Source organism: Poecile atricapillus, chromosome 14 (genome assembly GCF_030490865.1).
Source record: "Poecile atricapillus isolate bPoeAtr1 chromosome 14, bPoeAtr1.hap1, whole genome shotgun sequence".
Taxonomy (NCBI): Eukaryota; Metazoa; Chordata; class Aves; order Passeriformes; family Paridae; genus Poecile; species Poecile atricapillus.
The window spans coordinates 741,704-974,129 of NC_081262.1; the positions used below are offsets into that span (position 1 = coordinate 741,704).

Below are 232,426 nucleotides of genomic sequence, written 5' to 3' on the forward strand. Positions count from 1 at the left end.
TAACAGTTTGGCAAGAACTAAAGAGCCACAGAAGAGCGTGGTCTAGCAAAATGAGGCAGGAAAAAGCATTCGCGACTCTTGCCCTTCTTGTCGCCTAACAACAGGTAGCAGCATAAACCAGATGCGGGTGGAGTTCTTGCAGGCGACATCTAACGTCAAATGAGCAAGCGGGCTTACCACAGCTGCAGTCCTCTGGCAGTCTGAAAGCTTTGCGCACAGCCGGATGCTAAGCGCCTTCCTTTGCCTTTTGGCAGTGCTCGTGCATTGCCAGCACTAGGCGGGAATGGTCACTATCCCACAGACACGTTTCGTTGTGCCCGTTGCTAAGCGCTCTGGAGCACTGTTTATGACGTAAGCTGAACACCTCTTGCCGTTCCATTCTCAGAGCTCCTGGGTTAAGTATTCTGCGACTCTTGGTGCGAATGCCAGAGGAAAACATTTCCAATGTGTCTGGCAGATAGAAACTGAAACTGGAGAACACCTTTGTCAGGAGCTTGCACCTGCACCTTACACACACACAGATTTGCATCACATCTAAATGGCCAAGCTCTTTCTTAGACAAGTTGAAAGCTGCTGTCAGAAGGCTGTGCTCCTTGTCAGATGGAAGCAGCAGCACGCACATAGCAGTTTGGCAAGCACTACAGAACCACAAAAGAGCGTGGTCTAGCAAAACGGGTCATGAAAAAGCATTTGTTACATGTGCTCTTGTTGTCGCCTAACAACAGGTAGCAGCATAAACCAGATGCGGGTGAAGTTCTTGCAGGCGACATCTAACGTCAAATGAGCAAGCGGGCTTACCACAGCTGCGGTCCTCTGGCAGTCTGAAAGCTTTGCGCACAAGCCGGATGCTAAGCGCCTTCCTTTGCCTTTTGGCAGTGCTCGTGCATTGCCAGCACTAGGCGGGAATGGTCACTATCCCACAGACACGTTTCGTTGTGCCCGTTGCTAAGCGCTCTGGAGCACTGTTTATGACGTAAGCGGAGCACCTCTTGCCGTTCCATTCTCAGAGCTCCTGGGTTAAGCAATCTGCGACTCTTGGCGTGAATGCCAGAGGAAAGCATTTCCAATGTGTCTGGCAGATAGAAAGTGAAACTGGAGAACACCTTTGTCAGGAGCTTGCACCTGCACTTTACACACACACAGATTTGCATCACATCTAAATGGCCAAGCTCTTCCTTAGACAAGTTGAAAGCTGCTGTCAGAAGGCTGTGCTCCTTGTCAGATGGAAGCAGCAGCACGCACATAACAGTTTGGCAAGAACTAAAGAGCCACAGAAGAGCGTGGTCTAGCAAAATGAGGCAGGAAAAAGCATTCGCGACTCTTGCCCTTCTTGTCGCCTAACAACAGGTAGCAGCATAAACCAGATGCGGGTGGAGTTCTTGCAGGCGACATCTAACGTCAAATGAGCAAGCGGGCTTACCACAGCTACAGTCCTCTGGCAGTCTGAAAGCTTTGCGCACAGCCGGATGCTAAGCGCCTTCCTTTGCCTTTTGGCAGTGCTCGTGAATTGCCAGCACTAGGCGGGAATGGTCACTATCCCACAGACACGTTTCGTTGTGCCCGTTGCTAAGCGCTCTGGAGCACTGTTTATGACTTAAGCTGAACACCTCTTGCCGTTCCATTCTCAGAGCTCCTCAGTAAAGTATTCTGCGACTCTTGGTGCGAATGCCAGAGGAAAACATTTCCAATGTGTCTGGCAGATAGAAACTGAAACTGGAGAACACCTTTGTCAGGAGCTTGCACCTGCACCTTACACACACACAGATTTGCATCACATCTAAATGGCCAAGCTCTTCCTTAGACAAGTTGAAAGCTGCTGACAGAAGGCTGTGCTCCTTGTCAGGTGGAAGCAGCAGCACGCACATAACAGTTTGGCAAGAACTAAAGAGCCACAGAAGAGCGTGGTCTAGCAAAATGAGGCAGGAAAAAGCATTTGCGACTTGTGCCCTTCTTGTCGCCTAACAACAGGTAGCAGCATAAACCAGATGCGGGTGAAGTTCTTGCAGGCGACATCTAACGTCAAATGAGCAAGCGGGCTTACCACAGCTGCAGTCCTCTGGCAGTCTGAAAGCTTTGCGCACAAGCCGGGTGCTAAGCGCCTTCCTTTGCCTTTTGGCAGTGCTCGTGCATTGCCAGCACTAGGCGGGAATGGTCACTATCCCACAGACACGTTTCGTTGTGCCTGTTGCTAAGCGCTCTGGAGCACTGTTTATGACGTAAGCGGAGCACCTCTTGCCGTTCCATTCTCAGAGCTCCTGGGTTAAGCAATCTGCGACTCTTGGCGTGAATGCCGGAGGAAAACATTTCCAATGTGTCTGGCAGATAGAAACTGAAACTGGAGAACACCTTTGTCAGGAGCTTGCACCTGCACTTTACACACACACAGATTTGCATCACATCTAAATGGCCAAGCTCTTTCTTAGGCAAGTTGAAAGCTGCTGTCAGACGGCTGTGCTCCTTGTCAGATGGAAGCAGCAGCACGCACATAACAGTTTGGCAAGAACTAAAGAGCCACAGAAGAGCGTGGTCTAGCAAAATGAGGCAGGAAAAAGCATTCGCGACTCTTGCCCTTCTTGTCGCCTAACAACAGGTAGCAGCATAAACCAGATGCGGGTGGAGTTCTTGCAGGCGACATCTAACGTCAAATGAGCAAGCGGGCTTACCACAGCTGCAGTCCTCTGGCAGTCTGAAAGCTTTGCGCACAGCCGGATGCTAAGCGCCTTCCTTTGCCTTTTGGCAGTGCTCGTGCATTGCCAGCACTAGGCGGGAATGGTCACTATCCCACAGACACGTTTCGTTGTGCCCGTTGCTAAGCGCTCTGGAGCACTGTTTATGACTTAAGCTGAACACCTCTTGCCGTTCCATTCTCAGAGCTCCTCAGTAAAGTATTCTGCGACTCTTGGTGCGAATGCCAGAGGAAAACATTTCCAATGTGTCTGGCAGATAGAAACTGAAACTGGAGAACACCTTTGTCAGGAGCTTGCACCTGCACCTTACACACACACAGATTTGCATCACATCTAAATGGCCAAGCTCTTCCTTAGACAAGTTGAAAGCTGCTGTCAGAAGGCTGTGCTCCTTGTCAGATGGAAGCAGCAGCACGCACATAACAGTTTGGCAAGAACTAAAGAGCCACAGAAGAGCGTGGTCTAGCAAAATGAGGCAGGAAAAAGCATTTGCGACTTGTGCCCTTGTTGTCGCCTAACAACAAGTAGCAGAATAAACCAGATGGGGGTGAAGTTCTTGCAGGCGACATCTAACGTCAAATGAGCAAGCGGGCTTACCACAGCTGCGGTCCTCTGGCAGTCTGAAAGCTTTGCGCACAAGCCGGATGCTAAGCGCCTTCCTTTGCCTTTTGGCAGTGCTCGTGCATTGCCAGCACTAGGCGGGAATGGTCACTATCCCACAGACACGTTTCGTTGTGCCTGTTGCTAAGCGCTCTGGAGCACTGTTTATGACGTAAGCGGAGCACCTCTTGCCGTTCCATTCTCAGAGCTCCTGGGTTAAGCAATCTGCGACTCTTGGCGTGAATGCCGGAGGAAAACATTTCCAATGTGTCTGGCAGATAGAAAGTGAAACTGGAGAACACCTTTGTCAGGAGCTTGCACCTGCACTTTACACACACACAGATTTGCATCACATCTAAATGGCCAAGCTCTTTCTTAGGCAAGTTGAAAGCTGCTGTCAGACGGCTGTGCTCCTTGTCAGATGGAAGCAGCAGCACGCACATAACAGTTTGGCAAGAACTAAAGAGCCACAGAAGAGCGTGGTCTAGCAAAATGAGGCAGGAAAAAGCATTCGCGACTCTTGCCCTTCTTGTCGCCTAACAACAGGTAGCAGCATAAACCAGATGCGGGTGGAGTTCTTGCAGGCGACATCTAACGTCAAATGAGCAAGCGGGCTTACCACAGCTGCAGTCCTCTGGCAGTCTGAAAGCTTTGCGCACAGCCGGATGCTAAGCGCCTTCCTTTGCCTTTTGGCAGTGCTCGTGCATTGCCAGCACTAGGCGGGAATGGTCACTATCCCACAGACACGTTTCGTTGTGCCCGTTGCTAAGCGCTCTGGAGCACTGTTTATGACGTAAGCTGAACACCTCTTGCCGTTCCATTCTCAGAGCTCCTGGGTTAAGTATTCTGCGACTCTTGGTGCGAATGCCAGAGGAAAACATTTCCAATGTGTCTGGCAGATAGAAACTGAAACTGGAGAACACCTTTGTCAGGAGCTTGCACCTGCACCTTACACACACACAGATTTGCATCACATCTAAATGGCCAAGCTCTTCCTTAGACAAGTTGAAAGCTGCTGACAGAAGGCTGTGCTCCTTGTCAGGTGGAAGCAGCAGCACGCACATAACAGTTTGGCAAGAACTAAAGAGCCACAGAAGAGCGTGGTCTAGCAAAATGAGGCAGGAAAAAGCATTTGCGACTTGTGCCCTTCTTGTCGCCTAACAACAGGTAGCAGCATAAACCAGATGCGGGTGAAGTTCTTGCAGGCGACATCTAACGTCAAATGAGCAAGCGGGCTTACCACAGCTGCAGTCCTCTGGCAGTCTGAAAGCTTTGCGCACAAGCCGGATGCTAAGCGCCTTCCTTTGCCTTTTGGCAGTGCTCGTGCATTGCCAGCACTAGGCGGGAATGGTCACTATCCCACAGACACGTTTCGTTGTGGCCGTTGCTAAGCGCTCTGGAGCACTGTTTATGACGTAAGCGGAGCACCTCTTGCCGTTCCATTCTCAGAGCTCCTGGGTTAAGCAATCTGCGACTCTTGGCGTGAATGCCAGAGGAAAGCATTTCCAATGTGTCTGGCAGATAGAAACTGAAACTGGAGAACACCTTTGTCAGGAGCTTGCACCTGCACTTTACACACACACAGATTTGCATCACATCTAAATGGCCAAGCTCTTCCTTAGACAAGTTGAAAGCTGCTGTCAGAAGGCTGTGCTCCTTGTCAGATGGAAGCAGCAGCACGCACATAACAGTTTGGCAAGAACTAAAGAGCCACAGAAGAGCGTGGTCTAGCAAAATGAGGCAGGAAAAAGCATTCGCGACTCTTGCCCTTCTTGTCGCCTAACAACAGGTAGCAGCATAAACCAGATGCGGGTGGAGTTCTTGCAGGCGACATCTAACGTCAAATGAGCAAGCGGGCTTACCACAGCTACAGTCCTCTGGCAGTCTGAAAGCTTTGCGCACAGCCGGATGCTAAGCGCCTTCCTTTGCCTTTTGGCAGTGCTCGTGAATTGCCAGCACTAGGCGGGAATGGTCACTATCCCACAGACACGTTTCGTTGTGCCCGTTGCTAAGCGCTCTGGAGCACTGTTTATGACTTAAGCTGAACACCTCTTGCCGTTCCATTCTCAGAGCTCCTCAGTAAAGTATTCTGCGACTCTTGGTGCGAATGCCAGAGGAAAACATTTCCAATGTGTCTGGCAGATAGAAACTGAAACTGGAGAACACCTTTGTCAGGAGCTTGCACCTGCACCTTACACACACACAGATTTGCATCACATCTAAATGGCCAAGCTCTTCCTTAGACAAGTTGAAAGCTGCTGACAGAAGGCTGTGCTCCTTGTCAGGTGGAAGCAGCAGCACGCACATAACAGTTTGGCAAGAACTAAAGAGCCACAGAAGAGCGTGGTCTAGCAAAATGAGGCAGGAAAAAGCATTTGCGACTTGTGCCCTTCTTGTCGCCTAACAACAAGTAGCAGCATAAACCAGATGGGGGTGAAGTTCTTGCAGGCGACATCTAACATCAAATGAGCAAGCGGGCTTACCACAGCTGCAGTCCTCTGGCAGTCTGAAAGCTTTGCGCACAGCCGGATGCTAAGCGCCTTCCTTTGCCTTTTGGCAGTGCTCGTGCATTGCCAGCACTAGGCGGGAATGGTCACTATCCCACAGACACGTTTCGTTGTGCCCGTTGCTAAGCGCTCTGGAGCACTGTTTATGACGTAAGCGGAGCACCTCTTGCCGTTCCATTCTCAGAGCTCCTGGGTTAAGTATTCTGCGACTCTTGGTGCGAATGCCAGAGGAAAACATTTCCAATGTGTCTGGCAGATAGAAACTGAAACTGGAGAACACCTTTGTCAGGAGCTTGCACCTGCACCTTACACACACACAGATTTGCATCACATCTAAATGGCCAAGCTCTTCCTTAGACAAGTTGAAAGCTGCTGTCAGAAGGCTGTGCTCCTTGTCAGATGGAAGCAGCAGCACGCACATAACAGTTTGGCAAGAACTAAAGAGCCACAGAAGAGCGTGGTCTAGCAAAATGAAGCAGGAAAAAGCATTTGCGACTTGTGCCCTTCTTGTCGCCTAACAAGTAGCAGCATAAACCAGATGGGGGTGAAGTTCTTGCAGGCGACATCTAACGTCAAATGAGCAAGCGGGCTTACCACAGCTGCGGTCCTCTGGCAGTCTGAAAGCTTTGCGCACAAGCCGGATGCTAAGCGCCTTCCTTTGCCTTTTGGCAGTGCTCGTGCATTGCCAGCACTAGGCGGGAATGGTCACTATCCCACAGACACGTTTCGTTGTGCCTGTTGCTAAGCGCTCTGGAGCACTGTTTATGACGTAAGCGGAGCACCTCTTGCCGTTCCATTCTCAGAGCTCCTGGGTTAAGCAATCTGCGACTCTTGGCGTGAATGCCGGAGGAAAACATTTCCAATGTGTCTGGCAGATAGAAAGTGAAACTGGAGAACACCTTTGTCAGGAGCTTGCACCTGCACTTTACACACACACAGATTTGCATCACATCTAAATGGCCAAGCTCTTTCTTAGGCAAGTTGAAAGCTGCTGTCAGACGGCTGTGCTCCTTGTCAGATGGAAGCAGCAGCACGCACATAACAGTTTGGCAAGAACTAAAGAGCCACAGAAGAGCGTGGTCTAGCAAAATGAGGCAGGAAAAAGCATTCGCGACTCTTGCCCTTCTTGTCGCCTAACAACAGGTAGCAGCATAAACCAGATGCGGGTGGAGTTCTTGCAGGCGACATCTAACGTCAAATGAGCAAGCGGGCTTACCACAGCTGCAGTCCTCTGGCAGTCTGAAAGCTTTGCGCACAGCCGGATGCTAAGCGCCTTCCTTTGCCTTTTGGCAGTGCTCGTGCATTGCCAGCACTAGGCGGGAATGGTCACTATCCCACAGACACGTTTCGTTGTGCCCGTTGCTAAGCGCTCTGGAGCACTGTTTATGACTTAAGCTGAACACCTCTTGCCGTTCCATTCTCAGAGCGCCTCAGTAAAGTATTCTGCGACTCTTGGTGCGAATGCCAGAGGAAAACATTTCCAATGTGTCTGGCAGATAGAAACTGAAACTGGAGAACACCTTTGTCAGGAGCTTGCACCTGCACCTTACACACACACAGATTTGCATCACATCTAAATGGCCAAGCTCTTCCTTAGACAAGTTGAAAGCTGCTGACAGAAGGCTGTGCTCCTTGTCAGGTGGAAGCAGCAGCACGCACATAACAGTTTGGCAAGAACTAAAGAGCCACAGAAGAGCGTGGTCTAGCAAAATGAGGCAGGAAAAAGCATTTGCGACTTGTGCCCTTCTTGTCGCCTAACAACAAGTAGCAGCATAAACCAGATGGGGGTGAAGTTCTTGCAGGCGACATCTAACATCAAATGAGCAAGCGGGCTTACCACAGCTGCAGTCCTCTGGCAGTCTGAAAGCTTTGCGCACAGCCGGATGCTAAGCGCCTTCCTTTGCCTTTTGGCAGTGCTCGTGCATTGCCAGCACTAGGCGGGAATGGTCACTATCCCACAGACACGTTTCGTTGTGCCCGTTGCTAAGCGCTCTGGAGCACTGTTTATGACGTAAGCGGAGCACCTCTTGCCGTTCCATTCTCAGAGCTCCTGGGTTAAGTATTCTGCGACTCTTGGTGCGAATGCCAGAGGAAAACATTTCCAATGTGTCTGGCAGATAGAAACTGAAACTGGAGAACACCTTTGTCAGGAGCTTGCACCTGCACCTTACACACACACAGATTTGCATCACATCTAAATGGCCAAGCTCTTCCTTAGACAAGTTGAAAGCTGCTGTCAGAAGGCTGTGCTCCTTGTCAGATGGAAGCAGCAGCACGCACATAACAGTTTGGCAAGAACTAAAGAGCCACAGAAGAGCGTGGTCTAGCAAAATGAGGCAGGAAAAAGCATTTGCGACTTGTGCCCTTGTTGTCGCCTAACAACAAGTAGCAGAATAAACCAGATGGGGGTGAAGTTCTTGCAGGCGACATCTAACGTCAAATGAGCAAGCGGGCTTACCACAGCTGCGGTCCTCTGGCAGTCTGAAAGCTTTGCGCACAAGCCGGATGCTAAGCGCCTTCCTTTGCCTTTTGGCAGTGCTCGTGAATTGCCAGCACTAGGCGGGAATGGTCACTATCCCGCACACTGTTTCGTTGTGGCCGTTGCTAAGCGCTCTGGAGCACTGTTTATGACGTAAGCAGAACACCTCTTGCCGTTACATTCTCAGAGCTCCTGGGTTAAGCAATCTGCGACTCTTGGCGTGAATGCCAGAGGAAAACATTTCCAATGTGTCTGGCAGGGAGAAACTGAACCTGGAGAACACCTTTGTCAGGAGCTTGCACCTGCACCTTACACACACACAGATTTGCATCACATCTAAATGGCCAAGCTCTTTCTTAGGCAAGTTGAAAGCTGGTGTCAGAAGGCTGTGCTCCTTGTCAGATGGAAGCAGCATCACGCACATAGCAGATTGGCAAGCACTTAAGAGGCACAAAAGAGCGTGGTCTAGCAAAACGGGTCAGGAAAAAGCATTTGCTACATGTGCTCTTGTTGTCGCCTAACAACAGGTAGCAGCATAAACCAGATGGGGGTGAAGTTCTTGCAAGCGACATCTAACATCAAATGAGCAAGCAGGCTTACCACAGCTGCAGTCCTCTGGCAGTCTGAAAGCTTTGCGCACAGCCGGATGCTAAGCGCCTTCCTTTGCCTTTTGGCAGTGCTCGTGCATTGCCAGCACTAGGCGGGAATGGTCACTATCCCACAGACACGTTTCGTTGTGCCCGTTGCTAAGCGCTCTGGAGCACTGTTTATGACGTAAGCAGAACACCTCTTGCCGTTACATTCTCAGAGCTCCTGGGTTAAGCAATCTGCGACTCTTGGCGTGAATGCCAGAGGAAAACATTTCCAATGTGTCTGGCAGGGAGAAACTGAACCTGGAGAACACGTTTGTCAGGAGCTTGCACCTGCACCTTACACACACACAGATTTGCATCACATCTAAATGGCCAAGCTCTTCCTTAGACAAGTTGAAAGCTGCTGTCAGAAGGCTGTGCTCCTTGTCAGATGGAAGCAGCAGCACGCACATAACAGTTTGGCAAGAACTAAAGAGCCACAGAAGAGCGTGGTCTAGCAAAATGAGGCAGGAAAAAGCATTTGCGACTTGTGCCCTTCTTGTCGCCTAACAACAGGTAGCAGCATAAACCAGATGCGGGTGGAGTTCTTGCAGGCGACATCTAACGTCAAATGAGCAAGCGGGCTTACCACAGCTGCAGTCCTCTGGCAGTCTGAAAGCTTTGCGCACAGCCGGATGCTAAGCGCCTTCCTTTGCCTTTTGGCAGTGCTCGTGCATTGCCAGCACTAGGCGGGAATGGTCACTATCCCACAGACACGTTTCGTTGTGCCCGTTGCTAAGCGCTCTGGAGCACTGTTTATGACGTAAGCAGAACACCTCTTGCCGTTACATTCTCAGAGCTCCTGGGTTAAGCAATCTGCGACTCTTGGCGTGAATGCCAGAGGAAAACATTTCCAATGTGTCTGGCAGGGAGAAACTGAACCTGGAGAACACCTTTGTCAGGAGCTTGCACCTGCACCTTACACACACACAGATTTGCATCACATCTAAATGGCCAAGCTCTTTCTTAGGCAAGTTGAAAGCTGGTGTCAGAAGGCTGTGCTCCTTGTCAGATGGAAGCAGCATCACGCACATAGCAGATTGGCAAGCACTTAAGAGGCACAAAAGAGCGTGGTCTAGCAAAACGGGTCAGGAAAAAGCATTTGCTACATGTGCTCTTGTTGTCGCCTAACAACAGGTAGCAGCATAAACCAGATGGGGGTGAAGTTCTTGCAAGCGACATCTAACATCAAATGAGCAAGCAGGCTTACCACAGCTGCAGTCCTCTGGCAGTCTGAAAGCTTTGCGCACAGCCGGATGCTAAGCGCCTTCCTTTGCCTTTTGGCAGTGCTCGTGCATTGCCAGCACTAGGCGGGAATGGTCACTATCCCACAGACACGTTTCGTTGTGCCCGTTGCTAAGCGCTCTGGAGCACTGTTTATGACGTAAGCGGAGCACCTCTTGCCGTTCCATTCTCAGAGCTCCTGGGTTAAGCAATCTGCAACTCTTGGCGTGAATGCCAGAGGAAAACATTTCCAATGTGTCTGACAGGGAGAAACTGAACCTGGAGTAAACCTTTGTCAGGAGCTTGCACCTGCACTTTACACACACACAGATTTGCATCTCATCTAAATGGCCAAGCTCTTCCTTAGACAAGTTGAAAGCTGCTGTCAGAAGGCTGTGCTCCTTGTCAGATGGAAGCAGCAGCATGCACATAGCAGTTTGGCAAGCATTAAAGAGCCACAAAAGAGCGTGGTCTAGCAAAACGGGTCAGGAAAAAGCATTTGCTACATGTGCACTTGTTGTCGCCTAACAACAGGTAGCAGCATAAACCAGATGGGGGTGAAGTTCTTGCAGGCGACATCTAACATCAAATGAGCAAGCAGGCTTACCACAGCTGCAGTCCTCTGGCAGTCTGAAAGCTTTGCGCACAAGCCGGATGCTAAGCGCCTTCCTTTGCCTTTTGGCAGTGCTCGTGAATTGCCAGCACTAGGCGGGAATGGTCACTATCCCACAGACACGTTTCGTTGTGGCCGTTGCTAAGCGCTCTGGAGCACTGTTTATGACATAAGCGGAACACCTCTTACCGTTTCATTCTCAGAGCTCCTGGGTTAAGTATTCTGCGACTCTTGGTGCGAATGCCAGAGGAAAATATTTCCAATGTGTCTGGCAGGGAGAAACTGAAACTGGAGAACACGTTTGTCAGGAGCTTGCACCTGCACCTTACACACACACAGATTTGCATCACATCTAAATGGCCAAGCTCTTCCTTAGACAAGTTGAAAGCTGCTGTCAGAAGGCTGTGCTCCTTGTCAGATGGAAGCAGCAGCACGCACATAACAGTTTGGCAAGAACTAAAGAGCCACAGAAGAGCGTGGTCTAGCAAAATGAGGCAGGAAAAAGCATTTGCGACTTGTGCCCTTCTTGTCGCCTAACAACAGGTAGCAGCATAAACCAGATGCGGGTGGAGTTCTTGCAGGCGACATCTAACGTCAAATGAGCAAGCGGGCTTACCACAGCTGCAGTCCTCTGGCAGTCTGAAAGCTTTGCGCACAGCCGGATGCTAAGCGCCTTCCTTTGCCTTTTGGCAGTGCTCGTGCATTGCCAGCACTAGGCGGGAATGGTCACTATCCCACAGACACGTTTCGTTGTGCCCGTTGCTAAGCGCTCTGGAGCACTGTTTATGATGTAAGCAGAACACCTCTTGCCGTTACATTCTCAGAGCTCCTGGGTTAAGCAATCTGCGACTCTTGGCGTGAATGCCAGAGGAAAACATTTCCAATGTGTCTGGCAGGGAGAAACTGAACCTGGAGAACACCTTTGTCAGGAGCTTGCACCTGCACCTTACACACACACAGATTTGCATCACATCTAAATGGCCAAGCTCTTTCTTAGGCAAGTTGAAAGCTGGTGTCAGAAGGCTGTGCTCCTTGTCAGATGGAAGCAGCATCACGCACATAGCAGATTGGCAAGCACTTAAGAGCCACTAAAGAGCGTGGTCTAGCAAAACGGGTCAGGAAAAAGCATTTGCTACATGTGCTCTTGTTGTCGCCTAACAACAGGTAGCAGCATAAACCAGATGGGGGTGAAGTTCTTGCAAGCGACATCTAACATCAAATGAGCAAGCAGGCTTACCACAGCTGCAGTCCTCTGGCAGTCTGAAAGCTTTGCGCACAGCCGGATGCTAAGCGCCTTCCTTTGCCTTTTGGCAGTGCTCGTGCATTGCCAGCACTAGGCGGGAATGGTCACTATCCCACAGACACGTTTCGTTGTGCCCGTTGCTAAGCGCTCTGGAGCACTGTTTATGACGTAAGCGGAGCACCTCTTGCCGTTCCATTCTCAGAGCTCCTGGGTTAAGCAATCTGCAACTCTTGGCGTGAATGCCAGAGGAAAACATTTCCAATGTGTCTGACAGGGAGAAACTGAACCTGGAGTAAACCTTTGTCAGGAGCTTGCACCTGCACTTTACACACACACAGATTTGCATCTCATCTAAATGGCCAAGCTCTTTCTTAGGCAAGTTGAAAGCTGCTGTCAGAAGGCTGTGCTCCTTGTCAGATGGAAGCAGCAGCATGCACATAGCAGTTTGGCAAGCATTAAAGAGCCACAAAAGAGCGTGGTCTAGCAAAACGGGTCAGGAAAAAGCATTTGCTACATGTGCATTTGTTGTCGCCTAACAACAGGTAGCAGCATAAACCAGATGGGGGTGAAGTTCTTGCAGGCGACATCTAACATCAAATGAGCAAGCGGGCTTACCACAGCTGCAGTCCTCTGGCAGTCTGAAAGCTTTGCGCACAAGCCGGATGCTAAGCGCCTTCCTTTGCCTTTTGGCAGTGCTCGTGAATTGCCAGCACTAGGCGGGAATGGTCACTATCCCACAGACACGTTTCGTTGTGGCCGTTGCTAAGCGCTCTGGAGCACTGTTTATGACGTAAGCGGAACACCTCTTACCGTTTCATTCTCAGAGCTCCTGGGTTAAGTATTCTGCGACTCTTGGTGCGAATGCCAGAGGAAAACATTTCCAATGTGTCTGGCAGGGAGAAACTGAAACTGGAGAACACGTTTGTCAGGAGCTTGCACCTGCACCTTACACACACACAGATTTGCATCACATCTAAATGGCCAAGCTCTTCCTTAGACAAGTTGAAAGCTGCTGTCAGAAGGCTGTGCTCCTTGTCAGATGGAAGCAGAAGCACGCACATAGGAGTTTGGCAAGAACTAAAGAGCCACAGAAGAGCGTGGTCTAGCAAAATGAGGCAGGAAAAAGCATTTGCGACTTGTGCCCTTCTTGTCGCCTAACAACAGGTAGCAGCATAAACCAGATGCGGGTGGAGTTCTTGCAGGCGACATCTAACGTCAAATGAGCAAGCGGGCTTACCACAGCTGCGGTCCTCTGGCAGTCTGAAAGCTTTGCGCACAAGCCGGATGCTAAGCGCCTTCCTTTGCCTTTTGGCAGTGCTCGTGCATTGCCAGCACTAGGCGGGAATGGTCACTATCCCACACACTGTTTCGTTGTGGCCGTTGCTAAGCGCTCTGGAGCACTGTTTATGACGTAAGCGGAGCACCTCTTGCCGTTCCATTCTCAGAGCTCCTGGGTTAAGCAATCTGCGACTCTTGGCGTGAATGCCAGAGGAAAGCATTTCCAATGTGTCTGGCAGATAGAAACTGAAACTGGAGAACACCTTTGTCAGGAGCTTGCACCTGCACTTTACACACACACAGATTTGCATCACATCTAAATGGCCAAGCTCTTCCTTAGACAAGTTGAAAGCTGCTGTCAGAAGGCTGTGCTCCTTGTCAGATGGAAGCAGCAACACGCACATAACAGTTTGGCAAGAACTAAAGAGCCACAGAAGAGCGTGGTCTAGCAAAATGAGGCAGGAAAAAGCATTCGCGACTCTTGCCCTTCTTGTCGCCTAACAACAGGTAGCAGCATAAACCAGATGCGGGTGGAGTTCTTGCAGGCGACATCTAACGTCAAATGAGCAAGCGGGCTTACCACAGCTGCAGTCCTCTGGCAGTCTGAAAGCTTTGCGCACAGCCGGATGCTAAGCGCCTTCCTTTGCCTTTTGGCAGTGCTCGTGCATTGCCAGCACTAGGCGGGAATGGTCACTATCCCACAGACACGTTTCGTTGTGCCCGTTGCTAAGCGCTCTGGAGCACTGTTTATGACGTAAGCGGAACACCTCTTGCCGTTCCATTCTCAGAGCTCCTCAGTAAAGTATTCTGCGACTCTTGGTGCGAATGCCAGAGGAAAACATTTCCAATGTGTCTGGCAGATAGAAACTGAAACTGGAGAACACCTTTGTCAGGAGCTTGCACCTGCACCTTACACACACACAGATTTGCATCACATCTAAATGGCCAAGCTCTTTCTTAGACAAGTTGAAAGCTGCTGTCAGACGGCTGTGCTCCTTGTCAGATGGAAGCAGCAACATGCACATAGCAGTTTGGCAAGCACTACAGAGTCACAAAAGAGCGTGGTCTAGCAAAACGGGTCATGAAAAAGCATTTGTTACATGTGCTCTTGTTGTCGCCTAACAACAGGTAGCAGCATAAACCAGATGCGGGTAGAGTTTTTGCAGGCGCCTTCTAACGTCAAATGAGCAAGCAGGCTTACCACAGCTGCAGTCCTCTGGCAGTCTGAAAGCTTTGCGCACAAGCCGGATGCTAAGCGCCTTCCTTTGCCTTTTGGCAGTGCTCGTGCATTGCCAGCACTAGGCGGGAATGGTCACTATCCCACAGACACGTTTCGTTGTGGCCGTTGCTAAGCGCTCTGGAGCACTGTTTATGACGTAAGCGGAACACCTCTTGCCGTTCCATTCTCAGAGCTCCTCAGTAAAGTATTCTGCGACTCTTGGTGAGAATGCCAGAGGAAAGCATTTCCAATGTGTCTGGCATATAGAAACTGAAACTGGAGAACACCTTTGTCAGGAGCTTGCACCTGCACCTTACACACACACAGATTTGCATCACATCTAAATGGCCAAGCTCTTTCTTAGACAAGTTGAAAGCTGCTGTCAGACGGCTGTGCTCCTTGTCAGATGGAAGCAGCAACATGCACATAGCAGTTTGGCAAGCACTACAGAGCCACAAAAGAGCGTGGTCTAGCAAAATGAGGCAGGAAAAAGCATTTGCTACATGTGCTCTTGTTGTCGCCTAACAACAGGTAGCAGCATAAACCAGATGCGGGTGGAGTTCTTGCAGGCGACATCTAACATCAAATGAGCAAGCAGGCTTACCACGGCTGCAGTCCTCTGGCAGTCTGAAAGCTTTGCACACAAGCCGGATGCTAAGCGCCTTCCTTTGCCTTTTGGCAGTGCTCGTGAATTGCCAGCACTAGGCGGGAATGGTCACTATCCCACAGACACGTTTCGTTGTGGCCGTTGCTAAGCGCTCTGGAGCACTGTTTATGACGTAAGCGGAACACCTCTTGCCGTTCCATTCTCAGAGCTCCTCAGTAAAGTATTCTGCGACTCTTGGTGCGAATGCCAGAGGAAAACATTTCCAATGTGTCTGGCAGGGAGAAAATGAAACTGGAGAACACGTTTGTCAGGAGCTTGCACCTGCACCTTACACACACACAGATTTGCATCACATCTAAATGGCCAAGCTCTTCCTTAGACAAGTTGAAAGCTGCTGTCAGAAGGTTGTGCTCCTTGTCAGATGGAAGCAGAAGCACGCACATAGGAGTTTGGCAAGAACTAAAGAGCCACAGAAGAGCGTGGTCTAGCAAAATGAGGCAGGAAAAAGCATTTGCGACTTGTGCCCTTCTTGTCGCCTAACAACAGGTAGCAGCATAAACCAGATGCGGGTGAAGTTCTTGCAGGCGACATCTAACGTCAAATGAGCAAGCGGGCTTACCACAGCTGCAGTCCTCTGGCAGTCTGAAAGCTTTGCGCACAAGCCGGATGCTAAGCGCCTTCCTTTGCCTTTTGGCAGTGCTCGTGAATTGCCAGCACTAGGCGGGAATGGTCACTATCCCGCACACTGTTTCGTTGTGGCCGTTGCTAAGCGCTCTGGAGCACTGTTTATGACGTAAGCGGAACACCTCTTACCGTTTCATTCTCAGAGCTCCTGGGTTAAGTATTCTGCGACTCTTGGTGCGAATGCCAGAGGAAAACATTTCCAATGTGTCTGGCAGATAGAAACTGAGACTGGAGAACACGTTTGTCAGGAGCTTGCACCTGCACCTTACACACACACAGATTTGCATCACATCTAAATGGCCAAGCTCTTCCTTAGACAAGTTGAAAGCTGCTGTCAGAAGGCTGTGCTCCTTGTCAGATGGAAGCAGCAGCACGCACATAACAGTTTGGCAAGAACTAAAGAGCCACAGAAGAGCGTGGTCTAGCAAAATGAGGCAGGAAAAAGCATTTGCGACTTGTGCCCTTCTTGTCGCCTAACAACAGGTAGCAGCATAAACCAGATGCGGGTGGAGTTCTTGCAGGCGACATCTAACGTCAAATGAGCAAGCGGGCTTACCACAGCTGCAGTCCTCTGGCAGTCTGAAAGCTTTGCGCACAGCAGGATGCTAAGCGCCTTCCTTTGCCTTTTGGCAGTGCTCATGCATTGCCAGCACTAGGCGGGAATGGTCACTATCCCACAGACACGTTTCGTTGTGCCCGTTGCTAAGCGCTCTGGAGCACTGTTTATGACGTAAGCGGAACACCTCTTACCGTTTCATTCTCAGAGCTCCTGGGTTAAGCAATCTGCGACTCTTGGCGTGAATGCCAGAGGAAAACGTTTCCAATGTGTCTGGCAGGGAGAAACTGAAACTGGAGAACACCTTTGTCAGGAGCTTGCACCTGCACTTTACACACACACAGATTTGCATCACATCTAAATGGCCAAGCTCTTTCTTAGGCAAGTTGAAAGCTGGTGTCAGAAGGCTGTGCTCCTTGTCAGATGGAAGCAGCATCACGCACATAGCAGATTGGCAAGCACTTAAGAGCCACAAAAGAGCGTGGTCTAGCAAAACGGGTCAGGAAAAAGCATTTGCTACATGTGCTCTTGTTGTCGCCTAACAACACGTAGCAGCATAAACCAGATGGGGGTGAAGTTCTTGCAAGCGACATCTAACATCAAATGAGCAAGCAGGCTTACCACAGCTGCAGTCCTCTGGCAGTCTGAAAGCTTTGCGCACAGCCGGATGCTAAGCGCCTTCCTTTGCCTTTTGGCAGTGCTCGTGCATTGCCAGCACTAGGCGGGAATGGTCACTATCCCACAGACACGTTTCGTTGTGGCCGTTGCTAAGCGCTCTGGAGCACTGTTTATGACGTAAGCGGAGCACCTCTTGCCGTTCCATTCTCAGAGCTCCTGGGTTAAGCAATCTGCAACTCTTGGCGTGAATGCCAGAGGAAAACATTTCCAATGTGTCTGACAGGGAGAAACTGAACCTGGAGAAAACCTTTGTCAGGAGCTTGCACCTGCACTTTACACACACACAGATTTGCATCTCATCTAAATGGCCAAGCTCTTCCTTAGACAAGTTGAAAGCTGCTGTCAGAAGGCTGTGGTCCTTGTCAGATGGAAGCAGCAGCATGCACATAGCAGTTTGGCAAGCATTAAAGAGCCACAAAAGAGCGTGGTCTAGCAAAACGGGTCAGGAAAAAGCATTTGCTACATGTGCTCTTGTTGTCGCCTAACAACAGGTAGCAGCATAAACCAGATGCGGGTGAAGTTCTTGCAGGCAACATCTAACATCAAATGAGCAAGCAGGCTTACCACAGCTGCAGTCCTCTGGCAGTATGAAAGCTTTGCGCACAAGCCGGATGCTAAGCGCCTTCCTTTGCCTTTTGGCAGTGCTCGTGAATTGCCAGCACTAGGCGGGAATGGTCACTATCCCACAGACACGTTTCGTTGTGCCCGTTGCTAAGCGCTCTGGAGCACTGTTTATGACGTAAGCGGAACACCTCTTACCGTTTCATTCTCAGAGCTCCTGGGTTAAGTATTCTGCCAAACTTGGTGCGAATGCCAGAGGAAAACATTTCCAATGTGTCTGGCAGATAGAAAGTGAAACTGGAGAACACCTTTGTCAGGAGCTTGCACCTGCACCTTACACACACACAGATTTGCATCACATCTAAATGGCCAAGCTCTTTCTTAGACAAGTTGAAAGCTGCTGTCAGAAGGCTGTGCTCCTTGTCAGATGGAAGCAGCAGCACGCACATAACAGTTTGGCAAGAACTAAAGAGCCACAGAAGAGCGTGGTCTAGCAAAATGAGGCAGAAAAAAGCATTTGCGACTTGTGCCCTTCTTGTCGCCTAACAACAGGTAGCAGCATAAACCAGATGCAGGTGGAGTTCTTGCAGGCGACATCTAACGTCAAATGAGCAAGCGGGCTTACCACAGCTGCAGTCCTCTGGCAGTCTGAAAGCTTTGCGCACAGCAGGATGCTAAGCGCCTTCCTTTGCCTTTTGGCAGTGCTCGTGCATTGCCAGCACTAGGCGGGAATGGTCACTATCCCACAGACACGTTTCGTTGTGCCCGTTGCTAAGCGCTCTGGAGCACTGTTTATGACGTAAGCGGAACACCTCTTGCCGTTACATTCTCAGAGCTCCTGGGTTAAGCAATCTGCGACTCTTGGCGTGAATGCCAGAGGAAAACATTTCCAATGTGTCTGGCAGGGAGAAACTGAAACTGGAGAACACCTTTGTCAGGAGCTTGCACCTGCACTTTACACACACACAGATTTGCATCACATCTAAATGGCCAAGCTCTTTCTTAGGCAAGTTGAAAGCTGCTGTCAGAAGGCTGTGGTCCTTGTCAGATGGAAGCAGCAGCATGCACATAGCAGTTTGGCAAGCATTAAAGAGCCACAAAAGAGCGTGGTCTAGCAAAACGGGTCAGGAAAAAGCATTTGCTACATGTGCTCTTGTTGTCGCCTAACAACAGGTAGCAGCATAAACCAGATGCGGGTGGAGTTCTTGCAGGCGACATCTAACGTCAAATGAGCAAGCGGGCTTACCACAGCTGCAGTCCTCTGGCAGTCTGAAAGCTTTGCACACAGCAGGATGCTAAGCGCCTTCCTTTGCCTTTTGGCAGTGCTCGTGCATTGCCAGCACTAGGCGGGAATGGTCACTATCCCACAGACACGTTTCGTTGTGCCCGTTGCTAAGCGCTCTGGAGCACTGTTTATGACGTAAGCTGAACACCTCTTACCGTTTCATTCTCAGAGCTCCTGGGTTAAGTATTCTGCGACTCTTGGTGCGAATGCCAGAGGAAAACATTTCCAATGTGTCTGGCAGGGAGAAACTGAAACTGGAGAACACCTTTGTCAGGAGCTTGCACCTGCACCTTACACACACACAGATTTGCATCACATCTAAATGGCCAAGCTCTTTCTTAGACAAGTTGAAAGCTGCTGTCAGAAGGCTGTGCTCCTTGTCAGATGGAAGCAGCAGCACGCACATAGCAGTTTGGCAAGCACTAAAGAGCCACAGAAGAGCGTGGCCTAGCAAAACGGGACAGGAAAAAGCATTTGCTACATGTTCTCTTGTTGTCGCCTAAGAACAGGTAGCAGCATAAACCAGATGGGGGTGAAGTTCTTGCAGGTGGCATCTAACGTCAAATGAGCAAGCGGGCTTACCACAGCTGCGATCCTCTGGCAGTCTGAATGCTTTGCGCACAAGCCGGATGCTAAGCGCCTTCCTGTGCCTTTTGGCAGTGCTCGTGCATTGCCAGCACTAGGCGGGAATGGTCACTATCCCGCACACACGTTTCGTTGTGCCCGTTGCCAAGCGCTCTGGAGCACTGTTTATGACGAAAGCGGAATACGTCTTGCTGCTCCATTCTCTGAGCTCCAGAGTTAAGCAACCTGCGACTCTTGGCGCGAATGCCTGTGATGTCCCAGAGAGGGGAATAATGCCTTTGTCACCACTGTGGTGTCCCAGAGAAGCGTAAATTAGAGTTGTCAGTGCAGTGATGTCATAGAGAGGGGAAAATGGGTCCCTGATTGGTGTGATGTCCCAGAGAGGAAAAAACTGAGACTCCCTCTGCACTGGTGTCACAGAGAGGCATCAATTGGGCCTGTCACTTCTGTGGTGTCACAAAGAGGGGAAAAGTGAGTCTGTCACTGCTGTGGTGTCCCAGAGAGGGGAAAAGTGGAGTGATCACTGTTGTGCAGTCCCAGGGAAAGTTGCACAGGTGCTACGACTTGTGTGTTGCCACAAAGGGGATGGAATTGGGGTTGTAAGGGCTGTGGTATGACAGCGAGTTTTAAATTGGTTCTGCTGTGATGTCCCAGAGAGGCGTAGATTGGGGTGTCCCACTGCTGTGATGTCCCAGAGAGGGGAGAATAGGGGCTATCAGAGCTGTGGAGTCTGAGAGAAAGTTCCACAGATTTTCTGACTTGTCTGTTGCCACAAAGGGGATGCAGTTGGGGATGTCATGGCTATGGTATCAGAGAGAGGTTTTAATTGGTTCTGTCTCTGCTGTGATGTCACAGAGAAGGGAATAATGAGTCTGACACCGGGGTGGTGTCCCAGAGAGGCGTAAATTGGACTTGTCACTGACTGCAGTGATGTCACCGAGAGGTGAAACTGGGTCACTCATTTTTGTGATGTCACAGAGAGGAAAAAACTGAGGCTGCCACAGCTTTGGTGTCATAAACAGAGGTAAGTTGGGCCTGTCACTGCTCTGATGTCACAAACGGAGGACAAGTGGATCAGTCATTGCTGCGGTGGTACAAAGGGGATGAATTTGAGGCTGTCATGACTGTGATGTCCCAGAGAGGGGAATAATGCCTCTGTCACCACTGTGGTGTCCCAGAGAGGCGTAAATGAGAGTTGTCAGTGCAGTGATGTGATAGAGAGGGGAAAATGGGTCCCTGATTGGTGTGATGTCAGAGAGAGGAAAAAACTGAGACTGCCTCTGCACTGGTGTCACAGAGAGGCATCAATTGGGCCTGTCACTTCTGTGGTGTCACAAAGAGGGGAAAAGTGAGTCTGTCACTGCTGTGGTGTCCCAGAGAGGGGAAAAGTGGATTGATCGCTGTTGTGCAGTCCCAGAGAAAGTTGCACAGGTGCTATGACTTGTGTGTTGCCACAAAGGGCATGGAATTGGGGTTGTAAGGGCTGTGGTATGGCAGCGAGTTTTAAATTGGTTCTGCTGTGATGTCCCAGAGAGGGGAATAATGGGTCTTTCAGCGCCGTGGTGTCACAGAGAGGTGTCAATTGGACTTGTCAGTGCAGTGATCTCCCAGAGAGAGGAAAATTGAGGCTTCTCACTGCTGTGGCCTATAGGAGGGGATGAATTCCCACTTGTCTTTGATGTTATGTCACAGAGAGGAGAAACCTGGCACTGTCAGCACTGGGGTGTTAGAGATAGGTTTAAATTGGGCTTGTTCCATCTGGGGTGTGACAGAAAGGGTGAAATTTGGTCTGTCAGTGCTGTGATGTCTTAAAGGGTGGAAACTGGGTCTTTCACTGCTGTGATGTCCCAGAGAGGCGTAGATTGGGGTGTCCCACTGCTGTGATGTCCCAGAGAGGGGAAAACAGGGGCTATCAGAGCTGAAGTCCAATTGACACCTCTCTGTGACACCAAGGCGCTGAAAGACCCATTATTCCCCTCTCTGGGACATCACATCAGAGACAGAACCAAATGAAGACTCTCTGTCATTCCACAGCCCTAACAACCCCAATTCCATCCCCTTTGTGGCAACACACAAGTCATAGCACCTGTGCAACTTTCTCTGGGACTGCACAACAGTGATCACTCCACTTTTCCCCTCTCTGGGACACCACAGCAGTGACAGACTCACTTTTCCCCTCTTTGTGACACCACAGAAGTGACAGGCCCAATTGATGCCTCTCTGTGACACCAGTGCAGAGGGAGTCTCAGTTTTTTCCTCTCTGGGACATCACACCAATCAGGGACCCATTTTCCCCTCTCTATGACATCACTGCACTGACAACTCTAATTTACGCTTCTCTGGGACACCACAGTGGTGACAGAGGCATTATTCCCCTCTCTGGGACCTCACAGTCATGACAGCCTCAAATTCATCCCCTTTGTACCACCGCAGCAATGACTGATCCACTTGTCCTCCGTTTGTGACATCAGAGCAGTGACAAGCCCAACTTACCTCTGTTTATGACACCAAAGCTGTGGCAGCCTCAGTTTTTTCCTCTCTGTGACATCACAAAAATGAGTGACCCAGTTTCCCCTCTCTGTGACATCACTGCAGTCAGTGACAAGTCCAATTTATGCCTCTCTGGGACACCACCGCGGTGTCAGACTCATTATTCCCTTCTCTGTGACATCACAGCAGAGACAGAACCAATTAAATCCTCTCTCTGATACCATAGCCATGTCAACCCCAATTTCTTCCCCTTTTTGGCAACAGACAAATCAGAACACCTGTTTCTCTGACACTCCACAGCTGTGACAGCCGCAGTTTTCCTGTCTCGGTGACATCACATGTCATGGGGTTACTTTACCTTTAAGAAAGTTAAAGTTGCTGGGGACTCCTGGGAGTCTTTTCTCCTGACCAATTATCGGTCATTGCTGAGAATTGACAGCAGTTTTAGCCATTGAAAAGTAGAATCAACTTGTGAACCCCACCTTAAAGTGTACAACCAGAAGTCTGTGGTTCTCTTTTTTTTCTGACTGTGAAAGGTAGTAGAGCTTCGGCTTCTCGCTCTGCCCGGCCACGTGTGACAGGGCGGGGGCCGGGCTGGGCCTGACGCGTCTCCCGTCTCCCGGCCGGGAGATGGGGCTTGCGGGAGCTTGCTCCGAGCCAAGCTAGGCCAGGCTTGTTCCTGGCTTAGCTGCAAGTTTTACCGTGATGGAATTTACCAGAAAACTGTCGAGTAAAGAAGGAAAAGAGCTCTAAGCCTGCTGCAAGCAGAGACAGTGACCATGCTCTCCAGAGCAGCTATGAGGAACTTTCTATCGCAGACAGCTCCAGCTCCTGTTCAGCAGAGATCACCGAACCATTTACAAAAGCTTGAGCAGGATTTTAACTCTTTCTTATCCAGATAAGACTTGCGGATTAATCTTTTTATCCAGAAAGAGAAAAGGAGAGTGATCAACATGAAAAGAGACTTTATAAACTACTAGTGGCAAGAAAAGAAAGAAACTTCAAGAAAGGTAGAGAATTAAGAAGATGCTTTAATTAAGCTGAAATATCTTTCTGTTAAAACTATGGGGATGGACAATGAAGTCCTGAAAAGAACTCCTTTAATTCATGATAGAGTATGGGGAAGAATAGAGTGTTCAAAGTGTAAATTTGAGACAAAATAGAGTAATTATGGTATAGTGAAGTACTGAGAGATTTGAAGCCTTGAAAGGCAATGAAAAAACTGTTTTCTAGTGAAGCTCACAAAAACAGAGGAAGAATACTTTTTGCCTTTGAATAACTTATCCTTAAAATGCTATCCCCAAACTAATGACCTATAACACATTTCAGAGTGATGTGGAATAGGAGGAGTGAGCTTTGATAACAGCAGCTCTAAGCAGCTGATATCAGAAAAACAAGAAACTATAACAAAAATAGTTTTCTTGTGAAAAACTCCTTAAATTAACAGAAAGGAACTTCTGTTTCTTTACAGAAACTGATAGAAAGACTGTAGAAAGAATCGAGATTATTTAAACCATCAAAATTATAAAGTTGTTGTCTCTGTTATCATGTGAACAAAAGAATGGTGGGCAGTGAGAAATGAAAAGGTTTTTCTAAAAGTTTATTCTGGTGTTCTTATTCTTGTACTTTGTCAATAAACTTTCTTTACTCCTTTTAAGTTTTATACCTGGTTTGCTCTTATTTTAATCCATATCTCACAGCAAGAAATAAATAATTCTTTTTTTTCCCCTTTTTGTTAATTACTGGTTCAAAACCACGACATCACAGCAGTGGGAACCCCAACTTACGCCTGCCTGTGACACCACAGCAGTGAAAGACCCAGTTTCCACCCTTTCAGACATCACAGCACTCACAGATCAAATTTCACTCTTTCTGTCACACCGCAGATGGAACAACCCCAATGTACAGCTATCCATAACACTACAGCAGTGACAGGCCCAGGATTACCGACTGTGGCATCCCAGCAGTGACAGCCCCAATTTCATCCTCCCTGTGACATCACATCAGTGATAAGCCCAGTTTCCACCTTTCTGTGAAACGACAGCTGTGACAGACTCAGTTTTCTCCTCTCTGTGACGTCACATCAGTGACAGAACCAAGTTACACCTGTCTGTTACTCCACAGCTGTGGCAACCCAATTACGCTTCTGTGTGGCACCACGGCAGTGACATACCCAATATTCCACTCTCTGTGACGCCACTGGAGTAACAGACACAGTTTTCTCCTCTGTGTTACATCACATCAAAACAGGTCTGAATTCATCCCTTCTGATACGCCACATCAGTGACAGCCCCAGTTGTCCCCTTTCTGTGACAAAACAGTAATGACAGACCCATTTTCATCCCGTTTGTAACACCACAATAGTGACAGTCCCATTTTTACCCTCTTTGTGACATCACAGCAGTGACAGACCCAATTTATGCCTCTCTGTGACACAACAGCAGTGAGGGACTCTCGGTTCCCCTTTCTGTGAGAGCACACTAGTGAGTGACCCAGTTTTCCCTCTTTGTGACCTCACTGCAGTGACAACTTCAATTTTCACCTCTCTGTAACACCATAGCAGTGACAGACCCAGTTTTCCCCTCTCTGTGACTTCACAGAATGACAGACCGAATTTACATCTGTCTGTGACACCACAGCATTGACAGCCCCAGTTTTCCCCTTCCTGTGACATCACAGGAGTGACAGACGCAGTATTCCTCTCTCAGTGACACCACAGCTGTGACAGACCAAATTTACATCTTTCTGTGACTCCATAGCAGTGACCGACCAGATTTCATCCCTTTTGTGGCAACACAGCTGTGACAGCCCCAATGTTCCTCTCACTATGACATCACTACTGCAACAATCCCAATTCACACCTCTCAGTGACACCACAGCAGTGGCAGCCCCAGTTTTTTCCTCTCTGTGACATAACAGCAGTGACAGAGCAAATTTCATCCCCTCTGTGACACCACAGCTGCGACCGACCAAATTAACGATTGTCTGTTACACCACAGCAGTGGCAGCCCATTTTCCATTCTGTGCAACATCACAGCAGTGACAGCTATAGTATTCCCGTCTGTGACATCACAGCAGTGACAGACCGAATTTATGCTTGTCTGTGACACCACAGCAGTGACGTACCCAGATGTGCCCAGGTGTGCCCAGGAAGGCCAAGGTGTGCCCAAGTGTGCCCAGGTGTGCCCAGGAGTGATCAGCTGTGCCCAGATGTGTCCATGTGTGCCTGGGTGAGGCCAGGTGTGCCAAGGTGAGTTGCTGCTGGACACAAAATGGGTCACACAAACACAGTTCGAGGTGTGGTGAAAAGAAGAGCAAACTTTATTTCTTCTCCCAGAATTTATAGGTTTCTGACCAGAGCCAGGGATTGGATTGTCAGGATAACACCTTCCCAACCGTACTGGCCATGAGACATGTCCATTAAAATACGTGTATCAGAAAGAATGTATACATATCTATGTTTACAGTTACTGTCCTGAAAAAGTCTTTAGAAACTATGTCAGCAAGCTCAAAAAGCTGAATTTTCAGGGGGACAAAGGTGGGCCTAGGTATGCCCAGAAGTGCCCAAGTGTTCCCAGCTAGGGTCAGATGTGCTCAGGTGTGCCGAAGTATGCACAGGTGTGCACCAGCTGGCCCAGATGTGTCCAGGTGTGGCAAGGAGTACCTAAATGGCCCCGTATGTGCCCAGATGTTCCCAGGTGGGAGCAGGTATATCCAGGTGTGCTCAGCTGTGCCCAGGTGGGCCCAGATGTGCCCATGTGTGCCTATGTGACCTTAGGTGTGCCCAGGAGTTTCCAGGTGTGCCCATCTAGGCCCAGATGTTCTCCAAATGTGCCCAGATGTGTTCAGGTGTTCCCAGGTTTTCCCAGGTGTGCCAGGATGTGCCCAGGTGTGTGTTGGTGTGCCCAGGTGTGCCCAGGTGGGCCCAGGTGTTTTCTGGAGTGTCCATGTGTGCCCAGGTGTGCCCAGGTGTGCCCGGGTGGCTCCAAGTGCTCCTGGGTGGCCCCAGGTGTTCGCAAATGTGCGCAGGTGTGCCCAGGTGTGCCCCAGTGTAACCAAGTGGGCCCAGGTGTGCCCAGGTGTGACCGGGTGTGCCTGGGTAGCCTCAGGTCTTCCCAGGTGTGCCCAGGAGAACCCTGGTGTACCCAGGTGGGCCCAGGTGTTCCCAGAAGTGATCAGGTGAACCCAGGTGTTCCAAGGTCTTCTCAGGTGTGTCCAGGTGTGCCCTGGTGTGCTTGGGTGGCCCCCAGTGTTCCCAGGAGTGCCCAGACGTACCCTGGTGTACCCAGGTGTGCCCAAGGGGGCTCAGGTGTGCCCAGGTGCAAGCAGGTGTGCCCAGGTGTGTCCAGATGTACCTGGATGTGCCCAGGTGTGCTCAGATGGGCCCATGTGGGCACAGGTGAACATACATGTGACCAGGTGTTCCCAGGATTGCCCAGGTGTGTCCTGGTGTGCCCTGATGTGACCAGGTGAACCCAGCCATGCCTGGGTGTGCCCGGTGTGCCCAGCTGTGCCCAGGAGTGCACAGGTCTGCCCATGAGTGCCCAACTGTGCCCAGGTGGGCCCAATTGTGCCCAGGTGTTCCCAGCTGGGCCCAGGTGTTTTGGGTGTGCCCTGGAGTGGCCAGGTGTGCTCGGTCATGCCCAGGTCAGCCCAGGTGTGTTTGGTTATACCCCAGTGTACACAGGTGTGCCCAGGTGTGTTAGGGCGTGCCCAGGCATGCCCAGGTGTGCCCTGGTGTGCCTGGGTGTGCCCGGTGTGCCCAGTTGTGCCAAGCTGTGCCCAGCTGTGCCAGAATGTGCCCGGGAGTGCTCAAGGGTGTTTGGGTCTGCCCAGGCATGCCAGAGTGTGCCCGGGTGTGCCCCGGTGATCCCAGTGGACCCAGGCATGCCCGTGTTAGCATTCAGGAACACACATAATCACGGAATGATTATATGAAAGTGCTTTATTAAGAGCTCTGAGTGTCAGGGATACACATACTCAAATCTGACCCCACTTGGTTTTGAGTTGAACATGTTTTTATACTCTATTGTTATGTAACTTACATATTAATTATTAAACTTACATTGTTCTATTGTATGCATTGTTTTTACCCAAGCATGGATTTCTCCTGATCCCCCTCAACCCCCTAACATTGTTCCTTATGTTCTTTAAACAATAATTATATCTAATCACATCTAACAATTATATAATTTATCATCTACTGATTACACAGGTGCAGTTTCACCTGATCTTTAGCAAGCACAAAGCCTAACATTCCCCAGCGCCTACTTTTCCCAGGGCTTTCCAAGCTTAACTTTCTAAGTCCCCAGATTTTCTATTTTAAAACCTTTTACTATCACCCGGGTGTGCCCAGGTGTGCCTGGGTGTGCCCAAGATTGCCTGGCTAAGCCCAATGTGCCCAGGTGTGCCTGGGAGTGCCTGGGTGTGCCCAGTTGAGCCTGGCTGTGCCCTAGTGTGCCCATGTATGCCTGTGTGATCCCTAGTGTTCCCTGGTGTGCCCAGGTGTGCCCTGGTGTGTCCAGGTGTGCCTGGGTGTGCCCAGGCGCATTTGGGTCTGCCCCTGTGTGCCAAGGTGGGCAGAAGTGTGCCCGCATATGCCTGAATGGGCCCAGGTATGCCTGGGCATGCCCAAGTGTGTTTGGGTGCACCCCTGTGTGCCCAGGTGTGTGCAGGTGTGCCCAGGAGTGCCCAAGTGTGCCCAGGTGGACCCAGGTGTGCCCCAGAGTGCCCAGCTGTGCCTGGGCATGCCCAAGTGAGCCCAGGTGTTTGGGCATGCCCTGGCGTGTCCAGGTGTGCTCGGTTCTGCCCAGGTTGGCCCAGGTGTTCCTAGGTGTGCCCCAGTGTGCCTGAGTGTGCCTGGGTGTGTCCTGGTGTGTTTGGGTGAGTCCAGGTGTGCCCAGGTGTTCCCTGGTGTGCCAGGATGTGCCCCTGTGTGCCCGAGTGTGCCCCAGTGTGTCCAGGTATGCTCAGCTGAGCCCTGGTGTTCCCGGGTGTACCCAGTTGAGCCCGGGTGTGCCTGGGTGTTCCCAGGTGTGCCCGTGTGTGCCCCAGTGTTCCCAGGTGGGCCCGGGAGTGCCCAGGTGTGCCTGGGTGTGTCCAAGTTTGCCAGGGTAAGCCCAGTGTGCCCAGGTGTGCCTAGGAGTGTCTGGGTGTGCCCAGTTGAGCACGGGTGTGCCCCGGTGTGCCCAGATGTGCCTGTGTGCCCAGGTGTGTTTGGGTCTGCCCCAGTGTTCCAAGGTGTGCTTTCTTGTGCCCGGGTGTGCCCAACTGTGCCCGGGCAAGCTCAGGAGTGCCCAAGAGTGGCTGGGTGTGGCCTGGTGAGTACGGATGTGCCCCGGTGGGCCCAGGTGTGCCCAGCTGTGCTAAGTTGTGCACTGGTGTACCCGGGTGTGCCCAGGTGTCTTTGCGTGGGCCATGGTGTGCCCAGGTGCACCCAGATGTACCCAGGTGGGCTCAGGTGTGCCCACATGTGCCCAGGTGTGCACGGATGTGTCCCTGTGTGCCCAAGTTTATCCAGGTGTGCCCGAGTGTGCATGGGAATGCCCTGGTGTGCCCTGGTGTGCCTTGGTGTACCCCAGTGTGGCCAGGTGTGTCTTTGTGTGCCTGAGTTTGTCTGGGTGTGCCCAAGTGTGCCCTGGTGTGCCCCGTTGTGCCCCAGTGTGTTCAGGTGTGCCCAGGTGTGCCAGGGTGTGCCCCTGTGTGCCTTGGTGTACCCCGGTGTGTTTGGGTGTGCCCCAGTGTGCCCAGGAGTGTCCCGGTGTGCCCAGGTGTGCATGGGAGTGCCTGCGTGTGGCCGAGTGTGCCCAGGTGTGCCTGGGTGTGCCCTAGTGTGCCCCCGTGTTCCCCTGTGTGTTTGGGTGTGCCCAGATGTGCCTGGGTGTGTCCCGGTGTACCCCAGTCTGCCCTGGTGTGCCCTGATGTGTCTGGGGGTTTGGGGCTACTGGTTTGTACTGGTTTATATTGGATTATACTGGGAGGGGGAAAAATGGGGAAAAGCAATGTAAAAATGGGGGAAAAGGGTTGAAAATGGGAGAAAAGGGGTTAAAAATGGGGAGAAATGGGTTTGGGGTTACTGGTTTGTACTGGTTTATACTGAGAGGAAGGAAAATGGGGGAAAACAGAAAAAAAAATGAGAAAAAACAGTGAAAAATGGGAAAAGGGGATTAAAAATGGAAGAGAAATGGGGGAGGAAAGGATTAAAAATGGGGAGAAAAGGGGAAAATGGGAAAAAATGGGGTTTGGGCTTACTGGTTTGGACAGGTTTATACTGGGATGGGGAAAATGGGGAAAAACGGTGAAAAAATGAGGGAAGAAGAGTTAAAAATAGGGGGGAAGTGTTGAAAATTGGGGGAAAGGATAAAAAATGGGGAAAAATTGAGGGAAATGGAGCAATAGGGTTATTGGTTTGTACTGGTTTGGACTGGCTTATACCAGGAGGGGGGAAAATGGGGGGAAATGGCAAAAAACGGGGAAAAACAGTGAAAAAAGGGTTAAAATAACTAAGAAAGGGTTAAAATGGGGGAAAAAAAGGTTAAAAATGAGGGAGAAATGGGGGAAAATGGGTTGAGAAAGGGTTAAAAGGGGGTTTAGCATTACTGGTTTGAACTGGTTTAAACTGGTTCGGACCAGTTTGAACCTCTCTGGACCAGTTTGATTTGATTTAACCAGTTTGGATCAGTTTGAACTGGTTTGAACTGGTTCAGACCGGCTTGACCAGGTTTAAACTGATTTGGACTGGTTTAAACTGGTTTGATCTGGTTTGGACTGGTTTGAACCCATCTATACTGGTTTATACTGGTCCATACTGGTTTCTTGGGTCAGGGGACATGTCCTTTTGGAGGGGGCATGGTATCCCTGGCCCCTCAGGCCCCGCCCCCTCTGCAGCTTCCTGCCCAATCACGAGGCGGCACTGGAGCTCCACCCCCAGTAGGTTTTCAGCGGCATCTCAGAATGCAGCCGGAAATTCCTGACGGCCTCTCAGGATAGGTGGGAACTCCCAGAATTCCCAGGAATTGGAGAAAATTTGGGGAAAATTGGGAGATTTCTGGGAGGTTTGGGGAATTTTGGGGGCAGGGGTTGGGTCGGGGTTGGGGTTTCAAGTCGTTTTTTGGGCATTTTTGGGTGCCGGGGTTCGGTGGAATTCCTGAAATTCACAGAAATTTGACCCCAAATCTTCAAAAATCCCAGATTTTTGCCCACAATTCCCTAAATTCCTGGATTTTCACCTGGAAATCCCCAATTTCCCCCCCAAAGTACCAATTTTTCTGTGGTTTCCTCCCAAAATTCCCCCAAACTCCTGGATTTTCACCCAAACCCCCCAATTTTCCCAGATTTCTCCCCAAAACTCCCAAATTTCCCCCTGAAATCCCCAATTTTTTACCCCAAATACCAAATTTTCCCAGATTTTCACCCAAAAATCTACAGATTTCCCCCCAAACCCCCCAGTTTCCCCCTGATTTTCCCACAGAATCCCTAAATTGCCACCTGAAACTCCTGGTTTTTCTCCCCTGATCTCTCTGATTTCCCCCCAAATTTCCCCAAAACCCCCAATTTCCCCCCAAAATCCACAATTTTTCCCAAATTTTCACCCCAAACCCCCAAATTTCCCCCTCAAATCCCCAATTTTCCCCCAGAATCCCCCATTGTTATAAATGCAAAGGCAATTTTGGGATAAAATCAAAGAGAAATTTATTAATAAACAATAATAAGTGAAACAGCGATAAAAACCCACAATAAAAAGATCAGCGCAGCGCTGGGTGGACAGGGGTCTACACCAGAGGTATAGGTCTCCCAAATCCACGTCTGAGCGTCCTCAGGATTGGGGTTTTATAGGATTTTTAAGTCCTCAGGCCAAAATTCCAAGCAGGTTCCATTCACCAAGTGTCTTTGATTGTCCAGTGAATGGATTTCCTGGCATAGAATAATGACATTAACTAGTGTCCGGACAGAATCTCCTCATATGTAAAGGAGATTCTGTATGTGTTGCAATGTTAGGTTTTTCATGGCAGGGTGGTGGAATCCGGGCTGGTGCCGATGGGTATCTCGGCCGGGCTTTCCCTTTTGTCTCTCCTGATTGTCTTTTCAACACCGAGATGTTCAGGTCCGGCGAAGTCTTTCTTTTGGAGCTTGTCTTTTTCACCGATCAGTTTCTTTTCCCACTGAAATCTGCAGGGCGTTGCTTGGGTCCGGAGGTAGATAATTTCCCGAGCCAGCTCCATTGTCCTTCTGATGGTCCGTGTCCTGTCTGTTTGTTCGAGTTGATGGGCCGGCCTGAGTTCGTTATCTGGGCGTTGCTGGCAATCAGTGACTTTTTGGAGAAAAGCCCCGTCCTGCTCTGAGGAGAGGCTTGTATATATTTTATATTTTTATGTCCTTGCAAAACACATTTGTCCTGTTGATATACTTCGAATTTTTAATACAACAATAATTTATTACACCCATTTTCTCCCCAAAACTCCTATTTTTTTCCCGATCTCCCCAATTTCCCCCACAAATTCCCTAATTCCCCCAAAATTCCCAAAAATCCCAAAAATCCCCTGAAATTCCCATTTCCCCCCCCAGACCACACCTTGCGTCTGTTTGAGGTATCAGGGGAGGGGCTGCAGGTCCTCTGGGCCAGCAGGAGCCGCCAGGTGGGCTGGAGCATCCTGGACATGGCATTCAGCCCCGATGAGGGGCAGGCACTTTACTGCTCCCAGGCTTCTGCTGGTACTGGCTAAGCTGATTTATACTGGGAGGGGGGGAAATGGGGAAAAAATGGGGGAAGCTGTGTAAAATGGGGAAAAAAGGGTTAAAAATGGGGGAGAAATGGGGGGAAAATTGTTTAAGAAAGGGTTAAAAGGGGGTTTGGGGTTACTGGTTTGGACTGGTTTACACTGGGAGGGGGAAAATAGGGAAAATCAGGGGAAAACAGGGAAAAAAGGGTTAAAAATCAGGGAGAAAGAGTTAAAAATGGGGGAAATGGGTTAAGAAAGTGTTAAAAGGGTGTTTGCGGTTACTGGTTTGGACTGGTTTATACTGGGAGCCAGGCTCTCTATTGCTCCTGGGCCTCAACTGGGACTTGTTAAACTGGTGTATACTGGAAGGGGGGAAAATGAGGAAAAATGTGGGGGAAAATGGGGGGGAAAAGGGTTAAAAATGGGAGAAAAAGGGTTAAAAATGGGGACAAAGGGTTAAGAAATGGGGAAAAACGGGCTTTGACACGCAGATGGAAAGTGGTGTGCAAGGCAGGGCTGCCTGTCGCCGCAGCAAGGGGCAGGGCAGGGCGTTGTGACGTGTAGATGGGGGGCGGTGCGCAGGACGGGGCGCCATGATGCTTCGATGGACGGCAGCACGCTGGGCAGGGTGGTGTGACGTGCTGTCCGGATGTGGTGCACAGGCCCGGGCAGCTTGAAGGGACCTTGGGGGGTGGCCACCAAATGCGCAGCAGTGTGACGACGCGGCGGCGGTGCCAGACGGGGTGGTGTGATGCGGCAATGGAGAGTGGAGCGGTGTGACGTCACGGCGGGGGGCGGTGGGCGGTGGGCGGGGCGGGATAAATTGATGTGAGAAGGGGTGGCAGTGAGAGGAGCGGGGTGGCATGACAGCTACAGATGGTGAAACATGGGGTGGGGCCGAGTGGCATACTGATGGGGGGTGAAGGGGGGCAGCCTAACACAGCGACGGGGGCAGAGTGTGGGGGAGGGCGGCTTGATGCAAGAATGGGGGCTGGTGGGCGTGGCGGGGTGGTGTGATGCAGTGGCTGGGGGTGACGAGTGGGGTGGGTGGAGGCCAGGTTTACCCCAGCATCAGGGTGCGGCGTGGTGGTGGCCTAGCTGTGCAGTGCAGCAATGTGGGTCCGATAAAAAAAAAGGCCGCACCCAAGCGTCACATAGTTCCAGAAAAAATGGTGGCACACACATGTCACCTGAGCTGCACTGCACACCACTGGCTGTTCGCGGCTCCTCACCATCTGCCTGGGCCACGCCAGGGGGGATCCGCCATGCGGTAGCGCGCCGCGGTTTGGCGTTGCGCAGCAGGGTGTGGGGAACTGCCGTCGTTCCGTCTGGAAAGCAGATGGGCGCCACGTGCGTTGTTAGGCGATTATGTGATTAAATGATTATTGGGTTGTATTAATGAGCAATTTTAACAGCAGTGCGGTTATGTGATTCTGGGAAACATGGTACCATTGTTTACATCACCAATGCTGTGTGGGTGAAGCAGCGTGGACCATGTGCCAGTGCAGGATGGTTTTGCATGGCGTGGAAGTTGAGGTATGAGTTGTTAGGCGATTATGTGAGTAAATGAATATTGGGTTGTATTAATGAGTAATTCCAGCAGCAGTGTGGCCATCTGATACTGGGAATTATGGCGCCATTGTTTACGTCACCGATGCCATGTGGGGCGTAGTAGTCTGATGTGGTGCTGGGGGCATCGTGTAGGGCGGGGCGGCGTGATGGACCTCCAGTGGATGGCAACTGGGGGCGGAATGGCATGATGTCGCGGCAGGGGCAGCAGCCTGGGACAGAGCAGCGTGACATCTCTACAGGGGACGGTGACGGTGCCAGAGCAAGGTGACAAAGTAGCGGGGGGGAGGGGCGGGGCGGCAAAACAGGAGGCGGAGAGAGGGGCGTGGCATCATGTGCCAGTGGGAGGTGGGGCGAGGCAGCGTGACACATTGGTGGGGGGTGGGGCAGCTTCACGTGGCGATGGGAGGCAGCACAGGGTGCAGGGTGGTGTGACACAGCAACGGGGACCAGAGCACTGGGCAGGGCAGCTTGACGCGGGGATGGAGGGTGGTGCACAGGGCGGTATGTCTCAGCAGCAAGGGGCAGGGCAGTGTGGCACATCGATGGCGGGCGGCACACGGTGCGGGGCGTTGTGATACGTCGACAGGGGGTGGTGCGCGCGGCAGGGTAGCTTGACATGGGGACGGGGGAAGTGCGCAGAGAGGGGTGGCTGTGGGAGGCCAGGTCCACCTGGGTCTGGAGCGGGCGATAAGGTCTACCCTGGTGGCAGGTGGCCCCGGAATGCCAGGTCTACCCTGGTCTGCAGCCTGTGGACAGGTCTGCCCCAGTGGCGGGCAGCCTCTGGAGGCCAGGTTGACCTGGGGCTGGGGCCGGCGAAACAGCTCTACTGTGGTGATGGGTGGCCCTGGGCTGCCATTTCTGCCTGGGTCCGCGGACAGCAAACAGGTCAAATCCTGTGGCGGGCAGTCCCAGGAGGCCAGGTTTATCCAGGTCTGCTGCTGGCAAACAGATCTATCTTGATCCTGGTGATCCCGGGAGGGCAGGTCTACCTGGGTCCATGGCTGGCGTACAGGTCTACGCCAGTGGCAAGCAGAATTTGGGGGCCAGGTCTATGGAACAGAGTCAGTCAGTAAATAGGGAAACCCAGATGGAATTCTCCTGGAGCACAGAATGGAGTCAGTTGGTAACATGGAAAACCTCCACTGTTTCCAAATGGAAACATTTTGGATGTTTCCCAGAGTACGGAATTGAGTTGGTTGGAGGGAAAATCCAGACTGGACTTCTCCTGAAGTACAGAATATAGTTGGTTGGAGGGAAAACCCGGACTCGATTTCTCCCAGAGTACAGAATGGAGTCAGTGAGTAACTTGGAAAACCTGGAGTGGATTTCGCCCGGAGTACAGAATGGAGTTGCTTTGAGGGAAAACCCAGAGTGAATTTCTCCCAGAGTATGGAACTGAGTTGGTTGGACGGAGAACCCAGAATGGATTTTTCCCAGAGTACGTAATGGAGTCAGTCTGTTGGAGGGAAACCCTGGACTGGATTTATCTGGACTACGGAATGGAGTCAGGCAGTAAATTGAAAAACCCTGACTGGATATCTCCCAGAGTACAGAATTTGGTGGATTGGGGTGAAAACTCAGACTGGATTTCTCCCAGACTACGGAATGGAGTCAGTGGGTAGCATGGAAAACCTCGACTTTACTTTTGGATGTTTCCCAGAGTATGGAATTGAGTTGGTTGGAGGGAAAACCTGGACTGGACTTCTCCCAGAGTAAAGAATGGAGTTAGGCAGTAAATTGGAAAACCCAGATCAGATTTCTCCCAGAGTATGGAATAGCGTCAGCCAGTAGCTTTGAAAACCTGGTTTAGATTTCTCTGGGAGTACAGAATGGAGTCGGTTGGTGGGAAAAGCAGGACTGGCTTTCTCCTGGAGTATGGAATGGAATCAGTCGGTTGGATGGAGCACCCAGACTGGATTTCTCTCAGAGTATGGAATGGAGTCAGTCTATTGGAAGGAAAACTTGGGACGGGATTTCTTCCAGAGTACAAAATTGAGTGAGTTGGTAATTTGGCAAACCCGGATTGGATTTTTCCCAGAGTTCGAAATTGAGTCGTTTGGAAAAAAAACCTGGACTGGATTTCTCCTATAGTACAGAATAGAGTCAGTCAATAACTTGGAAAACCCAGACTGGATTTCCCGCGAAGTATGAAGTGGAGTCTGAAGTTCGGACAAAAAACCCAGACTTGATTTGTCCTGGGGTTTAGAATGGAGTTTGTCTGTTGGAAAGAAAACCTGGACTGGATTTCTCCAAGATTACGGAATGGAGTCAGCAAATAACTTGGAAAACCCAGAGTGGACTTGTCCTGGACAACGGAATTGAGTCGGTTGGTGGGAAAACCAGAAGTGCCATTCTCCCGAAGTATGAAATGGAGTCAGGCAGCCAATTGGAAAACCCTGTCGGGATTTCTTCTGGAGTACGGAATTGGGTCAACTGGAGTGAAAACTCGGACTGGATGTTTCCCGGAGTACAGAATGGAGTCAATCAGTAGCATGGAAAACCCCTACTGTACTTCTGGATTTGTCCCCCAGTACAGAATGGAGTTAGGTGATAAACTGGAAAACCCTCCCATAGTACATAGTACATAGTAGCATCAGTTGGTAACTTGGAAAACCTGGTCCAGATTTCTCCCGGAATATGGAATTGAGTCGGCTGGAGGGAAAACTCTGACTGGGTTTCTCCGGGAGTATGGCACGGAGTTAGGCGGTAAATTGGAAAACCCAGAGTGGATTTGTCCGGGAGTATGGAATTGGGTCGGTTGGTGGGCAAACCAGGAGTGGCATTATCCCAGAACCCGGACTGGATATTTCCCAACGTATGGAATGGAGTTGGGTGGGGGGAAAACCCTGTATGGATTTCTCCCAGAATGGAATCAGGTGGCAAATTTGAAAACCCGGACTGGATTTCTCCCATAGTTCGGAATTAAGCAGATTGGAAGGGAAACCCTGTCTGGATTTCTCCAGAGTACAGAATAGAGTCAGTCAGTACATTGGAAAATCGGGACTGGATTTCCCATAGAGTATGGATTGGAGTCTGACAGTTGGACAGAAAACCTGACTGGATTTCTCCTGAAGTTCAGAATGGAATTAGTCTGTTGGAGAGAAAACCAGAGTATGGAATGGAATCGGTGAGTAACTTGGAAAACCCAGAGTGGATTTGTCCTGGAGTATGGAATGGAGTTGGTTGGAGGGAAAACCCAGACTGGATTTTTCCCTCAGTACGGAATGGAGTCAGTCCATAACATGGAGAATCCAGACTGGATTTCCTACAGAGTAAGGTATGGAGTCTGATGGCTAGACAGGAAACCCGGACTGGATTTCACCCAGAATATGTAATAGAGTCAGTCTGTTGGAGAGAAAACCAGGACTGGATTTCTCACACAGCATGGAATTGAGTTGGTGAATAAATTGGAAAATCCGTGTCCTGGGGTGACTTTATGATATTGGTATTCCCAATCTCCTGCTTTATATATATATTGAGTTCTGCACCTTTAAGATTAGCTTTGAGAGCTGGGGGAAGTTGAAACTGCTGGAGGCTGATGGGAGTTTTTTCTCCTGACTAACTATTTCTGAAAACTGGCAGTGATTTTAACCATTGAAAAGTGAGATCAACCTGTAAACACTTACTTTAAGACGTAAGTCTGGGAATTTCTGGTCCTCTTTGGTTTCCAGCTTTTCAACAGGTAACAAGGCTCCGGCTCGGCCTCCTCCCCACCAGGCTGGACAAGGCCGCAGAAGTGGGCGTGGGGGAGGAGGCAAGCGGGCCTAGGCTGGGGCAGGCCGGTTCCCCTGGCTCGGCTGCAGTTTCTGCCGCGGCTGAGTTTTACCAGAGACTGCCGAGTAAAGAGAGGCCATCGCAGACAGCTCCAGCTGCCACTCTGGCAGAAATAACAGAACCAGCTACAAGACCTGGGCAAGATTTTAACCCTTTCATTACCCAGATGAAACTTGCAGATTAATCCTTTTTTCCGGAGAGAGAGAGAGAATGATCAACGTGTAAAAGAGAGCCTATAAATTATTAAAGACAGTGAAGAAAATAATTAAGCCTCAGTGGGAGTAGAGAAAGGAGATGCTTTAATAAGCTGAAATACTTTTCTGTTAAAGCTATGGAGATGGACAATAGTGTTCTGAAAAAAACTCCTTTAATTCATGACAGAATATATTAGGAGGAATGGAGTGTTTCAAAGTGTGGATTTTGAGCAAATGATGAAGTGGTTGTGATACTGTGAGATACTGTAACAGAGGGGGAGAAGTAATAGTTGAAGATTTGTGGCCTTTGAGAGGCAAAAAGAAAACTTCTGTTTCTAGACAGGCTCACAAAAACAGATAAAGAGAACTTTTGCCTTTAAATAACTCATCCTTAAAAATGACATCCCTAGACTCATTTGACCCATAACACACCTCAGAGTGATGTGAAATGGGAGGAGTGGACTGATGGCAGAATTTTCTGGGCAGCTGGCATCAGAGAAATAGAAAGCTATGAAGAAAAATAGTTTTCTTCTGAAAAACTCCATAGATTAGCAGAAGAAGACTTCTGTTTCTCTACAAAGACTGATGAAAAGATTATGGCAAGAATTAAGACTGTATTAACCACCAAAGTTTTTTGCCTCTATGTTGTCATGTGAATAAGGGAATGGTTGGGTAGTGGGGGAGAAAAGGGTTGTTCTGGAAGTTTTATTCTGGTTTCTTATTCTTGTAGTTCTTGTTAATAAACTTTCTTTACTCCTTTTAAGTTTTAAGCCTGTTCTGCTCTTGTTCTAATCCATATCTCACAGCAAGAAATAAGTAAGTTTTCTAGTGATTTTTTAGTTGCTGCTTTAAAACCACGACAACCCAGAGTGGATTTGTCCCAGAGTATGGAATCGAGCTGGTTGGAGGGAAAACCCAAACTGGATTTCTCCCAGAGTAGGGAATGAAGTCAGTCAGTAACAAGGAAAACCCTGACTCTACTTCTAGATTTGTCCCGGAGTACGAAAAATAGATGTTTGGAGGGGAAACCCAGAATGTATTTCTGCCGGAGTATGGAATAGAGTTGGTGAGACCAAAAATTGGGACTGGATTTCTCCTGGAGTACAGAATGGAGTCAGCCAGAGGGAAAACCCTGACTGGATTTCTCCCAGTGTACAGAGTAGAGTCAGGTGGCAAATTGGGACACCCAGACTAGATTTCTCCCATAGTACGGAGTAGAGTCAGTCAGTAACTTGGAAAATTCAAATTGGATTTCCCACAGACTAAGGAATGGAGTGTGATGGTTGGACAGAAAATCCAGACTGGATTTCTCACACAGTACGGAATGGAGTTGGTAACTTGGAAAACCCTGAGTGGATTTGTCCTGGAGCACAGAATGGAGTCAGTCTGTTGGAGGGAAAACTTTGATGGGATTTCTTCCTGAGGACAGAATCAATAGAGCTGGTAATTTGGAAAACCAGGAGTGGATTTTTCCCAGACAGTGGAATTGAGTCAGAGGGAAAAACTGGACTGGATTTCTCTGAGAGCATGGAATGGAGTCAGGAGTCAAAACGGAAGACCTGGACTGGATTTCTCCCATAGTACAGAACAGAGATAGTAACTTGGAAAACACAGACTGGACTGCCCGCAGAGTACGGAATGGAGTCAGTGATTAACTTTGAAAATCCAGAGCAGATTTAGCCCAGAGTGCAAAATTAAGTTGGCTGGAGGGAGAACCTGGACTGGATTTCTCCCCGAGTATGGAATGCAGTCAGACAGTAAAGTGGAACAACCGAGTGGATTTGTCACAGAGTGCAGACTGGAACTGGTTGGAGGGAAAACCCAGACTGGTTTTCTCCCGGAGTATGGAATGGAGACGGTTAGAAGGAAAACCTGGATTGGATTTCTCCTAGAGTACAGATTGGAGTCAGTTGGTGGGAAAACCCAAACTGGATTTCTCTGGGAGTATGGAATGGACTCATGCAGGAAATTGCAAAACCTGGAGTGTTTTCTCCCATAGTACAGAATAGAGTCACTTGGTGATTTGGAAAACCCAGACTCGATTTCTCCTGGAGTACCAAATGCAGTCAGGTGGGTGTTGGGGGTTAGGTGTCCTTTTTTTCGTTGTTCTGGCTTGCCCATAGAATTTTTACCCATTAGTTGTGGGGACAACCTAACTGTGGGTACTTAATGGGTGCTTGACAAAGGACAAAGAGTGGCCGGGTCCAGGGGGGAAGGGGGCAGGAAAGGAGGGTGGGGACAGATTTTGGCTGGCTTTCTTCATCTTCGGGGAAAGACATCCTTTTTTCTGGGCGCAGAGCTGCTGCAGTAGGGAGATGGGAATTTCACCATCACCCAGACGGAGCTGCTGCTTCTTCTCCTTCTTCCCTCTTTGTTGGTGGCCTCACACCCCCTGTCCTGCCGGCACGTGTGGCAGTGCCAGGCAACGCTGTGGAGCAGCTGATACACCTCTGCCACCGGCCCAGGATCTCTGCTCATCCCTGCTGTTCCAGCTGAGTGTTCCTCAGAGCCCTGCAGGAGCACCGGGACTGCCCGCCCGAGAGGGTTTGTCTCTCCTCTCCTCCATCCTTCCCTGTCTCAGCCGAGAAAGCTGTCACGGGGTCCCTGTTTCTGTTTTCTTTCTAATGCTGTAGTTATTGTTGTTTGTTTGCCTGGTTATACTAGTAAAGAACTGTTATTCCTATCCCCAGATCTCTGCCTAAAAGCCCCTTGATTTCAGAATTATAATAATTCGGAGGGAGGGGGTCTACATTCTTTCATCCCAAGGGAGGCTCCTGCCCTCCCTAGCAGACACCTGTCTTCTAGAACCAAGACAGCAGGAAATTGGAAAACCCAGACTGGATTTCTCCCAGAGTACGGAATAGAGTTGGTTGGAGAGTAAACCTGGACTGGGTTTCTCCCAGAGTACAGAATGGAGTCAGTGAGTAACTTGGAAAACCCGGACTGGATTTGTCCTGGAGTATGGAATGGGGTCCATTGGAGGGAAAACTGGGTCTGGATTAATCCCAGAGTATGGAGGGGAGTCGGTTGGAGGGAAAACTTGGACTGGATTTTTCTGAGTACAGAATGGAGTCAGGCAACAAATTGGAAAACCTGGACTGGATTTCTGCTGTAGTACTGAGTACAGTCAGTCAGTAACATGGAAAACCCGAACTGTATTTCTTGCAGAGTGTGGAATTGAGTCTGACGGTTGGACAGAAAACCCAGACTGGACTTCTCTGGGAATATGGATGGGTGTGTGCCAGTTGGAGGGAAATCCCGGCCTGGATTTCTCCTGGAATACGGAATTGAGTTAGTTGGTTGGACAGAGGACCCAGCATGGATTTTTCCCAGAGTACGGAATGGAGTCAGCATGTTGGAGGGAAAACTTGAACGGGATTTCGTCCAGAGTACAGAATTGAGTGAGTCAGGAATTTGGAAAACCGGGACTGAATTTTTCCTGGAGTATGGAAGTGAGTCAGTTGGAGGGAAAATCCAGACTGGACTTCTCCCGGAGTACGAAATGGAATCGGTAGGAGGGAAAACCATGACTGGATTTCACCTAGAGTTTAGAACAGACTCTGTGTTGGAGAGAAATCCTGGACTGGGTTTCTCCTAGAATTCGAAATAGAGTCAGTCCATTGGATTTCTTGCTCAGTACAGAATGGAGTCAGTGAGTAACTTGGAAAACCCAGACTCGATTTCCTGGAGAGTAAGGAATGGAGTCTGATGGTTGGACAGAAAACCCGGACTGGATTTCTCCCAGAGTATGGAATGGAGTCAGTGAGTAACCTGGAAAACCTGGACTGGATTTCTCCCAGAATACATAAGTGTGTGTGTCGATTAGAGGGAAGGCATGTTTGGAAAACTACTTCAGCTACCATTCAAGTATCAGACAACACTGGGCTGAGGCTATGCAAACAGCTCAGCCTTTGAACAGCTGCTCAGATAGTAGTGCCTCCACTACTGTCCTCTCCAGTAAAGCAAAAGACAACCCACCATGCATAACCAAGAACAGCCACTCACTTGTGAGAGAGCACAGAATCTCAGACACTCATTCTTTCACAGCCCACATAAGCACTGCAGATATTTAGGGTCTTTATTTCATGGTTAGCAGTGGCTAAAGGGATGAGTAGCATTGTAGCATCCATAGGCAGCAAATCATAGCAGCAATGCGGTACTCACTTTGCATTTAATGACAAGATGAAAGACTGCACAAGGTACACCAAGGCAACTCCAAAGGCTGATGGTGAAAACAAGATACTAAACCTAGAAAAAAACCAACCGGCCCAACTAGGGCTTAGGGAAAAATAATTATCACATTGATGCTGGATGATGGGGGAAATAATTCAAACAGCAGCAGGTAAGAGCATCCCCAAAGGGGAATCAGTAACATGGGGATGGGCAAAACAGGCAGGGGAAGGAGTCACTCAGGGTTAGTTATAAGCACAGCTGGACCAGATAAGAGAAACATATTTCACTACATGGAGCAACATGCCCTACCTTTCAACAAGTGTGTTAAGTTAGTCGGTTTTCCCCCCTTCCCAGCTGCTTTACAGTCAAGGAGTTAGTTACAGCACAATGCAGCACAAATCTAGTTAGTGAGGGTGCTCCAGAGCACCTATCCCTTTTAACAGACCTGTGTAACTCATCAGGAGATAGTGAAGTGTGAGCCACATAATGCACAAGAGGGACCAATGGAAGCTCCTGCCAACCACCCAGCACTACTTGGTGCCCTGTTTATGCAGCAATCCCAGACAAGGCTACTAAAGCTGTGTCTCTGGGTACACTGACCCTGCCCTGTGCAGGGCATCTGGCAGTGAAACCCAGCACTCCTCAGGCTGACCTGGACTCAGCTGGCATGAGAGAACAGAGAGAGACACTGGAAGTACTGTAAGGGCTTAGACCATTCCACAGAGAATTAATATGGCCTGTAGTTCCAGTAACTGGAGAAAACAGAGATCTGGAAAGCAAGAACAAAAGCAGGTAAGTTCCTATACCCTTTGGACCACAAAAAAAAAAAAAAAAGAGCATATAATGTGTGAGGGAGGACATAGCTTCACAGAATTACACACTTCAGCACTGTGCTACCAAAGAGCAGGTTTGCTGCTGCTGTCAGTCAAGGAGCACAAAGTTACTTGCTCAAGGTGGCAGTTGCAGAGCTGGAACTGAGCACTGATCTGTTGGAATCTAGGTTACTTGTTTCCTCTCATCCACCTCATGACTGAGAACACAGAAGTGTCTATTTGCTCCTTTCCATCTAGTCAACAGCTCAGCAGACATGTGCCACACCACAATACTTATCCTATGGCTATTTGCTAGGCAGTACCAGCCAGGTCCCCAGCTCCAGAACATTGACTCATCCCTTATTTTTGGCAAGCTGAACAGAATAACATCACATCAGATCAGAGGTCCTCTCAAAACCCAGAGTTAAAAACAAAGTCCCTTTTTCAAGGCCATTACCTTGTCCTTCAGTTGCTGGCAAAGCTGCAGTGAAACTGTGAAGAAGACAAGGGCATCATTTAACCATGGGACAACACATTCCACTTTATGGACATGGCTGACTTCATATCGCTGGCTGCCAAACTCACTGGAGGGGGGGAAAAGAGCACAGCTTCACACACAACAGCACAGAACTCAACTGTCCTGCATTCCCATAGGAGAGATTATAATGATTTCTGTCACATTTAAATCAACACCTGGCAGTTACAGAATGCAAACGCTCAAGTCCATCTCTGACCAGATTTATAGTTAAGCTAGGGGATGAAGGTAGGAACTTGCCTTCATTACAGACAAGCACAGAGGGAGGGAATGCAGATGGCAATACCAATAACCACTCATTTTCGTTGTAAACTCTCATCTCTAGATAAACTCATGGCACTGTCTAGATGGGCTGAATCCTGGAAATTCACATATTTTGACCCTTAGGACCAAATCATTAAAGAGACACAACAGAGAATCCACAGCAAGTGACTCAGTCCAGCTTCTCCACTTTGTAGATGCTACAATGGAAACTGCACACAGCTGTTTGGACCCTCAAGACCTACCAACACCTGTTATTCAGGTACGCTACCCTTGCAATGACTATACTTACAACATGGCCCCAGGGTTGTGCAAAACAGACCCTCCAGTAGGCTTGAAGTTCTAGAGAAGGAAAAGATTATTAGGATTTTGATGATGTGAACAAACCACTTAGAAGAAAGACATTCAAGGTTTACACTTTCAATAGCCTGACATCAAGAAACAACATGCTCTGTTTGCCTAGACACTTCATCAATATGGAATCCCTTTTTGTTAGAACCCTTCCTGCTCCTTCATGAAAGAAATTCTACACATTGGCTCAGTTCAATGTAGCTACAAATTTTATAGCTACAGGAATAAGATGAGAAGACCCAGAAGAAAAACAAAATACAGATTTTCAGGAAAATCTTCCTTATGGAAGAACTGCATTTCATAAATCTTAAGAGTTTAACACTGTTTTTACAGGACATCAAGTTGACCCATACAACAGGTAAAACAGAAAAGTATCCATCAAAACTCCGTTAGGAAACCAAAGATGCTACTCTGATGTAAACTGGATTAATATAATTATGTCCTTCCAAAAGTACACAAAATTATCAAACTATATTTAAAGTACTTGGTAAAAGATGGCTTACTCCACAGCACTGGTATGTTCTTCTGGGCTAAGCAGCCATGCCCCAAACTAGATTTAAAGCCACTGTTCTGTGTGCAGCAGACTTAAACACAGACACTTAGCATCAGCTGAACTCATTTCTGCATTGTCTTATGAACATAACATTGCATCAGGTAGTAGTGTGATTTCCTCCTCACACTGGGATGTAAGGAGAAGAAACTAAACAAAGGCTCAGGAGATACCAGGCATCACCTTGGTTGTGCTGGGCTGCAGCATGTGGAGTTGGTAGACAGTGAGACACAGCTTGTTCAGGTTAATATAGAAATTCACAAGGATGTCTGGAGGCAGCGCAGGGGTGAACATTTTCTGGCAAGAAAATTAGTCAGTGAAAAGATCATAATTTCTAATGCTAGGAAATCATTCCCTTTTCCCAAGCCACACTACAATTACCCCATGGCAAAAAAAAAAAACATTAGGAGAGAAACAAAGACTGAGCAGCTGCAGGCAACGACTGCTGCTCTCACTGCCCTTGATCAAACAGTATGTGCATGACAGTGACAAGAGAGGATGGAGCAGTGTTCACAAGGGCAAATCATCCCTGGACAAGACTCTTGGGCAGAGAACAGAACTTACTCTCAGAGAACCAGAGTCAGCTGCCCAAGTCAGCTGTGCTGTCACAGGAAGATACAGAGCAGCCAAAACCACTCAGGATTTGCACTTGCTTCAGTTCTGCCTCAGGTGACACTTCAGAAACCCACTTCCACCAGGATGCAGCCCAGTATCCAAACTGTTGCAATGCTGCCAGACCTGTATAGATATCTAGACCACCACATACTTACTGTGAGACCACTGGAGGCAATTTCTGGTAGTGTCAGAGTGGCAGGAGTGGTCAGCCGATTTCGGGCTCTGGAGAGCTGCAACATCACAGCATCCATAAGCTACAAGTTAATGTACAGAACCACTGTTGAGTGTCTGGACAGTGTGTTGTAGAATCCTATAGCCGCCTGCAAGTGTTAACAACCACCACTATACCTCACCCTTCCAGGAATTCAGGAACTTACTGGGAAGGGATGGCTCCCACATAAATGCAGTTTAACAGTTACCACCATTAGAGAGTTATGAGACAGGTCAGAAGCATTCAATACCAGCAACTGATGAGAGAACAGCTATTTATGACAGGAATACCAAGGCAACGTAAGATCAATTACTGATGCCACAGAGGCATCAACAAACTCTATCATCAGCTCTTCAGAACAGGCACTAAGGAAAAAACAAGCTGCATTTTCAGTCTCCCCACTCCAACATCAAATGTGCAACTGCTGCATGGGCTCCCTCTGTTCATAACCAGCTATGAGCAAGGCAATAGAAAACCCGCTCATTGTGAGGCCAATCCTGCTGGAAACCACCATTCAAAGGCTCTATTCAGACAGACTTCCTCTTCCAGAAAAAAAGGGAGAAACAACGTATCTGTTATAGAGCTCATGACTGCTAAGATGAAGGCACTTTCTATCATGACCAACATCTCCCCTTACTTCCACTTGAAAGTAAAAGGAAATAGTTTTATTACCTAGCTTCTTCCTATGAGTAGCCCTTGCCCATATGGAAACTAAAAAGTTTAATTTTCTCATGTTTGATGTTGTGATGGATTTTAATGAGCAAACCGAAATTCTGGTGCCTTCAGAGAGCATTTCCAAGCAGAAGGTTGGGCTTCACTGCCATGCAGCAACTGCTGTGTATTAGACCCCAGAAAATACTACTGGCAAGAGAGAAGTCACTTTCAGATTTTCAGTAAATCACAAGTACTGTCATCTTCTGTTTACTGATGGCTGTCTCACTGTTCTCGCCAGCAGCACCGATCAACAAAGAGCATTAAGTTATGTAACATCATCCACAAAAGATCAAAGAATATTATCCATATTATCACTGGTGTGTAACAGGGCACTGACTGCTCAGATTACTGTTCACCAGGATGTACAGCCCTGTTACAAATGCTAAACTAGTACAGATTCATATAAAAAATGAGGTCCCATGGACACTTCTTGACATGCGTACATACTGGTACAACTATGAAGACTGTTTCCACTAAGAGACTCAGACAGTAATGTGCATTAAATGTGTTTAAAACAACAAATGGAGGGAAGAAAAATGCATGTTCCTACCCAAGCAGCAGGGGCTTTCTCCTCACCTTAAGCACCTCCAAGCCTGTTTTGAACTGGTAGTTCACATCTCTGTTCGTAAGCAGGTAAATTGCTTGGTTCACATGGTTTCTAGCATCCTGGATCTGCAAAGGTACAAATGCAGCCCTATGAAAGAAATATTCCATAAGAACACATATTGGGATGTGGTAGTCAGGCCGGGTCTGTTGGTCCGACCTGGGATGCCACGACCTTCCCAGAGGGAGGTCCCGCAAGGGATGGCCTTCTAGGGGTCTCAGGCAGTCTTGTGGCCACCAGGAAACCTCAGCAAGGTGCAGCCTGTGGCTGCAAGTGATTAGCTCAGTGATTTCCAGCTCAGTGATTTCAGCTCAGCTTGCGAGATTATCCCAGGCCAACTCAGAGACATGAGCATCGTGTGGCGATTCCACAGAGAAAGCCTTTATTGTCCAGCAGCTCTGTGAAGGGGTGCCAGGGACAGTGGCTCCCTCCTTAACTGGGCAGAAGCTGGGGTTTTTATGGGGGAAAGCAAGGGTGGTACCAAGGGGGAGAAACCAATTGGTTACAAAAAATCAACACAGGCATCAAAGAATGGTGGGACAGCTGAAGCCCTCAACATGACAAGGGAGGATGGTCCCATCTAAGGGGTATCTCTCCAGGAGAGGGTTGAGATAAGCTTATCACAGCCCGTTCAAGGGACATCCCTCCAGGGGAAAACTGGCAAGCTTATCAAGTGCCTCCACACTTTGAAGTAAAGATTTCACCAATTATCTCACCGACCTTAAGAATGGTGTCTTCTCAGATACAGTGCCATGTCTAAATGTCAGACACTCTCAAACACAAACCTACCACTGCTGTCCAGAAGCATTACTGGGCTCTCCACTCATTGACTGGAGATGCAGACCAGTCTGATAGCTATAACCTGGATTGTCAGTAGAGATATTGCTCCTGTCCTGAAGTGACATCAGGCACTCTCATCCTGGGAGTGCTCTGACAACAATGCCTTGATAGGAATTCTCACTGCTAATGGCATATAGCAGTCAGCTCTAGCACCATGAACAATGATTTCATCCTATCAGAGCTAAAACAGACGACATCAATGAGCAGTGATTTCTAATACAGTGTCTCTCTCAGTATCTCAGAGTCCTTCTGAAGTAAAATTGTTGGAATTGAGAGTTATCTCCAGCATCAAGAAGCTGTGCCATTGTGTGGGACTGGACCAGACTCAGGACACAGGTGGCTCGAGTTCCTCTCAAGCAAGAGGAACACAGTTATAAAAGGAAGGTTGATAGGTGTATCCTTGCTTTCATGGGAACAAGGACAAACCAGAGGAAGATAATGGCCCTGGGAGAAACTGATTTGTGTTCAATTTCAGGCAGCAGCATGAAAATTAAAAAACAAGCCCAAGGAGTAAATTAGAGGGTGCAAATGGAACAGCTAAGCAGAAAAGCTTGTATGAGAAGTGTCTGCTGGGAGACAGGCAACACAGCCTGGAGTATTTGTAGTTTGATATATTTACAGTGCCCTCCAGCAGTCACAGCTCCCGCCTCTATACCCTTGTAGAAGCCCCACTGGCATAGACCTGGCTCTGGTTTCTTCTAATGCAGAGCTCAGGGAACGCCAAACAGCCTTGCTCTTAGAAAGCTCTTGTCACAGGAGATCAGAGAGAGAAGAGTGAGAATCCACTGTCAGACTGCAGAGAGACTGCACGTACTTGGGCATCTCCAAATGTCATCACCTCCAGCCTTTACATCTCCCAGAGGCTTCTGAGCAAGCTAAACTGTTCCTGGCAGCACTACCCAAACAAGCAATGTCAACCCTGCTGTTATGATTTGCTTCATTCAGATTTCCCCTTGATTTTGCTTTGTTTTCTAAACAACTTCCTCAAAATTAATGTGCCTGCACTTGTGTTCCTCAAAAACGTGCCTACACTACAACTTCTTACCCATGACTTCCCTTTGTACAGAGAAACAGAACTCCAACTGACATGTCTCATTAAGGGAAGATACTCCCTTGAGATGCTAAGTTTTAATTCAGGCCAAAGATCACCACAGAACCACTTTATATGCTTCTGTGCTCAGTCCTTTAGGCACTCACACTCCATATCTAAATAAGGTTAGAACACATAATCCAAGTAAATAAAGGAAGTTGTTTTCCATAAAAGCTGGTAGAAGTCTATCAACCAGGCAGCAGTACAAAACAGCCACAAAAGAGGAGGCACTGCTGGGTGTTGTCACAAAAACTTCCTTGCTTTGTTGCAAGACATAAACAAACTCAGTCAAGTTTGGTATTAACATCCCAAGTACAAAATTTTCTAGATTTCTACAAAGTTACTAGGTAGAGCTTTCACTGTTAAAGCAGATGTTGGGAACTGCAGTCAATGCCAACCAAATTCACCATCTAGAAAAATCTGAGCTACGGCACAAGGAAGCATATTGATTCCATTTTCCTCCAACCTACTCAGCTGTGACAAAGTAATTGAAGAAAAACATGTCTTCAGATACTAGGTCAGATCCTGAAATCAGGTATGTCCTAGCAAAACGATGGGAAAGAGATTCTGGTTCTGGATAGCTGTATTCTTTTAACTCCTTACCTGAGGGAACTCAGACATGCTGGAACATAATAATTTGTTCTCAGTGTAAACAAGTGCATCTGTAAGAGAATGAGAGCAAGCTACTCAAAGCCCCGGAAGCTGCTCTTTGCCTTACTAGCCTGGGGTGATATGGGACAGTCCCACACAAGCACCTCAGGCACTCCTTTAAAGGACCATGACTGCTATGCAGACAGCCTTCAGATCAAATGGTGTGTCTTGAAATGAGCCCACCCAGGCACCCCAACTGAATTTAACTGATTTAATTGCAGCTGCTTCCTCCCTTAGCTTTTACCACTGTAGCTCATGTGGAATGGACATAACAGTCTCTCTCAAAAGACTAAAGTTACTGCTCAGAGAGCACTGAGGCTATGGACAGGTGGGCATGTAGACCCAACAGGTACCTGCTGCAATTTCCACTGCTTGTCTTCCCGGAATGCAAAATGCAGGAGCTGATTGTTTCTGGGCATTTTCAGATTAACATCCTTGAAAAAAGAAACAAACACATGAGAGCAAGAAACACCTGTATGCAGAAGGTGGGGGCTGGCAGTCACATTCCCGTCTTCAGACCATCCAGGCAAACTGCCTTCTGAGTCCTGGCACAGCCAGAACCTCAGTGCTTCCACAGGATGATATTAATACAAATATTGTGTTAGTGAATCAGGATCCAGGCAGGACATATGACCTCAGCCTAGAAGGTCCCCAAGAAAATTTGTTATTACACAACACAGTGGTAAAGGCAAGGAATCCCCACAGAAGTTGACTACAGCACTCACCACCATATGGTGGTGGTAGAAGGGGATGTCAGATGCTGGATCTTGACAAATTTCAATGGTTGCTGAAACATCAAGGCCAATTAGGGAGGACTGACAAAGAACACTGATCACTGGTAACACATAACCAGGGTGACCACCCTCCCTGAGGTGATCAAAGGGTAATAGGGATGACACCCACCCCTTGTAGTACAAAGCAAGAAGTGTGGCAAGTACTCACAGCTTGACACAGTGCATCTCCCTGCAGCGTCATCACACCTTTCACCTGGTCTGTGCTGGAATGAGAGGAAACATCTGGGCAACACATGTCACAAGAGACATCTATCAGCTGCCAGCCTAATGCCTCCCCTCCTTGTCCTGTGTAGCCAGCATGGCTCCTCCTGCCCTGTGTCTGAACACTATTCCTGCCCAGTAGCTGAACACTACACACACATTCAAGTACCCAGTTCTTGGCCTGTGGTAAACTCCTGTCATATTCTTTACGGGCCACCTCACCCTAATTGCTCTGCCAAAAACAATAACTTGATTTCTGATCCTATTCTTACTCCATTTATCATCTGTCAACAATTTGGTTGCTGTTACAAACAGCCCTAGCAGGCACAAGCACAAGACAATAAATTAATTACTGACACTGAAGTGTTAGGTGATTCCTACAGGAGTTGAAAGCCACTCCAAACCACACTCCATTCCAAGAAAAAAGACCCTAAATAAGTAAAACCCCACAACTTTAAATAAATAAAAATCCCACATCCCAAACCCTTTGAAAGGTCCTGCAAGATGACTCACATCTACAATGAACAGTGTGAGGAGAAGACTGAAGCACCTGGTTGGGCCATACCTTACATTTTACTATATTAGAGACTCTACATCAACACTGCAAGATCATCCTTAAAACAACAAATGAAAACTAAATTAATTTTAACTAAGATCTGAAGAAGACACCCTCAAACTTAATACAGAATTACTGTATGATTCCTTGAAATCCTGTAATATTCCTAATGACTAAGGTTAACTACTTTCTGACAAGCTTGTGAACTCTGCCAGAGCACCTATTGAGACCAAGGGCCACACTGAGGATCAAAAACTGGGTATCCATTTCAGAAGAACTGCTCACCTATAGCACCTTTTGCACAAGCCTCTGTTTGTTTTGTGTGAAGAAGATTTACTATTGCTGTTTTAGGGAGATTACGACAAAGATTAATATTTCTTCATAGTGAAGGTCAGAAACTGAGCCAAGAGCAGAATTAGGGTCTTGTAATTGCAACTCCCTGTGTCATAATGAGAAAAATGCCCCTTGACAAACTGCCAGCAGCACTAAGGCAACAAACAAACATGTGGTCAGGAATCAGTGACTATGTTATAGGTGTCAGCAGGAAATGGCATAAGGCTGGCTCAGGCAGCCCTGGAGCATCACTACAGACTGTTATCTTCACCTGCCATGAGAGTTAGCTTGTTTTCCTTAAAGCAAAATCTCCTATTAAAGAAAACTCATTACTCCAGGGCTTCTGCAAAGTCCTTCACCACAGATCCTCCTGGACTTGCACCCTTTGCTGCAGAGGGAAGAGACCCACTGACCACCACCACTTACCCTGATGTGCTTAATACAAAGTTCTCCTGCCTGACAGCTCCTCCTGAGCCACTGGTGGGCAAGGTAAAGCGGTGGGAGGCCTCCTGCCCAAGAGAAGACACAGTGAGTGCTGGAGCATCTGCCTGGGCCCAGAACACCATAAGCCAGAAACAAAGATAATGTGGACACCAGCAAGTGGCTGAATATGTAGCAGTCACCTCTGCCAGCCTCCTGAAGTCCATCAAGCAAAGCACTTGGATTTCATCCTACTGCAGGACTGGTGAAGCTCAGGAGAAGGCTAAGCACATGCAACCCATAGGAAAAGGCATTTGGAAACCCCACACCCTGGAGCTGGGCAGTGCCAGCAGGATCCCCAAGCTGTCCACAGAAGGAGCAGCACATGACAGCTCAGCTCTGCACACCCTCAGGCACCATGGTGCTGCCCCTTATCACAGCTGTCTTTACACATGAAGGAAGTCTAAAGGGAAAACCAGCCCTCCCCAGCCCTCCACCTGGTTATACTGGCTGGTGACTGCCCTTTACACACTTCACCCTCAAAACAGTAATAAATTCTCCAAAACGGATGCTATATATACAGGTATTGCAGTCAATTGTCACCTGCTACTAACTCCAATCCTGGGGCTCTGAGTCAGCACTATGGTACTCTTATTTGCTCTGGCACTTGTCCCTCACCTCCACATTTTTGGCCCTGCTCTTCCATCACTACATAACGTCCCAAACCTAGACATTGTTAAGGGGCTGGGCCTGTTGAACAACGACCCAGCAGACACATGGTGCATTCTCGGTGCACACAAGTCCCTTTGGCCAGTTCCCCACTGGCTGCTTGGAAAGAGTCAGCCCTGCAGCGGATGCTCAGGCTAGAGAAGGGTGAGAAAAGTGTTGCCCATCTGCTTCAGCTGGAGACATCAGGCCTCTGAAAGAGGCTGGTACCAGCTGAGGAGTGGGCATGTTGAGGAAAGGAAGATTTTAAACAAGGAGAGTGCATGCTAGTAACTACCACACAAGTAGCAGCTGTCAGCTAAAGGACATGTTGCTTGCTTCCACTAGCACATGTCAGACTTACAGGCAGATCCAGATTCTCTGTACCAGAAAATACTCCTATCTCAGGCAAATGCCTGGCAGATAGGTCTGGTTGCCTCCATGTGCCTTTTCAAAGCAGCTCTCAGCAGAGGGTCAAGAACAGAGCAATCTTGGGGAAATTAGCTTTACTGGGCATCCTCAAGAGCTGAGGGAAAGCAAGCACTAGGGACACAACTGGACATGCATGGATGACCTTTCCATGCAGCCTCTACCAAGAATTTCTTCCTGCAGGGGAAACCTATCACCATTCCTTACACAGAAGGTCAAACAAAGCCACAACACAAAACTCAGACAAAATTAACCTCACCTTCAAAATATCCTGCAGCTGTCTCAAAACAGCATGGACATCTTCTTGTAAAAGCCATTTAAATTCTTCTTCCTATGTCGTGGGAAGATAGCAGTGGAATCATTAGACATAAAACACTGGAAACAAATCTCTCAGACACATGCGAAAATTATTTAAGTTCTAAGTGTACTGCTGTTTCCATGCTGTTTAAGTAAAGGAGAACAAATACTTCTTCCCGATTTGTTGAAACACCTCTCCACCCCAGTCCAATGAACTGTCCTCATTCTTGCCCTGACTTAGTTTAAGAAAGCAACATTCACACAAATCACAGTACCAAAAACCTACTGATGTCGAATGCAATTTTCAGAGCAAAGTAAAAATCCTATTGCTTCAAAAACTGGGGCATCTTTTTAAGCCGTTGGGATGGACTCATCTCACTGCCAGACACATACCCAGCCTCCCTCACTGCCCCTTCCTCAATGGGTTGGGGAGGAAATAAGATCATGGGCCAAGGGAAAGCTAGGAAGATCCATTACCAACTCCTGGCACAGGCAAAACTGAATCAACATGCAGACAGATTTGTAGCTAATTAGGCGGTGAGAAACAATGATAAAAACTAAAATTAGCATCCCCCATCCCAAACATTTCCCCAAGCAATAGCAGTCTCAAACCAAAACAAGGTAAGCTGAAAAGGGGGTGGAGGGGGACACAGGCTGGGGACTCCCAATCATTGGGGAGATTCAGTAACGAACAAGTTTGGATCTGATGACTCACTGCCTTGAGCCTCCATCGGCTGCTGCCACAAAGAAGCATGTATAAAGCAGACCCTCAAAGCACATCTAATGTTCCTGTTAAACCATGAGCTCCATGCAGGTCATCAAAGAAGTGGGTGACAGAGGCAAGTATGGGACAAAGAAAAGATTGCCACTTGTCATCCTGTAAGAAAAGAGAAATCTTCCATGGGGAGATTTTTGAGCAGGTTGCCCACAGAAAAATAAGCAAGCTATGATCAACTCAGAACTTTAAGCTTGCAGTTTCTCTGCTAGATTATTCCTATTCACCATGAGGAGCACAACCCCCCCACTGATGTGTCATCACCTTATGCAAGAGTTATCCCAACAACCAGTAGGACAAAGTCAGGTTTGTTTCAGCAAACATTTACCCAAGGCAGGCACACACAACAAAGCCAGGCAGGATTCCCTGACATTCTTCAAAGCAGTCTGCGCACAGGAACACTGACTTTGACACTTTAATCTTGATCTGGGTTTCTGGAAATTATACTGATCACAGAATGTTCTTAACTGGAAGGGACCCACAAGGATCAAGAAGTCCTAGTGTGGGGAGTCTACTGCAGTGCCTGACCACCCTTTGGATGAAGAAATTTTTCCAAATGTCCAGCCTAAACCTCCCCTGACATAGAGCTCCATGGTGCTCCCTCATATCCTGACACTGATCACCACAGAGAAGATGGATCTGCAGCTCTTTCACTCTGTAACGATTTGCCCTCTTCCAGGTTCCCAAAGGAACAGTGATCCCATGGGTGCAGCAGATGCCTTTAATACCTCCAACACCCACCAGCACCATGCAGGCGTTTCTACTCAAAATACCCATTGGTATCTTTCCTCCCTTCAGTCACAGCAAGGAATCTCCCTTCCCCTGCCTACTAATTTTGGACTAAGTTAAGTTCATGCACATATGTGTTTTTGGGGAATGCTGGTCATACTCTTCTAAACCATATGACATTAGAAAAAATCGTTTTCCCATGTGGCTTTCCACCCAGACCGATGGATCTCTGAACCCCTTCTCCAGACCGGAGATTTAATTTCTTTTCGGAGCGCCTGTCCCGGGGAGCCGCAGTGACGACTGCTCTGCGCCGTCCCCGCTGCTACCAGGTCACTAGGGTGGCTCGGGCACCCGCCATGTGCGGGGTGGTTCAGCAGGACACCAAGGCCGAAGGGCACATTCACGGTGTGACGGGAGCAGGGCGGCCCCGGCCTTGCTACCCCATCCCACCCGGCCTATCGGAGGAGCGGCGCCGGTGGCAGAGAGCCCTGGGCGCTGCTGGCGGGCGAGGCGGGAGGAGGCCGCGGCCTCCGAGCCACACGGCGACGGGGTGCCCGAAAGCCTGGCCCGACAGCAGAGCCAGAACTTGGGGAGCGCCGGCAGCCAGGGCAGGTGCTCTAAGGCTGGGCCCGGGCAGCCTCCGCACAGCGCTCGGCCCAGACACGGGCGATGGGGACGGCCTTGCCGCCATCCAGAGGCTCCCCACCCGAGCCCGACCAGACAGAACGAACTTGCGGGGGTCCGGCAGTGCTGTCATGTCCAGGGAGAGGCCGCTGCCGCTCGCCCTGGCCCCGCCGAACGCCCTCCCGACTCACCAGCACCGCCCGCTCCCCCTGGCTCGCCATCGCCGCCGCCACTCCGACACCACCGGCCCCGCCCCCGGCTCCCAGCGCGCACGGCGCAGCAGCGCTTGATTGGGCAGCGCCTCTGCCCTTCGCCGTCCGCAGGGGCGGGGCCCCGTGCGCGACATCAGGCACGGCGGGGCCCATCGGCCCGGATAGCCCCCCCCCGAGCCTGTCGATGCTGCAAGATGGGTCTGACCTGCCTGCCCCCAGCCGAGGGCACAGCGGCGAGGACCAAACCGAGCTGCGTGTAAGAATACTCAGAAATGAGTGAAGACATAGAAGTCTCATCACTTCTTAAAATAAATACATTTATCCTGGCAGTGAGGTCTTCGTACGGAAGTCCGTGAGTTCCCTTTCACAATGGCTGTACTGCGGGCGAGATGTGAGGTCATAGCACCTTCACCACACCGCCCCTGTGGGGTGGGAGATGGGAATGAACCTTCGTGCCCAGGGTAGGGAAACCTTCCAACAGCCCTAGTTCCTGCTGCAAGCACAGCTCTCGACTTCCTAACTGTTGCTTTTACTGACAGTGCTCAGGAGTGCTTCCTCGGGCACGTGTAACTCACTGCACCCAAACCCCACTCTTATCTACACTTAATTTCATCTTCGTGCCTCAGGGCAGCAACAGTTACTGTTGTCCAATTGTGTGATTATCCACAAGTAGTATTCAGAGCTTGTAAATATTTCAGTTAAGGATCAAGTCTTAGAATACCCAACTCACTGCTGAGTTAGTGTTCACAGAATCACGGGATGTCTGGGGTTGAGACGATCCTTAATTCTCATCGTATTCCACTCTCCTGCGATGGACAGGAATCTTCCAATGCGCTCAAAAAAACCCCAAACGCCAGAAGAATAAATGTCCCAGCCCAAAACTTAGCAGAAATTGTCATCAACACCAGAACATTAAAACAAAGTATCCTCCTCCCATCCCAGATGCATACAGCCTTCAGCACACAGAGCATGGAATTTATCCAAACTCATCCTCTGTAATGCCTGACAGTTCCAGGCTTCATCTTTCACTGTAGTGCTCTTAAGGTTACTCAGTTTTCAGCAGCTCTGTGTTTCTAGTGTTCTGAGGAACACATACTTCTTTAATGCCCCAAGACAGCTCTGACAGACTTTAGAAAATGCCACAAGAACATTCTGTTACCAAGAAAGGTTTTATTCTTTTTGCCAGTAGCTTTGTTAATTGCACAAAAAAAAAAATCAAAAAAAAAAACTTTGCCATTTAAACATTTTCACACATCCTACTCTGAATGACAAATGTTAATTAAAAACAAGGCAGGAAAATAAAAATTCACAACCTTAATGAACTATGGGATCTATCATTGAGGAAAAATGAAACTGCTTTTCTTACAAGCTTTTCACAAGTGTCACATTTTCTCTTTAAAAAGGAGGGAGTCAAAAAAAAAGCCAACTGCTAAAACAAATCTTCATAAAAAGAAACTTTACAGAATTGTCAACAATATTAGGACAACATTAACTAGCCAGTTTTATTAGAGCATCTCTCAATCCACTGCTTCCCCCACTTCCCTCCCCCAAATCCCAGGCCTAGGAACAGACTCAAATCCATGTTCAGAGGCTACAGACATAAATACAAAAATCTGAGTGAGACTGACAGCCATCTCAACCAGCGTCTGGAACAGTCTGGATTCCCCCATTTCCATCCCTCCTCTTCAAAGCCACATCAGAGCTCTTGGTCGTCTCCTGCTCCTCCTCCTGGGCACACCTGTGACTGTACAGCTGTCCAGGCAGCACTGCAGCCACTCTACAGCCACCCACAATGGTTGAAAGCTGCAGTCAGATCCTCCCAGGATAAATTAGTGTTGAACTACATCTGCCACTCCCACAGAAATAACCATCTCCATTCTGGGAACTACAGTATTTCTAGAAACAAACCCTGCAGCAGCGAACTGCCTAGGGACTGGTCCTTTACTTGTAACAGGACTTGAGAGCTCCTCTGGCATTCTCTCTGTATACAGAGGCACCACAAACTAACAAAGATCCTCCATTACCTTTGTTCACACTCATTCACTGTCACTCTGGCCCAAGAAGGCAGGGATAGGTGGGGATGCCATTGAACTGGCTCAGCACTGTTCACTCTCAACTGCACATGGGACAGTACCTCCTTCTTCCTCCCAAAAGATTTTTTCCTTTAGTCTCATCTCCTGCCCCCCAAACCTACAACTTCCCTCGGATGCCCTCAATGCGTAATTCATATGAGAGATTTTTTTTTTTTACTGTGGCATGTTTAACAAAGGACTTCAGATGCTAACTGTGGAGTTCTGGAGGGAGAACAGTGTGCCAAAGTAGATCAGTGGCTAGCTATCCTGGGAATTTTATATACCTTTAATGTGAATACCTACATGCAGAAGAGCAGTGGCATTGCCAAAGGAACATGGGTATAGAACTACCATCATCCACACACAGTGGCCAACAGGCAGTGAGGTCTGACAGCTCTGTTGCCAGGTGTTCACCACAGGACATAAGTAATACAGAATACAGCATTAGCCCACAGGGAACAGTCACCACAGGAGGTAAAATACTCAAAGTAACATTTACAGCATGAGGCATTAGATGTTGTGATTCAAAATGAGTATGTGACACTTTCTTAAAAAGATGCCCCTGAACCATATGCTGCACAAAGCAGAACTGGTAAGAAATCCTAACCCAGGGGAAATTTCCTTACACAGCCATTAAGTTCCTAGAAAAAAAAATAAGGTGGCAGGGGCAGATGTCAGGAACATGGCGCAATTTAAATGTGTCTTCTTTCCTTTCACAATCCCAGCCCAAGGGAGGACAGAGATTGTACCACTGAGAAGTGATTTTGGCCAAAGTTTCTCATTGGCATTTTTCTAACACTCGAATTTAAAATGTAAGAACACTCCCAAAAGGCTAAGACTGAGAATGGGGGAAAAAAAACCCCAAACAAACCAAAAAACAAGCCACACTGTGCATTTTTAGTGACAGGTATCCTTTGGATGCTGGGTTGCTCCATCTACACTGAGAGAAGATAGAGAGTAGAGTATCTCTGATTTCTAGCCTTGGCATCTGCAGTTCATGTCACCCATCCCTAGACTAAAGCTCAGCAGTGGTCTTAGCCTCCCCAGTATCAATTACTGGTCTTTCTAGAAGTTGGTATCTGGCCACAAGCAGAGTTCACAGATACAGGGAGAAGGCTTATGCTGTGCTATCTTGTACCCAAAGTAGTAACACTACTACATGTATGGAAAATCTGACATGTATAAAGATCACTAGTCAGTATACAAAAGTATCCTTGTGTGAGGTAGGTAACCATCACCCACCTTCATAGATGGGCAAAGAGACTGAGAGATGTGACAACCATGCAAAGGCCAGAGACTGTGGAAAGGAGCTCGGGAAACTCAATCTTGTATCATTCTTCTCTCCCCTTTCAGACTCACCACTCTGCTTGTGACACTGCTGTAATCCAACATACATTAGTAATTATTGACTACAAGGGCTAAAAAAACCAAACAAGTAGTAACATAGCATAAGCTAAGGCCAGGAACAAGTAAAATCTCTAGCCCAGTTTTATAGGCTCTATGTTTCCCTTGCAGTTTTCTATGCAAACATGTTACTTTCCAGTGACTTTCTGGATGAGCTATGATAAGCCTTTCAGGAGCCTCATTGACTTTGGCATTCTCCTATTTTCAGTACAGTTTGTGTTCCCTAAGCCGTAGTTGTCTGTACAGGGGAAGACGTGGATGCAATGTATTGTCTTTAACAGTTCAGGAATTCCTCCAGCAAGGTGCCGGGGAAGTGGAAGTCTAAAAAGAAACTGAATCACGACAGTGTTGCACTCAACTCCCCTTACCCTCTGGAACTGCCCTTCTCCTCCATGGGAGGTGCTTTGTTCTCTAACAGTGGCTAATTAGCAGGAATGCTCCTCACCTTACTTGGGACCAAGGACTTGAGTCATATTCACAGGTAGATAGATGGGACCTGATATGACAGGTAGATAGATGTTGCCCTGTCCCCTTGATGCAGAGTCCAACACTTGCATTATTTCACAGCAAAGGAGAAAAGGGATTGTTAGAAACAACATCTTGGACTAGCAAACAAAGAGGAAAATTAAAGCAGCCAAGCAGCAGATTTCTGGCAGAGTTGACTCAGAGCTTCTGAACAATTGCCGCTGTTCTGTTTCATGACTGTCAGTGCATGACATGGATTTTTCTAATTAGACTGCAACAATCCCAGCCCCCTCCTCCCCCCTTCTGCCACAGTGGAAGGCTCACCGCAGCAGGTCTCAAAGTTTGTGTATAAAAGGAAATGGAAAGACAGAGATGGACTGGTCCAGAGTTAAAACCCAGTATCATAATAATATTAATCAATAATCATCATATGAACAGTAAGAAGGGTGCAGCCTAATGGATGTAGGCCCTGTACACTGCAGACATGTCGTTGTCAGATTGGTCCAATGCTTTTGCTCGTTTATATACCTAAAGAGAAATCAGAAAAGGATCAGACCCTGCTCTTGTGTGAAGCATTTTCCCAGCAGAAAAACTCCTCTGCTGACCACTGCAACCAGAGAACTGTACAGTATGTCAAATAATCCAAGTGCAGATCACAGTGCCAGGTCTTTCTGTGTTTCCTGATGTAACATTCTAAGGGTCTCTACAATCAAAACAAATCCAATGCCACCCTAGTAAAAATATATTTCAATCACTATTCCTTTGTCTTAGAGATGACGTAACTCTTAGATCTGTGTCTCTGGTTGACAAATGGCTCTGTTGAATAAATGCTGAAGAACATATCTGAACACTGAACAACTCTTACCTCATTGGCAGCAGCTGCCATGGGAGTTGGGTGGTTGACAGAATCGCCCAGTGCAATAGCTAATCTAAGATCCTTCTGTATGTATTTCAGGTAGAAATCAGGTTTAAAGTTTCCTTGCAAGATATCTGTGGAGAGGAACCGATGCAAAAAGTAAGCTTGACAAAATTAAGCCAAGCCCACACTGCAGGGGGCTGCCAATTCAACATCAATCTTCCATTCCATTGCTGATCACTATTGTTAGTTCTCCTGTTTTTCTACTTGCTATCTTCATCTGGCCACAGTAGATGATGTCACTACTATACATGATGTCACATATATGATGTCACAGATACTGCCCACTGACACAGTGAGCTCAGATTTCTAAGCAGCTTGCCCTCCACTTTACTTGTTACCCTGCCCCCATGAAATCCTAACTTAAGCTCTAAGTAGTCCTAACTCAGATTCTCAGAAGTCCTAGCTATAAAGGGGAAGGCATGGGAACTCAGCTCTTCATTTCCAGAGTGCTTAAAATAATCATAATCCCAGGCTGATGAAGAATAGGACTGTTATTTTCTACCTTTTGCCACTATCTGAAACACTGATGGATCATAAGAGAACAATATAAGATAACTTTACTTTGGCACTTCTGGTCCAGGAAGATGCTGGCAAGTTGTCCCTGATTGAGGATATCCAGAAGGGTCTGCTGGGACTGGCCAGTCACTTGAGCCAAAGTCAGTCCTTCTGCTATTGTTGCCATGAAGCTGCCTTGGACCATGTTCACAATCAGCATCATCTTGGCAGCATTGCCTACTTCACCTGGGAGCAAGACACATCATTGGGATTCCTCCAGAAGAGAAACAACAACCCTACTTTGCCAGCCCGCATAGCAGTAACACTGCTAGACTCCTAGCATCAAGCACTTGGCCGCTCTCCCTTGTCCTGAAAGACTTCAGAAATTATTCCCATTTTCCAAGCACTCAAAGGAATGGAGAAATTTTAAGAAAATATAATTTAAAACCAAAAGCATCACAGATGCTCCAAAATGAGCCAGCATTCAAAAAAGAATCCTTAGCCTGCAGGCTCTGAAACTGGCCTAGTTTTGGAGGAGCAGACCAGTTTCCCAAACTGCCCAAAGAGAAAAGATAAAGATGACACATCTCAGACTCCTTGCTGAAATTTCCCAGTCCTTGCACTAAGGAACTGCTATCAGGCCTTCCATGTTTCAATTACCTAGGAAAAAAGAGGTCTTCCCCATAGCTTGGAAACAGCTGCTGCAGTCCTCATATAAACCCCTGTCGCCAGCTGCCAGGATCACAAGCATTCCATCATTGGAGAGCTGCTGATTTCCTGAGACTGGTGCTTCCAGAAAGCGACCACCTCGAGACACTATCACCTGGGAGAAGAGCATCTCTGGTTAGCTGTGCATGAACAGCAGCAGGACCATCATTTAGGGCATTCCTGCTCCTAAGGACAGAATTTTAAAGCAGAACAAATAGCTCCACTATATAATCAGGAGAGGCAAGCACTAATGTGATGTATCACACTTTATCCTGCAAAATATGCTTAAGATCAGAAGTTGACCTCACACTCCAGGCAAGACCCTCCTGTACCCATCACTACTGTGCATGTTTTAAGTAGCTGAACTGACATGTTTTAGTCATGGCACCCTATACTGGCCAAGAGATCAATGTTGAAAGTGTATATATGGCATAAGAATCCCAGAAGATTGATCATTGTATTTTCCCCTCTTTCCCACAAAGTAAAGGCTTATGACAAATGTCTTCAGCCAGACATTTACTAATGTGGGTGATTTGCATTCTCTGAATTGATGTTAGGCAACAGTGCATCACCAACATGTCTACTTAAAACTTCACCAAAACCAGCTCCCCTTCCTTGCAAAACCACCACGCTGCCTTAGCCAGTGGGGAACAATCAAGATGTCAAAAAGAAATCACACATACTACAGCAGAAGTAACCAGAACACTTCTACAGAAATCCTATAATAGTATTTCCATAGAATGAAATGTGAAGACAATAATTTTCCCCAACCAAAACATTTAAACTAGGCAGATTATGCCTTTTGTCATTAATCCAGACAGGGTTTTACCCTCAAGTTTGCTACAGAATACCAACCTGTCTACAAATATTTCTTAGGGAATCAAAATTTGGATATCTGTTTGCACTGGTGCCAGGTAACAGCACTGCCAAATCTACAGGCTTTGCTGGCATCACCAGGGAACGTCTCATCCAACACTCTTTGCTGGTCAAGATTTGACATGCTATTTTGTCTTGTCTGCCTGGAACTTGAGACTCTCCCAAAAGCCCAAAGACTGCTAGAAGCAGTTTTATTACCAAAAGTAATAAAGCACCTGAAGCAACACAAACTGCAGAACTGCTGCTGAATGAACAGCTGCTGCTGGTAAGAGGCTCAGTTGGTGATTACCTGGGCCAGCTCTGTGACTGTATCTGCATCCACGGTGGACATATCCACATAACACTTCCCTGGGCGAATCCCCTGCAACACTCCACTTGGACCAAGCACCAGCTGTGGAGAACAGAAGAGCGGTAAAGCAATAGGGTGTCTGCAGAGAAGTCCCAGTTTTGCAGGAGTCCAACTGAGACTGGCACTGCAGTGGCAGACCCCCAGAGGGTTATCAGAATATGCCCTCAAAGACTTAGTTTTTAAAACATTTTTTTTGTTGGGACACTTCTTTTTACACAGCTGCACTGCTCAGGATGTACCATGACCCAGACTACTGTGGTTAGCAGGAATCAGAACTGGCATTCAGTGACTGCCATCTCGTAGGCTAACCAGCAGAGGTAAAGTAAGAGCTAATCCTTACATCCTTTGCTGCTTTTGGATCTGATACACAGGCAAACGTGATGTCACAGGTGGAGACTACTTCAGCAGGGGTTCTTCCCAGCCGTGCCCCCTCCTGGATGAACAAATCACACTGCAAAAGGCACAAGTCCAAAGGTAAGACAAATTAAATACAGAGCAAATGGATTTTCTGCATTTTGCTGTACAAACTCCACTGCTGGACACAACTCCAAAGTTGGAGTCAGGCATGTTAATTACACAGCAACTTCGTCTTCTGTTACTTTGTCAACATACACACGCACACACACGCGCGCGTGCACGCACGCACCCGGCTCTTTTGCAGCTTTTCTGAAGAACAGGTGAACAACTTTGAAGGAAAGACACACAGAAACAAAACTCTTAGGTGAAATTGTAAGAATGTTGTGCATTTGACAATAAATTATTATGGAAAAAAGGGAGATTTAGGGAAAAATAATGGTAAAAGGATATAGCAAAATGTGTTATTGGATATTAACAGGAACATGCACAGCTGAGACTGATGTGTTTCAGAGGGCTGCTGCTTCAAAATCTTAGCTCCTTCTTACCTATCCCCTCATACCAGCCATGTTTTGCTCTTGAAAAAATAAATATTTTAATCACCTTTTAACAAAGTAACCACAGTGCCCTTCCCGCTTTGATATTCCACAGTATCTTACAGTGGGTCCCCCAGCTACCTATTTTACTAGGACAATGCCTAATATATAAGTGCAATGCAATGTAAGCTCCATTTTCATTTTGAATACTCCTATAAAGCCCTTCTCCATCCTGGTCTCATGACACAGTAGATCTTTAACAGAACACTTGTTACCATATGACTAGCACAATATATGTAGACTGACCTGTGGCTGGGCAGTGTATCTTACCATATCTCAATCTCCAGGGATAACTCCCTGCACTTGGCCTTTTTTGCCCAATACACTGCATGGCTATTCACATCAGCAGTATTTTCAGAGACATGCTACATCCCATTCTTCAACACATATACATACAATGGTGTAATTTTTCTGACAACTCTCTCCTCTCACACAAAAAGGCAGTGGAGCAGGAGTGCTTACATAAGAGTTACCTCACTAGAACAGACCACAGCTGCACTTAGTTACAGGGGCCCACCAACAAACACCCAGGAAACAGGACAGAACAAGTTGACAAGCATATCCTTGTGTTTCTTTGGCATCCTCTCCCAGGCACCACTGACAGATGATTCCATGAGATACAGGGGGTAACTGAATGTTTAGGAGAGGTTTAAGCACATGCCTACCTTCTCAGCAGTGCGGTTCCACACAGTGACAGTGTGACCCATCTTCAGCAAGTTGGAGACAATGCCACTTCCCATCAGACCAAGGCCCAGAAATCCTATCCTGAGGGTATAGATGAACATTAATGCAAGAAAGAGCAATCAGTGTCAGTTTCTCACGGTGATGGAAATGATGAAGAGCAAATTGGAGCATCACCAGCACAAAAAAATACCCAAACAAACATGTTCCACTGCAGCCACAGCTACAATGGGCAAATACTAAGCTTTAAAATCAGGCTGGAATTTATTTTGCTTACCAAGCATCCCTAACAATTTCCTGAAGAAAGTCTTTAGCGTATTTCAGAAGATCACCTAAATATTAAAGGTTTGGATGGTCTGGGTTCTTTTTGTTTGTTTGGGGTGTTTTGTTTGTGTGTAGTTTTTTGTTTACTAAAATTGCTATTTGCATGCCTTCTATTGGCAGTCATTGCCTTGCTGAAGTTAAAGGGAACACTTAGAAATGAGCAGGCTTCTCTAATTAACTTCTGGCTTTACAACTAAGTCACACATACAATGCTTACTTGTATAATTGAATGATACATTAGTATCTTAGTTTTAATAAGGCCTAGCAAAGACTACTAGGCTAAGCATCATGCCAGACCAAAGACCTAGTCCCTGCTCTACAGCTGCCATTTCAGATACAGGAAGAAAGGAAGTATTAGGCCAGTACATTTCCCCATCAGTCCCAGAAAACACCCTTCCCCTCCTCCCACAAGGTGGAAAGAGTTTCACTCCCTCCATTCAAAGAAAAGAAAATATGCCACCAAGTCCCTACAATCACTTGCAACAGGAATTCCTCTGCAGATATTGCTGCGAGAACCCTTTTATCCGTCATGCAGCTCCCACAAAACCCACAGTTTTCAGACAGATTCTGAAGTATTCAGTTACATCTAAGGTAACTTCACAATAAAATCTACCTGGCAAATCTGCAGTTAATTCTGCAGAATTAGCCACACTACAGCTGCATCATGGCTTTCACAAGCCACTTGTCCTCTCCCAGCTAGCCATGCTGCCTTTTCTCCAAGCAAACTAATTTAGACAAGGCAGAGCAAATCACTACAGGCTCCTCACATGGCTCAAATAAGGTCTACCTATTTTCAAGTCTCTAAACCAGCAGAGATACTCCTTCCTTCCCAACCCACCTCTGAGATGCACTTTCCTGAGAGACCTGAACAGCTTCATTGTTATTCTTGTTCCCCTGCAGTATAGGTGAGAACTGACATCCCATGTGAACTGCCCCAACAGCAAATAACAAGAGTGGCCTGAACTCAATTTGAACAGTGCAGAAGTTACAGAGCAAAACAGGAAGCTCAAGTTAGGCTTCTCTCACTCTAAAAAGGAGAACGAGGGTATGAGGAGAAACCAGAAAGCTCACGTGCTTCCTTGTGATGGGAAAACACATCTCCCTCTTCCTCTTGTCTTCTGCGTGCTCAGGAGAGCAATTAAACAATCCCAGTCAACTGCCAGGCACTACTGGAGACAGATCCCCTTTTATCTTCCTATCTCATGCGACACTCAGGAATATGCTGCTAACAGCCTGCAGTGGGATCTACTGAAAAGGGCTGCTGCTGAAACACTTGCAAATGTATCCAGGACAGAACTTACTCTGAATTTTGTATTGTACAGCCCCCTTTGTTTTTAGCTGCCTCCCTCCCACCTTGCCCCCCAAAACTGTTCTGCACAAGGACAGAAGGAATGTGCCGTTAAAGGAAAATGTTCGGTTTATTCATTCACAGTGACAAGCTGGAGAGTGGCTGCATGTGTGAGCTGGGAAGGAAATGGCTGAAGTGCACTGGAAATCTTACTTTTTGTCTGTAGGTGTGATGCTGCCATTGACTGCTGTGCTGTCTGCTGCCTGGATGGAGGTGGATCCTGTCTCCTGAGGGAGTGGGGTGGGGGGGATGTGGGGGGGAAGAGAGAAGGGAAAAATAATAATAAAAACAATATAATGCACAGCTCTGGAAGAACTGCAAGGCCTCATAACAATAAAAATCCATCAAAACGAAGATTTGCTTTACCTCTTCACAAACCTTCAGCTTCTTTGTGATGGCTTGATAGCAGACAGCTGGCTGTATGGAGAAGACAAAGCATTCAGGGGAAGGACAGTGCTGATTTACTCTGCCGAGCAAACAGACCATATCCTTGTTCCACAGAAACAGGCAGCTCATCTACCCACCACCACCTTCAAAGCAGGACAACTCTGGGGCTTCCCTCAAGGGGAGAAAATAAAACCTAAAATACATTGCAAGATATTAAGATCATTCTTTCTCACTCTGCTCCAGCAATTCAGCCTGTCTTCTAACAGAGGCACTGCTAACTCCTTTCTGTAGTTCCTACAACAGGCTCCTCTGGAGGCAGCAGAACCCAGGCCATCTCTACTCCTACATTTAGCTCTCTGAAGCCTGCCATGAAGTCTCACATCTACGCCCACTATGTCTCTGCAGTTGTAGAACCAAAACCTTCTGGTTAATATGAGAAGGCATGTGGCTTTCCACAAATGCTAAGGCGAAGGCTATTCCTCCCCATGCTACCTACTGTGAGCTTGTCTAGATAAAACTGTTAGGAGCTCTTAATCCTTCTGGCTCTGCCCAGATCCTCAGCAAGATATAAATCCTTTTATGCTTTATTTGATCTTTCCTTTTCCTCCTGATGTTCACTGCTGAATATAAAATCCTGTAAGGCTTCTGACTCTTGGGAGATAAACTGGTTGTATTTTATAAGGAGCTTTTCTGGTCCTGGAAGCTTTCCTGCAACATTCAGTGAATTGATAAGCCTATCCAGATGAAGAAACTGATAGGACAACCATCAAAAACAATCAAACAACAGGATTTTTGAACACAAAAAAAAAGGTTTTCCTGTCCATCCTATTCCTTCTACAGAATTTATTGCATCAGATCTGTCAAAAACTAGTGCTAGATAATCTTGAATTACTTAAATCTATTCACTGTGCTTAATGCTAAATCACTCTAAATCTTAAGGCTTGGAAGTACTTCAACTAATCTAATTGCCAGCCCTTAAAGAACAAAATTCTGGAGCTCTTTATGCATGCTCTTTGTATTCAGTTCCAGCAAAGGGCAAGATTCCAAGCTACTCAGCAGCATGATCCTGGTCCAACAAATCCTTACCTTCTCTGTCTGGCTTAGCAGGAAGTGATGAAAGTGTGGATCACTGTCCTTCACAGGCTATAAAGAGAGAAAGTACAGCCTCAGAAATAAATCCAGAGTCACTGAATGCCCACAGCACAATTCCCTTGCTCTCCTAAGCCGCATGAGAACAATAGAATAAGGGAGGAAATATAAAATGTATCAGCTGTCACAAGGAGCATATTTAATTAACTGAGTAGTTTATATTGAGTTCCTTTCTCAAAACCAAATCCACTCTAACCAAATTCCTCATTTTTCAACATCCGTAAGAAAACCAAAGAAGTATACACACAAGATTAACATGAAAGGAAGAAAATTCATATTCCGCTTCTTCCTCTCCCAGGCAAATGAAAACACTTATTCTCCAGCTTCCAAGGAATTTCTAGCATTCTGGGAATTGACTGGAGATTGTCACATGCCAAGCAAACCCATCCTAACCGCAACAAGGACTGCAGGCCCAGATACCTCATCTCCCCAGTGATCATAATACATAGAAGCCTGGAATCACATTGCTCTTACACTGCTTTACTGATCACTCATTTGTTCAACAAAATCAAAAGGTCTTCAAAAGCTGCTTGTGAAGGAAATCAAATGAAAGCACCCCATGTGCTAGTATTCAGACAGGGAGACACTATCCACACCACCTCCACTTTTGGGAAGTCAGTCACAAAAATGCTTTTGAAACAAGAAGTGTAACAGCACGTTAAATGTGAATCTGCAAATAGTACCACAGAGACAGAAATCTCATTTCCCAGCATATTTGTGAACTGTCTGGGATATTGTTCAGCTTTGTTACGCTGCAGTACATTCTAACACAAGAAGATAAGATCTCACTGTTTTACAGCCAAAGGGATCTAGATTTGCTGCCACAAACTCAGATCCTTGATGTTGTAAAGTTTCTCACCTCACTCACACTTGGTGGCCATTTAAATCCAGCCACTGTTCCAGTCATCACTCTCTTCACTGTACTTGACTCTGGAATTGTGAGGTCCTGAGGAGACAGAAGGAGGATCAGAAAGAGCTTAAAACCTGGCTCAGGGGCTGGTCACATCAAGATGATCATTTGAGCACACACAGAGAGCTCTGAAAGCACTACAAATGCCTTCCATCTCACAGGCCTTTCCATGAGCATTCAAATTTAAACACAGAGTATTAGCGATACCAGCGAAGGAATTCAACCAGATTTATGGCTTCTGGAGAGTCCATTCTTCACACCTAAGAGGAATGATTGCACTTGGGCATTTATGAAGTGAGCTGAAAACCAACATGCTTGATTCCGTATTTTTCTCTGGTGGACGCAAAAAGCTTAACAAATGAGTGAAGAACATCATTACTAGCAGAGGTCTGAACTCTTTTAATCCTACCCTGTCACAATAGAATAGCCTACCTGTTATCAGGAGAACCTTCAAAGCATGAGGTTGACAGCCACACCTGCTCAAGTTTGCAGAACCCATGAGACAAACTGGTATGCGGGCTGCCCCATCTGCTCCACAGGCCGTGGTTTGTAATATCATGATAGTACTTAACATATCGGGGCTTTTACTGTTGAGCAGATTAAACTTTATCTTTTATTTCCCCAAGACATATAGGTTAAAATAGGTCTTTATGCTGTAGGTCATAAACATATGCTATAGACCTCTAGGTTTTTATGCTATGTGAAAAGAATGCACAGGACTTCTGCATAGTAAGTGCTGTCTTCCTCTGAAATGAAGGTTCAGATATGGAGTCACATTATCTCCTCTCCAAAATTTCTTCCTGAAAATGCACAATATACCTTAGTATCCACACAGAAGAACAAGAGAAGAACCCTGTTTGCAAAAATAGCCAGAGCAAGACTCCTGGAGGTAACCCAGAACGATGCAACTGTCCAAGTGTTAGCAGGACAATGCAGACATCAGTCTCCAACCTTGTAGTGTCTAGAGAGAGTCCTTCATACTTCAGCTGGTAAAGCATGGATAAAACCTGCTTGGATACCTATGAAGTTCTGTTGCTCCTTCAAAAATATTCATATAAGCTTAAAAATAAGAGTATTTGAATGATCATCTATGGCCACAGAGCTTTTCTAGGGTTTTTTAGACAGAGCATACCTCAGCAACAATTGGATTCTTGATTTTTATGCATCCTTATTGCTTGGAAGCCAGAATTTGGAGAGAGGTGGAGAAAAAAAATCCCAAATCCTGTATTAATACAGGACAACATGAAAATGTTTTCTACTCTAGGGCTAAGAACTTGAGGAATTTTTGAGAACCAGGCAAGAAGACAAGATTTTAAAATTACTTCATAAGCTGAAAAACAGTATTAAGGCAGTACTATTATATTTTCATGGCAATTATTTTATTTGTCACTTTCCAGAAGCTATAAGGCTTACTTTCCTACCTTGTTCTGCTTAATTTCCTGGTTTGTAGCCAGGAAGTTATCACACAGCTGGCCACCACTTCGTGGCAACTTTAAAATCACTCTGCTTGTCATGTGTAAAATAATGTCTACTACCACAATTAGTTCACTCAAAGCACTCTGATGTCCTAAGGTAGCTAACACAGTAAAACCTATGTGTGCAATGTGTCAGCACAATCAGAATTCACCCAGCCATTAGCTTTGATCAATTTTGGAATGAATCTAGCTCAAAGACAGAATCATTCTGCAAGAGAAAAAAAAAGGTCTTGTGGCTTATTTTGACGGAAGTATGTGGAGACATGCTTATAGGAAGACACTTAGAAAAGTGAAAATTATGTTGCCAATGAAGCATTTTCCTGCATCAGTCAAGACAAGTTCTGTAATTATTATATTATTTATTATAATTAATAAATAAGCATCCATTCCTCCCCTTCTCCAGCTTCCCTCCAAAGAAGAAACTGATGGGATCTGTTTCACAGCCTAATTTCAGACATTGGTGCTAAAAAAAGAGCCAGTATTTCCTTTAACCCCTTAGGAGTTGGACTTGATGATCCTTGTGTCCCTTCCAAATCAGGATATTCTATGACTCTATTCTATGATGCCTTCACAGCTAATATCTGAGATCATCAGCTTCATTTTACTACATCAAGAGAGAGTCTGCTGTTCAACCAGTGAAGGCCAATCCATTCACAGTTTGGGAGAGCAAAGACCACGACTTTGACTTGCATCCTGACTGAAACATAAAACTGTGAAGCACAACATGGTCCCCTTGAAGTACAGGTGAGCAAGCACGTTGCCATATGATGTTTCAGTCGAGGTCTCTCAGTTGTCTTCAGGTGTAGTCTCCAACGGAGGATGTGCCTTGTAATAATCCACCAAAATAAATATCCATTTGGAAGAGGAAGATCTAGACCACAACAGGGAGTTCCATAATAAAAAGGCTGGAAGAGGCTACCCTCTAAACGAGGGTAGAAAAAGTGCTGCCACAACATCAAGAAATACCAGGAAAGTAGTGGGAATAAAATATTAAGGCTCCTTTTTAATGGAGGATGGGAACATATCCTAAATCACAGAAGCTGAAATGAAGACAATTCTTCTGGCGGATTCTCCATGCTACAAATTTCTTCTTTAAGCCCTAGCTCTTAAGGATATCTCACTCATTGTGAGTACTGAGGTTGAAGTTGAGCGGCTACAGATGAGATGGGAGAAGTCAGGAGCCAGATGAAGACCTGTATCTCTTTGCTAATCCTTCCTGCACAAACTGAACTTGAGAGATAACAAGACAAAAGAATGGATCCTCCTGATACAGCTTTCAAAGCCCTCTCAAAGATATGAACAGAACCACTCAGAGTAACTAACTGGTAAAAATCACAGGAAGTATCAACAATATACTTGCCAAGGGTATCAGGCAGCCAAATGGTCTAGAAGTAGCAACATGGAAAAGCTTAAAAAAAGGGATACTGAACTGATCCTTCCTGCTGGCCTTTTAGTCAAGGTGCCAGTCAGCCCTCAAGGCCAGTTGCCAAGTCCATGGGCACTGGCGGACATGCACAACACAAACCTTCTCATCCTTGGGTGGACGCCCCCGCTTTCGGGGGCTCTGATCCTGGGCTTTTTTCAAGGGTGACTTTGATCCTCTCTCTGACGAGACAGAAGAGACCCTCTTTTTTCCTTCCCCTGTGCCCTTCTTCACCTTTCCTTCAGACAAACTGCCTTTGCGTTTCTCTTCACCAGCAGATTGCTTGCCTCTTTCTTCGCTGGAATTACGCCGATTCTTCTCTTCAGTGGAGTTATGGGAAGACGCCTGAGAGATTATAGAATAGAAGATGGTAAGGAAAGAAGAGAAGAGATGGAATGATTTTCATGCAAAACCAAGGATGTGAAGGACTCTGTGCTGATTACTATCAAGCAAAACAACAGCACAGCAACTTGAAAGCTACATATCTGTTAGCCCTTTGGAGTTGGTGAGTGAAGTTCCTGGTTAGTTCTCCTGCAAAAACACACCAGTTTAAGCAAGCATGTAATGGAAAAGGCCACCTGAAGACTTGCCAGGACTGTGCTCTTCTAACATACTAAAGACAAGATTACTAGATACCAAATTCTTAAGACTGATGTATAAAATCATCACAAGCAGACCAATTAGCCTCTTCAGTTTCTTCATCATTTAATAATCCAATAATCGCTTTTCCCCACCAAACAAGATTAAATGGGGAAGAAGAGAGGATAGGAAATAAACCCCAAAAACCAAAGGAAAACAAAATCCTCCTCAATGTGCCAGAGGAACAAGCTCCTTTACATAACAAGGCATCTAATCAACATTCATGCCAAGACCTGTTTTGATGCACACAGTGAAAAAGAACCCACTCACCTGGTCCTTGCCTTTGGTTTTTCTAAGAAACTCCTCTACGGCATCCACAGCTTGCTGGAAGCGCTTACCCTTGTTAATCTTTATCATTTCCTCTTTGTGAGTGTGATAAGGCTTCAGCTGCTCCACTTTGATCCAAGCACTTGAAACAAAAAAACAAGAAGCTAGTTATAGTCTCCAAACTGCAACTCTCTCAGTCATCTCCCTTTGAGAAACACACAGCTACACTTTCTCCCCTAATCTACTGATGACAGCATCCCAAAGTCACTTCCTATCTAGAAACTGAGAATTTTCTTCTGGTACTTTTACTTAGTTATTTCTTAAGCTTTATCACTTCTCATTCCAGCACTGTCCGCCTCTAAGCATTATTCTCTATTGGCAAAACATCTTTTAGGATGTGATCACAGGATGCATTTAAAACAATGGTGGCCCAATGACTGCACTTGTTTCACCATCAGGAACACCCACAGTCCCACACCTCCAGGTAAAGTAGCCAATACCACAAATCTACTCAAGAGGTTGTTGAAAGCAAAGTTCACCTAATAATTCTCAGCTATCAATCTGGTTCAAAAACATTCAGCACACAGCTGTCTAAAAAAACATAGGAAAAAACACCAAAATTATGCATCTCACTATAGAGATGACCACACAGAGTGAATACAAAAGCCATAGCTCATTGCTGCACTTGTTTCTGATGTACCCAGGTATTCTGCACAAAAACAACAATTTTGATTTTGAGGAAAAATAACTATTTCCTTTACTGTTGCTATTTTAAGATAACCTGACTTGTACAATAGCAGAGTATTAACATGCAGTCCTATTAAGACTGCAGTCTTTCAAGGAAAATCAACTTTCCCTGTTTCAGCTCCTGATAAATAAGACTTCTTAGCATTTACCAAATGGTGAAGTCATCAAGTATGGGTGACAACTTCACTTTCCTCTACATAAACAAGCTCTTCTACCACTTCTTCAGTGAGGTTTAAGGGAATGTCTTTGCTTCTCTTGGTGCCTGAATTCCTTGTGCCTCTCAGAGATTAATCCACCTTTCCCCTTCCACAAATTCATCAACCACACTGTTACAAAGCTACTTCTACCCTACCGGAAACAGAACTGTGTGAGTTTTGAAAACCCTTCCCTCAGTTAGCATAGCCAATGGTACTTCTTAGAACACTGCAAAAATGAGGCAATCAGACTTTCTCTTATCCCCAGATATCTCTGTTACATAGACTATCCACGATTACAGGTTTTAAATATTCCCCAGTGTAATATAGCTCCTGCAAGCAGATAAAGTTATTTAATAGCTGCATTTTCAGACACTGTATGCACCATGTCATATAGTTAAACTGAACACGAAGATTAAAACAACAAAAAATAATAGTAATGTTTTGCTGACTCTTGATTGTCCTCTCTTCACAAAACAAACTCTGTAACTTCATTAAGACCTTTCTCTTCACCGGCAATACCAATTGCTTGTAAATTGTAATCAGGAATCAACCTTAAGAAATTAGACTGAAACATTTTGAGTCTCATTTGCAGAGACAAGACTTCCTGATAGAACTGACTGTGGAAAATGCCAGCATTCTTTCCAAAGAACCCAGTGCTCCTACATGCAAAACTGGATCCTTTCACTTAGTTTACATCATTTTTGTAAGAACTGACTTAATCTAACAAGTCAAATCATTGCATTCAGTCTGCATAAAGTTTGAGTCCAGCAGCTACTCAGAGAATCTCTACCAGCTGCCCAGACATTACTGTGAAACACACCTTAAAGTTAGCTTACACAGTAAAGCCTGCCTGTATGACAAACAGTGACAAACATCCCTGCATACTACAGAGCACCAGCTCATGAGAAGCCTTTCATCACAAAGTGTGTGTGCAACAGAAACAAAATTTTGGACCATGATATAAGAAAGCATGTTAAATGTTGTTACAGGACAATTTCTAAACAAAAATAAGTTATTTGCTCTCAAGGCATTCTCTTAGGTGCCTGCACATCCTATCCCTCCTCACTGCACATGCTCATTAGCTTCCTTTCTCATTCCTTTTTTTTTGGTATAGAGAAAGCACAAAGCACAAAGCTTTCTGGTCCCCGGTTTCAAAGGTGCATCTTGGCACTTGTGATCCACCAGGACAAAGAACTAGAGATCTCAGAGAAAAACTAATAAGTGAAAAACAATCTTAAACGTTGCCTCGGTTAAAAAGAAACTTAAAAAAAAACAGGAAAAAAGTTAAATTGGTCTTTTCCTTTTAATGTGTTTACCCATCACCTACCTGGACAACCTTCTGTAAGAGATGAGCATCTTTTGACATCAACATCCACAAACCAATTGCATGCAGTGTTTCAAAACTTGAAAACAAAAAAACTTTTCACCAAACAAAATCATTCACGTTTATACACAAGATCTCAATACCCTCAAGGCCAATGAAGCCCAGTATTTAGATCAGTCTTAAGGATATAACATATAAAAGGAACTACTGTTTCTCTCCTGATTCAGCAATGAATGAATACACAAGAAAAACATGAGCAATGACACTTAAGATGTCATATTTAAGATGAAATTGTGTTCATCCTGCTGCACAGTCACCAGGCATGTGTAAAGAATGGGCTACATGGAAAGTGAAACGATGTAACAAAAATACCCATTAGCAACGGCTGTCTCTTTTCATTTCTCCACACTGTTCCTCATCCTCTCCAAAATACCACTCTTAAAAACACTGCTCATGTCAAATCCACATTATACACATGAACAATAAGCGAAACTTAGAATAAGAAGAGGCAGGTATGAAAACAACCTGCAGCCACACAGAAGTAGTGGAACAGAGAGATGCAGACCTCAGACTCAAATCCCTGGCACAGGCATGGCCAGGCAAGGAGATCTTCAAACCCTCACCATTTCAGCCACTCTCTTCCTGTCTAGAGATACCAACCCCTAATGATAAGCTACAGAAATGAGATGGAAGAATATCGACTAATACTTGCTTTTTGCCGACTGTACAGCTAGGGATGAAAACAGTGGCATTATATCTCAAAATTTCTATTTACCACAGTCCAGGAAAAAATTTATTGCTTTAGACTGTAGAACTTTAGATGCCCATACTAAATGCTAACACAACCAGTTCTAAAAGTCAAAAGAAATCTGCTTAGTTATTTACAAGACCAGTGTGTGTGAGCACAACAGAAATCAAGATGGATTTCCTTCTACTAAAAGGGAACATCCCAACCCTCATCAATTAAATAACTCAAATAACTAAACTCTGCAACTTAGTGCAAAATGTCTCACTGCTCTTTTCCTCATGGTTGGAATTAATGAGCAAGAGAGACAGTTTTTGTATTCGGACTCAGTTGTTTATCTTTTCTTATCTGTATTACATTCTCACAGACAGCACACAGGACATCAAGCTAACAAACTAAAAATGGAACCCCAGATCTCTCTCTACAAGACCTTTTAAGTGTAAGCTATCCAATTATAAAATGGCAACTAATTTATTTTTACTTTTAACCCAAAAACTAAACACTTGTGCTCCGCACTGCAGACTTTCCCACCCAATCCCATAATACCAATACCCATGAAGGTGAAAAAGCAAGATAAGCCTACACCCTAAAACCTCCATGTTGCTACATATATATTACTATATCTTAAAACCTTAAACTGTATTTTCCACCATGTGATATAACACACTTCGATTCAAACTACACATTTACAATCTCAATTCAATTTTGGAAGCCTTTCCATGGCCTCAGGTCAAATACACTGTTCTCCTGTGGGTCAGTGCCTGTTAGCACAAAGCTTAAAATTCTCTGTGCCCAGGGTTCCAGCATCTCCCTCTCCTGTTTGAACCACGAACACTGCTTTGACAGCTTTGTCAAAGCACTATCGGATACACTGAAGTAGACAAGGCACAAATACTATGATAACTATGATGACAATCAATACATACGTGCTTACTTTCAAAAGTTCTCTCCACAATGGTGCAAGGCTGAGGTGTAATTGCACCAAGATGTCGCATTTGTTTACAAGGTGTGACTTGGAGTGACATCTGTGATTTTGTCTTTATTTTGTTTTGACCAAGGAAAGCCAAATATTATGCAAAAATCCACTTTCACTGAGCCAAAGATTTTCAATTCTTGAGCTTCATAGGGTGCCTCAGGGAGAAATTTGGTTAAGACACCCTATCCCTCATTGGGATTTATAACAAATCGTGAAAGATCTGGAGAGACATTTTTTGGTATTGGCCAATCTACTGGTAAACTGACCAAGAAGGTTGAGAATAGCTTTTCTGGACTTGAATAAATCAAACAAATGGTATCCAAGCCTGACGCATTGGCCAAGGTCACCCAAACATTGGTTTTTGGTTGACTCATGGGCAGGATCACATCACTTAAGGCAAACAACAAGATAATAAGGCACAAGTATGATACCTGATTTAGTTTCATGTTTCTCTTTGGTTCCCCTTCTGATTCAAGGCACCTTTTTTTTGTTTTCAATTTCCACACAAACCTTTTTGCACACTTCTTTTTTGTCTTTTCCCAATTCCATTCTGGGACAAGCCAAATGTAAGGCACTACATTATTTCTTTTGCATTCAACTCCGCAAATTTGGACTTATTTTGATTCTCAAATTTCAACAGCCTTACACCTCATATGAAATTCTAAATCGTAACACGATCCACAGTTTTGTCTGTAGTGATTTTCAGCTATGGTACTGTGCCCGCAGAGATTTTCAACATTCCAGCTGGCTCTGCTACAGCAACACGAAGCTCCACGTGGGATAATCTGCCTCACTGAGAAGTACCAGGAACACAAGCTCACCCCCTCCATCAGTTCAGCCTATCTCTCCAGCCCCTCTGACTACTAAGGTGTATTTCCAACAGTTGGCAAATTTAAAGCAAGTGTTTTCTGGTGTCAGGACCTGAAAGAACATTTCAGAAAGACTACATCCTGAATTTACTCTCTCTCTCCTTGAAAACCAGGAAAAACAGTGGCAGAAGTAAAGGGTAAGTGCTTTCATCCGAATAGAACATGGAGGATGGAAAGGAGTGCTGTGTTAAAATCACTGCACCTGATGGAAACAGGCTATCTCAGATTGCATGCTTCCTCCATTTCTTCCTTAATACATAAGGTCAGGAAGTGCCCCTTGACCCCATCATATTTAGTTTCACACTGATGCTTCAAAAGGGTGTAAGAAAGAATGGGCTTTCCTAGCTTCCTGTGAAGACTGATATACATGACTTGCAAGTCCATTTGGCTGTTAGTGAATACCAAAGGGGGAAGGAAGGTGAATGGCTGTGTTTGTACACACATCTCTGATGGCTGCAGGACTCACATTAGTATTTCTATAGAATCATAGCAGAAAAAAAACACCTTCAAAACAATGGTATTTTCAGTTTTGACAAATGTAATAATGAATTCCTAAGCAGGCCAAAAAATATAAAAATATTTTTAACTGTATGACACACCAAGAAAGACGTGTGGGCCAGCCAGTCTATAAGTTTTAACTACTAAAAGCAATAAATATACATACACAGCAAAATAAAAGTTCTTACTTGATTACTGAAATATCTACAAAGATTTTCTATGACAAGACTGTAGCATGGAAATTAAAGGGGATTTTAAATACTACCTGAGAAGCACATCTGAGAAGTTATAAACACAGATAAGAGATTTAAGTTCCACTTCTAAATTAAATTAAATTTGCTGTTTAGATTCTTGTAATGGATATTGTTACATGCTTGTCAGGTCTATGGTCAGGAAACATCAACTTTTCTTGATTTTATATAAAGAATCCTTTTAATGTGACTTACTCTAAGAAGAGACACTCGGAAAAACAACTCCTAGTCAGACTAGAAAAACCTTATTATCAATTTGGAGAACAAGGTAATAAAAAGACATTACACAATTGCCTTAATTGTGATGCATACAATCACTCAGAATAGGACATAGATATTACATCACTACTATGAACATCAAGGTGGCTTTCACTGTGGTAAAGATATGTACTTCACAGCTTAAACACAAGCAAAATCTGCTTCCGTGGGTAGACAATCCTTAGATTCCAGAAAACCCATTCCTTCAGAAGTAACAGGAGAAACATCACCAACACAATTAACACAGAGCTCAGCAGAAAAATTATCAAAATCCAAGACCTAGAGAACAGTCTAAATGCACTCATGCTCTCACCTGTGTCTTGGACCACAACTACTCACAGCTTTACAATTAATCTGTTCCCTTACTCACTGTGGCATTGCACAGGCCCAGTACACAGTAATATTCAATTTGCAGGAAAAGGAAAATGCATTTCCTCTGTGCTGTATCCTAAGCTAGCCAGAATTTCACAAATTACCAAAACTTATACATTACACCAAAACCACTGCCATACCATCAGTATGTTTTTATTTACCACTCTGGTCTGCTCATGCACATCCATTTTTACTTCCAAACATCTTTCTCCTTAACCTTTAGCATGACAAACCAAAGGCACATGAGTCAGGAGGGAACAATTTTCACCCAGCCTGGAACAGGGGCATCTCTGACCACAGCAGGCACCTATGAATCCTCAGAAGGAAATAAGACTAAAATAAGGCCCAAGATTGCCTACCTCTCCACAAACTCACTGGCAAGAACACTCAGAAATTCATGGGAGGGACTCTACTCAGCAACCAGCATCACTTTTGCCTTATACACAGTAGACAAGAGGTGAACAGACAATACCAGATCCTCTCCTGTTCAAGCTCAAAGGATAAGCAAGTAATACAAGAGCTGCAGCAAAGGATCCATCGTAAAGAAATGCCATCAAACAGCATGAACATAGCACAAAAAGAGAGGTGCTAAAAAACAAAGCTACATGCACTAGACCACCAGTATGGATAAGTGTGCTCCTCATCATCCCTCGAACACCCCTCTGCACTCTTGTATTACTCAGGCTGTTCATAAGGTGGTGACATTCTCTCAGTTTCATATTTCCAAGTCCTGTTTATACACAGACCTGAAAAAAGCATTCACAAAACCCACTACTTTACTTGTACAAAGTAAGTAAAGAGATTTTCTCTTCATCTTCACATTTAAAGTGAAATAATTTATATCTTTCCTGATTTATATCTCACTGATTATATACTTAATACTGTTACTATACTCAAGACTGGCTCACTGATTATGCTCAAATGTGAGAACTTGCTCAAGGAACACACTGGTTAGAAGAGCACAGATCTAACCAGCACAGCCTTTTGAAGTTCCAAGTCAGGACAGAAGAGGCACACAGGCTTCTCTATCCTCTCTCTAGCAACACTATTTGAAAGAAAGGTGATAGTATTTATTTCTATTCAGTTTTCAGGTAGGGTATGCCAATCAAAACAAACAAATTTTTAATTAATGATTATCTAGCATGACATAATTAAATTTCACAAGCTGGAGATTGGGGGAAGGGGCTACACTACAACAACTACACTATCTTACTGTGCCAGATGACTGAATTTGCCCCCACCAGAGCTCTAGAATCTTGCAAATAATCCCGATTATTTTGCAGCTCTGAACTCTTAATTTGTAATCAGATTATTAATCTCAGCTACAGTATCAAAGACTTTTGACCGCTTGTCTTAATACCAAAAAAAAAACCTGTATTTGATTCAATAATGTGAAATACAAGAATTGAGAACAAATTATCAGGACAGAAATAATCCACTTCAACTCAGAATTTATTAGCACAAATAACCATATTTAATAACACCACCAAAAAACATTCTCTGCCCTCAAATCAACCTTCACCTGCCTCAAGTTACTAGAGATCCAAACATTTCCATTAGTATGTGGCATATACTATTACTCCATTAAGTTTAGACCTCATTTCTTAATGGAAAAAATTTTTGAAGTATTAAGCAAAAATAATTTCCTTAAGACATATTCAGCAAATGACCTCAGTTCTTGTCACCTTTCTTCCAAAAAGTAAAGGGTTTTTTAGTCTTCCACAGATATTTGCAATTTCCTTCTTTATTCCATGACTTAATAGGATATAGCAGGAAACAAAGAGGAAAACTGAAAAATTATCAAAATAACTTTCAGTTTCATAAAATATCCAAGTTCTCAGGGTTTTATTTCCCTAGTTTGTAATCGTTTAAATCTAAGACAATTATGATTTTGTTCACATTTGAAATCATTAAATTCTGCCTTGCAAAAAGGCAATCTAAAACAGTTTTGGCTCTCTTATAGTGAAGTCTTCCAAAAGCACAGCAAGAATATTTTCAATCAGCAAGTAGGACAGTATATTCTTTCACAAATGGCAATTATATAGTCAATTGTACTCCTCTGGCAGCAAAATAAAATACTCTGAGCTGTACCTTTCTCATTCATGCTTACGGGCTAAAATCTAACAGAGTCATGTCACACCTAAAAGTGGCAAGCTATCATCAGAGCAGCAACTCAAATCCTAAGCGAAGTTTTTACAGTCTTCCTACACCCCAGTGAGCAGCTACATCATGTAGTAATAGTTGAATTTATTTTATTGTGTGGTTCAAAGGGAATCCTTTATGATGCTACATTGCATTGTAATATTAGTGTATATATTTCTTCCACAAAAAAATATTAGTAAATATTTCTTCCACAAAAGATCCACGCTATGTGGTACAATATTTTCCCCAGATGAAAACAAGCAGGTACATACTGATCTTCTGTTCCAAAAAACTTCACAAAGAAGCACTTTTTTCCTCGAGGTTTCTTCAGATCTTTAGGTGGGTTAACAATCTAAAGGTGATTAGAAATCAAAATTAAAAAGCACATTGTGACAAATTTTGTGATTTTACCAGCCAGTGTTCAGCTATTATAGATTTTTTAAAAATCTGATTAGGAAGATAACCGGCATTAATAAAAATTTGTTCCACTTAGGTAATCCTTAAAATTCAAATTTTGTCTTTACTCCCAGAATAGATTACTTATCAAGTTTAAAATATTAGTAAGAAGAAAAGCTAACATTCAGTTATACAGGTGACACCTGTACATGAACCTGGTGTTAACTTGATCCAATAACCAAATATTTATAGTTGTTGGCCACACCGACAATTCTTTTCCCTGACTCATGCTGTTACCTCAGCATGCTTAGCCCTCATATGACATAAAAGACAAAAAGTCTTTCAGAGAAGTAGAAATAATAGAAATGGCATATAAAATTCTTTTTTTTTTAATCTTTAATCAAAAAAACCCTAACCAAACCAGAAGTAGGATCAAATTACCCCAAATAATTCTCAAAAACCACAGCTTTAAAACAGTATATTGAGAAGCCAGACTCCTTATGTCTATTATTTAACACAGTACTGTTAACCAGCTTATTATGGAAGAAATGTGTCTTGCAGAAAGTGACAGGGATTAAACAACTACATTTGGGAAACATTAGCAATTCCAGAGCTGTGTCTCTGCTTTTCATTCCACATGAACTACTGCCTGTTACTGACAGACTGAGATAATAGATCAAATAAAGCCCTAAACTAGTTCACACTTTATATTTGTGGGGTATATGTGCTTTCAGGCAAAGCAATTCCTACACAGAAGGAAAACACAACACAATGTGCACCCAAACAAAAAAAAAAAAAACAAAACACAAGCCATGAAAACTAAGACAGCAACAATAAATACAAACAAACCTCACCTTCCCTGGCCATGGAGGGTAGCGGCCCAGCTTCCCCCTAGAGAAAAAATAAAGTATTAGGCACTAGAATCAGAGAAAAAAACAACTATCCCAGTGCCTGCTTTTTCACATTTTTGTCACTTTTCATATTAATTACAATTTGCAGTCCAAACCTTCTATGTAAGGCAGGACACATGGCTGACATCTGCACCTAACTCAGGTCTCTGGACAGTCTGTTTGACCTTGCTGGACAGTCAGAACTGAAGAGAAGAGCAGCAGCTACACTGCCTGCAAGATACAAAAGAAATAGCCACTGCAGCACCATAAGCGTGGATATTTCATCATATGGAACTGAAAAAAAGCACTGGTGCAGGCAATCAGACCACAATTCAGGTTGAGAATGTCTATCTGCCTATCTAGAGAAGTTGGTGAGCAGAGCAGCCACCATTTCCCAGCTTAGAAATCTGAGGTTCTGATTCTCACAGGAAAGCACTAATGGCAGGATCCCCACAACAGGTTCAACACTATCACTTTCTTCAGGTGCTTACCCCCACACTAACTAAAAATACGAAGAGTCATTAAAAAACAGGTAGGAAAGTCTACTTTCTACACTTGCAAATATTTCCATTATGAAAACTAGGCAATATTGGAAATAATCACAGAGGAGAAAGAGACATTAGTCTTTGCCCTCAGCTCACCAGCTTTCCGGGTGAGCTTTATCCTTATTTCACCCTTGTCACTGACTTGTGCTGCAGTACTCTCAAAACCCCATTAGTAACTGTCTTGCAAGAGACAGGCAAAGAACCTGTGGGGCCCAACAACTCCTGACACAAAACTTCTCAGCAAGTGGCACTGCAGCCCCCTGAGATGGCAATACTGCCCAGATGATTCAGAAGCCAGGGTGCAGGCAGGAACACCATCAAGAGCTGTGACTATGACCATGTCTCATATTCAATGCTCCCATTCCTGTACTGAGAAAAAAAATCAGCAAACCCTTTCTGCTATTGCTGTCTGGTTGTTAAAAGTTCCCTGCAACAGCTCTAGGGACAGTACCTGGCTGTCATGTACAAAACTAAAGCAGGATAATCTGCAGTCCAACATTGAGAGCAGAACACTCCCCAAAATCTCATCTGAAAGAAATATGCTAAAAGTAACTAATGTTTGCTTATTTTGCTATATAAATTAGACAACTTCTCAGCACTGTAAATTTTTCAGATGAGAGCTGCAGTTGTCACAGCCTGAAGCACATACTTCTTTTTATCTGGGTTATCAGTATAAATGCATGCATTTATGTGTTGGGAATTAGCTACTTCTCTGAGCCCTGGCAGGACAGCCTAGCCCATTCAGCATAGCAGAACCTATACATTTAATCGGTGCTCACAGGGCACAGTGGAATGCTCTTACTTCTCCCGACCAGGAAACACAAAATCACAGCTCTGACTATCTTAGGGTAAGAGTGCAGTGACAAGGGGAAATGGCTTCTGGGGGCTTCCACAGGGACACCCCAACTTGCAACGAAACGCTGGATTGTTGTGTCGCTTCATTAAACCATTGTCATGAAACGGTGCCGTGGCTCTCCCTAAACACCTTCTATCTCTAACCTTTCTCGCATCCCTCGGGAGCTGAGCCCATGCTTACCAAGGAACCCCGCAGCGTACATCCTTCCGTCCCGCTTCCCGCATCCCTCCATCTGACACAGCTTCCATCATGCACCGCCCCCGCCAGCCTCCAGTGCCGGCCCAGCTCACAGCCCAGCCCACCTCCCGCCGGCCCGGTGCCCTAGCTCCGGGCTGCCTCCCGCCGCTCCTCCCACACTGCCCCAAGGACGGCGGCGACGATACGCGCAACCCGGCAGCGGCCCCATCACTGCCCTGCCCTGCCAAGCCCCACCCTTGCCCGCACCCGCTCCCCAGAGTCGACCGCGAGCTGACAGCGCCCAGCGCGGCCCAGCCCGACTCGGCTCCCGCTGCGTCGTTCCCAAGGCTGGGTGCAGCCCCGCCTGCGTCTCCGCAGCCGCAGCCGGATTCTCCTAAAGGCGCCTGAGCCACCATGCTCCGCAGCCGCTACCCAGCCCGCGCCGCCACTCACCACACCAGGTCTCCGAGCCTCAGACTCACGGCCGCCATCTTACCGACACAGACCGGCCGCGCCGCGCAGGGGCTGCCGGGAGCAGCGGGAGGGAAGCGGCGGCCGCGCCCATTGGGTGGACCCATCACGTGGGCAGGCGGTCCGTCACATGGGCGGTAGGGCTGTCAGCGGCCTCTCCCTTCTCCCTCCTCGTTGTGCCGGCCGTGGTTCCCATTAGTGCGCGGGGCGGGGCTGAGGTAGGAGTGAGGATCACCGGCCTCTCTAGTCGGATGTTCCTGGGGCTACCCGCCGGACGTGGGATCGAAGGAGCTGTCGCGCAGGAGCTCATGTGGAGCGTTGGAAGTGGCGGTGGAAGGAGCGCTGTGTGCCGAGCGCATCGTGGGAAGTGCCGGTGGCAGCCCGTGAGGTGGTGTTACTCTGCTGGGCCACTCTGGTGGTGGCTGCCGCCCCCACGTCTGGCGGGTCCATGTTTGTGCCGGGGCAGCGAAGGGCACTGCAGCACCCCGGATTTTACAGCGGTTTCTTTGAGAGTTCCCCTTATGAAGCAGTAACCGGGCTCCGCTGGTGCCGCTGCTCGCTGCCCTTGGACTGCATATGTATCCCCCGCGGGGCCATACCAGGAAGTGGCGGGTTTGGAATATGATTTGCGCTCGTTCTCACAGGCAGGGGGAGACGCCGTATGTGGTCAGCTGTTGTGGAGCTGCATCGTTTTCCGTGATGACTTGCTGTGTGTGGTGATGCTTTTAATTTCTGTCCATCTAACAAAGCAAATTTCACATTTTTTTCAAGCATTCTTGTCATCTCTTCTCCTCTGTGGGCTCACAGAAACTGATGCATGGGTGTCTTAAATGGACACGAGCTTGATCCTTGTGCTTCACAACTCCTGGGTACAAGCTCCCAAATCTGTACCCTGTAATAAGTGGTTTAACTGCTCTGCTATTTCCCCAAATTTGTGTGGATTGAGATCAAGTATTTTATTCTAAACTGGTGTTTCTCAGTCAGGTAGCTCCTGCTTACTCCTATGCCCCTGTCTTTTTTCAAGAGATGCACCATATTAGTCTTAGGATTGTCAGATTTTTTAATGTGTGGTTTACTTTTTTTATGTGTAGCACACATGAACACACCCCTTTCTCCTCACACGTTCATCTTGGCTGCTGGAAAAACCCACGCAGTGTCCTGAATGCCTTCAATATAGGACATCGCAGCAACGCTGGAGTTGTTGAACTTCCTTTAACATAGGGATTTCAAAGAAAAAATTAAACTCTTCTGTCAGATTTAATTTACCAGTCTATTGCCAAAATCCAGGGACTGACCTATGCAGTTTCTGCTTATAAGTCTACTTACTAAAAGTGTGGCCGAACTGTGCTAGTATTCCATGGCTGGAGCCGGTCAGAAGAATTTTGTCTTATCCCAGTATAGAGTTCCATGACCCAGCTCCTTGCTCGTGGCCCAGCCTCTGACTGAAGATTGGGCCAAACCTGTTGCTTTAATCGACCTAAAATCTAGTTTACTCAGGCTTTGAACTTTCCCTGACATAGCTGAATCTGCGCAGATTTTTCTAAACCAGACGCTGTTCAGATGCCTGTCAACAACCAAGCCCGGCTCCCCCGAGAGCCGCCCAGCACACAGAACCGTCAGGCCGCGCCGGGCCTGCTGGCACCGGCAGGTCCACACCACAGCGGGAGGCCGCGGCACGCCATGCGCTCTGCGGGCAACAGCCGGAGAGTGCCCACCGCGGGCGGCTGGGCCACGCGGAACGCTGCGGCTGTGCCTCACGACGGGCGGGGCGACTTCCGCGGGACACGGCACGGCTTCCGGAAGAGGTGGGATCGGTGGGTCCGGGTACGGTTCTCGGTTCTGCTCGGCTCCGCGCCCTCGACCGTCGCCATGGCCCGCAAGAAGCTGCACCGGCCCATCGCCGCCATGGCCAAGAAGATCCGCGAGTATCGGGCGCTGAAGGATCGGCCGCGAGACTCTCAGCGCTTCTCCGTGGACTACGAGACCATGCGGCGACCGCTGACGCAGAAGCGGCTGCCCGTGCGGGCCTGGGAGGACGTGCGGAACGAGAACCGGCTGTTCGCGCTGCTCTGCCGCCTGCCGCGCTTCGGCGTGGGCCGCACCGTAACCCGCAAGTCCTGGCTGTGGGCGCACGACGAGCCCTGCTACTGGGTCATCACCAAGGTGAAGGCGGACTACATGGCCGAGGTACCTGCCCCGTCCTGCCCGCCGCCCCGCTGCGCTCTGCGGAGCTCCCGCCCGCCGGTCCGCCGCGACCCACTCTCAACGGGTTCCTCTTTTCTTTGCAGAACATGGACCATGGAAGAGCCTGGGGCTACCTGACTTTCAAAGGTAAAACCGGCTCGTTTTCCCACACATGGGGACAGGGCTAGAGAGTACCGGGTGCGTGAGGGTGGGAGGGAAATCGTGGGCTACCTGCCTGGGAAATTTGTTTTTCTCAGATCTTCCAATTGGAAAAGAAGTTCCCCGCGTTTCAAAAGCTGGGATCTAGCTACTTCAGAATGTCTTTCCAAGGAATGCTGTGGGTGAGCCAGTACAGTATGACCTTGGGGAACAGCAGCACTAAAATCATATTAGATGAGTGACTATTCTGAGACTTTCAAAGCATGACACAATATGAGTGTGACGGTATTCCAATTAAAATTGTCACTAAAAAGGAAAAAGTGCAATGGCAAGTAAGTTGTTTCACTAGAATTTTGAAATAATGATTGGAGTTGTATGAGTGAGTTTTCCTTTTTAGAGCTGTTTTATATTAAGTATATAAATTTCCCTTACTGGAATTACTGAAATAGTACTCATTCAAAGGCTTTTAAGTTGTTGAGAACTTTTAACACTTGGTTTTCCAGGAAGCTTTCATCATTGTAGGGAGAAATTACTCTTGTTCCTTAGCCATGGCAATGGAACTTGAGAGAGACAAAGCAAAACTATAAATTAAGAGAGGGTGTCGTCCACAAGGCTGGAACATCTTGCCTGTAGTCCTTCTAGCCTGTTTCTATTTCAATTCTCAAGGACAGAAGTAAGATGCTATAGTGTAGCAGGGAATAATTTATCCAGCTCTTTGAAAACTGTTTACTCTTGCCTGTTGTAGCATTTTGGGTGCCAAAGAGTTAACGATGTGTCTGGAGTCAGATTTTTGTGATGGTGTTACCCACTGGTGTTCATCATCTTTTCCCAGGTAAAACTGAAGAGAAAGTGAGGGAGATTGACAAAGCCATGTACCACGATTGGCGTATGGTGCCGAAACACGAGGAGGAGGCCTTCAAGAAATTCACCCCAGTGCCTGAGGAGACTGTTCATTTCCTGCCCTACCCACCACTGCTCCGAGCCATGATCCTTGCACAGTGGCAGAAGGAGGGAAAACCAATCATGGAGCCAATTATTGATCTCGAGAAGGTGCTGGCCTCTCCCCAAGATCAGGCAAAGAAAAAAGCTGCAGGGACACTAGTATAAAGACTTGTTATGTGTTCTGAGCATCCCATGTGCTCTCGCTGCCTGTTAGAAGCCCAGTGCATAAGGGGTCTTAGAGAGTCCCTCTGTGCTCATTATGGTGGTATGTTTCCAGCTTTCTCCTCAGCCCTCTACAGTCACCTCATCTGAAAGGGAAGCTGCAGATAGACTCCTCTTCCATAACTTTGATTTCAGTCAGCAAAATTGATTCCTTGGATAGTCTCTAAATACACAGCTCCAGTCAGCCAGCTGCAGTTCTTTGGAGCATAAAATTTTTTACACAACTTGGGTCCTGCGTGAATCACACAAAAATTACTGTGAATATCACAGTATTTCACAGAGCTGTGAAAAAATGTATCTGCAAATGGAAATAAAAGTTTTCTTAATTTTGCAGCACAGTTCTAAGAAAACTCATGATTTTTTTTCAATGCCTGGAAATCATCATGGCAGCCAAATGCAGAGCCATTAGCTCAGGCACAGCATCTGGTTCTGTGAACACAGCAGAATGTTCTGGGTTACTTGCATGTGAAGGCAGTGAACAAGAAGTGAGGAACATGACTTCAATACTAAGCTATTCCAGAGATATCCATCTCTTACTCCCAAAGATGGCTGTCAAGAGATAGGATAATTTTAATTCTGGTGATGCAAAGGAGGTGGGCTCTTACCATTTGAAGCCAAATGTAAATTATCCTTGTTCCAGGGCAGCATGTTATGAACATTAAAACATGGAGCTCCTGAGCACAGTTCCTGGTATTTCATCTTACGCAATGGCTGCAAATGCTGCTGCTGTGTCAAAGGCTGTTGGAGGGTCTGGTCTGGGTGTGGGTGAAAGGAGCACAAGAGCTGTTCAGCTTTATAGATCAATTCCCTGCAGAAGTAACTTTTTAGTCCCTGTGTCTGCAGGTAGTCAGGAGGTGGTGTTCCATTTACTGCAGCATCCTGAAATCACAAATAGCCTGAAGGGATTTAGTGAGGGAGAGCACAAATGGGACTCTGCTCAACCCAGTGTGTGTGGCCTGGATGAGGCTGGTAACATGTGGCCCCAGCCAGCAGGAAATGGCTGTCATCAGTCAGGAGCACATGGATTGACAGTGGCTACCTGTATTTCCATTTCCTCACCAGAGGCCCCTGAAGGATTAAGGTGCCATGGGATATGAAGGAAAGCTTTTCTTGTGAGTTATAAGCTGGTCCTGTGACAAGGAGCAGAGTCTGGGAAGAACTGAGCCTGCCTTGTTGTGGCAGGAGCACTGAAGAGCATGTGCCAGATCTAGTTCTCTGGCTTCAGAAGGAATGGGAGAATACAGGAGAGGGAGAATCAGGAGTAGTGTTAAATGCACAGTTTGAGGGCTGTGAGCCTTCCCATGGCAGTTGCTGTGGCTGGAAGGTAGTTTGACCGATTCCCATAATTCACTGCTGGGCACTGAGCTGAGCTCATGTCTTCCTGTCCTCACTGTGACTGAGGTATTACTGAACACAAACCAAGAAAAATGGAGATGGGAGGGAGGTGTAGTTGTGAATCCAGTCAGGATCTGAATGTAGCACCAGCAGAGAAGTTGTCTCCCTGAGGGGGCACACAGAATCTGACCACAGTGGACAGACCCAAGTGCTGATCACAGCAGCCCCAGAAAGGCAAGAAATGACCTGTGACCAAAAGTCAAGGGTCATGGGCCACCCTTACCAGGGAGCCAAGCCAGCAGCAAAACCAGATGTAGCTGATAAGGCATAGACTCACCTAAAAGCTTGGGTGAATCTCTGAAGATGATGTAGCCAAAATGCAGCCCCCCAGTTCCAAGGAGTCTATCCAGGGGTGGCTGGAAACAGACAGTTGAAGACTCCAGGTTGTGCTTCAGTGAGGCTCCTGGGCCATAGGAGGAAAGGGGCCCTGTAAAGGTGGGGGTCTAGGTGGCACTGATCAGGACAGTTAGGACCTGCTGGTGAGCTCAGGGTCATAACACCTGGGGGAATGGGTGTCTTCTCACAGAGCCCCGACAGCCTGGGAGCTTTACCCTGATAGTGAAGGTCCCTTCTGGGAAGCTGCACAGCCTGTTGGGTGTGTGTTGGATTCCATGCTCAGAACATGCTGTGAGCTCTGATGGGCCTCCCAAACTTGTATGTTACCTCACAGATAGTTTACCAACACAGGGGGATTGTTTGAAGGGTGTTGGCAGTGATATGCTTTCTTAGCCACCAGACATGGGTGTACTTAACCCAGGGCCCTGTGTTACAGTGCATGCCGCAACGAGATCCTGAGAGTGACTAGCATTCCTGGGGCCCAGAGCACATCATAGAAAATGCTGACAAAGGGATGGATTCTTCTTTTTGCAATCCATCAACTGGTTTATTGAACACAGCTTTGAATAGGTGTAGGGACAACAACCAAGGATTGGGTTAAGGGCACAGAGTTAAATGAGGGGCAAAATGGGCAGATCTGAGGGTCAGGGTCCAATAGGGACAAGGGAAAGAGGTGCAGGGGAGTAGATAAAGGTTGGGAGAACCAAGGGGATAACAGGGGTGGAACAATGTGACAAAACAGAGCCAGTGGAGGTTAAGGGAAGGAAGAACATTCTAGGAAGGGTACCTGAATGGTAAACAGGGGCTGATCAAGGGTGACATCAATCCCCACACACTATCAGAACACCAGAACCCAAAATAACATGTGGCTGCAAAAGGCCCATGGGAGGGAGGCCTTTTCTTACTGTTCTATATAGGCATCTCTCCCCTTTTGCCTCTGCCCCCCCAGGGTTGAGGCATTTTGGTAATAGGCCCCTGGGCCTCCACAGCTCTGCTCAAACTGCTCCTGCCCGTTTCAAAGGGTGCAGCCCCAGGGATTTAGGATGGATCATAGCACATGTTTCCAAACCTCGCTGTTGAGGTACCTCCATTAACTGCAGAGGCATTGCCAGTTTCACTACACCCTGACCTGTGCCACACCACAGTGGTGTGGAGGTGACTTGCCTTAGGGCAGAAGATCCTGGAGCACCTCTCCAGTCCTAAGGACATAGTTCCCTTGTACATTGCTATGTCTAGCCCTTGAATCAATGCAGTTCTACAAAATAGTTGAAGGTGTCCAAATGCTGCTGGGACTGAGGAGCAAGCTCCCTGCGATCAAATGATGCTGTTATCACTGATGCCTATGGGACTGTGAAGTGCCAATCTGTACAGTATTGAAAAATGACCCAATGTGTTATCCCTGGCAGTTCACCTGAAAGAGCCACCCTGACTAAAGTTGCAGGAAGCCAGCAGAATGCTTCTCTGCTCCAGCTTCTAGTTCTGAAGTTGTGCCACCTTTTATTTTCACCATTTATTTCTGCCACTGGTACAAGCTACAGATTGCACTGTTGCTTGCTGGATCAGCCCCTTCTGCTCTCACCTTGTGACCCATCCACATTTCATTTCTTGCTCTTGAACTGCTCAACAGGGAACACTTGAGCTGCATTCCCATCCTTGCAAGTGTCCTGTTAAAGACTGAGCATCAATCCCAGTGCCTTCATAGGAACACAACACACTGCCCAAGCTGATGTTAACATGTTTATTACATACAGAACAGATACGGTTTGTTGTTGATAGCATAGGGGACAAAGCACGGGAATGTATTCGTACAGCAGGCTCTTTACAGAATGCCATCTTCAGACCAAACAGCGGAGTTTACAGGCCTTAAGACACTTTTAAAAATCCTTTTGTAACATACAAGATACTTTACATACATCACAGTGGAGATATGACAGAGAAGCGTACTGAAGCCAGTCAGTTTTCACCTTGATGCCCAGGAGCCACCCAAGGCCGCAGGAGCTATCAGTGGAGGCTGGGTATCCCCCTTGCAGCTGCCCCTCTGGGCCATGTGCTTCTCTTGGAGGAAAACGCAGCATTGAGTTGGAAAGGAACCTGATGGGAGGTTCCATCATGTTGTTAGGGCCCAGTGGGTGACAGGAGACCAAGTGCTGTCTCTTCAACTGTTCAAACCAGTAACAGAACAGTCAGGGGTACAAATTCTGACTTTCCTATGAAAGTGTTGACAGAACTAAGGAACTAAACCCTACGAGGGCTTCTTTTTTTCCCTTCAGGTAGCCCAAATTCTGAAATTTGCCTGGCCCTAACTGATGAAATATTACATGACAGTGGAATCTGTGCTCTAAATGTTGTATTGTTAACTTCAATGCACTGTGTATTGGAATCCAAAGAAGTCTTCCTAACAGAGCGCATATGGCGAAAGTGAATGAGATGCCTGGAACAGTCAGCAGTGCCCCAGCAAAATGTCCCTGGTGAAAGCTCCCCCAACATGCAGGCACTGGCTCAAAACATCCCTTAACCTCGTGCCAGTCACAGAGCCCAGTATGCAGACACCCGGAAGATGCCCTCCAGCTGGATTCCTGGCTTGGGGAGGAGTGGTGTGGTGGTTCATGTCACCAGCACTGCTGACACGTAGCATGGGCACCACTGTGGCTGGCTGAGGCCTCTGTTCACCAGAGGTGTCTCCTGCTTTTTTGCAGGGAAAATTTATGCCTCAACCTTTCCTGAACTGTGGATACAAAAAGTGTTTTGGTGCTGCTGTGTCAGGAGAGATGCCACATTAAAGCATCCCCTGGGAATATGGCATCCCTGCAGCACACCAGGACCTGCAAACCTGATCCATGGCAGCAAGCACAGGACACAGTGGAAGAGGAGATGGAGGCTTTCCCAGCTGTCCCCATACTGTCACAAGGACATCTTTGTGAACCCTGGAGTGCTGTACAGGTCAAGGAAGAAACAAGATGACCATCACGAGCTTCCAAATTCATCACTAACAAATGCAATTTGCCCTAGTCCTGCACACCCAGAAAACAATGTTCAAGGGACACAGAATTTGTCCTTGCAGGACCATGTCAGAAAGGGAGAACATACCTCTACACCTGGAACTTCCATATTCTGCATCTTGAGCTCAAAACCACTCACCCTGGGCCCATTTTTTGCTGCTTGTTTTGTAAGCAGGATGCTTATCTGCAATCACTCAGCATTGCTTAGACAGAAAGGGCTATCACCACTTTTCTTGGGGGCTGTCAATTTTTTCCAGGAGTCAGAAATTTCCATCTTTTCAAACTACTTACTAGCATAGTCACTGCTTGTGATGTTAGGTAAAAGATGTCAGGAATCTAGCCTCAGTTCCTTTTTCTGTGTGACATCAGGTGAGACATAGCCTTGACTGCACTTGTCCAGTCTTTCCTAACCAACTGCCAAGTCTCTGTTTTCCAAGTCTTTGTGAAAAGAGATCTCCTTCCAGCAGGTCCTAAAAAGAAGACACAGCCTTGAGATGAGGCAATCTCAATGTGTTAATGTAGAAGTCACAGCAGATCAACACCATCTGCCCTTGCCTGTCTTTTAAAAGCCACCAAATGCAAAGCAGAGATAACCACCACATGAACCTTTCAGAATGAACTCAGGAGTATGGAATTTTCTGTATGGAATTTTCGGAAGGGAAGTTAAAAGCGTTGCCTTTTCTGGTCTTAAAAAAGCAACATTCCAGTACCCTTTTGCTACTATGCCTGTTTGGCATTGACAATCAAACACCTATCTCCCATTTGAGCCCACAAAACAATTCTCTTGGGACACACACAGGCAGGCTCCCAGCACATGACTGCCGAGGCAACAGCAGCAGTAAAGGAAAGGACTTTCCCCCTGCAAAGATGGAGGATGTGATCCCCACAGTAAGGGTGCTGCTGCCTTCTCCAGCCCCACAGCCAAAGTGCTGCTGAAACCATGATGCTCTTTGGAGGGTTCCTTGGACATTGGTTTCTCTAAGTCCAGAGGATGTTATTCTGTGCTTAAGGGTGAATAAGGATAAGATGAAGAGTCTACCCATGAACTAGAAGGATTTCTGCTGGGGTGCTGCAGAAGTGATTCACCATCACTGCTTTAGCAGGGAATACCTGGGGGACACACTTCTTTCTCATGCAGGTGGGAGTGAGGCAACCTACCCAAGAACCTTAGCCACTCCCCTCCAGCTGCCCCTCCTGACATTGGGCAAAGGTTTCCCACAGTCCTGGCTCCAAGCTCACTTCATGGTGTACTGCCATTCTTCTCCTTTTAGATACCAGCTCCAGAGCAGAACAAGAACCTAACCATGCCAAAAGCATACGGGCCTGAGATGAAAGCTGCAAGTTCAGAGGTTCAAGGGGGTCACAGTCCAAGGCAGGAACCGTTGCAGTTGTCCAGGGTCAGTTTCCAGAAGGAGTTATAATGCAGGCGTTCTGTATGTACATCATGGCATTCGGGCGGGAGGAGGGACACTTACATTGTGGGAAAAGAGGAATTCTCACTCAGGGATGTATGATACCTGCCACACAATAATGTGGCTCCGTTCAGCCTTGGAAAGTATTGGCTTCACCTGGGTGCCATCTCCTGCATTCTCTTCCGTCTCATCATCTTCTCCATCCCCTGAACAGAGAATAAAGAGAGTAAAAATGTCAGGAAAGAAAATGCCATAGTGTACTGCTCTGGAATACTCCAAAGAGGCCAATACCCCTTTTAGAGTCCCAGCAGTCTGGTAACAGACACTGTGAGCTGAGATCTTTTTCTGTGCCTGGAGAACATTTACAGCAACCCCATTCTTTTCTGAAGCTGGACTGCATGGATGGGACAAACTAGCTCCAGCAGCAGCAAAAAACACCCTTCCTTTCAGGGAAGCCAATGTTTACACACAGAGCACCCTCAGCAGCATAGATGATTGTGGTGGGGCAGCAATGTATGGAGCCAGTGGCACAGATGCATTTGTTCTTTCCAAAGCCATTCATACTGATGCTATTTTATGATAGTTTTCATATATTTGTAGCTTTGTCGATTGCTAATGCATGGCGGTAGCTCCCAGTACTTTTCCTGCCCTTTCCCCCTACATTTTAGAACAGTAAGCTAACCTACTAACACATTCCTGATATACTATTTAGCCTTGCATCTTTAGTCAACCAAGGACACATTGCTTTTTACCATGAATCACAGGCATAATAAATGTGTGGCAAAGCTCTTGGACCAACTCCAGAGGGGCAGAACCTGGGGAAAATTACCTAACCAACTGCTCTTCTGACTGGACAATATTTGTTAAATATATTAATTTGTTTAACTTACAAAATTGTAGAAGTCCTATACCATATGTGTATACTGTACCTGGAGGCCTCCAGTTAAAGACCTGCTTTTATATTACTTCCTATATTAATATTGTCTCTAAAGGGTGTTGTTTTGTTCTCAATTTTGCAGGCATCGTTACAGCCATGTGGCACTGCAGCCACAGGGCACAGGTTGACAGCCATGTGCTGTGCAAGGAAAATCCTTAATTGCCCTCCCAGCCAGATGCAGGAGAAACAGTGCGGGGCTTTTCTGCTTTGCCTCCCCACAACAGTGATGCCTTACTCCATGACCACAGCTATGCACCCACCACCTTTCCAGATGCCTCCCACCAAGGGCACTTACCAATCCGGAAATCGATGTACCCTTCTCCTCCACTCAGCACCAGGACGTTCTTTAGCTTCTGCCCCTCAGTCTCAGTGGCTGCTGTGCTGGGGTTCTCCGAAGGGCTGTCCAACACACTCCCATTCAGGGTCGCAAGGACATTGCCTAGGAGAGGACAGAGGTGCTGTCAGAGCCTCTGCTCAGCCCTCACACAGTTCACACACACAAACATATTGTGCAGAGCAATTCTTTCTGCTAGTCATATCTGGCAGTCACTCCACTTTAAACATGGATGTGTGAACCACTGGAAGTGCCAGCCATGGCCTGAACCCTAGTCTGCTGCAGATCAGCCCCTGCTACAGAAGAGTGGAGGGACATGCCCTTGCTGAGGGAGGACTGTGCACATCCTTACCAGGCACAGAGACGAAGAACTTGACAGCATCACGGTGGCCATGGAAGCAGAGCTGTGCCTGAGCCATGGAGCAGTACGGAATGAAGCTGCTGGCAGATTTGTCACTGTTGTCATCACCATACACGTGGATGACCCCACCGGAGCGACTGCCCTCTCCAGAGGTTGGTGAAGTCTTGTTGGCTGGAGACAGGGAGCAGGAACACCATCAGTGATAGCTTTGAGTCACCTTTACAGAAGGGACTCAAAGAGAAAACTCATGAGCTGTGAAGAAAAACCTGTAAACGTGCAGGTCTCTTTAAAAGTCTTTTTTGAGTGATGTGATGGAGAAGACCAGATTACACAGTCCCTCTCTTTTAGAGTGGGGCAAGCTAGACTGGTGTCACCAGCAGTGATCCTGTCCAGCCTCCAGAAACAACCTGCTGTCCTAGGATCAATCTTGGTCTTTTGTAGCTGGCAGGGTACCCAAAGTGTCCACTGTCCCCTGGAGGAGAATTACTGCTCTGGATTAGTGATGCTGCTCAACTTCCAAGTCAAGTCCTTTGCTCATGCCCAGTCATGAGTACACATGCTGCTGAAAGCAGTCTCTCGGTCTGGTGAAGCCTCTCAGTCCACTCAGAGCCATCATAGAAGTGGAGTGAGAACCTTCCTCATTTCTTGATTTAACAATGACACCAGATTGTCAGCTACTTCAGCAATTAACATCTTTCAGATGGTCATCATCCACAGCTTCCAAGAAGGGCTTAGGTGCCTGTATCCCTCATGATCAAGCTCCGAGAATGTGACAGTTTCCACTCACCAAGCAACAGAGACCAGTACACTGAGCTCGGGGTGGGAGATGCTTTCCTTCTGCATGCACCCATATTAGTACAATGGGAACAATATTAAACCAGGCAGATTTCACTTTTCTGTAAGAGAGGTTGATTGCTTCATTAATTATCTGCAGTTCTGTGTTTTAACTTGGGGTGAATTTCAGTTATGTGACTTGGACAAAAGAGACTTTTCCCCATCAGGCTCAAGCCAGGATGGTGGGACAAGTACAAATACTTTGACGGAAGAATGAGAGTGAGTGTGTATGTACAGTATCTGGATTTTTACTGCAACTAATATCATATGCTTTAAAAGGTGGAGACGTGTTGATAATGCATCTGGACAGCCACATGAATGTCTTTAAGTGAGAAAAAAGCTCCTCTAATTTCTGACCCTGGAAAGCCGTGAATTTGAATTCAGATCCTGCCTTAACTGGCACAAACATAAACAATTCTTCATGCTTATCAAGTCCACTTGGGTTCAACATCTTGTTTGATGACTTACAGCTGGCAGGTGCCATAGCACTGCTAGCCATTGGCCTGAAACTGATAAAAGAAACATCCTTGTAAACAAAGTATGAGCAAGGGAGACCCTGGAAGAACACTCTACTCCTGCTTCTGAATGAATGAAACTTTCCAGTCCCCATCTCAAACCAGTCTACCACAGTAAGGGAACCACTGCTGAAGAATAATTATTCTTAACACAAAAAACCAGAAGGATCAACAATGAGATGGAAAAAATTATTTACAGCCATAGGAAATGAGGATACTTTACATGACTGTCTCTGGTTGCTTTTTTCTAACGCAACTTAAAACAAAAGAGTGATGAGGAAAAATGGATGGAGAGAAGTTGAATGGCAGAATGGAAGGGTGGGAGAATGACTACATAGGGAGACGGGTGTAAAAGGAATGACAGCTCTGGAGGGGAGGCAATGGACTTACCCCGGAGCCCAAGGAGTTGGCCGCGGTGGAGGACTACAGCTAGGCACAGGAAGGGAGTGGGAACACAGAGGGGCACGGGAAGTGACAGGCAGGATGGGAGAGAAGAAAAAGGTGATTACTGGGAGATAATTTGGGGGCAACAAAAATAGTATAAAACCTAGAGAAACCACCACAGAAGCTCCTATTAACATACTAACACTATTCTTGCTCACTTTGCTCTTACCATACAGGGACATAGTATCTGAGGTGGGAGAGGGACCATGTCACAAGGATCCACTGCTACATTTTTGGTGAGATTTTCTTGTTTACCTCATTTTTTACAGGAACACACAAAGATAAAGTAATTGGTTTACAGCAGGGAAAAAGTTTAACCCAGAACAAGGACAGCAGCCTTAAGACAACGGGCTCCAGAAAGGAACTTAGAAACAAGACCAAAATTGCAATGCATGAACAAGACTGTGTCACTGCCCTCCTGGTGGTAATCGCAGGCACATACAGCTTCACTGCCCTCGGAGACTATTCCAAGCCTGATTTTCAGGAGGATTACAAGAGGTTTGCTCTTTTTACACAAGAGGTATTTGCTTCTCAGCTTTCCTGTGGGCATTGGTGAGAAAACATACATTTGTCTACTTTCTGTTGACAGCAATTGCAATCAACCTCAAATCCTACTTCCCCATGGTGACCTGGATAAAACCTTCAAAATAAGATGCTGACAGGCAGGTACAGAACAGGACTAGTAAGAGCTTCAACTAAACTTCCAGCTCCAGAGATTCACCTATTTACTCTTACTGTTGGGTCCCCTCACCAGGCTGGATTTAGTGTAGGATACCTATTTCTACTTGACTGATAAAACTGAGCCCTAATCTGAGTAAATCAAGCTTTTCTAAGCTCAGTTTCTGGAAAATACTGCTATGGAAACATTTGGATGAATAGGCCAAAATAGAATTTCCGGGGAGATCTTCCTGGTGACCTCTCATCCCACGGCCTCCTTTTGGAGACTTACTACAATTCCCAAAGCTTTGTTTCCCCTGTTTCACAGTAGCTACAGAATCAGTTTGCCTCACTGCTCTGTCAAGGTCCAGGGCTGCGCATACTCTGAGCTCTTCTCCCCGAACATGGCTATGATTAAATGGTGTCAAATGTCAGGGAAACATCAGCCTGCCTGAACCACCTGCCATGCTGAACAAGTACCACCTAAAATATTCTTTTTTTTAGGGGAGATGCTGCAGTACTTTCAATAATGTCACTTACTCTCAGTCAGGGGAATGGAGATGACAACACCGTTCCCGGTGCCTACCCAAAGCCGGTTGCCAGCAATGAGCAGGGCTGTGATCCGCACGAAGGAGAAGCCCAGCTTTCCAGTGCCTGGGAAGCACGAATGAGAGTTGGGGAGTCAGTGATAACTTTGGGCAAGGTCTGCTTTGGGCAAATTCTGCCTTGAGCTCAGTAAGCAACAGACCCTCACCTAGCATCTTGCTGACGTAAGGCTCAATGTCAACATCCTGCAGATGTTGATGGCTGTGGGCATGGTAGAGCCTCAGCGTGGAGTCCAGGCGGATGGAAACCCACACTCCATCTCCAATCCATGCCAGCTGTCGCACCTGGCTCTCCCGACGAGGATGGGCATCAAAGGATTTCTGAAATAGGCGAACCAACGAGAGTTCACAGAAGTTTTGCCATTATCTATACTCCACATATACATACATTCCATTTTCAACTGAGATCACTTGTTTGGATTCCAAAGATCTTGGAGAAAAGCTGTGTTAATGACAGCTGATCCCAGCAGTTCACTACTGTACACAAAAAAATCCTTTGCTTGAGCAGCTGTATAGCAGCTCTGAAGAGCTGACAGTCTTTTCAGACCACTTGAGGAGCAAGAACATTTAGATGCCAAGAGCTTTCAATGTACTTGATAGAAGAAGAAAACACAAAACTCCAGGATAAATTCCAAAGATCAAACTGCTTTGGATCATTAATGTGAACTTCAGATCCAGCACTTCTTATCTCCTTGATTAGAATTATTTCAAGCACTTGCAGATTTGTACCAACACCATTGTACTGATTTTCACCCAAAAGGCACTAAACATTGTTTCTTCTTTAGTGGGATCCTGGGGGCTTGCTAACTGTACTGTTCCTTTGTGCCAGAATGCCTTGTAGTGGTTTAGGTTTGTTAATCTGAACTTTTTGGCTAATGTAATAAGTAATGTGGTGGGTTTAGTGTTAGCTAAAATTACTAGTGCATTTATTTATTTTTTGTTGTGAGAAATGGATGAGGATGAGGGCAAAATAGGCTTTAAACTTAAAGGGTATGAAGAAAACTTTATTAACAAAATTAAAAGAATAAGAAAAATTAGACTAAAACTTTCAGAACCCTTTTCCTCCCTTTGCTTGACTTCTTTTCTTCCCCAACTGACAATGTAGAGACAAGATCTGGGATTTTAAATTAGTTACTACTTTTGCAATAGTTTTTCATCAGCTCTTGTAGGGAGAGGAGTTGGGGTTTTTTTTGCTATGCTATGAAGACTTCTTTACAAGGAACAGTTTTCTTGTAGTTTTTTTTATTTTCACAAATAGCAGCTGCTACAGGAAAAAAAATCTGTAATTGTGAAGCTCTTTTTATTTTTACATCCTTAAACAGCTGAATTAATGGGCTATGTTAACTTATGGGGTATTATCTTAAGGATGAGCTGTTTAAAAGTAAAGGGGTTTTTTATTTATTTTTGTGATTATTTCTATTTCTGGGAACAGAGGTCTTCTTCTTTCCCTGGGAGCAAAGGATCTTTATTACTCTTATTTTTCTTTTTCTGTTCAAACTTTTCATGAGATCATAGCTACTTCAACATTTACTTTATTTCATTAATGGATGCCTCTGCTCACATGTACCGTTTGAACACTCTATCCCCCCATACTTTCCCATGAAGTAAAGGTGATATTTTAGTGTATCATAGTCTATTTTTATGGCCTTACTAAAAGAACTTTTAGCCTAAATACTAGGACATTTTCTCATTCACCTTCTACTTAGGACTTGACTTTTTTTTACTGACCTCACTGTCTTTATATGGTCTTCTATGTGTCTTTATTTTATCTTTTTCTCTCACCCCCAAAAAATTATAGTCTACAAGTCTCATCTAACTTTGTAGAAAAAAAGTTAGTATCTCACCCAAGCCTGCAAAAGATTGTAACAATTTCTACTAGGCAGTAGCTAATAAATTATAAACGGTGCTAAGCCCCTTCTTCTGCCTGGCAGCCGCTAAGAGGCCGCAGCAAAAGAAGCCTAGCCTGGCCCACAGCCACTCCCAGGGCCCAGCAGACTCCGACTCAGCACAGGCCAAAAAAAAGAGCTTAATGTTAGTGAAGTATTAGTAGCCATATTAGGCTACTAATATGGCCTAATCTCGACCAGGGCCCCGCAGTCTCCATTCCTTCCCCCAGCTACTGCTAGGGCCCAGCCCAGCCCTGCCAGGCCATATAGGCCAAAACAGAATGGGGCTGGCCCTACCAACACTACTATTTCCTCAAAACTAAAAGCAAGAGCAGGCTTGCCTGTTTTTAAAATGTGAATTTCACAGAAACAGACACAGTTTCCAAATAGTTTAATAAATTATTAATTCTCAAAACTAGCCAGCTATTAGATTTTCAAGCACAAAAAAAACCCTTCTAACAATTTTTCTCAAAAAAATAATTTCTGTAAGTAGTTTCTTTTTTCTTAACCAAATATTAATTTAAACAAAGCTAATGCATGCCTACATATGGAAAAGCTTCAGATTATACGTGAAGAGTCACTGTAAAACAAACACCTATGTTTGAACAGTACATGACCTCACAGACTCCCCAGTAAAGGCAAAGAAAATTGTCAATTTAGACTGATAGAATTATGCTCTGCAAAGGGAGGAAGGAACAAATATCCCCTGGCAGATTAGATCATAACATGACCCAGACTGACAGTCTTGGTCTTGTGGTCAGCAATGATAACCCAAATGTTCTGAATTTCACACACAGCAGCAGAGAACAACTGTAAGAATAACTACAACATAAGTGTGTGCACCCATAGACACGTATGTGCTCTCTTACCTCAATCTGCATTGTCTTCGGCTGGATAACATGGATTTTGTTCTTGTAGCCACACCAGACTCTATCATAGACCACAGCCATGCAACGGATGGAGTGGTGAGTGTGGCCAAGATCCATCAGGTGGTAATTACTGAGATCCCACTGACCATCTAAGGTGAAGAACAAGTGTGGAAAGATGCACGTAAACATACATGCATGACATGTAAGCATACAACAGAATCCTCTAACTTTCTATATATATCTTGGTATAAAGGCTTAGCTGATACTCAAATGCTCAGTTTGCTTATGTCTGTGACCTTCCCATGACTCCTGGGTGCACAGCCTTACACTTACGAAACATCTAACGATACAGTTTAGTTTGGTGTCCCACAGCTCTCAAATCAGGCCAATTTAAACATCCTTTATTGCAAGGAAGTGAACAGGCTTCTCTAACAAGTACAACAAAAACAGCGGGAGAAGAGGGAAGACTATGCAGCAACTTAAAAGGAAATGGGCCACACAGTCTTTGTGTTGAGGCTTCCTCACATCACAGATGTACAACATAATTCCCCCAAAGAGTCAAATCCAGGAAAAGGAATCAAATCTCCTCTCACTCTTATTTTCAACTGATATTTTCAACTGACCAGATATTGTGTCCTTCACAGACAGGAGGCCTCTACGTCATGAAGCTTTATCTTATTTCTGATGGAAACAATTTTGATGTGTCAATGGTCAGGCTTGAGCTCATGACAAAAGGTTAATCAAAATTTGAATTGCACAAGCCCAGAAATCTCTCTATTTCTGCTTGCTGAATGAACTGCTACTCAGTGAATAAATAAGTTCTTTATATGACAACATTAGTCAGAGTTAGCAAATTACCATGAGTTGTCCAATGTGAACACAGCTAAGAAACTGCTCAAGCCACAAAGGGAAACAAAACCCACAGCAGTGAAGAGGACCAGAAATTGAATTTACTAAGTGTATCTCAAACAAGTGCACAGCATATATATTCCTAAAAGTGTCAAATTTACTCCACATGTGCACATACACATATTTTTGTTCAGAAAAGCTCAGGAAGTGGTATTAGAGTACATCTGAGATGGTTTAGGACAGCAATTATGTGTACAATAGCTATGTGTTTTAACTCAGTGTTTGTACCCCAGCAGCCAGCAACTTTCTTACCTTGGAAGAGCATTTAATCCACTGCTACACTTTCAGCCAATTTTTGTGTTCTCTATTACATTGATTCTTACCTTCTCCCCGATGGAATATAGCTAGTGTTCCATCTGCCAGAGCAACCAGGACCCTCCCTTTCACATGCCTGAAATAAGAGAATAGTAAATACATAAAAAATGCCGTAGAAGTGAGGGACTCAAAAACTCTTCCTGCCATCCATACACACCATCTTTACAGTGTCTCCAAAATTCCCAGTCCGTTTTGCACTGCAGGAACATCCTGCAAGAGGTTACACCTCTTACCTTCACTGCAGTAAGATCATCACATCTGTAAATTTTCTGTTGATGAAATTCTTCTCCTTCATAACACAAACACCATCAATTTCAACAAATTCCCCCTAATTTACCCCCCAGTGAAATTTTGCCCCACTTCTTCCTGATATTGCTAGTCATGTATTTACTGAATTGGGTCAGGACTGCAACTGAGCAGGAAAATGGGTTGGTATGAGGCTTTCCCATTAAAAAATCCTGGGAAACTTCTCTCACAAAACAATGCACTTAGGAAAGCAAAGAAAAAGTTGTGGCTAATACATCCTTGAAAGTGTTCAAGGCTGGGGATGTGGACGGGGCTTGGAGCAACCTGGTCTAGTGGAAAGTATCCTTGCTTGTGGCAGGGAGTTTAAACAAGAGGATCTTTAAAGCCCGTTCCAACCCGAACCATTCTGTGATTCTGTAAGTCCACGACAAAGAGCTGCTAACCCCCTCTGCAGCATTTCTCAGGCCCTGAACCTTCTCCACTGGGTCCCTTGGAACGCACACTTACACCAGGCTCAGCACAGAGTCCTTCAGCTTTATTGAGTGCAGACACTTCTTCCAGTTGGACACAGCTGAGTGCACATAAAGCCTGTGAGAGAGAGCAAATTGTGGAAGGTTAGCAGCAGGGCCCCACAACTTCAGCCTGCCCAGGTTTCATACTTCCTTTCTGGTAGGAAAGGTGGAGGTGAGATAAGAAAGTGATGTTAAAACACTTAGACTATGGTGAGCTGAGCAATGAAAAGAGGAATGAAAACCTTTTCCAGAAACAAGCAGTGAACAAAATGTGTGTGGTCATGAAAAATAAGAGCCCAGAGCAGGGAGGTGACACAAAGATCTACCAGCCCACGGGGAACACACCAGCCGTTCTGAGCTCCCAGCCACATGGTGGGGGCGGCACTGGTGCAGGTCCCAGCATCCCTGGTTGACTCCTGATCTGGCAGTGTTGTGCTTGGCTCCATCTTCAGCTGCCCATTCTCCCTGAAGAAGCAAAAGAACCACGTTAGAGATTTTGCAGCAGGAGTGCACAGAATGCCCACCTAAACCCACAGCCCAGCACCCATGGACAGGTTTGGGCCCTTGAAGACACAAACTGCTCCGTTCTCTTCGGTAGTTTTCAACTGCAAATCTGTAATTTACAGTATTTCCTTTCTCTTCCCCTTACAAAAATACTTCAAATTATAGACCCTGAGTGTTTAGCAAGACTATTACACAAACAATATTTTCTCTGTTCATTTCTAGCTTCAACAGAAACAACTCAGAACAACATGGGCATTCGGGAACAATCTCTATCCAAGACTTCCACCCCGTTCTTCAGGCCATCACATCAGCTTTATTTGTCTTAAGAACTTTTGAGCGGTGAATACGCTTTCTTGGTTATTTTACAGCACATCAGAGGTACTACCAGAATAAATCAGTCATCATTTCTATACACATATCAGTAAGCTCCTTCAATAAGAACATGAAGTATACACACACTTTGGGAGATCTGCCTTAACCACAGGTCTAAATTCATAGTGAGAGGTCAAATATCTGCATTTTAACAGCTGACACCTTCAGCTGCAGGCTGAGCCACATCTGCTTTCATTTCATTTTTTTCTTTCCCTGTTATCCCATCTGTAATATTACTTGGGCACAAAACTGACAGAAGACTAACACTATCAGATCATGCTGCTTGCTTCTCTTATCACAAAGCTTACGAAAACATAATTGATTAGTAATAGAACAGAACCATTACTCTGACCCCAGCCCACCTACCCATTCTGCCTGGGAGCCTGGGCTGGGACAGGGTCTGTGAACACGTGCTCAGTGAGGGGCCCAGGCCGGGCCTGTGTTGGCTCTGCCTCACTGGCACTGCTCTCCGGCACCTCTGTAGCCTCTGTTGCTTCCTCAGTAGACTGAGACTGGTTGATCTTCCCATTGCAGACAGGAGCCACCTCATCTGGAGGACAATGAACAGTGTGAGACATTCTGAAGAATAGGCTGGTGAGTTAACTATGTAGACATCAGGCTGTCAATTTTTTAATTTATCTTCCCTTGCCAAACTCAATCAACCCCTGACCATGTGCCACAGACATAGCAGCTCATTCAGTATCTTCTGCCTGGATGGGAATACACACTATTTTGAAGTGAGGCCTAATCTGTGACTAGCACAGCACAGCATTGGAAGGGCTCCAAGACTGTCACTACAGTATGGAGTCAGCAAGGGCAGCAGTATGATTTGCATGTGAGCTTAATTGGCTTTCCAAGGCTCAGGGAACAAAGCAATCAGAACAGCTGCATCTGTAGCAGGGCAAACATCTCACATGCCAAAATACTTTGCTTCATGACTCCCACAATCAGGCTGCAGCATGTGAATCAGACAAAAAAGGATTGCTATAAAAATAAATGTACCATAAGGGCCCTTGGTACCCCTGTGTCATAATAACAAAATTCTGGAGGCCTCTGAAGTGCTTAACCTGGGGACAGGAGGATGTGGCTCTTATACCATGAGCTCATACAGGACTAGCCATAACTGAAATGTTACTAAGTTTTACATCCCAAAACTTACTCTGTCCCTTGTCCAGCACAGGAGTGTCCCCACGCGAGGAACAGTTGCTTCGTGGCACATTGCAGCGGGTTGCACAGCCCACCAGCGTGATCCCTGCCAAGACACCATCTGCTCCAGCTGACTCTTCAGGATTCACATCCCCCTCCAGGAAGATCTCACCTGGGGGATAGTCACTCTCACTGGCCGCTGAAGGGCAAAGAACAGGTTCCCATGTAAATCAAGCAGTCACTGCTAATTTAATCTAGCTGTACTCCTGAGGTCACCCTAATGATGAGAAATTCTGATCCTTGTGGTTCACTACCCTGGGGAGGCACCATAGCATCCATCAGCAGCCTGATCCACAGCAGATCCCCTCATGCCTAGTATCAGCATTCAAGGCAGGTACAGAGCCCTTCCACACCAGACAAGGCTCACTCCTGCTTCCAAAAAACACCCTTTGTGTACCAAAGAAATGACTTACTGAACACTGAACAGGTAGGGATCTCCACAGAAAGTCCTACAGGAAGGCAACATCTAGGTTATGATTTTGAGGAACCATTACAGAACACAACAAATCCCAGAGGTTAGTTCTGAAGTGAGGACATCTGTTACTCCTCAGTGGGGCAGGTGACCCTATGCAGACCCCAGCCTGGGCTGCACTCACCAGGGATGCTGGAGATGCAGAGCACGTGAGCATTGCAGACAGTGAACTGGTCCACCACTGTGCCAGGCTGGTTGGCATCAATGATCACAACTTTACTAGTTGACAGTGTGCTAGTGAGGATCCAGACGCGGCTGGATGTGGCATCCATCTCATGGAGCTCCTTTGCCTTTGGGAGAGTAGACACACACAGGCATGATCAGCAGTCCTCTTGGATCAACCTGAGCCAAACAGTGCTTGGCAATATTTACACACAGTGTAATTTATTTTAAATTATATATTCTATTCTACAGTAGAATGATAAAAGAAATTTTTCTCTTTTATGTAGTTGTCTAATCAGTTATATTTTAATTTTTATTTTTATTAATTTGATTCCATTCATGTTGCTGCACTAGTATCCAAAGCACTGGCCAAAGAGCGTGTCTGATTCCTTAGGGCAAGAGCAATTTTGTCACTAATTTTTCTGTTGAGATGTCTGAAAAATGTATCACTGAATATTCATCACGTCATTCAGAATGCCATGAATCTGGGATGCAGACAACTGGTCAGCTTAAGCAAGCTGCTGTTGGGAGAGTATAAGGCAGCAGTGTAAGGCAGCAGTGTAAGACAGGTATGGAGAAAAACCCTACAAACCAGACAGCATAAAATATTGTATTATTATCTGCAAATTACAGCTTAGTTCTTTACATAGGAAAAAAACCCCAAATAATCACTTAAGACTGCCAAAAACCAGAAATGGATTAAATCTTAAAAGGCCCAAATGGACTCACAGACTCTATTCTTTTAACAAAAGCTTTGCCTCAATGTATTTATTATTTTTTTAATTTACAATGATGAGGGCTATGTAATTTTCCTAGCAACCTCATCAAGCATTTAATTGACCTTATTAATTAGGTTTTTTTTCAAAATTCCAAACATTTCAAAAGCAAAGGCTGGAAAACTTTATACTAGATGATTTCTCCCAAATCACACCGAAAGTTACAGAAGCGCCAGCACACCACAACACTGCCCCACAAGTACAAGAATATTTTATGGCATAGTACAAAGGTACTCAGAGAGGGGGTATGGTAGGGATGAAATGAGAAAAAACACTGGAGAGAAAAAAATCCATTTTATTTTCTGACCTTTTTTTTCTCAGGAGATGTATGATTACTTTTGTTGTTCTCGCCTTCCACTTCCCTATCACAGGTGAGGGGATCATGCCCAGGATCTAGTTTCTGTCCATTCCCAGGCTCCTGTTCCAAAGGTCTCCATCCTGAGAGATTGACTCCAGCTGCACACCACAGCTAAGAAACAGAAGCAGGAATCTGAACTAAGAATTCTGCAGGCTCCTTGATCTCTTTGAATTCAGTTACCTTTGTGGAGAACTGTCAAATGTCAAACATCTAAAACATTTAGTTGGAAACACCAGATCTTGATGATTTCTACTAGAAGATATCCAATTTGATGGAGCTAAGACAGAGGATCTCTGTATCCAGCAACTTCACTGCTTTTTAGTCACTGCAGCAAAGCAAGCCAGGACACGGCAGATGCTTAATGTGGTCAAACTGACAGAAGGCAGGTTAAATAAGGTATTAGAAAAAGATTCTTCCCTGTGAGGGTGTGAGGCTGGTGAGGCCCTTGCACAGGTTGCCCAGAGAAGCCTGTGGCTGCCCCATCTCTGGAAGTGTGGAAAAAGTCTACTGGTTTAGCTCCCACATAAGCAGTTTTCTGAAATCAAATCCAGCTAACCCTCCTATGAATTATTTCCAGAGAGCTTCTTAAGAGAATGCTTGGAACAGGACTACAAAAACAAATACTAGATTTATCTAAAACCTTAATGGAAAGATGCTACACAGAACATTACCTAAAGATCACACCTAGAACCTTCTAGAAACAACAGCATAATTTTTTTCTTACAATTTAAGCATCAGGATGACTTCTGAAAATCATCTCTGAATGAAGTAATGACAAACTGGCCATTTCAAAACAATCAGTTACAGCAGCTAAGTCTGCCACCTGCACAGATGACCACTTATGCCCAACTGCAATTCTACTCAAAACATTCTAGTATTAATAGACATGGCTTCACAAAAATCTACTCCAGATAATACTGGCCTATTACCAATGAATTCTGGTCAGCAGTAGAACCTAAGGAGTGATAAAATATGTTTTTTCTTTCACTTGGTCATTTTCATAAATTTTTATATCAGTTTCCATTACACCCTGAGGAGTCTTGGCAAAAGCATTAGAAGCATAAAATGCTGCCGTTGTTGATGAATTATCTCAAAAAAGCAAAAGATGTCAGAAAACAGCAGGGGACCTAGCAACCAGAACCAGGTGAGAATTTTGTCCTAAAATACTTTTTCCTACATTCACTGCAAACCACCATTCAGAAAAAGGAAGTGGGAAGATAGAATCTGAAATATATATTGTCAAAAGAATACAAATTGTAAAAACTGCAGGATTAGTGACCCAAATTATTTGCTTATTTATTTCATGTCCCCTTTCTGGACTGCATGGTAAGCAGAAACAACATACCTTCATAGTTGGATCCTTCTCCACTAGTGGGCGACAGTACACAGGCACAGGGACATTTTTCATGCGAGTGTCTTCCTGACCACCATTGGGACTCAGCTAGGGGGAGAAAAGACAAAAAAGACAGTATAAAGCTGCAAACACCAGGATATGGAAAGAGAGGTGGAATCAATGTGGCAGAACCAACCCGAGGTGGCTGCTGCTGAGACTTCCTATCACATCTTGTGTGAAACAGAGTCCTTAAGAGGAGCAGTGCACCCAAGAGACCATCTTATAATCATCAGTGCCCCAGTGACGGCAAACAGAGGCTACACATTGCTCTGCTGATAAGAGAAAAGATGCTCCCTTCAAAGAGTCAGGACACTAGCAGTCCCTTCCATCATGACAGTTGGACTTGATGATCTTAAAGGTCTTTTCCAGACTTAATGATTCTATGGCCTGAAACCTCCAAGCCATGCTGCCAGGCTCATCCCATTCAGGGGGTCTCTGACCAGTTAAAAGTGAGGCCTGTAACAACAAATGAGGCTGATGCTGTTTGATTTTGTGTTACTGATGGGAAGAAGTGGGCATAAACTGCATTTGTTTTTCATACTAAATGACTGTTAAAGTTACCAGAGTATAAATGAAGTAACTAATGTTCCAGCCCAATTATAACAAAATATTTTTTTTAAGATAAACAACTGGACTCTGGTTTAGAGTACTTTTAGTTTAGGGTACTTTGCAGTTTCAGTATTGTCTTGCAGAGCAATGTCCCTCCATTGACTTTGGTGGAATTATACAGAACATTAATTTGGTCTGTGCAGTTATCATACAAAAAAAATATGCACATGGTACCTCTAAATCAAATAGTTTACGACTAGGGTCCTTAGTTAATATCCCACTCAGCTTGTCCAAAGCATGGTCCCTACCTGCTTGTACTTGGCTGGGAGGCTCCAACCACAAGCCTGCAACCGCCCATCATCGTTCCGCACATGCTCCCGGACCTGCCGGTACTGCTCTCGCTTCTGCTCACGGCGTGCCGAGGACGTACAGTCACTGAGGAGAGAAGCACACTGTCACCCAGCTGATGGTTAAAGAGAGGAGCTGAGGGTGAAGGGAGTATGGCCAGTATTGGGGAGGGCACACACAGAAAACCAAATCCAGCTGTGAAAATAGATGTAGGGAATCAGAGACAAAAAAAAACTATTGAGAAACAGATACAGGCAGTTCTGTCACCTGAGCGATACGGCAAGCCAAGTCATTGTCATCACCTTTTATGATGTTCCAAGAGCCCTTCAGAAACAGAAAATAATCCTTCTTGAAAACTATCTAGGAGATCACACCAATTTTTGCTGAGCTGTTACAATTTATTAATCTAATGTCTCCATCAGTAAGGCATTTTCAGTTCTTCCTCTCCTCATTATAGTAAACTATGAATTTTTTTGTTCATTTTTAAGCCTTCTCTGCTGACAAGGAAAATGTGCACTAACTGCTGGTTCCAACAACTCCAGCTTTGCACTGGCAAAGGTTAAACCAAAAATTGATCTGTGAGCTTTTAGACATGTTTTAATGTAAATAAATGTTGTTTGTAGGCCCCAGCCTTCAAAAGGTTTTTAAAGTATCATCTGAGGTACAAACAACATCAGCAGAAATATTAAATCCTGTGGTCAGCCCCATTATGTAATGCACTGCTGGGAAATACTTAGATGTCATTATAGAAAAAGACTGAGTAAGAGCAGTGGGTATCTAAAACATTTAAATTTACCCTTCTACAAGATCCAGTGTCTTTTCAACAAATCTTTTTTATTGTAGAAGTTATCCTACTTTACCACCACATTCTACAAAGTCCTTCCATAAAAACATACCCCATGTGAAACCACACAACCTTTTCAATGGTGGAACATGTCAAGTTTTGTAAAGCACTGAAGAGTTTTCTTCCTTTCATGTCAGCAACACAAAGAATTTGGGTAAGACTGTAGTAGCAATACCCAGAGGCTCATTTTTAGCATGCCTAAGATTAAAACCAAGTACTGGAACTTAAATGTGCTGCAGAAAGAACTTTTATCTTCACTTAAACCCCTTGTCAAAAGCGTTGTGCAGACATTCCATCCCTTTGTCCTGATGCTGCCATCACACTCCACCACAAAAACCCTCCTTCATTCCATCCCAGTCTGCAAATACAAGTGCAGAACTAGACTGGGGTCAACTTGAGCTCCAGTGGTCCCTGCTGAGATGATCCATCATAGCCTGGAAAGCCACGGGTACTGTATGTTTGGGAGGACAAGGTTTGCTGAACCCATCCATGTAGTAACTGATGAGTGAAAGCTCAGGGAGATAAACCACAGAGAATAGAGACATATTAACATCACATACACTGTTTCCAAAGTGGAAAACAGCTTATTTCAAACACTGCTGCTCTTTAGGAGAGCTGCAGGGAAGCCTGGCTTGGCACACAGCCCTGCAACTCACTCGTCAGGGAAGAACTCAAGGGTGCGGCTGCTGGAGGAGATCTGGCACATGGTGTGGCTGCGCCGCTGGCTGAACCCCGCTGTGGTGGGAGACTTGTAGTGGATATTCACAGAGGGGTAGGTCCTCTTTGCTGGGGGAGGGCTGGAGGAAGAGCTGAACAGACGACTGAAGCTAGGGACAGAAAAAGACCAACAAGTAAGAGAAAAGGTGCCTGGGGAGACAGGCATCATAGATACACAAAAGGGGAAGCAAGAGGCTGTGATCAAAGGCTGTAAGCCTGTCACAAAAACTGCTCTACTTTAAACCCAGACCTACATCCTTGGTTTGATTGGCACAAGGTGTTTTTAGCTTCCAGAAATAGGTACCTATTACAACTGACTGTGAATGTATGAAAGTTTCCATTCCAGGATACTCATGATCTTTTTCAGCTTGTGAAACAAAATCAATGTGCATGGTGAGATCTGATTTTAATTTCACTAAGGACAAAGGGTTGAGTCCTTGAAGGCAAAAGGGTTAAGTCAAGAACACTTCTATCTGACATTAATGTCAGAGTCTACTAAGTTGCTGTCTAAAGTAGAAACAGCAACACTCCCCCTTTTCCTTATCTTGCATGAACTACCAAAGAACTTACAACTGCCAAATGGTGGATTTCTTCTTCTCCTGGACGGATGGGTGCTCACGGGAAGCTCTATGGACAAAAAGCAGAACCAAGTTAATCTCTGCCAAGCATGAGGTCATGTCCATTAAGGAAGCCATGTTGAAAGTCAGAATTCATTCTAACTTGTTTCAAGACACCAGGGAAAGGGACATGCACTGGTCTTCAATGCAAGCACACCACTCCACTTTAAGTATCAATGCTGAGGTGAAAAGCAAGTAAGTATGTTTAACATGAAGTTTTATCAATTCTCTGTAACACTGTCTGCCACAGACGGTGCGGGGACCCCAGCATTAGAGTCACTTCAAGCTGTAGCCTTTAGAACTCATCAATCAGGAGCAATACTCCTCCCTAGAGCTTCTCCCAGTTTAATAAGCACACAAGAAACAAGTAAGACAAACAACTGTCCAGTGTCTCCAAACGGTGGCAACATAAGATTTGCAGCCCAGGTTCAAGAACAAGAGAGAAAGAACTGGTATTAGGAGAGAAGCATCTACAGTCTGGAAAACTCCCAGTACATCTCAACCCTATATTAATAGGGGTTGCATTGACCACGAGGTAAAACATGAACAGGTTCTGTCCTAAACAGGGATGCTACCTAACACCCAGCCTCACCTGATCATCTCTGTCCACCTGACAGCCTCCTGGAGCTCCATCAGCCTCTCCTTGTACTGGTTGCGCTCCATCAGGACCCGGGCCATCTCCACACGAGTGAAACGTCGGCGCTGGGCAATGGGAATGTTGTCCTGCAGAGGGGAGGAGCACTGCTTCAGCAAACAAAAGATGGAATGGGATTGAGGTTAGTACCGGGCAAGTCAGGGGACAGACACATATCTGTTAGTTCTTCCCCTGTCCTGTTTGATTTCACCCCCATTTCCCCATATGAGGAGCTAATTCAGACAGTCAGCTCCCAACTATGGCCGTGGACCTCTGGGTGTTCAGCAAACCCATGGAAATTAGAATGAGAATCACCACCAACTTGAACACACAGCCCTCCCATATACACACCTCAGTGTAGGACTATTGCCCACAAGGTGCTTTGATAGTCTGCAAGGAATGGTAAGAATTGACAGTGGCCTGTTGGTCCAAAAATTTGGAAACCAAAGTTTTAATTCAGTAGCAAAGCCAGTCACAAGCAGCAGGGCACACCACATAATGCCATCTTCCCCCTCAGGAGGACTGGAAGGAGGTATTCTGTTAGTACAGAAAGATAAAGATAGGATAGAGGAAACTAAGGAAATATCTTTTCCTCTTTGGTGAGACAACCTCACCTTCCAATGAGGGCACAGGCAGCTTTGGGTTGGGAACAACAGGAGTGAAAGCCTCTTTTGAAGAGTGGAAAATGAGAACAACATGACTAAATTGCAGAAAATATCTGCCCAAAATATAAACTGCATGGGTTTTGGAAACTCATTACTAGGAGGTGGCACAGGGCTGTGCTACACTGTGGCAATTCCCTAGTTCAGCCTGGCTGGTAAGTGCTACTGAGAGCTGGAACAGCACAAATTAACCCAGTTACTCTCTAGCCTCCCTAGACTTTGAATCAAATCTGTATGACTAGTCAAAACAAGAGCTGTATAAACAAAAAGGAATTTTTTAAATTAAAAAAAGAACCAGACCTCCTGTCTGTTCAGCTGTAAACAAATCCAACTCTCTTCAGCAGCTTATGAGCACAACCTGAAAATGTTCCAATCTACCTAAATTCTCAACAGACAAAAAGTTCACTCCAATTAAGTCACAAGATTTAGGCTAAAACAGAACCTGCTCTGATACCTTGTGTAAGAAAGAAAACAGTAACACTGATAAGTTTTACCTTATTATTACTCTATTGAATTCTCTAGCAGGGACATTTACAAGTACAATCTTGTTACTGCTTGATTTGCCTTTTTTTCAGCTAAACCGGTCTTTGTTGAAAAGCCTCTATCCCAGCCAAAACAGTTTCAAGAGCTGTCCTAGAAGAACAGCCCACAAGCCTTCTCTGCCTGTACGCTCTAACAGGCAGTACTGGCTTATGGAAAAGAATTAACAAGGAAAACACAGCACTAAGACATGGTGGTAGTCACCATTGCAAAGCTGGCTGCATAAGCTGGATTTCACTGCATGATGTCCTCACAGCTACATCTTCACTGCCAACATGGGGATAGGCTCTTCTGGAGAACCCTGACAATCATAACACCTTGAGGGAATCCTCACTTCACATTAGGTTTTAATTCTAAATTAGGATGGTATTGAACAGGGCAGTGCTCTAGCACCCAGCTGGAGAAACTGCATCCTGCACAGTAGTACTGCCACTGGGTCGGTTGCGCCTCTGTGCCAGATTCTGGTTTGAAAGTTGTATAAAGGGATTTCATGCTCATCAGCCACAACCCATTCACCACCCTTGCCCTCATTGCTAACAAAGGCACATCAATCTGCATCTCAGGACTCATATACATGAAGCAATATAGGAAAGTAAATCAACCCCCTTTCCCCACAGGCATTTTAGTAATGTCATATACCAATTCTGTACAGAGATAGCTGCTTACATCCTCCACCTCCTCTTTGGGCTCTCGTCGGGCAACAATTGCTTCAGATTTCACTCTAGGAAACAGGAAGAAAGGGATCAAAACAGCAAGTGACACCATGGCTGGCTTCGGGAAGAGAACCAGCTACGGGAAGTCTGGCTGCATCCATCACAAGGGAGTGATCTCAAACCATGTGTACCAAGTGTACAAATTCTGAGATGTTTTTCTGGCATTTTCCCTCCCTCTTCCAGCACATTACTCTTAACAGCTTCACCAATCTCACCCCATTTTTTTCAAACATTTGTTGTGAGCACCAAAATAATGATCACTGGAAGAATCCAGCCAGTTTCTATTTCTGAACCAGCATCTACATTCAAATATTTGATATTCAAATATTTGATGAGAACCGAGCCATTTCCAACAGGGAAAATGCTGGCTAAAATGCTTCTGATTTCAGTAGATTCTCTGATTCTTTGTGATTCAATACAGTGAAAAAAGCCCTCAATGTGAAGAACAGTTTGCCAAAATGATAAAGAACACCAAACCCTGTCAACAAATATTGAAAGTATTTAAGTAAGTGCTTTCATTTTCATTTTTCATTTTCATTTTTCATTTCATTTTTCATTTTCTTTGAACTCCTATTTTATAGGCATTACAAAAGGCATTTAAGAAATCTCCCTTGCAAGACTACTTCCATTTCAGACATTCTGAACTATGGATGCTGAAAGCAGGCAGGGAGCACAGAGCCTGTGTGAAACTAAGTCACACAGGTTTCATATTCTGGCTTGAGAAAGCATAAGAAAGAATCCAAACAGTCCTTGGTAAAGGACAACAATCTTTGCAGGTGGTTTTTAGGAAAACAGTCAAGGGGTGGTGTTCCACTTAACAGATGATGGCAATGTGTACCTTTAATGACCAATGAGAGTTTTACCTCTCAGACCTTGTTGAACATGTGTATAAAAGAAGATTAAGAATAATAAACTTTGCTCTCTTGGACAGCTAAGAGAGTCATGCCGTACTACTTCACCATTCCTAATACAGGGTGATACTGAACAACAAAGAGGCCAGACTGTGTTACTCTTGGTGATTCTGAGCTCAGACTACAGCACCTTTTAGATTCCAGCTGGAGAACAAACTGTGTATTCTGCCCAGAGCACCTGCAGTCAAGCACAGCCAGCCACAATGGAACTGTTCTGCTCCGAGCTCCAGGAGGCAGCTTTGCGTTTATGGATGTGAAACCATCCCAGGCTTTGCTGGGCAGTTGGGTTTTAGTTTCTCTAGTTTGAAAGCAAGATAAAAAGTAGCATCTTCCTGTATCAGACTTTAGAAACTCTTTTTGCCTCTTCACAGTCTTTACATGAGCAATGAAACAATTACTGATACAGGCATTTAAATATTTCTTGTGTAACTCTGTATGAACTCTTTCAGCATCTAAATGGGCGTTCACTTGTCTCAGAGCTAGGCTGGCTGCCAAAAGGATCAAGCTCTTGGCAGTTTCCTTCAAAACTATTGGTTTTGAAATTCCCTTTCTTTGGGTGGTTTTGGTTGTTGTTGGTTGGTTGCCTTTTAATTGCAAATTTAAACCTTTAATGCTTCACTCCAGGGAGCCTGGGTTTTTAGCTGCTTCAGAATACTAATCCTGCCCTGTTGTGCTCTCTAAAGTACCTTTAGATGTCAATGCTAACCCCATGAGTGAAACAGAGTAAAACAGGAGATGGGCTTACCACTCCTTGCTCCCAGCTCCTTGGGGCAGGGGAGTAATCACTCACCTCTTTAGCTCCTCCTCCAGCTCCTTGACTCTGGTTTCTATTTTGGCTTTGGCTTGCTTTGTTGCTTCCAGTTCTCCCTTCAGCACCTCCTGCTCCCCAGACAGCTGGTCCACCTTGGCAATCAAATCATTCTTCACAACGTTCAAAGCATTTCTTGAAGATGTGAAAGGGACAATAAGCAAAAATGCCCAAAACCAGCAGCTGTCCATAAAAGAGACCTTTAACTAAAGTCCCAGGCACTACAAGGACAGTTGAAACAAGTGTGTTTAACAATTCAATTCAGCTGTGACTCAAGGGAAATTAAACTTTGGGAAGATGGAGCTGCAGAAGAACAGAGAAAACACCCAAATTGTTCAGGATGAGGTTTGTCCATTCCTGTATCCTGACTAACAAACCAACCTCTCCTTCGGAAAATGGCAGAACACTGCAGAAGGCATGTGTAGAGCAACCTATCTGTTTTTGACAGAATTAAAGTCTGAAATACATCTCTCAGAACTGCTGTCATCTGCAATTGAGGATAATTACAGATGATGGCAATAGAAATACACATTTCCAATCAGCTCCAAAACATCTTAGATTTATAAAATCAGTAGCTTCCCGTAACAGTAGGTTCTCCAGAGCTCCCCTGGGCGTACTCTGCTTTCCTCTTCCCGGCTTACTAGCTTTTCTCAAAAATAAACTCCATTACATTGTCTGCTTCTCCTTCATCAACTACAAAATATTTGAGAACTCAACAGTGACAATATTTTTTTTTTTTCCTAATAACAAACCTTGCAAATAAAACCTTATTATCAGCAACATCCTCACAGAGGCTCAGACCAACACACAGATTCCCACTGAAGTTAATTTAAACCTTGCAACTGATCTCAGATGACATCAGGCCCTACCAGCACATGCCTAGAGGCTTTATCCAAGTGCCTGCAGAAAGAAAAACAGTAAGGAAATAGCTCAGGAGAGCAATTCTTCTTCTGCAAGTGAAGGAACAAGTATTCAGGACAACCATTTAGATAAAAAAGTGAGGTAGGAGTTCTGACCAAGACCTACTCCGAGGTGACATTTCATTTTTAACCAGGCAGGTAGGTCAGCGCATGCGACAGTTCCTTACTTGGTCTCCAGCAGCTGAGAGTTCTCCAACAGCAGATTGCCCACTTCTTTGCCCATTCCTGAAAAGAAAGGCCAGGCAGTTTTCACCTGCTCTCCTAGAAACATGCAGCTTTTGTGGCACTGCCTAACTTATGCTTGAGGAAAAGAAATCACTTTTGTTAGGCTTTCCTAGATTACTGTGTCTTGTGTGGAGAGTGGCGTGTCTTGTGTGGAGAGTGGCGTGTCTCTAGCTGAATGACCAAACAGCACCAGCAAAGACATCCATGTGTCCTGTTAGAGAATACAAATTCAGACCTAGCTTCTCACCCCAACCTTCACAGACCTCTTTGAGAGGGACAGAGGGGAGAGCTTCACTAATACCAATCAGGGAAGTCAAGGCAGTAACTCCTGGTTCAGCCATGAGCTATTGCAAACATTTTTTATCATTCTTCACACAGAATGAAGGTAGACTTTATGGGTTTTCCACAGAGAATAGAAGAATACTGTCCAAGTTGCTGTCCTGATCTGCACACCGGTGATTTTCTTCCTTTATTAGTATAAGCCAAATTTTCTGTTTGCATGATTTGGGATCATGGTTGTGAAGAGTTTCATGCATATGAAAGGCTTACCCATTATTGACCTTGTGCTTGAGTAATTTTAATAGCAATTAATTTAGTTTATTTAGAGCAATTTAATAGGACTGCAGATTGTCCCTTGCTACAGGGACAATCCTGTACCTGTACCCTTACAGCTCTAACTGCTTTTTCACAGGTGTTTAAAATGGGAAGTCTCAGTTCCACCACTTCAGAACCACACTCAACACCTACAGCGGACACTCTGCACTTGCACTTGGCCATCCATGTACAATTGCAATCTGCAGACTGGTTTACAAGAACATTGACACATCTGGGGCTAAGAGTGAAGGTCAAATTCAGTATTTCATAAAATAAATGAAATTTAGGGACCAAAAGCACATCTGGATTGTTTTCCACTGCCAGGAACTTGCTGAGTCTCAGGGTCAGCCTCTGTCCTACGGTAAGGAACAGAGACCACCTGAGAGCTGAAGGCAGAGGCCTCTCCCTGTTGGAGGACAGTCCTGAGGGGTGCAGCTCATATCTCACCACAGGTCCCAGAGCATGAAGTCTCCCCACAATCAGTATTTGTCCTGCCCTCTGAACTCTCTCTTCCTCCACAGCAAAGACATCAACAATCTTCATGATACATCATTTGCTGATTAATTAGTATTTGCAGAAAGTAAAAACAACACAAACTTGAATTAAATGGAAGTTAGAGGAACATGGCAGCACATGATAAGTGAGAAAACACCACAACACTCCAACACACAGGTCTTTTTCCCACAGTTACACAGGATGAATTTATTACAAATGCAAATTCCCAGCAAGAATGAGTAAGAAGCAGCATTTTCAAAAAACTTTTGAAAAATTAGTGACAGATAATCACTTTGATGTTTCAGGCAATGTGTGTTAGAGAATATTCCAACAGCACAAAAGTGAGAAACACTAATTGCAATGCAAACTACAGTGTATTTTGGGTTGGTAAGGTGAAATATCTCTAGCCCTTGTTTTTTATGACATGCCACATGTAGGTCAGAAGACCCAGAAGTCTTCTGTTTAAAAAATTATTTTCTTGCTCGTTTTTAGTGATTGTACAAATAACCAATTAAATATTTAGCCTGTAAGGCATTAAATTGGCGCAATAACATTAAAGGTGCTGAAGAGCATCCAGGGAAAAGCTCATCCCCATATATTTTTTTTTTTTAAATTAAATCTTTTTCCTTCATATTATTGAGTCATACATCCCTCTCTGCAGCTGTTTTTGGGAAAGAAATTAATTCTGGGAAGAGGGTGAGCTATCATTCCAGAACTGAAGGTCACATAGCATTCCGTCAGTATCCTTCACCACAGCTTCTACTTGTGTGTGATGCAGTGACAGCCCAATGCCTGAACCACCTAGAGGGTCAGAAAGGCTCCTTCGGCAATAAAGAACAGGAGGAAGCCTCCTAGAGCCACAGAATGGCGCTACAAGATCATTTTGCACAGGCTGTAATAGGACAGCTCTGCTCATGGGAAGAAAACTTTCAGTGTGCAGAGACTATAAGGAGACCTCTTCAACCCTCTGGGGCATGGAGCAAAGGGATATGAGGTCTGGGCAGAGCCCTGTCCAGCAGAGCACCTACACCATCTTTATCCCACAGCCAGGCAAAACAATGTGAAGCATCAAAGCAGATAATCAATGACATTGAAACAGACGAGAATCCCCAAACCACCTCAACAGAGCAGCTGCATCCTGCTTTTTGAAGAGGTGCTGCCACTACCACAAAAAACCAAACCAAGGTGATACAAGGCATATGGACGGATGATGAGTGGATGAAAGGAATGCAGAAAAAAATGCACATTAAAAAAAAAAAAAAAAAAGAAAAGGAAAAAAAGTAAAAAGGCCTTCGCCTTACCAAAGAAATCATCCCGTACTATGAGAGCCATCCCATACGAGAAAGGGAACAGAAAGAGATGGGGACAAAGGGGAAGAAAGGAAGAGAAAAACAGCAGCCATTAAGTACCAGTCTGTAAACAGCAAACAGAGCAGCTCATCAGCACATGTACAGTGTGTGGTGCCAGCACATGTGATGCTTGGTAGAAAATTATCTTGTTTTGCTGCAGCTTGACCTAACAGGGACTTTACCTCAGAGTGTCACAGAACAGTTTGGGTTGAAAGAGACATTGAAAACTCATCCATTTCCAGTCCCTGCTATTCCCTCCCACTAGACGATGTTTCTCTAAGCCCCATCTAACCTGGCCTTGAACACTCCCAGGGATGAAGCAGCCACAGCTTCTCTGGGCAACCTGGGCCAGGGCCTTACCACCCTAATTGCAAAAAAAATAAATTATTTTATCTAATCTAAATCTCTCCTCTTTTGTTTAAAACCATCACCCCTTGTTCTATCACAACAGATGTCAGGGTAAGCTTGAGATGACCTTGATCTGCATCCTTCATCTTCACCATCTTCCCTATAAACTCATCCTTGAGTTTCCCATCACCACAACAAAGGCAGGTCAATAGACATGATGAATAGGGTGAAGGAAGAACAGTAGCAGAAGAAAAAAAAAACAAAAGTGGGGCTGAGTATCAAAACTTTCATCTGGCCTAAAAAGGACAAAATGCACCTCCACACTGCAACAAACTTCAACTGAACTTCAGTGGGAGGTTTTCTGAGGAATGTTCACAAAAAATGTGGCTTACAGTAAAACCAGTCTGAATTAAAAGAAGGGATGATTCCATCCCTTTCTTGGTATCATTACAGAGCCCACACTGAGCAGTGCTGGGCATAGGGAAATGGCACAGCTTGTTGGTGCCATCGCAGCTGCCAGGTCTCCATCTTTACTACAGGGCAATTTTTACCCCGTTTGCACTGTAATCAAGAGCGATCCCCTTGACTTCAACTGAAATTGCATCAGGGCCCAAGTGTATTTTACAAGCAGGTGCAAACCTGATGGGCAGAGCATGGCCCTAGGGCAGCAAGCTTCCTCCAACAAAGGACAGAGCCATCACCCAGCTCCTGAGATAAAAAGGCAAAGTTTTCACCAAAGACAGAGCTTTGCCACTCTAACCCATCACAAAAGTGTCTTTAATGTCACTGCCACAGTACCTCTAGGGGGTTGGTTTGCACCAGGTAACCCCCCACAGCCACTGGTACATGGAGGGACTCTTCACAGCACAGGCCATGGAGAGGACAGTGGGACCCTCACTCAGTCTGTGCCCACCCAACCTCTGCAGTATCCTTCCTGGCAGAAAAAGTCCCTTGACTCCTGAGACGTCAAGTGACAGGCTAGTTTGACACTGTGGAGCAAACCTGCCCGCAGCCACTCAAAAGAAAGTGGGTTGAGAGGCAGCAGGAATGTGAGCAGAGCAGGGACCTCCTGCTGCAGGGACCCACCAGTGTGAGGCAACCAAGCAAGGCAAGGTGGGAGAAGTCTGCAAAGCCAGCTGTGTTTGGACAAGAGCAGGGGAGTATCACACGTGTATACCACATCATCCAACCTCAACTAGAAAAAAGGAAACAAGGGGAACTGAGCAGGAGATACACACCTGAGAACTCCCCTATGCGCCATGTCCAGCGAAGCACAGAGAGACAAGGGAAAAAGGAAGTGAAAAAGGATCCATCAGTGACTGAAACCAACAAAATCTTGTTCAAAAAAAATTAACAATGATTCAGCCATTTCAATGTCAAAAGGCATGAAATAGTAAGGACAGGACCTGCCATAGCTGCTGATGGCATGACTCTACATATAGGACAGAAAAACCAACCAAGGAAAAGTAACCTGTGGTACAACTGCAAACATACACCTCAGCTATCTATCCCCAGATTTCTAGATGTGGATGCGAGGCAATCAGATCTTCCTCAACTGGGTTAACCTTTTTTTGTCTTTATTTAGTCATCTACCACTAAATTCAGAACAGCTCATTCCCACTACCTCTCACTTCCCCTCCCCTTGTGATTTTAACAGCTGGATCCTCTGACAATAACTCTGCTCTCCAGTGACACTTCAGTCTGCAAAAGACAACTGGTTGCATGTAAAACCTTTTTTTTTGTACAGTGTAGCACTGGAACTTAGTTTGATAATCTCATTACAATTTCTGTACACAACACTGTATATAAACTTACCAGTAATAAGGCTGCATTTCTGTCTTTACCATAGACCCCTTGTTCTTTCATTTCCAAAGCAAATATAGTTGATTATCCTAAACCTGAATCACAGAATGGTCTACATTGGAATGATCATAGACCCCTTGTTCTTTCATTTCCAAAGCAAATATAGTTGATTATCCTAAACCTGAATCACAGAATGGTCTACATTGGAATGATCATACACAGTTTTACCCCCTGCCATGGGCAAGGACACCTTTCATTATCCCAGGTTGCTTCAAGCCCCCTCTAACCTTGCCTTGGACACTCCCAGGGATGGGGCAGCCACAGCCTCTTTGGGCAATCAGCCCACCACCCTCAATAAAAGGACCTGTCCACTGAGTACACCCGAACTGCTGTGATGGTTTGATGGAAACTCTTGGGATAGGGAAGAGCAGGAAGTGGGATCTGGTAGAAGGGGGAGCTGAGAAAAGGGGAGATGGGAGAGCAGGAGCCTATCCAGGATCACCTGTGATTAACAACTGAACATGCAGGAAAATAGACAACTAGTGCTCCTAAGTCTGTAGAAGAAATAAGGGAATTTGGTCCTCTATTCCCACTAGTAAATAATTGTTCTCACTCCACATTTTTCTCTAGAGTACTTCCTATACAAACCCATGTATGTAAAGCAGTATTAGAGGCAGGAGGAAACCCACATGTTTTGTGGGTTTTATTCAAAATAGTAAAACATGAAGAATGCCAATTATGTACCAGGATGTCCTGGGTTGATTATGATGTTAAATTGTATCCCCATTCGTCCACCGAACCCAGACACCAGTTTTGTATTCTTAAAATTTCATCTGAGACTAAAAGTGAGTGGAAAAGAAGCACTGAGTCTGTTATCAGAGACTGTACTTGCTCCCCCTGCATCGGGAGTTTTGACTACAGCACAGACAGACAACACGACACAGATCGCCTTGGCTTTCCAACGAGCCGGAGCAGAGAGGTCTTCCTGGACTGTTCTCTTTCCCTTTTCTGAAACGAATCGAACCTGCCCTGGACTGGGGACTCAGGGGAGCACCGGGAGCTTGCACCCGTGGACTACCGGGAGCCCAGCATTTTCCATTTTCCAGCGCCAGAGGGACTGATAACAGAGCGAACACCCACAGGAAAGAGACCCTCTGAAGTTTGTCATCTCTTCGGAACGGCGAGAGGTTTTGTAATTTGATATCGTTCATTCTTGTGCTGGGTAATGCTGTGCCTGTGAAATAAACAGGCTTTTTCCACTTCTCTCAGAGAAATCTCTTCCCGAACTGGTTGGGGGGTGGGAGAAAAAGGCCACGTGGGTTTGCTTCCTGGGGGGAGGCCCATTGAAGGTTTTCTCCCAAATTTGCCCTAAACCAGGACACAGGAATAAATGGGATTTTTCATTCCAGAATCAGACTTGCCTGTCAGCCACTGCTCAAGGGTAATTTCAGTAAGTCCTGTTTTTAAAGTCTTCTTTAATGAGATTTTTCTTTCTTTAAGAAACCGAGACCAAAATAAATTACAGAATGACTGCCAAGTTTTCAGAGACTGGAGGAAGTAGTAAGTCTTCACTTAAGCGACCTTAGAGTCATTCATTAATTTGATTTACAGAAAGAAGTGAGCTCCAAATAAGACCAAGAGAGAACTCTTTCAGCTTGTTTCTTACATAATGCTTTTATAAACATGATGCTCATAAAGCACCATTTCCTCTGTGTCTCTCCAGACTCAAAAGTACAGTACAAAGAGAGAACATTCTACCTAACAAAAAAGACAAAATTTTGGATTATGTTGACAGATTTTTTTCAGCCCTGAGATCTAACCCTTTGCTTCTATCTTTACCAGACTTTCTTTTGTGCCTTCTGTTGTGAAAAGCCAAAAAAAAAATTCCAGTCTCATTTCTTGTTGACAGACACAAGCCCTGAGATCTCTCTGCACTTCCTCCCTTTGGACAACCAGCAATGTGTGTTTTCATTTTAAAAACACTCATATGTGCCAGTCAATGGCCAAAACTCAGCAAAAGGATTAATTAGATCAATGTTTATCACAAAAAAAAGGCACAGAACTACCTGATTTCACCACAGTCCATCTCCCAAGTTTGAAAAGGAACCAGCTTTCCTATTTTGCTGACTCACCATGGGATCGCCCAAAAGGGTTCTGGTGCTGTGCCAGAAAATGGTCCCAGCATAGAAATGTCCTCCTCGTAAGCCATGCTATGGTCTTCAGAAATTACACTGTGATCTTCAGGGTTCAACACTTACATGGGCACTGTTCAACAAAGTCTTTGTACACTTCTATTGCAAGCTGTAGCTCCCAAACAACAGACATCTCATCACACCGAAGCCTTTGTGCAGCCTTCTAGCAGGAAGAGGTGAAGCACCTTTGACTTCATCTGAGACTGTAGTGAACAACCATGCAAGATTTGGGCAACAAAAAGCTGTGGGCCTTTTAAAACAACAGTGTGCATTTCTTGCTGATCACTGGGTCAGTAAGAACACAGGGTGATCACAGGGTCATCCCAAGGCGAAGTGGATTTCCAGAAGGCAGGCTTCCAAAGTGGGAAGTACACTGTCTGAAGACGTTCACACACCAAGCAAGTCATTTTCCAGAACAGTAACTCTTCCAAGCCAATAATACTTGATACCCCAGCCATTGTGGGGGGAGAAGGAAAGCAGCAGTTGGCACAGTGATTAGCAGACAGAGACACAGAATCAACCCACCACTCCTTGATAAGGAAGGAGTGGACACAAGGACCAAGAAAGAGATACTCAATAGCAAGATTATCCATGGTTTTAGTGTTTTGATTCCGATAGGAAGAGAGCTCCTGATAATGTATAGAGCTGTCTAACCAAAATTCATTCCACAGCTTTAACCATCACATGTAGTTCCTACTGTCAAGCTTCCCTTTAAGCAGGAGCTCCAGCCCTTCTGCAAATGGCTACCAGCATCTAGGGGATTCTCAAACCCAGAAATCTTGCTTTTCCTTCAAAATTCTTAATTTTGTAAATATTTGCACAGATTGCCTCCCACTGCAGGCAGAGAAAGCCTGTGTGTTCATCCTGAGTCTTCTGCAGATAGTTTTTCTTCTGGCAATCTTGAGTTGAAGGTGAAACAATAAATTATTTTATGCTTTAGGCAATGGCATGAAGGCTCTCATACATGCTGCAGGGCTAGTATGATTTTAAAAAAAAACAATCCAAACCTACTCATATCAAAAAGCTACTGCAAGCATTCTCATGATGGTCTAGTTCATGCTCTTAATTCCAATCACACTATTGGCTATAATAGTACAATTTCACAGATATTTGTCTTTCGTCAAACAAGAAGTACTCCTTTCCAGATTTCAGTCCACATCTTCAAGGTTAATTTTTTGTTTAAAAGGGCAAAATCCACCCTCCCCTGCAGAAACATATGCTTCTTAAGGGTCCTGATCCAAGACATATCAAAGCTGATACCTTCCTAATTTGGGCAAAGGTGAGCTGCTACAAGTCTGTGACATACTTCAGTTCATTCTGTTCTGGACACATACACAAAACCAAATTTACAAAATTATCCATAAGCAGATCTGTATCAGTAATCACCAGAAGATAAATGTTCGATTTCAGATCAGATCTCTTGCCACTAAGTACACATTAACACATTGTTTCTGAAGTTCTCATGGATCCCAAAGCTCCTTCAAGCAAGCAGTAACATGGAAAATGAGCTACACTGCTACAAACTCTATCAGCTGCCCACATCATCTGAGTATTCAAAGACCACTTGTAGTGTCCTGATGCAGGAAAACAGCAGGAATTACGAACATGCTTAAATTCTGTCAAAAAACAAGACTTAGATACTCAGGAATCCAATAGAAAAAGTATGGAGAGGGCTCAGAGGCAAAGCTGCTTCTCTGACTGCTGCAGAGTCCCAGCCAGGAACACAGAACACATCCTGGCTACAAGTATTACAAACACCTTCAAAACCTGCTTAAAAAGTGAATTATTACATCACTTAGGCTGACTGTAAAGCAGTAAATACTGCATTAAAGACCATAATATTTCCACATCATTTAAACATCAAAAACTAAAGCAAATGTGTTACTTTCTTACAAATTTCAAACGAATTTTTTACTCTGAATATAAAATTACTGGGGGAGGAATTTTTGGCCAGAAGCAGAAGAAGCAAATTTTGTCTTCAAATTACTTGTGTGGGAGAATCCTGTAGAAAAATAACTTATGCACTAAAGACAAATAAAAGTTACCTAACAGCTTAGATTAATCATTACTGTACTGCAGGTACATGCTTCTGTCACATGTGTCTCAATTTCCATGCATTCTTAAAAAAGCTAAACATCCAAGTTCTGAAAGAAAAAGAGAATTTAAATGTTTCCAGATGTTTAATATAGTGTCATTGTACCAGAGAAAACAGAATGGTTCTAACAAGGTTTTACCTAGCAGATCTGCTCCTTCATCAACATCTCCAATGACCTCAGACCCCGCTGTGGAAAGTTCATGGTACAGGGAGTCCGTGTTGATGCCAAATGCTTTGTTCACAATCCCCTGTGTTGGGCTGTTGTTGGAAGAAAAAAAAAACAGAAGGAATCTTGTTACTTGGCAACATTTAAGCTCAAAAATTTATCTTCGAAATACTGAGCATTTCAGACTGTTGCAATCAAAACGCTGAAAGCACATTCCATCTGTTCATCATTGGCTGAATCAGGGAACACACAAAGTAAAAAAAAATAGCATGCGTTATTCCCCAAATAGTAGAATCATGGGATGATTTGGGTTGGAAGGAACCTTAGAGACCACCTTGTTTCAACCCCCTGCCATGGGCAGGGACACCTTCCACTATCCCAGGTTGCTCCAAGCCCCATCCAACCTGGCCTTGGACACTTCCAGGGATCCAGGGGCAGCCAGTTTCTCCGGGCAACCTGCTTTTTCCCCGATATCTTTTAACCCTTCCCCTGGCAGTGGGAAGTCATTCCCCCTTGTCCTTTACGTCCAGGCCCCTGTCCAAAGTCCAGCTCTCCTGAAGCCCCTTTGGACCCTGGAAGGGGCTCTGAGGTCTTCCTGGAACCTCCTCTTCTCCAGGCTGAACACCCCCAGCTCTCCAGAGCAGAGGGGCTTCAGCCCTTGGAGCATGTCCATGGCCTCCTCTGGACTTGCTCCATCACCTTCACGTGTTTCTTGTGCTGAGGACACACCTATCCATGCACAACCTCAAAGCTCACCCACATGATTTACTTTGAAGTCACACAAGTTAAGGACTATTTAATGTTTCACAGAAAAATTTCAACTCACAGAAGAGCTCAGCTTTGACCTTTCAGATTCTGCAAGGGTTCCTATGCTCCTATCAATCTAGACAGAAACCTCAGACAATAGTAAGACCAGATAAGAAATTCAGTGCTGAAAATAGAAATGGCCTTTTTTACCCAGCCAACCAGTAAGTGCAATCAGACTGAAGGGTCCGTTTTCCCTTTGGGTAAGCCTATGAATTGAAATGCTTCTTTACATGTCCCCAAATGTATGTCATTAAAGATAAATCAAAGTTAATAGTTTTTGGTCTTATCATTTGACAGCACATTTCCACCTCTCAGTGTTTTTGATATCAACAAGAATCTTGTATTTCTTGACAGCCTCATGGCTCAAAGCAGAAAACAGCTGTTACAGGATGTGCAGGCAAGGCAACCTCTAGGATTGTGGCTGTCTACTCTAAAAAATTGTCTTAATGTGGGTTATAAATACTTTGCAGTGCCCTGCCTTGTATGAGTGACATCAACCAACATGAACAGCAGCTGTGCAATTTCTCCAGCAATCTATCAGAAAGGTCAGAACCAACTGAGATGATCTCAAGTTGTATGGCTTCACTATCACATAAATAATCTTCATGATTACAAATGGAGTGTAGTAGCTGCCCCGATAATGCAGCTACAGCCCACTGCAAAGAAGAGGAAAAGAAATTGTTTTTCAATTACAGAAAAATTCCATCTCCCCAGACACTGAGAGCACTGAGGTGCTACAAATGGTGCTGTGATGGCACTGCAAATGAATCAATTCACACAGTCTGACAATCAGCACAAATTACAAGAGAAACCAGTACTCAGTCTGACCTGGAGACCTAATTCAGACTGAAATTTCCTGTTCAGCATTCAGAGCTATATGTATCATGAAAGCACTCTGCTTTCAGAGCAGCACACACACTGTCAGCAGTCCAAGTCAGGCTATATCTCCTGTAGCTCTCAGTCTCACCGCTTGGAGCAGGGATTCCTGCCTAAAGAGCTCTGGTGCATCAATCCTCTCTATTTCCTTCTTTCCCTTGAATGTGACCAATTTTTTATCAGATCTCATCAGTCACTTTTGTCTTCCCCACACAGAGCAGTTTCAACTCCCTAGATTACTCCCGACCCTAAAAATAGTCCAAGCATCCTATATGTCCCAAGGGGAGCTTAACCGTGTGTGCCTGACCAGTTGAGAAATGCAGGTTGTTATTGCTGCTCATACCCTTTCTTAGTGTGAGTTCTCAACAGGGTGAGCAAATCCAGTCCAGACTGGGACCATCAGATAATCTTGCCTTCACTTTGGCAGGATACTGTATTTTCTGCATATCTGTAAGATTTTGGTGGGGTCTTTTGCTGATACAGTGCCAAATTACCCACTGGACAAGGCTAAAAGGTAAACTTCAGTAAAAACAAATCAAAGTACCTATGTCTCAAAGACATGTGGTGCCAAAATTAATAGCCTCTAGGAAGGCTCCTATTTAGAACAAAATGGGTGATGGGTAGGGACTAGAGCAGAGGAGTAGTTTAGAAAAAGTCTGATGATTCTTCTGAAAACTCTGTTGAGGATTTGTAACCACTCCTCAGTGTGTCACAATTGCTCTGATCAGCCTTGCCTGGAAACTGCACCTACCCACTGGTCCTAGGGCTCTCTTTGAACTCAGGCCTATGCTTTCAGTTCTTTGCTAATATGAATTTGTCTTCAGTCCTGTCTCCTGCTGCTCATGGCTAGCACTGGGACCGAATTCACACCCTTGTCTTGTCTGGGGCTGTTGACAGGGCTCAATACCAGTGATCTGAGCCTCCCTGCCCAGAGCCTGTGAGATTGGGATTGCTGAGGTTACCTCTGTTTGTCCTCCCTTGGGGGACAGCCCTGCCTCTACTCCTCGAATACTTGAAAAAATTAGAACTTGACATTGTAAAATGGAATTCAGAACTGAGCTCTTACTAGACAAATGCACCTTTTCCATCTTCCTGACTGCTTAAGCCCATGTTCTCTTTGCTTTTCTTAAACCTTCTGCTGCTCCACCATCCCTCCAAACTCCAGGATCAGTAAGACAAACAAGCCCAGTCCTGGGTCAGCTGTACATATCCTGCAGATCACCAGCAGGCATCTGCCTTTTGGAGAACACAAAGCAGGTCAGAACCTCTGATACTAAGCAGAGTATATGGACTGTCTTCAACAGCTGTAATGTAAGCTCACTATGAGCCAGAGCACCCACTCTTCACTCCTCATGAAACCAAGTGACATCACACAGGGAAAAGTCATGATCAGTACCTGCTACCCGTGCGTTCCAGACGGGGGTCCTGACACATATCCAGCTCTGGGGTAGAATCAATTATGTCCTGGACATCGGACCACTCATCGCTGCTGCCCATCCCTAGGTAAGACAGTACATATCATGTACAGGATCAGGACTTTCAGAGAATGGTATTTCTTGAAGGGACATTTACAGGTTTGAATATTGAGGTTTGAAAATTTCGTGGTGTCATGCTCAAAGTCTTAAAATCAGAACAGAAAGTGGTTGAAGGTGGTCTCTCAATTCCAGAGCAGGAACACCATAAGTATCCCCCTTCCCAACCCCATTCCAGAGCATCACTTAAGTCATTGCCCTGAATACTCACTAAAATGGGATAAGCAGAAATATTTTATCCATTATTATCCATTGAAAATAAATTCCAAAACTCCCCTTTTATCTTCCAATTAGAAATTCAGGATTCAGAATATTCAGAATGAATAACTCAGGATTAACTGAGATTGAAGGCAACACAGTGCTTTTCTGTATAGCTTTATAGAAATTACTATTGTTAGGAACTGGCATTATTTAGTTTTAATAGAATCAGGTTTTCAATACAAATTCTCAAGTCTACACTGGCTTAGATACCCATTACAGTGAAACTTGACTTCAAAATTGATAAATGAAGTCTGGTTTGTGTGTAATCTACAGCCTGAAGCCAATATTTAAAGAATAAAGAATTTCTTCCTCTTGTCAAGTCCTATTTATTGAATACCAAACTCTTCAAAAGCTCAGACTTGTAGCTATTCTGAACAAGCAACATGAACACAGTGCCTGTTCAAACAAAGAATTCCTGAAGGATTAATGAGCTAATTTGTGAATTACATTAGTCCCTCAATGAACTTAGATGTGACATTTTTGACCTTTCTAGGCGATCTCAGTAACCAAATATACAAAGTCCGTGACAACTGAAGTGTTAATTTCTTTCAGACCGGCACTGTGCACCAGCTGGCAGCAAATCCAGGCTGGAAAACAAAGTATGATGTGGATCTGTTGCCAAAGCAGGCATCCACACCCAGCAGGCCTAATATAAACACAGGCTTCCTCAGCTTTATTTTACCAAGCTGGGACACTTTTCTGCAAATATCTCTGAGTACCACTTTTGGCAGCTCAGCTCTAAGGCATGTGCATCACTGACAGACATTTTAAATACAGATGCATAAAATACATTATTAAAATTCAAGTTCGTGCATTACTTCTAAGCATGGAGAATTGATTTTGCATTAGGGGTGAAAAATAGCTGAAAGGTTGAATATGCAAAGCACATAAAGAAGCCATAACTCTCTGCTTTGAGCAAATTCCACAATATCACATTTCCACAAAAATAAAAAAAAAGCTTCCACTTCACAATTGCACACATACGAGAAAGAGATGACTTTGACCCAAGAAAACTGTTGATAGCAGATGAGCTTGTAAAGCAGCAACTGTAAAAATCAGGGTATTTACAGAGCATCCAAACAACTGGCATCCATGCTTAGCTTTCCTGCTACAAGTGTTTCATGGTCTTGCCTTGGCCAGGATCACAGCCATACCACAATCTAACAGCAGGCTGTGCACAACCCATATGCTCCAATGGACAACTATCCTAGTCTCTGACAGATGGACATCTGTGACCCTGAGGACCCCCTCAGGAAAATACAGACTGGGACTCAGTTATGGCAGTTCTCATTTAGTGCTACAGCAAAAGACGTTGTATGTTGGTTTCTGGTCTTAATTTGTTAGGAACCAGCTTGTGAATGTTAGCAGAGGAACTTCTGCTTCAGTAATAACTTAGTTATAACTTCTGCTTCCCAAGGAGTAACTTGGGAAACAGAAGATCACCTGGTTCAGATGCCATCCTCAGAGACCTATGTTTACCTCTGTGCTCCTGCAGATTATTCTAATAAAAAATTTTAACAAAAATCTTTAAGAAAATCTTACAGTCCTTTTGTATTTTAAGTTCATAATTAAGTTCATTTTAAGATCTGTAAAACAGATCACTTCTCATTTCTGGTGGCCACTGCAAGTCTCACAATCCAGGGTAGATCTGCTCAGACACTACACGGGCACAGCTAAAGGGCCTTTTATCATGTTATTACATCATTTATTTGTTTAACAGCCTAGTGCTAAAGCTTAGATGATGGCTTCCCTGAGAAGAAATCACGAATTCAAATTACTAAAGTACTCTGGAAAATGGAGAGAAAACAACTGTAACTTCCACAGATTTGGGAGTGCTCTTATTTGAGGAAGAGGATAAAAAAATCAGCTCACTTAGCTGAGAGAAACAGCTGGATACAATTCTTCTAAGCAAATCACAGTGTGGGATAACAGCACAGAAGGAAAATAATTATTTAATCTCACTGACAAATTTGGCATTTGAACAACTGGATATAAAATACTTATGAATAAATCCACACAGAAAACTAAATATAAGCTTTTAACTGTCATACTGATGAGGTCCAGAAACAGCTTCCCAAAAGCTGAGCCTAAGACGTGACTTGAGCACTCATGAAAGAGGTTCCGTGACAAGAATACATGCCACTGTAGGGAACTGAACTCCATAATCTGTTCCCATCCTGTGAATTTGTAAAATTACTCATATAACTGATGTTTTCAAAAATTTGCTATGCAGAAAACTGCTAACATCCAATTAACCCTGTCTCATTCATGTACCTTTCGAAGTCAGGCTTCCTAAAATTCTACGCTTACAGTGCAGTCGCCCAGCCTCTCTCTGTAACAGAGAGACACAAGCACTGGGAATTCAATGATGTTAGTGACCAAGTACCTGAGCTCCAGCTGCCATACCTATGCTGACATTCCTCATCTCCTGTGTGACCTGGACTTCCATGTTCCGGCTGTTCCGCTTTTCTCGTGCCCTCTTATTGCTCTTGGTGGTGCCATTGGTGTACTCGCCGATGGGCTGGATGCTCTCGTTCAGAGGGGTGACAGCGGCAGAGGGCACAGATGATGTGGGAGTGTTGGACTTGGTTCCCGTGGTGCTTGGCGTGGCAGCTGCCGAGGACTGCCCAGATTCAGACATTTCGTCTTGAGGGCACTGTGGCAATTCCAGGGCAGAAGAACAGAAAGGGAAAAGCACAATTATACATTTCAGTAAGTCCCATTTGCTGGTGTATGGCTGCCTTAAAGCATTATGAGCATGGTTCTTGCTCACTGTACCAGTTACTTGTCCCATTGTTTGCCGGTGACACCAGGTACTACCACCACAGTGAAACAGTGAGTTCTCGTGCTGAACTCAACAAGTAAATCCCACCTGTGGAAAGGGCTATAACCTTCCTCCTTCACTACTGAATACTGGTCTTCACAAATCACACTGGTATGTGATCTCAAGAAGGTGGCCTTATCACAGGTGAAAAGCACCTGTAGCTTGCTCACACTGACTACAGTGAAAGCTGAAGGGCTTTGGCACTTGCAGCAAACTAGGCCAGTGTTTCCCAAGGCTGGAAGGCAATATGGATATCGCTTGGGAAGGATTGGAACCCACTCTTAGAAGTCTTGGCTGATATCATTACTGTAAGCCACCAACACACCTGGATGAGAAAACAGCAAAATGGTTATGTCACTAAACTGCAGAAGCAGAGTGGACACTGATCTGGGATGCTATGGCATGTCTGACACAGGAGACCTATGTCCCCAAACCACCTTATGCAGAGCTAGGCAGGCATGGGTCCAGCTTGAGAATACAGCAGAAACAGGTGTGGTCTCCCACTTCCAAATGGCAGGATGACAATACCCAATAATTCAGAAAGGTGAGAAATGAACACAGAAGATGGATTATCAGTATGGAATGTGCAAAATGGCTCATGGTTCTAAGAGACATTACAGCCCCGCTTCTTGTACCATCACCTCCTGAGGAACAGTGAGGCTTTAAGACTTGGTCAGGGTCTTACTCTGTGACCTGTGTTTGTGAATTAAGGCAGTACTGCTTCAGTCAGATAAGGAATGATCTCTCTCAGACCCAAATGAGACCTCCCCAGTCTTAAGGGCAGCCCGCTCTAACTACTGCCTGCTGGGAGGTGACATAATTAATGCTGAGAGTTATACACAACAGTGAATTGCAATTGGGTGCAGCGGCATCTGCACATTCAGACCCAGCTTTCATCTTCATCACTAGCCTCTCACCTCTGTGGAAGTACTAGAGAGATCCTGGTTCTGCTCAGAGGCTACTCTGAGCCCCCCAACCTTGGAGCTGTGACACCATTTCACTCTGCTCATCTGCAAGTCTCATTTTCTTGTTCTAATAACAGCTTCACAACATGACCATAAAATCCAATATGGGATGAAGGGGAAGACTGAAAAAAAAATGGTGACTTAACCCTTTGCAGCCTTATTTTTGTTAAATCTGGAATTTTATTAAGATCTTCCTTTAATTAGACTGGCCTCTGTATACTTATCTTACAATGCCATGGTGCACACTACCCCGTGGAAGTCAAAGGGTTTACACTGCATCTGTGCATTTATATTGGAAACTCACGTTTTTGTAAATGGCACTACCATTAAATGCAATCCACATTTTGTATATTTTCTGCATTGTCAGTCCAAACAGTACCCACATTCTCACATGAGTATCCAAACCATCTCCCTGCACATATGCTGGTTTTAGCAGCAAGACTGAGATGAGAATTTTGCATTTAGGTTGCTACATGTGGAAACCACACTTCCCACCTCTACTTCATATTCCTGACTTAAGAGCTACTTTCCTACCATGTAAAGAAAAAAAAGAATCAAATGGGATTTTTGATAATAAATAGGCTCCAGTAAGCTTTGGACTACTTCAGCTGCAGTTTGTCTTCTGTGCTTTCAGATGTACAAAGGGACAAAGAGTATCAAGTGTGAAGTGCAACCATAAAACTTCTTTCCTCAAACAAAACTGCTGCTGGATGAAAGAATTCAGGGATGTTCTTGGATCCACTCTAAGTCTATGAAAATAACTGAAGTTCAGGAGCATCTTAGGCATGTAAGAGACACCCAGATGGGTCGACTCCACTTGTCATTCCTTGTTCTTATGAACCAGATGTCATCTAAAAGCCCTTGATCATCAGTGTCTATAGGGTGATATTTGCATCAGCAATATCCTGTAACTTCTTGTTTATTGACATAACCTGCCTCTTAACCTGAACACGTGAATAAGTAATTACCCCGGTCTTTCACTACTCTTAAGTTATAGATGTGAATTTTGTATTTACCTAGAAAACATAATCTACTGACCTTCCAGCCTGCATTGGAAAATTCCTCCCAAATGTATATACTACCAATGTATCCCTCTTCGCAGCCCAGAAGCTGGTATCTTCCTTCTATTGTCTGAGTGCTCTGTTAATGCTAAATATTGCACTAAGAGTACAGCTCTTCTCTCCAGCAAAGGAGGCATTCTCCAAAACCCATAGCTCACCCAAAGAATAATCTCCACAGCCACCACTTACCTACAGTCATACCTGTCAACCTCCTAAACATCAACTGTGTAGTAGTGACCTCCAAAATGCATTGTAAAGGCCCAACATTCATAGCAGTCATATGTCACCATGAGAAGCCACAATTGTATGGTTATAACACTGAAAGCATAGTACATAAAAACAAAAATGTTAAGGACTTTTATCTCCAAAACACTGTATAAAATAAATGTACAACTGAATGCAAAAATAAAATAATGACAGCAACTAAAATAGAAAACAGTAATAAAAAGTAAACAAGGACACTTAAAATGGAAGCACAGCATGGTGCCATGAAGAAGGAAAACTAGAGAGAATAGTCAGGTACATACTGGGAAAGTGAGTCATCTGTGAGTGACATCAGCAAAATACCAGAGCTCTGAAGAAGAGGTAAGGGATGCATGAGCCACACCTCTGAGAAGTCAGTCATACAGAGAATTTAAGAAACAGTATTTCAGTCACAGAGTGTTCAAGAAACTTGTGGGAGGAAAATCTCCATTTCAAACTAGCAAGTCAGTCAATTACATCCTTTAATTATTCATTAATTTGTTCCATACTCAGGAAATTCTCCGTAACAGACTACCCATCCAAGTCTTCCACAGCACAAGCTCCTCAGGTCCACTGTACCATCTAGCCTCCTTTATCCCAGCATTCCACTCGGAGCTGAACTTGGCCACCAAAGCTTCCCATTTATCTGAGTTGCTGCTGCATTCCCCTGAAATGCAGATGCTGGGTTACTTCTTATGCAAGTTCTCAGTGGGACTACTTAAAGAATTAGACCTTAGCAAGGCTGTGGAAGATGGATCTAACTACAGTGTCCACCCAGCTCTTCTCTAAAAACTAACCCCCACTGCCCAGCCTGATCATTGGAAGGTCTGTTCATGCCAAGGTGTGCAGCACTGTCTGGAGAGCCTGAGGAATAACTGATTCCAGAGGTGGGCTGGGCTCTGTACATTTTGGTTGTCTTGGCACAGCACCAGTACGAAGAAATACATTAATGCTCTGTCCTCATTTCCGCCATCCGTTATTATGTTATTGTACAGTGTGGCACTGCTATTCTGTAATTTCAGGCAGAGCTTTCAAGGAACAGCTGCAGGATGTCAATGGCATTCTGCAAGTTGCTACATTTCCCAAAATTCTGTGCCTCTAACACTACAATAAGGACTGGATTCCAACCCCCCATCTTTTGCCAGCAGGCAAAGATATTTTGGATTTCCAAATTCCACAATGGCAGAGAGCTGACAAACTGCTGACATTTGTGCTGTGCTAGGCCTGGCTGTTTTACAGACATAGTGTTAAAAAAATTAACTTGCTGCTTTTTTTTCTGAGTAAATAGTGAATTTGTCTATGCATCAAGGCCACTGCTGTAGATTGCCTCACATGAAAGCCCATTCATGGAATCTGGAGACATACAGAAGGGGTACAACAAGCTGGGGATTTCTTTTTCTTAATCTCCTGTTCGCCTTTACTGCCTCAATGTAGTTTACAGGATCAGTGATTCACAACTTTTCAAAAGGAGACCAGTCCTTACATGTGACACATAAAACAGCTGATGGTCTACAAATTCCAAGCAGAGTGAAGCTAAATTTAATCAGACACTTTTGAAGTAGAGCAGAAAATCTCTGAGATACCAGTGGACACACTGAGCTGTGCTCAGCAGAGAAACCAGAGTCTCTCAGACCTGTCACCAGGCATTTGTGGAAAATCATTTAAAGAGGAGAATTTGGTGGGATCCTAAGCACAAAGACTTTGCAAAATCTACAAGTATAGATCATGGGAAATGCACTGTAGCATGCATAGCCTAATCTGTAAATAGCTGCAGTGAGCTGTCAGCTCAGAGCACACCACTTGGGCCTTGGGGCTCAGACCAATCTCCAAATAGCAGAGTGGAGACCTCTGAATGGCAGAGCAGAGCACAAGATGCGTCAGGCAGCATGAACTGCTCCAGTGCTGCTGCAATGCTGTGAGGATTTTGGAAAACCTGATGCAGAAGGCAGAGCAGTAACAGTGACAGATGTACTGAAAGTAGACAGTGCAAGTCTAGAGCAGTGACTAGGCATAGGAGGAACACAAGACCTTTAAGCGCAGTGCAAGACTTAGGCATCCAGACAGAATAGCAAGGGAGCCCTTTAAAGTGAAGACAGGAAGGCCAGGAGATCAGTCAAAAATGACAAACACTTATGGGCAAGTGCAACCGAATGCCTGGCCCCAGTTGAGTTGCAGAACCATTGCTCTAACCGAAGTGGAGAGAAGGGACAGGTTCCACCATGCCCTCTTCCAAATAAACCATTAAGAAGTGAAGGATTTCTCTTCACTCAATCCCTAACTCCTTTCACACACATCCCTCTCAACTTGGGGCCAGCCAAGTAAAGGAGATTATCCCTGAGAAAAGCAGCATGAGGAGCTGCGTCAAATCCTTCCTGCACCATATGCCAGATCTGCAGAAGAATATCCTCCCACCTTCAGCACAGCTACTATGGGAGCAAATACATAGGGAGAGGCTGCAAAGGGTTACGGACACAGATTGTCTCTAGCTTAATGAAAATGTGAGACGTTATCGACAGCGAGAGAGTGGGAAACCCTTGCTCTGTGATGGTCTAGAAAACCTTGTAGCTGGAGTTGGACTGCAGCTGGCCGAGGTCACTCAGGTGCCAGTGGTCCAGTGTTGGGATGATCTTGGCCCCTATCTGCCCACGTACCATGCCATCAGCGAGGGGGAAGACATTGAGGGAGTTAGGACGTTCCTTCCTGCTAAAGAGACAAACAGGAGAGAGAGAGGGAAGTGTGTTAGCAATGTACAAGGTTCTGATAGAAAACAAATAGCATGCTAGTGTATGTGAAATACTAGTTACTAGTATGTGAAATACTAGTTACTATTAACTGGACTGCAGCTGTTACCCTCAAGTGGCAGCTGTCTGAACTCCCAACTCCCACACTTCCTTGGTGCTGGCTGCTCTGTCCCATGGTCTTACTGATAGAGTAATACCTCCTCCTGGGGAAACTTTAATAGGGAGGTGGTCAGTGGCCATAACAGATTCAACTGACTGCTCAATCAGTATGAGAAATTTGGAGGATCATGAAAGTGCAGGGAACCACCAGCCAATTTAAGTCAGTGCTTCTTCTGAGAAATAAAGGTACAAGGAAAATAACCAACGGAAAACAGTTCTCACAGCAAAAAAGTAAAAGCTCCATAGCTTCTAGAGATGTCATCACAGGGTGAAGAAGAAAGCTTTTAAGTGTCATCTACATTAAACTTACGACATTCCACCCCAAATCTGGTGAGCTTCAACAACAGGAACCAGAGGGGTTAGATCACTTCCAATTTTAAGCATGAAAGAGAGTATTTATACTCTTTGATCTCTCTCCATGTCCATATTACAACGTACTCACAACTCACTCTCAAAAAACAAAGATAAAAATTAATGCATCATGCATATTGCTAGGTGTCTCTAAGTATGCTCTGTTCATGCTCTCCTTTCTGGCAACTGCAGGTGACTCACTAGCTGCAGGTTTGATTCCAAACAAAAGCTGGCACAGATTTTGAGATCAAGCTTCAGTGGGAGAAAATCTAGAGCAAGCAGTGGAGGTGGAAAGGCTGTGGCAGCAGCTTGCTGAACCCAGAAAATGGTTCAGAGTATCTCTAATTGCCTCCAGTCCCTGCAGAGCTGAACTAAATTGATTCTCCGTGTGATGTGCACCTACACTCGGACTCAATCATACTTCACCTACTCCTGCACAGCATTTCTGCTTAATTGTGGGGGTGTGATGAAACCTGCCATTCTGTAGCACGCTGTTAGTAACAGCAGACCTCCATGTGCCTGTCTGTAATGATCATCAGCATTGGGTGTCATGCCCAGGCTCGGAAACAAGCACAGACACCCCACCTGTGACCATGGCAAGCAACTGCTACAGGGCCTCTGGGACAGAACAAACACACTAATATAGGGGATGGTACACCAGCCAGCTCTTTTAGAAAATAGAGAGATGGAGTGTCCAGCAGAGGAGACGATATTTGCTGAGAAAAACCACAACGCCCAACCTTCGAAGTCACTCCCAGCACTGCCCAGCCACCACATCATGCTGCACTGCTGCATCAGTGCCTACCTCGAATAGGCAAAAAGGCCTCCTGTGGCCTGTCTTGGATAGGCAAGATATGACAGAAAGGTGTTTCCAGTGTGGCCTGCTTGGGATGCACTTTTCCTAGAAATCTGCATTAAAATCCCCTCCTTAAGATACTAGACTCATACATGGAAGTTTCATACACATACCCTCTTAGAAAGGAGGCATGCAACTGGGTGTTGGAGGAACACAGATCACTGATCATTATTAACCTTCTCACAGGTAACAAGCAATAGGACAAGAGGAAATATCCTCAAGTTGCACCAAGGTAGGTTCAGATTGGATATTGCAGAAAATTTCTTCACTGAAACAGTGGTTAAGCATGGAAGCAGGCTGCCCAGGACAGTAGTGGAGTCACAATTCTTGGAAGCATTCAAAAGGTGTGTGGATGCGGTACTTTGAGATATGATTTAGTGGGCATGAGGGTATCCAATTAAAGGTTGGACTTGATGATATTGGAGGTCTTTTCCAACCTTAATGATTCTACATTCTCCACAGATTCAAGTCCAGACTCCTATGTGATAGAAATTGTCAGTTTCCTTGTAGCTTTTTCTTTCCATTACAAAAGGCTTGTGACTTCAATAACTGTTGAAGGTTTAGTGAAAACATTCCACCGCTGTTTGCCTAAATCCCAATTTACGACTGTAACCTGCCACTTATATCTGCTCCTACTAGGTCATGATGCCAAGGGACAATTACCTCTGCCTCTCTACTCTCTTTATCTCACTGCTATCATTCCAAGACCCTGAAAGTTTCTAACAGGTGGGTTTTAAGTTTCTACAAAAGTTTCTAAATAACGTACTAGGCAAATGTTTCCTCTCCTAGGAAATCTTCACCCTGGCATTGATACAAGCACCACAGAAAGTACAGTTAATTATGTGTAAGAGATTATGAAGGGATTCAAAAGTAGAAATCAGAGCCACTTTATGCCACAAAATCAGAAAATTCCTAGTTTTACTGATAAAGAAATATTCCAAGGGTCCCTAAGAGTCGACTTCCAAAAAAATCTCTCTTTTTTATGGAGAAAACAAAATTGGGTCATTTTTTGAGATGCTTTAACCATTGTATCTTTCCTTTTCTTCAGGACTGAATGATAGTGTAAGAGAGTCTTGCTTCCACAGGTGTAGGGAGAAGGAGAAAGATTCCTGTAACTGCAGAACAGTCCTTGTCAAACCAGTGGTGCAGCCAGAATATCTTAGTGACTATGCTGGAATGACTTGATATAACTCACTGACAACACTGAGACGTAAGAGCTGCCCCAAAAGTATGCTGAAAGACATTAAATTATACTTTCCCCTTTTCTTTTTTGTTGATATGCAAACACATACACACTTAACACACAAGGAAATACAGGAGCCACTGAATGGAGAGGAAATGTGTGAATTTCACAGTCCCTATTAAAGAGACAGAGGTACACAGTCTCTGTAGCATCAGAAGCTGTAGAATCTTCAGAAAGGAATTTTAGCAAAGACTGTTAGGAAATTTCCTTGCTGAGTTTCTTTGGAAACACCTTCAAGCCTCTTCAAAACCTCCCAGGAAAGGGTAAAGAGCAAACACTGCTGAAGAGCTAACTCTAGTTTTGCAGTCCTGGAGTTGGCTACCAAATTTAAATGCAAATAAATTTAAAGTGTCCTCAGGGCTTGTCTAAATTTTGCTGCAGTTGCCCTCATATACCCAAATCATTCCAGGACTCACCCAGGGTGAGTTTTAACATTTCACTTGTTAGTTCCACCTTGAGTTACAAGGTGAATAGCACACTCTCTATTCAATAAAGGTTTGCAGTAGCCAAAACCTGGGATTAGGATGTTCTTCAAGCAATACCCTGAAGTTTATAAAACATAACAAAACTACAGTTTTTCAGAATTTAAAGAGTAGAACTACTCTCTTTGAAGGCTCTGGGCACAGCATTCCCTGCACAACCATCAGCCAAAGTGCCTTTGGAAACCTACTGACACTGACACCTGTTCTTCTCCACTCAGAAACCAGGCATGGCTTGTTCTCTAGAGTATGGTAAAACAGAATAAATTTCTTGGAACCTCAGGGAATTGCATCAAGATGTGTCAGGGGAGTTTTAGGCTGAATTTCAGGTAAAAATTCTTCCCCCAGAGTGTGGTGAACACTGAACAAGCTCCCCAGGGAATGGTCACAGCCCCAACGCTGCCAGAGCTCCAGGAGCATTTGGATACCACTCTCAGGCACAGGATGGGATTGCAGGGACGGAGATGGATTTGAAAATCCTTATGGACCCCTTCCAACTCAGGATTTTCTATGATTCTATAGGTCTATTATTCCTGACTTTTTAAAACATTATGGGATGTGAAGTGTAAACAGCCCATCCCAGACATTTGATCCTGTTTTGGAACCAAACTTGTGTGTCTTCTGCATGTGCATGCACAAGCTTCTCCCTGCTGTATTATCCCAGCTCCATGGGTCCTGCTGCACCCCTGAACCAGCAAGTCCAGCACAGGTGTCAGTAGACACAGAGAGCAAATATGTCAGTACAGTACATTCCTAGCATCACACTGTAACCACTCCACAGCAACCTCCAACACTTGGATTAATGAAGTTCAGGTGCAGCAATAGGATTTACCTTTTCCTCCAGGACTGGCGATGACTGCAGTGACAAACATAACAGCGAAACAGCAGCAATCCCACAAAAAGCGAGACAAAAAGAACAACCATTAGAGAGCAAATGCAATGCAAACATGCAACCCACCACAGACATAAGGTACACATGCACTGCAACTCACACCATGTGGAAGTGGGTACAAACTCATTACACCTCTTGGATGGCTATTGATACACACCACCTCCACAAATGTTGCTGCTAAAACTTCTCCCTAGTCCCATTTATTTTAAATAAATGCACCCAAATTTGTTTCATAGGTCATGAGAAATTATACCTGTCCCCCCACCCAGTGCACTGGGTGATCCACAAACACTGGTGTTCATCCCTCCTCCCTCCAGCAGTGCAATGACATCAAAACACACCTGCCCCAGGTGCTTGTGCACAAGCACAACAGAGAGCTACACACACACACGCAAACAGTGTAAAGCTGGAGACTGAAGAAAAACTCCCATTTCCCACTGGTAGTTCCTACACACTTGGATCACAGTCCCATCACAGGCTTTTCACAGACAGTGTTTCTCTCCAAGGACACTAGCAATATGCCACACTTAAAGGGTAAAAGACTAACTTCTCTGACATAAAAAGGCAATTCTTGATGAAAACTTTGCCCTTCACCACTGAGACTGGCAGTCTTGTAGATACAACCAGCAACACTTTTCAGTGGGCAGCTCTTTCATGGAATGTTAACATAAAGCTATAATTCATATAATTTTATTTGAGAGCTAGGGAAGGAAAAGCTTTTAAGCTTTTAAGAAAGGAAAAAATTAAAAATTATTTCTACTATGCAGTTCATCTCAGGAGTGGGACTTCGATGATCCCTTTCAACTCAGGATATTCTATGATTCTATGACTCAGAGTTGGCAGGTGCACACAGGACCCACCACTTAAAAGAGAGATGCCCTAAATTTGCTTTTGCCTACAGTACTTTTAGATTTTACTGTGTAAGCACTTCCACAGATATATTCTTACTTCCAGAAGCGTAAGCTGGGAGAGAAACAAGCCTAACAGACTTACTCCATTCCTTCTCTAACACTAGGATCAGGTCATGTTCTGGGAGCTAACTCTGGATATCCAGACTGTGAGGGATAGAAGAGAAGGAAGAAAAATAGTGTGGAGATTTTATGAACAGATGAGCACCTACAAACTACTGGTTCTTTTTATACCATGTCCTCTCAACCTTTCTACACCCCTCATGCCTGTCTCTTCTGCCTAGGAAAACTGACATCTAGCTTTTTTTTGTTTTTCTCATTTGATTCCTATATTTTAGACAATCTATTTCTAGTCAGAACCCAAACACTGCAGGAAGGGAGGAAAATCCATTTCCTGGATGCAAGCAGGATCTTTGGTGACTGACGGAAAGCTTCCTCTGAAAGAACAGGTGAAAATATCCTGTAGCGGCTAATATATTTAATTGCTATGGTTTTGCTGCCTATCCCACATACAAAGACATGTACACACAAAAACACTTTATTTGACACCTCCATCCGTTTTACAGATAAACTTTTACACACCACCTAAGAAAACAAATGTGTTTTCCAGAGGCCCCATCAATAGCATGATAAAGCTGTGCCTTTATGAAACAGCACACAAAGCCCCTCACCATCAAGTACCCACAGCTCACCCAGAACCTGTTAAATGAGAGCTTCAGCTACAATCTGTGTCCCCAGGGAAAGGTCCTGCTCTGTTTTCTCCTCTCAAACATGCACACTCAGCATGTAAGCTCCCAGGAGACACCTGTTACATGGAGAGGTCATGGCCCTACCTCCTCCCAGGTACACTGCTCTCAGTTTGGTTATTTCCCCCAACTTGCTGCATCTTAGATCGCTCGATATGTTCCACATAGGTCTGGATCATCTGTGAGGAGAAAAAAAATCCGTGAGGCAAACAGATGAGAAGAAAAGGCTCCTTTTCTACTTTTGTTTAATTTTCTATGGCATCCATTTCCAATTCCCTGGGGTTTTTTTCAGCCTTCCTTGTCTTTACTGTTGCCTTCTAAGCTGATGATGTACGTGAATGGTCTAATCTGATAGGAAATTTCTCAGCATATAGTGTCAGAAATTACTTCAACTGCATCTCATAACCAAAGAGCCTTGAAAGAACATATCCCAAAACAACATAAGCCTGGAGGCTTGTTGGCAATGGGAGATGAGGTAGTGGGACACTGTGCACAGCATCACAGAACAGATGAGATTGGAAGGAATGTCCTAAAGTCCATCAGTCCACCCCCTGCTGAAATAGGGCAACACAGAGCAGGCTGCCATGGGACTGTGTCCAGCTGGCTTATTAATATCTCCAAGGAAGGAGACTCCAATATGCCTCTGAACAACCTATGCCACGGCTCATTGTCCTTGCAGTAAAGTGGTTTTTACTACTTTGTTCACAGTGATCTTTCTGTTTTCCAGTTTGCATCAGCTTCCTCCACTGGGCACCAGTGAACACAGCCTGTCTCCATCCTCTTTACACCCCCCAGTCAGGTATTTCTGATGTTCCCAAAGTTCAGAAGCTCTAATCATCACTAGGATTGTAAAGCTGAGTTCCTTGACATGATATAGTCATGTAGATATAGACAAAGAGTTTGTTTATTTATTTAGAAAGATGATATCCTACCTCTGTGTGACGCTGATGCAGAGCATTATACTCCTTCTTCATTTCCGATTCACGTTCTTCCAGTCGAGAAACTGCAAGAGAAGATCCAACTATCAGCTGACATACACCTGGCTCTCAAAATAAACTATTTGAGAAACAAAGCCTATTTTTTTAGAAATTAATTTATACCTACTGAATAAAACAAACAGAAACAGAATTGTGGGATTTCGTCTATGTTACAAACTTAGTTCATGGGTACTTGCATGTTCCAAATACCAGTAATTCTGCACCATAAATGCAATAAAACCACAGAAGTTTTTCAGCAGTAGCCTGGTGCCCTGTAAGCATCTTAGTTTGGCAACAATTTAAATTGTCCTCTCAGACTGGCTCTTCTGGCTCGTAGAGAAGCAGAAGTACTGGACAAAACACCAGCAAATTCTGAGGGGAACTTCAATGGCCGTACATATTAAGGAAGTATTTGTAAAAACAAATATACTAAGTAACTAATTAACTAACGAATGAATGAAATTATTTTCGTAAGAATAGAAGATTCTAGAAGGAGAAACTGGAAACCAGGTTCCAAAGGCCCAAATCTTGCACCTTGCATCTGGAGAAACTGACCACAAAAGACAAGAAATGCACCCTCTGCTGAGTTAGTGTGTGTACATCCCACCCTTTGGAAAGCTCAGAATTTTACATCAAAGGAAGGAACAACCAGATATTTTGGGCTTTGCACAAATGACACTAAAACAAAAAAAACCTATTAAAATTATTTTTAAAGTAGCACTGTATGTGTGTGGAAGGCATGTGTATAACGGTGTTGGGTGCACAGCTTTGCTTACTCTGGTCTGCATAGTTTTTGGTCTTCAGCTCCAGCTGTCGAGTCTGAAATTCAAGGTGTTCCACTTGGATTTGTAGTTCTTTCTTCTCCTGTTCCAGTGCATCTTCAAACTCTATGAACTTCTGCATAGGGAAGAAGTGGAGAAGGAGGCACAGATGAGGATTATACATAAGGTGGGTTTGCCTTACCATGACCCTTCCTCTCCTCACAAAAACAGATTTGAGAGAATATAAACTGAGGGAATATAAATTACAAAACAGAAACAAGAATTTTTTAAGTACTGTAGGTAGCACAACAGCATTTAATCAAGATGAAGAGTCTATTTTATATTAGAAGCGTATTGTTATCTTTAATGCATAATAATATATAAATTATGGTCAACACGAGTTCTGTAAAGCAGCACAACTCCATCATTATCAGCAATGCTGGTCTTCTTTGTGCCAGGCTGAATTTTGATTCTTGTTAATTTGATGTCACAAAAGGAAAATTTTATTTCCACAATCATGTATTTAAAAATACCTATGTAAAAAACCTTCAGAGTAACTCTTCTAATGATGCAGATGAAAAGAGCTCCACCCAAAATCCCTGTGGGGGGACAAGTCTTGCAGAAATGTGCAAGTCTTTTGGAAAACTAAACCCACCAGCTCTGGTGCTGCTCACTCCCATTATCACCAACACAGAGGCAGCTGCACACAGCCGTGTGACTCCTGGACAGGACACTGGATCAAAGGAAAGATTCTGCAGATACACTCATTTCCAATGAAAACACAATAGGAAAATACCTGATTTCAGGGTCTTCGTTCTGTAAACTGTCACTTCTCACCTGTGAGCTTTACTCACTCCCTGACATGGACGCCAGCACACAAGAGCAGAGTAAAATACGTGGAACATTCCGTTCAGCTCCAGTGTGGGATATTACACAACTCATGGTAGGAACTGGAGCCACAGAAGCTCCATATAATGAAATATCATATAGTATAATATAATACCATTAGATCATATAATATAATAAAATATAATGAAATATTTAAACTCAGCAGGATTACTGAAAAACCGCTCAGACTATTCACCAAGTCTTCACAGAAGTATCGCGAACGTCGTTTATTTCCATCTTTATCACACTTTTATAGGGTCCGACAGGGTCTGCAGGCTTAGCAAGCTACTATTGGTTAATACATATTGTTTACATTCTTTCCCCAGTACACAATGCCATTGTTTCCCGTTATTCTCGCTGTTCCAGTAGAGTTTCAAAGACACTGCCTTTAATATTGCCGCCTGGATTAAAAGCTGGCTTGTGCAGACAGGCTTTTACTAAAATATCATGCTTTTACTCTGTTAAAATGTTTCTCTACACAGGATCCCTGGGAGGTGAATGCATCTCCACATCTCTGCATGTAGCTTGACCAGCCTGGTTCTTGTGCGATACATGGTTATCAGAGGTTTTCTGCGCAGTACAGTAATGCAATAATGACCTATAACCTACACATCTAGATTTAGAAACAGCTGCTTCTAGTACCACCACTGACACAAACTGGTGGGAATGTCCCTAAGGCTCAGAGAACACATGCCTCTCCCCAGCAAACCAAGCCTGAATGTTGCCACTAGTCTCACAAGGGCACAGTACTGCAAAACTATACCATTAGCTGCAGTACACATCCTGGCCTGGCTTACAAACCCAAAATTCAAGTCTCATTACATTACTCCTGCATAGTTCCATCCAAGGAAGCCAGAAGTACACCATTATTTGCACCAACCAGTCCAGTAACTAGAACACAAACCCAACAGCTAAGCTGCATGAGCACAGCTAGGGTTGGGAGCAGCCCTGGATCTGGAGTTCTTGAGGATGAGATCAAGAAGGAAATTAAGCCAAGCAGGCTTTAATCCACCCTTAAACATGTTTATGGGCCAAAAATGAGCCCACAGGAAGCAACAGGGGTCTGTGAAGAGCTCATAACGCTCTGCTCCTGACCCTGCCTCTCTTTCTCCCCATCTGTTTGCCAAATCCTCCTTAGGTCCAGGCCCATCAGATTTACCAGCACATGTACATTGGCTGGAGAAACTTCCTCTGTCTAAAAGCATGGATAATGGGGAAGAAAATCCCCTTCCCTCTGCCTTCTGCATGGCGGAAATGTTCTCTCCACAAGCACCACTGTTCAGGAGCATGAGAATTTCAATTCAACAAATTAAAGCTTTGTTTTACTCCAAAAGAGACAGACACTGGTAAGAATATTTTTTGGCAAAGACTCACAGGGAAACTAACATATTTAAATGCTCAGTAAGATTATTTTGTTAAATCTCTACATGAAAATATCCACATTGCTGCACTCTCAGGGTAAACCCAGTGCACATTCTCTATTGCTTTTACTGGAATTATTAGCAGGGACACTGAAGCCATCATTATAAATGGGATCCTCTCTGCAGTTGACTGAAAGCAACAATATTTATGATTCTTGCAAACTTTTAAAACTGCTCAATAAATTCCTGGGAGCAGTGACTCAATTTGCATTCCTACATAACTGTATTTTTAGAAACAATCAAACATGCTTTAGCCACTTCTTGCTTCCCTGCACTCAGTGTTCCTCAGTGCCTGTAACTTCTAACTGGGCTTTTAACTTTATTCCTCTTCCTGCCCAAATTTACTGAAGTAAGTGCTTGGGGTTTTTTCCTACTTATGACTGTTTTGCACAGAATCTGCTAGAAATAGCACCAATGCCAACACCTTTCTTCTGCTATAAAGAAATCATGTCAGAGGCTAACATTTACTTATTATTTAAGATTGTTCAGGGGTTTAGATTTTTAAGTAGGTGTTTCTTCCTGAAATATCAATTAAACACTGAAATCCCTTAGTCACTCACCCAGCAACTTGTTTTATGGGTTCTGAGAACTTTATAAAACAACCCGCCTTGTAAATTTGTGGATTTATTTTTGAAACCTTTGTCAGAACAACACAATTTCAGAATGAGTAAAAAAGGAAAAGAAGCCCTAACAGACACTGACAATGAGCAACAGAGAAGCAGCAGTTTAACTTGCTCCATCTGTAAGCTGATGGAAACTATTCCTACAAAGAGTCTTTTCCTGGTATAATCTACATCTCCTCATAGGATTTTGCTGGAAGCACTCTGTACTAAAGCTTTATTATTAACCCTTTTAATTACAGCCAAGGGCTAAATCCTCATCCCATTGCAGTGGCTCAGCTTTCACCACTTTCCTGCTCCCATTTCTCCACCCAGGAACACACAACTACTTCCCCTCCCCCCTTCCCCAGGCAGGAATGAGGGATTTAGAAGCAATAAAAATGAATGCACATTAAGGAAATAATTCACAGGTTTCTCAACAGCAAATTAAAAAGGAAAAGAAGATACAAGCCAAATGTTATTCTAGTAATGTAGGTCACCTTTAATAGGATTCCTAGATTTGCTACTGCTGTTTTGGTTTAATTCAGAGGAAACTGATTGAAAGATTAACTCTTCTATAAATATGGCTCAGTCTTTTTCCTCACACCTGTCTATTTTGTAACCCAAAAGTAATCAAAGGAACATAAAACTAGAAATCAATTAAGCACCTGGAAAAGAAAGAAACATGGAGACAATGATATTAAAAATTAATATTGCCCTAAGTGTTTGTAGGGCAGAACAGCATTTTGGATAAAAGCCCATCCTGGGTGGCCCATCCTGGTGCTGAGGAGATCAAACAATGGCATTTGTATGCAGGGGGCCATGGGCTTGACCCAGTTCCTGGCTCTGCAGCACCTTATACCTGTTCTGACATCAGAACTCATTTCACCTGAGCTTCTCCATGCTCATCACAAGCTCTGACAGCAGAAAAAGTCCCAAGTACAGAGTGAAGTGAGCATGGAAGAATAAGGAGAGGATTCCTGCCAGGGCTTTGCCCAAGGAAGATGTTTCTAATGTCCAGATGACACTGCTGCTCATCCTTCATGACACCAGTGAGCTCTCATGAGGGTATACAGGCAGACTCTATTTTTTTCCCAGTAAGCCACAACAGACATTCCATACAGCATCCACGGAAATGCCTCACTACCCACTAGAAGCAGCAGAGATTTAACTAACTTTAGTCAGAGATGTGAGCACACCCAAAAGTACAACTAAGCTGCACCAGAAGTTTGGAGAAAATAGGCACTTGATGTTCATATGAGTTACTCTTGTGAATGGGAGAGAGCCTCCAAAGACAGACAGCAGATGCAGCACTTCATCTCCAGCATGATGCCACACCACAGGCCACAAGTTGCGGCTCACAGCAAAAGGTATGTGGCTGCAGGTGGCCCAGATGAGCAGCCAGACTGGCTCCAGCATCTCTCCTGCCCAAACTCAATCTACCAAGTGTATTCCCAGCACTTGGAAATCCCCAGTCACACAGTGCTCTCTGCACCAAACTCTGCCTTCCCATGGTGCTGGAAATTTCCAGCAGGGCAGGAGGAAAGAGAACACAAACTGCATACAGTGTTTTTTATTTTTTTAAAAACTTTTTTTTTTAACCAGGCTCCCAGAGGCAGTCATACTGCAAATATATGTTTTTCAGTGAATACAACTCAGTAAACAAATATCCACTGGCATTCCACTTTTTCCATTTCTTTCAGGGAGACTATACAACCCTGACCCTGTTGAAGCTGTAGGAATTTCTCTGTAACTTGGAGGGGAACCAGTATATCACCCCAACCCTTTAAAACCTCCTAAAAATAACCAGGCAGAGGGAACACTAACTGTTAAGTCTCCTTCCCATCAGAATATTTTCTGGCTGTAATATTTACAAAAAGCATCAAACACAGTTACAAGAGAAAAAGAATTCTTATGATTTACTCTCCCACTTTTCATGCTTTTTATCTTCAGTCTGTGCCCAGCCAATCCTCCCTAAATGCTGGAGAGATGTTTGATGCTCAAAGATTAAATTCCAAAGTTCTGTGCATGCTAATTCACACTTGCTAACCAGCAAGCTTTCCTAAGGGCAGGGAATATTCGCAGGAATCAAATCCACAATTCTGACCTCAGAACAGTACAATTCCAATGACTTCTGAAAGCAGGCACTACAAATACTGCTCTTTCATTATAAACATTTAACAGGAGAATAGAATCACACAACTGGTTTGGGTTGGAAAGGACCTTAAAGACCATCTTGTTCCTGTACCCTGCCATGGGCAAAAACACCTTCTACTACACCACATTGCTGCAAGCCCCATAAACCTGTCCTTGAACACTTCCAAGTATGGGGCAGCTACAGCTTCTTTGGGCAACCTGCGCAAGGGCCTCCCCACATTCACAGGGAACAATTTCTTCCCAATATCCTATCTAACCCTGCTCTCTGTCAGTTTGAAGCCAAGTAGGGGACAAAAAAAAAAACCGAAGAAACAACTAAATAGCATAGCCTCATGGACTTTTAAAATGCATCTTAAAATAAACCAATACACTCTTTACAAAGCACTTTACAATACACTCTGCCACAATTCCAATGCCCAGGCTACTGAGTTTTAACTGCATTGCAAATAATTGATGGCATTCTTTCACTTTAGTGCTGCCAAGAGGCAAAAGAAAAATCTGGTGGTGGTGAAGCATACCAGGTTGAGCCTGCTACTGCACCTGCCCTTGATTTCAGAGGTTTCTCATTCCCAGGGCGAGGTGCTGTCGCTGGTTTTCCCTGATGGTTTCACTGAACAGAGCTCAGCTCACACCTTCACCTCAAGAATTCACAGGTTCCAACTCCAGCTTTCTGGAGATGAAATAAAGGCATTTAGAAAAGAGAAATAAAAAGGACATGAGAATTCCACTAATGGTAAAGAAAAAGTACTTTTTCTCTGGTCTCCCACCATGACAAACCAGTGGGTGCACTGGAAGCAGAAAAAGCCCCCAGCCCCAGGAGTTCTCAACAGCAAGGCTGACCAAAAGATTAGTATTTTATTTTTTTCCCCCCCTTTTTTTTTTCCAGAGCCTCTACACCTAATTTCAAAGGATGATTTCTGAATATGAACAATTAAACAGTTAATCACCTCAGTCATCTAAGAGAACTGGAATATGAAACTGCTATTTATATAAATGTCACATGCAATTTTTTCTGCTAGGCTCTATGCCTGGATTCCAAGAAGAATCACTGATCTGTAATAATCCAGGATTATGGCAAACAACAGTGGTTCACACACTACTCTTCAGAGGGAAAATAACAATCACAAAACCATACCAAGGCCAAAGAATTACTATGCCTCTGAAGAGCAGTAGTACATTGTGGACTGCTTGGCTTCCTGCTTTCCTGTCTCTTGAAAAAGAAGAAAATTACTAAAAATAGTAATATATTATCAGAAATCATCGCATCAGTGAGAAATCAAACAGAGACAGAGATGCACAGAGATTCAGAAATCTCATTATGTGGCCTTAATTTGTGGTGGCTGGCAGTGTGTGCAGTGGGTGCCCAGCAAAGGGTGTGTTGGGGTTCAGTCCAGACCTGAGTGGGGGTGCAGGGCTGTGGGTGAAAGCTGTGTTGGAAGAAGAAACCCCTCACTAGAAGCAGCTGTAGTTTCCTTTTAGCCTGGGAAGCAGGGAGAGGGAGGGTATTCTTCCCCTCAATTTCATTCAGGTGAGACCCCACCTGCAGTGCTGCCTCCAGTTCAGGGGTCCTCACCACAAAGATGTAGAGCTGCAGGAGTGACTCCAGAGGAGGCCACAGACATGCTCAGACCACTGCCAGAGGGCAGGGTTAAAAGGGATACTAGGAAGAAATTTTTCCCTGTGAGGGTGGCGAGGCCCTGGCACAAGGTTGGTGGTGGCCAGGTTGGGTGGGACTTGGAGCAACCCGGGACAACAGAAGGTGTCCCTGCCCATGACAGGGAGTGGGACAAGATGGGCTTTAAGGTCTCTTCCAGTCCAAACCATTCTGTGATTCTATGTTCAGCTTTTTATCCCTATAGGCACTTATTTAGCAAAGATGAAGTAGAAGAGTAAGAAATTGAGTTGTCTACTTTACACCGATATTACCTTGACCTTATCGCACAAAAACATTCCCAGCAGAAAGGCAGTACAGATATATTTAGTGTTTCCCTTGGGAAAACAAGGAGTTTAATAATATTTAAAACTGCTCTCCCTTGCTGGTCTCAAGAGCTGAAATGAACCCTCAGAAAACCAGGATCATTAGTTACCCCTCAGTGATAAAAACATACCTGCATCTCCATCATGCTATACCTAAAAAGAATTTTAGAAACATTTTGGCTCCTTGAGAGCAATGCCATTTACAGGTAAAAAAAAAGCTCCCTATATTTCACCTGATTATCACTCATCTTGCTCCTCAGTGCCTCAAGGTGACAGACCCATGGGTCTGGGGGTGCTCCAAGCAATGCCACCCTTTCTCCTGGAAAGCACTTGCCTTCAGCAGATCCTGTTCCCAGTGATTGCAGTCATGGTACCTGTAGAGTGAACCCCTGATCCTGATGCTATGAGAAAACACACCATCAGGAAGAGTAAATTCTGGTAACAGACTGTATGCTCTCCATCTCCAAAAGATCTCAGTTACAGAAAACAGAAGACACTGTCTTCACTGTAAGTGTTACAGCACACAGCCCAAAAGGCCAAACTCTCACCCTTCCGCACTGCACTTGACTCAAACCTCCAGAGTGGCCCAGCTTAGCTCAGTGATGAGGTTTTTTTCTCTTCACTCTGGTTTCAAGCCAGCATACGTTTTATTTTTGGGGCTCTCTGAGTTACTTCTGGAAGGCAAGTCTATCAAACGAGCAAAGAAATCGGGTGGAATCTCTGCCTGGGTTACATTCCACAGTTTATTTCTGTGACGGGGAATCCAAAGGATGAGAGACAAAGGATTTGGGGTCAGGGGGTTTCTTTTATACAGGGTTTTTCAGAGGGAGGGAACATCAGAGAGAGAACCAATTATTTTTCTCAGCTAGTACATCTTACAAACTTTCTACAAATCAAGGTTAGACACGCTAAGATAAGAAATAACAGACACCAACTTCTTCAAATGGCCACAAAGGTGTAGGAGTATTTTCCGCAGAGGGAGAGAGAGGGGAGCAGGCATGGTTTCCTGGCAACACAGGAGGGAAAGAAAGGGAAGGTAAGAATGCCCTCTCAGCTTCCATAGCTCAAAGGCATTCTGGGACACGAAAAACAGAGTTACGTAAGTTTCATGCTGGAGAGAAGAGTCTCTCTCCTCCCAACCCTGTGCTTTCCAGGCTAAAGAGATTTCAAGCAGCTGGAAATGCCAGCAGGGTCCCCTCTCCACTCCATCCAGCCTCTCGCTGAGGAGAAAAAACTTCAGTAACCATGGTAACTTGCCTCCAGGTAAGCAATAGGAGAAAAAGAAGGGGGGGGGGGGGAGGTGGAAATCACAACTAGAAAAGGGAAAAGATACATCTCAAGCTATCAACTACAACATGCACTGACAAAAAGCTGAACAGAGCTGCAGTTCTGGCATGAAGAACCAACAATTTAAACCTGCAACTAGAGCACACTCGTTAAAACTCACTAGTAACTGATTTACCACCTCAAATTTCATACTTTTTCAGAATCTTACCCTATACTTGTCATAAAACTCAGCAAATTCCAGCTGTGTTCTCAGATGTCCCTTGCAGATGGTGCTCTGTGTTCTCCTGTGTCCCCTGTTCTGCTTACTGTGGTTTCCTCATTTTGAGTGTATTCGTGCCATCACAGCTGTGGCAACTGTGAAAACTCTAACATTTTTATTGCAGAGCTTGGCCTGAAGTTCAAACCATATTCCCAGTACAGCATACATTACATATCAGCCCTGGAGAAATTTTATATTAAAAATGCATTATTACAATAACCTTTTTATATTGAGTAATTAAGATGTATATAACCCTGAATCACATGAAGACACATATATAAGCATTTCAGATGGAAAAATAATTATCAGCCTTCCTCAGGTGAGGTCTCTGTCTGCAAATAAAGCTGACTGTAAACATGGCAAATTATTAGCGAAATGCCCAAAACATCATAAAAGAGAACAGAATATAATGTCATTTTAACTGTATTTTTAACCAAGTTTTTATAATTTATTAGCCCAGAAGGACACACAGTGCATAGCTTCAATAATAGGCTACAGAGCTTCAAATACATGTGTAAAGAACATAGAGAATATATAAAAGCAAAAAAGGCAAAAATCAATTTGGCATCAGTGGAAAGATGCTCTGAGCTATGCCCTGTGCTGGAATCTTTGCTATCCTCAAAGACAAATGCACTCCTGAAGGAACATTCCAACCTCCATGGAAGCATAGTGAAATAACATTTCCTTTATATCTGCAGAGCTTGGAGATAAAAGATTTCTGCTCCTGACGCTAACTTCAAGAAGTGAAGATGACATCTTTTATCTACTAGATATTCAATAATCATAGATGGGACTTTGGCTGCCTTCTGTGAAATAAATTACTTTTTTGTTGATGTATGCAAAGATTACCATCTCCCATATTCCTGTTCCAAGGGACCTGAGCCTTTTTCCAAGGGAGACCTACTTTTCCCTTATGATGCTCTCCATGTAAGCCTGGTCTTCCAGCACAGCCAAAAGACAGAGGGACACTCCCACATCTCAGACCCTGCTCCAGACTCTGCCTCAGACAGTGTTCACCCATCCAGCTGCTCTCATCTCCCAATGGGACTAATCACAAGGTTAACTGTGACAGAAGATGCAGGAGAAGAAAGGGGTGCACCAAGAAGGCATGGGCTTCTGGTATAACAGCTGGCCTTGATAACAGCCTTAACCTTATTTCCACCAGGACGGCAAACAAGAAGTAAGGTGTGGCTATGAAGTCCGGCAGATGACACTAGACTAGGAAGTGTCACTAAAGAGAACAAACTATCACAGAGAAAAACTGAATGATGCTGGAGATCAGAGCAATGCAGGGCTGAACAGCACTTGAGTGGACATGAGAACCATCACTTGGGCTGTGAGGAGAAGGATGGAGAGGAAGGAGCTGAGGAAGGAGTTGATGATTGGCGTCATGGTGACATGCTCTGGGCCAGGTGCAACTGCAGCCATGGAGGGCAGAGAGGAGATGGACATGCTGCCATTTCAACTACTCCATGTCATATAGACCACACCAGACTGTACTAACAAAGGTGAAAGCCCTCACATAAACCTTATTACTAACACTTTGAAAAAGGCCATGGGACACTGGGACACTCACAGAGAGCATTTACACACTATAAGGCACAGGTAAGTTTTCTCTGGAAAATCACATGTTATTCCTCCTGCCTCTCAGAGAGAGGATCAGACTGAGCACCAGATGTGGCTAAGGGTCAGTCAAGGAAATATGAGGGAATCTGTAAAACAAGACTAGGCTGGCCAAGTGACACATGGCACAGGCCAGCAAATCTGCCTTCTTTGGCAAGGGAACAGAATTTGGCTCCAGGGCCCTGTAGAGACCAGACAGGACAGGACCAGTTTCCCTTAAAAAAAATAAAGAAATAAATACTTGGTAGGGAAAAAAATCACTAATAGTAAAAGACAATGATAGCACAATAACAAACCAGGAAAACCAGGCCACGAATTAAAACCCGAAAAAGTATTCCACTGCAATTTTGAGGAAGGATGGAATAGAGGCAGGAGGTTTAACCAAGCTTGATATATTTATGAAACAGATTATGTCACTTGAGTTCCTGCAAAACACAAGGACTGGACATGCTGACTCAGGAAGTCCCTTCCAGTGCTGCTGCCCTGAGTTTTTAAGGAAGAGCAGGTGCTTCTGAGAATGCTGGTAGCAAAACAGCTACAGAACTGGGGCAAAAATTACTATGCAGTATGAAGCCCTTAGGGCTCAAGTCTGAAGTAATTCAACTTGAAACAAGACAGTGCCCAGTGATGAGGCTATACCTACTACAGCTACACACATTTTTAATGTTAACCTTAATGTGGGTGTATAAACACACAGCTTATACTATCCACCTGTATTAACAGGTGGAGTGGCTGTCAGACATCCATCACCTTGTAACATGCATGACCTCCTGCTTCACACACTGCTTCCACAGCAGACTACTCCATGAAAGCAGTGCACTTGGACAGATGCATTCCCAGTAAAATTCCCTGGTAAGAACTAGTTTAGGATGAGTTTCCTTATTTCAAGACCATAGATGTAGATCCTCTCCAAAATCACAGTGCCCCAAGTGAAGCAAGTGTAAAGCATTCAACTATCACTGGCCACACTTTGGCCTGCCTGATTTTAGTTTCTTCCTAAATATTTTATATATTTTTACATGTATGACATTGCATTACTGAAGTCACAGTTTTCTGCCTTCTGCATAGCTTAGCACAAGCGTCCATTCTGGAAGATAAAAGACATAGATGCACTGGTTTTAAATGCTGACCAGAGATGAGCATGAATTACAATAGACAGTGCAACAAATATTAATGGTAAAACATTGTAAAAAGAAAAAAAAATAAAATTACACAAGCTGGTAGTGTAAACTTGTCTTCCTTTGTGAGAGCAAAAATATATTTGTAGGTATTTTTGTTATCTGGAACTATGGTGCAAATTATGTGGTGGTTTTGACTGAACTCAAGACCACTACAAAAGCCACCCAGCTGAAGGAATGCCAAGGCACACAAAAACCAGGGAGGTGGGACAAGGTGGGGCTACTGAAATGTCATCAGCGATTCACACAAGTAGAATTTACAAAGATGCTGCAGTTCCACTTACTGCTGATACAACAGTGGCTGTGATGAAAAACTCTGTTAAACTACAGAACTAACCCAAGAGGTGTTAAATCCTTAGTTTACAAGTTTAAAAGTTAGTAACAAAGTGAGCAGAAGATCAAAGACCATGCACAAGTGAGAAGCAGAACAGCCACTGGCAGCTGAAGGGGAGTAGGCAGGTGGGAGGGCAGGGCCCCAGAATGAGGGAACAGCCTATCACTGAAGCCACAGTCACCTAGGAAGGAAGGAAGAAGATCACCTGATGTACAACCTGAACTCCAGCCCAGGAGCAGCGGGGCAGCCTATGGAGATGGTGGAGTCACTGTCCCTAGAGGTGCTCAAAAAACAACCGGACATGGCGTTCAGCGCTTTGGTCTGGTTGACATGGTGGCAATGGGTCAAAGGTTGGACTTGCTGATCTTGAAGGTCTTTTCTAACCTAAATGATTTTGTGATGTCCCTGCTGAGACACTGATCTCCCCTCCAAAGTAGAATTCTCTGGTTTTGCTAATAGAAAAATAGAAATCGAGATTACTGATTTAGCCCAACCAAAACATGTACTTGAGTTCTCTTACAAAGCTATCATTGAATAGTGAAAGAAAAAGGTAAAATACACTGAAATGACATCTCTCTCCATCATGGGGAGGGGAAGGTACTTCTCTATACCCAAGTTCTTAAAAATGTATGGTACCTCACATTGTACACTTCCCCTATATGTGCTGTTTATAAATGTGTTGCAAATAAGCTCTTTCAGTCCTTTTTCAAGCACAGAATCCCAAACCCAAAGAGGGCAAAAAGCTAATGTGCTTTTGGGCCATATGCCTTGAAAATACCCAACCATTAACAGATCAGTAAATTTTCCTGTTTTCAGTTAGTACTTACAGTTATTATATACAATTATCTTTTGGGCAAAACTCAGCAAACGTCCAATGGGAAAATCTTTCCACAAAACCTTGCAGGTGGACGGGCAGGCAACCCTCTGCTGATGCTGTCTTGAGAGGGACAAGCAGGTCTGCTCTGGAACTGAGTAGCAATTCACATTTATACCACCAAGTGGGATGGCCAGGACCCAGGCAGAACAGGAAAGATAATTAAGAGCCTGAAACTGTTTTTATCAGACTCAGTTGAGCATCATGTCCTGCTAAGAGCAGGTCCCTTCCAACCAGGGCACTGAGAAAGAAGATAGACACCAGCAGGTGTTAATGACCAGAGAAGGCCACATCACAATTCAACTCAGGAACAAAAGGTTTGGTGCTTCCCACTGAATCCTGAAATAAAGCCTCCTGTCCTGCCAGGCAAGATACACCTGGGACATCCCTTGCTTCCTCCTCAACGGCATGATAGTATCCAGTCTGCTACAGCCTGTCAGAGGCACCAAGACAGCCAATGATGATGGGTATGTGGGCTGTCTTCATCCTCCCCAGTGGACAAGAGAAAGAATGAAGGTGGCAAGGTGCCTTTGCTAAATGGACGACCATAATTTTCAGGAAAATGAAGACTGACTGGAGAATTTTCTTGAAACTTCAGTCATTACAATCCCTCTCCAGACCTGATGGGATATGGAGGGATGGCTTTAAACTTCAAGAGGTTAGGTATTACAAAGAAATTACTCCCTGTGAAGGTTGGGAAGCCCAGGCACAGGTCACCCAGAGAAACTGTGGATGCCCCACTCCTGGAAGTGTTCAAGGCCAGGGTTTGGATGGGGCTTGGATCAACCTGGTGTAGTGCGAGGTGTCCCTGCCCATGGTAGGGGGTGGAACGAGATGAGTTTGAAGGTCCATTCCAACACAAACCAGTCTGTGATTCTACTATTTAAATCCATCTGCAATGGTGGTAAAGCCAAATCCTCCCAGACTTCTTGGCTTTTCTCTTAAAACTCTGCATCCTGGATCTCCAGTAGTAACTTCTGCCTACATATACCTGGGGACATTCCAAAAGTATCAAATCAGCCTGCAGAGCCCTTAACAGAAAGGGACCAGGCAGCAGCTCCTTCATTGCACCAAAGGAAGAAGTTCCTCATCAAAGCTCACTTGGGAATCACAGTTTGACTTGCGCAGGTAAGCCTGCATAATTGAGGGGAAACCTGGCCATTGCCTCTGATCATCATTATCAACTGATATTCAGATTTTTCTGAACTGCTTTTTAAATAAATCACAGCTCATAGTGCTTGCTCACAATTTTATTTACAAGGCAATTTTTAGTAACATGCTGATATTTATGACTATTAATAATTGCCGTGAGCTTGAGTGAGGATTTGTATGAAGGCTCTGTGTTTGGATACAGATTTTTTCACTCCAAGATTAGTGAGAATAAAGGTTACCAGATGGCAAGGACTGATTCCTCATAGAGACATGATTTAGAAGTATGCATCATAGGGCCAGTCTCTATTGCAAAACAGCATCACAAACTGTCTTTGTTACATTCCTTTAAATTAACACAACTTGTAAACAGAAGTGTCTCTAAATGCATTTCATCCCAGCAGTGTAGAATTCATAAAATTTTTTAGCAAAAATTTTAATAACTAATTATGTGTTTATAGCAAGTGGCTTTCCAATAGCTGATGTCCTATAACATTATCTCTAATAAGCCAGAAACATGTATAGTTTTCACCAAAAAAAAATGATTCTGCACACAAACTTTTGATGAGGTGAAGATGAAAAAAGTACAATGGAAGGAACAAGCTGCTTCTGCATCTCTCAGAGCATAACCCCAAAGCATCTGTACTTCAGCTCTCAGTGTGCATTGGGTATCCTCCATCAGACCAGCTGGGGAGAAACCAGCAGTGGGACACACGTCACTCCACAGCTCGAAGCCAGCACTGGCTGATCCCAATGAGCTGGGGTCCCCAGCACAGCACATTCTACAACCCTCAGGATGCATCACTGCTGCCAGCCTGGGTTCCACCCGCACTGTCACCCCACCCCATAGCCAACAATGCTTCATTGCCCCTCTCTAGAGCCATGCACAAAGGATGAGACAAAGCAAAAAGGGCAGACTGCCACAAAACCGCCATCATACCAGGAAAGAGAAGAGAGCAGTCCCTGCCGTGCTGTCCTGTGGGCAGGAAGAGGGGAGGCACCACCTGATCCAGAATGGCAGGCAACACCCCTGCTGCTGGCAGAGGCAGCTCTGCACCCTCACTTTGAGCAGACAAAAGGCATCACTGAGTTACCTCCCAACAAATGTCACAATCTACCTTCAGAGGAAGGAAGGAATTATCTCTTTAGTGTTATTAGTATTAACATCAATTCTAGTCCTGCATCAGAAGACACATGATGGGATAGTAAGTTTTTAACTTACAATCCTATTCAGTTTTATTGCTGGAGGGTTTGTAAGGAAAGGCATGCTCAGCATCCCAACACTGCCAATCCTTTTCACAAGAGGCACATGCTGACTGTCGGCCAATGCAGTTAGCCATTGTCAATTTTAGGAGCTCTCTATTAGACAAAGTCTAATTTAGAAATGAGACATTTATTCTGTGCAGGTTGCAAGGTGTAGGTTTCCACAAATCAAGCACAATATAGTTACATCTTAAGCCTCTCTAACACACATCCATGCCTACTTAATGCATATTTCTTTGTATGACAGACAATCTTAAGTAACACTTGAAACACAAAGTTCTTTTTCTTTATTAAGCAACTTCTGTCACAGCAGTTATCAGACAACATGCTTACAAAAGGTGAAAAAACTCAGCCTGGGGAGAGATAATTCAGCTTGAAGACACCATGAGGAGGCTGTAAGGATGGCCAGTGAGCTTCTTTCACCAGTTCAGAGAGAACATTAGAATCTTAATCTAAAATAACTAACCTACTTAGATACAAATTTCAAACTCAGGTATCTCCAGAAGCATTTTTTTGTTGTTGGTTACTTTATTTTACTATCTTCAGTTGCTGAGTTTTAATCATAATCTACAATACTGTATAATTGTATTGTCAATTGATCATTTGACCATGATCAATTCTGACTCATGGTCAAATGAAATCACTGAAAAAAAGGCGTAAGAGAAAATTGAGACACAATGGTTAACATCCCCAAAACATGAAGTTTGCCTCACCCAGAAGACACAACGGGATCACCACAAATGCTCTCACTTGTGTTGCTTTCTAATTCTGAATGACTAAATGGATGTATTTTGGGAAAAAGGAACAAGTATCGTAAATATGTAAGGAACATCTTCCTGCTCAGCAGAAGATTATCATTACAAGTATCACAGTACTTCTGATGAGAATGAAGAATCTGGTTTGCCCAGGACCAAAAGCTTTTGTAAATCAAGGTAACTGCAGAAGAGGATTCAAGGTAAATTGGAATAACCCTCTAATAACCACAAATACTTCTTCCATGGATGAATGTCTTGGTTTGGCAGGCAGGTGTCTGTTAGGGAGGGCAGGAGCCTCCTCTGGAATGAAAAATGTAAACCCCCTCCCTCCGAATTACAATTTCGAAATTAAGGGGCTCTCAGGCAAAGATATGGGGGTTGGAATAAGAGTTCTTTACTAGTATGTATAACAAGACACAAAACAACAATAACTAGGGACCCCATGAAAGTATTCTTGGCTGAGACGGGAGAGGATAGAGGAGAGGCTTTGCTTCACAAATCCCCTGCGGGCAGTCGATCCCGCTGCCCCGGCAGGACTCTGAGGAACACTTAGCTGGTACAGCAGGAATGTGCAGAGATCCCGGGCTGGTGGATGAGGAGTATCAGCAGCTCCGCGGCAGTGCCCAGCACTGCAGGACTGAGCAGAAAATCCTGTGCCGGTGGATGAGGTGTATCAGAAGCTCCAGGGCGATGGCTGGCACTGCAGGACATCCCGGCACGACAGGGGGTGTGAGGCCCACAGAAGAAGAAGCAGCAGCTCCATCTGGGTTATGGCGAATTCCTTTCTCCAAGCAACAACAGCTCCGAGTGTGTTCGGCTCTGAAGCCAAAGAAGCGAGCTCCCCAGCAGCTACCCCTACCCTCCCTTTTTCCTGCCCCAGTTCCCCCTGGGCCCAGACAAACTCTGTCTTCTCAAGCACCCAGTAAGTACCTGCAGCCAGGTTTCCCTGCAATTAATGGGGAAAATTCTATAGGTGAGAAAGGACGAAAGAAAGGACACCTAACCCCAGCATTATAATCTGACAGTGCCTGCAAGCTCCAGGAATGGACCAAGAGGGCGTGAAGGATACGGAGACAGATCAGGTACCCAGTGAACCTGAATTTCATGCTTGCCAGTTATTTTCACCAGCCTATAGTGCAAAGGATCATTGTAAAAGCATCTGGTCTCCCCTACTCCGCAAAGCTTTCCTCCTTGGATGCTATAAGGTGTCCATCAGACTGCAGAAATTCCCATTAATCAGATATTTGTAAGATGAATTTTCAGGGTGGGGAAACAAAACACCTTCCCGGGCTGGAAGTCATTCCACAGAGAAAGCAGATACAAGGCAGGACAAGAGAAAGCACTTACAGTGAACACCAGGAGCTGGAGCCCACAACTATCACTTTTGTCATCCTTCCTCCCCATCTCCCTAAAGAGAAGGAGGGTACAAGGTAGGACAATATTTGAGGCATCCCATAACAAATGGGGGGAGGTTTTTACAAGCCTTTGTGCTGTTTGAGATGCAGACAGGAGCCAGCAAGCTCGCCATATTTCCACAGTCAGAAAGCTCTTCAGGTACATGTGGCAGCCACAGTGCCCCTTACAAAGGACCAGCTCTTCCAAAATACTGCCACTGATCTTCAAACAAGACATCGGAGCCTTCTTATTACATTAAAATTACTTACTGGTAATTGAGTGGGCGTCTAAGGTAGATAACAACACAAACAGCAAGCTATAACAAGGAGTGATGGCCCCAGAGACAAGACAGCAGGAGACAGGGACACTGCTTCTTGTGGGAAAGGATGACAACACCCAGGTGTCTTTCAGTTAAAAGTTCTACACTTGGCAATGACAGCAAAGGGCTTTCACAGTTCACATCCTCCCCCTGGGGAATACAGGCACATGCTGTGGTCACCCAGCTTGGCAGAAAAGTGGGGTTGCTGGTGGACACCACGTTAAACACGAACCAGTGATGTGACCTGGGGGCAAAGGGTGTTCTGGGCTATGGCCACCAGGTTGAGAGTGCTGTGCCCAGTGATGGACTCTCTTGCACAAGGGGGGCAGGGAAAGACTGAAGAGAGCCCAGTGAAGGGCCACAAGTATAACAAAAGGACTGGAATACCTGGAGAAGAGCAGGTTCAAGGGGTCTCATCAATGTATATGAATATCTGAAGGAGAAGTGCAGAGATGAAGGAGCAGTCTCTCTCCAGCGTGCCCAGTGACAGAACAAAAAGAAACGTGCAGAAACTGGAACACAGCTGGTTCCCTTTAAACATAAGAAAACCATCTTTCCCTATGAGCACTGGCACAGGTTGCCCAAGGAGATCTTGTAGTCTCCCACCATTTTGGAAACACTCAAACACTGCTTGGACATGCTCATGGGCAGCCTGATCTGGGTGACCCTGCTTGAGCAACGGGAGCAAATGAGCTCCAAAGGCTCCTTCCAACGTCAACCAGTCTGTGATTCTGTCAAAAGACCCATAGAGAAGCCCACAATAACAATGCTGAAGACAGCCCATTGTCACAGGAGGCAGGGAACATTGCTTCAAGGGGTTACCATGCTGCTGAAGCCCACATCGCACCCTAGACAGCTCAAGACAGCCCTGTCCATCTCCTGGCCAAGTCCAACATCAACACGAGTCCATGAGAACTGCAGCCCAGCAGGCTCTGCCACACATTTATATGCTAACTCCTTGCTCCAAGAGCCCAGCAGAGGCCCAGGACACTGACACGGCAGCAGCACCTGCCCTTCAACACCTGCAGCCCGGAAACACATTGACTACTGAGCAGGAGTCAAGTGTATGGGAACAACCAGTGTTACTGAGGCAGAGGTTTTCCCAGCCACATTCCAATGGAAGTTGCTCCCAGGTGCTGGACTGCCACAGCACAGAACACAAGCTACAGAAAGTCTTCAGAAGGGGTCAGATCTGATGAGCACCAAGTCCTTACCTCTACACCATACCTATATGCATCTTCAATGACTACCATTTTAAACATTCTAATGAGCATGAACTGATGTTGCAAAGCACTCTTACTTTGATACTAAAGCGTTTTGTGTTCTGTGGACAGCCACCACCATTCCTTTGAGACATAAATTTCCCTAGAAGCAGTTTTCATGCAACAAGGTGTCTGAGGGCACCTCCCACATGGCAGAGGCCCATCTGGCTTTCCTAACTCCAAGAAGCCATGCTAACACACCTCGAACACCCTTGTAAAGCTTTTATGTGCATTCACATGTCCACATTCATCTTAGCATCAGTGCCCAGTGTGATGAACAATAACCACAGAAATCAGCATTTAGGGCACACAGTGATGCTTGTCTTCAAGAGAGGAAGAATATAGAAAATTAGGAAAGCAGCTTGCTTTGAGACATCAAAATATCTCATTAAGAGTGGACCCAGTAAGGCCTATTTTCCCTGGGGATTTCTGCAGGTCCCTAGCCCTTTCCTCATCCCAACTCTACCTCTACACATCCCCTAAGCAGACCCCAGAAAGCAACAGTATGTGCATGCTGGACCCACCTGCCCCAGACCCACGTGCTAACTGTCCTGCTGCCAATCACTTGCACGCTGCTAACTCTGTCTGTCCCTTCAACATGCAGGACCTTCACTTGACCTTTCTCTTTCACTGTTCACCAAACAGACACCCTAAAAAATTTAAGTAACCTTTTTATTTAACAAATATGTCTGAAAGCAGCCACCAGTTTCCTAAGTTATTTGGGGCAGCTCCTAAGAGCAATCACAACAGCTTCATTTCCTTAAGAGATCAAGCTAAACCAAATACCTAGCCACTAAAAATAAGTAATGTTCTCTGCACCTGTCCAAATACCAGGGCCACAAAGGTGGTAAAGGGACTGGAACATCTTGCATAGGAGGAGCAGTCAAGAGGGCTGGGGCTGCTCAAGAAGGCTCTCAGAGATCTGACTAATGTGCTCAAGTACCTGCTGGGAGGGAGCAAGGATGAGGGATCCAGACTCTGCTCTGGACAAGTGGCAATGGGCACAAGAGAAACCACACATTCAGAATTCCATCTGAACACAAGGACACACATTTTTCCTGCAAAGCATCAGACAGTGGGACAGGTGGCCCAGTGACATTGCAGAGTCTCTATTCACGGAGACATTCAAACTCTAACTAGGTCCTGGACAATCTGCTCCAGCTGCCCCTGACTGAGCAAGGGTGTGGGACTCAATCTCAGGAGATTACAGACACACTAGTGGAGTCTGTGATTCCACAGACCACCACACCACACAAGCAATAATGACCCTCCAGTCACACATATGTATTCCATGTTTGTATGAAACAGATGGAAGAAAACAAAACCACCAAAATCTGGTGCAATCCCGTATCTTCAGTAGCTGGGAGGTCATGGAAAATTTCAATATGCAATTTACTAAGCTCCATAACAACAGCAACTGACAGCACTGCCTCAGGCCAAGGAACTTCTATTCAAAATCCACTTGCCCAGATGCTTTTGCTGCCATACTTTAGGACAAGTAAAAAACATGAAGTCTCTACAACCTAAGCATTAGAAAATATTTACTAGAAAATAAAGCATTAATTTGCTTGTGGCAAAAATTAATTTAAAAGACAATATGTAGAATTATCTTAAGACAGTAATTTTGGGAACGAAAACCTTCCTTTATGGCCTTTAGTGAAAAGGAAGCTGTTTCTCTGCCCACAGCAGGGGTGTTGGAACTAGACTTGGATCTAGGAACTAGATGTTGGAACTAGGTGTTGGAACTAGATGAAACTATTTCAAGTTTCTATGATTCTACAATTAATATTAATTTAACAAACCATACCTGTTACAGTCTGCTGTGCACAACTGCTGCATAAAGATGAACAGCAAGGTGCAATGGCTCTGCACGGTGGTAATCAGCCAATACAAAGCACATTTTTATGCCAGAACAATGCCCACCTGTGATACCAGTTACTTTGAATTTAATAAATCAACATAAAGCAACCATAACTCAGGGCCTTTGACAGGATATTGCAAGAGAATAGATCAATTTTTCATCTCCAACCTCTCAGTGTCCATTAATTGTTGTAACTGGCACTCATACACAGAGAGGAATCAAGACTAAGGTCAAACCCTGTTTCCAGGGGAGGATCTTCCCAGTTAGAAGTGAACATCCTACCCAAGACCTGAGGCACAGCCCACGAAACTGATACTGTTGGAGGGGTGGGATGGACAGTCCCTGGTCACTGTGGCACTGTTTCAGAGCAGCAATGCACATTCTGGGAAGAAAACACTTTTCTGGTTTTTGATTGTGTACAATTACCTGATAGCAGAATTCCCATAATATGTAATTTACTGCAGAGTAAGCAGTACATGGGAAACAAGTAAAGATAAATAATGTACTTTGTTATATACCGAGGGAAACAGCAGCTGTGCATTCCATGTATGACCTTGTAATAGGGGGTCTGTAGAGGCAGAATGCTCATTTATTCTCACAAGAAACACATTATCTATTCCTTTTTGATAACACATCTCCTTGCAGACACTTCCCCCACTTACAATGAGCTGTGCATAAGGATGAGAGAATATCTTCAGCAGCAGCACTTTTTAAATCTCACTTTTTTAAAAATACCATTGGCAAATGGTATTTGCCACAGTTCCCAAGTTTCCTTGTAGGGAATGTAACTGCTATCAGTACCTTTGTTTCCAGAAAACACATCCTGTATCTAGTAAGCCCAGAACAGAAATCCACTCCAGTCCAAAGATGCAAGATGGACTGTTCCAACCCCCATTTGCAGTCTCATTTTTTCCCATAAATAGTTTACTTTAAAAATTAATTCTCAGAAGCTGCAAAATGCTGTCTCTACACAACATAAATAAGCCTTGTGTACTCAGGATAATTTTTCAACCCATACAAGCATTCAAAAGCACTTCAGGATGATTTATTAGTCCATTAATACATAATTAGGACTTGGGACTAAAACTTTTAACAGACTGGCTCTTGCTTTCAGAATCAATAATGGGCCACAAGTCCTCGCCACCAAGTTACAAAGCTTCTTGCACATGACTATTAAGCAACAAGAACACATCTGTGAAAATCTTGCATGTGTTTTACACCATTCTCTGGTTCAACAACTATTTCATTAATTACCATTTCTTTTATTTTATTATTACCCCATATCAAATCAGAACTTGACTCCTAGGAAAGCAACTGAATCTTAAATCTTCTGCTCTTCCTTAGTCTAGAAGACAGAAAAACTCACTTTTTAGGAAGTTTAAAGGAGATGATATGGTGGAGATGATGTGTTGAGGATGGATTTTTTTCAGCACCAAAGCTCTATCCCAGCTCACAGACTGTCACTCCAAAAGGCTGAACAGTAATCCCTATGGCTCCCAGCCTTCAAGGCTGAAAGGATGTTGTGTATTTCAGCAGGGACAGGCACAGATGCAGGAAGATAAAAGAGTGGAGATCACCTCCCATCTGTCTTGTGTACATTCCAGCGCCTGTAACCGTTTCTCTTCATCAGAGGGGTTGGATTTCTCATGAGCCACTTCCAAACAACCCCACCAGCTGGGCAACCCTGCCCCGGTTCTCCCGGGAGTGCATCCACGCTCCAGGAAACGGCAGGTGATGACTTGGAAACGATTTTATTGAAACGCAAGGCAAAGTTTTGATAAAAATAAGTTTCAAAAATAAGAGGTTATACTCTAAAGGCAATTCTATGGTCCAACGAAACAGCTTACAGCTGACATTGAGTGCTGGATGGCTGCACAAATTACCCATTTTAAAAACTATTTTTTACACGACAAATTATGCTGACCCCTCCGGATGCTGTTGGCATTGCAAAGTGAATTCCTAATTCCTCAGGAATTCCACAGGATTGCAGCTATTTTGGTTCGGCTTTTTTTTCCCTCTCGCTGTCACGGGGCAGCTCAGCCGCAGTGGGCCCCGGCACCGCGGTGCGGCGGAGGAGCCGGGCCTGCCGGAGCCGGAGAAGTCCCGGAGGCGGGAGCCCCGCACCCTCGCGGGAGGGGATGCGCCTCGCCGGGCCCGCCCCCGCTCTCCGCTTCTAGAAAGTACCGGTGGCCACTGCCCCGAGGCTCCCGCCACCCCCCCCCTCCCCCGAGCCGGGCCCACCGCGGGGGCGCGGGCAGCAGGGACACGCCAGTGGTGGCGATCGGGGCGACGGAGCGAAGAGCTGTGAGAGATGGCCCAACCGCAGCCCTAAGCAACCCCGCCACCCTCTCGGCCCTCCCGCTCCCCTGCATTGGGGTACCCGCCCGGCCGTGGCCAAGATGGTCGCGGGGCGGCGGCACTCACCTCCTCGGCCTGCTTGCGCAGCGCCTTCTCCCGCTCGTACTGCGTGAGCAGCTGCTCGTTGTCCTCCCGCAATAGCTCCAGCTCCACCTCGTGCTCCTGGTTGTCGGTGAGCACCGAGTCCAGGTTCTCCAGCACCGTCACCACCAGCGGCATCAGCTCCTTCACCACCTCCTCGTCGTAGCAGTGGATCAGCCGCTCGAACTCGCGATAGATGCTGTTGGCGAGGCCCGAGACCCGCTCCGACATCACCGACCCCGAGCAGTAATCATCGCCCGGGTACCCCCCCACGCCGCCATCGTCCAGCTGGATCTCCAGCATCCTGCCGGCCGATAGCCCTCGGCCCCGCTCCGCTCCGCGCCCCGCTGACGTCGTCGCCGCCGCCGCCGCCACCGGGCGCTGCCCCGCCCCGCCCGCAGCGTCACGGACCGCCCAGAGCTGCTGGATCGGGGGCGCGGGCTACCCGTGCTGAGAGCAGGCCCCGCGCCGCAGTGCTTCTTGCACTGGACACACGAACGGCAGCGCTGATGGCGAGCCACCCGCGGCCGGTTCCGTCCCCCGAGTCCCGCGGCAGACAAAGAGGCGCGCACCGGGGCTCCACGCAAGGCGCGATGGGCGCGCGCGGGGCCCCACGCTGCGGCGTCACGCGCAGGGACACCGAGCATGAGCCAGCGCATGCCTGGGTCGCGCCGCATCTCGGACACGCACTGGCTCTGGGAGCCGCGTTAGAGACTCGTCACAGCCGCGGTAGTTTTGTTACCGAGATCAGGCAGCTGTAGTTACTACACAGAAAGCAGACAAGGAGCTGTTCAATTAGGTATGAACCGAAAGCCAGAGCGCAAAATTTGCCACCTCAAGTCCTGAAAGAAAATCCAGCACAACCACCGAATTTCATCAGTAGATTTCCCAAAGCAACAGCAGCACACACCAAATTACGGGCAGCAGCTCCAACACCCTCGGCAATCTCTAGCACCTTCAGCAGGTGTCACAGAAGTCAGAGTCTGCCACATCCTGAGCTCAGCTGAGTTTGGGCTGTAGAGTTGGAGGAAGACAGCAGGAATCATTCTCTGTACTGAGACCAGCCTGGCAGGAGAACGAAGTAAGGGGTTGATTTATGAAAAGGCTCCCCAGACCTTAATTTGGCTTAGGGCACCAAAGAAGAGTGTAATTCCAGAGTCATGACTAGCAATGACCCTAAAAGCTTCATATTGCACAAAGGGAAAGAACTTTTACCCTGCCCAGAAAGCCTAATTGCAATGGGAATAACACATCTCACTGGTAATTAAGAATTTTAAGTTTTATGACTGTTTTGTTCTATGTTACATCATTATAGCTGACTACATGCTGATAGACATGATTCAGAGCCTAGCAACTTTTAGACTGCTACATTTATAGCAAAAACCTATTTGTCTCTAGAAATGGAGAATTGAAGGGGAAGGAATGGAATGCAATAGAATAGTACTTAATGAAATAGGTATAGTTCACTTGGAAGGGTCATACAGTAATTGAGGTTGAGGTGTAGTTAGTTACAGGATGGATCACCAGTAGATCATGAGACACCTGAATGTAACAGCCAGATTTTCAAATGTTTCCACACAGAGCAGGCCCAGCCAAGCACATCAGAGGCACTGAATGCACAGATATAAGAAACAAATGTGAAACAAACATAAAGACACTTTTGCTTAAAAATTTCAAACCCAACAAATCACCCTTGAGACCATCTCCTTTTTAAAAAGGCCTTTATGGAACAGGACAGCTCTGGGGTGGGGGCCCAAAGGGTCACACACACCACCACTGCTCCCACTGGACACCGCAGAAGAGAAGGATCCGTGCAGCTTTGTCACTGGGGCAGAGCTGGGCCTTTCTTCCTCACAGGAGTCCCCAAGACTCCTTGCCCTCCTAGTCTAGGCTGTCATCCGAGTCCCCTCGTGGTTATGTCGGCCTCTGGAGGGAAGTCAGGGGACTCCTCTGGGTCTTCCTTGTTCCATGGTACTGTTTTTATTCCTTCCTTTTTGTGTGGCTCATTGTCTCGGGGTTTTTTATCAGTCTGTGTGCGTCCCATGAGTCTCTGGTTTCTCTCGTTTACATAAAAGTCCTTATGTCATCCTCCTCCTCAGGGCCCAGCTGAACTTGGGGCAGGGGTACAATGTTGGCATGTGGGAGTCTAGGAGCAGTGGGGGCAGGGCCTGGCTGAACATGGAACAAGAACACGGGTACAGCAATTTGGGACAGGGGTACAAGGTAAGGGGTTTATAAACAGTAACTGTAACATGGCTAACAATCTTCTAATTATTCTTAACAGTGTGGGAAACTTTATATGACTAAGAGGTTTATAAAGAGGTCATTCACAACAAACACAGATTGGCAACAAAGCTGAGCACATGCTTTATTAAATGCATGATTTCATTTAAAATATCATGAATACAAACGTAAAGGTGAACAGAGAGAAAAGCAAGGCAGGCAAAGAGAGAGGCAAGGCTTATTTACTAATTCCATATTACACTGAAGTCCTAATCTCATGTAATCTAGAGAGCATGTAAAAACGTTTATAAAGTTTTCTTGCATGTTGCCCACATACATATGAAACTGCAACAATGGAAGTGACACAAACTAAAGCCTGTTGAACTATAGGGACTGATGAGCTCATGGCATTACTTAGTTCTTCTGACTGTAATCCCAACAGGTCTAGCATGCATCCCTGAGGGGTGGGGATATCAGTTGAACTGCATCCTCCTTTATACAACAGAATCCTGGTTCGGGTCCAGTGACATTGTTAAAGCTCCTGCTGAAAGACAGTGATTGCCTTAACTTAATTTGTACATTAAAATATACATTCCTATATTTATAAATTCATCAATAACTTCAAGTCTAGAAATGAGAATGGCAGGAATGCTAGGTGCTGCCATGTGTGAGAGTTAAAATACCACTTCCAGATGAAAGTTGGCAAGCAAAATATTTTCTTATTCAATCCCTTTTGGGGTTTTATTGCATCTAGCATAGGAGTTTATCTAGGATTCAAATTGTTATTTGTTTAGCACTAATGGCAGACTAAAAACTGACTGTGCTATACATATGCAACTGTGTTATGGCCCTTTCCTGAAGAGCTTGCCTTTCCAAGTTGGAAAAATATAAGCACAAGGAGTGAGAAATAGAGATACTGAGACTGTGCAAGGAAAATCAGAATTTTCCTTTTGTAATAACCATATGATGTCCAATTAACTATTGGGGTTTTTTCACCTGGACAGTTGGAACTTTGCTTTGTGAAAGAATTAATATTTTTATGTGTAGCACATTGGGTCTGGATGGTCTGGCCAGTGCTACCTCGGGATCCTCAGCGAGATGTCCTCAAGAGGATGACAAATAAAGGAGGGATGGGCATTGTTATAAGTGCATATTATGTTATTGGCTTTTCACAGATGAATATTATATGTATAATGTCAGAAACCTTTGCTGTATTAATATAGGTTCTTCTATTTCTGTTATTGATAAAACTTGGGAATAGTGGTATAATATGTATATGTTAGGCTGTAGCATTGTATTAAAGCAAAAACTACTTTTGTTTATTGTTATAAATGAAATTAGAATTTTGACAACTAGGTCCTTTGAGTTAATAACAGTTTAATTAAACATGAATACAATTTAGTGAATTGAATAGTAAATTGGTACAAAAGAATACAATTTAGTAAAAGAATACAATTTAGCAAAAAAATACAATTTATGTATTTAATTTGTCAGTAACTAAGTATGATTAAAGCCTAAGCAAAACCGACCGGGGTATGGAGAGGGCTTGTTACCCTACATCATGTACAAAACTGACCAGGGTATGGAGAGGACTTCCCACCCTGCCTCACGTACAAAACAAAGGACTTCAAGCTAAACTTATATACCATATGCTTATACATATTCATTAATGTTTCCCATAAGTTTCCTCCTATTTCTGATTTTTTTGACTTTACGTCACTATTCTTCATGGCGCATGCTTCACTTGTTGTTAGGGGGTCTTCAGTCTTCTTTTGGTGGTCTTTGGACGAAGGCTTACACTCATCCTCACTGTCCTCTGGATAACCTTACAGGTTTGTGTGTGCATACTAAGCGTTGTGTTATGTGAGTCCACTAATTAGTCTTACATTTAATGAATTTTAGGCCCTATGCCTAAAGTCATTCTAATTTTGTCCATCTCAAGGCCATTTTCGTCTTGGGACATCACTTTATCTTCCAAAGTACATCCTGTATCTTAATTTTAACATGTAACAGCTGTGAAGGTGTACATCTGCCTTGTAACACTGATTCTCTTGATTGCTTCTAATAATAACTTTCCAAATAGTTACAATTTAGTTAGCATGAATCAAGACCATTAATTACATTTATATAACCCAGAGACTGAAAAAGACAGCCAGAACCTCCCCCCCTGCATTCTTAGATTATTTTATCCAGATGAAGACAGCAGTGACCAGTGCTCCAAGGGAAGAATTTATTGAACCTCTCTTAGCAGGGTGTGGGAGACTCAGTGGAGCCAAGAAGACTGATCTACTGGGGAGGTGGTGAGTTAAAACTAAACCAAAAAACATCTAAAACTTAAGAGGAATGTTTGAATCATGTATGAGAATTTATGAATATGCAATGGGGTTCTGTTTTTAAGAGACAATCCTTTGTTAGTAAAGTGTGCTCTTTTGGCTGAATGTTGAGGCACCCTGGTGTATTTGTACATTTTACTTTATTTCTATCTCCTAATTGTCTTTCTATTAAACTTTTTAAATTTTATATAAAAATATGTGAACCTCGTTTTTCACAGGCATGATTCAATGACACAAAAAATAATACTTTAATACAAAAACAACAAACACATAAGCCAGACAACAGTATGGGGTTCACTAAAAAGGCAAGGGTCAGCATAGGTTACAAATTTATAAGGTAGGTTAGGGGTGGAGTCTGAGGGAAAGGGTCCAATAAAAAACAGGAATTAGGAATATGTAAAACATTGCACCAAATTCTAGCCAATAATATCAGAGAAATTATAGAACTTTCTTGTACTATTAGCATATATATTTCCAGGGGCATTGCGGGTATGAAAAATGAGGTTCACTCGCCTGATAAATTTTAAAAGGTTTAATATAAACAAAAAGGCAATAGGAGACAAAGACAATAAAGGAAAGGGTTAAAATGGCCAGCTGCTTGGCTTTCTGCCAAGGGCACACCTAGTGCTTTGGAAACACCCTTTATATAGCATTCCTGCTACATGGATTTATGCATATTCAAACTTTTCCAGGAACTGTTCTACATGGCTACTCCTTAGATCTGCCTTTTTAGAGCATGCACATTTGGTTTTAATTTCTCTTTTATCACCTTTTTATTTGGGCGTGGGTTCTTTCTTCTACAGGGAGTGAGTGTTGATAGTGAAGTTGAGTAGCCTGGGCCCCATTCATCTGTTCACTGGAGGTTATCTCGCTTTGTACAGACAAGACATAGCCCTAATGTCCAAAATTCTTCTTGACCTACACCTGAAAACTTTTTAGCTACTAGCAGGAGAAAAAAGAAAAAGACATAGCAAAAGCTATTCTAACATATATTCATCTTAATACTTGCAAAAAGCCAGTATCACAATATGTATTTATAACACGGGTGAGCTTTTGCTCACCCCAACTATAGGAGAACCTTCTTCTCAGGGCCTTCTCAGCCCTTTGCCCTGACAGAGTCTAACATTTAGGTGCCTTGGTTTGAAAAACAGGTGTCTGCCAAGGAGGGTGGAAACCCACCTTGTAGCAGAAAATGTGACTCCCTTCCCTCCGAATTATTGTAACTCTGAAATTACAGGGCTTTCAGGCAAAGAGATGGTAAAAGGAATAACAGTTCTTTATTAGTAGATATATATATATGTGTAACAAGGCAAACAAACAAAAACAACGGCAGCAACAACAAACAAAATCCGGAAACCCAACCACAGCCTTCTCTTGGATGCAGGCACTTTCTGCTTTGGTGCAGTTCCGGGCACAGCCGGCGAGGGCGCTGGTGGCCCCTGGCCAGGGAGGGCGGGTGCGATGATTCCCCCGCGGCTGCAGGGGGCGCTGTGGGGCGAGCTTGGCCGCCTCGCCACGTGGTGATGGCGACTCAGCCGGCGGGACAGAGAGAAAAGGGGGTTTTCTTATAAACCCACAGGGGCACCTGGTCCCAGTGCCCGTCCAGATGGAGACAGGGGCTGTAGCAGGAACTTCAGAGTGCTGGCTGGAATGGCAGAGGTGGGCACATCCAAGGTGACAAACAAAATGTACCAGAAAACTCCGCAGCCTTAGCGGGAGCCGCAGGAGTCGGGTGGACACAGTGTTATTATAGATAGCTAATACAATGATTGGCTCTCGCAAGTAAGGGATTAATATTATGTATATATTAAAGAGACGTTTTATTAATGTGTAGTTATGTTATTGTGGTTTGTTGTTTGGAAGTCCTCTGTTCTCATCATACACCTTTCCCCCCCCCCCCCCCCCCCCATCTATATTGTTGCCACCGGACAGCCTTGGTTGTTGGGACACGTGGAGGGAGGGCAAGCACCCGTGCCCCTTGCTTGGGGCATTTGTGATTAGGGAAGGCTTGTTACTAGGGAGGCGCGGCATGACAACACCTGACCTCCGATCAAGTTCCACCAATGGACGGCGAAGAAGCGTTGACTGACAGACTTTGGGTGGGGCCAGGCTTGCCTGGTGCAACACCAGGGGTATCAAAGGCGACGCAACAGTTTTGTGGTTGAGTACCTGGCTTGCGGTGACAGTCTCAGCAGTGCTGTCCTTTTTCCTTATTCGGTTCTTTGTTGTATTTTGCTAAGGTTTAATAAAACTTTAAAATTTTAAAGTGAGCAGTCGTTTCTCACAAGGTGTTTGGTTAGGGTGTAGCAAAAAAGCCCAAGACAGTGGCAGAAAGCAGGGGGCTGGGCAGCAGGAGCCGGGCTACTTCGCACACACACCCAGGAGACAAGCCCTCTGGGAATAGGGAAGGGTTCGGGGTCCCGGGTTTTCCCTGGTGGCACCCAAGTAGATGGTGAGGATCCTTTCCAGTCAGATCAGGTATTACTAAGGTCTCAGTTCAATGGCTGCTCTTAGGAGCCGAGGCTCACCAATGGTAAGGGAGAAAACTGTAACGGGATGGGTTCCACAATGGCAGCAAATTCTCCCGCGGTAACAGCAGCTCAACTGTTCCGCTCTGGTCCGGAAAGCCGAACCCAGCCCCCTGACCCCTCCAGCCAATTCTCCAGACACCTTTACCCTTCCCAAGAGAAAAGCCCCAGCTAAGAGTCTGCGGGCAGCTGCACTCCTTCCCCCCACCTTGGGCCCTTCTTTTGTCTCTCAAGTACTGGTCGCTATTTTCTCTTAGGCAACAGATGGGAGAAAATTCCCGGAGCGGGGGGAGGATATTCTAACATTAAGTTTCTACTTTGATGGCACAAAACCAAGGAAAATACGATACTGTTTTTAGTACCTAGAATTCACCTTCAATTAGTATTGAGCTGAAATTCAAGGTATTGCTACAGAAAAAAGATGGACCACAGTACCATAGGACAGTTGTGGTAGAAGAAGAATTTACAGGTTTTCTTTACAAGTGATTATACTTGTTTAAAAATACGTGGACATCAGGAACTACTTGTGCTTTCTTTCAATAAGGCAGTATCTGGAGGCGTGACTGACAAGATTTAGTTCCAGTGATGGGAGTGTATGAAACCTTTTTTAAAAGGTTTATCTCTATCTATCTCTATCTAGAATAAGAACTGGTTAGTGGCATTCCTATTTAGAAGTTTAAAAGGAATATGTGATTTGGCTTCAAGTTGTCAGGAAAATTAATGCACAAACACCAGAGGTTTATGTCCAAAAAGGAGACAGAAGAGTCCTATAACTTTATGTGAATAAAGGGAGAGGCCATGGGACATTTCCCCTCACATCTCTCAAATTTTTGGAGGATGCAGCCTCCTTTTTATTCTGATTTCCTGACCACATGTACCTCTTTCTTTCCCCACTGGCTGAGGTACTTGAGGGATACAGTGCAGCAGTGTGCCTCAGGGAGACAAAGAGTTAACATTGTTCCACCCCATACCGCTTGTGACGGGTGGCCCCGGTGCTCTGATTGAGTTTGAGTCCCTGGGGGTTCTCCCTTGGTGTGTTTCTACTGGTCCCTGACCCTGAACTCCACCCTCAAAGGTGGAGACCCTTGGGAGTTCTGTCCCTCAAAAACCCCTGCTGTGCCTCTGTTCGGAGCTCTCTGTTCGGGATCTGAGTTTGTTCCCATGCTGAATAAATGGTTTCATGAACGGGAGCCCGTCTCGGTTGGTGTTTCGTGCTGGTCCCCAGAATCCTGCTGCTTCCCTGGACAAGATCCTGAGGTTGCTGACTGCAACAGTACAGACTCCCCAGAACGCCTAATACTTAAGAACCCCTTCTAATGCATAAATTCCCCTTCCTTGTGTCACTCAGTGGAATTCTTTATGGAATTTATGGTTCTCATTGTTTCTTTCATCTCAGTATCCAATTTTATTTATCAGCAGACTTACAGTTTGTAAAGACAAATCTCTCATTCCATTTATCAGTCAGTGGAATCCTACCCATTGTTTCTTTTATCTATCAGTATCTAGCTTTATTCACCAGCAGACCCACAGTTTTGTTTGTGTAGACAAGTCCCTCATTCCTTTCAAAATAGTTTAATGAAGTTCATCTCCCACTGCAGAAAATTCTCCCATATTTGTTAAGGTCAGGAAAACACATAGTGGTAGTTTTACAAAACCTTATTTGTCAAATAATTTCTGAACTGGTGGCAGTGACTAGTGCTTTGGCCAGGGAATGTGTGTTGTAGAGATGGTCAGCCTTCATTTTTAAATAGACAACCTGTCATATATGTTGGAAACCCTTACCAGTACTTCCACCTTTAAAATTTTTAGTTTTAGTTTTTCAATTTTTATTTTTAGCCATAGGGTGAAAGAAGTTAATCAATAGTTAGCTCATGTAACCATGAGTAAACTAGTGAGAGGGATGACGGGTTTGTCTTTACAAGCAAGCACTGGGTCTGCTGATAAGATGCAACTATCACTGAGAGACAACAGAAACAATGGGATAGATTCCATTGAAAGATGAAAGAGACACTGAAAGAGCACCATGAATTCCACAAGAGTTAAGAATTAAGAAGGGATTATGCATTGGGGGTGGGGGGGAAGGTATCGCAGGCGTTCTGGGAAGCCTGTACCTCTCAAGTACCTCAGCCTATGGGGAAAGAGAGCAGGGACAAAAGGCCGGGAATTAGGATAAAAGGGAGGCTGAGCCCTCCAAAAATTTGAGAGACCCCAGGGGCCCTCTTTATTCAAATAAAGTAAAAGGACTCCTCTGTCTCCTTTTTGGACATAAACCTCTGGTGTTTGTGGATTAATTTTCCTGACACTAGTAAGAGTCAACAAATATTAATCCCAAGCCTAAGAAACAGGATGCACTTTAGGCTTGTTAAGGTAAGAGAAACAGAATGTATCTTGTTGAGAAGACAGAGGACTCTGCACAATTCAATGTGAATCAAGCAAAAGCCGTTTATTGTGTTTCTGAACATTGCTTATATTTACTTCTTATCTTTGTTATATATATATATTATTGGCTTTTCACAAATATTAAAATGTATGTTATATGTATAATGTTAGAAAACTTTTTCGTATTAATATAGTTTCTTTTATTTCTGTTATTGATAAAACTTAGAAATAGTGGTGTAATACATATATATATACATTAGGCTGTAGCATAGTATTAAAATAAAAACTGCTTTGGTTCATATAACCCAGAGACTGAAAACATAGTCAGAACCTCCCCCCCTGCATTCTTAGATTATTTTATCCAGATGATGACAGCAGTGACCAGTGCTCCAAGGGAAGAATTTATTGAACCTCTCTTAGCAGGGAGTGGGAGACTCAGTGGAGCCAAGAAGACTGATCTATTGGGGAGGGGGGAGTTAAAAAAAGGAACATCTAAAACTTAAGAGGAATGCTTGAATTATGTATAAGAACTTATGAATATGTAATAGGGTTCTGTTTTTAAGGGACAATCCTTTGTTAGTAAAGTGTCTTCTCTTGGCTGAATGTTGAGGCACCTGGCTTTATTTCTATCTCCTAATTGTCTTTCTATTAAACTTTTTAAATTTCATATTAAAAAATGTGAACCTTGTTTTTCACATCTTGGTGTATACAGTCGTGCATTGTTTAATTGGTTGCTCTGCTTTGTCCACACATCTCTTGATTGGTAGCTCTACTTTGTCTATGAGGCAAGTACACATCTCTTTTCTTAATCTAATTGGTACATGCTGTAAGCATCATTTAACTCGGTTTGACACCCCCCTGTCTGTCAGCAACTTTTCTGCTTCTTCTTTCTTCTTACAATGTCAGCTTTTTTATCCACAAAGATGGCCTTTAGTTCCAGAAGGTTAGGCTGGCACATTTAGTACATGTCCATTTTCCTGTAAATATGATCCTACATCTTGTCAAGATAAAAGGAACAAAATCTGTTGAAACCAGCACAGAAAACATTGAACCAGCCAGCGAAGGATTGGGCATGCTTCAGAAAGAAAGGTGAAAAGTGAAGAGTGAGGAAGACTGATGGCCTTTGTCAGAACAACCCCTGAGGAAGACCCAGAGTCTTCCTCAGTGCAACCACCAGAGGACACTGCGCTTGTGTGCCACATATGCTAATGATATTAATGACTTCTGAGAAGTAATTTGTATAACCTTGCCTATCCCAAGGAATGTAATGAATATGTATTACATTTAACCATATACTGTGCTGTGTAAAAATGCTGGGTGTGCATGTTAGGAGGAGCGATCTCCCATGTAACCGCCACCAAATAAAGCAGATACCCACCTCACTGATTCAGTCTCTGAGGTGACTCTTAGCTCAGCATTGGAGTGAATCAGGTGTTTCCTACAGGACTCAGGAGCTATCTCAAATTAGACATATCTTTGGCGGGTACTCAGAGACCACCGACTCTATTTCTGTTTGTTCTGTTCTCATCTAACTGCAGACTGTGTAGCTTTCTACATTATTACACAGAGTTTCTATTCCTTAAATTGTCTGAAAAGAAATAGATAAAACTATCTGTTGGATACCTCCACAACCAGGAAATTTTTGTATAGACTAGGTGTGTCCATCTGAGCACTACATCATTGTTTGGCAAACAATACTCTCATTAGTCAAAATGTAATTAATGACTTCACTGTAGCATGTTGCTTTCTCTAACCAAAAGAGAAACAGGTGCATACACTGATTTGTGCTCTCTGTTATAAATGCAAAGGCAATTTTTGGATAAAATTAAAGAGAAATTTATTAATAAACAACATAGGAAAAAACAGAGAAAAAAACCACAATAAAAATGATCAGCGCAGCGCTGGGTGGACAGGACCTACACCCGAGGTGTAGGTTTCCCAAGTCCACGTCTGAGCGCTCTCAGGCTTGGGGTTTTATAGGATTTTTAAGTCCTCAGGCTAAAATTCCAGGCCAGTTCCATTCACCAAGTGTCCTTGATTGTCCAGTGAATGGATTTCCTGGCATAGAATAAAGACATTAACTACTGTCCGGCCAGAATCTCCTCATATGTAAAGGAGTTTCTGTGTGTGTTGCAATGTTAGGTTTTTCATGACAGGGTGGTGGAATCCGGGCTGGTGCCGATGGGTATCTCGGCCGGGTTTTCTCCTTTGTCTCCCCTGATTGCTTTTTCAACACAGAAATGTTTAAGTCTGGCGAAGTCTTTCTTTTTGGAACTTGTCTTTTTCACTGATCAGTTTCTGTACCCACTGGAATCTGCAGGGCGTTGCTTGGGTCCGGAGGTAGATAATTTCCCGAGCCAGTTCCATTGTCTTCTTGATGGTCCGTGTCCTGTCTGTTTGTTTGAGTTGATGGGCCGGTTTGGGTTAGTTATCTTGGGCGTTGCTGGCAATCAGCAACTCCTTGGAGAAAAGCCTCATCCTACTTTGAGGAGAGGCTTTTCTATGCTTTATATTTTGTTTTGTTCCTACAAAACATATCTTTCTTATATACACTCCGAATTTTTAATACAACAATAATTTATTACACTCTCTAATTCTTTATATTGTTTCAGTATAGTAAGTGGCATTGGTATAAATGTGCACAATAAACAAAAATATGGTCAACCAGGCAAGACTGTGAAAATACCAAGCAGGATCTCAGGCTGCTGCTCCCTGTTCAGCACTAATGGTACATCAAAGAGACATTTGGAAGTTCCTTCAGGCACTGTACCCAGTGCCTCAGTCTGCAGAGGATGGGGAAGGGAAAGGGAATGGAAAACAGAAGGGGAAGGGAAGGAAAAGGGAAGGGGAAGCGGAAGGGGAAGCAGAAGGGGAAGGGAAATCATGCCTTGTAGGGAAGACTCAGGAGAGGTTTTGTTTAGTGTTCATAAAACATTAGTGAAAGCAACTTTCATTTTGGATGAAACCCAGATTCACAAACATGGATTTCTGTGTCCCTGTAATAAATTATGTGTAAATAAAAATTCGTAAAGATATAAATAAGATGTATATATTGAAATAATAAAAAAACCAAAGATGTGTATGTAAAAAGGAAAAAAACCCTCCTTCCAAGCCTGGCCGGGAGTTCTTCTCCGAAAGCAAAGGATTGCAGCCAACACCCAGATAACGAACATTAACTCGGAAAATAGACAGGATGAGAGCCATCAAAGACAACAAAAGGACTAGCTCGGAGGAGGAACCCAACTCCGGACCTGACCAACGTCCCTGCAGATCTTGGTTGTGAAACAATCAAAGTCGACAAAGACGAGCCTCAGAAAAGTATCCGCCGCTAGTCCTGAATCGCCCACCTGTCAGACCAGTGTTGGAGATACAATCACTGGAAACAAAGGGGGAGACTCCGCCGAGATTTCCATCGGCACCAACCCCGGATCACACCACTTCAGCCTTGATAACCCAAAATTAAAATACATACAGAGTCTCTTTACATATGAGGAGACTCTGTCCGGACACTGGTTAGGTCTATTTTTCCAAGCCAGGAAATCCATTCACCGAACAATCAAGCACACTTGGTGAATGGAGCCTGCTTGGAATTTTAGCCTGAGGACTTAAAAATCCTATAAAACCCCAATCCTGAGAGCGCTCAGACATGGATTTGGGAACCCTACACCTCGGGTGTAGACCCTGTCCACCCAGCGCTGCGCTGACCATTTTTATTGTGGTTTTTTTCTCTCATTGTCATTCTTTGTTGTTTATTAATAAATTTCTCTTTTTGATTTTATCCCAAATTTGCCTTTGCATTTATAACAACAAACATGGATTTCTGTGTCCCTGAAAGCAACTCCAACTCTTTATTCATACTATATTTTATTTAAATACTTTAAAGAACATAAGAAAGCAGAGGTGAAATCACTATAAGCACTGTGATTCTGTATTTGAAATGCTTCAGATAGTTATATTTTTACAACATTTTGATCAAAACACAGATTTATAAAATTTGCTATAATTTTTTTTCAGTCAGCTGATTTGATGAAGGTTAAAGTGCCCTGCTCACTGCTGTGCTGAAGTGGCTTGGTGACAGAAAAGTTATTTTCTCCTCTTCCTTTCTTCAGCATGCTTCAGTAGCATTTTCTGGACAGTTGCTTTAAAAATCGCATCTTTGCCTAAAGCAAATGTCTTTTTGCCCCAGTCCCCTAAAGTAGCATATACCCATTAACTGTCCACCTTTTGATCTGTAACAATAAGCTGCTGGACTTGTGCGCTACCTAAATTGTCCCAAACACTTACAGCTGAAGGTTCGCTGTCTTGTATCAGGAAATTATGAGACTGGTGCAGCATTCTCTTCTGACAGCATTGTCCTAATTGCCAAAGTCAGTGTAATCTACTCTGAGGAGCTGTAGGATAACGGTCCTGTCTTCCAGCTGTGTATTCTACTAGTTCAAATTGCTGTGTCATTGATGTCAAAGTGTGCTTTTCAGGGAAGATGATAATCACATTCACAGTGGATATGAACACCATAAATGCATGCAAAGTGTAAGTTCAGGGTTGGCGTCTTTCTATTAACTTGCATGTGGGCTTTATTAGTTTTTTCATGCATATTGAATCGATGAGTAGACCACAGACTGAAGATCAAAAAGATTTTCTGAATAAGGCCAAAATGTTCTAGCCTGCTGATCTTAGACATTTTATGCCCTGCTCTATACAGTAAGAGTGGACAGAAAAAGCAAGCTATTGTTATATATAAACCATAGCCTCTGCTAAGACAAGTATCCATGTTAAACTAAGAAAGAGCTAAAAAGTGTAGTAAAATATGCAGAGGATAATGATAATCCCAGAAACACTGTCTGCTGTTAAATGTTTTGTAGTAGCCCTTCTGCACCCAATAGCCTTCCATCCAGTGAGAGACAGAAAGATGAACAGAGTAAGATGGGAGATAGCCAGTGTCACTTTTGTGCATGTATTCTGTACCATGCTGCTTTTTTCCCCTGTCCTGGACTCCAACTCCAGCCCCGCTTTTCCTGCTGTACTTTCAGCTAACAAGCTGCAGGTGTAGACAGGCCTGGCTGGGGACAATTTCTTCAGACAGGAAGGTGTTGCTGCACACACCTTAGTGCCTCAAAGATTTACAGCAACTTCCCCATTTTTTTCCATTGCTTTGTATAAAGTAATATGTCTTAGTTTAGAAGGGACAAGTTTAAGAACAAATGCTCCGGAATTAATGTTTCTTCTGAAGAAAAGGGTTTCAGCAATCCCTTACCACTGATAAGAAATGAATGTTAGTAGATGAAAGCGGAAAAAACAGCCATTTATTGAAAAACGAAGTGCCCACATGGCATGGGAAAAGAAATGAATAAATGTTAGATACTGAATTGTCAGAACCTTACCCCACACCAGAACAGCAACAACATAAACACCAACAAACACCCCCCGCAAAAAAACCAGCTAAAAACCCAACAACAACAACAACAACAAGCCAAAAAACAAACACCAACAATCAAAATGTTAAAAATTACAATAATGGCTTTAACATTTATGTCTTAGCTTTTACATGTTGTTGTTGATCATAAGAATTTGGATATGGTACAATTTGTAACTCCTTTTGGCTGCTTATTAGTGTAAAACAATCTATTAGTTTTGCACTGTATAGCTTGTAGAAATAGTAGTGTGATGAATGTATTATATCAGAGGCCTTAGCAAAACACGAAATGTTAAAATGGTCCTATGTAACTAAGAGAATGGTGTAAGGCAATTTTGCTTGTAAGACAGTTATGCTTGTTTCCCTCACATCTGCTGACTGACCTCTCTAAGTGGTAACAGTGACACACACCAGAGCATCAGAGGAGAATTATAGAAGAACTTGCTAACTCCTTATCAGAAAGAGTGAAACAACAGGATGGAAACACAAGAAGAAATAAAATATATGGACTTAACCCACAGGATGTCATGCAGATAAGTCAGAGTGTGAAATCAAACAAAATAGTTCCTGAAACATCAAAAAGCTCACAACAATTATTTATAAAAACATTAATATGCATGTTCCTCAGTAATGTAACAGTATCTAGATAACACTTAATCTGTCTTGATCTGCTGGTGTGTTCTTTGGCCAATAGCCAGAAACACCCCAATGCTGGACATTGTCCCTTTTCATCCCCTTGTTAAACTTCTAAAAAAATTCAAGTCTGTTTTTCACAATTTTGGAGGTTCCACAGATATAAAACCTCGGTCTTCGTGACTCTGGGAGTCCTGGGTAGGAGGCGCCCTGCTTAATTAAGTGGCTTGCCTGGACTTTCCCTGCTGCTACGAAAAACTGCAGGTTTAACCCTCAGTAGGAGATAAAAAGGGACAAAAAGAGAGAGTGATGTAAAACTCCCTAAAAAAACATGGCAACCCCTAATTTGTGCATAAAAAACCTAGACAGGTGAGTATATTGCAGAAAAAGGGGGTCACGGAAATCCAGGAGAGTGTGTGTATGTGTGTGAGCTGCAGACGGACAGTCCCTGATCTGCAAAGCAAATTGTGGAGTCCTTCTATTCGCATTTCCATCTTCATGAGGGACCAGCCAATGAAAGGATGAAGTGAGTGCTGGAGGCTGAATGAAAGCCTGGAATGAGGGAGGTTTAACTACTTTAAGGTTTTGGAGTCAAAATGGGGAATTAAGAAAATAAAGAGGAGAGGAATTGCCTGTAATTTCACCTGCAGAAATCCTAGTTCTGGGTGGTACTGCATTCGACCCATGTCTGATTGCCTACAGGAATCTTGGCTATTTTGAGGGTTAGAATAGTTAAAAGTTAGTGCAGAGTATGCAGAAAGGCAGAGATGCTGAGAGCCTGAAACCCCAATATACCCTTAAGGCATGAATGGTTATGCTGATCTGGGGTGTTATGCTGCTAAGTAGGAAACACTGCCTGAGAGATCTGAAGAGACGGATTAATAAGAATAATTAATTACTCTGAATAAGCCTGCTGATAACAGGGACAGCAAAACCTCCGTAGTAAGATTTTGAGGTTCATTTCAAGTGCTTTTGTATGACTGGGGTTTCATAGATGTGTGGGTGAGAAGAGAAAGATTTTAAGTTTGGGAAATATTAGAGGGATTTAGGAAAATTTTTGAGGGTAAATCATTGTGGAATGCATAAGCATCTGTAAAGGGATATTAGTACCTAATTTAACAACAAGAGCACCTTATTATTATTGTGTAATTGAGTGTAAAGTGTATGTGTATGTCCCTCTACAGTGTGGCTGGCAGGTATAACTGCTAGATGGATGAGACATACTATTAGTATGAAATCAGTGGGGAGCTTGTATCCACAGTTTCATTCTCCAGGTGACTGCAATGACCAGAAATAGCCAAAGTGCTTGTTGTCCTATAATAAAGATTTTGTGTTGTTTGTATGAATGCAATTTTGTGCTTGAGTTGTGGACCTGGCTGTGAGCCTTCGGTTTTGTGTGAGTTTAAAAACGGTCTTAAGAGATGGTATTGCACCATTACTTGGAAGAGTGCCTGGAGTGTAGCAGAGCAGAATTAAGAACCAGATATTGGACATTCATTTTTTTGATTTCTGTAGGACAGAAGGAAGCACACAGCCTCAAATAAGAACAGCTTGGAGAGAAGCAGAGGCTGAGTCACAACAGGCAGAAATAATTAAAGTCGTGTGTGGAAGACAGTATTCAGTTCCCAGAAGTTAAGCTGTATCTGAGGAGAATTGGGAAAAGACCTGTAAAGAGTGTAATTAGATTTGTGTTATAAATGTAGTAGCAAAATAAGGTTAATATAAAAAGCAATTTATTATAAAACAATTTCAATCACAAGCAACGAGAGAAAAAAAACACAATAAAATAAATCAGCGCAGCACCAGGTAGACAGGGGTCTATACCCAGAGGTACAGATTTTCCCAAATCCACGAAGGAGGGATCGCAGTCCAGGGTTTTTATAGGGATTTTCATATCCTGAGGCAAAACACAGAGTAGGCACAGTCCAACAAAGAGTCTAGATGTGCGGTTGAATAGATTTCCCGGATCCCTCGAGCTGAGTCAATAGTCAACTGGGCAGAGTCCTTTCACATGCGAATGGTTCTGGGTGCCTTCTGATTGCATCTTTTGGTTGGACTCCCGGGGTGGAGTGTCCAGGTCCGGTGTGAAGCAGATGGATATCTCAGCCATATCTCAGCCAGGCTACTCTCATTGTCTGGCTTGATTGCCTGTGTCCTGCCCTTTATCTCGGGCTGATAAGCGTCCCCGTGGATCGTTACCGCCTGAGTGGATCGTTACTGCCTGACTCAGGAAGGAATCTTTAGATCATACTACATTTTATATTTTTACATTATTATAAATATAACATATATTTCTTTATTTTCCTTCACGAATTTTTTTCCAATGCCACATTTATCACATTTGCATGGAAGCTAAGAAAAAAGAGAGGCAAAAGGGGTTGTGCGGGAGGTGTTGGTGTGAGCTAGTAAGACGGGACACAAAGCCAGCAAGAAACAAGCCCCCAGGGAAAAGGGAAGCTGGAAAGCATCCATAGAATATATGTCTCAATAATCCCCTGGGAATAAAATTAACACAGTGAGAATGTGGGGGCGGAGGAACCTGCAGGTCCTGAGATCCTGGCTTTACCCTGGAGACAAGATACTTTCTGTAAGAGAGAGAAAAGTATCACTCCCAGAAATCTTTGAGTGTGTTATGTTAAACTGTTGCACTCCATTGGTGTTCCCTCCTGCTGTCCCACCCCGATACATGTATTCCAGTTTCCCCCCGCCCATCACCTCCCCTATAAATACCCCGAGTTTTCCCCTGTTCGGAAGAACAGCTGCCACTGGCTCCCTTCGCTATAGGCTCTGTCTGAATAAAGGCTAGTCCTGAGCGGAATGCCAAACAGCTTTCCCGTACCTTCATCCGCGTTGCCTGAATGCTGCTGCAGAGCCAGGCTGAAATCACTCGCCAGGCTGAAATCACTCACCGGGCTGAAGACACACCCATGCTTCTGGCCAGTCTTTTTCAGGGCAGCTTCTCCAGGGAAGTCGCAGCGCTCCAGCCACCTCTGCCGCCACGTCATGAGAACATGACCCACAAAGAATAAAAATAAAATCAAAATACATTACTCTATGCTAGAATGGACTAAAGAGGAGATAAGATCAGACCATTTATTCTGGCCTCTGCATGGTTGCTTTGAGGAGGGGATGTGCCAAGCTTTGAACATTTATGCAAATGCAAAAGAAGCTGTCAGTCAGGAGAAAAAAGATTACACAGCTTGCTGGGAGTAGGGAACCTCTCTGAAGAAAGTAAATAATTTAAATTAAAAGAAACAAAAACCTAGGACCCCTTAGATTGTCTGTCCCTTCCATATCCACCAGCACCTAATGCACCCCTGCTGTTCCTGGTTCCCTTCACAGAGGGCCCTGCCCGTAATAAAGGCTTCTGTCTGTGGAATGTCATACAGCGCTTCAGTCCCTCTCTGTGTTGCCTGAGAGCTGCCCCTGGGCTGAGCTGACAATCACTCACCAGGCTAAGGACATGCCTGTGTCCTGGGCTGTCTTTTTAAAGACACTTCTTCAGGGAGGTCACGGCACCCCGTATCATCTATCTCACCATGGCAAGTGGTGCCCAACATGGGGCAAGTGAAGAAGCCCCTGAAGTAGCACTCCACTATAAAGCAAGTTGCTGTTGGGACTGCCACCCCCGGGAGGAGAACCCCCCTACATTTTAGCACGGGCTATCCAATGGGTAACAACCGGGACCCTTGCCTCCACTACCTGAGGAAGAAGAGACCCCTGAGGTGACCACCCTCCCACCAGTTTTCCATTGGCCCAGCAGGCATCGGCCTGAAGAAGAATAGTGAGTTTCATACTTTTGGGGCCTTTTTTGTTCTCCTTTCACGGTTGGGCAGGGAAAGGGACCAGGATGGGCAATAAGCTCAGTAGGCCTAAGCTTAGCCCTCCTGAGATGGTCTTCTATTCCCAAGTACCCTTGTCGTGGGGAATTTTTAGTTTTCTAAAGGGGAGTTAAAGAGATTTGTTCATTGGGTTTTCAAACATTTTAAAATTAATTCCGATTCTGTTTGTTTGGGGGAATTTTGTGATAATGTGGGAAGAAAGTTATATACCATTCAAGCCAGTGAAGATTTTTCTGTTGTGGAGTTTTTTCCTTTGTTTCAAACTATCATTCAATCAGTTGAAAAGGAGGGAAAAAAATTTTGGGATTGTTTTGGGTCCCCAGTTAAAACCCCCATCCCCTTCAACCTCTCCATGTGCTCCCAACCCTTCTTCCCCATCTGAGGGGCAGTCGGCGGGTGGACGTAGCCACCAGGCACAGGGTTGCTGCCATGTCCCTGACACCCCCTCACCACCTCTCTACCCTTGTCAAGACAGCACTGGCCATGCTGCCCTGGACCTTTCCTCTACCCTCCTCCCTATGCCCACATACCCAGTTGCATCCCCCCACTTAATGTTAATACACAAGATGGTGCTGGCAACATGGCCAGCCCTACCATCTTGTCTCCTCAGCACCCAAGTTTTCCCACCCTTGCACTCCAAAATGGCTCTCTTCCCACCTCTATTCCTCCTCTTCCTGCATCACCCATTGGGCTCTGTTCCTCCTCCTCCCACACGTCTACCATAGGTGTAACTGCATCGGGACCCTTCCTCTTCCACTGGGAAACCCCTTCCTGTCAAAGACCCTGTCCCCACCTCCTCCTGCCGGAGCTCCTCCCCAATGGCCCTTCCACATCCGTCTCCCACAACATCGGGACCAGAAGTTGGAATGACAGAGACCGGAAGAAGGCCATATTGGCTTCCACTGCCTCCTACCAACAAGCAAATTCCAGTTGCCCAAAATGGCCCCGTGCTGTCTCTCAGCACCCTTCATCCTTCTCAGAGGATGAGAACAGCAATTCCTCTGATTTTGATTGTGAGGATCACTGGGCAAAAATTCAAAGAGTATGGATGTTAAATATGAGCAAAAGCAGGGAGCATAATTTTCTCAGTCTCGTCTAAGAAAGTGGCCTGGGAAATCATAAGGAGGAATTAAAACAATCCTCAGAGATAGAAGACAGCCTTGCAGGTGCTGTTTGTAAGTTTCTTGTTTTCTTGAAAGAGAAGGTTGAGGGGTGGTGTACCCCACTGACCAGTGATGGTAATGTGTTAGTTCACTAACCAATAAGAGTTTTACCTTTCTGTACTTTCGTGTATTGATCTATAAAAGAAGATCTGAGGTAATAAACCTCGCGCTCTCCTGATCACCTCACAAGAGAGTCTGTGTCATGCTTCTCGCCGTTCCAATAAAGCAACAAAAGAGAGGCCACAAGGGCAGGAGACTCCTCATTTGCAAAGAAAATACTTGCCTTCCCTGTAGTACATAGGCATGACAGGGCAGGAGCGGTCATCAATGTGTAGGAACCCCTACATTACAAGGATTTTCAGAAGCTCTGCAAAGCATCTGAGGAGCATGGTGGAAGCTCACAGTTTTTCAAGAATTTGTTTGAAGCCACCTTCACCACCCATGTCATGGTGCCCCATGACATCAAGAACATTATGAACTGCCTCCTCTCCCCAGCAGAATACATGTTGTGGGAGAGACAGTAGAAAAAACATCTTAAACAATTGGCAGATTCATATGCAAAAGATGCTAACAAGCCAAATTTAACATTGGAACAATTGGTGGGCAAAGGTGACTTCCAAAAGCCTTGGGACCAAGCCCAAGACCTGGATGAGGCAACCTTACATGACATTGCTAATATTGCAAAGATATCCCTTTCTACCACCCCTGACGACAAAATGCCAACGCAGTGCTTCACAAATATCAAGCAAGGGTCAAGTGAATCTTTCATTAAATACATTGATAAGCCCATTGAAAAACTAATAGTGTCGGCCGGCACAAAAGGAACTACTAGCAAAAATAGCTATGGCCAATGCCAACACGGAGTGTAAAGCAGTTTTAAGGGCCCTTCCGCTTGACCCTGAACCAACAATTGACCACATGGTAGAAGCCTGCACCAAGCATGTCTCCACTCCCACTGAAAACACTGTGGCCCTTGAAGTTGTTAAAGGGGTGGCAGAAGTGATATCTGGCGCATATGCAGCAGATACCAGCTGCTGGTTCAATTGTGGTGAACCTAGACATTTCTTTAAAGGTTGTCCAGACAGACATTTCTTACAAAATCAATACCAACCATCCAACCACCAACAGCTTCCAAGACTGAGCTCGTGTTTGGGAAACTTCAAGCAGAGCGCAGGATGGCCCCATGTTCCGACAACAAATCAAATGCCGCACTGCTCCATCCCACCAGTGAGGTCTACCGTCCCACCTCCACAAGGAACCTCGTCACAAATCCCTGACCACATCCAGAAGACATGACATACAGAGCGATTCAGGTAGGAACCCTGCACCAGCTGGTGACCAGACTTTCTATACATCTAAGAAGTGACTGTGTTTATATAAAATCTCCACAGAGAAACGTGGGCCACCAAATGGCCCCTCCAATATTCTAATACTTGGGGATCCTTCTAATTCACTGGCACAAATCTTCGTTATTCCGGAAGTCCAAACTGTATACCCAGGAGATGAGATTTTTGTCTCCTTGGCATGTACAGACCTGCCTTCCTATTCACATAGACGGACTCCTGTGGCACAAGCCTTTTTATTACCATCAAACTGTCCAGAACAGGTTCCCCTCAACCCCACCATAATGTGGGCTCAAGCTGTGGACTCCAACAAAGCTATTATAGAGTGTGGCCTGTTCTGCAAGGGAGAAAATATCCATTGCCCAGGCATGCTTGACACCGGAGCAGACGTCACCATCATTGCCCACTCCAAGTGGTCAGCCAATTGGGAATTACAACCTGTGGCAGGAATGACTTTGGGGGTTGTAGGAGTTGCAGTCTCTATGAAGAGCAAACAAAAGGTCATCATAGAAGGGCCCGAGGGAAAAATAGCAACTATCCAGCAATTTGTTGTGAGGGCACCAATCACCCTCTGAGGGAGGGATCTCCTATCCCAATGGGGGACCTCTCTGTGCATTCCCAACAAGGATTTTTAGTAGGGGTCACTTACGAGCGCGCCAAGCTTACCATCCCTCAGCTCACCTGGAAACAACACCATCCAGTGTGCGTTGATCAGTGGCCCCATCTGATACCAAACTGCGCACATTGGAAACCTGTTGACGTGCCTTGGGGAAACAAAGAGTTACATTGTCCCACCCCAAACCCCTTGTGAAGGGCAGCTCAGGTGTTCTGATTGCACTTGAGTCCCTGGGGGGTTTCTCCCTTGCTGTGTTTCTAGTGGTCCTTGACCCTGAACTCCACCCTTAAGGGTGGAGACCCTCGGGAGTTCTGTCCCTCAAAAATCCTGGCTCTGCCTTTGTTCAGGGCTCTTTGTTCTGGACCTGAGTTTGTTCCCATGCTGAATAAATGGTTTCATGAACCGGGAGCCCGTCTCGGTTGGTGTTCCATGCTGGTCCCCAGAACCCTGCAGCTTCCCTGGACGAGATCCTGAGGTTGTGGTCTGCAACAGAAACCCTCGTGGAGGAGCAGCTCACCAAGGGACACATCACAGAAACTAACCCTTGGAAATCCCCTGTTTTTGTTTTGTGAAAACCAGGCAAAGATAGGTGGAGGCTCCTCCACAATCTTAGAAAAATAAATTATTTCATTGAAGATATAGGCCCCCTCCAGCCCAGTATGCCCTCACCTTCCATGCTTCCTCAGGACTGGAAGCTTGCAATCATGGACATCAAGGACATCAAGGACTGCTTTTTTAACATCTCCCTCCACCCCTGAGATGCCCCAAGATTTGCCTTTTCCATTCCCTCACTGAACAGACAGGCACCTCTAAAAAGGTACCACTGGCTTGTTCTCCTGCAAGGGATGAAAAATTCTCCCACCATTTGCCAGTGGTACATAGCCCACATCCTGTCCCCAGTGAGGGTCCTGTTCCCAAATGCAATCATATTACATTATATGGATGACATCCTGATCTGTGCCACTGACGAAAACTATTTAAAACAAACTCTATATAAGACAAGACAAATGAGTACCCTGGATTCAAAATCCACAAAGACAAAATCCAGTACACCTACCCATGGACCTACCTGGGGCTTCAGATTCATGAGCAGACCATCGTACCCCAGCAGCTGACCATCCAGGATGACCCAAAGACCCTGTGAGATCTACACCAACTCTGTGAGTCCATCATCTGGGTACATCCCCTGCTTGGGATCACAACGGATGTTCTCATGCCACTCTTCAACCTGCTCTGTGGCAGCGAGGACTTCAACTCACCGCGCACCCTCACACCAGAGGCCCAAGATTCCATCGTCAAGGTCCAGGAGGCCCTGTCTTCACGACAAGCCCACCATTATGACCCCAGCCTACCCTTTCAATTGATCATCCTGGGTAAGACCCCACACTTGTATGCACTCATTTTTCAATGGGATATGGTGTCGAAAGATCCACTCCTTATTATCAAGTGGATCCTCACACATAATCAACCTACAAAGACTATCACCACTCCGCAGGAAGTCATAACTGAGCTCATTAAAAAGGCTAGAGCCCATCTCCACGCTCTTGCAGGGTGTAAGTTCACATGCATTTTTCTCCCATTGACAACTGGAGATTTGGAGCCTTAGCTCCAGACCAATGAGAGCCTTCAGTTCACTCTCAATAGCTACTCAGGCCAAATTTCTATACACCCACCTGGCCACAAATTATTCAAATCCACATTCAATTTGGTCCCTAAATTACTACTGATCAAAACAGTACTCAAAGCTCTGACCATTTTTACTGACGACTCAGGGAAATCCCACAAATCAGTCATGACTTGGAGAGACCCCACGATACAGAAGTGGGAGTCTGATGTCCAGGTGGTTGAAGGATCACCACAGATTGCAGAATTAGCAGCCTTTGTCAGGGCTTTTGAAAAGTTTCAAGAACCTTCCAACTTAGTAACCGATTCGGCGTACATCGCTGGAATAGCCATGAGAGCAGAACATGCCTGTTTAAAGGAAGTCTCTAACCCAAATTTGTATAAATTGCTTTCTGAATTGATATACCTCATCTCCCACAGGAAGCAAACATATTATATCATGCATGTGAGGTCACACACCGACCTCCCAGGTGCCATCGCAGAGGGAAATAGGAGAGTGGATGCATTAGCCCTGCCTGCTGGAGCAGCCAATGTCCCTGATATTTTTGCTCAAGCAAAATTGTCCCACTCATTTTACCACCAAAATGTCCCTGCATTAATAAGAATGTTCAAATCACCCAGAAATCAAGCAAGGGCAATTGTTGCCACAAGTCCCAATTGCCAGTCTTTCCAAATTCCAGCTATGAATTCTGGGGTAAACCCCCGAGGCCTAAACAGCTGCCAAATATGGCAAACTGATGTTACACATATTCCCTCTTTTGAGAGAGTCAAGTATGTCCACGTTTCAGTGGACACATTTTCTAGTGCAGTGTTTGTGTCAGCCCACGCAGGACAAAATGTCAAACATACCATCCATCATTTTCTCCTCACGTTTGCTATCCTGGGAGTCAACAAATAAAAACCAACAATGGACCTGCCTACTCCTCCCACAAATTACAAGATTTTTTTAATCAATGGGGAGTAACACATACCACGGGCATACCACACTCTCCCACAGGACAGTCAATTGTAGAAAGGACGCATCAAACCATCAAGAGAGTCCTTGATCAGCAGTGGGGAGGAGCAGAGATCATCCCTCCCATTGAGAGGCTCTGTAAGGCTCTGTATGTCATGAATTTCCTGAATTGTTCTCCTACAGAACCTGACCCCTCTGTAATACGGCACTTCTCCAATTTGATCTGAGCCAAACTCACAGAGAAGCTGCCGGAATCACAACAAGCATTGGGACCTTTCCCATTGATTACCTGGGGGAGAGGGTATGCTTGCGTGTCCACACCATCTGGTCCCAGGAAAAAATATAAAACCATACTTAGGCTCAGCAAACCCTGCACCAGAACCAAATCAATTACAGCCTTCTGAAACCCACACAGGTCTACCAACAAGACAAGCCACCACTGCCTGGAGATGGAGACATCGCCAGAGTCCACCAAATCGTCCCGCCATCAGAGCTCAAACAAGACCCAAGCCAACACCCAGCTGAAAACCGTGAAGCTGCTGTTCCTGGTTCCCTTCACAAAGGGCCCTGCCCTTAATAAAGGCTTCTGTCTGTGGAATGTCATACAGCGCTTCAGTCCCTCTCTGTGTTGCCCGAGAGCTGCCGCTGGGCTGAGCTGACAATCACTCACCAGGCTAAGGACATGCCTGTGTCCTGGGCTGTCTTTTTAAAGACGCCTCTTCAGGGAGGTCACGGCACCCCGTATCATCTATCTTGCCGTGGTACACCCCCTCTACACCGTGACAGACCTAGCCAGAATACCAGGGGAAGAGCAGTCCAGCAGGGAAGAATCAAAAAATGAGGACCAAGCAGTATCACTATACCCTCTACAGGAAGTCCCACTGGGAGGGGGGAAAGGGAGAATTGGGTTTGTAACCATCCGACTCAACTGCTCCCAAGTGAAGGCATTTAAAAATAATTAAAAGGTCTACAAGTAAATCCTATTAGATTAACAGAACAAGTAGATCAGTTTTTGGGGCCAAATATTTATATTTGGGATGAAATGCAATCTATACTAAATCTTTTGTTTACATACGAAGAAAGACAAATTATCCGAGCAGCAGGGATGTGGATATGGGAAAGGGAACATGCAAAAGGACCCCCTTGCAGGAGAAGATGCCATTACCCAATGCAGGACCACAATAACCCCAGGGGAAGGCAAAACATGGAAGAGTACAGAGCATTAGTTAGCAGGGGAATCAGGGAGACTGCTCCACAAAACCAGAATGCTCATAAGGCATTCACAAAACAACAAGAAAAGGAGGAGACTCCAACTGAATAGCTGGAGAGGTTAAAAAAAAATGAGACAGTACTCAGGAATGGACACTGATACAGAGGCTAGACACACTGTTAAAAGTGACCTTTGTCGCTCATGCTTAGCCAAATATAAGAAAAAAACTAAAAAGATTAGAAAATTAAATGACCTTTTAAAAGAAGCCCAAAAAGTGTGTGTACGGAGGGACGAAGAAAAAGCAAAGGCAAAATCTAATGTAATGGCAGCTGCTATTACCAAATGAAACCACCATGCAAAGACCCACTCCTACAGGGAAGTGAGGCCCCAGTCAGACCAAAGCAAGGGGGATCGGGAGGAAGTTAAGGGGAACAGAGCTCCCTGGGAAAGAGGCCCTAAAAAGGAAAAAGGGGAATTTAGTAACCAGGGTCTAATGTCATTATTGCAAGGGAATTGGACACTTAAAAGTGTAGGCAGAACTGCTTACAGAGAGAAAAAGATCTGAAAGTTTTCAAGGATGTTTACAAAACAGATGAATAGGGGGGTCAGGGGTGCTATCTCCTGGGGTCAAAATATCAGCAGGAGCCCTTAATAACTTTAAAAGTAGGCACCCAGGAGGAAGAATTTGAATTTTTAATGGATACAGGGGTGGAGAGGATGTGTGTGTAGAATTCCAAAAAGATGCGAGACAGTCCTTTCTGACCTCAGAGCAAACCAGACCCAACAGTTCAGGGGAAAAAAAAAAGGTCACTGAAGCATTGTTGCCACAGTCTCCAAGGCCAGGGCAAGAGAAAAAACTGTTTTGCCTAAGCTAACAAAAAAAACCAAACTAGCTAAGCTTGTAAGCTAGCTAATGAAGAGAGCCCACTCTGCCTGGCACCACGGAAACCTGAGGAGTGAGGTTTGAAGAAGTCGTGCAAGAGCCCCAGGGCTACAGCCTCCACCAGACTCACCTTAAAGCTACAGCAACCACTTCTGGGCCTAGAGTAGATGGTCAAGGAATAGAAAACCACCCCAAGACACAATATATGAAGGAGATCCAATTCTAGCAGAGACACCAGAAACCTCAGCTGCATCTAAAAGAGATCTTCAGAAAAAATTTTGGGTGACAGACAGATGTTCAGGTATGGCAACAAAAGGGTGCAGGACAAGTACCAGAGTCAAGGTGCCATTATTAGAGACTCAGCAAAAAGGGAAATTCTTCCTCTGTGACAAGAACAAAGAATATAATTAACTAACAGGTCTGCTTTACTCAGTGCCATAGTAAATCCATGGTGAGTTTATGTCTCTGCTGAACCCGTGGGAGGAATGATTGCTAAGCTAGCTGGGATGAGCTACAGCAAACAGAGCAGCAATGCCAGGGAAGGGGATTTATTAATTATTTGAAAGAGAGTTCTCACAGCAGCAGGACATTGAGGGATGAGCTGTTCCTTTTGTCCTGTAGACACTGAAGTGAGCAAACATATACAAGCTTGGGGTTTCTTGCCACTGTGAACCCTTCTCCTTCCTGCTATTCATTCCATGCTTTGTGATTTTCTTCTCTTCCAGTCCCTATGTCAGCAGTACATATCACTGACAAGCCTCTGACAGCAGCAGCAGCAAAGAGAGGTCTGGTAGCAGGATATTCCCTGGGGACCCAGAGAGCCTGAGAAGAGGTGTGGGCTGGCCAGAGAATAACACATAGTCGTTAGAAGGAGATGGCGAAGTATGTTAAATGACTACATAATAATCCTCCTGCTGCCTCTGTTTTCAGAGGAAACACACATTTTATTGTAAAATTAAGTATAACACCTGACAAAATAAAATTCCTCTCCTCCTTGAAAACATTATCCTTACTACAACTGTACTTCAACCTGACTATTCATGACTGAAGATAATTTTTCTTTTCAAAAAGATTTAATACGTCACAAACCAAGTCTCAGTTTTCTCTCACGTAAAGCAATCACTTGGGAACAGAATGTAAATAACGACATATGCTTCAATAAATTAAGTGTTTAAGGACTGTTCAGAACACTTGAGAGGTGTCTGAAACTGAGAGCTTAGTGATAGAAAATCCAGATAAACCAGAGGAAGCATATACCAAGAGATATTGCCTGTTTTCAGATAGAAAACTGAAAGTATTAAATCAGAAAAAAACTGCCACAAGGTCAGGGGCAGGATGACAACTTCATACTACTTTCAGTGAGCTTTCTTTAAAACTTACATTAAAATTACAATTATCTGCATAGGTTTTTATGAGAGGACTAAAACCAGGGCTTCCAAGAGCTCTAGAAAATAACAAAAGTGCTACTGTTTTGCAATAAATTTACAATCAAGGCAAAATGTTATGATGATACATTTATGGATGCACAAGTGAAGGAACCAGGTAGTAGTTAAAATGAAAATCAGAATGACTAAGCATCTATAAAATCAAGTTAATAATTAAGATGAGTGGGATTTGACAGAACATAATCACACACACAGAAGCACACACAAAATTACTAGGTTAGAAGAGACCTTCAGGATCATTGAGTCCAACCCAGCCCTAACACCTCAACTAAACCATGACACCAAATGCCACCTCCAGTCTTTTTTTAAACATATCCAGGGATGGTGACTCCACCACTTCCTTGGGCAGACCATTCCGGTACTTTATTATTCTTTCCGTAAAAACTTTTTCCTAATATCCAACCTGTATTTCCCTTGGCACAGCTTATGACTGTTGTCTCGTTCTGTCAGCTGCTGCCTGGAGAAAGAGACCAACCTCACCTGCCTACAGCCACCTTTCAGGGAGTTGTAGAGAGCGATAAGGTCACCCCTGAGTCTCCTTTTCTGCAGGCTAAACAACCCCAGCTCCCTCAGTCGTTCCCCACAGGGCTTCTGTTCCGAGCCCCTCACCAGCCTCGTTGCCTCCTCTGGACGCGCTCAAGTGTCTCAGCGTCCTTCCTAAACTGAGGGGGCCAGAAATGGACACAGCACTCGAGGTTTGGTCTCACCAGTGCTGTGTACAGGGGAAGAATGACTTCCCTGACATATTCCTGATCCAGGCCAGGATGCCGTTGGCCTTCTCGGCCACCAGGGCACACTACTAGTTCACGTTCAGTCGGCTGGAGGCCCGATAGCCGAGAGACAATACTACACTCATAGATATCCTTACAAGGTAGAACCTAAGGCAATCCTTGAGAAAACCAACCTCCAACAAATATGCTCCAGGATTTACAAGCCATCATGGATCTTCCTCATCAAAGGGTTTCTTCAAGGATGGTTTCCATGGATTGTGTTCAGAATGTCCATCTTACTTGTCAGCTAATTAATTTTTCTTATCAAATATTAATCTTCTTCCTTGAAGTAATAATGAAAGAAGAGTGCTCCTCCTCTGTCTGTATTGGTCTGGTTCTTGTCCCATAATTGCTGTGAGTAGATGATGTTTCTGATACACTGCTGTTTTTTTAGTTTTAATTTTTTTTCTCTCCCTCCTCTATTTCCAATGCAAAACCCCACACCTCATCTACTCCATGAGGGCTTGTTACTAGATACAGGATGGAAATAGCAACAGTCCTCAGGTTCTAATGGAAAATGCAATTGTTCAAGGTTCAGACTGATATCCCAAATGATTTCTGGATCATAGGTTTTTAATCAGTCATGTCTATTAGATCTGATTATCTCTTGGGAAGTTCTCACAACAGCACAGACACCAGAGTTGCTGACATGTGTATTCAGGAGGAATTATTAAACCTGGCCATGCTCAGAAAATTAATGGATGTAGCACCTGCATGCCTGTCCCTTTCCTCACTAAAGACAGCCTAAAGATTCTTCTAGACAGAGGGTAGCCTGAATCTGTACAAACATTCATGCAACCAATACAAATCTCTCATGTGTGTCTGACCCCTCCCATCACTAGTCCTATATCCTCATTCTCACTAAGGGCTTAGAAATCAAACTCACTCCCAATCTATATTCCAGGTCACTTAGGAACTGGTGCTAAAAAAGGGGGGAAAAGAGTAAATACAAAAACTTAATTAGTTCTACAAAGAAATTCACACAGCCTGTTACCCAGGGATTGAAAGGAGGGAGGGAAATATGTCATAAATGTGAAAAATACATATAATCTATTTCCATATATATAACATGGACATATATTAGGTAATTTACATAATGATAGATACTCCCATACACACACACAATATATACAGAAAATATTTCTAAGATATGTATGTATATATATATGTAAAACAAAATGTTTCTGGAGGAAAAAACTGGAAGTGTGTGTCGAGTCTCAATATGCAGATAAATCCAGTATCTCCAAGCCATTATTTACATTGCAGGATGCTGATACATTTTTCCTATTCATCCCTTTGGAACCACAGTGAGTTTTATGCAGCATATATTTTATAAGAACTGTGATTGGAACACAGGCTCCTGAAGTGGATACAAACACCAGCAGTGGCACAAACATAGCTTAGAAGCTCTACAAAGCTTGACACACAACAGGGCTCCCCTAAGCAGTGTTGGAACAACCCTCCCCATCGGAGACCTTCAGATCACTAGAAAAGCTCTAAAGCTCTAACACTAGTTTTCAAATAAATCACACACAGGATACACATGGTTTTATATATACATCTATCTACATCTACTACACAAATTTATGTATACATACAAAATTTTAAAAAATTATATATGTATAAAAGCATATACATCTATACAAATGTTATTGTTATCCAGACACTTTTATTTTTGCTAAATGCTATTATAAAACCTTCTTGTTTGGCCAAAATAATTCTTTTCAGTTCAGAGTGTGCTAGGTTTAGCTGGGGAAGTTTGTTTTGTGCACAGCAGCTGATACAGTGCTACGTTCAGGCTGGTGAGAAGAGTGTTGGCCACACAGCCACACTTTCTTTAGCAAACCAGAGACATCCTGTAGGAGACGCTTCAGGGTGGACGGTCCGAGATACGGCAGAGACCTCTATAGTTGAGTTAGATGTTAGTAGTTTATTTCAGGGCGTGGGAGAGAGAGAGAGGGAGCCTGCTATGAGCCAGCAGATAGAGCTCAAAGCAGGCTCGGAGAGAACAATACAAAAGGGGGTAAAATATGAATACATGAGTTCAAGACTTAAGATTGCTAAGAAAGAGAGTAACAGAACAGAAGTGAGAGAGCCGGGGAAAAAAAGGATAAAGAAGAGCAGGAAAGAGCAGGAAAAAGAGAGCAGCAGGAGTGTAGAAAGCGTGAGGCAAGAAAGCTAAGAGAGACCAAGAGAGAGAACTCTCTTACAATTACTTATATAACTTATACATTGAATATTCTATTCCTTTACTAACCAATCTTCATAAGTATACTAATACAATAACATTTGTGTGCGACCTATAGAAATCGCTGCTTTTGCATATTTTTAGTTATCTCAGGGTCTTTCAGACCTTTCCTTATAAGGCTGGGGAGAGGGGTCTTAGCTTAGTTTTACTGGTGGAAAGAATGTGTTCTGGCATACCAGACTGGTTTCTTTGAAGTATTCAAACCGTGCTTTCATTTGTATTTCTTCTTTAGCTTTTCTGGCTAAAGAGTCATATTTATAATTTCTTTCTAATTCTACCTTCCCAACACATCCCATGCCATCTAGCATCATGTTCAGCAACTAAGCTGGGGAGGAGGTTTTTCCAAGGTAATCATGGTGATCATTGCCTGGAACCAGGTGGACATCAGTTGGTTGATGGTCAGTGATTGCTTGTGCATCACTTGGTAGGGCTTTTCCACTTGTTTTTGTTCCCTTTCACTTATTTATATTCTGTATCTCAACCTGCAAGGCTTTGTTGGTTTTTCCTCACTTTTGCCCTGTTGCCCTTCCAGTTCTCTTTTCCATCCCACTGTGGGACATGAGTGAGCAGGTGAATAGGGGCTCACCTGCTTACAGTCTGCCCAGCACAGCCAGGTAAGGACATGGGTCGGCAGCATGAAGCAACCTCCTCACACAAGGCAATACTGCTGCTTCAGCATCCTCCACACCTACAGATCAAGGAAGGGAGAAATCATAGGGTAGGGCAAAATAAAAACTTCTACATGGCAGCAGAAGTGATGTCTAAAGCAACAGCATTTATAAAAACAGACTTTGAGGATACTCTGTACACTGACTCTTCACAAGTCAGTTGCTCCTAAAATTATTCTTGAGCTATCAGCAGTAGACGTTATTGAAAAACTTTTGTTTAACATTACATTCCACGCTGTGTGTCAGTCTTTGATCCACTGACACGAGTGGGAAGAAACTCCTGAGTTTGCATAGCCTGATGCCAGTCATGAAGGACAGACTGCCATGTCACAATCTAGCTCATGTATTTCCCAAGGTCTCTTTAAAACCAGGTAATGCACTGGCCTGCAGAGGTGCCACTGGAGGGTTTGCCATATTGATGGCTTTTAATTACCTCATTTGGATAGGAAATATTCTTTGAATGGGAGGAGAAATATACTTACCCTTTCAATCATACCTGGGCTTGGGGTGTGGGATATGTTGTTTTTCCTTGTCATTGGCCAAGACCCTGCTCTTCTGATAACAAGGAACCTCTAATTAACACTTGGCTGGTTTCTATCAATTCACTCATGCAGTGGTCCCTCCTCCTTTCAGAGTGGTCTTACCCGTGTCTTGTATATGACACTTCCAGTAACACACCTCTAGAGATGTCTTTTCCCCCATGTGAGAAAAAATGCTCACTTTTAAATATTTCAAAGGTTTATTAAAACCTTAACAAAATACAGCAAAGGACTGAATAAGGAGAAAATTACAGTGCTGGGAGCATGGAATTAGACCACCATGTGCTCACCCACAAAATGGCTGTTCTGCCTTTTATACCCTTGCATCAGGTGTTGCATCAGGCAGGTCTGGCCCCACCCACAGACTGTCAGTCAACTCTTCTTCGCCATCCATCGGTGGAGACTTCTTTCTTGATCAGAGTCAGGTGTTGTCATGCCGTGCCTCCCTAGTAACAAGCCTTCCTTATTCACAAATGCCTCATTACCAAGATTACCAAGGCCATCCCTTGGCAACCATACCAAAAAGGGGGACTATGGAGGGAACAGAGATGTCTAAACAACAAATCACAATAGCATAACTATACATCAATATAAATTCTCTTAACATACATGACCTAAATGATGGGCTAGGAGACCTTCTGCTCTGTTTTCCAAGCCTTTATTAAAAAAGGAATGGGCCTGTCACTGTTGGACACGAAATGATTCACATGGACGCAGCTCAAGGTATGGTAAAAGAATTTTCGTTTATTTGTTCTTTCAGTATTTATAGGTTTCCAACCACGACCAGGGATTGGATAGTCAGGTTAACACCTTCTCAATTGCACTGGCTGTGAGAGACAACTATCAAAAGGCATATCTTTAATGGAATGTATAAACACCTATATTTATACTTACTTTCCTGGGAAAGTGGCTAGAACTTGTGAAAAACAATATCAAAAGGCCTGATTCTCAGGGCAACAAGGGCCTAGAGGTGGGGCCTCGGGGTGCGCGCTGCCTCCGCTGCTCCCAGTGGTCAACATCCAGGAGGAGGATCACACAGGCTTGTCATCATTAGTCATCAGCAGGACCGGAGTCTCTATCCTCACAGGGATTGTCCAGAGACCACTCTTTTGATAGTCCAGGGGAGTCTTCCAGCTCAAGCGCTACTGAGGTCATGGTGACCAGTTCATTGGGCTGAGACTGATGTATCCATCCTCCTCGGGTCCTTGCTGCCTCCATAGTGTGGTTTCTAGGTGTTCTCTGAGAGTGGCTCATTGTCCAGGACTGTCTTTATTCACAGGTGGTAATATGATTTTAATATAAGCACGTGCGCAAGTGCTTATGGGGAATGCGGAAGTTTATTCTGGGGAGCAGCGGCTAAATTACCCGATGAGTTGGAAGAGAACAAGGAGGGTACAAACGACAAAAAACTTTAAACAATGAACCTTAGGAGCTGACCATGCTAAGCACCTTAACCAGGGACATAAACCAGGATTGGAACAGGAACAACTTAAATTTGAACATCGGTTTTTGTTTATAGCAATACACATAATATTCATCCCCTAAATGTGAGAGCCAACCATCACATTATCCATCTGTAACACCCCAGAACATCATATTTTGGACTCCTGACCAGTTTATGATGTATTACAAACCAGTTTCTTCTGTACTGCTGTTTCCACCCTGGATTTACCACCTGATTCCTTCCTTTCATGGTGGTAGTCTCATTCTTGTTACAAAATTGCCTCTCTCTGACCCTCACTGTTTATACTCCTTTTGCTTCGGTATCCCCCTGGCCCCTTTCCATTGTGGCTCAGCCCTGGGAGAGGCCCAGCCCTACGCTGCCTGTGTGTGCTGGCTGGGGGCCACAGCTCAGTCATGACAGTGGCAGAATGTGGTGAGCATGGAGGGCGGTGGGAGGCTGCGGGTCGAGCCAGGCCCCATGCACCCAGGGCCCAGCTGGGGCCCAGCAGGACCTGGGGGAGGGCTGTGATGGGAGGGTGAGGAGGGTCTGCTCTGCCTCAGCCTTTTACAGGTTCACCTGTGCTGCTCTTCAACTGCCTTCTCACTTTGAGCTCCTGCTTCGACATTCCCAGTGTCCTGCAGCAGCAGTTCCAGGGCATGAGTGCCAGGGGTTGGTTTTGGGTGTAAATGCTCAGCCTTATGCTGAAAGGGGCTGAACCAGAAAAACGGAGGCATTGGCAGTGGAGTTTCCAAACCTTTTCCAGTGGTGTCACTACTGGAGTCATGCTCCAGGGTCTTACCTCCCAGATGCTGGGGGTGAATGTTTATTACAGGCATATGCATTGTGGAGATGCATGAGCTGGGGCAAGCTCTGAGGGGTTTGAGATTTCTCTGCTGTTGGGGTAACTGGGAATGTAACACCTGCCCTTGCTAGATGGTTGTTGGCTTCCTGTCACTGCACCAACAAAGGCCAGTCAGGACTACACACCACTTGTGAGAAACAATGTTTACTTTCCTGGTAAATTTTAAAAGATTTAATAAAAAAAAGACAGTAGGAGACAAGGACAATAAAGCAAAGGGATAAAAAAGCCAGGTGCTTGGCACTTTACATACCTGCTGTTTCGGAAACACCCTTTATATACCATTTCTATTGCGTTAACCTGATGCATATTCATAGACTTCATGCATATTCAAACTCTTCTAATAACTAGTTTACATTTTCCAGAAACTGTTTAGCATGCCCATTCCTTGGGTCCACCTTTTTAGAGCATGTGTGTTTCTTGGCTTGTAGTTTTAATCCTCTTCTTATCACCTTTTAATTTGGGCTTTGGCTCCTTCTTTCCAGAGACGGTGTGTTGATAGCAGCAGGGTCCCCATCATCTGTTCACTGGAGGTTATCCTAACTAGTCCTATCCTAGCAGACAGTTTAAACACACTATATTGACTACTACAGCAAAGCCATTTTAAAATTATACATATAGCATTCATCTTAATACTTGTGAAAAGCCAATATTATAATATGTATTTTAACACTCTCCCTCTGTATCACAGAGGTAAATATCTTAGGAGAGAGAGGCACAGAGGAGATCATGCCCTCTAGGTCATGGCCTGCAATGGACCTCAGAGCAGTCAGACACTATAGAGTTCAGAGTCCTCTTGAGAGTCCCCTGCCACTTACTCTGCTTCTCTAATCTTTCACCATAATTTCTTTATTTTGATGATTGCCAAGTCATTTTATAAAGAGACGAGTCTTTACAAAATGGAGAGTAAACTGATGAGGTTTATTGGTGTATTTTGAGGTTGTTCTTGGTATAGATGAGTAATGGGATGACTGACTTTTGCAGTTAAGGGATTGTGGAAAATGGAGTAACTCTTCAGGATTTTTAAAAAATTTAATAGGGAATAAAATTAGAGACAAAAGTCCAGTGCTAGGGTGCTTCTGGCAAACAGCCAAAGAACACACCCTAGCTTTGAAACAGTTTATCTTTATACCGTATAATTTCTGAGGCTTATGCATACTCATGTATTTTATTATTCAAACTTCCTTTGGAACTCTTGGTATTCTAGGTTCTCTTCTTGTTTGGTTTTTAACCTCTGACCTACCTGAGGGATATTCTATAGATAAGGTATCCCGTGTTCCTATCCTGTTATTTCACACTTCAGATGCTCATGCTCTGGTTTTCAGCATTTTTTCACATCAGTCCACAAATTAAAGGAAAATTATTGGTTTTGCACCATTCTTTAAGCTGGTTACACAGAGGTATTTTTTAGTCTCTATTTTTAACAGTTTGCTAATGCCTACAAGACAATGTGTTTATTACATTTATTCATATAAACAATACAGTGTATATGTAAACTGACAGATTATACTATACAAAAGCAGTTAAAAGTAACTATAAATTGTACTATATCAAAACACTTGTGATACAAAAAGTTAATCTATAAATGCAAAAACCAATCTTATATTGCCATCTATGGAATGAATATTGTATGTGTGTTAAGAGAAGATTTGTTGATGTAAAGTTCTGTTATAGTGGTTTGTTTAGACACCCTCTGTTCTCCCTATAGTCCCCTTTCCCCTGCTCTGTACGGTTGTAACCTGACAGCCTGGGTTGTCCCGACATGTGGAGAGAAGGCCTGTAATGGGAAAAGCTTGTTACTAGGGGGGCACAGCATGACAACACCTGACCTCCAATCAAGTTGCAAGAAGGTCTCCACCAATGGATGGTGAAGAGTTGACTGACAGACTTTGGAAGGGGCCAGGGCTGCCTGATGCAACCCCCAGGGGTACAAAAAGGCAAAGCAGCCTTTTTGTTGATGGGCAGATGGCAGGCAAGTTATGCCCTCCCAGCACGCTGTCTGTTTTCTTCTAAAATTTTACAGTGAGCAGTTGTGGTAGCCAGGCCGGGTCTGTTGATTAGACCTGGGAAGCTACAACCTTCCCAGAGAGAGCAATCCAGCAAGAGGCAGCCTTCTGGGGACTCTCTAGCAATCCCTAGCCACTAGGCAACCTCAGCAAGGTGCAGCCTGTGGCTGAAAGTGATTTCAGCTCAGTGATTTCCAGCTCAGCGTGCAAGGTTATCCCAGGCCAACTCAGAGACAGAGAGACAGAAGTGTCATGTGGCGATTCCACAGAGACAGCCTTTATTGTCCAGCAGCTCTGTGAAGGTGTCATGGGGTTACTTTACCTTTAAGAAAGTTAAAGTTGCTGGGGACTGCCTGGAGTCTTTTCTCCTGACCAATTATCGGTCATTGCTGAGAATTGACAGCAGTTTTAGCCATTGAAAAGTGGGATCAACTTGTGAACCCCACCTTAAAGTGTAAAACCAGAGCTCTCTTGCTCTCTCTGTTTTCTGGCTGTGAAAGGTAGCAGAGCTCCGGCCTCTCGCTCTCTGCCCAGCCCATGCGGCCGGGCAGGGGCCGGGCTGGGCCTGCCGTTCTCCTGGCCGGGAGATGGGGCCTGCGGGGGCTTGCCCCGAGCCAAGCCGGGCCAGGCCGGTTCCTGGCTTGGCTGCAGGTTTTGCTGTGATGGACTTCACCAAAAACTGCCGAGTGAAGAAGGAGAGGGGCTCTGGGCCTGCAGCAAGCAGAGACGGTGACCACACTCTCCAGAGGAGCTATGAGGAACTTTCTATCGCAGACGGCTCCAGCTCCTGCATGGGCCGAGGACACAGAACTATCTACAAAAGCCTGGGCAAGATTTTAACTCTTTCATTACTCAGATGAGACTTGCGGATTAATCTTTTTATCCAGAGAGAGAAAAGGAGAGTGATCAACATGAAAAGAGACTTTATAAACTACCAGTGACAAGAAAGAAGCTTCGAGAAAGGTAGAGAATTAAGAAGATGCTTTAATTAAGCTGAAATATCTTTCTGTTAAAACTATGGAGATGGACAATGAAGTCCTGAAAAGAACTCCTTTAATTCATGACAGAGTATGGGGAGGAATAGAGTGTTCAAGGTAAAATTTGAGTAAAAAGTAGAGTGATTGTGATATAGTGAAGTGCTGGAAACAGTAAAGCAAAAATTTGAAGCCTTGGGAGGGCAATGAGAAAAAACTGTTTTCTGGTGAAGCTCACAGAAACAGATGAAGACTTTTGCTTTTGAATAACTCATCCTTAAAAATGGTATCCCTAGACTCAGCCCATAACACACCTCAGAGTGATGTGGAATGGGAGGAATGAGCTCTGATAACAGCAGCTCTGGGCAGCTGATATCAGGGAAAAGGAAAACTATAACAAAAATAGTTTTCTTGTGAGAAACTCCATAAATTAACAGAAAGAAACTTCTGTTTCTCTACAAAAACTGGTGAAAAGACTGTAGAAGGAATTGGGACTGTTTAAACCATCAAAGTTCTAAAGTTTTTGTCTCTGTTGTCATGTGAACAAAAGAATGGTGGGCAGTAAAAGATGAAAAAGTTTTTTTCCCTGGAAGTTTATTCTGGTGTTCTTATTATTGTAGTTTGTCAATAAACTTTCTTTATTCCTTTTAAGTTTTATGCCTGTTTTGCTCTTGTTCTAATCCATATATCACAGCAAAAAATAAGTAATTTTTTCCCTTTTGTTAATTACTGGTTTAAAACCACGACAGAAGGGTAGCCAGGGATGGCGGCTCTCTGCTGAACCGGGCAGAAGCTGGGGTTTTTATGGGGTGTTGTGGTTTTAAAGCAGCAACTAAAAAATCACTAGAAAACTTACTTATTTCTTGCTGTGAGATATGGATTAGAACAGGAGCAAAACAGGCTTAAAACTTAAAGGGAATAAAGGAAGTTTATTAACAAAACTACAGGAATAAGAAAACCAGAATAAAACCTCCAGAAAACCCTTTTTTCCCCCACTACTCAATCATTCTCTTGTTCACATGAGAACATAGAGGCAAAAAAAACTTTGGTGTTTACAACAGTCCCAATTCTTGCTATACTCTTTCCATCAGTTTTTGTAGAGAAACAGAAGTCTTCTTCTAATCTATGGAGTTTTTCACAAGAAAACTATTTCTGTTATAGCTTTCTATTTCTCTGATGTTAGCTGCCCGGAAATCTGCCATCAGTTGTCTCCTCCCATTTCACATCACTCTGAGCTGTATTATGGGTTAAATGAGTCTAGGGAAGTAATTTTTAAGGATGAGTTATTCAAATGGAAAAGTTCTCTTCATTTGTCTCTGTGAGCCTCTCTGGAAACAAAAGTTTTCTCTTTGCCTCTACAAAGCTACAAATCTTCAACTATTACTTCTCTCCCTCTGTTCCAATAACTCACTGTATCACAATCACTTTACTTTTTGCTCAAAATCTACACTTTGAACTACTGTATTCCTCCCAATATACTGTCATGAATTAAAGGAGTTTTTTTCAGAACACTATTGTCTATCTCTATAGGTTTAACAGAGAAATATTTCAGCTTATTTAAGCATCTTCTTATTCTCTGCTTCTTTTAAAGCTTAATTCCTTTCTTTACCGTCTCTGATAGCTTATAAAGTCTCTTTACATGTTGATTAATCTCTCTTTCTCTCTCTAGAAAAAAAGATTAATCTGCAAGTCTCATCCGGGTAATAAAAGAGTTAAAATCTTGCCCAGGCTTTGTAAATGGTTCTGTGATCTCTGCCGGAGCAGCAGCTGGGGCTGTCTGCAATGGAAGATTCTTCATGGCTGCTCTGGATAGTGTGGTCGCTGTCTCAGCCCGCTGCAGGTCAAGAGCTTTTTTCTTTCTTTACTCGGCAGTCTCTGGTGAATTCAGTCACAGCAAAAAACTGCAGCCGAGCCAGGGACCGGCCTGGCCTGGCCAGAGCCCGGGGCAAGCCCCGCAGGCCCCATCTCCTGGCCGGGAGCCGCGGCAGGCCCAGCCCAGCCCCTGCCTGGGTTGCATGGCCTGGGCAGGGGAATGAGAGGCCAACTGGAGCTCTGTTACCTTTCACAGCCAGAAAACAAAAAGACAAAGAAATTCCCAAGCTTAAGATGGTGTTCACAAGTTGAGCTCACTTTTCAACAGTCAAAACTGCTGTCAGTTCTTAGAAATGGACAGTTGTTGGCTGGGAGAAAAACTCCCACCAGCCTCCAGCAGTTTTAACTTCTTTAAGTGTTAAACTTAACTGGCCTCTTTGTTTTCTTAAATGCCAATCTATCACATTGGGGAAGGCCAGGGTTGCACCTGGGGGAAAATCAATGGGTTACAAAGGATCAGCATAGTCACCAAAGCATGGTGGGATAGCTCACCAAGAGACGAGGGGATGGTCCCATCTAAGGGGTATTTCTCCTTAGGAGAGGGTTGGGATAAGCTTATCACAGCTCCCTCAGGGCACATTCCTCCAAAGGAAAACCTTGGCAGGCTCACCTTCCTCCACAAGCGGTTGTTTCTCACATTCTTTAGCTTTTTGACACAGAATGCCTTTGTTCTGACTTCAGCATGTCTGTTGAGGTTTGTGTTTTTTCTGTTTCTTCCTAGTTGGTGTTTTTGTTTTCTCTTTGCTCACCATGCTGGGATCATCCATCTTTGCTTTAGGCTTACACTTCAAGGCCTCGCCATACCTCCTCCTAATGATGTTAAAAGGAAGACAGCTCTTTGGTTCCAGAATGGGTCACTTACTAGTAAGGAATTCATATTTACATATTTTCAGATTTTCAGATTTACATCTCACCAAAGGGTCATGATACATTTTTGCCTTCTAGACCCTTGTCCTACCAGTCACCTTCACCTGCTCTTCGCCAGGGACTTGTGTCGTTGGCAGACCACTGCTCCTTGATTTTATGTGTTCTGAAATGTTTAAATCTTCCCCTCTAACAAGTTTGTCCTTCTTTCAAGAGTAGGGACTTGTTGCGATTTCGGAGACAGGCACAGAACAAAACACACAAGTTCATGTGACAACAGCTGAAGTTTATTGTTGGGCGCTCCCTTTTATAGGAACTTCAAATTTCCTGTGCTTACACATCTGATTGGTTGGGGTCTTAGCACCGCCCAGCTCACTGGCCAATTATATGTCTGCATTCATGATTCAAGGGGATTGGCTGGCATCCCCTGTTTGAATTTTAATCAGACCTATCATTATCATACCCAGGGACTTGTTTACTACTATAATCTAACAAGCCAGACTGATGCGATTTTGCTGCCTTTGAAGTTATTTTCATTTGCCTTATAGGAGGGATAAGTTCACCTCCCATACCCCTGCATGATTAAGTAAATTTTTAAATGGACTGTGAGGCTAGCACGTACCTCCTCTGGCACATGCCTCCTCTTGGTATGTGTAGAGCATCTCCCAGCCTGAGCTCTCCAGCTTGAGAGAGCTGTTGCTTCTATGCCATGCTCTTGGTCAAGCCTGTCTGTTCAAGAAAAGATTTTTCTCTTTTCAAAGTTGTGCAGAATCATTACCATATTACCTGGTTCAAGGGGAAGGAGGCATTTGGATTGACTCTGTCTTTCTCCTGTCTTGGGAGTGTCCTCAATTTCTTCTTCATCCAGCAGTCTGAGACAAAGTTTGGAATGCAGTGGACACTCTGGGGAGGCAAATATTTTTGGTGTTTTCTAGACCCAGGCCAGCCTGTCTTGTCCAATGATTAAAAGAACCTGAAAGAGGTAGTGAGGTAAGCAGAAAGTGGCACATGATTTTCCAGTTTTTCTTGTTGCTTTCTGTGTGCAATGAGTGGTGTTTTCTGCACTCATCCCAGAAAACCTGTTCTAACTCTCAGTGTCAGCCTGACAGTTTTGTTTTTTTGACATTTTTCAACATCTTCAGTCACAGTCAGTACTTAATATAGGAGTACTCCCATGGAATAGAAACTTTAGAGTGAGGGACAGGGAAATGTGTTTGTTATTCTGTACTTTGGCCAGCAGAACCTGCTGATTCTGCCAACAGTGTGTTTACTGGTCCCAGCAGAAGATGCATTGCACATGGCTGATTGAAACCACATGTTTATATTACTGTGAGAAGCAGAACCTGAATTGCACATTTCTTGGTTTGATTCGGTTCTAGGGCTTGTATCTTTAGAAGATTGGAGCTTCTCCCCTCTTTTTGGTGCAGTGAGATGAGATCTACCTTAAGTGTAAGGAATGGGTTAAATGGCACCTGAGTACTTTGCTGGAACAGTGATGTTAGGGAGACTTGCTTCAGGACCTTCTTTGTGTACAAAGAGTACAGAAAAGTGTTATTCACAAAACAAGGCAGTATGGACCATCACACACAGAAAAGAGACACATCTCTTGCAGAAGTTGAAACTGATTGGTGTCCTCTGATTCCAGCTCTGAGAGAAAGCTGTGGTGGGCATGGGGTGTCACATCCTGTCTGACATTTACTTTTGTGCTCAGGCAGCATTTGCAAGTACAGCACAATGACTTCTGGAGCCCTTTAAGGGGTCAATATATTAGACGAAGTGTGCATTTATCTCAGAGCTGTTTTGACTCTTTGGAAAACAAAATGGGTACAGAACCTCTTCTGAGAAGGATGTCTGCAGCAGATGAGCACTGCCAAACTTGCTTCAGCATAGGCAGCATAACCAGACTCACTACCCTGGAGCTGCCTGTGCTCACAGACCAGATTGATGTGGTAACTGCAGCAGGTCACACCAATGAAGACCTACAGCCTGGCTTTCTGGAGAGCCATGATATGCCTTCCCTGCTCTGGGGACCAGGGAAGCTTCCCAATGTCTGCCTTGGGTTTATTGCACAGTTCTGCTGCAGGTCAGGAGCATTCTAGTGACAGGCCAGATGAGCTCTGCATGAGAGACTCCGGTGGCTTTAGCCTCACTGGCCTCAGGCAGTCCTGCAGCTATGGGAGTGATATGTGGATAGAAAGGACTCTGTAACTCACAGAGTAGTTATAAGAGTAGGTATGAATTTATTCAGTGCTGAGGTGCATGGGGGATATCTCCTCCAAAGGCATGCACACCTTGGAGACTTGTTTCTCCCTTTTTATTCTCTACAAACTAAAGTTACACAGTATGCCTAATACATATTAATTTGCTAACCCCGCCTGTCCCTGCTTCATATTAAAATTAGTTCCACACCTATTTGCAGCTTCGCACTGCTCCTTGTTGGTCACTCTGGTGGGCTTTGGAGCTGAAGTCAGCATTTTTCCTTCAGCTGAACTTTTTACCTTGTCTTCTTGCTCATGCTCCCTTCAGTTCTTTTGACCCCACCTCTTTCCATTTCTTCTGGCTTAGGGGTCCAAAAGAATCCAAGGAACCCCCTCATCCTATGGTGCATTTATGCTTGCATCCTGTTTATGTATTCCAGCTCCTTATCTCATCCTGTAGTGTTTATTCTCTTCCTGCTATTATGGGAATTTATTCCCACTCAGCATTTCACACGGGTTTTGTAGCCCCTTCTTTTACGCAAGGCAATTTTATAAATTATTCCTAATTCTTAATTTCCCTGTTTCAGGAGCTCAGTGGGCAGAGCTCAGGGATTGTGACAGCGTGGTGCAAGGTAAGGGATCCTACTCCGTTTTAAGAGAATCCAGGCCTAGGAGTCACGGAGAATTCAGCATTGTACATGCAGTGGATTTTTGTCATTCAGTGCTCTCCACTCCGAGGAATTTCTAACACCTCTTGTTTTTCCCAGGGAGTCTGCTCTGGGTGCTGGGGTTTGTTTCAGCCCTCACAGTCAGCATACTTGGCAAAGTGGGGAGCTGGACTTGGATGGTGTTACGTTGCTGATGTTGGAGACAGGCATGTGCCAAAATACACCAAGGCGTCATGCGACAACAGCCAACTTTTACTGAGCGCTAGTCTCCTTATACAGCTTTGAAGGCCTGTGCGGTTAGTTCTGATTGGCTGAACCAGCTGCCATCCCACCAAACAGCCAATAGCTGCCCGTGTCCCAGGCGGCCTAGGCCTGCTCCTGAACAGCCCAGACTGGTAGAGTTATATAAATCAAGGTAATTATATAAACAGTTGTGTTTTAGTTATAAAATTAGGATTATTTATAACTGTGAGGCCTTCAGGACAGCTGTTAGCCACCACAGTGTTATCCAGCAAGAATCCAAAAAAGTAGTACATGGTGCTTTTTCATCTCTATCCTGGAAATCCCAGGTGCAGGAACACTGCCACCGAAGTGGCAGGGAAGGCTGTGGCAACAGGAGCCAGTCCTGGCCAGGAGAGGTGTCCTGGGGTGACTTTATGATGCTTGTATCCCCAGTCACCTTGTTTATGTTACATATTAAGTTCTGCACCTTTAAGACTGGCTCTGAGAGTGAAGTGGGGGAAGAAGCAGTGTGCAGTTTGTGTTGATAAAGAGCCCTCACTCCTCCGCATCCTGCTCCTGGACTGTGCTGTCTACAGCACGGACAGACAGTGGGACACAGCTCTCCTTTGCCGTTAGTTAGTTTTTAGCTAGCTGAGGTAGAGAAGTTCCCCAGACTGGTTTTTTCCCCTTCTTATTGGATCTGTTCAAACCTGCTCTGGACTGAACACCCAGCCAAACCCCAGGAGCTCATGCCTGTGGCTCACTGGGGCCTGGGCCTCAGCACTTTCCATCACTGGAGGGACTGATAAGTGACTGAGTGGGCCGAGCTCCACCACATGAAAAGGACTTTTTCTGGATTTGCCATCTCATTGAACAGCAAGAGGTGTTATTGTTTAATATTATTCAATTTCTGTTAAATAAACAGTTTTTTCCACTTTTCTCCAAGGAAATATCTTCCCAAACCATTTGGGGGAGGGGCCACTTGAATTTGCTTTCTGGAAGGACCCCACTTGGAGGTTCTCTCCCAAATTTGCCCTAAACCAGAAGAGGTTCAACCCTGCAGAGCAGTGCTGAGAAGATCACATCTGTGAGCCACTAGCCAAGAGTTCCGCTGCCTGGAGCCTTCCAGAGAGCTCAGGTAGCACTTGGAATGGCAGTAGCTTTCTGAGCCAGTTACTTTCTGACTGTAAGTGGCTCAGAGGAGCATTTTGTTTACCAAAATAGCTGGTAGCCTCCCTCTGAACTGCTTTCTGGCTCATGGGATCCAGGATAGGAAATAGCTAATCTGGGCAGTACTGAACTCTCTTGCCAGCCCTTATCTTCAATTCCTCCTTGCATTCTGACTAGGAACTAGCACTACAAGCAACTCTGGTCTGCAATTTTTATGTCACTTTGATCTATTAGATAGCTTCCTTCTCATGAAAGTACTCTCAACTGGTTTCTGTAGTTGTCTTTCACCTAAGGACGTGCAGTGGACTCATAACAGAGATTGCTTTAAAACAGTCTCTTGCAGCCAGAACCTTTATAAAAATAAGAAAGCTTTTTTGTTTTCTTTACTGGACAATGTTAAAGAAGGAATGTTTTAGAGTCAGCACATCTCAAATTTCACTTAAGAGATGAACGAGCTGCCTTTCATTTCCCTTTTACATGCCATTACTTCTTAAATCTCTTGTGCCCTTCTGTGGCTTGCAGAAAGTAATAGTTGTGTGAAGCTGGGCTATTTTCCTGGAGAGTGGGAGTACATTTTTGCTGCAGATTCAGGACATCCAGCACCTTCTCCTTCACTACTGGCTGCTGGTCCTTACCATCATGTTCTTCTACAACTGAGTCTTCCCGTTTGTGGCAGACACCAGGTACTCTTCTATGGTTGTGGCCCACTGACCGACATGAGCCAACAAAGCCTTGCAGGCCTCACTTTTGGGAGGACTGGGAAAGAGAGGGGTGGGTAATAGGCTTGTTCCTTCCACTTGTGAAATATGGAGAAACATGCCTTTAACATCTAAAGGTTTGAGGGTTCTTCAACCTTTCTTTCCCTTCAAAGATTAGAGAAGCTTTTGAAAGACTGCAAAAATACCTTAAGGGAAAATGATTCATCCAATATTTAAAGCTTCAAACACTGCCAAAGGAGGATCAGAAGGATTTGGGAGAAGGGAAGAAATATGCCATTTGAAAAACAGCCCACAGACATTTCACCTTTGTGACAGACCAGCAAAGTAGGTGTCTCCTGAGCTGGGTGGGGTGGGGCGTCAACTCCACAGGCCTGGGGCAGCTCTGCTCTGCAGCTGCTGTACTCTGCTGTGTCTGGAACATAACTAGGCTTGCTCAGCCTGGGTTTGTACAAGAGGAAGGCTTTGCCTCTGGTGAAAGCTTCTGACTTCCTTTTTAATGCTTGCCTTTGCTTAAAAGAAAGCAGCAACCTGGACATCTAAATTGCAATTCCTGCTTCTGTCCTGGGGCTCTATCACAGACTTGTTTTGCTGCTTTGCTCCCCTTTGTGGATGATGTAGCAGCTTCTATCATGTAATGAGGATGAACTTTTATATGTAAGGCTTGCAGTAAAAGAAATAAAATAATTTTGGTAGTATTTCATTAGTGATTTAAAAGAGGCCACTGTGAAATCAGAAGGGAAATGTCATCAGCATGACAACTGATGGGAAGTAGCCATACAGGTAGCCAAATCAAGTTTTAAGTAGCCACAAGATATTTAAATAAACCTCTGTGAAAGCTGTTAAACTGAATGACTGTAAATTCTATAAAGAATTTGAGGCAGTTTAATGAAATTTCTGCATGTCACTAACAAAGCTGAAAGGCTGGTTTTGACAGTGGGGTTTTTTCTTTGCTGTAACCAGGTCTCCTTAAAGGAACTTCCTGGGGCAAGTCCTAGTATTTCTCAAATGCAGATGTTCAATATAAATGCTGATCTTTGCTGCTAGATTATTTTTAAACCATGGTCCTGCCCCTCAGCCTTCATCTCCTTGAACTGATAAGGCTTTTAGCCTCTTAAAACAGGATGTCAAAACTTCACCCATTAGGTTTGGACAGGTGATGGAACATTGCTTCTGTGAACGGTGCTGATACAGGAAACACATGCTCCACTTTAACCTGCAGTTTCACTCTGAACTTGCAGAAGTGTCTTGACAGTGTCTGAAAATATCAGCTCCTCTGTGGTGTGCACTAATTGAAAAGAAAGTAAACCACCAAAGGCTTGGCACTACAAACCGGAAGGAATCAAGCTTGTGTACAAGTCCCCTCATTCAAACCCTTCCTGCCCATATGCTTGTGCTCACACTTACTTTCTATCAAAATAACCACTTCAAGAACACTAATTATTTTATTTTCTTGGCTTAATTTTATTTTTAGCAAGTATATCCAGGATAAATATTCTGGTTAAAATCAGTGGGCTGCTGCTTACATTTTTGGGGCAGCGTATGACATCTCCATCATTCTCTCCGCAGCAGTTGGCATATTAATTGTGAGTACACAAAACATGAAGCACTCACTGATAACTTGCTCCTGATTTTTTTGGAAATGTCTGCTACAGGCACTTCAAACAGAAGCAGGGGGGCTGTTCCACCTGTTGTGGCTGAACGAGGAGTCCTTTATATCTTTGCAAACTGCAGGATGCACCTTAACTTGACTTAAATTACAAGAAATAAAATTTCCCTGTTTTAACCTCTGTCCTATAATTGTGCTATGGCAGCATCAACCCATGGTACACGGCTGTGCATTTTGGGAAGTCTGAGACTGAAACATAAAGGACTGGGATAAGCTTTGCAAGTGGATGGGAAAGGACAATCTGCATGCAATCAGGCCATGTTTTGTCAAATAAAATTCCTTATTTCCATAATGATGAAGGTATAATGTTTTTCCTTCCCCTTTGTTAAAGCCTGGGATTTCGTTTGAGTACCAGACACCTAGTACTTCAGTATTTCAGTCTCAGTGCAGAAGTATGCAAGAGGTAGAACAGCTGATCTGCTACACTGCCAACAGCCAGGAAATGCCATGTCACTGCCACTCCTGCCAGCCCTCTTTTGCATAGCCCCATGTGCCACCATGACTCACGGGAAGCAGGGGCCCCTAGAAGAGACTTTCTGTTCATTCCCTTCACCAGGACTTCACTGGACTGAGAGGTGTCCTTGCTATTGGCTGTTCCATGTTGACTCTGCCAGTCTTTGCTTTCCTGGCATTCACATCTGTGCCTCTACCGGTCTATACCATCTGGCTGGGGATCACTTACTCCTTTGCTGCAGTGAGTACAGTCCCCCACTGTAGCTGGGTGTATTGCAGCTACACTCCTACATCTGGATGGTGTATTACTGCTGCCCTGGTGTCCTGCTAAGCAGGTTTCACAGCCACAGGTTGAAGTCACTGGCTCTACAAGCCTGAAGTTGTGGGAGCCTAATTAGATGGGCAGATCATACCCTGGGCAGAGTTCCTAGCATGAACGGAATAAACCTGAAGCCTTGAGAGATGTGTTGCTGGGGGGATGCTGATAGAATCATCCTACCTAGACTTATAAGGTCAAAACCTTGTCCTGTGGCTGCGATTGGCTATTTCACACCAGGTAACCCTAGGTATTGTGAAGCCCACCATGCCCCTGGGTCTTTGGAAGCTGCCTCTCAGACCATGCAGTCTCTCTATGAACATTAAAATCTATCGGGCAATTCCATCAAACCCAACCCGTTATCATTGCCATGCCGCCCAGCCGGGTCAGTCCCAAATCACAGAGCTGACTGTGACATGAAGTCTTTGCTTAGTAACAAATAACCCTAAAGAATCAACAATGGAGCAGAAAGGCAGAGCACAGAGCAAACAGAGTTTGAACATCTCCATGGATGGAGACTCTCTGGGCCACCTGTCCCACTGTCTGATGCCTTGCAGGAAAAATGTGTGTCCTTGTGTCCAGATGGAATTCTGTGTGGTTTCTCTTGTGCCCATTGCCACTTGTCCAGAGCAGAGTCTGGATCCCTCATCCTTGCTCCCTCCCAGCAGGTACTTGAGCACATGAGTCAGATCTCTGAGAGCCTTCCTGAGCAGCCCCAGCTTTCTCAGCCCCTCGTCCTGTGACAGATGCTCTAGTCCCTTTATCACTTTTGTGGCCCATGACTACATCCCCTAAATCACATCTGTCTTGTTCTAGGGAGGTCAAAACTGCACACAGTGCTTCAGGTAAGAACTCATCAGCACTTTGACACAGCTGGCAAATCAGAGTCCTGCTAGACTGTGGCTTCAAAATATCCTTAGGCCCCCACTTCTTGTACTATTCTTCAGTGCTGAAATCCTGCACTTGCATTTTTTCAGAGGAAAAATCCCATGATGAATTTCCAGCTGTAACTATGAAAAAACATATGCAGCAGGGCTGTAAACTGATGTTGGAGACTTGTGAACAGAACAGCTTGTGTTCACAGCTGATTTATGTGCTAATACCCTGGCTTAATAGCAGTGACTTCAGCCTGGTTTGCTGACTCCATCAGCTTTCTTAGTTAATGCCATGTGATGCAGCAGCTAAACTCAAAGGGGGTTGGTACTGCTACAAGTGCTGGGATAACCACTCAAAGTCCTGTACTTGCTCCTTCAAGGAAGAAGCTTGCTCAAAAGCCAGCCATTCCTGTTTGACATCCCACAATCTACCTCCAAATTACTAGAAAAGAAACTTCACTCTTCTATTTTGAAAAAGAGTTGTGACATACTTTCCTTAAAGTCTGCCAGTGGTTAACAAGGTTCTCATTGATGTAGCACCAAAGTCTGTCTGCTCTGCTGGGTGTCACAGCCTTCCTGTACCCCTCCTGTTTTCACTGCCTACATGGAGAACTTCTATTAGCTAGAGAGGGTTTTATAGAAACCATAGAACAATGGTCCTTGCACTTGCTTATAAAAGCCCTACCCACAGAATCTGAAGATGTGGGGACATTCTAGTGACCTTTGGGTCTGTTGCACAAAGACCATCTTCAGGGTGGGAGGACTCTACTGGAGCTTCTCACCGGCAGAGTTATTTCTGGACAGGCCACTCCTGTCTTTCAGCTCAAATGGATAAATCTTGAAGCTGACATAACAATAAGGAGGGAGATGATGACCTTACCTGCTAACCTCCACTGGGCACACTGATTGCTTACTCAGCTTTCTTCAGTAATGACCCCCTGATGACCGGGAAGCCACCTTCACTTTGCCTGTCTTCCCCATTTTTGCTGGACACCAGCACCCAATTTGCAGCTGGGATACCAGAGCTCAGCTCTGAGCTTTCAAAAAGGCAATTGCATGGCTCTCACGCTTTGCTTGAGTTTGTCATGAATATGAAAGGGTGGCATTCACAAAGGTCAACATGCTGCAAGAAATGGAAGGAAACAATCAGGGTTTTTTTTGTTTAACTTTTGTAGTGTTGCACTGATTATGGGTAACTGAAACCCCCATGCCTTACAATGTCCCCAGCCTTAGACAACCCAGACATTTAAGCTGCACATATTCTCTGGCAGAACATTCCTCTTGCCAAAGACACAGTAGATTGAAACACGTAAAATACAGACTGAAACCTTAAAGTGGATATTAGTTCAGGCAGTTCACACTGATTTGGACTTGGGTTGCCCTTCATGCCCAAGTGCTTGCTCCCAACAGCCAGAATGTTAAACACTGACACAGTAGAACACATATCTATGTAAGTCTGTGGGAGGAGACAGTGGAGAAAAAGCCATCATCTTTATGATCTTTATGAAGAACCTGGCATAATGTTAAGTTCCTGTTACTTTAAGAGGCCCCTGTGCTTTTAATACACCTGAACACAGAGGTCTGTGGTTTTGGCTTAAGTGGCACGTAACACACCCAAGCAGCAGCAGAGGAGGGGTCATGAAACCAAAGGCAGCACAGCTACTATTTTAAGTATCTGTATATGTAGGAGGGAAGAGAAAAGCAGTGGGTAAGAACACAATCAGAAGTCAGCTGGACCTAGAAAGGCTGGTAAGTAAAACAAATTCCTGCATTCCTGCTGGCTATGTGAGAGTATTTTGACCCACTTAAGGAAGAAGAGGTTTTCATATGAATATAAGGAAATTGAAAGAAAGGGAAAGCAAATTCAAGATGAGACTGTCTTTATTCCCAGAAGCAAGATAAAACTACAAAAATAATCAGGGCTGCTAATTTAGCCCAGTAATTTAAATCTGCCTCTTCCTGCTCACCAACTGTGTTCAAAGGGAGGAGTGGAAACAGCCTAGGCAGCCAGCTTTGCCTGCTGGGAGACTTCTGGGCATCAGTTTTTGGCCAGCAATGAATTATTACCCAGTCCACTTCTTGCACAGCTGATAACCAGTAATGACAGAAAAAGCTTACATGTGACCAAGTCTCCCCACAGCCAGGATGCTGTGACCTGTCTTTGCTTCTTCAGAAACAATGGAAAATTCCAGCCTCAATGACAATCCATCACCTTTTTCAAAGGGAGGTGATACACAGTTTCAGCAGAGCTTCAGCTGAAATTCAACAAGAGACACATCAGGGGCTTGGAAAAATCACTGGGTGACCACCTCTATCACAGAATCACCCAGGTAGCCAGGACACTTGGACATCCACACACCATTAACATGGTGATTGTATTGATCATAAGCAACTCTGACAACCTTCCAGGGAACATACTACAGCAGTAACTCATTTTGTCCTTTAAAAGCTCACAGTAATGCTGCTTAAAACACCAACAAAGGACATTAATCTTCCTCATTGAAATTGCAATGCAGGGTGTGATGCAGTGATGCAACAGTATCAGACAGTGCTTGCTTTAAAGGTTTTGCACAGTAGCCAGCAGTCTTCACAGGGAAAAACATGCATGATCTGGCTTAACTGGCACACATGGGCATCAGGAGGGATGACACACTGCAGCTGGGCTGTTCACTAGAGCCGTGAGGTCTTTTACAGGACAGGCACAGTGACATGTTTAGGGACTAAGCACCAGATATGCCTAGAACCACATATGACTCACGAAAGTATGCAAGTCCTCCTTTAACCACTTCCTAGGCTAAGCTCACTATGGACACCATCATTTTCCTTCCCAGATTGAAACAGCAACTCAGAAAACATTCCATCCCAAGTGTTTAGCTACAAACTGGCAGTTCTGGGGAAAGCAATGAGGTGACATGCACAGTTGCAAAGTGGAGCTATACTGCAGTCTACTGTAGGCTGCAGCTCAAATGAAAGACAGTCCTTCATTGCTAATGGGCTATCAAGGACATTGCCACATTCCCACATTATGCAGATCCTACCCAAACTGTACATGCTTCAGAGGAGAGTTCTGAATTGTAAATGGCCGAACACAGAAGTCACTGTAGGAGTGAGGGCTGGCTGAGAGGCTGTGTGAGCATCACAGCCTGGAAGTTCAGGGATGAATGCCAGACACACAACAACCTGGCTGAGAGGTCACTGTATCCAGATCACCTAGAACTGCAATGTCAGTAGCTGCAGTACCCTTCTGTCAGCCAATGCAGTCAAGCACATGAAAGGTGTTTTATGCACTCACTAGAAACATACAAATAAGGGTATGACTTCACATAAAGAATATGCCCTGCTCAAGGAGGATTACTATGTTTTTCTGCAAATAGCCTTAAATATTTAAAATATTTTAATATTTAATTCTATTTACAGTATTGCTGAAGAACATAACAGAATCCCAGTGTGGTATCATGGAATGTTGTCCACAAAAAGGCATTAAGCTGATCTCTTGCTACCGTCCTACGCCATCACAGATAAGAGGTATCTGTTTCACAGGAAGCCTTGGGCAGGATGTCACAGCTCCTGAGCACAGTCCTATGTACAGAAGGCCTGAAAATATATGTGCAGTTTTTCCCATTTCAGACCATGAAATTCACCAGTGTCTCTATGGTGAAACAGAGTACTGACCAATTTATAAAATCAGGCATCTACAGCACACAATGAAGTAACAAAACACAGAGGTTTATTGATAACTGCATGTTCTGTCATTTGATTTCCAATCCCCTTATGTCCCAGAGAAATGCTCAGATCAATCTTACCTGAAGAGTTGAAAACACTGTTTAGATCCCAAAGAAAGAAATGCAAGAAAATTAACATAGTTTAACTAATTTAAGGCCTAGTTAGAAGTTGCTTTTAAAAGACAGGCACTGAAGCCAATGCACAACAGGTACTAAAAGATGCCAAATGCTTGGTATTGCAGGTAGCATTCGCTACCAGAGCCTGCAATGTAGGAAGCAGCCCCTGGCTGACTTTTCTACATGACAGCTTCCTGTCAAGTACTGGAACAAGGAACTGGAATGGCTAACATGTCCAAGACTGAGCCAGAGGCTGGAGAGCACAGACTCAGGAAGAGCTGCTAAGAAATAAAAGTTTGGAAGTAACTTAAGTTCATTCCAGGGTTGCAGTTTGAACTACTGCCCTGTTTTCCTGGGAGGAAAATTAATAGGCAGCTCCAAACCAATCTGAAAGATACAAAGGCATTTAAATCCCTACTTGCGATGGCTGTTTCTCCCCTAGCACTGCCCCATATGTTTCACTATTTGAAAAGGCAACTAAGTCTTAAAGCAGTCACCCATTGCTGCTGATACAAGGGAACTGCATGACCTAGGAAGCATTAAAATCACAGAGAAGTTTAGCACCTGGCTCAGCACCCTGTCTCAATGGCAGCAGCTCCCAGGGAACATGGGCTAGAACTGCAGTGAATATACATAATAAGGCCACTTTTTCTTTTGTGTACCTAAACAACTCCTGTTTTGATATGTCAGATTTAAAAGCTCTGTATTCAAGATATTTAATATTAAGCACCTACAGTTAACAGTCATATATATATATCAAAGCTCTGGATATGATCATAAAATCCATTCAGAGAACAAACCCTCTCCCAAAAACATCTGTGCAAACATTCACATCTTCCAAACATGATTTACGAGAGATTTTAGTAATACAAACCTTCTGTTTGTGCTGGCTTTGTTTTTCCAACTAAGGTAATCTACAGCAAAATCAATTACTGCTCTAGGCTGGGGAGAACTCGCGTAATTCTCCCAACCTTACCAACAAAAGTCAACAGGAGACAGTCAAAGGCAAAGGTAAGGCTGATGAAATACAGGAGAATTCACTAACAGACTCAGCACAGGCAAAGCCAACAGGAAATTCATTGTAGTAGAGATAGGAGAACAGTCCTGATTTCCATGGGGCGCCAAGTGAACGCCTGTGCTGAAGATAAGCCCTTTCTACAGAGGCTGGGTCAGAGTGACCTGGCTGATAACTCAGTATATTCTCCATGGTAACTGTAAACTTCCACATTGCCTCTGTTCAAAGAGTACCATAAAGCTATTGTTTGCACCCACATCTTTACCAGAAAACATACAAGCACTAAACTAGAAGCACCTACATGAAACAGCATGTTGGACTGTCACATGTGAAGAGCCAGTCACAGTAATCTGCAAATTACTAAAGGCATCCGAAAGACCTGAATACCTGGGGAGGGGAAGACCACAATCTTTACAAACATATGATGGTTTATGAGTAAAAAGAAACTTTCAGCTTATTTTGTCCTTGTATCAGCAATCATGTGCTGCAAGCAAGAAAAGAGAAAAAGAAGCAATCACTGAAGACACTCTTAACCATGGCAGCACTACTTGTTCCAGTGGAAGATATTTATAGTCACATGACTGCAAGTCACCGCATGCTGTGAAGCTGCATCCCACTGCCTAGGGGAAATCCCAGACTACCTGCTGTACTTCATAATCTTCAGGTGTGACTTCCAGGCCTCTTCCCATTCACAATGTTTGACATGTTGACTGAATGGATAAGCCTGATTCCACAAGAGCATGCTGAACCACAAGCTAGCTAAGAACCTAGAAGTGTGAGGAACTCACCACTAAGTAGCACTGATTTTTCACAAAGTTACACTAACATCCTGCTCTGCCACCCATCCAGGCAGGCCAATACTCACATCTTCCACAAGGCACCCATTCCCTCCCCAGCATGTCCTCCCCAAATCAACCAGTTAGCCTTCCTACATACTCTAACATAACCCTCATCCATCTGCCTAAGAATCTATTCACAAGCAATAGTGTATAAACTGACCTCAACACCATAGACAACAGTTTCTCCATTAGTGAAAATTACACGATAACCCTAATAGAACGCAATGCTGGATTTCCCCCCTGGTGGATTGAGAACTTTGTTGTGTGAGCGTGGCCTTGGCCCTAGTCGGGGTTCGTGATTGTCTATCTTGGGTTCTGGCTCCTTCCATCGCTCCTCTTTGCTCAGAGCTTTTTTCTCGCCTCTGTCTTCCAGGTGTGGTTTGATATTTTCTGTCGCTGCATTAAAAAAAACAGATTAGATCATCAGATCACTTACTATTCTGTAGTGCACAAAGTGCCTCATTTTCTGTGGGCTGCATTTTCCACATCTCCCATCCACAACACACCTAGGTTTCTCATTATCTGTTCATTTTTCCTGAAGGAAACATGTGCTAAGAAAAGAATTTCACTTTTCACAAGAATTCCTCTCTTCCTTCATCAGTCTTTCTAACAAGGATATGAAGACTGAGCAACACACCTTCAGAATTATTTTGGCAGTTGCAGGCAATTAAGCGCTACAACGTATCAATCAATCCTTTCATACTGAGCTTGAAAGCAGGGTTCCCATCAATCTTTAACAATTAGCTGAGTAATATATTTTGTCAGTCAGCTGCTTAATATTTACAACCACAGAAGGCAAAAATTAGCCATTTGAAGAAGATGGCAAGAGAGGAAGAGGTAACCTGATAACATGCTTTGCCATATACAAATTCCATACATATCTGTATATACACACATGGTATCAAGCAAAGTCTAAACATACACACACAGAATATCATGACTCACACCTGTGTTCTCCTCAGTAACAACAAGAGAACCATTTCCCCGACACAAGCAATTAGATTTCTGACTAAACTTTTCAGTTATATTATCCTAAAAATATGAGAATAAGACTAATGTTTAAGCAGAAGCACAAGAAAATTCCTCATAGCTTATCTTCCCAAAAAGAACAAAGGAAAGAATTTATCTTGCTGACCTTCTAGCTTCTTTGGTATTTCCTCTTCTTTCAAGACTATGTGATCCTGCAAAGAAATCGAAAACTATCTTAGTGTATTATTGCTCTCAAACAGCAAATCTGTCACAAATAATCCTTCTGGAAGTTTTGCTTCATTTCTAAGATAATAGATCACTGATCAAATAAAAGTAAGCTGTGTGTAGCCCTTAATCCCTTCCATTTCTACAGAACCCCAAAAGCAGGGGCACAAATCTTCTATGTTACAGCAAGGTGCACATCTCAGACAGTTCATTGAAACATGAATGAAGAGGCTACATTAGATCACCAAAATGGCAAGCACAGCAGTGGTGGGTTAACTGCCAGACAATTTTAGAGGTCTTCTCCAACCATAAGGATTTTAACGTCAGGAATTACCATTCCTGTCAAGCACCTGCTATCACACAGGAGAAGTTGGTACACACAACTATAATACAAGCAGCCCTTGAAGACCCTATTTTTATGCAGCAATCCCTGTCTTCAGCAAGTATCCCAACAGTCAGGTAATAATCAAAGCATTTTAAGACCATTTCCCCGACAATCTGAATTGACTGTTGGAAATACACAGACACACTTCAGAGAAGTATGTTTTCCCACCCATAAAACTCAATCTGCAGTAGTTTTTGTAAGTATGCTGTCTTCTTTCCATCTCAGTTTCTCCCCACAATTCCAATACTCTAACTAATGACATAAGAATTTCTACAATGTTGTCCTCCATTTAGTCAAGAATTCATGGGAATTAAAGTTATATTTCTATAAAAGTACCTAAAAAGAGTGATCATTCCAATAAAGGGGTACAGAGAAACAAAGAAAAGCCCTCTCCTACACCAACAGCACTACTCCTGCCAAAACCTAGCTCCCAATCTTGTTTTTCCTCCTCCTCCTCCTTTCATATGGTCTCAAATACTATTCAGAACATGCATAACAAGAAAGCACTCTACCAACACCTTAAATTTAAGGGGAAAAACACAAAGGCAAGAAAGTTAAATTGGACTTTGGTTCTTTCTTCCTAAGCTTCTAGGAAAAACTACACTTGTAGTCAGCACAATGATAATTTCTGTCCTGGTTCCAGCCAGTAAGGGGTAATTTTTGCAGTGGCCAGGGAAGGCATGGCTGAGACCTGGAGCTTATTCTATGCCACAACATGTGCAGGGTGTGGGGGGAAGACATCCCTTCTGGCTGGCAGTGGTGTGGCCGAGCGGTTGGGGTAGCACTGTGTTCCTTGTGGTGAGCACTCACGTGTGAATTGTTCATCCTTCTTGTACACTCCATTACTAATTTTGTTGCTGTTACTGTTCTTTTTGTATCTCATTGCTATTTCCAGTAAATTGCTCTTATTTCAACCCATGATTTTTACCTTTTACCTCAAATTTCCCTCCCCAGCCACAGAAGGAAGGGGGAGGGGAGTGTGAGTGGTGCATGGTTTGGAGCATTTTCAATGGGAACACTAAACAGGGGAATACCATTCCTAAACCATGTCAGTTTCATAGAATGTTAAATTTCCATGCTATTTGACATGCCAAAAACATTATCACCATAATAGCTACTCACTTTTTAGTATTTACTGACAGTAAGGCAGCAAGTTGTAAATCTGCATATAGGTCACTTAAATACAGTAACTGGTAATGTATCCTGCTTTTTCCAAACCCAGATGTGGTCTTAACTACAAGCAACTATTACACATCCCAGCTTCTAGATAAAAACTCAACTGTATAACCTATGTATAACAACTGTAACACTATACTAAGAGACTTTTGTGTCTCTTGTACAAATCAAGTACCTGCTGGGCCTGATACCACTGATCCCAAATTCACTTTTTCACTGTTGGTCACTTAAGCTTAATCTGTTCAAGTGCTTTCAAGGTGACTGTAGATACACGTATTTAGGAGGGGTGAAGTGCACAACCAGGCCTCACAAAGGTTTATGACTGTAGCTCATCAACTTCCCAAGTCTGCATCAAAATCACATCTGCCAAACTGCAGAATAAGGAGAAATATCTCCTCCCTATCCAGTTTTTTTTTTTTTTTTTTGAACACACATCCACAGTCTAATTAATACTTTTACAACAAACTGCAGAGATCTGATACACCCAAAATAATAAGCTATCAAAGAGACTTTAGGAATACATCTAACTCAAAGTCACTCCATGCACACTCAGTTCTGTTCTTAGGGAGAGTGCAGGTACATGAGAGAGCACAACAGGACCCTAGAGCTGCTGGCTTCTTGATCTGACAGCAACAGAAGTACAAATACCTTGGGTTTGTTCGGGTGTGCTCGCACAATGCTAGGAGAGACAGGAGACCCAAAGATATCACTTGTCTTCCCACCAGGTGGATTCATGCGTGGACGAGGCTGAGTAGAACTAGAATCCTCAAAAATGCCACTTTCTTTTCCTCCTGCAAGGCAGTTGTTAAGAATTTTTTTCCTAGATTACTTTTATCACACTATAGTAAAAAAAAATCAAAAAGATATATAATTTAAGGACTTCTACAACCCTGCTGCCTAGGGACTTCGTCTTATTTGCCTAGTTGAAATCCTTTATTACAATTCACCTGTGGTTCTCAAATTGAGCTAACTGCTGATACAGCTCTACAATAGAAGCTGTTTCATCAATTCATTTCCTCAATTTGGAAAGAATGAAGATTTGAATGACATGCTAAAAAGTTTGTGAACATACAGATCACTGAAATATTCATATATTCAGGAGTTTGAAGAGATTTGTTGTTCAACCCTAATCAGTATCTAAAAAGGCAACATAAAAAAGACAGATCCCAGTGTTCTAGTTTAGGAACACAAAATCATTCTATGCTGCAATTCAGAGCCCAATCACACAGAAAGAGGGGGCAGCTTTTACCTGGAGGGTTTGTTCTTTTTGGAATGTTCTGAGGTTGTTCTGATGCTCCAAAGATATTGGATGCCATCCGGTGTGGCCTGCTTGAAGAAGACACTTCTTCTGTACTCCCAAAAAGATTACTAGAGTCTCCCCCTGGGGGCTTCAATACTCTGTATTACAGAATGAGAAACAATATCCAAAAGTTCATTTAAAATTTATAGCATTTAACATATTTGATGTCGTCCCCTTCCCATTCTCTCCTTGTATGTAATTATCCTGATTTTAATTTACTTTAGGTGATTCTGCTACATCCATGAAGTATCTACATTTCAAGAGCTGTTTTAATATTCTTAAGTTCAGAACAAATATTGCCAACCTCCTTGATCATTAAGGTATCTGTGATTACATGGAATGATCCTAACACTGCCACCTACACAAATGGCTATGCTATCTGTGCTGTTCCAGAATTTCTTCACAGGGAGAATGGGATTCTTCACTGCAATGGGCTGACCAGGGGAGTGGTAGAGTCACCATCCCTGGAGGTGTTCACAAAATGACTGAGTGTGGCACTTAATGTTCTGGTCTAGTTAACAAGTAGTCAAACTTTGAACTCCATGATTTCAGAGGGCTTTTCCAACCTTAACGATTCTGGGATTCTGTATCAAAAATAATTTTTGCAGTTACATCTACCAATTACCCACAGTCTTAGCAGCTGAACAAAGGTAGTAGCTCAATTATACTATTAATCTGAACCCTTGATCTGGAACCTAAAGTAACCTTTGCTTTTAAACCAAGAGAACAGTTACAAACTGCAAGATCTTGATCCTACCCAACCTGAATATAATTCAAATGTCAGCGAATTGTTACAACCCCTCCTCTCCCTAGCCCTGTAACAGCAGCACTTCATTACAGGTGAGCTACACGGAGCATAAAATGAAGTTCCTCTTGGTGCCAAGATCTACTCCAGTTTAAGATTTAGTTTCACAAAAATAGAGATATTTGGCTACTCTGTCAGAAAATGAGCTTTGTGTGCATTTCAGATCTCAAGATGCAGAAAGCAGTTTTAGGCCTTTCGGAAAGGAGGAGAAAAAAGTTCCTATTTTAGTCTGGGGATAGTTTATATAGACAGTACTAGCCTCAAAGGGACTGTCTTTGCTGGCCAATTTCAATATTTAATCCTTAGTATGACTGTGGATTTAATAAATGCCTTCAGCTTAAGGAGTAACTAGAATTTCAGCAGATAGGACAACTCCTTGTCCAAAGCACAGGTTAGATCATATAAAGCTTATTTATTTACAATTTAGTGTCCAATGGACTACAGATCCACTAGCCTCCGTGCTCTCCATGTATTTTAGAAGACTTAAACCCACTATTAAAGCAGACATTGTATAGGTAAATTATGAATTTCAATCATTCACTATGGATGCTAACTGAAGCAGGGAGCACGGTGCCTGTGGAAATTGCGGGCCACATAGCTTTCTCAGTCTTGCCTGGGAAAGTGGCCTGGAAATTCCACAGGCACTGTGCTCCCTGCTTCACAGTTAGCATCCATAATTCACAATGGCCCAGAAATCATGAGGCAGTTTAAGTATTTAAAGTGGGGAGACTGAAGGAAAAGGGAACTCTACAAAACAGTAGTTTGGGAAAGGTCTCTGTAAAAATAGATTCCTCTTACATAATTTAAATTATTTTTGACTTTTTCTGTTCTTTTCAGTTTTTTTTTAACTGCATTTAGTCTTTTTTGCATTCCAGCTACATTAAGTATACCAGCAAAGAGACTGAAAGGAAGTAAAAAGCTGTTTATACAGCTGGAGCCTCTTACACTCCAGATTCACTCAATTTACCATGCTGTTTGCTAAACACATGCCTACAAGCAGGGGGGGGGAATAATAATATAACTTAATAATATAACTACATTCAGAATTTTTTTGGTTTAAGAAAAATAGCAAGTCATAAGAATCAAATTACTTCTCATTCCTGCAATGGGTTTTAATAGCTATGCATAAAGAAATTCTAGAGAAAATCCATTTTAAGATTGAAAATATTGATAATTCAGTAAAGAAATTTCATCAAAATAAATCCGATACTGATTAATCTTATACTGTCCTCTTATTTTCAGCTTAGTATCACTAAGAAAACCATTCTGTGGAACAAATTAACCAGAGGTATGGTTACCAGGTTAACCACATGATGCTTACAAGGTGGAAATCAAGTACAAGTACAAGAGTACAAGTACCTCTTCTGCCAGCATCAAGCAAAATGATGTCTTTATATACACAATGTGGATTTACCACCTCAGTTTCAAGAATTTCAAAATGCTGGGAACCTCCCAAGCATTACATAAACTTCCATATGGCAGTGACTATGGCAGTGACACCAGGTTAATAAAATTTGAACTAATACAAAGTCAGACAACTAAGTCATTCACAGGAATTATCAAAAATAACCTTGAAATACAGCAACAAAGTCTGTCAGCTGATGCCAATAAAGAGGGCAGGGCTTTGCGCTCATTCCCTCCAACCAGATATGTGGGAGACTACGAAGCTATTTTCTTGTTGTGTAGCCTTTAGAGCACTGCTGGCCTCCTTGTACTACCTCATACTCAGTTCTAGAGCAGTAAGACATGCAAGTCCCCCAAATCAAGCAAGAAAATCAGATTTCACTTGTAAATCCCACCAAAGGAAAAAAGCATGCTAAACTTGGCAAGTTGAGCTGCTTCAACAGAGTACACAGGTATTTAATACATACTGTATAGTAACTTTAGTTTATAGTCATTTTAGTTTACATCAGTATTATGCCAGTTTATATAGAGATGTTTTTGTTCCTTTTAGCCAGGTAGGCTGGGTTTTTCTTCCTTTGGGAAGGTGTTGTTTTATTCTTTCAAGTAATGAAAAAACAACCCTTTGTCTTCTACAAAATCTTAAATCTGCCTTTCTCTCCCTCCCCTCCAGCAGACCAGAAGTTTGTGAACTCCTCTAAAACAGCTAAATCAAGACCCCTATTCTTCAAGTTTAAAAGCCCTTACTAATTGTTTTGTTCTCTTCTGGCAAATTTGAAGAATTTTTATTAGTTGTTCTGATCTTTTTTTTTATCCTCTACATTCTAACACACTTGAATTTGAATGCCCTTTCCTCATTAAGCCTTTCAGCCAACCTATGGAAGCCTTATCCATTACATCAAGACACCCTCTACATATTTTATTTTTTTTTAAATCCTGCCTGAAAGTTAAACACTGAAGTTTTACCAGTTTTCAGACTGTTCTAATATGGTAGATAAGAGATGCATTATACATTAGAAACTAGCAGAAAGCAGGTGTTGAGGTTTGGAACTGCAGGCTCTAAAACAAGACCAGAGGTCCTGGGGCGCTCCTGCTATGGGATCAATAGAAATTCACAGCTCATTAAACAGCTCACTCACATACAAACAGCAAGCTGTCTTAAGCAGCCATATTCTTCATCTGAAAGCTCCAAAATACTCTGCAGTGGCCTCAATGGGACTAGAGGAACATGAGTATTACATTTCCAAGATGGTTAAATTTATCATTGTCAGCTCTTTGCAGTAGTTGTGAAACTGCTCATACACCGGATGAATCAAGGGTATGTTAATACAATGCATCTTTATAGCGCACAACAACGGAACAACTCTGTCCTGCGTTGCTTTTAGAAGCTCTTAGACATACAGTTCCATGTTTTATTTTGAAAAAGCAAAACTTCCTTAAAAATACAAAGTGTCATTGCTGAAGTTTAATAAAATAAAACTAGGCAGTTAATTCAATTCAGCAAACTAGCTGCTTGCTCTATCACTGTACACATTTACAGGATCACTAGAAACATTTCACTGGACAATTAAGTGAAAGCTATCACTTATAATCTTCTTTGCATCATTTACTTCTAACAGCAATACCTCTGTATTATGAAGTTCTCAAAATGCAAACACTTGTTTATAATTTTCTAGGAAAGATTTTCACACTAGGAAGACTTTTTTTTCCCCCCACTTCCACAGCTGGTGGTGGTTGCTGCAGGGATTTGGAATTAGGCTCAATTTTAATTAGAGCAACTTCTACATACCAAGAACTGAAAAAGGATTTGCATTCTCACTAAACAAAGTTTTGTTCAGGGAATGAACAGAATAAGCTGTGTCTTTAAACCAAGTACTGTTCCCCTTAATGGCATAGGCCATGAGTCAATATAGTAAACACCTCAGAGACCACGCTGTAAACCTGCTAAAGGAAATTCCTGCGGTGCTGACACGGGCTCTGGTACAGAGCTGTGAGTGGCTCCAGCCTGCTCTCAGGCACCAAAAACACACCCTAACACGGCAACGGGGAACAAGCTGTAAGGCTTTTGCTCGCTGTTAACTAACACGTGGCAATGGTTTGCCCGGAAACCAAATTTATGCGTTAAAACGTGGTTTCAAAATTACTATGAGAACAGACACTTCTCAGAGACTACACCAAGGACAGAGCATCCTCAAGTCTTCTAAAACCAGGTCAACAGCTTGGAGCGACTGGAATGCGGGAAAGCTTAAAGCGTTCTTAGACAATTTAGAAACCTTTCCTCCTTCCCGCACGCGACACCCTCGCAGATGGATTATCACCGCACTCACACCCTGCGGTATTCAGCGTATCTGCCCTGCTTCAAAGCAAGCAATATACTTCAACTTCGTAGGGCGAAAACAAGCCGACATCTGCTTCTGCAAGCGTTTGTGCTGAATCCTCCCTCTTACAGCTTCACAGGAAGTAGCTGGGGCCCCTCGCTTCCCTTTAGAAGAAACACGGCGGGAGAAGGTGCTCCCCAGCGCTAGGCCCTTCTCCCCGCGCCGGAGTCCCTGCAGGCGCTCTGGGGTCGGGACGGGCGAGGCGCGTCCGCCTCGCCCGCGCCCGGCCCTGGGGCTCTCCCCATGTGCCCCAAGCGTGGCCTCAGCCCGAGGCAGCACCGACGGGAGCGCAGTGTGGCCGCTCCCCGCCCAGCCCCCGGGGAGCGGGACAACTAAACTGAGGCACGGCTAAGGCAGGAGCCGTACGCTGGCTTCTATCCGGCAGTACGGGAGGTATGAGGCTACTCAGGAGGGATCCGATCTCCTCGGCCTGAGCCTACATCCCCGCCCCGCCCCCCTCTCCCCCTCACGGCCCTCAGCCGGAGCCCGCACCTCCCGCGCCCGAACAAAGCCCCGCCGAGGACTCCGCGCCGCCGTTCTCTTCCCTCCCGCCCCGCCGAGCGTTCCCAGCTGCCCCACCTGGAGCTAGGCTTGGCCGGCTCGACCTCAGTGCCCTGGAACATGGTGGCACTCAGGAGCTCCACTCCACAGCCCACTGCAACCGCGCCGCGGGGAGAGCCGGCCACCCCGCCTTGCCCCGGCCATTGGCCCATTTAGCTGCCCATCACGACGAGCAGCCTATCGAACGCAGTCCACCCAACTCGAGATCCCGCCTGCTCATCCAGCCTTGCAGAGGGAGGGAAGCTTAAAACTACCCGGGTCTGCGCTCATCCTGAGCGCCTCCCATTGGTTACACTGCCCGTCCGTCAGAGGCAACTGCACAACCATTGGCTGAAGGAAGGGCGGGGCGAGCAGATTGCGGGCATTTAAGGGGCGGGGCGGGGTTGGTGTATGGGCTGTGGTAGCCCAGAGGGGTCTCGTGTAATCCTCAACCATACAGTTGGGACCTTATGTAAGGGTTTCACCTCGAAATGGTGATGCAAAACAGCAAACTGGAGGAAGATCATAGTACGGAATAACCTCAGAGAGGACTTCGTAACCTGCTGCCCTCCACAGCGTTTCCGAGTTCTAGGATACCCGAGCAGCAGTCCCGAGCCTCACCCGTACCCGGCAGCCCTCGGCAGCCCCTCAGGCGCAGAGGGAGCGTTGCGCGGAGCAGCGCGGGAGATTTAAGCGGCTCCAGGGGGCGCGGGCAGTTTGCTCAGTTTCCAGTCATTACAGTTGCTGAGAAAACTTAAATGTATGGTGCCCACTCAGCAGGGAACAGAGTCCCCTAAACTCACCAAAAAAAGAAGTGGTGGCTCAGACTGAAGTCCCAAAAAAACATGCAAAACATGCAAAAAACCCCATGGAGCCACACAGATTTCGGGCCATAGCTCATGTCTGAGCCTGTCAGTGGATTGTACCAGTGATGGGCAGCTGCATCAGATATGACCAGGTGGATGACCTGTCCAGCCTGGTAGCAGAGCTACAAGACAAACTAGAAAAGCTGAGAAGTATTAGAAAATCAAAGAAGGACATAGACTGGTGGGGCCATGCTCTGGCCGCCCTGAGACAGGAGCAGCCAACAGAAAAGAGATCTTCTATCCGTCCCCATCAAAGAGCAGGTACCAATTGTGAAGTAAGAAGGAAGTGGAGGGCAGTCCATACTCGGGGAAGCAAGCCAAATTCTTCTTTGCCCACCTCACTTTTCCCTCACAGTATCCTCACAGGCAAACTCAAGAAAAGTGGGTTGGATGAGTGGACAGTGGGATGGATTGAGAACTGCCTGAATGGCAGATCCCAGAGGCTTGTGATCAGTAGTACAGTGTAAGGTTGCAGAACTGTCACCAGCGGTGTCCCCCAGGTTTCTCTGTTTGGCTCAGTGTTGTACAACTTGTTTATCAATGATTGGATAAAAGAGCAAATGCCTCCTCAGCGAGCTCACTGCTGATACAAAACTTGGAGGAGTGGCTTGATACCTCAGAGGGTTGTGCAGCCCTTCAGAGGGACTTCAACAGCCTGGGAAGATGGGTAGAGAAGAACCTTCTGTAATACGACAAGGGGAAATGCAGGTCCTGCACCTGTGGAGGAACAGGCCTGGTCAGCACTACAGGCTGGGAGCTGACCTGCTGGGCAGCAG

The 232,426-nt window shown here is 44.7% G+C and overlaps 5 protein-coding genes and 1 pseudogene across 27 annotated transcripts; 2 read left to right on the forward strand and 4 right to left on the reverse strand.

Annotated features, from left to right (window-relative positions):
• Window positions 1-41,206: 41,206 nt before the first annotated feature.
• On the reverse strand, window positions 41,207-54,722 carry ROGDI (rogdi atypical leucine zipper). 3 transcript variants are annotated; one of them, XM_058850121.1, is made up of 12 exons: window positions 53,045-53,111; window positions 52,292-52,363; window positions 50,905-50,987; window positions 49,537-49,591; window positions 48,948-49,028; window positions 48,547-48,605; window positions 45,986-46,103; window positions 44,640-44,714; window positions 44,053-44,166; window positions 43,261-43,310; window positions 42,630-42,756; window positions 41,207-42,129 (listed from the first exon to the last, which is right to left on the reverse strand). In XM_058850121.1, exons 1-12 carry the CDS (start codon window positions 53,081-53,083, stop codon window positions 42,088-42,090), a joined length of 915 nt encoding a protein of 304 aa, XP_058706104.1. In that variant the 5' UTR covers window positions 53,084-53,111; the 3' UTR covers window positions 41,207-42,087. The 3 variants fall into 3 exon arrangements, with proteins under 3 accessions (XP_058706104.1, XP_058706103.1, XP_058706105.1); XM_058850120.1 differs by having other exon boundaries at window positions 44,640-44,738; window positions 53,045-53,099; XM_058850122.1 differs by lacking the exons at window positions 48,547-48,605; window positions 53,045-53,111 and adding an exon at window positions 54,649-54,722 and having other exon boundaries at window positions 44,640-44,738; window positions 45,986-46,081.
• Window positions 54,723-55,819: 1,097 nt separating this feature from the next.
• On the reverse strand, window positions 55,820-84,243 carry GLYR1 (glyoxylate reductase 1 homolog). Of its 3 annotated transcripts, none has more exons than XM_058850115.1 (16): window positions 83,207-84,243; window positions 81,140-81,176; window positions 80,162-80,241; window positions 71,514-71,652; window positions 70,707-70,949; window positions 67,656-67,742; window positions 66,734-66,790; window positions 65,627-65,677; window positions 65,414-65,487; window positions 63,573-63,672; window positions 62,298-62,408; window positions 61,898-61,999; window positions 60,685-60,847; window positions 60,091-60,270; window positions 59,476-59,600; window positions 55,820-59,138 (listed from the first exon to the last, which is right to left on the reverse strand). In XM_058850115.1, exons 1-16 carry the CDS (start codon window positions 83,329-83,331, stop codon window positions 59,064-59,066), a joined length of 1,749 nt encoding a protein of 582 aa, XP_058706098.1. In that variant the 5' UTR covers window positions 83,332-84,243; the 3' UTR covers window positions 55,820-59,063. The 3 variants fall into 3 exon arrangements, with proteins under 3 accessions (XP_058706098.1, XP_058706100.1, XP_058706101.1); XM_058850117.1 differs by having other exon boundaries at window positions 61,898-61,994; window positions 62,296-62,408; XM_058850118.1 differs by lacking the exon at window positions 70,707-70,949.
• A 396-nt stretch (window positions 84,244-84,639) lies between these two features.
• On the forward strand, window positions 84,640-87,081 carry MRPS34 (mitochondrial ribosomal protein S34). The gene is made up of 3 exons (XM_058850119.1): window positions 84,640-85,411; window positions 85,513-85,555; window positions 86,400-87,081. The coding sequence occupies exons 1-3, from the start codon at window positions 84,785-84,787 to the stop codon at window positions 86,672-86,674; spliced, it is 945 nt and encodes a 314-aa protein (XP_058706102.1). The 5' UTR covers window positions 84,640-84,784; the 3' UTR covers window positions 86,675-87,081.
• A 3,105-nt stretch (window positions 87,082-90,186) lies between these two features.
• On the reverse strand, window positions 90,187-167,201 carry MAPK8IP3 (mitogen-activated protein kinase 8 interacting protein 3). Of its 19 annotated transcripts, XM_058849346.1 has the most exons (34): window positions 166,778-167,201; window positions 143,768-143,888; window positions 142,947-143,017; window positions 142,102-142,193; window positions 140,301-140,324; window positions 136,291-136,342; window positions 130,953-131,202; window positions 128,150-128,252; window positions 125,044-125,162; window positions 120,053-120,064; window positions 118,419-118,436; window positions 115,971-116,028; window positions 114,866-115,018; window positions 113,091-113,172; window positions 111,208-111,359; window positions 110,569-110,625; window positions 109,938-110,108; window positions 108,398-108,524; window positions 107,493-107,588; window positions 106,097-106,258; window positions 104,976-105,141; window positions 104,333-104,518; window positions 103,540-103,723; window positions 102,643-102,762; window positions 102,293-102,373; window positions 101,548-101,615; window positions 100,316-100,464; window positions 97,710-97,881; window positions 97,496-97,609; window positions 96,245-96,283; window positions 94,497-94,676; window positions 94,106-94,249; window positions 92,937-93,079; window positions 90,187-91,931 (listed from the first exon to the last, which is right to left on the reverse strand). In XM_058849346.1, the coding sequence occupies exons 1-33, from the start codon at window positions 167,093-167,095 to the stop codon at window positions 92,958-92,960; spliced, it is 3,963 nt and encodes a 1,320-aa protein (XP_058705329.1). In that variant the 5' UTR covers window positions 167,096-167,201; the 3' UTR covers window positions 90,187-91,931; window positions 92,937-92,957. The 19 variants fall into 19 exon arrangements, with proteins under 19 accessions (XP_058705329.1, XP_058705348.1, XP_058705330.1 ...); XM_058849365.1 differs by having other exon boundaries at window positions 90,187-93,079; window positions 111,208-111,338; window positions 136,291-136,339; XM_058849347.1 differs by having other exon boundaries at window positions 90,187-93,079; window positions 136,291-136,339.
• Window positions 167,202-188,149: 20,948 nt separating this feature from the next.
• LOC131584609 (major facilitator superfamily domain-containing protein 1-like) lies at window positions 188,150-219,478 on the forward strand (annotated as a pseudogene).
• Window positions 219,479-219,617: 139 nt separating this feature from the next.
• JPT2 (Jupiter microtubule associated homolog 2) lies at window positions 219,618-230,979 on the reverse strand. Its single transcript, XM_058849694.1, has 5 exons — window positions 230,824-230,979; window positions 225,610-225,758; window positions 225,009-225,151; window positions 222,741-222,786; window positions 219,618-222,001 (listed from the first exon to the last, which is right to left on the reverse strand). The coding sequence occupies exons 1-5, from the start codon at window positions 230,955-230,957 to the stop codon at window positions 221,817-221,819; spliced, it is 657 nt and encodes a 218-aa protein (XP_058705677.1). The 5' UTR covers window positions 230,958-230,979; the 3' UTR covers window positions 219,618-221,816.
• Between the last annotated feature and the right edge of the window lie 1,447 nt (window positions 230,980-232,426).

Coding starts and splice junctions, on each gene's coding strand:
- ROGDI (XM_058850120.1), bottom strand. CDS start 53,083: ATGCTTCTTTGTGGCAGCAGCCGATGGAGGCTCAAGGCA. Junction 43,311..44,052: donor TGCAGCCCAGCACAACCAAG/GTGATGCCTGGT, acceptor TTCCTTCTCTAG/AACTTCAAGCCTACTGGAGG. Junction 42,130..42,629: donor GCCAGCAACTGAAGGACAAG/GTAATGGCCTTG, acceptor CTTGCTTTCCAG/ATCTCTGTTTTCTCCAGTTA.
- GLYR1 (XM_058850115.1), bottom strand. CDS start 83,331: ATGGGTCCACCCAATGGGCGCGGCCGCCGCTTCCCTCCCGCTGCTCCC. Junction 71,653..80,161: donor TTTTTTGGAACAGAAGATCA/GTATGTACCTGC, acceptor TTTTGTTTCAAG/TGCTTGGATCAAAGTGGAGC. Junction 62,409..63,572: donor GGAACCGCACTGCTGAGAAG/GTAGGCATGTGC, acceptor TGCCTTTTGCAG/TGTGATTTGTTCATCCAGGA.
- MRPS34 (XM_058850119.1), top strand. CDS start 84,785: ATGCCTGTCAACAACCAAGCCCGGCTCCCCCGAGAGCCGCCCAGCACA. Junction 85,412..85,512: donor AGGCGGACTACATGGCCGAG/GTACCTGCCCCG, acceptor TTTTCTTTGCAG/AACATGGACCATGGAAGAGC. Junction 85,556..86,399: donor GGGCTACCTGACTTTCAAAG/GTAAAACCGGCT, acceptor ATCTTTTCCCAG/GTAAAACTGAAGAGAAAGTG.
- MAPK8IP3 (XM_058849346.1), bottom strand. CDS start 167,095: ATGCTGGAGATCCAGCTGGACGATGGCGGCGTGGGGGGGTACCCGGGC. Junction 111,360..113,090: donor GCTATCTCTGTACAGAATTG/GTATATGACATT, acceptor TGTTTGCTGAAG/CAGTGCTCCTCCCCTCTGCA. Junction 105,142..106,096: donor CATCTCCTGAGAAAAAAAAG/GTCAGAAAATAA, acceptor ACTCTCCCAAAG/GCAAAGGAGCTCCATGAGAT.
- JPT2 (XM_058849694.1), bottom strand. CDS start 230,957: ATGGGCCAATGGCCGGGGCAAGGCGGGGTGGCCGGCTCTCCCCGCGGC. Junction 225,759..230,823: donor CCGGCCAAGCCTAGCTCCAG/GTGGGGCAGCTG, acceptor TCTGTAATACAG/AGTATTGAAGCCCCCAGGGG. Junction 222,002..222,740: donor AATACCAAAGAAGCTAGAAG/GTCAGCAAGATA, acceptor TTTTTAATGCAG/CGACAGAAAATATCAAACCA.